We start from the raw sequence: 288,358 nt of genomic DNA, 5'->3' as shown, positions 1-288,358 counted from the left end.
TTTCGCAGCGGGGAACTACAAGAGCGCGGTTGCCACCGATGATCACATAGCTAATGCCCAGTGGATGGTGATCAGAGCAGTGACAGCCGTCGCGAGTGTCGCTGTCAACCGGCTGGGAAGAGACGGCTGGGTCGACAAAGCCCCGGACCGAGGCAGCTGAAGCATGTGCGAAAGAAGGCTTTCGTCGCCACCACGATAAGCACACCGACGTCGTGGGGTGCGTTGACGGAACCTAGAATCTAACTGAACATTCGTCACCATCATCATCGGTCTGAAGGAGATCGTCACCGTTCTGAAGGACTCCAACACTTTGCCGCAAACACCATTTTGCCATTAACAACTTGGTGGTAAGTTGACGTTAAAACTTCAGGGTTTCTACCGCTTCGAAGTTAGTGCACGCTTAGTACCTATGTCTTCAGTTGACTATTTGTTGCGGTTTGTAGCTACTGTCAATCACGCAATAAAATCTGGATGGGTTGCTGACGGCATTTTATTGTATCAATTAGATATTTTAACTTTTCGCGTCAGGCTTCTGGAATTGCATGTCAGTCATCGGACAGTCATAAGAAACCCTTTTTGATGCACCGCAATGAACTACGAACAGGTTTGTCCTAAAATGAATCGTTAGTTGTTTAGACAGCAGGAGTTTAGTCTGACAGAGTATGGTAACATTGTTACCCACTGTAGCCGAGGAATTTAGCCAGTGCAAATTTGTGGATGGTCGTCATCTCCGTGACCAAGAAACATAATAAGGATACAATTGTCCTATATTAAACACACGCGTGTTTAATGTAAAGTTTATTATATCAATTACATAGATCGTAGTTTCAAAAGTGACAGTAACTCATTGAAATTAAAGAGTAGTGTGAGCTGGATTTCTTTAGAATCTGCCTGTAATGCAGAGAAAATACGAACTGTTGACTTATCACCATCAAGCATAAACGACAAGCGGAAGCAGAGTAGACGTGTGAAATAAAAGCGAGCATATGTACTAAAGAAAGAACCGCTACGTAACGTGAAGAATGTCAGCAACTATCTTGCCATTGTGGTGCGAGCTCAGTGGCTATGCATATGCTTATGGCAGCCTGTGAATGTAGGATGCTCCCCTCCCTTACGGTTCCATCCAGTGGTAAAGCCAGGGGTGCGGGGGGGGGGGGGGGGGGGGTGAGGGGGGGACTTATGGGGCTTCGCCCCCCCTCCCCCCCTCCTCAAATCCGGCGGGCCCTAGAGTATACACACAAATTTCGAGACCATCCCCCCCCCCCCCCCCCCCCCGTACCCCAAGTCACGAACATCCCAGCCACCTCAACCCACCTCCACCCTCACCCCCTCAAACATTCCTGGCTACGCTACTACTATCAACAACACTCAATAGATAGTCAACATTATCAAGGTAAGCGAAATTTTCTTGATTTTATGCACCATGTAGGCAGTGTTTTTGTCTTTATATGCATGCAGGCAAAGCACACACTGTAGAAAACTTGTGTGAAGTCTGCGTTCACAATGCAGTCCCCGTCAAACTTTCAAGGCGTTAACGAATTCCGAAATTAAATTTTCAACGAAACGCATTAGTTTTGCAAAACGCTAGAAAACTTACGTTGCGTTTTACATCATTCACCTTTATCGTCCGATGGATCAGCAGTAAGCACTACACAAACCTCAATAAGCTTGTCGTTTGTTTTCTTGCCGTTGGGGCGATCGCTGGCGGTCATGGCGACGGCACACTTCCTTCTCAGACCGCTGGCTGCTGCCTCCGTGCTCGCGGAAACGTGGTTCCCTTTGTGTCAAAGTGAGGTTCTGAATCTCGAGGCATGGCAACGCTGAATGAAGGTCTATTACCGTATTCATAATCTCAGCAGGGCTACCGCACGAGCCACAACATCACCACCACTTTCAAGCTTCATAACACCGGCACAAATAGAAGCCAAGTCTTGCATCTTGCAAAGTGTTATATCGGAGCCCCAATTTTGTGTTATATCGGAGCTCAGTGTGCTTATAACGCCAGCTCACTGTGCTCTTCGACCCGGTCCTGCCGCTGAATGGGCTTATCTAACAGCACGAAAGCATTTGTGTGGGCGTTGATCAAGTTAGGGTGCCTTCATGTGCGCTTTGCTTGGGGTGATGACATCTGGCCATTTTGTTTCGAACGCTTATTTTTATTTTTTGTTCTGAAGCGCGTGAAAGAGCGTGTCCCTGCACGTGCTCGTGGCGCTGACTGTGCTACGGCGACATTTTGTTTCCTGCGATTTCTATGTATTTTGCCTGTGTGCGCGTGCTGTCGGCATCGGGTACTACAAACGATGGCATCACCCTAAACAGAAGGACATTGAGGCACCGTAGATCAAGTGATCGATCGCATGTCAAACCCCAGCCGCGGTCGATCCGACGAGCATCGCGGCCATGTTCTTTCGAGTTTATCTCGCCAAGGTTACGGTTGTCGAGTTAAAACAATGCAAATAGTCCCGCGCATTCTTGTTTTTACGTCATTTTGTCGTCACAACCCGAACTCGAAAGATTACTGTTAAAGATTACAGAGGCTTTCTAGTTCCACGAATGTTCCCATGGCAAACAGCGTTGAATCGTCACGCGCAATGAAGCCAATGGGATAACGAGGTACATATGTAGGGACGTGTAAAAACGCAAAAGCCGTTTTCTTTTCTTTCGTTCCTTTTTGCACGAGTTTTTCTGCAAATAAAGAAGTAAGTAAAAACGACTGCCCGAGATTATGCGGTCGCGTCCATTTCTTCAGCGCCGAAAGAGAAAAGCATGGCTTATGGAGATTATACCGGCATAATCACTGCAGTGAGCAAAGGAGCAAAGCATTTTTAAAACTGCCCGCAGAAACTTTCCTGCATCACCCACAGCATGTTCACAACCGGTGCACTCCGCGTCAATCTCATGACTTGTCTTATATTACCACAGAGTCGCCGTCAGCTCTGTATCCCTTTCGAGTCTCCTTCACAGACAAACAGGAAATTTCATTTGCAGCTTATGTTCACGGCGGCTTCACAAAGGATGGTCGGTGTCGCAGCGTACCTTCACATAATATTTTCTTCTCGTAATGCCATCCGTATCGTGCAGAAACAGGGAAAGCAACGACGCAAACAAGACACAAACACCACAAGGTCGGTACCGCGGTTTTCGCCATGTTTGTTTTCAAAAACCGTAGCAAAAGCCTTCGAGAAAACAAGCTGAGATATCTTAGCTAAATTTACTTTACGTCATAATTATTGAAACAACCTTTCGTATTTTATAAAAGGATAATATTATTTTCTCAGTTTCCTTCTATTTTTCGGAAGGTAGCCTTTTTTTCCGTTATTCGCTCGTTCTAACTCCCGGAGAAAAGGAAAAAAATAATAAAAAAAAGGAGAAATGCGGGGATTCCTTTGCCCCAACTGGGTGGAGACGTCATCGTGACGTAGGGGGATCGTCAGATTCTAGCTGACCGCGTGCGTGAACCCGAACGTTGGGGCGGAGCGTCAAACAAGAATCATTCTAGTTTGAGGCTCCGCCCCTTCTTTCTCGATACGTCACAACTCGAAAGGTACCCATTTGCGACCAGAATAGCACCCCTGGTCCCCAAACCATGACAGTGTTACATCATTCAGGCCTAATACCGGATTTACTTTCGCGTAGTTCAACGCTCGTCTTCCGCGTTTTGTTCCTGTAGTCCGTTGCAACTCAAGAAGGTAGGGCGAGGGTAAGACTGGCCGGGGAGGAGGAAGCAGGCGGAACGCTGGAGAAGAGAAAGGGAAGCCTACTTTTCTCTTTAGCGTTCCGTCTGGTTCCTCCTCCTCGGCCCGTCTTACCCTCGCCCTACATTCTTGAGTTGCAACGGACTATAGAAGTTATTAAATTCCCCATAGAGTTATTATAATCTGCACTAGAGGTTCAGCTGGCGCTAGTGTGCTGTTGAAAATTGAAGCAGACAGCAATCAGTGGAAAAGTGATTTCCGGCAATGCATTTCTACGCGGAAAAGCGCGTGCATTTTCCCTCTGCGTTTGATTATAAGAGCAAATATTACGAATAACTATAACGTATTAAATGTACTGGAAGATTTATCAATCGCGTAAATAGATATATTATGCACTTACAGGTTTTTTTTTTTAATTCCTGGGATTAAACACAGTCTTCAAACAACCTCATACATGTATTTATGTGCACTGTCGGATTCCGTTAGCACGAACACGGCGTCGGCGCTTTTCTGCATGAGGGATTTACGTGCCAAACGAACGAAGGACATCTGGAAGATCAAGAGAGGCGGCAAGAGCTTCGCAGTAAGACTGGATCAGTAATTCCCTGTGCATGGTTATGATAAAAATAAAGTGAAGGCCAAATAATATAATCCGATTTGCAATAAATAAGTACTGCTTTATTCTCTCTGCTCGTGCATATGTGCGAAGGTACCCGTTCAGCGTTAAAATCATCACTCGCTCGCTCGATATTTTTTTGAAAATAGCTAGAAGCCAGAGCACAAGTTCCCAATAAAAGCTGCCCGGCATTGAAACAAAAAAAGAAGAAACATCTCACAGCCCATGCACTCAATTATTTACGTTTTGAATGTTTTTAACCACTCAATCTTAAAGATGCACGACGGGGTCATTTCCATATGTTTACAAGACTGGCATATTAGCAATATATAAGAGTCACTGGAATTTTGGCGAACTTCAAACCCACTTACATTCCTTTCGAATGTTTATTGCTTAAAATCGTAGCTTCTTTTTAGACACCTGGAACAGAGGTCCTTACACACACCGAAGTTTAACGTCGTTCACTGATGAAGGTTAACAATATAACTGAAGCAATTAGTTTTATAATTTTCATAAAATTACCTACTATTCGCTACAACCCAAGTAACAAAGGCGATTCCTCCCATTGTCCGGCGAAGAGACAAAATGCACAAGCGTTTTTCTATAGGAACGCCCATGAACACCTCAAAAGTAGACAGGTTGCTGTTTGCTTTAATTCGCATCCCAGAAGTCGCATAGACGCTAGCGCGAGTTCAACCTTTAGCATACATTAAAGTAACTTTACGAATTAACCTTTCGACATAAAAACGATACCAAGCGGCGAAAGTTCGAAGTGCGATTGGCGTTCGGAAGGGGAGTTGCGCTACATCTCAGCGGCTCATCTCAGTCGCGCAGGAATTAGAGGCAAGATTTACGAAGAGTTTCCTACGACAACTTATCTAAGAAGTTCGTAAGTTACGCACATCGTAAAAAGTGGAGATATTGGGATTCACGAACGCTTTCTTAGGTGAGAGGAGGAAAGCGGCGTTCCCGCACAGGAAAACAAGAACTTCCGGTGTCTCTCAAGCTCCCGATCCCCGCGAGAGCGGGCTGTTCTTATGGCAACGGCGTCTCCGGCAACACGAACAACCAATCGGAGAGCTCGGCATGGTTCGAAGCACGTGTAATTTAAATAACAACAAACGCAGGCGGTCTTTTTGCCAACGCTTGTCCGGGGATCGTGTCCGTGCAGTGACATGTCGATGCTACCACGATTTCAACGGGGCCGAATGCCGAGGCCGGGATAACCGCTTTCGTCGACTGCTACGAACTCGATCGCTACGACGTCAACACAACTATAATCGTTGCTAAGCGGAGACGGCTCTCGCCTTGCTCGTTTGCAAAGCGGCGTACAGGGAAACAAATCGCAGCAGCATTTTTCGCCGCCCCGGGAATGCAGGAGCGAGCCGACGTCCAAGAAGTTGCGTTTGAACTATAGACGCTTTGCAGTAGCTGTGCGTTGGCGCCGCCATAACCGACCTTCTGTTTTTGTTTCCTAGTATTCCGTTTGCTTCACTTCATCATTACCGTTGCAGGCTAGGTCATTGCCATTTTAGATATTATTGCGTCCTTCTCCCCAGCATTGGCCTCCGTGGAGGCCCGACATCACCTGTTTCAGTGGCTTGGTATCTCGGTAAGGCAAGAGAAGGTCGGCAATGGCGGCTGTAATCTTGCGCGTGTGTAAAGCGTCTATATGAGAGTGTCAGCAAGAGCCACGTAAATACCTGTTCACACCCGTAGCGGACGCGATTCGCGCTGTTGGAAAGCGTCTTGGTAAGCGCGCTTCGGGACCGATCTTCTACTATTTCCACTCGATGCTGTCGTGACAGTCGGCAGGGGGAGGTTGAACCGGGTTCGCGTAGCTTCCAAGAACTGCTCTAGCTCGACAGTGGTGGCGTACCGTCGTGCCGGAATAAGAATGGCATACTAATAACAAATTGTAAGTACCACATGTTGCGAAGGTAATCCATACGACTTTTACTTGAGCTCTATATCACACACAAAAAAAAAGGAGATAGAATCGATGAGAGTGTCCTTTTTCGACGAGAGCGTTAACCACCGCTGTCTCTGAAAATAAGGCGATGACAAAGGGAAAAAACTGACCTCTTAACCGAAACTTGATGTCAGTGATCAAACGAATAATACGGGATTGGTCCACAAAGGCCGCGCGAACATATTTCATTCAACAAGCCAGCCGGTTTGTGGGCAGACGATGTTCGCCATGCAGGGACCCTACACTCTAAAAAAAAACCGTGCTTCTACTTTCCCGCGCAACACTGGGAGAGCCAATCACCGCGACTTACGGAGGCAGCTCAACGAATGACGATGCCGAAACGTTTGTTTAGACCAAAAAACGCAGTCTGCAGGGTGGTGACATTGAGCAATGAAAGCGTGACGTTTTGCATTGCTTAATGTCACAAGCGATACGATGTGTGCACCACAAGTATGATCGCTTTGATTCCCCTACAGAATTGCTAAAAAGATTCGGCCTACTGACCATTGCTGATCGCGCAAAATTAGGAAGACTCAAATTTGTGTATATGCTTTTTAAACGACGCCTTTAATATAGACAAGAACAAGTACGTGAATTTTTCCCAGGCAAGAACAACAATACATAAACACTCCAATACATTAACCGAATACTCTTTCAATAATAATACTTTTAGCTACTATTTCTTTCTTTCAGCTGTAAGAGGTTGGGACAGCCTTGATCCGCTATTTTTTAACGCAAATGTGCACGCGTTCATTCAAGCTCTTGAACAAGACCTTCTTAGGAAACTCACGAGTTAGTTCTTTCTGTTATGTTCTTTTTTTTTTTTTTCAATATGAAAGAAAGTGACGATTTCTAAAAATTACTGTTTTTAGCGCGCCTCAAAAATGTTGTGTGTTGCTTTTATTTGCACCATACCCGCTATAATCCCCTAAGGTGGATTGGCAGTATTTTGAAAATAACTAAAAAATAAAGTCAGACTGTAAAACCTTTAAAAGTATGTTTCAGCATCGTCATTCGCTGAGCTGCCTCCGTAAGTTGCGGTGATTGGCTCTCCGAGTGTTGTGCGGGAAAGTAGACGAGCGGGCATTTTTTTTAGAGTGTAAAGGCCGGTTCTCACATGCAGCGAAGCGCTGATGTAGTGCTGATCACGTGCCGTCAGCTACTTATCGTCTGCCATGAGCAACAGTTTTGACGGTGCGATACATAGCTGGTGAACGCTCCCTTCGGCACGTGCTTAGCGCGAGGTTAGCGCTATGCTTGTAGCGCTCCGCTGCATGTGTGAACAGGCCTTAAGAGCAACGCTGCGACGGAGTGCCTTTCTAGGCCTATATCTGCCGAGCTAGCTCTTGGCGGCGGTCGCTTGGTCGGTGGGATCATTGCCGTTGTAGTTTTCTCCGGATATATTTGCGTATCTTGCGTTCATCTTTGTCGTGGCCGGTTTCGAGTGCTTCTTTCTTTCTTTTTCCTGCGTGAAGTCGGGACGCGCGTGAAGATCTCGAAGGAAAATTAATGTCCGTTGGTTGTCGCGAAGGAGTAACTGAGCAACGCTGTCGATTATGCTGATTTGATCGTAAAATAGTACGTAAGGCACCTCTGGAGCTGCCGCAGGGTTCATTCGTAAGTTACGCAAAAACTTACGAACATTTCTCTTTGGAAATGTGAATTTGTTCTTTGCTTTTGTCAACGCGCCTTTTATTTTTTTATTTCTATTTTTTTTGTCGTAAGACCGTTCCTCTGAATCTGACCTCATGTGGGGCCTGCGCACACGCAGAATTATAAAAAAAAGGTCCATTATAACGTCGGTGTAGTACCCGTTTCACCTCCGCTGTATAATATATCAGTGTCTGCTTCGCGTTTCGTCGTTCCAATAGGATATAACTATTATCTAACTTTCTGGTCTTTTCAGATGAGCATATATACCTCGTTTTGAACGGTGCACCCATGGCCTCCGATAATTCTGGCGCTCAAAGCTCTCCTCCGGCCCTTCCAAACGCTCGTTGGCCCGCCAGAAGCAGGGAGTATTCACCTAAAGCCCTTTCATGTTTTAAAAGTAGCGCAAGGTGCGTCGATGCACGAGGCACGTGCAACTTGCACCCCTTGGGAAGACCATGGCGGCACAGCGCAGTACTGATACAGTGTACTAGAATACAGAGTAGTGTTGGGACCGGAGCGGCTCGTGTGATGCGTGTGGTGTATATAGCGATAGGTGTCGACGCCGCGGAGCATCGGCAGTATAGGTCAGTATGGTAGTGCTTGTGCGCGTATTCCGCGTGCACGAGCACGCGCTGCTGCACGAGCGGGCTGCAGCGACTTTCTGCTGACATGTCGACTGCAGCGCCGCGATTATTGTCTACAGGCGCAGCATCACAAGCTCCCATTGCCGAGCCGCGCCAGTCCACACACTACCCTATATTCTAGTACACTGTGGCAGTGAGCTAGATTCCAGACGCCATGTTCTTCCCAGAAGTGGCGCGCGACTCGTGTCTCGAGCATTCCCACAACAATCAATAGCGCCACTTTACCCAGGATAGAGCGGCTTTCTATAGACCCTTTTCAAAAGTCAGAGTCCTCTTGTGGCAGTATAAAAAGCTCCATTATTGCCGCTCTAATGGCGGTGATAGGAGATCATGCGCGGCTAAATCAAACACCCTCGATTCCGTGCATCGAAGGTGACGTGAAAGGACCAACATCTTTTCCTTTTTCTGCTCTATGCTTTCGAAGACGTTCGATTTTTCTGGTGTGGAGAAACAGTGTAGTTCCGCCATTAGAGCGTCGGGTCTGGCTCTGCACAAGGTGGGTAGACTGACTTTCGTAAAGGGTCTATTCACTGGCGGTCATAGCTGAGTCCGCGGCTGCTGAGCGCTTGCTGACGGAGAGCTTCCATAGTCCTTCCGCAACGTCCGTTCCACACCATCGGTATTGCCGGTCTTGACAGCCTAAAAGTGTGAGTTCGTTCTGAGCATGCTTAGGGAACAGCACATTCAAATGTGGCGTCCGGGTGACCGCGGAGTTACGTTTCAAGCCCTGGGCAACAATGCCTTGGGGATGGCAGCCATCTACTTCGATTGTTCGACCTGCCGCCGCCCGCTCCCTTCACCAAAACGAGCGACCGCAAAATTGCCTCATCGAACAGCCCGCAACGTGACCTCGGCTCGCTGGCTAACTCGACTCCCCTCAGCGCTCCCCGAACTTCCGAAAGTCGGGCTATGGTATTCGTGACGATCAGATGAACACGTCATCTTTATCTTGTATATTGCATTGTCACGTAATCACCATCACTAGTTTTGACACCTTGGGCTTCCATGGTACAGGTTGTTGCGTCTCTGTGGTGCAGCGGCTCTACTGAGAAATATAAATTATTATTATTATCTCAAACGTTCATTGTGCGCACGCGGCACAGAGCTCGTGTTTTTGTTAATGTGATTCAAGGGCCGCTCAGTAGGTGCGCTGGCTCTGGAAGTGCTTTCTTTCAGCCAGATTTTGCTAAGACGCGGTTTCTAGCAAGTCGGCCCTGATCATTGACAAACGGTAAGAGCGAATGGGGAATTGTAGTAAACCGTTTCCGCGGCCCGCTAAGCACCCGGATAGCGCTCCGTAATCCGCCACAAGACCTTGAACTATGCAGACAAGGCTGGCGGCGCGCATGCGCAGCTGCGGTGTTTTCTTCACGGATACCGTAGCGGAGGAGAAAAACGGTCTACTACAGTTCCCTAATGTCGCACGAAATTCCACTGCGTGCAAAAGGGCCCAAACCGGGAAAGCTCTGCCAATAGCAAAGTAATGGCGAGATGGTGTCCCAGGAACCCTTGAGAAAAACGCGAAAAAGGACACAACAAAAACGATGGATAAAATTAAACAAACAAAAATATCGCGAAAGAAACGATCTAATTTGATGTCCCAGCCGAATAACGAGACCAAAGAACCCGAATCCGTCTCACCTCCTAGTCAGTAAAGCAATCTGTGGGGGAATAATGAACATCACGTTTCGTCTGCTCGGTCCCACCGCAGAACAAAATTGTATTTTTCGGTCAGAAACTTACTTGAGACTCGTTATTGACTCGCCACTATATTTTGTCCAAAATGATTGGACGCGCAGTTCGCCTGAAAACAATTAGGCGTGCATTTATTTTCAAGGAGAAAGCTCTCGGATTTGAACCTACAGCCTCCTTTAATAGGTAATGTTTGTTGTGGTTAGAGGCAACAACTATAATTCGGGCAAAAATCGTCGTTGTATCTGCGCAGCTAGCCAGGCAAGCACGATGACGTTGACTCCGGCTCTGTACCAGCGCCACCGCGTTGCCGAAATATCCTCAATCCATTGTTTTGTCTCTATATGAGCCTCTCCAGACAAATGGAATGTCCGGAGAGCTTTGAGCGCAAAAAATCTCCGCGGCCATGATATGTCGCCGTCGTCGAGACCTTTCACCATCCGAGTATATGGCGTTTTAAAATTTGGTTTTGAAACGACGATGTGGTAAAACCTATAGCTTTGAAAATGTGTCATTACGATTCAAATCTCGTTTTTTCATCTCTTCTGCATTATATTGCCATTCAGAGGATTCAAGCAAACTTGGACGAAAATTATATGTAGCCTTTAGTATACCGTTTATTTAGAATGAGTAAAGCAGCTGTTTCAAAAAATCGACCTAAAACGAAGATTAAAAAGAGATACGCAAAATAACCAGTATAACATTGTCAGATTTTTTTTTTTTATTTATACCTATACTTTTATATCTTATTTATGACAACTATGACCGAGTACGTAGAGAACAACCAATTTTGATAAAATCACCACATATTCAGGCGTATTTGTACGCCGAAACATCTATTTTCCGCGGTTTCTTCGAGGCAGAGTCTTCCTACGGTTGCCTCACTCTAAGAAGCCTGGAGGGTCTGCTTTTTCGAGAAGCGTTTCTTTTTATAGTTGTGTTATATACGCTGTGTACTAAACAGAAGATTTCGAGCTGTTTGTGAACGCGTCAAAATAAATATTATTATCATTATTTTTATTGTTGTAGACACTTAAAAAGATGCTAAACCGAAATTTGGATTTCGGAAAATTAGGCCGCGGAAGGCGTTGAACGGGACGCTACGAACTCCAAAACATCACTCGTACATCGATATCTTAAACGACTGACCGCCTTTTTGGAAAAGAAGGGCGCATTCAAAGCAAGGAATGTGACGCCAGAATTATCTTCGAAAAGTTGAGAATGAGGGAAGCGGCTTCGCTTCTCTCCTCCTCGCTTCGGTCCACCAGCTCGAGGCGACGATGCGAAGAGGAGAAGGAATGAGAATCGTGACATCACGTGTCTCGTCGCCCTCGTCGGCCGTGTTCAAACGCGCACCTCTTTTCTTAAAATACAGCCATCCGTTAGGCATATCGCTCTATGCGTAGTGTTTTTGGGTTTTGCAGCGTCCCACCCATCGCACCAGCCTTGTTTTGTGAGCTCCAAATTTCGGTTCAGCATCCTTTAAGAAGCGCAGGGCGTGATGAGTCTCGATCATCTTATCATCGCCACTGCGACTCCGGCAGATAAGAAGGTCGAAGAACAAGTGCCAAAACAAGATATGTAAGCATAATAATGCGACGGCCTACGTTCCTTAAGCTGTCAATCACTATAGAGCATTTAAATTGTGGACGAGATGACTGTAATCTGACAATGTACAATTAAGATTGAGATTTTGTGGCAAATATCTCGTCGGACATAACGTAAATTAATTACGTGTCTTTTGCTGGGACGCGCAAGATGTCTTTCGTTAATCTACTAGAATAAAAACACCGATATTTTTTTCTTCTTTATTCACACGTTTTGCGAACATGAATGTAAAAGTAATCCGTGATATTTTCTCAGAATACATCTGCATGGAATACAAATAGAGGGTGATTAGACGCTGTTGAACAACGATGAGGGATTTGTAATTAATCAGTGAGACCGTATAGTTATCATCTTAAAACATTCAAATGAAAAAAAAAAACTTTATAGGGACAGGTTTGTTAAAAAAGACATTTTACCACGAAGAACACATTTTGTTCTAGCAATATTTACGCCGCTAGAGGCATTTTAAGTTCAGAATTTGGAGGTAGTAGCCTGCTAAGCCCCGCTCCGTGCTTACAAGTTGCTTACGTCTCTCACTGAATGTAGAGGGAATTAATGTGTGAAGGGTTGGTTGTAGATGTGTATATCCGTGCCATAATAGTATTTTAATCGACTATCTTTTTTTGTTTTTGTTTGAAAAGCATCTAATTAAGATAGAGTCAATATTGTTTTCAAATGTATTTTGAGATTGCTTCTCCCGCTTTGGTTTAAAATGTTAACAAAATGGCTGCCGGCGTCTGCGTAGTGCTGAACGAGCGTAGCTTATAAAGCCCGTCAGTTTTGATGAGTGTGGGTCGTTTCGAGTTCAAAGGAGTGTTTAGAGGAAGATCTCATCAACCGACATAGTTTGAAGCAAACAACTGTCAAGTACGCGCCTTTGGAGCGTCTTTGCCGATGCTTGTTTTTGTAGCGGGACTGGCCTGAGCCTAGCGTCCCACATTAACTGTTTTGATCGATCTGGCTTGATTTCTTTCTTTGCGCGTGTTGATGCTGAATGAAATGGTTAGTTCCCGTAGAAGCGGCCCCGCTGCCTTGTGAATTGTGCAACCGTCATGATTGCGACCATGGTTTCAATACCGAGACGACACCTACACAGGTAAGACTTTGTGAGCCATTTGGCTAGAGGCAATCGGGCGTTCGGCTCGTATCAAGTTAGTCCAGGCATGTTTCCGTCATTTCGCTTCGAAACGCAAGTAGCTCTCAAGTTTTGCAGTTCACTTGGCCTGCCAAGCGAATAATTTTAGGTCGCGTCTTAATTGTGCGTCATGGCGCTCTCTCACCTTGCTCATGGATGCCTTGCGAAAAAAAAATTACAAGCACGTAAAAGCTGAAATTATTGCATATTTATTATGTCGCTTTTTACCGCTCATTGACAGACGCTGACAGGCGCTTTTATTGGATCGTCGCTCGCGCATGATGGAACGCTAAAACGCCGTTTTTATGGTGCAGTCTTCCCACCGTTGTAAACGTTTTTAAGAACGGAATAGCAGATGGACGAATACGAAAATCGACGCCGACGGGCAGGGTTCATGTCCGCGTCCTTCGGGCATGGCAGACGACGATAGACGGTGGTGAAATAGCAGACAATGCCGGAAGCTGCCGCTCGTCTGCTCGCACAGCAGGCGTTGTCAGACGCCAGAGTAGACGCGCCGGATGTCGGGAAAGTGAGACACCAGGCTTGTTAGTGTGTTCGGCCGAGCAGCCAAGCCAGTCCAGTAGTACTGGGCGGGGAAACTGATTTGGGGGGGGGGGGGGCGGCAGCCTCCGACATTTGAAGCGGGCCGTGACCTCCACCTATATTGCGTCTAACGGCGTAAATATTGCGCGATTTTTTTTTCTTCTTGTTAAAAAAATACGGGGAAAAAACGTGTCCCAATCATGCTCTTAAAAAAATCTTTTTTTTTGCAGCGTTTCGTTAAGGTTTTTGCTTTATATTCGCTTCATCTTACAATTTTTTTTAAGTGTGTGCACGTGTGCTTACCTTTCTGCAAAACTTGGCGACGGTCAATCATAGAAACATTAACAGGATCGTAACGAATGTCTAAGCTCAGCATACATTTGGACAAAAAAAAGACAACATGGGACGTTTGCAAGGACAATGGGCATGACGTCCCGCTTGTCCATTCCTTCTGCAGACATTCTATTTTGTTAGGAGCAATTGTGTTCCGAACTTCGACACTTATTGACAAGGACTGAATGATGAATCACATTAAAAAAAAAACTTGCCAATTTTTGCCAAAAATCATAAAAGGGACAGAACATGTTATCTGCGATTTGTCGAGAATCGCAGACAACTCGCTATTTTGCAACTTTTTAAAATACTGCACCAGGAATATTTTTTGACTCTGTCAAAATAATTTAATATAAATAATGACGGGGAAAAATATTTTTAAAGTGAAAAAGTCGAACTGTGTCCCTTTGATGATTTTTCGCAAGTTTGGCAAGCTTTTAAGCGTGACCTACTTAAGATATTTAAATGACCTTGAAATCACTGAAAAGCTCAAACATGGCTGTTTTTATCGAACAGAAATTCAATATGACGTCTTCAAAACAAAATATGTCACATACAAACGAATGTTTTAAACATCAAGCCACTTTGAAACCGAGTTTCTTAAAAAGCACATTTTTTTGGTGATTTCATTCGTAGCAAGGTATGATTGTTGTTTATCAAGAAATATAAACATTAAATATTGAACTTTGTCTGTATGACCGCTATCAAAGCTTGAATCTTGTCAGTTGCTCATTGTGACTGCTTCCGCGGATAGGTACTATTTTGGTGAACATTTTTCATTGAATATTTATTTTCCTAATATTAATGCTTTAATTAAAATGTACGCTTACAGTAAATGCAATTGTGCGTTTTGCGAACTAAAGAGTATTTTACTTTTTACTGTTTCTGTTGAGGCGTAAAAAAGTATTTTATTCCTCAACAAAGCTGGCCGGTTTTGCAACGCACATATAAAAAAAACGACGAAAGGTTCAATTGCGGTCATATAGTCGAAGCACTATATGTTATATATTTTTTTTTTAATAAACCGCTATTATGCCTTGCTACTAATAAAAATGAAGCAAACAAAAATATTGGTTGTCGGGGAAAATTTAGTTTTGAACTTTGATAGATATTCGAAATATTCGTTCATTCAAATGTTCATATGGGGTTTTATTTCGTCCGGATAATATCGAAAATGTATTCATTGAAAATAATTAGATTTAAGCTTTCTGGTAGTTTTAAGGTTATTAAAATATCTTAAAGGGGCCCTGCAAGGACTTTTTACTGGTTTTTAATTTGCACCAAACCTGAGCGCACTGATCGTAGTAACTTAGTGAAACTTTTCTTTTCTCGAAATTCGTTTTGTTTTAAAAGTTATAGGCAAATTAAAATTACAAAAACAAGCAAAAAATAACCTCCCTCACGACGTCCTTGGTTGCTTGAGTGGCCGTGAACTAGACGAGGGCTAGTGAGCTCATCGAGCGCTCATGGCTACCGCACTCCGTGTCGACGGCGCGAGAGGGCGCCACTAAAGCGTGTTCTGGTATGCAGCGGGCAGCCAGAGCGGCTCTCAATGCATTTGCTGCGTGATTTAACACTAATTTGGCATGATACTTCATTGGCCACAAACGACAGCAAACACGGTGTAGAGATCAGTTCAGGATGGGAGCCACTTAGCGCTGCCATACCGCGAAACGGCCAAACCGCAAGACAAAGCTCCTCGCCGAAGGCCTTCGGAACGCTCGGAGCCGGTCGGATCCTTCTGTTCATACGACCGCAGCGCTGCCGCGTACATCCGGGACCTTTCCGTGTCGGCGCCTGATCCCACTACTCTTTTCTAGTATGCGCCGCCTTTTCCACCGCTTGGTGGCGGGTATGTCGACGGGTCATTTCTTGTTTTCGTACTTTATAAACTGCATTCGTTTCTTTTCTCATCTAAAATACTGAACAAAAGCTACTTTTATGAATAATTGAAACGGTTCGCGCCACTTATATTTTGTATTCCGACTAAAAAGAAGCTTTTAGCGACTCTGACCAGTAGTAAGCCCAGGACCAAAGACGTCACATTTTGCGCGCTTTCGGTACCGCGGGTCGCCCTCGTCGGTGGAGGAGGTTTCTGCGTCGTCCGGTTAAAATATGGCGCAGTGATATTTAGTTTCTTTCTCCGTGCCCGCTGGCTTGCCCGAACCCCAAGAGTCATGGAAACCGCAAAAAAGGTAGACGCTTAAATATGATTGCAGGGCCCCTTTAAGTAGGTCCCACGTAAGCACTTGCCAAACATTGAGAAAAATCGTCAAAAGAACACAGTTCGACATTTCTTTTTTACTTACAACAAAATATATTTTTTTCTTAATTTCCGCAAGTACATGGCAGTTTATTTTGAGAGTGTCGCAAAAGGGTCTTAGTGTTTCATTTTGAGAACTAAGAAGATAGTGTGCTATCAAACATATACGATTTCCCAACCGGTTGGTGAAACGTGAGTTTTCTCCACGGCCGCTTCAATCTTAAGGGGTGAAAAAAATCAGCCAAGCTCACCAGTTGCGCTTTTCTGCTTCAAGAATTCTCCCGAAACACATTTGGGTTTGCAAAATTCAAAAAAAAAAAATGTATATATATATATATATATATATATATATATATATATATATATATATATATATATATATATATATATATATATATATATATATATATATATATATATATATATATATATATATATTAGACCTTGAAACCGTTTATGAATTGAAAAAAAAACACGCTGTTTATAGATTGCTTTTTTATTTATAGATGTTTGTATAAAAAGTCATGAAAAATACAGTAAAAATGCGGTCTGGGCAGGTCAGTTATGCGTCCAGCCGGAATTAATATAAAAATCTGACTCTCACGATAAGTCGCATATTTATTAAAACATTTTAGCATTTTAATTAATAAAAATAAGCGTATGGTTTCAATTAGAAAAATGCTAACTTGCTGAGCATCATCGAAAACCACTAAATTAGTCACTTTGGAAAGACTTTGAGCGCTTCGGGAGGGCATCAGTGTGCTAAGGCATAGCATCCTCTATACTGACAAAGAATGGCAGATCGCCATAAGACGCTGCCGCCAAAAGTAAAAAGGTAGAGCGGCAGACAACGGAAGAGAGGAGAAGACAGAAGAGGAGGTAACGGGCACCCCGCTGCGGCGAGACGCCGAAACACACTTGTCCCGAGCGATGGAATGTCCGCTCGTGCTCCTCGCGTTCCTCGGGCTACCGCTTCATTTTTTCGTCGGGTTTGAAAACTGTGTTTCGGGTCCACGCCGCTGCAAAAGCTGTGCGCTGTCTACAGGCTCCCCGAGAAATGCTCTGTGCTACCAGATCCTCGCGCTCCGAATCTGCGACCGGGCACTCCATGGCTTTGTCGTCGAACTGCCAGGCTTTGTGAGTATAGAGGAGGCTATGGCTAAGATTCCTACCCATGCAAGAGGCACAAGGCTGGCGGTGAGGAAACTGGGAAGAGACGGGAAAACCGCAAGGGCCTGTTAATTGCACCGGTAGCTTAAGTTGCCACAAGTGGTAACTTAAGCGCTCCACCGTGCTTACCACCTGCTGCAAATCTGTCTAAAATTTGGATATTCAGTCACTTTAGATGTCGTCAGAAAATTTCTAATTGAAACCATTTGTTTATTTTTTACTAATTAAAAGTTATTTAACATATTTTCGTTAATTAGTCCACTTATTGTGACGATTGGCCCCTATATTATGTCCCCCTGGCCTTATAACTCACCTGCACAAGACACATTATTGTAGCTTTCACGGCTTTACCTGAATAAATCTGTAAAGCTTAAAATAAAACACCCTGTATATTACCTAACGCTACTTTCTCATCTGAAGCGAACAGAGTGTTTGCATCTTGGCTAAGAAAAAAAAAAAAAAAAAAAAGCCCCCCGATTCGTATTTTCTAATTTTACGCTTCACGGCGTCCACACGCACGAATTGGAGTTACTGATTACGTAAACGCGGTCGAATCTTCTCAGTTAAATTCTTTAGAGGAATCCCTTTGTTTTTTTAATTATAATTTTTTCGTGAATTCTGCACGCAAGCATGTAGCTGGTCTAAGATTGTCGCAAAAGCGCGCGGCGATGGGGATTTTTGACAAAAGCGGTCATCGAGAAGGCAAATAACGCGTGGTGGCTTTGTTCTTCACTCCTCCTATAACCGCATGCGGGTTTGTTAGCTTTCTGCTGATCGACTGAGATGTCATTTCGTAAGCGAGAAAGACAAATAAAAAAAAAAAAAAAAAATTCCAGGACTCGTGACTATTTCAAGAAATGAGATGCCATTATTTGCGCACACACTCCAATAAATCTTGGGCGTCTCTACTTTTCCGCAAACCACTTGAGAGATCGAATCTCTGCCATCGGCAGATGGAGGTTTGCGATAAGACGAGGCTGAAATTATCTTCAGGCCTAAAAAGAAAGGCAGTCTGCGTTGTGACGCTGAGCGTAACATTATACGATGTTGCGTAAAAAGAAAACGCGAAGGGCGTTTTTGTTTTGTTTTTTGTTTATGCTTTTATAGGTTAGGAGTGATTAGGAAACAATGGGTGTGCTTAGTTCCAAGCATCTTATTAATATTGCTCGGGGCCAGTAACGTTGCGGCATCAGCCTATTAGAGCGCTGAGAACCAAATGCAAAGCAGAAAGCGTTGATGTTCATTATAACCACGCACCGTGTTTCTTTATCTGTTAATAACTATAATCACTGAGAGCTTAAAAAACACAGGGCGGGCCCAACCCCCGAGCATCATTTTATCGTTGTCATGCCAATAGGATATGGCGGTATCAGACGAACAGAAAACGAAGGCACACAAAAAACGCTTATTTTTTTTAGTTGTTAAAATTGTAGACATAATTTCATCCTCGTACAGTATACGCAAACGGATGAACTATATGGAGGGATAGGAACCGACGAATCAATGTTTTGTTATTGAAAGTCAAAGAGCTCCGCTGTCGAAATAAAGTGATGCAGCGGATATCTCGAACTTCTCTTATTTCACTGCCGCCGTTGTAGAGAAAAGCCACGTGGACCGTTAGCGTCCTTTTCTTTAAAACAACCAATAAAAAAAAAAAAAAAAAAAAGATCGTGTCGCGCGTTTTACTTATTGGCCACTCCGATAGCAGAGGAAACGAAAGCGATCTCGGGTTGTTCGAGAATCAAAACGGAATACATTTATTTTTATTGTTTTCCATTTCAGGCCCAATAATGTCGCGGTATCGTTTTTGTCAATAAGTCGTTGTGAAGGACCGAGCGACCGCAACTGATCGAATTGAAAGGAACGATCCAACGGCTTACAAAGACCGGCGTCCAAACACGACCGAACCAGGACAAGCCCCGTGCCAGGATCGCGTAAAACGTAAAAAAAGAAGCTAATAACAATTGACGAAGCAACTAAAAGAACACAGTCGGACAAAACACGAACGGAGAGATGCTTCGCTCAACCCCGATGCCAGCCAATGCAGAACCGCGGGAGCTCCGAAAGAAGAGCACCTTTTGGTGGGCTCCGCTTTCCTTCATCGCGTTCGCACAATTCCGCATTCAGTACGCCCAAATTGACTCGCAAACAGGCGCCCCTTTTTCTTTCTTCGATCCGCAAGAAACTCCCAGAAGTACACCCTCCTCCCGATGCTATATTCGCTAGACCAAAATTAGAGTTATGCATTCTCCGCATATAATCGTGGTACATATACACTTTGCAAGAAAGGCTCCTGTGTGCTGCCATTTTGAGCGATGCCGGCGCCGCGTAACGTTTCTGCCATGCTGGGGAGCGCCAGTGGCACGTCATTGGGGTGCACGATGACAAGATGGCGATGTCTGCTGTTCCGCTGACGGCCAGCGTTGGCGATACACTTAGTGTTATGGAACGCAGGAGGAGGTGTCCACACAGAATCTTAGCATCATATATTTTAGGACGGGGTATGTTTAAGGTCTGGAGCTGACTTTATAACGATCGCAGCCTTTGTTCCAGCCCGTCGTGGAAGCCAGAGCTGTCGCGAGCGCAGCCATCGTTGATGCAACGGCCATGCGACTTCTTGCGCATTCTGATGAGCGCTTTTGAGACTTTATATATTTTTGTAATTTTTTTTATTTGTGACTGGCTTAGACATTTTATTGAATTGTTCGCGCTCTTTCGCGGTCAAAGACAACACATGTATGTTTTATAAATATACATGCGTTGTCTTTCTTTTCTTTTCTTAAATGTCTTTCTGCATTCAGTGGTGTATGCTTCAGCAAGAGACGCTCGGCAACCCTGGACAGCTCGGCAACCCTCGGCAACACTCGAACCGCTCAACTCACCTCGGCGAGCGGTTCAAGGTTAACCCGGATACCACTTGCAAAGGTGTTTGCTGGTATGCATGCTTACAGAGAGCAGCAAAACTTAAGGCTATGCTCCGTTTCACTTTAAGTCCATCCACAGCCGGTGCTATGCGGAGAGCAAGTCGTCTGCTTTTTTTCGCAGTTGTTGCGGTGACGTCAGAAAGACGCAGAGCTCTGATTGGCTCTGATTAAAGGATAGTGGGTAGACTTGAATGCTAGTTGCCTTGAGGTCTATCGACTGCCTTTCATTCAGAAGCATTCATAGGTCGGTGTTATGACGTCGACACAAAGAGAAGCAGACGAACTCGCGGTCCGCATAGGATCCAGTGGAGCCAATCAAGCAGCGTGTAACGTGCATCGTCACGCCGCTTGTCGACTTTGTGCCTTTCTCTATCCCCGACTGAACAAATCATGCACCGTAAATGCACCTCGATCTTGCGGGGAGGTTGTGTGTGTGTGTGTGTGTGTGTGTGTGTGTGTGTGTGTGTGTGTGTGTGCGTGCGCGCGCGCGCGCGCGTGTGTGTGTGTGTGTGTGTGTGCTTTGTGCATTGATTGGTTTAGTCGACCTTGGAAAAGCCACAAAGACGACGAATGCCGTGTCGATGCAGCTTTGGTGCCGATTGATTGGCTCCCTCGGATCGCAACATATATCGGCTGCGGACGGCCTTGCAGCGAAACAGATTATACAATCGAAGGAATCCGCGGTACGATTGTTTTCCCGCAAGGTACTACTTGGTCGTGCCGAGCGCTTCAATGACGGCGAGTAACGAGACTCAAAATATGTTTGTATCTATAATAGAAACAGTCTGCGCTTTGGCACAGAGCATGACGTTTTACGCGTATGCCCAGTGTCACCGTGCGGACTTTTTTGTCTGGGGCGGGGGGGGGGGGGGGGTATTTTTATGTAAATCCATATAAAACGTAAACATTTATGCGAATTGCGCGCAACGTATACGAGAAATAGGCAAGATATTGTGTCCGATGGTCAGCAACACTGTCCCACCTCCCTGAACAGAAAAAAATGGGTCAGTGTTCGGGAAAACCCTCTCGCCCTCTTTCTTCTTTTTGTCTATCGTTCGATGTCAGACAGGACATGGCGTTTCCTCAAAACCACCGATTGACAGCTCTCGCTGCTCGCTTCCACATCGCAAGTCCAAGTCCCCCACTGTCTGACAAAATGAAAACGGCAGGGCGTGTCTTCCGTACACCCGGCCTCAAGCACGAGCTCCGTGCCTTCCGCCGTGCTTTGGCTGCGCGCGCGCGCTCGATACTCACGAGATGCCGAAGCGTCGTCGAAGTTAGGAAGCTCTCGCAAAAGGCGGGACAACTGAAGCTCCTTCCTGCCGTTCTCACTAATGTCACTGAAACCTGGGAAAGTAGCGCCAAGCTTCCCGTATGGCCGCCATTTTGGTTCATGAAATGAACAGTTTGCTCTTGACATCTTCATTCTTGGTGAGCCGGCCAAAATCCGCTGTTGACGGGTAGCTTTAAAGAGACGTCTCTTGAATGCAGAGATTTTGTTATCCACATTCGCACCGATGCACCACACGCGGCGCCGGTGCTTGGAGTGTTGAAAAATAATTTTCCCGTCTTTAACTACGCAAGAACAATGATACAATCGTAACAGATCTGTGGAGATAAGCATGATTTATAAGTGGATTGCATGCGCAGCGTCCAAGACGCTTTCATTGACGTGGAACGCTATCTGTATGATGACACTTTATAGCGATCTTGGTGCGACTGGTTCAGAACGACACTTTCAAAGCTTTGAAGATTTGAATGGACCGAAACCGCGATCGCCATGGCAAGTAGGACAGATCAGCTGATCACCTTGCGAGGTTTGGTAGTTTATTTAATGTTAGTATTCGTTTGTGTCCGGCTAGCAGGCAGAGAAGGCAAGGCTCTACTTTCCCGATATCCAGGAATTTCAGTTCTCGCCTTGTCAGTGGCTATACGCCGAAATAAACGGAGAACCACCGTCATTGACCTTCGTTTCAGGACCTCGGCAAGTGAGGAAGGCGTGCGCCACAAACCCTTTTCAGAACCTCATCAAGCAACACAGGCGGTCGCCATCTCTGGGACAGGAAGCGTGTGATTGGATCCGAGTTCACGCCGAACGTTCACGCAGCCCTCGTGTCCGATAGACGCTCAGTGTGCGTGGCCAAACAACTTCGGACTCTTGTAATTGGCGCACCAGTTACTGGATGTCGCGCACTTTTGAAAAGAGTCTAGTGAGCTTGAATGTGTATACCACTATGAGCAAAGCAACAGAATCCACGATTGGTGTTCCAAGTCCCCCGCGACCAGGGTGTAAGATAGACAGGTGGGGAAACGGCCCATAGAAGCCTACCGCAGCGCCGTGACCGGATTGTGTACTCGTCTGCTTGCGGGTACCCCCGATTTGCGACAGATGGCGCTGCGGCGAGAGGAAAAAAATTGGAATCGGATTTGCGTGGAACTTTATGGGAGAGTGCGCAAAATAAACCGAGAGCACGACAGTCCTCCATTAGAAATCCACGAAAAATCATCTCCGTCAGTTTAGCCGGTCGCCACCGGTCGCCTACCCGGAGTGAGAGTTCGCGGTGCTCCACATAGATGGCGCCACAGAAAAAAAGAAACCCGAGGGGGACACAATTCGGTCGCTCATTCGGCTCTCGTTTCCCCGCCTGTCTATCTTACACCCTGCCCGCGACGCAGTAACATTGGTGTTGCAGGCGTTACACCCAAAAGGTAACAAAATACGTTACTCGTTACTTGCAAAATAAAGAAACGTGTTACCGACCTACGTTGCCTCAAAATAAAAAGAACGCGTTATCGTTACCGTTACTGATAAAAAGAGACGCATGTTACTTTTGCGTTACTTTTTATTTATAAATTGACAGTAAGACCGTTCTTTCTTTCTTTTTTGTTTTTGCGAAAAAGTTTTTTGACATTGGGATAGTAAGGGCGTGGACGTTGGGGTTTTTCTAAAGTAGGACTTTTTGCGTGGGAAAAAGTCGGGCAAACTTTTGAAGGTATGTGGAGTAATTGCAATAATTAACGCCTTGAGGCCCATACTTCGCTTCAGCTTCACTCCAGACGCAGCCGTCGCTACGAGCTAATGGGGCCGAACAAGCAGCGTCAAAAGTGCAGGTCACTGGGCCTTTTCTTGTGAATGATTGATTCAGCGATGATAGAACACGTACAAAATCATGGCGAACACCATGATGGTTCTCTTTTGAAGCTATCTCATTGGTCCCATCAGCTCGTAGAGTCGGCTGCGCCTGTACACTTTAAAAAAGTCTGTACGTCTACTTCCACACACAACACTCGGAAAGCCAATCAGCGCAACTTACGAAGGTAGCTCAGCGAATGACGATGCCGAAACATATGTTTAGACCAGGAAACACAGTCTGAGTTGTGACATTAAGCAATGCAAAACGTCACGCTTGCATTGCTTAATGTCACAACTCAGACTGCGTTTTTTGGTCTAAACAGACGTTTCCGCATCGTCATTCGCTGAGCTGCCCCCGTAAGTGGCGGTGATTGGCTCTCAGAGTGTTGTGCGTGAAAGTAGACGCACAGACATTTTTTAGAGTGTACTTAAGCTCAAACAAAGTATAGAAACACGAAAAAAATAATTGAAGTGCACTTTGTTTTAGGACTTGGGAAGGCGCAACGAGTAACAGAACTACGTTACCCATTACTTGAAATCAGTAACGTAAGCATGTTACTTATTACTGCTTTGAATAAGTAATGCGTACGTTCTAACGTTACCGAAAAAAGTAACGCGTTAGAGGTTGCGCTGTTGCTTCTAACACGTCACCGCCAACACCCCGCAGTATGCGTGCAGACACTTCTAAAAACTCACTCTCACCTGCTTCGTTAGAGACGTGCACTCTGAACCCACCTGTAGCTAGCTATCTAATCCTTACCGTGTTATACGCGTTAAAGAAAGAGCTGGACAGGTCGTACGGCATTGGCCCACGTTCCCCTGTAGAAATTACACACATTTTCCGTAATTTCATTGAAGACTTTAATCGCGGAGAGCTTAAAAAACGCGGGCGTTTTAAGATATAAGTGTGAACGCAAAAAGCCACTTATTGTGTTCACGCTTATTACCCCATAATATGTTGTTCTGCGTTCTTACCGCTAATGCCACTGTCTCATTGGCTGCCTAATAAGATATACTCAGGATTCCACACGCCCCAACTTTTTTTTTTCTTCGGCTGTTAGCTATTACATAGCTTAACAACAATGCACGCTTTTTGAAAGTTCTAGAGTACATGGGAACTGTCACTTTTAAGGGTTTTTTCCCCAATAATTGAATGCGCGTTGTCCCAACATCATTGTCGTAATTGTTATCACCATACGTTCCTTATTGCATCTCACTCTTTTAAGGCAATATCTTTCTCTTTTACTCGCGGACAGCAACAGGCTACGAACAATTTGCCTTTCATTCACCAGTCTGACCCCTCTCGTTTTTCCTTCACTTTTTGTTTAATTCTTAACTCGTCTACTTACATTCCTACAACTTCCCGTTCATATGTTCTCTTTTGAACTGGCATTATATATAGTAAGACTGCCCGCCATTCCAGCCACACAGATGGCACCACGTGTTAAAATATGGAACTGTTCCGTAATAATCGAGCACTAATTGAGCACAAGGTAAATAAAATTCTGCGAAAGTGTAATAACCAAACCAGAGTTCATAGCAGTGCTTTACCCAGGGCTGCAACATCGTCAGAAAGCTTTTCATCTCCCTCTCTGGCCCCATTCCCGAGACTTTCTCTAGCTGATAAAACGCATATATATTGTATCATGAAAGTGCAATTGAGTGTCAGAAAACAGGCTTCGGAGACACGCAAAGTTAATTTTCACAGCTCTGAGATACCTCGCGCTCTCGCGCTTATAGACGCGAGGGAGAGTGAAAAGGCTTTCCTTGCGTAATGGTCTGTTCAAAGCAATACATTTATAACACTGAACGCAAGTTCTGAAACTTGGTCGTCGCATATTCTTTGTTTTATTTAGAAGCGGAGGAAGCAAAGGTAATTGTGCGCACTGTAACAACTGATCAGCATATCATTATTGTTTGGTCATGTAAGCATTTGTTTTTTTCGAAATGGCTATTGTGTTGGCTATGGAATGTGGGTGTTGCGTCCTCTTTTAGTTTTACTTTGTCCGAATAAACATGTATCCGAAACTAAAGAGATTTACAGGTTGTCGTGGAAGTAAAAACATTTCTCATCTAATGGTGATGAAAGTAACAACAGAACTCCGCACGTTTGGCAACCGAAGGCAACGTACATAGGTCAATCAATTATTGGCCGCTCCCGTGAAGTTTCCATTTGCTCAGGTGTGGAGGAGTTCTGCGACGCCGTCATAAGAACGTCTGTTTTTGCTTTAGAGAGAGTTAATAAAGAGACTTTTGGAAACGGTTCATTGGAACCTTGGAAAACCTGTTTGCCGCTGTCTCTCCAGCAGGCGTCTGACTTGCTATTTCGTTAGCAGCAGCGCGCCCAGCGTTATCAGCCACTTTACGTTTCGGAAACCGATTCACATCTCAGAAAGCAGTTTGTCTCGCTCTCTATGTCTTACTTTAACATGTATACCTTAAGACAAAACCGAGCATCTGTCTTGATAAGTTGAAACGTTTTCGCCTGCATATGTTTTCTTTCTTTATCGCAAAGTAGTGGTGCTTCAGTTTCTTTCACAGTTACAAACACACGAATTCAAACTCGGAGTAGTTAAGGCACTGAAAACCAATTAGACTGAGACTAACTCGTTTAGCTGCCAAAGTAAAGCATTTTGAAGTGACCCTATGAGTTTGCCGTCGCCAATAGGCTACCGCAGGAGCTACGTACGAGTGGCCATTGACCAAAATCAAGGGCAACACCGGGAATCACGTTGAGCGCTTACCTTTTTTTGATGGCAGACTCTAGGACCATGATCTGTTTCTCTCCGCAAGCTTGCGTTGTGTCGTTGTCAGCCTAATCGCCTGGATTCTTGATGTTGTTTGCGTCTCGCAGTGCGTTTGTCTTTGGCCAACATCCGCGTACGCCGGTAGCTCACCTCTGACACGTTAACGCTCGACTATCCTTGCATAATTCATCGTCGCATGGATGAGTTTCATGCAAAATTCGGGAATTGCCACACTCACCTGCACTTCCGCTTGTTACGAAAGGAATGTCTCCGTTTGCCCTCTTTACCCGAATGGTATGTAACTTACCGTTTCCAACAAAACTCCTTGCTTTTATGAGTCGAGAAATATTTTTACAGCAACCTTTTTTAAATATCAGGGAGGGCAGACCACCGGAACAAAATCCGACTCTACTTTTGCCGTACCGATGTTTTTGCGTTTTTTTGTTTTTCGAAAACAATAGAAGAATGGAATATGTTGGCTATTGGGGGATGTGTGTGACGTTTATACAAGTTTGTTTGTGTTTCGGAGTTTTGTCAGAAATTGATGCGTTTTATGTACTCAACCTTACCGAATGGCGTTGCAGGTCTCTATGAAAAAAATAAAATAATAAAGGGGTACTCCGACGATTTTTTGAGCTACCCGAACTAACTATATTTTCTGAATCCCCTGCGTTTACAATTTCCAGTATGCTGTTTTGCGTTGCGAAATTCGACAGTTATTTTAAAATCGGCAAGTGCAAATGTGGCGAAAGCCTACACTCAAATATATACGCACTTTTCAGTGCCATGACGCCAGTGGAAGGCAGGCTTGCCAGTCAAGCAAGCTGTCTAAAGAATAGACAATGCCGAGCATTTGTTCCGTTCTGGTGCGCAGGTACTGGAGCGAGCCTCCAAAGCGTTAATTTGACACCATAAGACTGCCCAGTCAGCACACCAATATTCGTCCTATATTGGTCCCATATTGGTAAATATTTTCGCCAATATTAGTCACTATGGGAAAGTGCAACGTGGTGCTATATTGGTACAATATTTTGTGCCCATATTGGCCTTTGATGTGGACCCAATGTTGACCAATATTAGTGCACATTTTCTAGTCAATATTTGCTACAAGAATTTACCCAATACTAACCGCTATTGGTGCACGTTTTCTTACCAATATTGGCTACACTAAATGCCCCAATAATGACCAGTCTTGGTACACATGCTCTTGCCAAAGTTGGCTACACGAACGGCCCAATATTAACTAATATTGGTACAGATTTTTTTGCCGAAATCGGCTAAATGAACATCCCCAATGTTGACCAATATTTAGTTCGACGTGAGCGGGTTGGTTTAATTAAATAAAAACAGAAAGTATAAACATAGGGAAATATAGGTGCTGTTCTGTCCGTCCCTATGTTTATTCTTTGTTTTTATTTGACCAATATCGTTACGCATTTTCTAGCGCTGCGCGAATTTCCCCAGTGTTACCGAATATTGGTTCAAATTTTCTAGCTAGAGTTGGCTACACCCACTTCCCCCATATTGTACTATATTGGTATGCTTACTCTAGCCAATAATGGCTACACTACCTTCCCCGATATTGCCATATATTGGTTCCACTCTTCTAGTCTATATTGGCAGCATGAACCCCCCCCCCCCCCCATTATTGTCCTATACTGATCGCATTCTCCTAGCCATTATGGGGCCTCCACCTTTGCCTCATTGCAGGTCTATATTGGGTAATTGTTTTCACCATGCTGCCACCGATGACAGTTTTTGTTAATTAACACAGATAAATAGAACACTTTTTTTACTTCTTTGTTATTTAGAAACACAAAAGGCCCCAGGCAGGCGGGCTATTCATTCTTCGACACTTGGCACTTCCCGGCTATGTTTCCGGTCTTCGCGAGAAATAGCCGATGGGGTCCGGTGGAGGAGACGGAACAGACGCATTCCTTCCCTTGTTCTAATGTTGTGCAAAACAAAAACAACCACCTTTTTAACGTGCTTTAAAACAAGCCTGATTCCGTCCTATCGCCGTGAAGTGACTGTCGTCGGCACTTTAAATTGAATCTGATGTGTTATTCGAGATATTTCCCAAATTAGGTCCTGTTCAGATGACGCTGCACCATGAGGTAGGTAAAGAATACAGTTTGATTCATGAGACTCGTTGAATTTCACGTTAAGAGCGGGGAATGCCTATGCCTTTCGGCCATCTTGTGCGGTCAAGTATTTTCGAGAGTTAAGACCTTTGTAGATTGACAGGGCTCAGTGTATGGCGTCGTAGAAACTCGCCATAAAATAAAACAAACATTCCTGTTGCATTTGTTCTGTCGCGCACGGACTCACCAAGAATAGATTTCATTTGTTTGTTTTTGTTCCCAAAAATAGCAAATTATTTTTTAAAAGCCTCGATAAATTATATTCGTCATAAAACACAGCAGAAACAATAAAACGAGTTAATTCAGCCGCTACCAGCGTCCGGAATTCCACATACGCAGGCTGCCACAGCCCACTGACGAGGAAACCCACAGCCAAGCGCAGTCGTGCAAAACTGATCATGCACACTCTAAAAACCAGAGAATTTTGCTGTAAATCGCTCCGTTCAAGACTGCTGCTGGAAAGGTTTATACCAGGATTGTCTTAATATTTACCAGTATTGGGCACATACTGGGCAATATTGGACAGTTAAACAAAGATTACCCCCATATCTACCAATATTTTGCGCATACTGGATAATGTTGGTAATATGTTGGTAATATGTTGTTCAACTATTGAGGCATGATGCAACGAAAATCATGGACTGGTTTAACGAAAATCTAATTACAATTAATGCTTCGAAAACTAAGCTTGTCTGTTTCAGAAATCTACATAAGGCTGTAGTCTTTAACTCGCCGGCTTTATTACACAAATCAACTTGTCCGAACTCCACCTGTTCCGCGCTAGAATATGTCAATAATGTGAAATATTTGGGAGTTGTTTTTTAATTCGGAAATGTCTTGGAATTCGCATCTGTCACACGTTTGTAGAAAACTTTGGAGCGTCAGCTGCTTACTTTTCAACTACAAAGTGTTCATGCCTTTTTTCAGTTAGGAAGTCTATCACATACGCGCTTGGCTGCAGTGTGCTTAGCTATGGTATTACTTTGTTCGGTAATTGTGCAGAGCTTTGGCAAATAAAAATTGATCGAATATTAAGGAACTTGTTAAAGAGTGTTGTGTATCCTTTGGAAGTTTCGTCTGATGTGAACATTTTCGAGTTTTTACGAATGCCGAGTTTCTCTTCTTGGTTTATGAAAACTGTTGTGCATCGCCATTTTTGGAATAATGAATGTAAGTGTACCTATGCTGCCCGAAGAAACCTTCGTTGCACGTCTCGATTCGAAGTCTCACGTTGTGTTACAAGATATGGAAAAATATTTCGTTCTTATTATGTGTCATTTACCTTTAATAGATTACCTGATGGTGTCTACGAGGCCAATTCCGTTAGGAAATTAAAACAATTGCTATCAGATTCGAGACTGTAGGATTACGTTTTTATTGTTTTCGAATTGTTTTCCTTAGTATTAGTTGTAGTGCTGTTAACATTACTGCGTATTTTATCGTTCGACTTGCCAGCTCCTGTCTCACAAGCCTCCTTTTGCTTGAATAGACCCATTTATGTGCAGTGTTCTTTTATATATGTGCAATAAACGTATTATTATTCTTATTCTTATATATTATATTTTTCAGCTATACCAAAATTGTCCCAATATTGACCAATATTTGGCACATACATGATACTATTGGTAAAATTGTTCAGCTATACCAAGATTGTCCCAATATTTACCAATGTTGGGCACATACTGGATAATATTTGTAGTATGGTCCAGCTACACCAAGATTGTACCAATATGGACAAATATTGAAAACATACTGGATAATACTGAACACCTATATCAAGATTATCTCAATAATTACCAATATTGGGCACATACTTAATAATATTGGTAATATTGTAGATCTATACCAGGATGGTCCCAATATTCACCAATATTGAAAACACACTGGATAATATTGGACAATTATACCAAGATTATCCCAATATTTACAAATATTGGGCACATACGTACTGGATAATATTGGTGAGTCCCTGTCCATTTCTTATATTGGCCCTCAACCTTTCCGGTATGGGCTATCTGGACCCCAGACTCAACTGAGTTTGAGACCATGCACTAGCCTAGACCCACTGAATGAGCTGCGCTTAGAGAATCGGCACTCTTTTCTCCAATATTGTTGTGGACGACGCCATCTTGGGGGTTAGCACGAAGCATCTTGGTGGTTAGCACGAAGCCATCTTGGTGGCTAGCACGTTAGCAAATGCCGATTGTCATGATTCAAAAGTGCTACTTCCTCACCATTAGTTTCGGTGTTAGGAAGCTCATGTAATATATTGCTTTGCTTTGTCGCGAACTGTTTAACCATTTGTGGAGGACGGAAAAACGTTTCCTGTGATTTCAGATAAAGCTTCAAATAACTGAAAACCATTATTTTAAGCACCAAGATGAGCATAAAGCGTAGCTTATTTAGTGGCTCTAGTTTAGACCGATCGCACAGGCACAGAGAGAGAACGAACTGTAACTTCGCGCTCTTGGCGCTGCTTCAGTGGCTTCATCAGGCCGTAGCGTTGGCTGTGCTCTGAACTAAAACAAAGCAAAGCAAATATCCAGATCTTAGGGTTTTACAAGCCAAACCAACAAAAAACACTAAACACGCCCGCCCCCCCCCCCCCTAAAAAAAAATAAAAAATCGCGGGTTTATTTTGATCAATTGAAGACCTTTTGACGTGCAACCGCAATCTCAGATTGGCCTCTGTCGGATTGCGGGCTCCTCGGCCGGTGTTTAAACACTATAAATAGGGATTCATGGGCCAGCGTATCGGCTCACAGCCACTGAGACGTTTCAATTTTTGTGTTTTGCATTAATATCATTGCCACTTAAAAGCCACCGAGGCGGTTTTGGAAACAAAATATAGTCGAACCATTCCGACGTACATAATTCGATTGCAAACATAATTTTGCGATTGATTAAAACGTTCAAATGTTTTACATGTTCAGATAAAAGCGCAGACATGGCGGAATCCGAAATGGGGGAATTCCTTTCATGGCGCCCATTTCATTTGGATCGCGCCAGGCATGTGCACTGACACATAGTAGAACGCGCGCGCAAAAGCAACGGTGGTGCACCCGCAGCCTCGCGCTTGTTGTTCTGACACGGGAGGCTATGCTCTGGCTGGCCCACTGTGGGCATTCAAGCATCTGCCGCCCTAACACCTGGCGCTTTTTTGCAAGTCAAGCTATTCATGAACACCTGTCGCCATCTGTATTTTATATTAGAAAACTGCAACTTGGCGTAAGTTTGTGATTGAATACTGAACTTTACGGGTAATCTATCGATATGCAGTTTCTGAAAAGTGTAATGTCAAAAGATGATTCGTAATTTAATTTATCATTATTTTCGTTAGTTGACGTGATTTCGTTTTATAGTACGATAAAAAAAAAACATTCTAAACTTTATTTTTTTATTTTTAAATATACATTATCTGTGCAGTTGGTTGCTTACTTCTTCTAATTCATTATATCCAACCGATCGTTAACGTAAAATATCGTTGACGGTGGTACGTTATAACTTGAAGAATAAATTTTTGTTTCAAGACTAAAAGATTGTGGTCTATTAAAAGCTTAATAATTAACTAACAGCTAAAAATAATCGTAATATCGAGACATTAAAGTGTCGTTGAAAAACAGTTCTTTAATTTGACATTAACGTTATGATTGTAGGACTCACAGAAAGAAAAATATAAACCGTCCAATAACAGCCAAAACGTCATGCACGGTAGGGCTGCATTTTAAGGGTGAACACAGTATAAACAGGCAGCCTTTTACTGGCCAGAAAACACGGTAGCTGATCACTGAAGCCCCCTATTCGCTCGAACGGGCCAACACAAAAACGTCGGCGAAGAAAGAAGCGAGCGTGTTCGCCGCGCTTTGTTGATTTAAAACAAGATCGCGGCTTTGAAAACGGGATTGCTTCGACTCGCTGACTCTCGGTAATGACCCCGTACGTGAACTGTCTCGCTAGTCACCTGACCGCGCCGCAGAAGAAAACAAAAATTGAATCGAGGGTGAACGGGGGAAACGGTGTCAGGTTAAGTGGATTCGTGCACACGCGACCGGCTCCCGACCAAGTTTACTTGTTTTATCGGCGTTGTGTTTGTTCGTTTCGCGCTTTAAGAGCTGGGGAGAGTCTGTCGCGCACGGGCGGTCGCGGGCCGTAATTTGGCAAAAAGAAAGAACTCGGTGTCCGCGCCGCGTGGACAGCGTTGCTATCCCTTTGTTTTCTGGAGAGCGGTCCGAGCCGTCACTGTGCATTTTTGGAAGCTTTTTCTTCGTGTATTTTTTCCCCCCCCCTCAGCTGTCTTTGCCGAAGCGTTTGTTTCGGTGCGCGATTTTGCTAAAGAAACTCGTGTCCGGGAGAGCGTTACGCGGTTTCGTAACCCATACACGCGATAGACCCCGTTCGAGAGAGTCTACCATTATACGCTCCAGAGATTAAGTGGCGCCGAAATTTGAAAATTTCCAAACCTCGTTATTCTAATGTTCTCTTCTTATTTGTTTGCTTTTTTGCGGGGGGGAAGGGGAGGAGGGGTGTTCGTTGAATTTACTTAAGGCAGTATCTTCAGTGTCGGAAGGCTTCCCTAGGCATCTTTAGGGACGGGTGAGGAGGCACTTAGAGTTGTATTGTTTGGAAAGGCAGTAAACGTTATGTTAATGTGTACAATATGGCTTCTTCATGTGTGTCACCAAGCGGTTTGCTTGTATTTATATTTTGTACATATTTTTCGCCTTTGTTGGGGGTGGCGATATCCGATCGTGATGACATTTGCCCGTTGCCTTTTGCATGTTGCCTGTAACGTTTGGGTGTAACAGTCGGCTATAACGAAAGACCGACACATAAGCGTTACACCCACGATTTCAGTCCGCCGGCCGGATTGTACTCACCACCTAAGATTGTAAGCCAAGGGTCGGAGGGAACGCAGCATGCAAACGCGGCCTTTCCTGCCTTTCCTGGAATTTTATTTATTTTATTTATTTAGGAATACTACTGGCTGCACTCAAGGAGTCATGGTAGGAGTGGGTACAAACATATAAACAAGATGCAGATTTATAAATGAAAACTCAATTAAGAATAAATTCAAGAGCAGATACAAAATTAGCAATTGTTGTGTTGACGACGACAACATTTGGTAATTCGTCCCATTCTTGAATTGCCCAAGGGAAGAAAGAATATCTAAAACAGTCGTTTTTTAACCTGTATTGTTTTAACGCTCTCGTGTGGTTTAAACAGGAGGACCCGGTCGATAATGGTTGTATATAGTTAGAACTTTGAACATGAAGAGTGCCGTTCAGGATATTGAACAGGAATTCTCATTTATCCATTTTCGCTCTCATTTGTGAGGTTGAAGCTTCGCCCTAGTAACTAATTCAGCGGACGATATTTCTCTACGATAATCATTAAAAATAAACCGAGCAGCTAACTTCTGGATACTTTCAAGCTTATTAATACCGTTTTGTGTGAAAGGGCACCACACTGAACTAACATATTCTAGCACAGGCCTAATAAAACTTTTATACGCAATAAGTTTAGTGTCAAAATCGGCAAGTTTTAATTTACTACGCCACGCAAACAAAGTGCCTCTCGATTTGATAACCGTTAATTCTAACTGCTGGTTCCAGTTCAGTTTATTGTTAAAAAGAGGTCCTAAATACTTGTACTCTTCGACCCGCTTCACTGGTTGCCCATCAAGTAAGTAACGAAATCGAAGTGGCTTTTTTTTTTTACTGGAGACTGTCATGACGGCTGTTTTCAAATAATTTAGCTTCATTTGCCATTTTTGAGTCCAACACAGTATCTCATCCAAAGCTTCCTGCAGTGTAAGAGTGTCCGTATGGCTTTTTATTGTTTCATATATGATACAGTCGTCAGCAAACAGTCTAATCGGGACATCAATATTGGTTGGAATGTTATTATTGTAAGTCAAAAACAAAAGTGGCCCAAGTACGAAACCCTGGGGCACTCCTGAAGTAACAAGCGGTTTGTCCGAATCAAGTTTGTTATAGTGAACATATTGGCTTCGGTTTGATAAATACGCGGTTATCCAATTTATAATTTGTGAGTTTTTGAGTACGTTGGAAAGTTTTGCCAATAGCTTTGGATGAGACACTGTGTCAAACGCCTTAGAAAAATCTAAGTATATTACATCAGTCTGATCTCTCTCGTTAATGGCTTCAGCCAAGTCCTGCGTAAATTCTATGAGCTGAGCTGTAGTCGAAAGCGATTTTCTAAACCCATGCTGATTTTTATATATTAAGTTATGCTTATCTAAGTGACATGAAATATGTGTAAAAATAATATGCTCTAGCGATTTGCACGTGGTGCTAGTTAAATATATTGGCCTAAAGTTTGAGGCTGTACTCCAGTCACCCTCTTTATGTATCGGAATTATTTTTACTGTCTTCCAGTCATTTGGTAATACCGCATGCTCAAGAGAAAAACAAAACAGAACATGTCAATATTTGGACATCCATTCTGCGTACCTTTTCAAAAAAGTGTTTGGTATCATATCCGGCCCAGTACTTTTCTTAGCGTTTAATTTATTTAAAATTAAGTTAAAAATTCCCTCCTGAGTTATGAAAATGTAACTAATTACGTCCGCGTCGTTAACTTCCAGGGGATAACTCCGTCGTCAGTAGTAAATGCCGATTTAAAAAAAGAATTGAACTCAGTCGCGGTAATATTACTTTAGACAGAGGACTTATCTTTAGGTGACATATAGCGCCAAAACTTTTGTGGCGCACTTCTCACGAAAGAGCGGAGCGAAGTATTAAAATATTTTTTCTTTGCTTCTGAGATTTCAAGTTTAAGTCGTGCATTTAGTTCAGAAAGAAGCGACATGTTTCTGTCCTATTAGATTTAGAATTCTTTCTCACTTGCGCAATTTTACGTTTCAAATGCAAGATATCTCTGTTAATCCATGGATTATGAACATTCGTTTTTTTTTTCTTTCGATGGAGTACATATTTCAATATACACTTGTTTACAACATTCTTAAAGTAGTACCACAACGCTTCAATGTTAGAACCACATTCAAAAGACATATGTTCAAACTTATTAAAAGACAATTCTAAAAAATCGATGATAGAAACGTCGTAAGCATTGTTGAAATTTGGAACTGTTAACAGAACAGGTAAAGATCACAATCTTTTACCTAAAAATATTGACACAAGCACTATATCATGATCAGCAATACCTTCGCAAACTTTGCTGCTGTATTTTTTACTAAGCAAGCGATCATTAAAAAAAAAATCTAGCAGTGATTCAGCCCTAGTAGGGGAATTTACTATTTGAACTAAATTTAGTGAGAACGTTAAATCACTCAGGGCCTTTCCACTCGCACGGTCTTTATAGGACACAGTAAGTGTACTCCAGTCAATGTACGGTAGATTAAAGTCTCCCAGTAGGATGAAAGTGGTTGAGGGTTTAACGTGCTGAATTAAGTAATCATTGAGATCGCTAATCATACTAATAGCTGTATTTGGCGGTCTATAAACAGCACGTACCATGAATGACACATTGTCGTACCCGAGCTTACACAGCAATACTTCATGATCAATTGGTCTAGATACAGGCATACACTGCAAGGACGTTTTATGAAATATAGCTACGTCCCCTTCCCCAGAAGCCCTGTCTTTTCTAACTATGTTATATTCAGGCGGGCATAGCTCTGAATTTGCTATATTAGGATGTAACCATGTCTTTGTTCCAACCACCACATCAGGAGAATGAACAAGCAGAATACGCTACAAATCCTTAACTTTGTTCGCCAAGCTTCTTGCATTGACATTTATTATTTTTAGCTGACGCTGTTGATCATTCAAGAGTCACTTTTCCGCACGTGCAGAAGTAACTTTAACTCGTGTGTTGTTTACGTGGTCCCACGCGTACACGTCGTTGTTTAAGATAAGTTTATCGTAGCGAAGAAAGACATCTGGTGTTCTGTTATCTTTAACCGTACGCCACAGCTGTCTTCGGATCGCCTGAACTCGACGGGGGTAATCTTCAGATACCGATATCGTAGTACCTTTAAGTACCTTATATACAGGAATTCTTGTATATAAGGTCCCGTCGGAAGCAGAGTTCCGCGTTCCTACGTCTTGGAGTCTAAGGTTATGCGTGAAATCAAATCTTAACGCGTGCAGGAGCCATGCCATCGGTAGACCAAGTGGATAGGCCTTGTACACTCAGGTCCATATGCGGTGCTATCTACACTTATGTTGCCGTGGTTCAGCGAGTATTCCCCGTGAGCCTCTGATGTCAGACGTGGGATGTCCACGTTTTCGGTTGAGAGCATGGTGCAAGACCTACCGAAATGGGCCGGAATCAGGTAAGACTCAGGTAGGCGGTGGGCCACCGCCTGTCTTCGTTAAAAAGTCAAACTGGACGTTTAGTGATTTATACAACATAACGTCGGTCTGCCAGGATGGGGTGACACTGGGTGGCACTGTAGACGAGCAATTTTTCCAGTGCAGCACAACTTCAAACCTGGGGTCGTTAACGTGCTCACGCTGTAGGGATTAGATTAGAGCTTTCGACCTCCGATGGAAACATATACGACTTTGGGGGATTAGGTTCTCCCTCCGATGGATACAAAGGTCGCTTTCTTAAAACGTGGGGGTCGGACACAAGCTGGCATCACTCTGTAGTCATTATCTATCAGTCTTGGGTAGTAACGCGTTACTAGTAACGCGTTACTGTAACTTCGCTACTTTTTTGGTAACTTGTAACTGTAACGAGTTACAATTTTAAAAATGTAACTTGTAACTGTAATTCTATTACTTTTTTTGAGGTAACGATGAAAGTAACGACGTTCCTTTTGTCGTTACTTTCCAGTCTTTTTTTTTATAATATATCACTGAAAGAGTACAGTTTAGCCATTCTTTGCGCTTTCCAAGTTGTCTGTTCCGACATTTCGAGTGTCAAGTTATTTTTTTTCACAAACTTGTGAATACGTTCTTTCTCGCCAGTCACGACCCGAATATAGCCACGTGTAGATTTGGTGAAAAAAAATGTAGTTATCTTTAGCACGCGCTTGTACTTAGTGACTGAACACTTGCATCTTGGCATCTTGAAGAACTATTTCTTTTGCGGTTTTTCTTTTTTCTGCGCAAACGCTTTTAATCGGGTGAATCAAACGTGAAACAACAATACGTGCGGAGGGCACTGCCAATGTTTCGTATTTTGATTAGCGCCACCATTCCGTACTGCGCGTGTTTCGTATTTTGATTTGCGCCACTACTCCGGTGTAGTGTCAACAGTCGAGGCAAACTTTACTGCTGTTTGCGCGGGGTTTGTTTCTGGCTTTCCGGGTGCGAACTGAAATATGTCCATGGACTTTATGAACCCAGCGCAACCGTCAACGAGCCAGCAATGTGCTATAGTGCTACCAAGGATATGATTGTTGATAAGAACAAAGAAGAACTACCATGGCCGGCGCATACAGAGAGTATTTTACTGTGGTGGAGGTGGTTACTAACAACTTGACCGCAGAAAACGGCACTCTTGTTGCCTCAACGCCTGCCCGGCAATCAAAAACCTGTTCCGGTGAAACAACACAGCAATCCCATCCAGCGCGTTAGACGAGCGCCTGTTCAGCAAAGGCAGGGACGTGTTCGTTTTCAAACAAGGGAAACTTTCAGACACTAATTTCGAGAAGCAACTGCTACTAAGTTATAATATGAAGTAAAAAGCACAATTTTTAATTTTATGCAAATAAACTTGGTGAAAAGCGTTTTCTAGTTTTTCCTAATTTTTTGTGTTATATAAAAGTAACTGAAGAGTAACGTCATTACATTTTAGAAGTAACTGTAACTGTAACGAGTTCCTTTTTTGTTGCAGTAACTGTAACGGTAACTTCGCTACTTTTTTCTGAAAGTAATTGAAATTGTAACGAATTACTTTTTAAGAGTAACTTACCAAAGATTGTTATCTATTCATTGAAGCGAAACTTAAGGGGCATTTCCAGGGAACTATTCTTTCGACTGCGGATGGATTTGAAGCGGGCGCATCAGGCTTGTGGGGAGGAGCTTCTCCTACCTTCTTGACTTGTAACCAGTGTTGGAGGTAAAGCGTTACTAGTAACGAGACGTTACTGGTAACGCGTTACATTTTTCGCTAACGCAGTAACGCACTCGTTAGTATTCTGAATGACTAACGAGTAAAGTATTTCCGTTACTTTTTTACGGTATCGGCTGTCAAATTTCGTTACTCGTTACTTTTGACCAAAACTGGTGAAATCCTGCACGAGCTTATCTCAAAATCCTGCACCAGCTTATCGCTGCACGGAACCAGCATCCGTCACAGTAAAGTTAAAAAAAAAAAAAAATAACTCACTTCTCGAAGGCGAAAAAAACCTTCGGCTACCAGCTAATTCCGTTCATCATCCTTTTTTTTTTTTTCATAGTGTCACCACCCACAAGGCTTGAACGAACGACTGCGTTACAGCCTCCTCCCCTCCCTCCTCTTCCCCCCCCCCCTGCTTTGTACAGCAGAAGTGGACAGGGGGGGGGGGGGAGGGGGGGGGAGCCGTGGAGAGACATCCGTTTACAACAGTGGACAACTAGTGGCGAAGCGATTTGCTTATTTCTCTAGTTTCAAAAAAAAAAAAAAAAAGAAACATCCTGTGTGGAATATTTTTACCCTCACTCTCCCCCTCCCTGCCTGAAAGTTCCTGATCCACTTTTGTACATAGAAGAATCTTCCGCTTGATTAGCCTTTAATTCCCTAAGGTCATGATAAAAAAATTAAAAAGTTTTAAACCTGGAAAGAAAACTTTCAGACACGAAACCTTTTTTTTTTTTTACAGAAAAATTAAGAGTTACTGCTGGTAACAGGCAGCAAGTGATTATAGCCAGTGTGCTGGTAACCGGTGTCATGTTCCAGATAGTGAAGTAAATCAGTCTCTGGTAATAGTATGAACCGGACTGTTACTAAAACCGGCGTACAGATGAGGGGTGTTGGTTGGCTGGTTGTGTTCCAGCAGTCCTCGTTCGGATGCTGTAGTTTATAAAAGTCGATTGACTAACATCTCCGACTCATTCTGCGCGCGAGATGGGCATGAATAACGAAAGTCCGTCGCCATGGCCAGCAGGTCTGAAGGAAATGTATCAACTAAAGGAGACAGAATCAGGTAATTTACAGTTTCAATGCCTAATCTGCATGCCGAAAATTAAGCTGCTTCGCGCATCAAAACACTATGAAACCACTCTGTAAATTTTTATCTTTTTCTAAGCTTGTTAAGGCGGCTTATCATACATCTCTGCCAAACATATGTACTGCAACAGTAAAGTAACATAAAAGTAACGTTCGTTATTTTTGAAAAGTAACGGTAACGGTATATCGTTACGTTTGTAAAAGAGTAACGTAGCTCGATAACGCGTTACTTTTTACCGAACTAACGAGTAACGCTATTTCGTTACTTTTTTACGGTAACGGGCACAACACTGCTTGTAACCGACTATAGTGCGCTGGCTTCACTGAGCGACATAAATTATTTGTGCTTATACGAGAAAGCTGGGGTGTTGTGAGCGAAAAATCACCTCCTAACCCTTTAAAAAAAATTAACAATAAAAATAAATAAACGGGGTTTAGCGTAACATTTAAACCAGGAGACACGTTTCAATTCTGGTCTGGAACGAGACCGAAACTAACTTGTATTTTGGTTGAATGTTCCAGTATAGGTGTTAATTTAGGATTCTTTAATAACTCAAGATGTGCCTGATAGCGTAATTATTGAGCCAAAGTAGCTCTATTTTGTGACATTTTTTTCCGATCCAGGCAGTTCAAAATATTTTAGAGAGTTCAGTGTCCCTTTAAATACACGGTCTTTCATACACCTAGAGGTGGCATATAATATTGTATTTGCTGAAAAAATGATTGCTGATATTTGTGTGTTCTTGCTTACTTCTCACGCTAAGATAATTGTCATGTGAAATCTGCGTGTCTTTTAATGAGTTTTGGGGTATTTAGATTATTAATTGCTTTAACATCATTCTCAGCACGAGATTAACAAAATCAATGCAAATTTTAAAAACTATCGCTACGGGGGATGAGGTTAGAATACGTTCACAAAATGTATAAATTAAGAAACGCTGCCCTCACAACAAAAACCCAGAGGCGGAATCCGAGTCAGACAGCTGAAGTGTGTGTGTGTGTTTTGAAGTAACGCGTAATGAATAGGACTCCATATTACATTTAGTGTTTGACTGTTTGTTTATCTCGATGATGATGTCACAACTTTTGATATGCTTAAAAGAAAACAAATTGAGATCTTGGTGAAAAACGTATGATGGTTGAATGGCGTATTTTTGTGATCGTGGCGTTTATTGGGGGCCTACATTGCCGCAATTTATAATATTAAAAAATACAAATAACATATTTCAATGGGTAGTTTTTCAACTAATACGGAAAGTACTCATGCACAACTGCTGAGCGCCTGCTGACGGCGAGCTTGCACAGTTCTTTCGCCATGTGCATTCCGCACCATCTAGATTGCCGGCCTTAGCAGCCCATTAATGTGAGCTCGTTCTGAGCATGCGCTCTAAACATCGCCCCCAAACATGGCGTCCAGTGAATATCCCCTATAATTTGTTGCTTATGATATAATTTACAAAGCGTCAACAAGTATGGCAATCAAAATGTGCAACTTCTGATCACTGGTGACAATTGCAGGCTTTTTAATTAACAACATATTAATATAAAAAATAAAAATTGTCTAAAATCAATGAGAACATTCTAGCTTATCTGAGATATCCACGTAAAATTACAGTAATTGTGGATAAAGCCTATGGTGCTATCAAGCTCACGACTTTTGACAATCGACAAAACTTCCAAAGTCGCAGCCAATCCTTCCGAACCAAATGCCCCCCCCCCCTTTAAAAAGAAAAGAAAAAAGAACGGATTTTTTTGTTTGTTTTGTTTTTGAATTACCAATATTTTCAAAATATTTAGTTTCTTTATTTTTACGCGCCGTCGTTCTGCCGCATTCCGTGTTGCGCCCACCCGCCTGCACGCCTGCACACAGCAGCACGTTTCGTTGGCGTTGGAAACCGGTGAAACAGTAGTGAGTTTTGCGTATACGAGCGAAGGCAATCACTGTGTGTTTGCATTAGCGTTGCGTGTTCCACACTAAGCCTGTGGGGAGCCCGAAATTGCGGTCTTGGATTGGCGCATGACGAAGACACGCCTGCGTAGCGGGGAGGACGGAACTCTAACGCAGACGCACAGAGCTCGTTTCTATACGCAATAATAAAACTCTCTAATAAGGTACAATCTCATACCTGCTGCAGCACTAAATTCGGACAGTGAAAAGTGTTGTTTGCATTTGGAAGTGACATTTTGCGAGCCATGATCTCGCGAGCTATTCCGCCGTGCCCGCTGAGCAGGAGAACAAGGGGACACTCACTATACTTTGTTTCACCCTGGGTCCGAGCGCGGCCGATGTTTTGAACCGAAGGGCCAAGCAAACGGCGCCAAAAGCGTACCGTCATGGCGCTCTCCCTGCGCTTGATAGGACAAGCCGGCGGAGGAGCACGCACATAGAGATGGCGAATACCGTCCGGTCCTATCAACTGCAGAGAGCACGCCATGACGTTGTGCCTCTTTCGCTTTCTGATTGGCCCTTCGGCTCGTAACATGGGCCGCGCTCGGACCTAAGATGAAACGAAGTATAGAGCGCTCCCAGTTACCGCCGCGGGAAAGCGAGCAAGGAGCTGGAGACGCGCATCTATAGGAACTATAGCCTTTTCCCTCATGCTGCGCCATCTCACGGCGTGTGTCAGAAATTAGAGCGAATTTTGTTAAGGCGCTGCCTTTCGGATGCCCTAATATCTTCGACTCTGGAAGGCTTATCACACTTTCTGTGCTTACCAATTTTTTTGCCAGCATAATCAAGCTTGTATAATTTTGGGAAACATCGAGTGCTCATCCTTATCCTATGATTGTATCTATCTATATCGTCCCGTTCGTCTTCTTTAAGCATAACTACAAATTAAAACGTTTACCCAGTTTTCGTATACGAGCTGTCAGGATCTGCGCATGTGCAAGAATCCATTTGTTTAAGAGGGGTGCATTTGTGCACACTCCTTTCCACATCTTTCCACCAGTACCATAACATGACGTGAGAAACATACATTAGAGCATAACTTCTCAAGATGGTCGCCCTAAATCTGTATCACACTTTCATGCCGTGCTACTGAATTCTTCTTTGATTTTTAAAGTTACCGTTTCTTGCGGCGTTCAGACATAAAACAGCTATTGGTCATACGTTTGTTTTTAATTTGGCGTCATACACTACGGTATCCGTACTGTCGTAGTGTGAGTGATATTTAAATAAAATCGGTAGACAATTCCTTACTTTTCAACCAGGTTTTATATTATTCAGCTAGACATTAGTTGACAAGTTTATTTAATTGGTGTCATTTTCAGCAATACAAGTGGTGATAGAGCAGTAAATCGGATTTGTTGGAAGTATTTCCAATTGGTCAAAATCTGTGGGATTGTGGCTTTTTGTACGGCAGCAATCTCTCTCATCCGCTCATGACCATCCAGACTCCAGTAGTGAGCTGCCCTTCCTTCATTCATTCATTCGTTCAATTCTGTCAGGACCACTCTAAGAGCTGTACATAAGAGACGTATATTATTTATTTATTTATTTATTTCGTCTGTCAAGACCACTCTAAGAGTTAGACAACAGAGTTGTTTATTTAATATTTATTTGTTTACACTATGTCAAAGGCCTTTTGTCATTATATGAGAAAGAGGGAGGAGAGTACGGCCTGATTAAAAATAATAAAAAAAAAATGAAAGCCGTTTAGAACTCCCTGTGACGCCGAATTAGAGCGTAGCTCTTGAGGAGGAGGAGGGAAGGGTACTGAGGGGAAGGTATACTTCTCCTCCCTCCTCCTCACCTCCTCATCCTGCCTGCTACTCCTTCCTCCGAGCGGCGTCGCCGTCGCCTCATGAGGGTCACGTGACCTCACGGGGGTCACGTGACTCATGTGAGGTCACGTGACGATGATGTCATCACGATGAAGTCATCGTCATTGTGATGACGTCATCAGTGACGTCACTGATAACGTCATTATCACTGATGACGTCATCGGTATCGGCATCGTCATTGATGACTTAATCGGCATCGTCATCGTCACTGATAACGTCATCAGTGACGCCACGCGTCCCATAATGCACCGCGCGGTTACGCCGACGCCGGCGCCGACGGCGACGCCGCTCAAACCGGAAACGGGCGCCAAAGAGCTGCGCTCTAATATGAAATTAGTACACATGAACCATAAATTGAATCTGAGTCAAAATCTTCCTTGTAGACGTTGTACGGACACAGTCAGATTTTCTTGGTGTGGAGTGGTGCATTATCAATAGCAAATATACTATTCGGCTAAAATTCATACGCCAGATTGTGAAACCATGTGTCAGACTTGTGTGAGCCCTCGTGGTAGTTTATCTTCTTTGATTCGTTGAAGGCATTCTGGCAGACGAGCTGAAACTATCTCTGCCTGCATGAGTGGCGTCAACCGACAACCATTCCTCGAAATAGTCCTGAGACAGGTACTCAGCCCAGAAATGAACGTACGCTTTGCTGATTTGATGATGCCGTCCACCCATATTTTGTTAATTGTACGTCCGGCGTAGACCCAAGTCTTATCTTGACAATCGACCTTGCTGTTTTCAGCTCTTTACTTTCTGATTTCTCTCAGATACCATTGTCTCACCTCGAGAATGTCGTCCTTCCCGATTAGGAAAGAGTTAAAATTACCCTTTCAGTTCCCGTAAACCGAAATTACCCAGGAGACGAAAGATAGTACGCTCAAAACACGGCGGAAGCACGTCGCCTTTTCGGTCCACAGCCTTGGAACCTACTACCGAGAGAACAAGTTGTGCAAACCGATTCTCACGCATACGCCTCGTGCAAGGCGTTGACGTACGTTTTGCCAACGCCTGGCACGCAACACAATGAGATTTGGCAACGACCTAGTCTACGATAGGTATTCAACCCTGGAGCGATGGGAGAAAGAGACAAACACTAACACAAAGCGCGTATTATTTGTTCTCTTTGTTCCCATGCCTCTGGCTTAATATGTGTATCTTCCTTCTGCTCGCCTGGATCCTTACTCTCGCCTAGTTCAAAATATAGCAATGACTCTAAGTGTAGACTTTTCTTACTTTACTTGAGTGAATATCGATGTGTTTGTTTGTTTAAGGCTTATCGCAGGTACATATGATTCGCCTTTGTCGATTTCGGTCGGCGTGTGCAACCCCGATCGCTTACTTTTCAGGTGATCCTTAGTTGTGGTAGTCAGAGGCCCAAAATGTGTGGTAAGACAAGTTGTATATTTTGTATAGTGCTCGCTCCCTCCAAAGGTAACAAAATATCGTCATTCGGCAAGGGAGTAACGAAAATACATTACTCATTCCTTTTCACGGAAAGTAACAAACGTTTTTTTTTTACTATGCTATAAACGTAATTTCAAATTCCCGGCTCGTGATGCAATGTTCATATTTGGGATTGAGAGAGCAGCTTAAAGAAAATTCTGAAATGTGGTGTTGAAGTCCAGACAGTTTCATTTCCTAAAAATGAAATCAGCAGCTTTTCGCCACAGTGTGCGAAGTGGCACCAGTAGCTGTTATTGCGCGTAGTGACACACTTTTATGCGCATCCACAGATTATTTACTCAGTCACACACAACACAGCCTTGGGATCGCTGCAATATGTAGAAAAGGGAACACACTGGGCACATGGATCAACGTTCCTGCCTAAAACAAATTGAGACGCTGCCATTCAGCTATCGCTGTAACTATCGTTCTACTAGTTGGATGCTTCGCGCTTTTTTCATACCTCTTTGGTGTATGACAAAATCATAGATAAACGATTATATACATCAAAGGTTATATAAATTTTGTGAAAAATTTATAATACGGATTTAGAATAGGTCGTTTCACGAAACTTGCATTGTTAAAAACAAAAATATTTAATTTTGAGCCACATTGAAAGTAAGTTGCTAATACTTGGTGTATTCATATAATTTAAAAGGCATTTGACCGCCTCAATTACGACACGTTACTTCAATAAATTCATCTTTACGGCGTGCTCGAGTTAAAAAAATGTTTTCTCTGTTGTTTCTGCCACTGTCTAGACACCATTAGAAACCGATCCGACCCCAAATCACAAGCAACCGACCTTCTGCAGAAAAGTATATTTCGACCACCTTTTTCTTAATTTGTACATATTGATAATAATGTAAGTTTTGTTACCTATGCTGGGGATACAAGAGTATTTTTCTCATAAGTTCTCAGACCTGATATAACTAGAGCAAATCTGTTTCTGAATAAACTAAATGTTTGGACCGTTTGAAACTCTTTTCGAATGAAGAGTAATAAAAGAAAGGCTGTATTTTCCTTGTCACAAAATTGACATTGATATATGTATATCAATGTCAATTGATATACATATATCAGCATTGATATATGTATAGAGCGTAAAAGTTCTAGGACAAATCTTCAATCAGTACAGGCTATGGGACAAGATGGTACAACATGCGCGTCAGAAACTCTCAAGAATTGTAGATATAGTCATAAAATCCCATCTCTTATATTTATTTTATTTATATCGTTTTTACTTTCATTATAACTATTGCTTTTGTTTTTTTTTAATATGGAGAACTACGACCTCTACAGTCTTAATGGAATTCATACTTTACAAAGAAGCATTCCATATAATATGTCACACTGCCTACGGCACTAATACAAGGCTATTATTTAATAAGCCTAATATTGTGCAAATTCTAAATCTCTATAACTATAAACCTTTTCTCAAGTACCAAGGGTATGTTAGCCACAAGGAAAATATATTGTTACCAATTGCCAGTCTTAAAGGGGCGGTGCAACAATTTTCAATTGGAATGTTTTTGACTTTACTCGAGTTTACTGGTACTAGTGGGACCCAAGTATACTCGCACGTAACGCCGTTGACTAAGATATCTATTTGTTGCAATGTAATTTCAAGGATAAAAGCAAGCATTTTCTTTCAGTCTCTTCTTTGCAAAACTTGATGGCGTAGCGTATGGTCGCAATATCTCCCAGTGACGGTGTTGGAATGCGGCTCGAAGACTGAACCCTAGCATTGCGTGAGCACTCGATATGGGCTCGTGATGATCAATAACTCGACAAGCATTCGGGTATTGGTTCGTCTCTAATCGCGGAAATGACGACAATAGCCGAACCCTAACAATGTCTGGAACTCGGCGCGTGTCCTGTGCTTTGCTAACCCCAGCACGTGGCTATGATCAACATTGGCGGCATATAATCGGCTCCAGATCATAGGGACACTTGTTCTGCGCTGCGAGCTGAGGGGGTGAATGCTGTGTGTTTTTCTTTATTTCTTTTCTGCGAGGTTTATTGCGTAGGAAGGAAAACGAACGCGTGTTTTATTGGTCATAAACGCCAGGAATTATTCGCGCAAAGTACAGAAAATGTCGCACCGCCCCTTTAAGGTCAGAGAAGCCGTCTATAACACTCGCTGGGCAGACACTATGGTTAGTTCCGCACACCAGAACAAACTACGGAAATCAGATGCTCAAATGTGCTGAACCCCGTTTTCTAAATAATTTGGCTTGACTAATTATAGATATTATGAGCGAAATTATAGAAAAAAATTGCGTCTGATATTAGTTAACAAGTTTCCATAACTATGGGGGGGGGGGGGGGGGTAGTGGAAACCTAGAGTAATTGATTTCTTTTGTTTAATTTTAATTAGCACCTATCTAGCTTTTATACATTTCTGTCTGGTTGTGTCGACTGGGAAGTTCCTATAACAGCTATTTATGTTTTACTGTGTTAATAATTCTTAGTATAACACCCAACGCACTTGCACTGATTCAGCGTGCCCACTTCCATCCTTATACAAATCGGAGTGCGTGGCGAAAATAAAATAGTCATTCGGGTTTAGACAACGTGAGCTCACTCTACTTTTGGGTTACGGCGACATTGTTACAGGCTGCATATTATAAATTTAGCCAGTGCAGACACGACTGCTAGCCTGGGGTTTTTAACGTGCATCACGCACTAGTTTTTCCCCACCACGCACAGGTACTAAGCTTATCCAGATCGAAATGTGCAGGGTGGGGATCGAACCCTTGATCCCTGTGTTCTGCAGCGCAAGTTTTCGCAGGGTGAGAGTAGGTACAAGAGGCTGTGGAAAGCGCACCTCCGCTGTTTACCAGTGAGCCATTTTGTGGAAACGTGAGCACCAATACTAACTCAGCGTACTGCGGAAGATTCATTTTGAGGTGAAATATTGAAGCCTCTCACTTGCTCGCCTCATGTTTTGGATGACACGTCATCCTTCTTGGCCGTCGCTGGACTGAGCTCTTTACTCTTTACGTAACTCTTTGCGCACATTACAGATGCTTGAACGGTTTTGACGGTTTTGCCGGAGACGTTTAGGAGCATACCGGGGTGCATCCATATTAATTGCCATCCTGAAAAGCTCTTCGCCGATGTTGCTCGAGAGTCCACCCTTTCTGTTTACACTTCAGTTTAAAATGGTCGTGTGATTGCTTAAAACAGCACGAAGTTAGCCTCAACGGGCTACTGCTGTCTCCGCTGCAGATAAGAAATTTACCCAGTGCACTACCATTGCCAGCCTTTTGTCTTAGCAGCAATACAGGCCTGCACACCAGTACGATGCTTATCCCGATCGAAACGGGAAGGGCTGGGCATCCTAGGATTTCTTGGTGGTGCAGCGCGAGCTTTCGCTCCATATGATCCGAGCTGCGGTGCGTTAACTCACTCGCTATCGATCCTGCGCCCTTCACTCTGCCATTTCAAGTTAAGGCCACGGTCCCACTGAATGTGGCAGTTTGGGTACTTTTTGGCAGGTCATTACTCATCTCCTTATAACTACTGTTTTGTGGGATTGATGTCATTCGAAAGGTAATGCAATTCTCTTTCATTTGATATTATGTATGTGTTGGTTTTTACTGCTCATGCGCGTTTGTAGCGTTGCGAATATGATGGCGCGGACCCTCACTTGCTCCGCTAGTTCATGTTTTATGAACGATCCATTAAAGATAGCACGGTTCCAATATAGCAGTTTTGTTAAGATGATGTCGGAGCAAAATGTAACGATACACTTTTTTGGTATTTGCACTACTTTGTTTTTTTCATCCCTCCAAATATTGCCCTAAAATTGACATTTTTCAGCACAAATATGTTTTTATTGACAAGCGCTAGGGCAATGAAATTAGCTACAGATGTAGTGCTTATAATTGATAATATGCAGAAAAAAATTTAATGTTGTGTAAAAATGTTTTGTTTAGATATTTTATATCAAACGTAGCACTTTTTTGTGCTTTGAGTCATCGTACTTCAAATGCCGCTGAGGAAATATTTAAACTATGATAAAATATTTTATAACATTTAGAGCTATAATGGTTGCCCAAGAGGTGGACGATGGCGTTTTTTCATTTTCAAAGTCATAACGCTCCAGGAGCCCTTCAAACTTACCTGTTTTTGACGCATATCTTTTTGGACATCAAACAGATTTATTGGCATCTAATAACATTTATTGTTTGGAATAGGCATACATTGCGATGTATTAAATTTTCAAAATGATTTTGCTTTGGTTTCATAATAGGTGTAGAGCTTAGCTGATTTTAAAAACAATTAAAAACTGTTTGGGTGTTTTGTTGTGCTACCTGGCGGATGGCAGACAAAGTGCTGATTTCTAGTGTTCGAAAAATTTCCGAGGGCGGCGTTGGCGTCTGTATCATCATCAATCGCCGTGTCTTTTTACCTTCACATTTAAAAAATATATTGGAAGATTTACTATCGATAAATGAATGGTTTAAGTACAGGGCCAGGTTAATAAATCTAAGACAAATAATTACACACGCGTAGCGTGATATAATGTGTTAATTATTCGATATGATTAAAATCAATAAACAATGAAGACGAAGAGGAAAATAATACACCCAAGTTCACTTCATGCCTAGAGTCACTGAATGAGCTTTAAAGTATCGGCACTCCGTTCCCCGAAATCGTTTTGGGCGCCGCCATTTTGGGTCCTGTTCAGTGCAAACGCAACTGCCGATCGTCATGATCCAAAAGCATGACTTCCTCAGCATTAGATGCGGTGCTAGGAAGCTGATGCAATATTGCAATGCTCTGTCGCGGGTTGTTTAAAGATTTGTGGGGGACGGAAAAGCGTTTCCTGTGATTTTAAATAAAGCTTCAGGCAACTGGCAACCATGATTTTAAGCCACAATATGGCCAAGTGTCGTTACTCTGAACCGTAGCTAATTTACTGGCACAAACGGGAACAATGAAGAAGAGGCAGGTGTCAAAAGGTAGTGGCTTGTGGAATCCACGGGGCTTACGTCTTGGCCCCTCCAGGTATTAGAAGCCTCTTGAACAAGAGCATGAATAGTGTCATTAAATAAGCTACGCGTCAGAGTAGCGACACTTGGCCATATTGTGGCTTAAAATCATGGTTGCAGTTATTTGAAGCTTTATCTGAAATCACAAGAAACGCTTTTCCGTCCTCCACTTTAAACAGTGTGCGCCAAAGCGAAGCAACGTTACATGAGCTTCCTAACACCGAATCTAATGCTGAGGATGTCGCACTTTTGAATCATGACAATCCGCAGTTGCGCCTGCTCTGCACAAGCGCCAGAATGGCGGCGTTCACAACACTGTCGGGGAAGAGTGCCGATACTCTAAGCGCAGCTCATTTATTTGCTCTACTTCCCGCGAAACTCCTTTTCCCTGACTGAAATTGAAAGTAAATATGAATAATACACCATTATTATAGATTATTTAGTTATAACCAACTAGACACAATGAGAGGAGGAAGCGGCCAGGTAGGAGAAACGCGGGTTTTATGTGCGACCGTTCTGACCGTCTCAAAAAAGAAAAAATAATGCGCGAGCTTGCGCTGGTTTAAAGAAAAAGGCATCCAAAGAAAAGAGGCGGCGCGCTGTGCTCTTTGTTATTATGCGTCTAATTGCAAATTGTTGTGTGTATGTTTATACAGCCGGAAGTTAGTCCGCCTCAGTGGGCGTCTGACTCAGCTGTAGATGAGCAATTTAGCCAGTGCGGTACAACCGCAAACCTGGGGTCTTTAACGTGCACCACGCAGTACGCATACACGACCACACACCGGTAGGATGCTCTTCCAGATCGAAACGGGCAGGGGCGGGGTGGCTTCTGCAGCGCGAGCTTTCGCTCCAAGTGCTCCGAGCTGGTGTGCGCTAGACCATGCACTCGGCCACCGACCCCCCCCCCCCCCCCCTTGTGCGTTTAATTTATATACAGGTATAAGTATTTGCAGATCGACGATGGGCGTCGATCGTCTCGAGGTAATGTAACGTAATAACATTATATAAATAATAAACTTGTTGAAGGACTCAACGACTCAATATTTTAATTCTTGGATTGTAATATGGCGGTAGCCTATTGTACTTGATGTTGATGAAGAGCAATATGAGGTGACGAGGTAATGATTAAATGATGAGGCTCTATAAGGACGACGACATTAGTGGGTGTCGAACCACAACGTACAGTGCCATACCTGTTTCAAGTATCCTGTACCCAAAGACTTTCTTCACCCGCAACAGAATATGGTAGAATCAATGAGGATGCTGCTTTACTACTGTACGTGAAACAGGAAAACTGCACTGTGCAGAAGTGCGGCTCATTCGTTAATAGGAGGGACGGATTTCTAGCAGTATTCCCTGATTGATTACTTGGAACAAATGGCCTCATTGACGTAAAGTGTCCCCGTTACAAAAGATTCTTGAAGCATACTTAAACCGCGAAGGAGTATGAGGCGAAAAATAAGAAAAAGGAGCCTGGTGTGAAAGGTCCAAATCACCCACCATAGCTTCTACTATCAAATACAAGGGCAGTTACACAATACACAAAGAGAGTTTTGTGATTTAGTTATATTTACACTCAAGGGCGTTGATATCCAACGTATACAGAGAGATGACACCTTCTGGTCAACCAACGTAGAGCCTTTTCTACTCAAGTTTTACCTGGAAGGCCCAACTTCCGCTGAAATTCCTTACGTAGACGAGTTGTCCGACCGAATAAACTGCAATTACTCCCGATCTGGGAATCTCTCGATCTTCGTTTGTAAGCCATAGTATCATGAGATCGAGGGGTGTGGCTCTTCGTCCACCGAATATTTCTTCGGCGGGTGTTTTTACCGTGTAAGAGGAGACCGTCGACGTGCTGCTGGTACAACAACCTGGCGATTCTTCACTGAAGTGCTTCTTCCGTAAGCTTCGAAAGGGCTTTTTTTGTTTCGCACACCATCTGTTCTGCATGCTCGTTAGTTGCAGGATGGTATGGTGCACTAATGTGATGCCTGATGCCGGCTTTTTCTTCAAAAAATTGTTTATTTTGTTTGAAGCAAGATTTGGCGCGTTACCAGAGAAAAGTATTTTCGGTAGGGCAAAAGTAGGTAAAAGAGACCGTAGAACGTCAATGACATGTTTGGACGTCGTGGCAGGCATCGTGTAAACTTCCAGCCACTTAGAGTACGCATCGCCCATGACTCTGTAGATGCGGATACGTTTTCGCTACCCACCGATTGAATAGTGGATCGTTTTCAGTTACTGTTCATGATGGCGTTGGACTCAAGGAAGACTTCGAGTCTTTCTAGAAAGTTAGCCTAGGTGCCAGGACTTTTGTCGAAAGCGGTAAGTGTTCGAAACGTCGACAACGTCGGTAGCCACGTGTTGTGCTTGACACTGGACACTTACCATTCGCTGAGACTAAACTTGCTTGTTCGTCTGCCACGAGTCGTCCAATATCAGGTCATCACCGCAACACCATCTCCCGACAAAAACGCATGTCCATAGTTAGCAATCACGTGAATTTATAAATTCCCGAACGCTCATAACCTGCCGTCGCTAAACGCCATTCATTCATAGCGTCATCATTGCAAATAAACGCCTCCCTATTTCTTCTGATGGTTTTCATCATATTCCTCGTAAGCTGTACTTACAACATTATATGTGTCGGTACTTCCGAAACTATTGCAACGGCGTTTGTTTTCTGGGAACCCCCCCCCCCCCCCCCCCCTGTAATGTAACAACTTTTACAACATCTTCCGAATCCCATGAAACACAATATATCGTGACGTTATTTTAGTCGTCATTAAAATGGTGAGGTAAGTACCGTAAATCACGAAGCCGTTCACTAGACGTTCGCTTTCACGGTGTCTTGGAAGATTGAGTCTACTGAGCGTGCATTCCTGCAGAAGAAATTTTCATTGATAGAATATTGACACGTCAATCAACATTTGATTCCTTCTTGGTAAGATTTATTGCGAAAACCCGTTACAACCGCCGAACCGCATCTTCCTATATCAGAGAACAATTTATACCCAGCCTGACATTCTCGGATACATCCGTTTGATGGGCCACGCTACTTGAGCTAGCTGAGCACAGCTGGCAGCGGCGCGAGCAAGGCCACGAGGGGAACGTGATGGTGCTCGAGCCATCCCACTGTTAACCAATGTTTCGGCCACCCCACGGGTGCGTGTCGCCATCGATTGGTTGAACTAACGCCTTGTTCAAGATGGCTGCCGTGGGACCGCAGCCTTAAGCAAAATGAATACTGGAGCCTGTCACACGCAGCTGTTCTTATTGTAGAAATCGCCAAGAGAAACGACCAAAGACGACACACGAGGCCACTACGCCACGAAATTAACTTCGTATCGGGAGAGGGGGAATGAATGTCGCACGTGACAGCATGTTCGTCCAACTCGCCCGTTGTTTGATTTTGCGGAACCTTTTAAGCATGTCGTTACGATAGAAGGAAGAGAGACAGAGTAGACGGTGTACTCACTCAGGGCTGCACAAACACGGGCTGTCTGGAACCCCGGAAGGAATTATTGGTGGCCGGGGAGAAACAAGACGCCGTTTGGCACACCATTTCACAAAGTGGTTTCTGACAGCTGCCGTTCTGTTCGTTAGACAAGCGGGAGAATTTTAAGACAATAACAGGCGTCGCTCCTTCGTCGAATCGGCGAGCCCAGACAACGGGGCTATTTTATTAGCGCGCTGAGACGATTTTCAATCAAAAGCTGGCAAACGTTGGTTAGAAAGCAACAATATTTAACAGCACTCACGCGAACTCCAACTTACAATTGCAACAATACAAGTTACAACTATCACTAATAAATAAATGTCTATTCCACGACATTTATCCAGGAAAATTAATTTTTCTATTTTTTTAAAGCTCGCAAACGAACTTTCATTTATGACACAAAAGTAATTTCAGAAGTAATGAGTAATTTCCTGGAAATTAGTGCCTGAAAGTAAATAATTAAATTACTGAATTACCAGCCTATAAAGGTAATTCATTACATTAGTCATTACCACAGAAAACCATCTAATTACTGTAATTTTCTTACAGTAATGTCGTTACTGCCGTCTCTGAAGTGAGAACTGCCTCCAAGTTGAGCGGTTTTCGGAACAGCGTAAAATGCTGCCCCAGCTTTATATCTTTCTAAAATGAGTTTATTTAGTGATTTTCGATGAAGCTTAGCAATTTTTTCTTGAAACCATATGTTTATTTTCACAAATTAAAAAAAAGCTAACTAGTAATTTTGTGTTAACTTTATAACTAATTAGTATGTTTTCCCGTAATTCCTAGCGTCCGCCGTGGCTGACAGTTTGTTCCCAGAAAGAGTTTCTTTGTTTCTTCGCCACCTTATTTTGGAGCGCAGCTCTTAGGCGCCCGTTTACGCGTTTCGTGGCATCGGCGTCGCCGTCGCCGTAAGCTACCCCGCTAAATTTAGCGGGAAATTGAATTGATGTTACGGTCCCGTGACGTCAATTTCCCAGCTAAATCTACCGGAAAAACTGAATTTGTTCATGGATGACGTGAGACGAAGTCATGTAACAGCAGTTTCCCCGCTGGCGGGAAAACTGAATTGGTGTTGAGGTCACGTGACGCCGATTTCCCGGCAAAATATAGCGGGGAAACTTAACCCGCTAAATTCAGCCGGGAAATTTTCCCACTAGATTTAGCGGGGAAATTTCTGCCGCAAAGTATAGCGGGTTAAGGAGGAGGAGGGGAGGGTATGGAGGGGCATACCCTGCCCTCCTTATCCTCAAGAGCTGCGCTTTATTTTCTCATTACAGAGATTTGTAAAGATCTTTTATTTTTTTAGATAATTTTTAAAAGCATTCGACCAAACACGCGGTATACGTATGACTAGCAAAAAAGACTTACATTCTTTGTTTTCTTCATTTTGGGAAGAAAATACTCTATAGACCCCTTACAAATGCTGCCCTCTGCTAGCAGCTGTAAGATCCCTGTACAATGGCGGACTAAAACGTCAACGTCACGGCATGCTTGAAAAAAACACCCACAGAAAAATGTGATGAGCGCAGTGACGTGGCTCTTTCGACGCTGTTTGATTGACTCGTCGGCTTGTAATGTTGGCCGTGATCCAACGTTCGGTCTCTTATGGAATGACTTGCACCTTCCTCGGTGCAGTTGTTCCGCCATTTTGCAAAGGTTCCCACTGTCTATACTTCGTCTCACCCTACGATGGACTAAATGCAGAAGCTACGGACCGCCAGATCCAGTCACGAGCCGCTTACAAGTTGCGTGGTATTTCGCTTCGATGCGCGTATCGGCACCCGCGTCTCGAATCACTAATAGGGAGGGGCGGACGGTAGTTTGGATTGAATAGCACTGGGTGACTCAACAATTTTACATTGCAAAGAAAGGTATGTCATACAGGCTCTTTGCAGTGTCGAAGCTATAAAATGATGCAGCGCTTTTGGACTCGGAGGATCATTCGTTCACCCCTAAACAATGCCAAAGGTCTGTTCACTTTATGCACCTTTTAGGCGCGCAACAGTTTCGCGACACTCAAGTTTCGCGAAATGTGCTCGTTCACACGTACCGCTTCACGTGCAGCAACGATGACGTTTTGACTCGCGAAAATAGTTTGGGTGTTGACCATAAAGTGGCGCTTCAGTTGAAAGTCAACATCATCATCATCACCATTAGCCATTCAGCGTCGTATTCTCCACCTCCCGCCATATTCTCAGAGTCAAAACGCAGGTGAGCTTGTGAACAATCATAATTAAGAAATAAAACCTTAAGACAAGGAAACAAAAAGGGACATACACACTACCGTCTTAAAACCAGCACAGCATACAGCTGTCATTTACTTCCATTTACTTAATTTACTCTTAAATTTTCATTTACTAGTTGTTGAATTGTCATACTTACTGCCATTTACTTTATTTACTGTTGAATATGTATAATTTGGATGGAGGTTGACAAAGAAGAAGACTGTTGTGGAAGTAAATGAGAGCTGTACGCTGTGCTCGTTTTGAGACGGTACTGTGTACGTCCCTTTTTGTTTCCTTGTCTCAAGGTTTTATTTCTTAATTATGACTAAAAATAGACGCGAATTATCATCATCACCAATTACGTCTTCGTCCATCGCTGGATTTTTTTCTGATATGCTACTCACTTTTCCTTCAGTGGTTCTTGACGTGCTTGCGGAAGCGCCGGCAGTATCCATCGTTCGTGGTTTCGGTTTTTTTCGGATTTGGCTCGGCTACAACACCGGCAGTGAAGTGGTCTTCTCAAACAGCTCGCTCCCCCCTCAAAGGCCACGTGAGAGCGTTTCTGAGCGGCCATTGGCGGCGCCCTCAGAGTGATTGACAGGACTCGGCAAAGTTGCAGCACAAGCTCGCTCCAGAAGCGAGGTGTACGCGCAACTTTTTTTAGATGCGCGCGTCCTTTTCGGACTCGTTCAGACGGCGCAACCATTTCGCGAAACTACGTTTCGCGACACTAGATGCGCGAGAAAAATGCATCGTGTGAACGGGCCTTAAGCGTGTCATATTTCAGCTTGAAACTTGATTGGACCTTGCGGCCCGTGGCTTTGGCCTTTAGTCCATCGTAGGATGAGACGAAGTATAATGATCATAATCCTAGATGTTCAGTATTCTGTGATCTTTTAGTTTGTTGTCTTGTGAAATGTTTTACGTATGAAGTATAAAGCGTTCGATAATGAGTCACCAGAGCTATTGCCTGCGAAATAAGACACCCGCCCTAGTCAAGTTACTTACAACTAGGCCTTATGCTTTTAGGTGTTTATTGGCATGTCCAAAAGTGACGGATGTTTTTCGATGTATATCTATTTCCAAAATACCCGTGCATTTCGGTGAATTGTTTCGTGCAGGCGCTCAAAACAGCGTTTAACGACGGAAAAGAATCGCGAAAAGAAACGAACAATCAAGACAAGAAGTGGTTCATCTTTTATTTACATCTTATCAAAAATTTACTTCACACTTTTCATTGTAACGTATGCTGATGGGCCCAGTCAGACAGCGTCAAAAGTGCACCATCATGGTGCTCGTCTTGTTTCTGTACGTGTTCTATCATCGCTAAACCAATCATAAACAAAAAAGGCCCAGTGAATTGCGCTTTTGACGCTGCTTTAGTGGTTCCATTAGCTCGCCGCGCCGGCTGCATCTGCACTTAAGCTTTAACGAAAAAAAAAAAAAACACCTAAGTCCCTTCCTTCTCACCCTTTCCCCGGCACACGCTCTGACCCAAACAATATGAAAGACACTTTCCGCTAGCGGGGAATATTCTCCCCGCGGTTAGAGCGTGAACTAAAATTGCGGCATAGCGTCGACCAATCAGCAAACCTCGACGTCAGAATATTGGAAACGACATTTAAAGCGTGAAATAGAAGCGTTTAATCTCGCAGCAGTGATAATCGCAACCCCGCAGTTTTCTCTGGTTTAAAGCGCACGTTCGTTTATTGTACCGTTGAATATGGACGCGATGAAAACCTCACATGTACCAAGTTTTCAGTCACCAGGAGTTACACCTTTTTACTCTAGCGACGCTAAAACGGTTTAAATTAGTCCAGTCCAATTTTTAGAACTCATGGGGCTGTTTCGCGGCCTCTGGTTGTCCGCGAGGTGCTCGCCTATTAAAATCAATGAATGGCCAAACTTTCCCGATACAAGGCTCTGCTTTGAAACCACCCAACTAGGGTTCACAAAAAAGGAGGACAACGTTCAATGGGGGCAATCTACAAAAGGGCACAATGAGGCCAAACTTTTGGGGACAACCTGAACTTCAAAGTAACCAGCACTGACAGAACATGCACATCTCGATTACTAATACACCTATGGTAACGGTAAACGTAACGCAAAACCACCGACGACCGTAAAAAAAAAAAGTGTCTGAAAGATGTTAGATAAGACTTTTTCGGTAAAAAAAGAAAAAGAATGCGACTTGAATAAAAATATAAACAAAATAATTTTTTTTCGGATTTTAATATATTTTTTTTTACAGTGGCGGTTCTTTAACGGTGTGTGTTTTTTTGTTTTTTTTTTTTGGTTCTAACCTGAAAGTATACGACCCAATTATAACTGTTCCATTTATTCCCCTTTTTGCTTCTGAAAAGACAATTGTTTGATATAATTTAAAAAAAAAAAGATATGGGCCCTTTTGTCAAGGGAACGTTACGGCGTCTGCTCTAGCCCTGCTGAAGAAAGCAAAATAATCTCCAAACGTTTGCTATCAGCTAGCATGTGGTGCAGTTTAGTTTCTTTGTGTGTTACACGTTGTGACATTTCATAGGGCCATTGCTGATTTCTTGATTCTTAAGAAATCCCGCTTCAGTTGTCTCACGTCTGAATTTGCCCGTATAAATGGAATGGCTGCAGGTATCTAAAAAGAGCGTCAAGCTAAAGGCTAAAAGTTTCTTGACGTCGAGAGAGAAAAAAACTAAACCTGAGGTCTCTTGGTGGCCGCAGCACCTAATAAGAGTGGAATGATTACTCACTTTGAAAAGAGCACTCGGCACGGGAGAGAAGTAAATGTGAGCTCGAATGAAACATGTGAAAACTTTATTTACCTCAGGTAAACCTGCCGTCAGTTCGAGAGCCCTCGGACATCTGCACGACGCACCATCGTCTCAACATCTATGGGTTGCAGAGTTTCCTCCTCATTTGGAAATAACTCTCAGTCAGCAATTCAATAAGGAATAAGACGCATGAAGTCCGCCCAACTGTCATGCGCTTCTTCAATTGCCGAGGGTATGGTCACTCGTGTGGGGCAGGCACGTAGCCAGGATTTTCTTTCGGGGGGAGGGGGCGGGGAGTGGGGGGGGGGGGGGGGGGGGGCGCCCATGACAGAATGCGGTATGAGAGGGAGGAGGCGGTCCCAGCAAAATAAAAAGTTTCGGGAGGGGGGGGGGGCGGTCCCCCCCCCCCCCCCCCCCCGGCTACGTGCCTGGTGTGGGGAGTAAACTCAAAAAAATGTCTGCGCGTATACTTGCCCGGAAAACACTCAAAGAGCCAATCTCTGTGATCTACGAAATAAACTCAGCGAATGATTAGACGGACCATCCGTTTAGACCTAAAAATGAAGTCTGCGTTTCGGCATAGCGTCATACTTGCATAGCGTAATGCCACAGCGCATACTTAATTTTACGGTCTAAACAGATGTTTCGCCTCATCATTTGCTGAGCTGGTTTCATAGATCGTACAGATCGGCTCTTCGAGTGTTTTGCGTGTAAGTACACGCGCGGTCACCGTTAAGAGGGTATGCCGCAAACACCACTTGCGGAGATAAACTGAGGCGAGATACGGTAGAGTTACAAATACATAAGCATGGCTGAGCGCATGATGAATATCAGTGATATTTGTGTGGATGACACTGCCACATGGTATGATTGTATCGCCGATTCAAGAATAGCAATCGGAACAGCAAATATCTTGCAATCTATACTTCGTCTCACCCTACGATGGACTAAAGGCAAAAGGCACGAACCGCCAGATCCAATCATAAGTCACCTAATTGCGCCGTATTTCGCTTCGATGCACGTATCGGTACCCGCGTGTGGGATCACTGATTGATATGGGCGGACAGTGGTTCGAATCAAATAGCACTGAGTGACTAATCATTTTTACATGCAAAGAAAGCCACGACACAGGCTCTTTAGAGTGTCGAAGCTATAGAAATGATGCAGCGCTTTTTTATTCAGAGCATTATTTGTCCACCAATAATCAATGTTAGCCATATTATGTTGTAGCGTGAAACGTGATTGGGCCTTGCGGTCTATGACTTTGGCCTTTAGTCCATCGTAGGATGAGACGAAGTATAGGCGAGTGGTAGAGTGAACGCGAAACCTTAGGAATGATCTGCATGCGTGAAAAGAAAAGGTATATATATTAACCCTAACAAAGCCCTACGTTTCTTATCATCCCCAAATAAGGTGCCTTCGTCATTCACAAGATCTACACTGGCGCATAGCTGCTCAACATATTGTAATGCGATGCGTTCCACGGTGAATAATAGTCACTGCTATGCTTGGTTTCAGCTTTACTCCAGACGCAGCCGACGCTGCGACCAAATGAGACCAATCAAGGAGCGTCAAAAGCGCTGCTTGATTGAATGAAACTTTTATTCATTGAATCGAGTTATTCAGCGAGAGCGTTACGTCTTGCCGACTGTCGAATACATCCTGGGTCAGTTGGGTGAAGCTCAGATTTTTTCTAAGCTCGATGCTAGGTCCAGCTTCAATCAAGTGAAACTTAGTCGTGACAATAAAGAGCTCACGACGTTCATCACTCCCTTCGGCCGCTATTGCTACAAGCGTCTTCCATTAGGCATCGCATCGGCCCCGGAATGCTTTCAACGCCTGATGTAAAGACTTCTTAAAGGTCTCTCGGGTGTCGTCAACATGATTGACGACATTCTAATCTTTGGGAAGGATCGTCGCGAACACGATCAACGTCTGGCCGACGCCTTGAGTCGTTTGGAACATGCTGGGGTAACACTCAACGAGAAAAAGTGTGAATTCCGCGTCACCTCCGTCAAGTTTTTAGGCGTTGTCGTGGATGCCAAAGGAATTTCGCCAGATCCAGACAAGATCAAAGCCATCAAAAATTTGTTGCCAGCAGTAGATGTCAGCGGTGTACGCCGGTTGCTGGGGATGGCTAATCACATCGGATGTTTAATTCCACACCTTGCTGACGTTACTACACCCATTCGCTTCCTGCTAAACAAGAACAGCGTCGGGATGTGGGGTCCTAGCCAAGAGCAGGCTTTCGCCCGGCTCAAGTCACTGCTTAGCTCTGGAACATGCATGGCGAAGTACCACCCTCGCTACCCCACCGTGGTGTCTGCGGACGCCAGCTCTTATGGTTTGGGAGCCGTGCTGCTTCAAGATCAACCTTCGGGGACTCGGCGTGCTGTCGCCTTTGCTTTCAGATCCCCCTTTCCCACGAAGGGTCGCTATAGTCAGATGGCGAAGGAGTCTCTAGCCGTAACGTGGGCCGTCTTACGGTTCGATCAGAATATTCGTGGTCTGAACTTCAAGGTCGAGACAGATCATCTTCCTCTTGTCGCCCTTCCTGGGGGAAAGGACCTGGAGCTTTTGCCACCGCGGGTGGCAAAAGCTCCAGGTCCTTTCCCCCAAGATGCATGCGAATCAAGCTGATGCGTTATCAGTAGAACGTGAAGTATGTACCGGGGAAGCTCTTGGCGACTGCAGACACTCCCTCACGAGCCCCTTGTGACGCACCAGCTTCGCAACAGGTAGGAAGAGTGAAACTCTTCATTAATAATAATAATAATAATAATAATGAAGTTTATTTCCCATTCGATACAGGAATGGAGGAAACAGAGGGAAAAAGCTGTTTAACAGCTTGACGAAGCCCCCTGCTCCCTTACAATTCCACATGACAGATTAGAAATACAAAGCAACAGCAAAAATATCAACATTGTATACAAAAATAGATTATAACCTATCGCAGAAAAGTAATATATTCAATTCAAATAAGAAAATAAATCTTGCATTGTGACAGACATTATATCAACGTTTTTGTTTAAGAGGAAATTTAGTAAAGTAGGTAGCATATACTTTAGAGACTGCATGGAATAGTTGTTATGGCAAAGAGGCACAGCCCAACGTGCCGCCGAACGAGTTGGATAGGAGGTAACATGTTCCCTTAGTTTAGAAAGTTTGGCCAAAATATCCACGTTTCTTTTTTTTTTTTTTTTCTACCTTAAAACGGACCATAAGTTTATATGTATACATATCGAAAACACGCAACAAATTATATTTTTCAAACAAGCCCTTGGAGCTTGAAATATAAGAAACATTAGCAATGAGGCGAACAATTTTTTTTTTGTAATAGATGTATTTTTTGTAGATTTGAACTGGTGGTTCTACCCCATACCAGGTGGCAGTAGTTTAAGTGGGATGCAAATAGTGTTTGATAAATAAGTAGTTTAACGTTGTTTGGTAAAATAAAACGGTTTCGTGAGACTAATCCGATGACCCTGGACAATCGAGGAAGTATATAGCTTACATGGTCGTCCCAAGACAAATACTGGTTAAAAATAACGCCAAGACTTTTGAAAATTTCCACTATCTCTATAACATTTGAATTTATTACGAGACTTTTCGTTATAAAAACGCTTTTATTTTTGGTTCGAAAGAAAATTGCTTTGGTTTTACTACTATTAATTTTAAGCCCGTTGTCGGATGTCCAATTTTGCAACCCTGTTAAAGTATCATTTGCGCAGTTGATAAGTTCATCACTAGTCTTAGCCGAAAATAAAAGGGTTGTATCGTCTGCATATATAACAAATTTAGCAAGAGAATCTATGTTAACAATATCATTAATATAAATGTTAAATAGCAAAGGTCCCAAGATACTCCCCTGTTGTACACCGGAAAAAAGAGACTTTGTATTTGATGAAAAGCCATTTAAATAGACAAAGTGTTTACGATTACTCAAATATGACAGAAGCAACGTAAGTGCTTGGCCCCGATTCCCAAAAAGATAAAGTTTTTTTTAGCAATAAATTATGGTTTAGATAATCAAATGCTTTCGTAAATCATCCAAATCATCCATTGGTGAATTCTTCAAAGATCTGCCGTCAGCGTGGGGAGTCGGCTGGAAGACGTCCGCCAGCACCAAACGCAAGATGGAGAATGGTCTATGGTAGTAACTTACTGTGGAAGAGGTTGGCCCAGCAAAAACAAAGTGCCAGCTCACATTGCTCTGTATTGGAAGGAGAGAGAACGATTGAGCGTCTACAAAGGCATACTACTGCTGGATCGCCGCATCGTCATTCCGTCTGCTCTCAGGTAGAGCATCCTGGCCTTACTGCATGAAGGGCACCAGGGGGTTCGACGCTGTGAAGAACGCGCCAGAGAAAGTGTTTAATGGCCGAACTGCAATTTACACATCAAACATCTTGTAGACCAGTGTGCCAAGTGCGCCGAGACTCGTGTGGTACGCTCTGAGCTGGTGATGCAGATTACAACGCCAGAAAGACCCCGGCAGCGCCTCGGGCTAGACCTTTTCCAGCTAAAAGGACGTGACTACGTTCTGATTGTAGACTACTACTCAAGGTTTCCTGAGGTAGTGTCTCTCGAAACTACATCTGCCCAAGCGGTTATCTCGGCTGTCAAGAGTTGCATGGCTCGCCATGGGATCCCGAGCGTCGTGCGGTCCGATAACGGACCGCAGTTCGCATCTCACGAGTGTGCAAACTTTGCTCAGGCGTACGGATTTCGCCACGAGACTAGCAGCCCGCGGTATCCCCAGAGTAACGGCGAAGTAGAGCGTATGGTGCGTACCGTGAAGGACTTGTTTGCAAAAAGTTCTTATCCGTACCTGGCTCTCCTATCGCACCGAGACACACTTGGTGTCAATGGCGTGTCTCCTGCACAGTTGTTCATGGGAAGAAAACTCCAAACTCGACTTCCTGGTTTACCCGAACGACTTGAGCCAGCAATGCCCAGCCATCAGAACTTCAAGGCGAGAGATGCCGCAAACAAGACACAGCAGGCAAAGAACCACAATCGCCGGCATAGTTCAAGTCCTCTGACTCCCTTGAAGTCGGGGAAGGACGTATGGGTTAAGGACGTCAATTGCTGAGGCCGTATACTCAGCCCCGCTCAGCGACCACGGTCATATGTTGTGGAAACCCCCAGGGGAAATCTGCAGCGAACCCGTCGGCATCTTGCCCCCTCTCAAACGGTCAGTCAGCAGAGGAGCCGTCAGCCGGTTCATAGCAGTATACTCCTGTTGAGGGTCAACCAGTATCATCGCCAGAGCCTCAGCAGGAAGGACTTCGGCTTAGACTCACACGTTGCGGTCGTGTGATTCGACCGACAAGGCAATTGGACTTAAAGATCCTAAGAGGGGAGATGTAGTGGGTGCTACTGAGGTGATGGTGTTCTTATTGCTCGCCAGAGGACACCATCCATAGAGCGCCCATATAAGGGGCGGCACGTGGAAATAAAAGGGCTTTTTGGTTGTGGTCATGAGCTGGGCTGCTGTCACATGGCCGTCGTCCGTTCCGAACGCTATAAACAGGCACTAGGCCTTTTCTGTTTGTGATTGGTTTAGCAGTGATAGAACATGTATAAAGAAACACAACGAACCTAATGATGCTGCGCTCTTGACGCTGATTGGTCCAATAAGTTCGTGGCGTCGGCTGCCTCTGAATTTAAGGTAAAACAAAGTATCACTTTTTCTTTTTTTTTACCTCGTCCATTTCTGAAAGCATATTAAAACGAAGCTAAGAGACAAAACATTCCTCCGAAAGAACCCAGCAATAGCCCTGACAGACGGGCTAATTTAGCGCACTTCAACCGAGTGCACTTCAGCTTACCGAATGTCCCTTCATGTGTTTCGGTGGCACACGGGAAAAAATTGTGTCACTCGCAAATGTTGGCAATAACGATGGGTGAAGTACTCTTAGACACGTAAAATGTTAAAGTAAGAGCATAAATTCATCGGCAATATTTTGTCAATTTAATAATCACACGTTAAAAATAAACGCTACATGAATGAACGATATATACGCCAATTCGATAATTGTGATCGATAATCGCGAGTCAAGATAAAGAACCTTGGCGTTCCGCTACGGTAGTTCCGCTTCGTATCACGGAGGTTTAGGAGGAGGCCCTGACACTGCCTTATCAGATCATGATTATCGTGTCGTGTTGTCTCGTACAGCTGCACGCTGAAACAAATGTAGGCTCTATCCTCCTCTGCTAACCAAGGTAGCATTGGGCGCGTTCAGTAGCGGCCCCGGAGTCAAGGAGTCACTGACTCCTTCCACTGGACGGCCAAAAGTCACTTCCGGTGCACGTAACTCCGGGGCTTCAGAGTCAAGCTCCGAAGCACCGAGTCCGGAGATGGTGCACGTAGAGTCAAAGGAGCTAAAGATGACGTCATTTCCTAACTGGTGACGGTTTCCGGCGCTAAAAAAGGAAGAAAAAAATGGCGGGATAAGGTGCGTCGGTTTTGTCGTGGGTGTGCGGTTTGCTCGCTTTTGTTAATGAGAAGTGCTCAAAGTAAGACGAATAACGCGTTCGAATTTCTTTTCCAGGTAAGACACTTTTCGGAAAATGCATTGGACCGTATTTTCTTTGGTTTGAATATGCTAATAAACAGCGTAAACGTTCATTTGACGCCGTGTCTTGATCGCCGTTGCACGGAAACTCGGTGAATATCGACGATAGTCCTGTCCGCGCTCAACGGAGCAAGGTAGGGTATGAACGCGACTTTGGAAGCCGGTTGGACACTCACGCAGAGCATGATACCGATTTATGTTTTGTTTCCGTAGCTAAATCGGGGTGCACGTTGGGTGAGGCTAGCTTCGGTCGACAAAACCTTGATCGCCGAGCGCGGCCGAACTTCCCGTGTGTATACAAGAATACATTTTATAGGAAGTTCGTTACGAAGGGCAGAACAAACGCATGGCCGTATAAAAGTATCGCAACCGGCGGCGTAGATTCGCCGAGCTATATATTTTGCGTGTGCTGACGACGTTTTTTGTCGGCTTTTATAACAGTAGCTGCCTTCGCACCGCCAAGCGAAGGGCTCGATCGCGTTGCATCGCTTCGAACAGCAGCGCTGATCTGTACAGTCACTCGCTTTTTCTTTAATGACCTTGTCAAGACTCTTCAGTATCGGCGTCAAATAAAAGCGATCGTGCTCGTCATCGTCTGCTTCCAGTTTATTCGGAGACCGTCTGGCACAGTGGAGGAAGGGGAAATTGCGTAGAAGCAAGTTTGGAGCCGCGGGTTTTTTGCCGTTCAGTAGGCGCTCCGATGGCTCCGACTCGAGTCACTCCGTTCGGAGGCAAGGGAGGCGCTACTGAACGCGCCCATTGGAATGACTGATTTGTCTTCGACTTTGTTCGATTTACCGCGGGGCTTATCTTGGTACAGACTAGAGCCACTAAATGAGCTGCGCTTAGAGTGTAGGCACTCCGTTCCCCGACATTGCTGTGGGTGCCGCCATTTTGGCTCGTATGCAGAGCAGACGCAACGGCCCATCGTCATGATTCGAAATTGCGACTTACTCAGCATTAGATTCGGTGTTAGGAAGGTCGTATAATATATATATATATATATATATATATATATATAAACGAATATGTGCAGATGAATGAACCGTACTTAATCCAATGAATTAAAGAATCCAAGTTTTCAGGAACCCGCCGAAAGCCAAAAATTGGCGGAGCCAGGCTTTCGGCGGGTTCCTGAAAACTTGGATTCTTTAATTCATTGGATTAAGTACGGTTCATTCATCTGCACATATTCGTTTATATCCCCCTCGGAGACCACGTACGATGACGTGAAGTGCCCGTGTTTTATATATATATATATATATATATATATATATATATATATATATATATATATATATATATACATATATATATTGTCAGGAAGACGGAGACTCAACGAGTGGCCTCAGTGATGTTTATGTTCGAACTGGCCCGCGGGCCACGCGAGCCATCGGTGATGGCGATGATGGCGGCGGTATGATAATGCACGATGACGACAATGAGGGTCTTCGGCACATTACCCCCCTTCTCGGTGGGTGGGGGGGGGGGGGGGGGAGGGAAGGGGGATGTAGGAAAGAGTTATTGCAGAGGTGAGTGGTACAGTTTCACGCGGTTTACGCGTAGAACTTCCGAACGTCGACGGCGGCCATCCCAGGAGGAAGAAATGGCATCGACGAGGGACAAGACAGGTAATGCTTTCTCGGTGATTCTGTAGGGACCGACGTATTTGTGCAGGAACTTGTCCACTCGGCGAGGTTGTCGGGCCGGAGTTCAAACCCACACAAGGTCACCAGGGGAGTAAGAAGTGTTCGTGTGGTGCTTTGTCATAGCGGTCCTTGGTGACCTGTTGATGCCGCGACGTGCGGAGCTGCGCGAGCTGGCGGCATTCTTCGGCGCCAAAGATGAAGTTCTCTAGGAGTTCACTTTGATTATTGATTGAAGGAGCAACAGGAAAGATGGTGTCCATAGTGCATGATGCTTCGCGTCCGTACACTAAATGAAATGGGGAGTAGCCCGCAGTAGACTGGAGGGCAGTATTATAGACAAAAGTTACGAACGGAAGTGCAGTGTCCCGGTTTGTGTAGTCGGGGGAAACATACATAGATATTATGTCTGCAAGGGTCTTGTGAAAACGTTCGCTTAAACCGTTTGTCTGTGGATGACAAGATGATGTTGTTTTGTGAATTAGGTCACAGGCTTTCAGAATAGCTGGAGGCGTACTATAAAGAAACTGCCGTCCCCGGTCGCTTTAGAGGACCTGTGGCGCGCCATGACGTAGAAGTATGGTGTGTACAAAGAATTGATCAATTTCTTCAGATGTCACAGACGTCCACGCGGCAGTCTCGGCGTATCTAGTTAAGTCGACAACGGCCGTGACTATCCAGCGGTGACCGTTAGAAGAAACGGGGAACGGACCGAACAAATCGATTCCTACTCGGAAAGGCGCACTGGGGCAAACTAATGGTTGCACCAAACCAGCAGGGGCAGTGGATGGACGTTTTTTTTACGGTGGCATTTCAAGCAGGATTAAACATATTTAAAAACAGATGTCTGAAGCTGGGGCCAGAAGTAGCGTTGACTAATGCGAGCGTACGTTTTGTTAAATTCCATGTGTCCTGAGGTAGGGTCATCATGAAATGATCGAAGAATGTCAGTGCGCATTTGGCGAGGAACTACAATCGAGCCAGCGGTTTCCTGAAGGGGAAAAGTTACGTCGGTAGAGTATACCATCATAGAGAAAAAAGTTCTGTAATTATTTTCAGACTTTTTATTAACGAAGTTATTGAGTTTGTTATGATGGTCAATGAGGATCTTTGGATTGCTCATGTGTAATAGAGTCGAAATTGAGTACTGAGACATGAAAAACGTCATTCATGTTTTCAGGCCGTTCATCTGGTTCGTCTACGGGACATCGAGATAGACTGTCAGCGTCTGTATGCTTGCGCCCAGATTTGTATACTACTGTATAATTGTACTCCTAAAGCGCAAGCGTCCATCGACCAAGTCTGCCAGTAAGATCTTTCAAGGAAAAAAGCCAACATAAAGCGTGGTGATCGGTCACAATAGTAAAATGTCTACCGTAAAGACATGGCCGAAATTTGGTAACGGCCCAAACGAAAGCTAGGCATTCTTTCTCGGTTATAGTGTAATTCTTTGCGGTGGCGGAGTGTATTCGGCTCGCATAGGCTATAACATATTCTTTTAGTGTGTTGGGATCGCTTTGCAATAGAACAACACCAAGGCCCTATCCACTGGCGTCGGTGTGCAACTCTGTAGGGTCAGAGTCATTAAAGTGCCCCAGGATTGGATCGGACTGGGGAGTGGCTATGAGAGAGTGAAATGAGTCTCGACATTTAGGGGATCAGATGAATGGTGTATTGGCCCGTTACAAACACGGAAGTGGGGCAGCCAGTTGGGCGAAGTGTGGTACAAAACGGCGAAAAAACGAGCTGAGTGCTACGAAACTACAAAGTTGTTTGATGTTAAGAGGAACAGGAAATTCGTTTACTGCCTTGAGCTTGTCTGGGTCGGGCCGAATGCCATCTTTATCTATTAGATGTCCAAGGATCTTAATTTTTCGAGAGGCGAAGCGGCACTTTTTTTGTGATCAGTAGGAGGTTTCGTGAGACAAGTTAATACTTCGGACAGGGGAAGGAGATGGTCGATAAACGTGCGAGAAAAAATATTAATGTCATTAAGGTAGCAAACGTATATGTGCCATTTAAGACCGCGAAGGACGTTATTTATCATGCGCTCAAATGTTGCTGGCGCGTTGCAAAGACCAAAAGGCATAAGGTTGAACTCAAAACAAGCCATCAGTTGTAATGAAAGCTGTTTTTATTTGCCTTCTTCCTTCATTGGTAATTGCCGGTAACCGAACTTTAAATCCAGGGATGAAAAATATTCGACATCTTGTAGGGTGTCTACTATGTGTCATCAATCCGTGGCAAAGGGTCCTTGCGAGTGATCTTATTACGTCTACGGTAATCAACGCAGAAACGTATGCTACCATCTTTTTTTCTTGAGGATTGGCGGATGATTCCCCTACGCAACATTTCTGACACCCCTTGGTCAATAATACGGCGTTCTGAAGGAGACACGCGATATGGGCGCTGGTAAACGATTTCTCCTGGAGGCGTATTGATCGTATGTCCTACTGACATTGTTGTGCTTGTGAAGAACGCATAAACGTCAAAGCACGGTTGAAAACGAGTTAATAAATTAAATAATTGCTTTCTACGAGCCTCCTCCAAGCCAGAGTCCATGGCATTCACAAGTGTTTTGTTGGAAATAACAGGCAACGTTGGAGGGTCAAAATGTTGCGTTGATTCGAGCGACGCCGTAAGTTCCAAAGAATTATGTGATTCGATACTTCTGACGACTGTGTCCTTTACGAAAAGAAGTGGCTGGTGTGTAACGTTACATACAGGGAATACTGTTTTGCCGCCAGTCACTTTAGATAGGGAAGTGGGTGCGATGAAGCCGTGCGATAGCAAGATGTTAGACAGAGGAGTTACCAGAAAAGTCCCCGAAAGGCTTGGTTCGCTCCAAAACTTCATCAGGGAAGATGGTAGCGGGGGAATGACAGTATCTTAACAGGCCCGTAATTTGATTTCAGGAACTATGGAATTAGACTCGCTGTTATTCAAATCTCCCAAACTGACGCCTTTGCAATTAATGACAGCTTCAGCAGATTGAAAACAATTCCTGCCTAGAATCAGGTCGTGCGTGCAACACCGCAAAACAATGAATTGAATGGTGTGGCACGTACCTTGTATGAAAACACGAGCCATGCACTCAGCGGTGAAATGAATGATGTCTGTACACGCCGCCCGGAATGAACAACCATGGAGGGTTGTTCTAACTTTGTGAAGACGTAAGCAAATGTCTTCTTTGATCACTGAAGTGGCCGCCCCTGTGCAAACTAAAGCGTACAGGAGTAAGCCGTCGATATGTACCTTGATGAGATTGGATGGGTCAGAGGGAGGATGAAGGCTCTCCCGTGACGCAGTTGCTCCTCCAACAACTGCGGAACCTAGTTTCCCGTATTGGGCCGCGCGTCTCTCCTCGAGATCATGGGTGAGAAAGAGCGAGTATACGGAGGTGAGGAGCGGCGCCGGACTTCTGGACGACGTGCTAAATAGGGATCCGGGGGTGGGGACTGATCCCGCAGCTGATTCCAGTACCCTCTGTTGTTTCGATCTCGACTGTAGTAGTCGCAGGTTTCGTAATCCTGTTGCCTTCTTCGGCAAACTCGTGCCACGTGGCCGGTAATCTCACAATAATGTCAGAGTGGACGCGGCCGATATCCCCAGGATCCGTAGTTGTGATAGGTGGGGCGGCTGCGCCACTATCACTTAAACCTTTAACAAGGGTTAAAGGACCCTTGTTAAAAGCAGGCGAGATGGAAGCCAGAAGAGAAAGGTCCGGAATCATATGGGGAACTCCCGAACGAAGAGTCTCATCAGAAGTTCGGAGTCCATCGGTGACATCAGAGGAAGTCGCTGTTGATGTGACGACAGAAGCGATCTCTTTTTGGATAATGCGGCGCAACCCGCTGTCGTCGCTGTCAATCGTGGGGTGGCTTGCAGTAGGTCGGAGAAAATGTGAAAGTTCATCTCGTACAACCTTCTGTATCATTTTCTTAAAGGGATACTGAACCAAAGAATTTAGTGCCCGTAATAAGTGGCGCACGTTCTTTCCACCAGCCAGCAGCCGCCGGTGCGCGCGAGCACACGCAACAAAAATGACGTCACAGACCTCCATTCGCGGTTGAGAGGACAATGAAATGCATGGGCTTCGGACTAAAGGAGAATAAAGACAGGCTTTTCATCTCTACAAGTGAAAGCTACGTGCTTGTTAGACCAATTCATCGCTTACTTTTTACACCAGGCACCACTGTGTAGATGAAAAACTTGTCTTTATTCTCCTTTGGTCCGAAGCCCATAAATTTCACTGTCATCTCAACCACAAATGGAGGTCTGTGACGTCATTTTTGTTGCCTGTGCTCGCGCACACCGGCGGCTGCTGGCTCGTGGAAAGAACGTGCGCCACTTATTATGGACACCAAATTCCTTGGTTCAGTATCCCTTTAAGGGAATCGGTCGATAAAGGATAAAGGGTAATTGATGAGCCGTCATGCAGTGCTCGAACTTGAAAATGGAAGTTGCGGGCCTCATCTAGCCGTTGGCAATGCGTGGTGATGTCCTTAACAGTGGTGTGGTTTGCAAAAGAAGGACTTTAAACGCCTCTTCAGAGATCCCTTTCATCACATGGCGGACTCGGTTGGCCTTGGACATGCGCTTGTTAAAAGGCCGGCAAAGTGAAAGAACATCCTTGGTGGAGGAAGTATGCGTCTCGGTAGAAGATTGAAATCGTGCTGCCAATTTTCGTTCTGCTACAGCTTTACGATTGGCGGATTTGCCGAAGATTTCGGCTAGCTGGGTTTTGAATAGCAGCCATGTCACGATTTCATCTTCATGGTTTGTAAACCAGATCTTGGTCACATCAGAGAGATAAAACGATAGCATTCCGCAGTGTTACCCGGTCGTCCCACTTGTTATAAAGACTCACTCGCTCGTGGATGTCCAGCCAGTCCTCCACGTTGTCCTCTCGGAGTCTGGCAAAGGTTTTGGGATGTCGGAGCTGGCTGGGGGCAGTGCTGACTGCAGCTGCAGGGGCACCAGAGAAGAATTGGCCACTGCTGGTCATTGTCCCTGGTCGTCTTCGGGGACGAAGCCCCAGAGTGATAGGAATGTCGTTACTGGGATTGAGTACCTCGCGCCTCCACCAATAATGTCAGGAAGACGGAGGCTCAACGACCGGTCTCAGTGATGGTTACGTTCGAACTGGCCCGCGGTGTCAGGCGCGGGCCACAAGAGCCATCGGTGATGGCGATGATGGTGGCGATATGATGATGCACGATTACGACGATGAGGGTCTTCATCACAATATTGTTAGGGTGATGCTGTCGGCAGCAGAAAGGACAATACAGCACACGATGATAGAACACACAATGGATTTATGGAGGCCGAGCCGGCACGTGGGGCCTGGAGCAATATGGTCGTGCGCACCACTGCCCCGTCGTCGCCTTCACCTTCCTAACAGTACCTCCTTCCGAGGAAAACGGCCGTCCCGGCCGGTGAATAATGGACACATGAAGCACACTTACAAAGCCACATACACAGAAGAACAAAGGACGTCTGCCGAGAGCGAGGGTGAGGGTGAAGATGAAGACGTTGAATTTCGGCCTCTTCCGCAGCGTCACAAACCTCCGTACCAGCCACACGACGGCACGGTCCGGGCTGGGGGACTCACGTCACTGAGAAGCGTCGGAACGTCGGGGGCTGGGGATAGTGGCGGGGGATATCCTGTCGGCTTCGTCTGATGCGGCTTCGTCTGATTCGGCTTGTCATGGCGTCTGGGCTGGGGCTGGGCGACGTAGCCATGGGCTGGTGTTTGGTCTGCTGCTGCGGATGACAGCCTCAACGATGCGGGTTCACAGGATCATAGCGGCACCGATGTTCAATGAACGAGATGAGTATGTACCCCGCACCTCCATCATACTGTTAGGGTGATGCTGTCGGCAGCAGAAAGGACAGTATATTACGCGATGATAGAACACACAAAGGATTTATGGAGGCCGAGCCGGCACGTGGGGCCTGGAGCGAGATGGTCGTGCGCGCCACTGCCCCGTCGTCGTCTTCACCTTCCTAACAATATATAAATATATATTGTAAGGAACGGGAAAAAATACGAGAATAAAGAGGACAACCGGGTGACGAAAGGGCGCGCGTGGCAGTCAGAGCTTAAACACCGCGAGGATTGGTGTTCGTTTTTTTTGTCTCCATGTTTGGCGCCCAACGTGGAGTGCAAATATTACGACGTGATATTATAAGTTACTGTCATGACAGTGTCCTGGCAGGTCACAGTGATGCGAAAAAACCTACCAAATGCTCTGCCGCATTGCAACCTAGCCTTGAATGAACCGCGATGTTTTGCGTTATGCCCGCAGCTGTCCTCAATGCCAGACAACAAAACCCCGAGGCGGCAAGCTCCTTGGTTTCATGCAGTTTGTTCAGAGTCATCGTCCTTGGGAAATCGTTGCGTGTGATATCATGGGCCCATTTCCACGCAGCCCACAAGGCAACAGGTATCTCCTTGTGGTAACCGACCAGATCTCCAAGTGGGTCGACCTTCATCCCCTGCGTCAACTTCCGTCCAAAAAGATATGGAAAAAACTTCGAGAAACGTTTTCCCGGTTTGGATATCCTGGTGTCTTCTTAGCAGACCAGGCCACCTACTGCACTAGCACTGTATTCGAAAATTGTTGTGGAATTCTCGGTCTCCAACACAATTATCACCCCCAGGCCAATATCATTGAAAGAGTAAATCGCAAACTTCGGGCAATGCTAATTTTGTACACTGACGAACACCGAGACTGGGACTCTTATATCCCAGACAGGGATGGGCAGTATTTCAAATACAAGTATTTGAAATACGTATTTCAGATCCTTTGTGTATTTTGCATTTTTATTTAATTACAAATTCGGTAATGTATTTGACGTGTGTATTTAAATCAGGGTGTCGAACCGGAGCCGAACCGAACCGAAAACCGGAACAGAACCGGTATTTTTTCCGGAACTGAACCCGAACCCGAACCGTTATATTGTTATCGCGATGAACCCGAACGTGAACTGAACCGGAAAACAAATAACGGTTACCGGCTCATGTAAAAACGGTTCGGCCACGCGCTGTTGACAATGAATGTGCTATCAATGCCATTTGTCTTTTAAGTGCCGTCAACTGACACACACCTCGCTTACATATTTTTCTTCTCCACTCAGTCTTAGGAATATAAACGCTGCATCCATGAATCTTGACAAACGCTGCATCCATGAATCTTGACATAGGAACCAGTATTGCGCTGGTCGCGGCTTGCACGGAAAAAAAAATTGGAAGGCTGTGCAAAAAAAAAAAAAAAAATCGCTTCACGGGATTTTATTTTTCTACAATCTCGTAAATCCTAAATGCTGCTGTGTGCTCATTTCATAACACATTTCTAGAACGCGCGAGTTCTTGAAGCTTGCTTCCATCGGAATGAGAAAAGAAAAGGCTGTGGAGTTTGCTAATAATGCATCCGGTTTCGTATAGGCACTTAGAAGCTAACATATTTGTGAGACAGCGCACTCTTCTATTTTAATATTTATCCTATTACGTCCTTCTGGCGTTGCGTTCGGTGAAGCGTTTTTCATATTACGTATCTTGTTTAATGAAAACTTCTTTAAGGATCTAATTTGAGTTACCGAAGGTTAGTTCAAATAAAGAAAGCTGTATTTTCTCCCCACTGTTCCTTCAATTGCTTACACGCCGAAATGGCGGGATAGTTAGCGAGTTCTACTTGTAAGTGGGTTTGTAAGGAGGTCGCGGATTTTACAGCTACTGCGTCGGACCCAATTAGATGAAGTCCGAATGCGTAAACGTCGGTGAGGTAACCTTTGAGTGCACATAAAGAAACCATTCCTGGTAGAAATCCCTGAGCCTTACACTACAATGTATCCTGTTTCGTATGTGCTGATTTCAGATGTTTTATTTGTAATTTATTTTGATGTTGCAATTTGTCATTTCTAATTTCCGAACCGGTTCGTGAACCGGTTCAGCGCCCCGAACCGGCTCGCGGGTCGAATTAATCGGACCGGAACTGAACCGGAACAAAATAAATTTACCTGAACCTGAACCGTAACCGAACCCGTATTTCTTTCGGTTCGACACACTGATTTAAATACTAAAACGTGGGTATACTTCAAATACAATTGTAATTAAATACAACTTTGTGGGCGAAAATACATCCCTCATATTTATTGTCACGACTCATTTTGCTCATCCTAAGACGTGTCCCTGCTGTGAAGCGCGTCTTTTAAGGTACAATACGAACTTTCTTTCTTTCTTTCTTTATTTGTTTTCCTTCGGGCAGAGCCCGAAAGAAAGGCCAGTGGAAAAGGCTAAAAAAGTCTGACGTGGCACTGGTCCCGTACAGTCCTCACATAAAAAAATAACATGAAAATGCATTCCATCTAATAAAATAATACAACAGGATATAAAAACTTTTACAGAACTGAGGCGCACACATACGTAACACAAATGCAACAATAAAACCCATGTATATAAGGATAAAAATGCGTACTGAATGCAGAAAACAAGAGTACAGACTGTAATCCACATGAAAGAAAAAACAAGTCATCTAAGGAACACACAAATAACAAACATCATTATCGCTCCCTTTACAGAAACTGAACAGTGTACACCCAACAAGGCGAGTCATGCACATAAAATAAAACAAGGATGAATTTTGAAGGTATAAAGTATAATACAACACTTTATTGTGATTAGGAAGCTTAGATAAATTTTATATAAATTTTATATCGCTGCCTACCAGCAGTGCTTTACATTATTTTTTAAATGAAGGGAACGACTTTGCATCGTTCATAGAGGCCATGTTATTTAATTGACTAATTGTTTGATAGTGTACATTCTGCCTTCCGTAATTTGTTATTGTATAGGGTTTTCCTTTTAACATGACGGAACGGGTACAGTCCTTCTGTTGTGACTGGGGTGGCGTATAATCTTTTTAGATAAATTAATTTAAATAATTTGAAGTAATATACTTGATTTTCCTTTAAGATCTTGTATTTATTAAAAAGTGGTTTAGTACGAAGTTCTCTTATTCTCCCCCCATAGTTTACGTAGAACTTTTTTTGCAGGATTAGTAATTTAGAGTAATCTGATATGTTCGTCTGCCCCCGTAGAGCGCCTATTTTCCATTGGCAGCCTTATTCTGTGCCCCAACAGGAGTCGTCTTAGCGACACGTTGTTCGAAAAGCTTCTGCTGCTGAAGTGGTACTAGTCGAAACTTCACAGATTAGCACGCACCAATATTACACTGAACTGGGAAGGTCCCCTCTCTAATGTTGCACTCACCTCTATTACGTTAAATAAATGTTATTGCCAAAGTTACAATTCTTGTTTTTATGCATGTGGTTGTAAGATATAGTCTCCATCCTTTATTTGGCCATGGGGATTATTTTCTTTTTCTTCTCCGGCTTTTATTTTAAAGGCACTGTCCAGAGCAGGCAAAAAATTACGTTCTGCACCGAATGCAGTGTCTCTCAATACAGCACAAGCGTTTACTTACTTTGTAATTACGGTGCTAGTCCAGGGCAAGAATAGTGACGAAATCGACATTCACAGGCAGAATGGCTAAATAAGTGCCTGTGACAACTTGTGATGCTTTCCAGCCTGATTTCCATACATATTTTTGCCTGGAACTTTCTAAATGCGCGGGTCGTCCAGATTTTCGTAACTGGTGCGAGTTCCAACAATAAAACATTTTCTAGCTAGTGCTGCGCGTCTTGCTCGTCTCGGTTCTTCGTTGGTCTGTACCAAAATGTAATCAACAAAAAAAGCTGCTTGAAGCTCTGTACTTTTTTCACCTATTACGTTCAAGCTGATTACATTTTTTGGGATTATATTTCTATTACGTTACTAGAGCCTCGCACACTAACTCCCCGGTGTGCGATGCAAAATTAAAGTGAGATAACCTAGAAACCCGTTGCACGTGCCCTGAGGTCGCTGACGCAAATTTTGAGGAATGTATTTGGAAAAGTATTTGGAGGAGATCAAATACATTTGGATGTATTTGTATCTTGTACTTAAATGCTTTTTTGGAAATGTAATTAGATTTGTAATTAAATACATTTTTGACGAAGTATTTTGTATTTGTATTTCGATACATATTCGCATGTATTTTGCCCATCCTTGATCCCAGAGATGGCCTTTGCTACCCATACCACTCAAAACCGAACCACGGGATTCTCACCGGCACGACTGAATTTTGGTCGGGAACTGAGAGTACCCATGGAAAACAATATAGAGCTTGCCCCAGATGCTCTCCCGCGCCAATCACACTCATGGTTTGCGCAAAGACTCTGCGATAATATTCGAAATAGTGACAATAGCCCGGGGGAATATCGAACTAGCCCAATCACGACAGCGAACCCAATATAATAAAGGCCGGAGAAACGTCGAATTTTCCGTCGGAGATCTGGTTCTCCGACGCACTCACCCACTCAGTAACGCCAGCCAAGGATTTTCAGTTTCACTCGCCAAAGGATGGGATGGTCCATACGTGGTCGAGACGCGAATTACCCGCCTGTCGGGCCTACTAACATCAATGACTTGAAACTTTTTATTGAATGTGGCGAAGAGTGTTAAAAGTTACCGCGCGAAGGGTGTTGAGAGTTAGTAGTAAAGTCTCCATCTTGTCTAATCGTGCCTCTTCTTGACCTGGACTACCTGCAGCCATGCCACCAGACCGACCGTGGTCACGGCCACGCCACTCACCCCCGCGGCGTCCACTTATTACCGGTCGCGCTCCCCGGCAGCCGCAGTCGCGGCCATAGGCTGCCTCACCAGCACCCACGGCGACGCCCCCGAACCCATGAGACTGCGACCTGGTGCATCATGGAGCATCACAGCCTCGTGGGGTTCGCTTCCCGCCTGCGCTGGAACCGACAGCCACAAGTCCCACAAGGACTGACGCCGGCCGACATCCCAGCACTATTCCAGGGACGCACTCTGTATGATCGGTGCGCAGAAGACACACCGTCGACCTAGACAGACGAAAAGCGTGCCGGGTTATGCGGGTCCGTGCCAACGACGTAGCCATGAGTGGATGCGCATCCGAGTGTACGTTAACACCAAGACCACAGTAAACGTGTCCCGTTCCAGCGGAGGCGTCGGGAGTCAGCACTTTTTAGTCGAAGCTCAGAGCGTCGAAAGGCAGAGTCTGCTTCCACCGTCCTTCCCGCCAGCCGTCGCGCCGCCCGATCCGCCGAAGAGGAACGTCGGGCCGAAAGACGACACCGTAGCACCGAACCTCGCGAGTCAGACGACCACGAACCCGGGGCCGGGTACTTACAGTCACGAAGGTCGAAGCTACAACCCACCCGACTCGGCTCGGCACTACGTCAGAGTCGCGAAAGGAAACTTCCCGCTTCTCAAGCGCGCGGTCGTGCCGTTCGTGTACGGCGCCTGGTTATCGTCAAACTCCGGTGGTCATCACAACTCGGGCAGCAACATGGTCGACCAGGCAGCGCTAGACAAGCTGGATGCGGGCTTCAAAAAGCTTTAGGATGCTAAGGACTGCAAGTCGCTGCTCAAGAAGTACCTCACCAAAGATCTCTTCGAATAGCTAAAACTCGCAAGAACGCCATGGGAGCCACCTTGCCCGACATCATACAGTCCGGCATGGAGAACCTCGAAAGCGGCGTTGGCCTGTGCGCCCCGGATGCCGAATCGTACACGCTGTTCGCCGACCTGTTCAACCCGGTGATCGAGGACTACCACGGCGGCTTCAAGGTGATCGACAAGCACCCGCCCACGGACTTCGGAGCCCTCAACTCCCTGGTCAACGTGGACCCCGACGACCAGTTCATCATCTCCACCCGCGTGCGCTGCGGACGCTCGTTGCAGGGCTGCCCTTTCAACTCGTGCCTGACGGAGGCCCAGTACCGCCAGATGGAGGAGAAAGGGAGCTCAACTCTGCGCACGCTGGAGGGCGAGCTGAAGGGCACCTACAATCCGCTGACCGGCATAGACAAGAAGACGCAGCAGCAGCTCATCGACGACCACTTCCTTTTCAAGGAGGGCGACCGCTTCCTGCAGGCGGCCATCGCTGCCATCAATACCAAGCGCTCCCTTCCCCCCGAGGGGGATGGGGGGATGTGTGGGGAACGGGAAAAAAAAACGAGAATAAAGAGGACCGACAACCGGGTGACGAGTGGGCGCGCGGGGCAGTCGGAGCTTGAACACCGCGAGGATTGGTGTTCGTTTTGTGTCTCAACAACACATATATATACAGGGTGTCACAAATGAAAATTTACAGTCTTTTTTCCGCAAAAATAAACTAGGCATTCCCGAACGCTCATTTTCCGCCCAAAGGTAGAGCTAGAGGTCACAACCAGATGCCAAAGTTTCAGCCCCATCCGATAACTTAATCAAAAGTTATAAATGATTTTCTGAAAATTTCAATGGGAAAATGGAGCCCATTTTCGCCCGTTTTCGGTTTCTGGAGCCATAGAGCCCCATGTGTTTGAAAACTCCGTCGGCCGACATTTTCCCATTGAAATTTTCAGAAAATCAGTTATAACTTTTGATTAAGTTATCGGATCGGGCTGAAACTTTGGCATCTGGTTGTGACCTCTAGCTCTATCTTTGGGCGGAGAATGAGCGTTCGGCGATGCCTAGTTTATTTTTGCGGTAAAAACGACCGTGTAAATTTTCATTTGTGACACCCTGTATATATATATATATATATATATATATATATATATATATATATATATATATATATATATATATATATGTGTGTGTGTGTGTGCGTGTGTGTGTGTGTGTGTGTACAAAGGGAAATTTTATTTGCAGTTTTATTAGCGCTGTAAGAGATAACCATGAGACAAAAAATTCTAGGATTGTAATAGAGAATTTTTTACGTTCATTCGTGGTCAACATAGGCATGAATATTGCAGACAGGGTAGCGTATCGATAGAAACTGCTTGAAGCCACTGCATCGCTAAGTGCTTCGCGCCTAATCTAAAAATTCAAGGCTTGGAATATGTAAATAAGGCCGGTTGGAAGTTAAAATACCGAATAAACCAGGCTGGAACAAGGTTAAAATTTAAAAATAAACCAGAATTGCTTTGTTTTTTTTTGTTTTTTTTTTTTAGATTTCACTGTTTGTTTGCATATCAATTAAGTTACATCACAAGGTGCATAACGGGATGCGGTAGTTTGCGCTACATGTGCCAAAAAACTAGACGTTTACTACAGAACGTCCTACCTTTTGATTCAGTACCTGCATATATCACATATTTTATTTTAAAAAAAAACTAAAAAAACACGGCGAAATTATTGCGAGGTGGTCGTACCTCGCCGCCATAATTTTTCCCTAAGGCTGGGGACACACTGCTTACAAATTACACAAAAGACCGTCTGCCAACAGAGTCGAACGCGAGTGAGCACGAGATCTGTGCTTCTAATTCCGCATGGCAGGGAGTTCAAGGAGACACTTGGCAAGCGGTATTCGAGCCACGGATATCGTGGTGACTAATATCTGCAGACTGTCTTTTGTATGATGTATAGGGAGTATTCACTGGACGCCATATTTGTGGGTGCTGTTTAGAGCGCATGCTCAGAACGAGCTCGCATCAATAGGCTGCTAAGACCGGCACTCTTGATGGTGCGAAATGCGCGTTGAAAAATAACTGTGGAAGCTAGCCGTCAACACGCGCTCAGCAGCCGCGCACACATATATGGCCGCCAGTGAATACTCCCTATAAGCAGTGTGTCCTGGCCTTAACCCTTCTAGTAGAAGCAAACACCGCAATATCACCCCCTTAAATTGTGTAATAAATAATAAACAAATATTAATAGAAAGACAGCACGAAGATTGCACTTTGATAGTATCAAACCCCGTGCTCAAGGTTCAAAAGCTACATCAAACAACGCGCGTAGATAAAAAAAAAAAAATGGTTGTTTGTATTTAGGAAAATCCAATTTTTTATGTACGGAGCTAAATTTGTTATAGGCTCTACAAATTGCAGTTGAATATATCGAAAAGCGCGCTTGTCGCGCTAGCTGCCACATGTCCAAATGAATATTTCGAATTAAATAAGCATCACAACTTGCCTCTACTTCCTCAGAGTAGCTTTTCATCGTACTACCGCAAGACAAAACAAAAAAAAAAAAAAATTATATCTAGAAGTTGCAGTAACTCGAGGTAACACGACTCTTTCTCTGATTCGCCTGCCTTGCGCCATGCTGAAACCTCTAAAACGGCGAATTCGAGGGTTGAGAGCGCCTAACCGCGGAGAGACGCCGCCTCCTCCCCTTTTTCCGCATCCGCCCTCTCCGCACGAACGGTTCTCCGCCGGAGAGCCGTTCGTGCAGTTCGCTCGCTTCGGGATCTCGGAGGCCATGGTTTAGCCAGCGGGAAGTTAGTTAGCTCCAACTCCCATGGGCCATCAGGGCCGGCTTGCTAGAACAGCGCCTCAGCCAGGGATGGGCAAAATACATGCAAATATGTATCGAAATACAAATACAAAATACTTCGTCAAAAATGTATTTAATTACAAATCTAATTACATTTCCAAAAAAGCATTTAAATACAAGATACAAGTACAACCAAATGTATTTGGTCTCCTCCAAATACTTTTCCAAATACATTCCTCAAAATCTGCGTCAGCCACTTCAGGGCACCTGCAACGGGTTTCTGGGTATCTCATTTTCATTTTGAATCTCACACTCGGGAGTTAGTGAGCGAGGCTCTAGTAACGTAATAGAAATATAATCACAAAAAAGTGTAATCAGCTTGGACGCAATAGGTGAAAAAAGTACAGAGCTTTAAGCAGCTTTTTTTGTCGATTACATTTTGATATAGGCCCACAAAGAACCGAGACGACCAAGACGCGCAGCACTAGCTAGAGAATTTTTTATTGTTGCAACTCGCACCAGTTACGAAAATCTGAATGACCCGCGCATTTAGAATGTCCAAGGCAAAAGTATGGATGGAAATCCGGCTGGAAAGGATCACAAGTTGTCACAGGCACTTAATACGCCAGTCTGCCTGTGAACGTTGATTTCGTCACTATTCTTGCCCTGAACTAGCACTGTAATCACAAAGTCACTAAAGGCTTGTGCTGGATTGAGAGACACTGCATTCGGTTCAGAACGTAGTTTTCTTCCTGCTCTGGACAGTGACAATAAATTTGAGGAATGTATTTTCGCCCACAAAATTGTATTTAATTACAATTGTATTTAAAATACCCACGTTTTAGTACTTAAATACAACCGTCAAATACATTACCCAATTTGTAATTAAATACAAATGCAAAATACACAAAGTATTTGAAATACGTATTTCAAATACTTGTATTTGAAATACTGCCCATCCCTGGTCTCAGCCGAAACTGGGTGAAAGAAAGCACTGCAAAGGCAGGGGCGTGCGAGCGTCTTGAGACGCGGTTTGTCCAGTGCAGTATCCCTGTTAACTTAAGTCCTTAACGTGCATCACACAGTAGTGATACACGATCACACGCCAGTACGATGATCGTCAAGATAGAATCGGACAGAGGTGGGGATTCAACCCAGGATGTCTGGGTTCTGTGGTTAGGCGAATTCGAAATACACTGGTACTCCTTTTGCCCTTCCTCCCGAGATCTTGCGTCCACAAAAATAGAAAGAAAAAAAAACACACACACACACACACACAAACTAGAGACTGATTCTTTCGGAACCCTACTCAGAAGAGAACGGACCACACCGTACGTTGTTTTCGTTTTTATTATTATTGTGATTACACGTAGTTGAAGAGTCTGCGCCTCGCCGGAAAGCACATATGAAGCACACGCTTTACAGTATACTACACAAACGAGAAAATATTTGTTGTTAAAACAGACACGCTTCTGGTATTTTGCGTCGATTTGTCGGCTGGAACGCTAACACCTGTACATTAAAGGTATCTCTCCCTGCACGCCAAGATGTGTCACTTTTACAAACACACGACACACTCGATGCATGAAAAGAAAACATCGATGGGTTTTCGTCGAGGGGTTTCTAGTTTTTAGAAATGGCTGAGGACCGCATCTCGCGGCTCTTTTGAATGACGCTGGTAGGAATAATGTTAAAGTAATCTGAAAGAAAGAAAGTTTTCAAAAGTTCTTGTTTCCATGTGTAAAAAAAATCTGAAGATGATGTCACTTTTTGTGTCACATTTTATACAGTAACCTTAAGCATTTTGTTTTCTTATAAGGATCAACGTGCAGGTTGCGATATTTTTGCTTGATTAAAACATCGTACACAAGGGACGCCCATTCAATTTTATAATTAAGCAAAGTTTTGATAACTTAATAATCTATATACCTGCTAGTATTCTTTTAAACGATCACGTTTGTTTCAACTTCTACACACACAAATGTTCCACAGCGACAACAAAAAGCTATGGTACTGAGCTCTTCAACACCATAGAGCCTCTAAGGATTTCTGAGTATAAAAGAGTTTTAAACCTTGAAACAAGTTGGCACTGACATAAAAAAAAGACACAAATCAATGTCACTCTCGTCAGAACCGCACGCCATCTATAATATGTTGCTACCCTAAGTATCAAACACAATGACCAAAGATACCAGAAATTAAAGTCGACCGTCCTTCCTATCAAACATGAAAAAAGTAATAATAAGTTACTAACACATTACATCACATAATGATTACACATATGGAAGCTACGGATGCAAAACGTAACATATTACTATATACACGCAGTTTAGGTTTCCCTGTCGGTGGCAATTCCCATTGCCGTCACAAGCGATAAGTTTCGCTGTTGCAAGCCGTCCCGATGCCTGAAAATGTTTCACAAACGATATCTTACGTAAAATACAGCATGCAATTATTCTGACGATGTTTGAAAAACTGGCAGCGTGACTAGACAAATAACAACAAAGGGAACACGTTTAAATGACAAATGGGCCAAACAAAAAATACACTTCTATTTAAATTCAAACAATAATAACAACCGTATCTAGATATTTCTATGCGTTATTAGATTTCAGTAGTTAACCTTCGCAGACAACACTAAGGTCGGATCATACTAATGTACTTTGATTCAGACAAAGTTTGAAAAAGATTCCATGACAGTCTCACTTCGAGGCACACCGCAGTTATCTGTCCAATTCACATTCGCACATGAATCTTATACTCGCGACTATAAAGCTTAAAGCTACGCGCATTCTCTGATAAGAAACATAAACAGAACAAAACACGTCATCCAAGATTTTATGTAAGAAAAAAGTTATCAATGAAGTCTTTGCAAATTCTTAATCTTCACGAACTGCCCTAAAAATGCAAATGTTTAGAAGATGTTGAAAGAGAATACTTCTCTTCAGACACACATTAAAAATTTTCAGGGGCAACAATTATGTGAAAGCGTTCACGAAGCTAACATCAGTTACATCAAGATGCCGGAAATTCATAAAGTTTTGTAGACAAAATCTGAAAAGCACATATTAGGAATGCGCTTTTGATGAACGATAAAAGAGAGTGCTCAGATAACGCAAACATTAACAAGGATATATAAAAATGACGCTCAATTGGCCAACTTTCTTTGAAAATGAACAATATTCAAAATGATGGTGGTAGCTCTACATTCAACGACCTACTAGCTCTGTGAAGGAAAAGCGCAACAAGAACATGTAATATGCATTTTAAATCACCGGAAAACTGAAGCCTACGCTCTAAATTAAGAAAAAAAAACATTAAAAACACTCACATACGCAAGTACTCGCATTAAAACTCTTCTTCGATCATTTATAAACGCCCATTGCAAATACAATCACTCTGTGGAGTTCGAAGTGCAAGAAAGTGGCAAAACGTTCCACAAACGCAGGTATACATGCATTAACCATGACCCGAAAATCTGTACAAGCCACTGATAACAATGAGATTAAAATTTACGTTTTTACAAACAATTCTAAGCTCGCGTTCGATTTACGTTTTACACCAATTGTAGTCATTTCGACTCCTGCCACTGCTACCCAGTCCTGTACAAACGATTTTTTTTTCTCACAGCATGAACAGCGCAGTACGAAGGACCGCACGAACGACACATAATCACATACAATATAAAAAATGGTTCAAAAATTACCCTGTCACAAGGCGTAGTCGGTTAAAATAAAATTCAGCGTACATAATAAGAATTCAGTGCCATACGCGTCGCAAATGTACAATATCCGATTACAGAGTTGGCTTGTGTTCGACCGCACAAGTGTATAGAGCCTTAACGTTTCTTAATTTTTTAATCCTAAATAGAATGCCATTCTTCAGCCATGAAAGTTAACTTAGGAAGCTTACACATTTTGGATATGTTGGTGAATAAAAATGTTATATGTGATGACTCAAAAAAGGCCCGCGTGTAACACGGATACTAACCGAAAACCACATTCGAGGAGCGTAGGTTTCCAGGAGAGTTAATAAAGAATGTCAGATCCCACAAAAACCACATAAAAAATCTGAATCAAACTAAAAAAAAAGAAAACTAGCTCAATCATGTTTTCTTTTTCCTTCGCCTTTATGCGCGTCAAAACTTCATTGCCAAAGCCTGATGTTTTGTCAAATAAACATTGAAATGCAAAAAAAAAAAAGAAAAAAAAAGAAACCAACATTGGATTACTTTTAACAAAGATTAAAATGATAAAATAATTCTATGCTGCCTATACACTGAAAGGCATAGTCATTTCTAGCACCCGTGTATCGCTTTTCGGTTAATTCCCCGATTTCCAACAGGTTGTAGAGTTGTACAACTTGTCTCAAACTAGTCAAGTGCAAAATAAGTTGAACCGCAGAAATCGTCTCTTTTTTGTTCAGGAACTACAACAGTGTAATTTCTTACAGAGGTGCATCTATTATGGTAGATTTTGTTGAGAAAAGTTTAAAGAAAGAACTTAACTGATCGATGCAACTTTCGCTCAAAAGACTTGGTTTTACAATGCAGAACACCGACTAAAGTATCTCCTACTCCAAATATAGTGACAGGGAGGGAAGGAACAAAGAAGTAAGAAACCACGGGAGGATGACATGGCTCAACGAACTCAGCGCTCGGAGGAAACGTGATCGAACCCTTCGTGGATAAGGAAGGATTAGAAAAAAGGATTAAGAAGAAAAGGAAGGCAAGCAAAATAAGAAAGCAAAAAAGATATATTTGCCGATCCTCGTCAAGGTTACGAAAATGCGCCGCGGCTGCACTGCTGTCTCGATTGAAACAAGAGAGATATTTCACGTATTTCTTTTTTGCTCTCTTTTCCTTGCTTGTAACAGCGTTGTCCCTAATAAGAACAGAAAAATTAACCTCAAAACCCAGACAAAATGACTTTCAAGTTCAAATATTTGGCTTTAAAGCAGCTATGTTTGCACATCAATATTTTCATCCAAGCCTCCGTCATCCAGTCGCACTTACGATGTAAAACACAGCGCTGTACATATACAGCCCCGTGACAATGTAAAAAAAAGTAAATGCAAACATGACACAGCGCGAAGAAACCACCACTGTTATTTGTAATAATGCCATAAAGGCAAAGATGCAAGAGAGCTGGACAAGAATGCCGATAATAATCTCAGGTGAAGGGGAACAATGGAGACAAAGGACAAACACAAATCTCCAAACACATTTAGGTGACTGGTGTGTTTGCATATTTGTGTTTGTTCTTCGTTCCCCTTGTTCCCCTTATCCAGAAATAATTATCGTAATTCTTGTCCAGCTAGCTCGCACCCTTGCATTAATTGCATTATCATCATAACCTTAAAATGCAGGCCGCTCACCCTTCTTGGCGTTAGACTGGTGGCAGCTCTTAAAACCTGTTTGCTCTACTGACATCTAAGGTTAGCGCACTCGGTAGAACGTCCCACAGGAAATGGAGAGGTCCTTGATTCGATACCAGGACCAGGCGCATCTTCTCAGCCGCGCACCAGTCACGTAGCCGCGTGGAGATTTGTGTCTGTCCTTCAGTAACGTTCAAACATCATCTTTTTAAACGGTGAATTTAGCTCGTACGTTTGATTCTCGTTATTGGTAAACTTCCGTGTGCAGGATAGCATCGAAGATTAGAATTGGTACGATACATAGGCGTTATAAAACACGTGTTGCATGGTTGACTATGCAAACGGGTGCTGATATGCCGCCGAGGGAACAATTTCGCAACATTTTCGTCATCAGGCCGGCGTGTTTCTACATGCGCGATGTTTTTTTTTTTTTTTGTCAACTAACTACATTTTTCTTTTAGGCCTAACATTTATACAATGTGAACGTGGCATAGTTATATACACAATGCCCTCCGGAACAAGTAACCTCTCGCACATTTACAAAAACCTTTGATATGCAGTTTGTTTCAGCACTGAACATCGTCCTACCGTAATACAAACGTACAGGAAAACATTTCCATCGTCAACTCTGCAAACAAAACACGGGTTGGCTCTTTCGCAAAAACGGGTGTTAACATCATCGTGTAAAGTCGGTGGGGACGTTGCACACGCTCACGCAGTGCCCTACGCACATACCTCACAACGCACATTCTCATCCATAGCACAAGCACGAATAAACAATGCGTGTCAAAGATATGGCACGAATCGCTACAGGCGAAGCAACACAGGTTTATGTACAGGTCACGGGTGAACATTCAGGACACGATGAACAGTGCTAAGTACAACGCGCCTTTCACTAGCATTACAAAGTGCCAGGTCTACAACGTGGAAGTGATATATATATTTATATATATACACTTCGGAACTATGTACAATGCTATAAAAATGAAGCACGAGAACAACGAGCACAACATTCATCCCGCAGTCACTTATAAAAGAACAAAAACAAAATAACTTGCTTGGGAGACAGAGAAGCTCGTAAACTTGACGTAGCATACTTCTTCGTTTTTGTTGTTTTCGTTTTCTTTTCCTGGACCCACTTGACGTCGACACTGACGTACCTGACTCTTAGTCTCAACTATGCAGTACTGGTTGCAAGCTTCATGCTGTTAAGAAAGAAAGAAAGAAAGAAAGAAAGAAAGAAGGAGAGATTAGAGAAAGAGTTCCAAATTGCGGCATGAGCACGAAATGGTTGCAAATTTGATACGTCGACTAGGCTCTGGCAGTTTTTGGGGTGCTTCCGCCTTGAATAACACAAAGTATTGTTAGAAAGGACACACCTAATGCGATATTTCACGTAAATACAAAACTGTCCACACAAGACAAACAACCTATACGCGACTTACAAGCACCTCAAATATGAAGAAACCGTTCGTGTATGATCTGTCGCTCAGCAGTAACACATCGAAAATCAAGTTGTCTATTTTCTTTCATACAAACATAATACCCAAAATACTGCTTCAATCCCGGATGCAGCGACACATCTACTACACACTTTTATTTTTGCTTTGTAGAAAAAGAAAGTATTGAGATAAACCTAACATTCTTTTGTGATACAATGCAACGTTGCGCATGTCTTCACAAACTGAGCGTCCGCTTTTTGTTCAGGTGTGTGAGTGTGTGTGTCTGTGTGCGTTAATCTCGGGTAAATTAAAAAAAGAAGACGACTCGTCTTTCCGGATAAACTGTTATTATCTAATTGGTGCACAATGTTGCCAATAATAAATGGTCAATCGAACGATCTCATGTTTTGTATTATGTATTATTTTTTCTCTGGGGGAGGGGGATAAGAGTTTAGTTTTTTTGTTTTTTTTTTTAATTGACACACAAAGTGATAGAACCTTTGTCAAAAAAAAGTTGGACATAAGAAAGCGAATCTTCCCAATACCTTCACGCCGAATGAGTAACAAAGATAAAAATCGTTAACCGCGGGACGAAGTACACGGGCGATTTATTTCGGATCGAGTTATGTATATTTTAGTGCACAACATATAAGAGTAATTTTTATACAGGGTGCCTAGCCAACTTGTGCCAAGACTTGAAAAAAGCTGGTGCACGCTAGGCCTGCCGAACTCGCTGTATTGTTCACAGTCCTATTGAGCATTCCAAAAATCTTTTTGCGATGCGCCAAACTCACTAATTAACGTAGATTAATTGGCTAACCCTTTAAATAGTACTTTGAGAGCAACCCCTCAAATAAACAAGTCGTAGAGCGTGTCGAGCGAGAAACATCCCATCGTGGCACTTCTTCGTGTATCTAATTTTCGGTGTTTAAAAAAAAATGCGCAAGATTAAACAAAATTCCACGTGACTAAGCCCACAAAAATTGCACTTGGCTGACGGGTAATTACCAGGAATTAAAGAAAAAAAAAGATCTCGCGCAAAACTTTGGGGTTTCTTATAAACAAAAACAAATTATGCGCAAAGGCTATCTTAATAAAAACGACACGATGTGCGTTTCTTGACGCGCTCTACAAATATTTTATTACAAAATTTGTGGAAAACATATCTAAAAAGTGTTAATAACCCAGTTTGACACATCGCCAAACTTCACCGTCCTATCGAACGATAGGAACGGTGAACAATGCTGCATTGGTTCAGCACAACTTAGCTGAAACGCCTTCTATATATGCCCATTCTGATGTTAGCCTGAGACTGAGGCAGGAAAAGAGGAAGTTTCAAAGTAGAAGAAAAAGGAACAGTCGAGGATGCGCCTCAGTCTCAGTCTCAGGCTAACATCAGAATGGTTAATTTCCACCAGCTCGCCTGCGCACTCACTACAATATCATTCTATATATGCTTCTAGATTCCCTTGGAATCAACAATGGCTCCATAAAAGAAAGGTTTGCGTCATGTTGGGGTTTTTTTAGGAGCATAATCATAACGAATAAAAAAAAAGGCTTAACTTTCAAAAGCATACGAAAGTGTCCCATGGGTTTACAGCCACATAGAGCTCAGAACTGCGATTTAAGGAGAGAAGACAGCGAATGACGAGGACAAAAAGACGTTTCGACCCGAAGATGAATTATCTGGAATGTGGCACAAAAGTGATATTTGTCACGTTCAAGTCATTCTGTTTCGCATCACACGCTTCATTTCCAGCTTGAGTAATTTTTTTTTTCGGCCTCATCGCTCCCAAAGTTTTTTCGTGAGTCTGAAAACCGTGTCCGCCTTAAGCACAGTGGAAACGTAAACGAGTGAACATTTTTTCCAGGGTGCGAGTCTTTGACACACACCAATTCGCGACCATTCAAATTTTTGACAACTTCGACAAAAGGCACCTGGCGCCAAGCCAGTGTGGCGTTGTTTTGGAGAATAACGACACGGTCGCAGCGTGTGGGCTAAAGAAAATCTAACACGTTTTAAATAAAGTTCATAATTTAGGTAACCGCGATGTGCCGCCAATTCACCAAGAATGTATATGACGAGGGGTTAAATATGTTTGGTGAAAATACCGTAAACATAATGCTTGCCCCGCTCAGAACTAAGAAAAGAACACATTTTTTTTTCGGTCATTGTAGCGGTAAGCCTTTTTAAAGTCAAAGTGAAAAAAAAAACAACTATATAGTGGGTCATTGGATCACTATATTTGACGAAGATACGGAAGGAACGGAAGGTCCTACGATGCGTGAAACGCGTTATAGGGAATCGGCGAGGGAATTGGTGCGTAACGTGACATATGTTTTCCTGCTAAATTTAGCTGGGAAACTAAACGGTTCTATAGGTCACGTGACGTCGGGTCACGCGACGTCGACTTCCCCCGCTAAATTTAGCGGAGAAACTGGATCGGTGTCTAGGTCACAAGATGCGAGTTTTTCCCGCTAAATTTAGCGGGTAGCTGAATCGGTATATATAAGTCACGCGACGTTGATTTCCGCCGAAATTTATCGGGGAAACTGAACTGATGTTGTGTCGACCACAAAACGCGGATTTTACCCACTAAATTTAACGAGGAAACTGAGTCGACGTAAATGTCACGTGCTGTTAATTTCCCCAAGGTGTATAGGTCACGTCACGTCACGTGACATCACGTAATGCACTCCTCCGCCAAATTTAGCGGAGTATTTGAATTGGCGCATAGGCCACATGACGTTAATTTCTCAGCGGGGAAACTTAATTGGTCTGTGTGTCCCGCTACGTCAAATCAAGTACTTCCCGCAAAAAAATAAGCTTAGAAACTGAATTCGTGTACAGGTACCGTGATATCGATTTCCCCGCTAAATTTAGCGGGAAATGCACGAAAAAATGGACGGACTGAAGGACGGACAAAACATTTGGGATTGGGGGTAGTGTTAAAATAATTTCATGCTTCACAAAAGCGCAGGGTTGCGACGCATCTACTGTGTCTGATTGGCTCAGTAACTGACAGCTAGCGCGTAAAGACAGCGCAGTGACAATGCACTTCTGGCGCTGGTTGATGGGCTCCATCGGTTCATCGGCTGCGGTCGCACTTACCGCTCATTCACACTGAAAGCGGATCCGCGTTCACAAAGCGCTTGCGAACGCGGTTGTAAAAAGATCCAGTGCAATTGACCTTTTGCATAGTTCGGCCGCGATCGTGGCGCGCCCTCGCGGGAATCGTTCTAAACACTTTTGGTGGCTCTGGCACCGTCTCTCCGTCGTCCGCGCCAGGCCTGGCGTGCCTCCCGGTCCATGTGTTTACCTGCCTTCCCTGGTAACGTTGTTCCGTCTTTCCCCATTCTGAACGTGCCTTTCTGTCTTCGTTTGGCGCGCATATTTTCTTCAAAATGGCTGAGGACGACCTGGAGGATTAACAAAAGCTACTGTCTACAATACAGAGGACCTCGTTCATTTTTATACCTTCAAGGGTGCATAGACATCGGACGCTGCGTCAGTTTCTACCATCGACTCGGAGCCACTTAATCGTCACTTCGGTATCGCGTCTTGCAATTGGCTACTAAAAGAGGGGTCTGCTTTCAAGGCAGAGTCGCAGAGTGTTATGTAAGGAAAGTAATGGTGACCAGTTTCGATACCGACCCAACCATCTACCCTGTGCGGAGCTTCTGAGCCCAGTTTATAAGGCCCAGCCACTACAAAGAGCAGATTTTTCTCCCCTTGATCGCTTAAGTTAATCGAGCTTATTGCGTCCGTCACTTAGCCGTCCTGTGTACCGCGCGAACGCACGAGCATCACCGTATTCGGGAATGTGTAAACAAACTAGGGCGGTGTGAAATCCGGGCGGTCTTGATATCGCGAAGGCTCGCCTGCACCAACAAAAAGTAAGGAAAGGTACGTTAGAAACAATCTCTCTTTAAATTCAGCACGTTTACGAACCTTTGACAAAGTGAGCCCAGCAAACAAAGGAGTTCACGGTTGGTTGCCTAGGCATTCTAGCAGGGTTCTGTCTCCGTGAAGCTTAAATTCGTTTCGCACGCTTTAAATGCTTTGGCAGCGATTGATATTTTTATGCGTTTTTTTTTTTCTTTTAACATGTCAAGACGCGAATGTCTATAGCGCACGCCTGAAGGACAGCAAGCTTTATCATGTTATTCTTCACTTGAGTACCGTGTATGGCGTGATTACGTCAGACAACCTCGCGTGCACATTTACTATCACCGGAAAAATAGTCATAGTGTAGGCGAGCTGGTGTAAGTTCAACATGGTGGTAAACTTGATATACGAATATGCATCGAGGACAGGGACGGAAACAGGACTTCTTTTAAGAAGTCCTGTGTCCTTGATCTTTTATCCTTTCATGCATTCGTATCTATTCACCAACGCGCTCATTTTCAAGTATTAAACCTGAGACTGGTATAGGAACAGGAAAACGCAAAAAAAGAACAGGCATCGTCTCAAAAGACGTTGCCTGTTTTGTTTTTTTCTATCTCCTTTTGCGTTTTAGTTTTCCTACCCGTTTCCGGCTTACCATCATGTTCAGATTTACCATATTTTAGTTAAAATCAGAATGTCGCGCCGTCACATTGATGATCCAGCCAGCTGACACGGGCGATTAGCGTCCTAGGCTTTTGAAAGCATGGCAAAAAGGGCGGGGTGTTTGACACCGAGTCTTTTTGTGCACCACCTGCAAAGGCTGCTGAAACTACATAAAGGCTCCCATTTGAACCTTTTTTTGTTTTTATTTGATATTTGTGCAACCTACAGCTGCGCGGTGGTGAGGCGCGACGACTATGAAGCCAAGCCGCGAGAATAGCGGAGGAGTCAAGCCGAACTAGTACTGTCTGTGCGGACGAGAGAGCCACCAAAAATGGCGCCTTTCCCCTTCCTCCTTCTCTCTCAGAGTCGAAGCATGCGCCCAGCGATCTCTGAAAAAGGTCAATTGCACGCGTACTCGATGACATCAAATGCACGTGCAATTGCACTGGATCTCAACCGCGTTCACAACCGCTTTGCGTACGCGGATCCGCTTCCAGTGTGAATGAGCGGTTAGAGTGGCGCGGAGTATAGACCTTTGCGTCGCTTATCACCCAGGCCAAAAATGCCGAATCACTGAGCTGTGGACGCTTGCGCAGCGTCTGATACACCGCACAGCAGAGCAACAGCGCATGCTCAGAAGTCCTTCCACAGTACAGCAGACAAAGATGGCAGCGCGCAGAAGGCGATTTTTGCGAAGGTCTATAACCTTGTTGGTAAACTTTACGGGTCACTGGTGTAGGAAAGTGTCGATTGAGTTTTATCTCATGTGGATCAGGTTCATACGTCGTATACTGTGAAATGTGTTCAATTTTTATTCGCTCTCGCTGGCAAGTCCCTCGAGGTATTCAGTAGACGGACCTGCAACAGTCAGGGCCATTTCTCTTCTGTTCTGCGGTTTCTCCGTAACCGAAGGGCGTGTCTCCCCCTTCCCAGGGAACGATCTCGAGATAAAGGCCCGTTTACGTTTAACCTCCTTGCAAAGCGGCCCGCCACCATCGCGAATGATCCAGCCAATTTACCCCATTCCGCGTCGACGGAAAGTACGTTCCGTGCTTTAGGGCTGAGTCTCTGTGAAATTATATAGATCACGGTTCAAAAACTTGTGTCCTTAAATTCTTGGGGGATGGGTGCTGTGTACTCCCAACTCCAGGCAGATCTCCAAAGAAACGCCTAACTTGGCCACACCTGGGCCTATCTTGGCCCAGGTGCGGTTTAAAAACTTAGGTATCGCTTCGACGCATTAACAACAAAAAACAAACCGTGTTTCTTTTTTTAATTATGCGTATTATATTTATATTATTTGACCCTACAATGCATGGTGTATCTGAGATGATACACTCCTGTAAAACGCTACTTCCATGAAATCAGAGCAGAAAGGCAACGCGAATGCGTGCACTATGACATCCGAATCTTTTGCATGTTTTGTGCCACCTGTCTAAACAAAATCCTCCAGTTGGAGCAATTTGGTTTCCCGGTACTCAGATGAACTGACATCGGCAACATTTTCGGGGAAAGCCCAGCTTTCAGGCAGCGCTTTAAACTTCCAGGCTGGGCATCCCTGATGTTTGAAAACTACGAGAAATTCGCTGCGGCGCGCTCTGCTCGAACAAAGACGAAATTGCTTTCGCCGCCTCTACAAACCTCGATGCACCAATGCATCGTGTATCAGATATGATACATGAAGTATTTCTTCCTTCTTGAGTTGAAAAAAATTAATAAACTTTTTTTAATTATTTTTAGAACCGTGTCCTATAGCAGCGAGCACTCCTAAATAATTACATGAAAAATGAAATGGTCATGCATTGAAGCGTTAAATCAGATATATTTGCTTTAAATCACATTTGTTCGGTTTATATAAAATTTATTTGATTGATATCAAATTTATGTGATTAAATCAGATTAATTTGATTTCAATCACTGTAAATGAAAACAAAGTTATTCCTTTTCACTAATTTCTTTTTGAAACCTCGTAGATAGATTGATAAAATTCTTTCGATCACTCAAAACAATACGGAAGAACTGATATGCCCACCATACTAGAAAAAAAAGCAGGTTATTTTATTAGTGAAAAAACTGCATTTGTCTTTTTTCTTATAGGTTCTGATTTGCTTGCAGTGCGGGCAGACAAAAAGGGAGAGGAGGTGACGAGAGTTCGCGGGAAGGTCAGAGCGCCGAACTCTTGTTCGAATGTTTAGTGGACATAAAGACGTAAAACTAGCTGCGTATGTCTCCATTGCACTCATCGTGCTCGTTCGAGTGCGAAAACCAAATGCCGGACGCCCGCGTTCCACGTTCTAAAGCATTCGACGCGTGCAGCGAAGACAAACGCAGCCGGCATTGAGTCTAGCCGTTAGTCATTCCAACCGGAACTACGCGTTCTGACAATCCCCGCGCGTTCTTGTCTCCTCAGTTTCTGCCCTCACATAACATTGATTTTCTTGTTCTGATTTCTTTATTTCTAGTTTTGATTTGCTTGCAGTAGGACATTGCGTAGATGATAAACAAAGTGCAACGTGGTAACAAAGCTCGACGCTCTGCTTTGTTCAGAAGAGTTTTGCGCGTTCAACCTGCTTTTAATCTGTTTTGATTAGGAAATGCTTGATTTCAATACAAAACAAGCGGACGTAGAAGTTATCAAATGATCGACAAACAGTAAAGAAAAATTTCCGTGGAGGTTATTTTTGAGGGAAAGGTTTGATTAAAAAAATTACAGCAAAACCGGTGTGATCCAAATCACGTTTTAAATCATCTTGATTTTTATACTCCACCCAGGCGTTACCTAGTACCAAAGTAATTTGCATGTCCATTTCTATTCCTTCTGTTCTGCTTCACAATGCAATTGCCGAAGTGCCAGCCATGAGCCAAAGGAGCAAGGTGATAACCATAACCAGGCATTGAAGCCTAACTCTGGCAATTACTCTTTGGCAATCTAGAGGCAAAAGTGTCAAACTCTGTCCAAAGTATATCGAGTTAGGTTATACTTTCGCTTTCTTGATATTTCTAAACCCCAAATTCCACCACCCCCTAACAAAAATTGACTATAAATTTGTCACTTGAGAACCCTTTTATATTAAAAGGGGCACCATGACAGAACAGCACACGACATAACAGCACGCGACAAAACAGCACGGTCAAAACAGCACGCGTCAAAACAGCACAGCGTCAAAACAGCACGGCGACAAAACAGCACGCGTCAAAATAGCACGCGACAAAACAGCACAGCGTCAAAACGGCACAGCGACAGAAGAGCACGTGCCAAAACAGCACGGTGTCAAAACAGCACGACGTCAAAACAGCACAGCGACAAAATAGCACAGCGTCAAAACATGACATTCCAAACAAAAGTTTTCGGTTTATTGCGGTGAATAATTGTAGACTCATAAACGTCTCAGTTATATTAGGTCTATTGACGAAAACCAGTAAACTAACGAAAATTCAATACTTAAAAGCGTTTGTGTAAAATGTATATTGAGTACCAGGTACTTGTCTACTTATTTGTTGCCGTCTTTGGCAGCCGACGCGACCTGTTCTGTAAGACGCACTGGGGGCTTATCGTGATCTGACATTATCGTCGTGTGCTCGTATTCGTACACAGGACGAGCATGAGCTTCAGTACCACTTCGGTCGGAGAGACAAATATCAAAATGGAGAAATTAGCAAGCATTGTACTCGGTGCGTTTATTCCATTTTCACGACTGCGAGAGATGATAAATTCGCGCCGACGACAGATATGACAATAAAACACTCGTATTTATGCCCTCCTCTAGTAGACGGAAGCTAGGGGTGTTAAGAAATGCACGGCATTTACGGACGCTCTTGATTTCCGTTGTTTGATTTGATAATTAAACTCTCTTCTTTTAACGAAAATTCCGGTACGAATCCTTATCAGGTGAACAACCCAGATTTCGTCCTGAAGACCCCTGCGCCCCCGGAGTTTTTGTTGAAAGTAGAACCGATCACGCAGAAAAGCTGAAAACTTCGAAAGGAAGTGTCATAAGGTCATTAATGAGTAGGGTTCCGTGTTTTCGGAGCTTCATTTTCGTCAAGTTCGGAGGGTGTTTTTCTGAGTTTATTTTCTGCCGAAAATTCGGAGTCTATCGGAGTTTATTTTTGCTTGATTCCGAATTCTCCGAAATTTGGAGCTCGATTTCGCAGTGTTTCTAATTAAAAATAAACAAATAATATCCAAATGTAAACTTATGCTGGACAAAAAATTAAAAAAAAACGCGATTGTATCAATTAACATTTTCTTCAGTTGGATTTGGCGTTGGTGCCATTGCTACTGGCAATACTAATTTATCCTAGAACAAAAGTGGTACACAAGTGTTATTTCGATAAATGTCGATACCTTAAAATCTATAACCTACTGGAGGTAGTTGCTGGGAAGCCTGTATTCATTCCATGCTATTCCATCGACGTACCGCGCGGCGGCAAGAGGCAGAGTGGAAAAAGATGAAATAGAGAAGTTTCAACTGTCGTTTTCCCCACTTTACGTAATCTCAATGGTTCCATAGCTTTTACGGTTACAAAAACACAACCTCTCCTTCTTCTCAGGCACAAATAGTATGACCCAAACTAGCAACGAAAACAGTGACTTTTGTCTTGACCCGATAGTACAATGACCTGTTGCCCTGACCTAAATTTGAAAGATGTGTGGTGGCATTTTCCCAGGACCATTTACTGTACGCGCTGATTAAACCATTAATTGTAAAATGTATTTGTGTGTGTATGTGGGGGGGGGGGGGGGGGGGGGGGATTGGCACATCGAAATTCAGAGTTTATCAGATCAATCCGAATAGACGAAACTTTTACCGCCGGGTAACACAAAACCCTAGTTATGAGTCACATTCTCACCCCTCCCCCCCCCCACACACACCACTCCAAACGCCCTCGAAAATACTGAACTTTTTCAGTTAAGACCGAATTTGGAAAAATTAATTCGGCGTACTTTCACCGGTTATATTCGGTTTAACCCGAAAACGCTGAACCCTAAATATAGCGTTTGAAGTTAAAGAATGCACGTCTCAAATAAGGAACTGTAAAGAAATTGAGGTTCTAGGCCAATTCGTCAAAAGCCAACTCGTCGACGGCCAATTTTTCAAATCTGTTCTTTTGGAAGCAAGTTCGCACATGAGGGTTCCCTGGGTAGTACCGAAGCCCCCGCTGGTCCTTATTCTGGCTAGTTTGTAGCGTGAGCTACATTGGGGCCGAGGTTGAGCAGTTTCGCGTGGCTAGCATAATGAGCCGTGCTCCGTGCTGCGCAAGCGCGAGGAGCGGTGACGTCACACGGTGCACAGCTGGCGCGCCGGAGCCGCCGCCGCCGCGCCCGCCTCGCCGGTCTGCGCATTCCAGAGGAGTGACGTCATAGCCGCGACAGACGCACTGGCGCTACCGCGTGCCCAGCTGTGCTCTTCCGTTGCGCAGTAGCCCAGTCTGACGCTGCACCGGAGTCGCTTGATAGCGCCTCTCATATTGTGCGCATACGCTCACGCTACGTATATCGTGGCATAGCCGAGCTAAGCCACCGCAATTTTTTCGAGCAGTTTTGCTCATTTTGACGCGCAAGTTTGCCTGGTGATATCGTCTACAATAAATAATTCAATCGCACGGCAATGTGCTGTCGTTAGTTGTTAAAAAAAAAAAAACAGAAAGCGTGTGCGGCAACGGTGTATTCAGCCCATGCTGCAGTGCGGTAATACCACAGCATTGAGGCTGCGGCGTTTACTGCTTCACCGGTTTCCACTCGATTAAGGCCTTCGTCGCCAATAATCTGTGAATTTAACTCAAAACGTACAACTTCTCCTGCAAGCTCACAGCCGTGTGTTTCGAGGAGATTTTATTCACGCTCCACATTAAAGTCACCTTATCTCACCGTTTCTATCAATGGATCTGCAATCGGCGCATCTCCCGCTTTTTCTTTTTTTTTTTTTTTGGAGGGGGGAGGGGGAGGCGGACGTTCTACGCTTCGGTGGTAATTACGAAACGACGAGTACTACGGAACCTCACCGGACCGCCACAAACCAGGCAGTTCATAACTTGAACTTATGGATACCTTTTTCCCAATAACTTTTCCTCTGATACTTCAAAAAACACCAGACAACGAAGCCAAGATCGACGCGAAGGTATCCCCTCTAACTACCCAATCTCTTCAGAGATTAGCGTAGTTAAGTAGTAGTAACTACTGCTAACTTTATTTGTCTTTAGCAATCACACAGCAGCAGCACTCGGGATTTGAGTGCGATCCCGTCGCCGTCATGCTTACTTTTTTTTTTTATTGTTTCTCCACTAGCTGTTAAATAATGCCATGCAATGTGCAACCCTTTTTCTTTACGTTCTGTTTTGTTTTCATAAAACGCTGCCTATTACAGCCTTTTTACATGCGTGCTGTTTTGTCGCATGCGCTGTTTTGCCGCCGTGCTGTTTTGGCACGTGCTCTTCTGTCGCTGTGCCGTTTTGACGCCGTGCTGTTTTGTCGCGTGCTATTTTGACGCGTGCTGTTTTGTCGCCGTGCTGTTTTGACGCTGTGCTGTTTTGACGCGTGCTGTTTTGACCGTGCTGTTTTGTCGCGTGCTGTTTTGTCGTGTGCTGTTCTGTCGCGTTCCCATTAAAAGGGTGCATCAGTGGCCAGGCAACAGGGTAATGCTTTAAAGATTGATATCACTTTATCTCAGCTTATCAGCGTTCGATCTAGACGAGATGAATTACTATTGTTGATTAGCATCACTTTTACTTTCTCGCTACGATAGGCGCATATGACTTTGTTCTACACAATTTCAGCATCACTAATTACTAAATCCTGGAAGTCAACCACGTACTGTAGAAAACATCACCTTATTTTGGATGTAAAAACGCTCCCAGACCTAGACACTCAGAAGTGTTTTTATGCAAACTCCCCATAGAAAAAAATTGACACTTTAATCAGATTATCCAATAAGGAAAGTGTGAGCAGGCACACATCTATGGTCATGTGATACAAGTGGGAAAAAATGCCGCCCACCCTATTGGTCATTAATAGATCATGGATGCTGCAGCGTGATACCACTCGCTTTTTTCTTTTTTTTACACGGATCACAGACAGTGATTTATACTCAGACCCCCAACACAACCTCGAGCTAAGCCTAACGACTCACAGGATTTCCCAGACAAGGTACACAAGGTTACAGTATATATCCCCCGCAGCTCCTCCCAAAATATGCTAAAGCCGCTCCCCCCCCCCCCCCCCCCCCCCTTAGATTAATATTCCTGGATCAACTCCCGATCACAATAATATCCATGGTTGTAGTTTCTAGTACACCGCAAAGTATGCATGCGGGCACGTGTTCATATGCTCGCAAAATTTCTGTTCAAAATGGTGATCTTGGTGTAATACGCGAAAGTGACTTTTTCGTTCGTAAGTTCGTTTCACGTTATAAACACTTTCCGACCAAGAAAAGCACTCACTGAGATATCGACATCGATAAACTGCCTTGTACATATAGGACGGCAATGAATGGGTCGACACCGCTCTCTAGTTCAGCGGCAACGCTTTGCCGAACAACAGTAAGCTACATTAGAGAAACCCTGTGGCGAAACGGCGGTAACCGAGCGTGGGGGTGCTCCCCTCATCACCCCGAATTCAATGCGCGGCGGACAGCTATCGCAGAACCAACCCCCAAAATGAGCGAGCATCGAGCGCGGACGATTTGCGTCGGCAGTGAACAAGTGGCACGCGTAACACTGACCAGGGAGCGAGCGGGGCAGTAGACAAATGACTTACAAATTATCCGCCGCATAACAGGGTCGAGCAGAGCACGGCTCTCAACGACAAACATTAACCTCGAAAAAAAGCAACAAGTACACGTCGGGGAAAAAACCGCATCGCCCTTACTCCGCGACGGGAAAGAGTTCCGGTCTGACCCTTCTCAAATGCCTTCGCCTGGCGTCATCGTTTGTGGTACAGTAGCTGTATGGACCAACACGCGGCTCTGACGTCACGTCTCTGCGGTGGCGCTGTTGTCGACACGGCGCATGCGCAGAAGCTTCACCTCACGCGAATCTTGTTTTTGCGCATGCGCAGTGCCCACACCTGGTGTGGGCAAACGCGGACTTGTTTGTAAACTCTCGCGGGGCGGAGTATCGCAACGTTCTAATACATTGGCCTTCAAGTACTGCGCGAGGAGCGATCATCGCTTTTGCAGGGGACGCGACGGGCACGACATCAGACGGGGATTCACCGCACATACGCCGCCGCACGTCGACCGGTTCCCCCGGAAGCGCAGCGCGATACGTCGTCGGTCGTCTGCTTGTACACGGCCGGCTTGAAACAGCGCTCGCGTTAACAAAAGAACGCAATTACGCGTGTATAAGTGGCATGCACAATGTCCAAAGGTTTATACTGCTCATCAGACTTCATCGTAAGATCTCGAAACTTGTGGAACACGTAATTTTCTCTAGCATTCTACAACATGCTTGTTTTGTATACAACACAAATGGCGGAGTTCAGCCATGACTTAGCGTACAGATTGGTCTTCAATCAGACTGTTTTCCTCAATTTACGAAAAGCGTCCGATCTCGTGCCGCACAAATTTATTCTTCGCAAAACAAAAATGCACTAAAGATAGATGATAACGTTCTCGGATGATTGGCTGACCATCTAAACGGCAGGGTCCAAGCAGTGTCAATTAACGGCAAACCATATAATTCTATCCCTGTCGCTTCTGGCGTACCGGCTCTGTTTTGGAAGCGCTTTTATTTTTATTTTTTAACGACATTGTTGCAGATATTGTTTTGCCATTAAATGAAATTATTATAAATAAGCCTGTAAGCTCTATCACGTGTTGTGCAGTAAGGGCAATTGGTGTCTGTGTGGCTCACCAGTTAACATTGATCGCATAGCGAACTGTGGCTGCAGTTGGGGGAGGGATCTGAATGTTTGAAAATGTAGTTTTCTGCTATTCCCCAAAACAACGAAACCAAAACAACGAAACCCAAAACAACGAAACCCTGCAGAGCGGCAGAAGCGTGCGTCCGACGTCACGGCATGCTAGCGTCGCGTTCGTCGTCAGACGCTGCGAGACGCCCTGGAAGCAACAGTGGCGCGAGGTAGGAGTCACACTTTCGCTCATACTTTTGGTTTGTAGTTTCTAGGCTAGGTGGCGCAAGCTACCGCTCTATATAAAGGGCAGAACCGTTAGAATCCATCCATCCAGCGCTGCTTGGATCCACTTGCGATGACGTTCGGTGGGGGAAAGGCGCGAGCCTTGTCGCGGTAGTGGGTCAGTGCTGCCGACTCGTTTGAACAGGATAAGTGGGGAAGACCGTCTGGGTTTGCGGGTTCTTTTTCTTCGCGCGCGGTGGGGGCCGAACCGGAAGTTCGGCAGTGCCCGGAGGCGCGCACCTTCCCACCGATCGAGACTGAACGAAACAACGCGATGATAGATAAGGCGAAAGCTGGACCCGGCCGCTCCGTACGGCATGGGTCGGCCGAAAGCGAAAGTGGATCCCGGCCACATTTGGTTTCACCTCACGAGGGACAGCGGCGGACGCTAGCCCATCCGACGCTCGCAACGTACCACGTGACTACGCGCACCTCGCGTCTCCTGCGTCCCTCTCGAAGGTCGCGTGACCCCCACGCGGCATTGGATTGGTTCCGATGGCTGGGTTCGCGCCTGCTGCGGTTCATCGCGAGGTGAAGCGGTGTGTAGGTCGTCCTCGTATGAGCAGCGAAGGGGAACGGGCCGACCAAGTTCGTTCGTGCGTTCTGACGTGAAAAAAAGTGCGGATTTTTGTCGTTATTATTCGCGGGTAAGGTTTTTTGTTATGTCTGACGGTATCTAGGGTGTCTCTAGAGCGACTTACTGAACGGTTGTTTGCAAGAAAAGTGAATGAGCAGAATGAAAAGAGGTTTTTCACTCGTGTGCCGATTTGTTTTGTGCTGCTTTCTTATCACCAGCCTATTCAATTTTTTTTTCTTTAAGCTGCGTAATATTTTAAATGTGGGTCTTCGAGTAGCATAGTTGAACGTAGGGATTTCGCCGCGAAATTGAAAATACCAGGAAATTCATTTTGTAAGCCGGCGAGATTTATGGACGAGCTTGAGCTGAGCAAACAAGGAATTTATTCTTATCGGTTTTGACCACTATGATAATATGGTGCTAAATAACGTTACTTTGATGCTTCGTTTGTTCTCGGGAACCGTTATTGAAAGGTAAGCTGAGGAAACCAATATGATGAATTAAGTTTATAAACAGGCATATTAACAAAACGACCTTCATACAAACGGTGAATAAAAACGGCAATTTATGAAATTCCGGACACAGATGTATAAAGAATAAAGAACGTGCAACAAAATATTAAAACAAACAGGAGTTGCTTCGAAGGTTTCGAAAAGTTTCTCCATATCGCGTTTTCTTTAAGAAGAGAATCAGTGTACTTGTGGTCCTTATGACCTTGCTAATCACTGATGAGGAGTCCTTTCAAAGGCTTCCGCTATGAGTTGCCAATGTTCAGCAAAAACCCGAAAATAAATTTATACAATAGCGTGCAGCTAGGGATGGGACTGCAGTTAGAATGTGAAATTGCATTCCGATGTGGAGCATATGATAATGAGGATGACAGCGCAATATATGGGTGTCAGAAGTAGGTACTAGAGAATTTAGGAGTGTCTCCTTAGAGATTAGTCAATTTATGATGTCGAGCAATGTTCACGGTATTTGCTGCTTGGAAGGCGGACGCATTCTCGCCTCTATAGAGTGTGGTCTATGCTAGCCTATGCTACATGCGAGGTGTCAAAGTACTTTTAGTTACTACTGTTGTGTAACATGTTTGTCATCCTTTTTCAATTTACGCGCATATGGCATAATATCAGCAGAGTCGTTTCGGAGACTTGCAACAAAGTTGTAAGACTGTATACGTATATTATTTTCTGTACCACAGCACTTTCTAGAATTATAAATCTACTTACACAAATATTATTAGAGGTGAGGGCAATAATTTGCCTCCGATTAGCCTATAGTAAAAAATTTACATTCAGAAATGAGCGCCATTCGAAATTAATAGCTACATAAAATAACGTCAGCTGAAAAGGCGATTGTGTTAACAAGTGTTTCGTCCGAGATGGTAGACCGAGCAAGTGGAGCTCCGGCCGTTTGCTTTATGTAACCTAAACAAAAACCTGACTACACAAAAAAATGGTAACCTTATATCAGTCGTCTTTATGAATGACCACACCAACGAGATCTAAATCGAACGAGAAGAATTTCCACAAGTCTAGCAATTGCACTAATAATTCAGACTTTTCACTATTGGAGGCGATTTATAGTTAACCATGAAGAAGGAACCTTTTAGAGCATGGGGTCCAGAAATTTTTAAGAACTACAACTTCCCCCAAATACACAAAATACTATATAAAATGTTTGCGTTCAAGTAACCTGCATTGTATACGTCTCAGGTAATCCGCTCGCTCGACATCTATACTGCATTCATGATCACGGTTACTGCATCTGAAACGCTTACTATTGTGCAAACTATTCCCTTTCAAATGGATTCGTATATACTGGGCGTTTCTCAGCGTAGGGGCACATTTCAAATATAATGTGCTATTTAAGGAGACTCACAGAACAGTATAGCTGTAATTTGAGAGCAAACGTCGCTAACTCCTCCAAGCCATTCGACATCAGTGACAAATATCAGCGACGAGGTTCACATAGTGGGGTCTGGGCGAAGCTAACTGCCAGAACCTTCCCGCAAGATGCTTCGGACAATGCCGACGGCTGACTAAATAAACTAGGAACATCCATTGTTTTTGCTAGTTTTTAATCTGTATATCAGCAGTTTTGTCAACTTCGCACCCCTCCAGTCGCTGCTAGACTGTGGAAACTAGAGAGCTTCAATGTTGCTGGGCTGGCGGTTCTCCCATAATTAGAACAACTCGGTCGTGTTCTAGCGGAGCCGCCATCTTGCCTACCATTCTATGCAGCCGTTTGTGCGCCATTTACGCAGTTATTGAGCCTTACCATCTTGTGAAATGACGCGGAACAACTTTAAGGACATGCAACTTCACGCGTTCCGTGGTCACGCGGTCACAAAGCAGGAGGAAAACTTGTGGCCGCGGTCAAGAAAACTGAAGGCACTTGCCCTCCTCAAGAATGTCGCCACTCTAGCGAGGAGGAGCCAGCAAGGGAAATTGAGGAAGTCTGATGGAAGCATATTTCTTAACCACGCCGTCATTGCCATTCCAGGTAAACGCACATATCATACTCAGAAGCAAAGACTTTGTTCCCCATTTGAGTTAGTCGCAATAAAAGTCAAAAACTCCCCGCGAACTCTGATTCTGCTCAGATTATGAGCACGTGTGTTCATTGCTATGCGTCGCAGGCGTTTTAGTTTCTTTTATCTGACGACCTAACCCCGCCGCATCGTTGCGGTGCCGGCGTAGCTAGTTTGCGATTGAGGCAGGCCTACTGTATAAGTATACACTATGTGTCGGTATGCAGGAGAAGACCCAGTTTTTCTGCGTATCAAGATACCAAAGCGCGTGAAGCTGCCCTCGGTCTTAGAAGGAAGATTAACGCAAGACTTAAAACTTCTGACCGAGGAATGGTCCTGAGCTCGTTTTCTTTCTGTCTTGCTTTTTTTTTTTTTTTAATCTTTATTGCGACCAGCGATACGTTTCGTGTTTTTTTTTTTTTATTTTTATATTGAGCCATGCATTTGTTTTTAACGCTATCATGCGCACTTAGAAACATTGTTTTTCTTCGTTTTCTAAGTGGAAAAGCTGTGATGTAATTTGTGTTTTGTCTCTTTATATGCATTATTTACTGCAGTGCAGGCACCTTCGCTGAGCAGGCGAGGAAGTTGCACGACGTATTATAATGGTAGTTTTAAATTTTAACCAATACTAAGGCTGGTTTGTCTTTAGAGCGCAGCTTTTAAAGGGATATTAAAACGAAATTTTGGCGCTTATTTTATGGTCTGTATGTGTTCAAAGGAGCAGTATCACGTCGGTCGCACCAATATCTTGTTAAAAAAAACAGGAAAAGGAATTTTAAAACAAATTAAACGATTAGAAAAGAGCACCTGGTGGATGTCGCTCACGCCTCGTTTGTAATGCCCATCTAGGAACCTTGAGAGGTAGTGACGGTTATTGTCTCGCCTCCGGCCACGACGAGAGAAGAGGGGAAGGAGGAACTCCCCTCTTCCTGAGAATGCCTTTTGTGCGTCCCAGACGTCGCTATTGTCCCTCTAGAAGATTATAGAAGATTAACCTGTCACTCAAAATTCTTACAAAAGCCGCCGCTTTGGTGCCTGGAACGACTATAGGCCATCCTTTCGATCAGCCTCGCGGTAGCTTTTCTCGTCCCGAGACGATCTACGCCACGATTGCGTCGGATGTCACGTGCTCTAAACTGAGCCTTCTCCGAGCGCTTGCCAGAATGGGCCGTTTATAACAAAAAATTGAGCCACCATGCTCCAAATACAAACGTGCGATTGTCATTTACGGATATTGTGGATCATATTCAACCTATTTTTCAACACGACGGGAATATTTCAAATTTCGTTGAAGTCTATCTTTAAGCGCCCTTTTCCGTGTTTCGTGACGTCGGCCTAACCGCGCTAAATTTTGCGGGTAAATTGACGTCACGTGACCTCAACACCAATTCAATTCCCGGCTAATTTAGCGGGGAATTGAATTGGTGTTGAGGTCACGTGACGTCGATTTTCCGGCTAAATTTAGCGGGGAAGCTGTGGGAGGATGGGATGGTACGCAGGAGGAGGAGGATAGGGTACGGTGGAGGAAGGGAGGGGGGAGGAGGAGGAAAAGGAGGAGGAGATAGGAAGAGGATACGGACGAGGAGGGGCATACCCTGTTCCTCCTGAAGAGGTGCGCTCTTATTTCGCATTACAGAGATTTGTAAACGTGTTTCATTTTTACCTCTGAAGCACTTGCGTATAATACCTCCAGAGATAACCCACCTACCTAAAAGCGAAAGCAAATCAGGTGAAAATAGGGAGTAAAAGAACTTTCGGTGTGCGATCAAAAAAAAGTAAAAAAAGTTATAATTTCAGATTTTATGACCTGCTAAAACTTGTGATCGCAAGGAGGAGCGACGAACCAAAACGACTGTCGTTCCTAGTCAGCTAACGTTCGCTTATCCCCCGCCGTAGCTACGTGACACCATTTCTGCAGAGGTCATCATTGGCTAGGGCCAATGGTGACCTCTTTGGAAATGGTGTTACCAAAGCCCTGCAATTATTCAAAATGAGCATTTTTTTTTAATAGCAATTTATTCTTAACTAAATTGTGGGCTATCCTTAGGGGGTGGGGCATCTCTCGGGATATTACGGTAGTATACTCTAAAAAGAGCCCGTGAGTCCACTTTCCCGCACAACACTCGGAGAGCCAATCCCCGCAACTTGCGGAGGCAGCTCGGCGAATGACAATGCCGAAACATATGTTTAGACCAAAAAACGCTGTCTGAGTTGTGATAGTAAGCAATGCAAGCGTGATGCTTTGCATTGCATAATGTCACAACTCGGACTGCTTTTCTTGGTCTAAACAAATGTTTCGGCATTGTCAATCGCTGAGCTGCCTCCGTAAGTTGCGAAGATTGGTTCTGCGAGTGTTGTGCGGGGAAAGCAGACTCACGGGATTTTTTTAGAGTGTAAAAAAACACGTAAGGGTAAAGACAACATTTTTTTTTTTATAATATACGCCAACTTTAGATACATAACGTAGCTACTCCTGTACACAATCAACGCACAAATTTCGGCAATTTCCCTACGTGGAGCAAGCTTTTGGATGCCCTCCTCGAAAAGAGCTAGAGCACCGGTTCTCAGTCAGTCGGCCACACGTTTAACAAGACCTTCAGTCAATCAGACATACTCTCCTGATCATCGTGAACGTCACTTAAGGTGAAACGAAGTATAGTGACCGCGCAGAGCAGCTACACGATGCACCATGACCCGCGTTTCACACGTTGTGATGGCATGTTATTAGTGTTGTAGCCGTTGCAGAAAAAATATAACGAAATACGTTACTCGTTACCTGCAAATAAACGAAACGCGTTACCGACCTACGTTACTTTAAAATAAAAAGAACGCATTACCGTTACCGCTACCGATAAAAAGTAAGGCACATCACTTTTGCGTTACTTCTTAAATTATGAATTAACACGTTTTACTTTTTTTGGCATTTCAGGCATGCATCAACGCATTATTTCAAGAAACATTATGTCCATCGAGAAAGTGAACATCATTACCGTTCCTTTTTTTACAGTTTTACCTAAATACTCACGAGAAAGACCGCAAAGAACACAAAAACTAAAAAGTTACGTGACAATTGTCGTATAGAAACACGGAAAAATTGAATTTATTTTCATGAAGCCTTGGGAAGAATAAATAACGAGTAACACAAGTATGTCACACGTTACTCGAAATAAGTAACGTAAGTACGTTACCCGTCAGAGTTTTTGAAAGGTAAGAAGTACGTTACTACGTTACCGGGAAAAGTAACGCGTTACCGGTAACGCCGGGACTCGTAAAGCGTTACCGCCAACACTGCATACTATGCGAGTGACGTTTGAAAGCGACCACTGGAAAGTGGCGAAAATGACTTCAACAACCAACAACTTGTGGATAGTCTCATTTAAAAAAAAAAAAAGACATATAAGAGACCAAACAAAAGAACAGAACATAGCAGGATGACGATGCGAGCTTACCCTTTTCATCACCAGACCTCGCATTTCTTCTTCGTATTCATGGCACTGTTCTTTCGGCACTGGAACTCCCTCGCAAACTCCTCGGAATTTGACACAGGACCGGTGACCCTACAACGAGACAGGAAGTTCGGTTAGCGAAACAAGGTTGACGTGTTCTAAGCTCGAGCCTGTTCGTATAATTTATTTTCTTAAAAATCGTGTAACGCAAGCAATCGTAGTCGCAGACAGACTAAGAACTGCAGGGCGTGGCAAGCATCTCATTTACGCTCCGCAGCCAATGAGATTTCATTACCCAATAAGAACGACGAAGAACCAATCACGAAAGCAATAAGTGTGACCACAAAAGGCCACGCCACACGTTTCTCGATATAATAATAATAATAAAAACACTACAACGTGTCGGCCTAAAGAACTTTTTTTGTTGTTGTTGCTTTTGTCGCAAAAATAAACTATGCATCGCCGAAGGCTCGTTCTCTGTCCAAATGTTGCGCTAGCGATGCACACCAGATGCCAAAGTTTCCGAACTGACCGCTATCTCAATCAAAAGTTATAAGCGATTTTCTCCCAAAGATTTCAATGGGAGGCGGCCGGTTTTCGCCGCCCATTTTCGGGAACTGGCGCCATTCAGCTTCATGTATTCGAGAGCGGGGACCACTTTCCCCTCGAAAATTTAAGAATGTCTCCTTTAACCTCTGAATGCGATAACGGTTAGTTACGCGCTTAAAGTTTTGTTCAGACGGGTCCTCTTAAAATTAAATACCTCAAACATAAACTGGCCCAAAATGTAAAGAAGTAAAAACATTTTTTTTTAATTTCCAAAAGTAATAATAAGAAACCAAACAAGCAAAACAACAATAGGATGGGCAGAATGATACAAGCATAAATTTTGCGATTACTTCCATAGTACGTTGTACGTTCTCCGACTACTTTCCATTTAACGCATTTGCTGGCGGCTGAAGGGATGCATCAATCTGTATTCATTTTCTTTTGTGTGTGTTCATATGTCAATTCCAAAAATGAAAAGCAATTTAACGAATCCAACTTTTAATTCCAGAAGGACGAGCTTGCATTCCGTAATGCCACAGCGCAGACTTCATTTTTGGGTCTAAACGGATGCTCCGCCTCATCATTCGCTGAGCTGACTTCGTAGAGCGCAGAGATTGGATATTTGAGTGTTTTGCGGGTAATTTGACGCGCAGGCATTTTTTAGAGTGCAAGGAAGAGGATCTCATCCGAGAACCGAAAAACAGCCGGACGTGGTCAGCCCTCAGTATCTCATTACTAACAAGCACCATTAAAAACGCAGCATCAATCCATAAGATACGCCTAGGAACGAACGGAGAAGTATTCCGTCGGCCTTAATTAGACCCCTCTCACTTCCTCACCAATCAACATTCGCGGTCCCCATTTTTTTGGACACGAAGAATGTGATTGGATCCGAGTCGTCGCCGAATGCTGACGCACCACTCGTTTCCAATACGAACTAAGCCGAGTTCACGTCGAACTCTGACGCAGCGCTCGGCGTGAACACGGTGTAGCGACACGACCAATGCCATGCTCAGAGTGCGTGCCATAGCAATGGCGGACTTGGATAGTGGCTGCAGCAGCTACCGGACGGCGTGCACTTTTGGCAAGGCTCTGCTATGAAGCTTTCGTTCGAAGGAAAGTACCTGTATTTGGCCGGCGAGTGAGGGTCACTGAGGATCTGCAGGTGGATGGCCTCCGGCGTCTCGGTGGAGCACCAGACCTGCGCGAACCCCACGTAGAACAGCTGCTTGTGGGTCAGGTTCACGCCCGGCAGGGGAGGCTCGTCCGGGTGCGTGCCCAGCCAGTCTTCGAAGGCCTAAGAGGGATTCGCACGTTAGGGATTTTTCCTCTAAGAGCCACCGACAGATTCGCGGGGCAAGGCGAGTTCCGGACATTTTACTATCATAATTACAATGTAGCGCAAAGACAACACAAAACAGAGGCAGAGATAGGAAAGCGTTCTTTTCTATCTCCGTCCTCTTCCTGTGTTGTCTTTGCGCTACATTTTAATTATGCAAAACCAACTAGCCTAACCGCTCATTTTAATTTTACTATCACTCCGAAGCCGATAGGATTGTGGCATTAGCCTATAAGAACACTGCAAAATAATAAGTAAACGGTACGGTAATCAGCCTTGGTCTACTTTTTTTTTTTTTTAAACTTTATTGACTTAAGTTGTTATGATTTCTTCAGATTCGACGGTATGAACCGGCGTTTGCAAAGCATCAGAAAAAAGCGCCGCTTATTGGTCACTGCTCTTAAAGAGTTTGGAACGTCGCGAACCGGAAAGAAAAAAAGTGGGAAATTGGAAGTTCTACATTTATCACCAAACGCGTCATGGTAACACCGGATTTACTGCAGTAATAGACGCGCTACTATTGAACTATGTCCTTGCGTCTACTTCCCCACAAAACACGTATAATCCAATCGTGGCATTTTGTATAAAAAAAAAGTAGCGAATAACATCGTTGAGAACACGATTCTCCTTAAAAATACGATTTGCGGAGATATTATTTTCGTGTGTAGACGACACAGATATTTTTTCGTGTGTTTATTAGACACCTGTCTAATCAATCTCTAGAATCGTTCCGTCAATCGAGGTGATTGGCTATCCGCGTACTCCGCGAAAAAGCTAACCCAGAGGTTTTGTTCACAAGCGGTGCCATCTATTACGCAAGTAAGTACGGTACGTGCTTGTTAAAATTTTAATTGTGGTCAGATTAAGATATCACTGGAAGAGCATCCCCGTTTGTCTAGCCTGGCCGCCAAAAACACTGGGTTTATTAAGATTCTATTTTTTTTTTTTTCAGGAGAAATATTCAGTCAGCACTTCGTGACCATTTATTGAATGCAACAACCAGAAATTTAGATTACACGTTTCTGGTTATTATTAGACCTTGGAATCTGAGGATATACACGTAACCTTCATGGCTCATTACAGTTCCTATCCATGCATGGACAGTATTAAATTCGTCTTTCACTTCACAGCGCGTGTTTATAGATTTTTAGCCGATTGTATAAAAGGCCAGACCATGTTTCACAAGGCGCAGGACGCCGTTGTGTAATAAAATAAAATATAGTTACGTAATTCACATTCGGCAACTGACCAAGGGTGCGAAATCTCAAAATCTGCCAAGATGCTTGCTAATGAAAAAAGAAAAAAAATTAAATCAGGGGCGTCACAACTTTCGCAACATGCAAACTTCGACATGGGCCAGACTAAAGTTGTCTTTCTAATACTAATACATGCATATTGCCGTGAATGGGGGCCACCTGAAGTCCAGACTGAGACAGAGGGGAAAATTGAACGCATTGTTACCGTTCTCAGTTACAACCGTCGGATCATATAACCTATATATCGCATAAAACCGTCTTTTCTTTTTATCAAGTCCGTATTAGCTTGTTTAATGCTAAACTGTCGGACTTCGTTCCTCTCTCGAGACGTTAATAACGACTTTGAGGAGTTCCTGAACCACTCACGTGAAACGCTGCCTTGAGTCCTCCGTTGTCGGCGATGTTTTCTCCTAGGGTTTGCTTCCCGTTGAGCTAGAGAAACAAAACAAAAAAAAGCGACAGTGGTAATAAAAAAACTCAGGAAATAGCCCGCAATTCGACTTTATGATGACATTAAACAAAGTAACATGTCTTTGATGCGCAACGTTGAGGAAACATCTCATAGAACTCCGAAGAGTAAACAGGACGCTGATCTGGTCTAAGCAACAACATCAAGCAAAAGAGACCTCCGCACACCTTCAGACCTCTAAACTTCAGAAGTCAAGTCATAATTTTATAATGCTGTTGCTGTGAGAAAAAAAAAAGAGTTGTGGATTCTTATTTTCGTACTTGTAAATAAGAAGCTCTTCTTCAAATTTCGTTGACAATTATTTTTCGGCGGTTGTGTCAGAATTCGTCGGAGAATGGAGGGGTGTGCACCCTTCCCTTGCTGTAAAATGGCTATTGTAGAACCGGTTATTTAATGTGCACAAAATACTCGCACCTCCTTTAATGGTGGAAAGACAAGTTCCCTCATTTTGCGGCATATCAGCTTCATGCTGTCTACGTAAACATAGAAACAATATGAGTTTGCAATTTGGAAGCTGACTCCCTATAAAATAAATCATAAAGGCTGCATTGCTTTTTTGTGTGCGTCGAAAGTCAAACAAACCATGTACAACTATTTTTGCGCAAACTTTAACGTAAATATAGCTATAGGCTAAGACCCAGGAAAGTAAAAGAAAGGCCCGTAGCAAGAGGGCCACACACACGCGCATAGTGTCCCCTTTTTTGCGTGTCTTTCCCCTTCTCTTGGCCTCGGGTTTCAGTTATAATTTGTGAATCGCCAGGTCGTTCGCACTTTCGCTCTTCTTGGGAGCTTGACAACACTCGTCCTTTGTCACAATTTTTATGTTGTTTCGGTATTTTAAATTTTTCTCCCGCGTCACTTTTATTTTCTGGAATTTTTTCATCGAGCGTACCATATACCACAGCTAAAGAATAGAAGAATAAAACGTCTAAAGTAACTTTGATGTCTATCAAATTGCAAAAACATATTGTTGTCCGCTAATGGCGAAAATGTTTTATAATGATATTGTTGGTGAGAGTAAAACAGAGTGGACGCTTACGTTCTCGCCGTTGGCAGTGTAGTTCGAGTACTGGTCGATGAAGCATTGCGCTCGCGACTGGAAGCTCCGAATGGTCGAGTTCTTCCACCACTGGTGGAGGTTTCCGGTCTTGTCGTACTCTCGACCTACAGCAACATCCACACAGTCAGGAAGCGTAGCGGGTCAGGTAACAAGCGTTGACGAGTGGAGACATGCAGACGAGGGGCGGATTAAAGGTGGCGGCAAAGCGAAGAAGGCGACCACTCCACTCCCTTCCTCCAGCCCCCCCCCCCCCCCCCCCCCCCATCCCCAAGCCCAAAACGGCAAGTTTTTTTTTTTTTTTTTTTTTTTAGAAAAGGGTTTTGTTTTTGCTGAGATGGTGAATACTTTGGTTTTCTGTCGTCACACCCGCCCGTGACTTTAAATCTGTTTGTGATGTTACATCTATCCTTGCAGATCCTGATTCATAAATCCGCCCTTGATGCGAGCTAGCCTCAAGAGATTGAAGGCAGGGAAGGGAAGCATACCTTGGTCGTCAAAGGCATGCGTGAGTTCGTGGCCCATCACGACGCCCATGGCTCCGAAATTGAGCGATCTGAAGATGAAAAAGAAAATGGAATGAACGCATGAGTAAAAAATAATTAACAACAAACCGAACAGAAGTGACTTGATTGAACAAAAACTTACTTCGGATAGTTGGGGTCGTAAAAAGGAGCCTGGAGAATGCCCGCAGGAAAAACTGCGAGGAAGCACCGCCATCATTTCAGCAACGTTTCTCTTCAAGGAAACGTCGTGCATAAACGTGCAGTTTTAGAAAACGTAGGAACGAAAGCACTGCGATATAGCTATAACGGAGACGAAAGGACTTCTTCCATAACGTAAGCAACGAGCGCATGCCACAGAACGCGAAGGCGAAAACACGGAGGGGGAGAGCCTGGCCGCTTCTGCCCACATAGATCCCCCGCCTGCGCGGCCTTCCGGCCGCGGTGGTAAACAGAGCCGAGCCGCGTGTCGGTCTATTGGCGGCGTGTCCGAACTACAAAGGCACTCCATAAGCTATCATCATCATCATCAATTGTGAAGTCACCGGTAGCACAGACTGGGACAGAACGCGGAGATCTTGGAGCCCCCGTCTCGTCCGCTCGCTTCATGCGCTGGTTGAGCAACGCGTGCTTCACGCGTTGTATTTATTTGGTGAAGTGATATTTGTAGACAGACACTGTACCGAAATTTGAAACCGCACGTGGCACGCATAGTCGTGCCAACTAACACTTTTTGCGCTGAGGTGTCGAAAAGCTCGGATGGTGGTGTGCTGTTCTCAACCAAGCTGGATGATGAAAATAGAATATCCAGCGCTTTATCCCACCACAACATGTATCACGGCGAATAGAGTGTAGGTTTTAATATGATTTGGACAAAATAAAAACTAGGAAATAAATGTCTCATCAAATGGAGAATAGTAAAGCGAAATTCGAGAACCTCCCGCGTCTGTAGTAAGCACTTCAGGTAAAGCGACTCCGTTTAGGCTGTTGGTTCCAATGTGTTCTGTGAGTGCTGGTCTCGAATTAGTTCCGAATTGATTCCTTTTTGAATTTTGTTAAACAGTAAACAAACATTTCCTCAAAATAACTGGCAGGAAGAAGCGGTGGCTGACTCCCGGAGTCCTTTCAACTAAATCCCTGCTTATTCACCCGGTCGACGAAAAACGCGCGAGACCCCTTCGCGATCGAAGTCTTAAATTTACTAAGTCGGTGACACTTCAGCGTCCCAAAAACTTAGGAATGAACCTTTTATGAATTACCACCTTTTGTATGCTTAATTTTTGGGGACTCAAAGGCGCCTAATGCGTGATGCGCTTCTCAGCGAGCGATTTCAAATTTGTAAACAATCGTTAGTAAAAATAGGATGTAACAAATTAATCAATAGCCTGAATTTGCCGGGCCATCACCGACAGTTTAAGAATTTATAAAAAAATACTGCTTTTCTTTCGAGCGGAAGTCGCGACGTCACAAACTTCTTTGCCACGTATTCGATTCAGCGGGAGCTAAGCGTCAGTTGGTGACGAGCATTTGCTGGCCAGCTACTTTCGAGTCACTTCACTACTTTCAGCAGCCTCTACATATCCGGAGAAATAAGAAGTAGAGAGGCTGTGAATAGCCCTGACTCCCGCCGCGCAAGCTGTAATGGGCTTTAGGCTTGTTTTCATACACTTTCAAGTTTGTTGGTTTTTTTTATGTAAAAAGCAACTTCGAGACGCTGTTATTCACGAGACAGACCGCTCACAAAAACGCTATATGTGTTTCTCTAATAAATATAGCGCTTTTAATCGGCATAGATGCGAACTAACATAGCAACTCCGTCGTTCGACATAGCGCGTCGTCTGCTCGCACCCTACCGGCTGCGTCACAAGAGGGCGCTTGCAAGGTGGCCCCACCTAAACATCTTGCCGCCAATAGTATGGTGCCAGAAATGGGCGTTCAGAGATGTGGTTTTTCGATTTCCGCCTGATGACATCATAGAAGTGTCACGCTGTCGCCACTAGCGATCCTGGCGGCGTCACAGCATCAGTGGTGGATCCGGCAGACGGATATGTTCCGCTGCCGGTCGCTCTCCAGTTTGACAGTCCACGAAAGTTTCGGCAGCCAGGAGTTGGGACGCCGTGACGAAAGCGACACTCGCGTTTGCTCGTGCTTTTTGTCGGAACTTCTACGACCTACCGCTGGGATTGCGACACCCGACAGCACGACACTCCGGCTTTTTTGACGTCATTTGTTGCCACTTCGGGACCCCTTTCGATGCATGGGCGGACTAAGACGCTAACTACACTAACTGGAGGCGCGTTCCAGGAACCGTATCTTTTAGTGAGCAGGAAGGAGTGCCTACCCCGCTCGTGTACTAACTCCATAAGTCGTCTTCCCGAGGCGCTTACCGATCTGGTTCTTAGTGGGAGTGTAGTAGGCGTTGACGGTCGTCGGCGTCATCTCCCACTCGGTCTTGTTGCTGGGCCTGTACAGCCGCTGCATGTTCTTCCTCAGCAGGAACTGGCTCACGCGGATATTGTTCTCGAAGTATTCGTTCTCCTCAAACTCCAGCTAAGCAAATTGGAAAAGAGAAGCAAAGACAATGAGCTGTGAGCCCTGCGAGCGACGACTCGCAGGCCAGTGGGCGCTGAGTCGTCGCAGTCACCGCTAGACAAAGAAGAGAAAGTAGTTCAGTTGTCTCTAAATTTAGACAAACAAATCAAGCGAAAAAACTATCGAAAATAAATTATGTTAATTACCAAACCTTACTTCGACATTCGTTTGAAAGCTCACACAGCCATTTTATATATGCCCAGAGACCTCTTAAGTTACAAGTCTGAAAATTTCTAGCGAAGCCGCTATGTCGGTGTAACTCATGTAGTCAAGGCCAGATCGCGCTTGTCATATGGCACGGTTCAAACAAACCACGGCCGGGCTAGAATGAAAAGGCGCGCTTTTTTGCGACCTTTACGGCGCGGATGGTTTCTCTCAGCAGCCGCAGCTCGGTGCGGTCGCTACAACCTCGCCCCACCAAGAGTGCTTTAACTCGGCCTAGCAAGACACCCTAATCTCACTGTGCTGGACCCTTGGCTATGGGGTTGAATTGGAGAAATTTCCAGGCTAGTTAGAGCTACAGGCCCTGGGGCCGCCTGCTTGCAGGACTTAGGCAGAACAGTTCCCCGTCTTCTTAGGAAAAAAAATCATAAAAACGTCTTTACTTGTACCTTATATACTAACCCAAAAGTATTTCAGTCAGCGCACTACAGTTGTTTCATATGAATGCATTAACCCTCAGTTTCAGTCACGGTGGTCCTAACAGTTGTTCCGGGTGGTTCAGGCAGTAAGCGGAGGGGTTTTAAGCGGAGCGGCGCGAGGGATGGCGTTGTCGCGCCCGCACGCGGTAGAAAAACTCCCACTGCTTCTAAATTAAAGCAAATGCCATAAGAAATAGTGCTGTCTAGCCCGGCCGTGAACAAACAAACAAAACAAAATTTTTCTTAGTAACATTTCTTCTTCTGATTTTCATAACTTTTTTTTTTTGTCAATTACTGATAATTCCTTGAGTTGTGAGATCATTGGTTCCCTATTTAGCCGCCTGCCTGAAACATGTTTCATGAAACAATGTAACAGAGACGGCACTTTGTTTCTGCTGTCATCTAGTGCTAGAGCAAACTAGCATAAAACTTTGTTGTAACATCTTGCCTTATTTGTCCACTTACGAACACACACTGGGTCTTCATCACCCAGTGTTCGCAAAGACAATGAGCCATTCGAGTTTCCTGAAACTCGCCTACCAGCTCTATTTGAACCATTGTCCCCAATTCTCTTTCATCTCTGCAGTTTCATGACGTCATCATTGTTCTCGGCACTCAGGCATTCATGATATGGGCGACTTGTCTTTCTGCGGTGCCGCGGATCTCCTTAATCAAAACGCATATGCCTATGACTTGTTGCAAAGAATTTGCACAGTTCAGTCTCTTTCGACCAGTCCTGAAGTTTCAACTCTTACATGTCTCAATGCAAAGACAAACTAATCTACCGTTTAAGCAATGGGGGTTAGAAATATAGCTCAATCAACACGTTTTTCTCACAGAGACAAACGTTTTGTCTACAAACCTCAGTTATAAAGAAATCACAGCTTGCCTACAAGAGCTAACTGTAAAGAACGAAAAGCTTGTCCTCAACGATTAAGGGTGACGTCTACAAGAAGCAGCTCTAAATGTCTAACAGCTTGCTTGCAAAGAGTAATGGTCAGCAAGTGACATCACGTCTAGAAAGACGATCTATAAAAAGGTTAGTAGATTGTCATCTACCTACAACTAATTATAAACAACTAACAGCTGTCCCACATGTTCCATGATATTTCTCTGTATTCCGAAAATTATGGGGAACTTACATATTGAAGAACAAACGACTCCATTGAAGGAGTACAACGACACGAGTGTAAATAATGCACAGTGACCAGATTTCGGAACGACTCAGTACTCACGCAATAGACGCATGATAGTAAACATTAAAATTCGTCCATCAAAAAATGCGTCATAGTGTGATCTAGGCCAGCATCGGGTATGACGCCCAATACCGTAATTTCATCACTCGTTTCCGGCAGCATTTGCGAGGAAAAAAATCCCCCCAAAAATGCAGCATCGCGTGCCGGCGTCAGCAATTCTCTCCGTCTTCTTCTCTTGTCTTCTTGTTTTCAAATCGTGTCTCAGTGAATGCCACCCAATTTCTTTCTCGACTCCAAGAGAAGCGCGAGCTTCTCACGCTTCTCTTGGCACGCTCGCGTGAGTGGACGGGGGCGCTCACAATCTGGCCGGCAGCCATACCCTGGAAAGCAGAGTCGAGCCCGTTCTGACTTGCTCAGAGCACAAAGGCGTCTCGAAAAACGTGCACCATCGAAGCTGAGAGAGCACCACGATTACAAAAGCCATCCTGACGACAACACGTTCTGCGCGCCAAGACGTCACGCTGTATCATTTCACTAAAGTGGCAAGTTCGATGGTTAGTTCAAGCAGAACTTTGTTTTTTTTAAAGAAACTAATTATAGCTGAGGCCTTCACTAGTACGCGTTCTTTTACATAAAGTTATGTCCGAAGGATATTGCTCATCTCAATATTGTCTTTTTTCTCGTGATTTCTCAAATTACAGTTCGCAGCAATGTCTACTGGTTTTCGGTCGCGTGTACTACCTAAAGAGGTGGGGTTACGTTTATTGTAGAGGTGAGTTAAGCGCCCCGTCCCGAAGTAACACCAACAATATAGGACGGTCTAAGAATCCCACGGCGTTGCTTAATAAGTTCACGCTTTCGGTCTGGTGAATTGGATTTCGGCGTTCTTAATCGGCTAATGACGCAATCTCATTGACTATTGAGCGATAACGATATGCTCTGGGCTCGCCCCGTCCTGCGTTTCTTAAAAAAAAAACACTAATATAAAGTTTAAAAAAACATGTTTAAAGCGCTTAGATGGGACAATTTTTTTGTTTTTTCTAAATATTTCCAGGAAACAAGACAGAGCAATATTTACGCCGTTAGATGAAATTTCGGTGGGGGAACTCCATAACGAATGCGGCTTAGCTAGCTGAACAGCGTTTCTCGCGCTCATTGGCTGGAGAGATGATGGACGCGTGAAATAATCGTTGTAAAATTGTTTCTCCGTGCCGCAGCTTTCGTCCTGTTTGCGTATTTCTTCCGCCTCGTCCCTGTATTTGCACTGTTTCTACATTATAAGCAACGCAATACAATTTGTATGGACAAAAAAAAATATATATGGTGACCCAAGTCCACGGGCTTGATTTAAAATGGACCATAAAAATCGACTCCTGCACGTATCAATCTAAACTTTTCGTCAAAGGAGTATTTCACAGGTCGGTTTTTTTCCTGTAAAATTACAAAGCGCAGCTCTCTGTAAAAAATAGGGCCAAGATACTTGGCAGGGTCTACGACGGGCGACGACAAGATCAGAAAAGCAGAAAATTGGTATATTTGTTTTCTGTTCATTTTTTTAGTCCTCTCGGGTTTCTCTTTTTTTTTTTTTTTAGGGGAAAAGCTCCTTAAGGGCTAGCCATGTCCGTATGTCCGTCCGTCGTTGGGCGCACGTGCTCCTGCTCGTGAGCTCACGTGCTCACGAGCACGTGAGCACGTGCTCCCGTGCTCGTGTAGGGCAAAAAAACAAACAACCGCATCTCCACGTGGTGAATGATGTTGATTGGGGCGAAACTCTGGTGGTGCTTGTCTGCGTAAACGGTGAGCCGCAGCGTGCCGAGCCTTTCGTTCGTTCTCATCCATGTCAGAAAGAGAATGTGCGGTATGGAACGTGGTTATATACACATTGGAGCATTTGACCGCAGCGTGACATAGATGAAAACGAACGAAAGGCTCGGCATGCTGCGGCTCACCGTTTACGCAGACAAGCACCACCAGAGCTTCGCCCCAATCAACATCATTCACCACGTGGAGATGCGGTTTTTTTGTTTTTTTTACCGCACATGAACAGACGCTAAAAGATGATTGTATCGAACCGTCGCTCGTGCATGACGGAGAGCTAGAACGCCGCTTTCATGGTCGAAGTTGCGAGCGCTGCAGACATTTTTAGACAGGGGCGGGAAAGCAGACAGGCTTAGGCTGTGGGCTTGGGCTTTTTACGGACGTTGCAGACGACAATAGACGGTCGTGAAATAGCAGACGATGCCGGAAGCTGCCACATGTCTGCTCGCGCGACAAGAGGGCGGTGTTAGACGCAATACTACAGGATGAGTCAAAGGGATCTATGGCTGTTTGCAGGGACCGCACAAATTTGTTTCTGAACGAATCAAGCTATGATTTCGTACAGATGGGCAGAAAAATGTGCATTAAGCTTATAAAACTTTCAGTGACGTAACTTACCCGAGTAAAAAGATAAAAATAAAATAAAAAAATACTTGATATCTCTACCTACGGCGTTCGTCCGCTAAAAAAAAGGCGTCTGATTGCCGCGCCAGCCGAGAGATGACGGCACGTAAGATCGCCGGCGGCCACGACGGGCGCTTCCCTCGTCCTCGGCCATAGCAGATGACCTTTCTGAGCCAGAAGCGGTGCGCTCTTTTTCAGCGCGACTTTTAGGCGCGGGAATATTTGGTTCCACCATTAAAGCATTAAAAATGAAGATTAAACGAGAGAAACGAAACAGTAATTTTGTCTTGTTTTTTCGACAATTATTTTAGGCTATATCTCGTCGTTTGCTTTGCACTCTGTTGCCACGTTTCTTTTCTTGTCTGCAACTTTGATCCGTGCTCTTTTGGGGTGCAGGTCATCTTCATGGTGCTTGCATCGAACGAGTAAAGGTAACTCTCGGAAAGGGGAGTGTGAGAGGACAATAGAGGTCCATCGACGTTTCAGGACAAAGTTTCGGCGGCGATTTCCGGGCTCCGCTACAATTCTACGCTGAGTGAGGGGCCTCAACTGGAACGGAAATCTCCAAAACAAGCCACCGACAACAGTTATGTCACCGCCGGGGCTGACACTGAAAGACGTTGTACTCGCTGACTTCACGGTCAACCTCCACCTGTCGACGCTTAGAGCACTGCCGACATCTATCGGCTGTTGCGCCAATCAGACGTCTTTGGTAAGCACACAGCCTCCGTAGGTAGGGATTTCAAGATTTTTATTTGTACCTTCTTAATCAGGTAAGCTTGTTCAGTAAAAATGTTTAAAACCTTAATGCGCGTTCTTCAGCCAGCTCTGTGAAGAACTTTACTTCGGTACGTTCAAAAACCGATTGATAAGGTCCATTCAAATAGCCATTGATCCCTCTGCTCCTTTTGTAGACGTACCTCATGCCGCAGAATGTGAATAGTACGCTGGCGAGCGTGTTCGGCCGAAGAGCCAAGCTAATCCAATAGTAATGGGCGGGGCTACTGATTTGTGGGCGGGGTTTAAAGCGGGCCGCGGCCTCCACCTAAATTACGTCTAGCAACGTAAATATTTAGGAAAAAAAAGTTATCCTAAAAACCTAAGCCCTTTAATTTTTTTTTATTATCTTTTTAAGTTGATGGTGTCTATAGACAACAATGCCGTAGTGTTTCATTTTCTACGGCAACTATCGGAGGCCGGTGCAGGGCGTAAATTGTACACGAGCATTATAGCAGCGTTCGGCCGGAGCTCTTTCGGCGTTAACGCTATAGGGTCTTGTTGCATAGGAGGTGTTGCTGCAACTTTGCATTAAAGAGAGAGAGAGAGAGAAATAAAATAAATACTCTGTTAGGAAAGATGTTACACGATGACGCACTTACTCCCTTGTACTTTTCGTCGAGTTTCTTGGGGTCCGTGATGAAATCGGGGAAGCCTATCATATCGGTGATGGCATCAGCCTGAAAGATAAAAAAAAACACACACACACGCACAAATATAGTTTTTAGAGACCGATTAAGTAAGCTTCGTATACAGTTTCACGGGCTCAGAGTTTTCGGAAACCCGTAATTGCCAACGTAAGTTGGATCCGGCCCGTAAAGGGGTATTCACACGAGGGAGAAATCCCGGGATTTCTCTCTGGCACGCGCGCATCACGAGATGAAAACGCGAGGCTTTTGCACATCGGAAAGCCTGTCGTTTTCGTCGCGGGATGCGCGTGCCGTGGAGAAATCCCGGGGATTTCTCCTCGGCACGCGCGCATCACGAGATGAAAACGCGAGGCTTTCGCACATCGCAAAGCCTAACGTTTTCGTCGTGGAATGCGCGTGCCAAGGAGATATCCCCCGGGATTTCTCTCTCGTATGAATACCCCTTAAAAGTACAGTGAACTAGAATAACTTGGGTAGTGTTGGGACCGGAGCGGCTCGGCAACGGGAGCTCGTGAGGGCGCGTGTATTGACAGTTCGTGGCGGCGCTGTAGTCGGGTTATCCGGAGAAAATCGAACAGCCCGCCACGTTTGGCGGAAAATGCATTTAAAATCAACGGCACTATTGCTTTTTCTTTTCTTTATTTTTTTTCACTTTGAGTGGTGCGCGCGTCAATAAGCCCACCACGATTCCGTAGTTCCGTGTGTTCGATCGAAATGTGTTTTGACTCTTGTGTGTTTTGATTTTGCGGATGGTGAACGCGTAAGGGTAGCGCCGAAATGCCTTCGACGAAACGGCAACAGAACTCTTTCTGCGCACCAGGTTGCCAAACGGGCTACATCAGAGTGAACGGCGTGAAAACGGCGTCCATTTTCGTCGTTCTAAAGGACAGTGCCATGAGAGATCTTTGGGAAAAGAACCTGCAACGATCGAACAAGGTCTTGAAGAAACAAGTGCTGTCTGCGAGCTGCACTTCGAGCCCCGCTTCATCCTTCGAGACGACGTCCCCTTAATTGGCGGAAAGGAAGTGAGGATTCCTTGTGGACCGCCCCGTGCTTACGCCAGATGCGGTGCCGACTCTGCTGCCAAGTGTACCCCTGGGGTAGAGTGTACTAGAAAGTACGAGGGGGACGAGCTCCAGGCTGCGTTCATGGTTTCATTTGCACCTCAAGATGTGGAAAGCAATAGACCGATCTCACCAGCCAGTTTGACTACGCCACCGCTGCCGCAGTACATCGAGGGAACTTTAGTCTTTCTGCACGTGCGACAACCCCGCTGGAGCTCTGCGAGTGTGGAGCACCAAACGGCACGAGCCCTCGCATGCACGGCCGTCTGATTCCTGTGAACTAAAGTTATGGCGTCGTGACGCATGCGCCGAAAGCTTAGTGAGATCGGTCTCTCAGGTGAAACCAAGCCACTTCGATCGCAGCGCCACGTCGACGAACTGAAACCAAGCGTCCTTATGACGTCGCATCGACAAGGACGCCGTCATCTTGACGTCCCGTGACGTTGTCGTCGTCGTCATCAACGTCAACGTTCACATCGTCGTCGTTGTCGAAGCAATATGGCGTCAGAACGCAGTGTTGATGTTGTGTAACGCACGTTGTCAACGTCGATAACGACGCTGACGTCAAGGTGTTGTCCTGATGTCGCACGGTGTTGTGACAAGTCAGGTCGCGGTAACTTTATGTACGTGACGACTGACGTATAGGCTGTATAAAAAAACATAGTCCGGCGTTCTATCGGTTCTATGACCTTGACCAGTGTGCCGGTCGAGCTTAGGTTTTTAACGAAACGCGTTTTTCATAAAAAAACGGCTAATCCAAACCACTTCGCTCGTAGCGCCAAGAGGGCGCTACAAGCGAAGTGGCTTGGATTAGCCGGTTTTTTTCCACATGCGGAGGTACCTGAGTAGCACTCCGGTGGCCCCACTCGCTCCTTCTAGTACACTCTACCTGGGGCCCTATGTTGTGCTTTTTGGACTCCCACGGCGACTAGGGAGAGGAAAGTGACGTCAACAACGCAGCAAACGCAGATTGGATGTTGATTGGTGAGAGCCGCTGATGACGAATTTCCGCCGAAGAAAACAAAGAAAAAGTGAGCTTTGTTTTCTTGCGCGGAAATTGGTCATTAGCGACTCTCACCAATCAACATCCAATCTGCGTTTGCTGCGTTGTTGACGTCACTTCCTTCTCCCTTGTCGCCGTGGGAGTCCAAAAAGCGCCACATAGGGCCCCAGGACCTGATTGGTGACCCCCCGTAGGACGAGAGGAAAGGAAGCGGAAGGTGACTCCACCGCCATCATTGCAAAGCGCTCGGGCCTCGCTCGGGAAACTGACCCGTTGTCACTAGACGTGAACAGCGAAGCTCATGCCGTGATCCCACAAGGCATCGATCGCGACCGACTGGGCTCCCTGAATATGCCAACTTCCTAGTGGGGTGTTCACAAGTTCAGCAACTTCGACGGGGTTGCTTATTTGGAGACTGCTCTTAAGCCGAAGTCTAACAAGATCAGCATCGAAAGGGCGGTGTTCATTTGTTTCGACAAATTACCTGATGTGGTATGGCAAGTATACTTTCAGGGCCATGTATGCGCTGCACACCATGTATGCACTCCACATTCTAACCATGTATTGCAATTCCGTGCTATAAATTATTACAACTTTTACCTTGTCTTATTTACGTGTGCTGTTGTTTCCTGGTCTAAATGATCTGAAATAGTTGCTTGTTTTCTTCTTTGAATCTTATAAAGCATTACCATTTCAGCCCAAGTTGTCTCTGTTTTTGGACTTAAGTTCCACGTTGAAACACGTGATAAAAATTGTCACGGCTCATAAGCCATTTTTTACAAGTGAATGTCGGGCGGTCCTCGGATGGTCGTGGCAGCCATGAAGAAATATAAGATTCTCATTTCTTTGCGACCGTCGCTTGGGTGGTTTGTCGCATAAATGAGCACAAGAATGAGTGACAAGTGAAGCGAGGTGATTAAGGTCAAGAAGAAGACAGGCAGAAAAGAAGACAGAGAAGTTAACCTGGGGTATTTAAAAACATACTAAAACAATCTCGGGCTTTAGTGTGTGCCGTTTCGTTAGACCATATAATAAAATAGCAAAAAAAAAAAAAAAAAAAAAAAACAAGAAAAAAAAAACGGCTTTTGAGTTTTAAATTTTCCCGCCAAATATCTAACGTTTGGCCTTTTGCGACCAAGGAAATTGGCATTTCATTTAAAATGCTCACCACCCAACGAATCGAAAGTCGCAGCTAATTCTACGCTGAAACAACTTGCAATCCGCTTCTTTAAAGTCGGAATTGTTTCTATGTAAAGGCAGTGTAATTTAGCTTGTACCATCCAATACACTGAAGCATCATGTTGCCGACGGTCGTGCCGCAGCGTAATTGATGCCGCGGTACGACCACTGGCAGGTCATAGCTGCATCAGAAATCCTTTGCGCACTGTACCAGAGCTGCACCAAAAATTCAAATTTTCGCGCCATCACCTGCGCATGCGCACACCTTCTGGGTAACGCGCCGGTGTCGACACTTGTCGCGATTAATACAACGCGCCTCAGGCGAGCCGCTCCGGTCCCAACACTACCCAAGTATTCTAGTACACTGTAGTTAGGGCATATATGGTCGACGATAAGCGCGATTACTTTCTCAGTGTGAGGCAATAAAGAGTAACAAGGAATATCTGACACGGCGAGCTCGTAAGGCACCGCGGCCACGTGAAATTCATCTGCTGTCCGTTCTTTACGCGTATTTTATTTGAACACAATAGCTTAACGCGATTTAAGAAAAAAAAAAAAATACAACAGGTGTAGCGTACCCGGTTCGATACAAGACGGAAGTAGCGGTCGCCGGGAAACACCCTTTTAATCAAGCTGACCCGCTTGCATCGCTATCGGCGCGAATGCCGAACAGCATGCGAGACGCGATCGGGTTTGCGTTTACCTCAAAACGCGTGTGCTTTGTGGTCCCTTACGGCTGCCGCCTATCCGATCCGGCAAACGAGAGCGCGACGCAAAATGCGTACAAAGTAGGCGCCGGCCGGCATTTACCATATAGACAGAAAAAAAAAAAAAAGCTTTGTTACACGAAATGAGAAGCGAAGGTCAGCACAACGCGAGGTTGTATGGCTGGAGAAACTTGACACCTAACCTATAAAACAAGCCATGCGCCTTTCCATCACAAACGCCATCACCAGTTGCTTGTTTTATTCTTTGAGTCTTATAAAGCATTACCTTTCAGCCCACGTTGTCTCTGTTTTTGTACTTAAGTTTGATGTAAAAACACGTGATAAAAATTGTCACGGCTTATACGCCATTTCTTACAAGTGAATCCAGTGATTACCCCTGCACCCCCCCCCCCCCCCCCCCAACCTTCCAGAAAAGCGTCCATATTGTGTTGTTTATTATCATGAGAAAAAAATGCATATATTTAGGCAGTACGTCCCACAAAATGTCTACGCCGCGTGGTATCAATATTTTAACGGGACATGGCTGTATCAACTTTGACGATGTTGGTTTAAAATCTCGATTGGCTTCAAACTTCCACCATAGTTTTTACATACAGCACCGAACCTGTCACCAACAAAACCATTTCGGCACAACACTAATTATATATGAATGTATATGAAGTGTGTTTTGTTCCACTGTACTAAAGGCCTACTTTGTCAATAGCACAAAAGGAAAAAAAAACAAAAAAACACTCGTGTCAATCAGCTGACAAAAGAAATTCGGCTTTCTGGGGAACTCGAGAAGTGTTCCACAGTACAGCATGTTCATCAGAATGTTCTGGTGTACTTGGTTTTTATGTCGCTTGGGTGGCAGTATGTCGTCGGGACTGCCCCAATATCATTAATGTAGTTTTGGGCTTAGTCCTTCGAAAGTATAGGCTGGTCCAAGTCACCAGGCTCGATATAAACTGGACCGTAAAAATCGACGCCTGCACGTAGCCATCTAAAAATTTTGTCAAAGGTGTATTTCACAGGTAGGTTGTTTTTTGGTGTCTTTTTTTTAAATTACAAAGTGTAGTCTTCCTTTAGTAAAAAAAAAAGTGGCCAAGAAACTTGCAGGGCCTAGGGCGCGCAGCGACCACGGTGTAAGATACAATCTTTAGGTGAGGACACGGCGGGGCTGAACGCGTGGCGCGAGGAATCAGATAGTGTTTGTTCGACGGGCATCCGAAAGGCTGCATCATTCCGCTGCCACCGTGCCAGCGGCTGACAGTGTCGCCGGCGGCCAAACGGGGAAACTATGTGAGAGCGAAAAAAATTATCTCGTTGCCATGACACCCCGGTACACCGTGGTCTTTCTGCACGTGCGACCACCTCGCTGGAGCTCTGCGCGTGTGATACATGAGGCGGCACGAGCCGTCTTGTACGTGCCCAATGGTCGACGAGTTACCTGCCGGCGCCGCTTGAAACCATAGTGAGAGAGAGTGAAGAGCGAACTTTATCGGGCACGTCGCGAGGAGCGCGCTGTCCTCACCTGAAGAGTATTATCTTACACCGTGGTAGCGACCCAGACGACCAAGTCCAGTAACGGGGTGTGTTTGCCACTCGTATTGATAGATGGCGTCGGGAGCAGCGTCTGAAGGTGCAGCCGACCAGCGAAAGATAGCAGACGACTCGCAGACGAAATACGTTTGCAGCAAAAGCGCCGCCGTTATGCAGACGCGTTTTTTTATTTTAAGTGTTGCTGTTATTGTCCGCATTTATCTTTTAACCGAAGGTTCATTTCAAAAAGATTATGTTCATTTTAATAAATCACGGTGGTCGCGAGCCGTTGCGATAAGGAGGTAGCGCTATCTATCAATACGAGCGCTAAACACACCCCGCTACTGGACCCCTGTTGTCTGCGTCGCTGCCCGCTGTACACCTTGGCCAGTTTCTTGGCTTTATTTTTGACAGAAAGTGATCTACGCTTTATAATTTTACAGGAACAAACCGACCTGTGAAATGCACCTTTGACTAAAAGTTCAGACTGCTACGAGCAGGCGTCGATATGAGACGGTCCTATTTAGATCGAGCCTCGTGACTTGAACCTTCCTATATATTCGTCTTACGCAAGTGGGGTACGCACCGTTCAACATCCCAAGGATGCCGCTAAAAAATGTCGTCCGTCCGATGTCCTTCTGTCATACATATACACATATAGTTTGGCTGACTTTGTTGATCAGTGTGATCACTTTTGAACCAGTCGTGCTAAAAACCATAGAAGAAAGAATGGATAGTTGGGCGAGATGGTGGGAATTCATGGTGGAAACAGCGCAAAAACACGACGACATATAAGAAACGCACAAGACGAGCGCTGGTAGTCAGCGCTCGTCCCGTTCCGTGTGTTTCTTCTTCATCATGGTGTTTTCGCGCTGTTTCCACGATGACTAAAACGCCTGTTGAGGATTCGTCCAATATCCGCTACCCTAACTCGTGTGAGCCTGAAAATAACCGGAATAGTTATTTAACTATTTTACCTATCTCCTGAATCTGGCCCGCGGTCCCATGAAAGCCTATCGCGGGAGAGTCGAACGTCAGTTACTTGTATTGAATGGCGACAAGACGGCTATGTTTAGACCTCGAAAAATGTCATGTGACCTGGAACGCAAGGATAGATATCAGTGATCAGCGCTAAGCGCCCCCCCCCCCCCCCCCCCTCAAAAAAAAAAAAAGAGCACACGCGCGGACCGTTATCATAAAGAAATCTCAGATACAATAAAAATCAATCTACCTTAAAACTCCGAGTGAACGCCCACCCACGATGGAGAGGTAAAAAAAAATGAGGTGTACAACCATTCTGGGGTGGGCGATCGTTTGGAATTTTAAGTTGGTAATTATTGAACAATGTGTGGAACAAAGCTATGAGCTAGGTGGAAATAAATATTACCAGCATATACTTTGTAACCATTCGATACAAAGAGATTACAAAAAGACTAACACCTTACCGGGGCAGCATTGAAGTGAACGTGCCCAGTATAGACAAGAAAATGGGATCCACCCAGGTTGCACGGTTTTTTAAGTCAAAATTTGTTCTTTTGTCTGGCAATTTAAGGTTCCGAAAGTCAAAACAGCCAATGTACAACCTAGTTTACCTCGGAACTAACTAACGCCTTGGAGCAAAACCTTATCAGGCCAAAATTAGGCTCCTAGGTTTGCTAACTTGAACAAAGGCGTTTCTCCTTCCTACTGCCCGCGCTCGACGTGAATCGCCACCCACCTTTTCCTTGGCGAGTTCCCTGGTTTCTCGATCCATCCACTTGAGCATGGGCAGGTTGTTCTTGAAAGCGTCCTTAACTTCTTGAATCATGTTTTGTGCCTGTGACGAATCAAACAAAGCGAAAAGATAAAACGACATCCAGGGAGTGAGCATCTACTTTTGAATTCACATATTCTGCTGTGAATGTTAGCATGTTTGAGTAAAACTTCGTGTCAATGTAACTTTTGAGCGAAACAAATTGAGGAGCATCAAAAGCGCCTTCAACACTAAACAAATGCATATTATCATACTGCAATCCAAGAATTCGCCTATGCCCGAAGCATTCAGTTTAAATTATATGCACACTGCGGGCGAGACATGACTCCCGCATTTGTAATAAGACAGAAAACGGTGCCAGTTGACCTAGAGTTTTCTTTTCTTGTTGCAGTCAACCTATGCGTCGAGAAAGTGAAGGAGAGGAGGAATTAGAGCGGAGGAGGACGTCAGAATGCCGAGCTCTTGTTGGAATGATTAGTGGGTCGACCTAAGCCTAGCTGCCTTTTTCTCCACTGCACTCGCCGAACGCGTTCGAATGCAAGAACCAAACGCCGGACCCCTGGGGTCCGCATTTTAACGCGTTCGACGAGTGCAGTGGAGATAAAGGCTGCTAGCTTTAGGTCTACCCACTAATCCTTCAAATCAGAGCTCAGCGTTCTGACGTCCCTACGCGTTCTCGTCCTTTCCTTTTCCTGGTTTTCTCGGCGCATACTCCATTTCATACTAGAGTGCAAAGCTGCCAAACCTGCTGGAGCAGGCCTGTGTCGGGATTTAGCCTCTTGACTCGCACGTGTTCTTGTGCGAATGAGACGCTAAAAAAACATGCAATCGCGCCATAATCTCCTGACAGCGTTGTCAATTAAGTATGAAATTGAGTATTTAGACTACACACGCAAACGTACAACCAATAGAGCGATCCCACCACCGAGTTTCGTTACGCCGGGGCTGCCGCAATGCGTCGAGGGCAGTTCAGTGTTTTTGAACGTGGAACAACCTCACTGGAGCTCTGCGCGCACAGAGCACGAAACGAACCGTGCCGTCTCGTGCACTGCCGCCTGCCTCCTGTGAACTAAAGTTAAGGCGGTGTCACGCATGCGTGGAACGCTTAGTGAGATCGGTCTATTACGCACACTGTACAACAATATCCATATTCGAATACGTTTTCTATTCGTTTGGCGTTCGTTTGTTTGACTGCCGCATCGCCGTTAGGGCAGAAGAAGATTTGTTACATCTGTACACACGAGTATAGTCGTTGGAGATTAATAGCCATATACCGATTCTAAGCTCCACGATGCGCAGTACGTAAACTGCATCACGTTGGCTATATAAAACGGCGAAAACGGGGAATGATACAGCACAATTTTATTTTGAAACACTTCTAGCACCTCTCAACAAAGTATTCTTGAACCAGCGAGTAGATGCGCTTGAGGTTGGTGATTGTCGGTTGTCACTGATTGCCACTCAACTGTCACCGGGACGTTAATGGTTCTAGTTTTTGCCTCCAAGTATGGAGGAAGAAGCGACCGTCGTTCTTGCAGGAGACGCGATGGAGACGCCGCACACGTGCCGCTGAGCGCCTCCCGTGAAGCCTTGGAAGTGTGTACGCGTGCGCGCTGCGTCGAGGGCAGGGTGTAAGATAGACAGGTGGGGAAACGGCCCATAGAAACCTACCGCAGCGCCGTGACCGGATTGTGTACTCGTCTGCTTGCGGGTACCCCCGATTTGCGACAGATGGCGCTGCGGCAAGAAGAAAAAAAATTGGAATCGAATTTGCATGGAACTTTATGGGAAAGTGCGCAAAATAAACCGAGAGCACAACAGTCCTGCATTGAAAATCCACGAGAAACCTTCTCCGTCAGTTTAGCCGATCGCCACTGTTCGCCCACCCGGAGTGAGAGTTCGCGGTGCTCCACATAGATGGCGCCACAGAAAAAGAGAAAACCGAGGGGGACACAATCCGGTCGCTCATTTGGCTCTCGTTTCCCCACCTGTCTATCTTACACCCTGGTCGAGGGTCGTCGTGGCGTCAGTTTGTACACGGTCGGTTTAAAACGGCGCTTGCGTTATAGAAAGAACGCAAATACAAGTGTCTAAGTCGCACACACAATGTCCAAAGGTTGACGAAGCTTCCTGTTCATCAGACTCCTGTGTAAGATCTACATTTTGCGGACGCAGAGCGAAGGATATGTTTCGGCCCAAAACACGGCACTCTGCAAGGTGGCTTTCCCGCGAGCGTGTTAGGCATCTTTCGCGCATTTGACCCCTTGTCCGCCAATGAGGACTTCGGGCGATCTAGAGGTGAAAGAAGGCAGTACTGTGGCTCAGCCATTGAGTTTCTCGAGTTCCAACGACCAGGAGTGTTGCTCGTATCCCAATGCGTACGGAGGCCAAAGAAACGAACGCAGATTTTTGCGCTAATATGGTCGCGGCATTGCAACATTGCGAGCGGGGACATTCCGAATGAAAAGTGGGGACGCATGCACAGCCTATCTAGCTGCGAGGAGGCAAGGGCCACAGAAGTGGCGGCGGGTGCGTGGGAAGGAGGAGGCTCAAATGCCCGAAGCCAAGTGCAGCCACAGCGAATATTGTGCCGAGTCACAGATACACACACAGACACACGCGCGCACAAACAGGACAAGCGCGTGCGCCAGCTGCCTGGGAGTGGGAGTGATGGGTAAGGAAAAGAAGAGGCTATTTACCATTCTTGTCACCCCAGCAGGCTTTTAGCAGCAATAAATTTGGTTTACAAAATGGGTAAGATGGGATGGGTCGCTGCTTTCTTTTATTCGTTTTCTTTTTTTCTTTTTTCACTTGGCACACGACAAAAATTTGGAGAATGGTAGAATTGAAAATTACGGTATATGATTTTCGAAGAGCTCTCATTGCGAAGTTTACGTTTTACGTCACAGAAAGACAACTGGCTCGGAATTGTCTGAGATGATGGCTAGTTCACATGCAAATGTATTAAAAAAAGACGTCCCAAACATGTCTCGTAATAATTTAAAAGATCTTGTGTTTTTTAAGAAACATAAAAAAGAAGCACAGATGTTTGGCTGTTTACTCTATATCGTGCTGAAGGCGTTTAAAGAAAACTTCTAAACAAAAATTCAACCAACACAAAAATGTAATCAGTTACTTCAATTTTATACTATCCCTTTACGCAACGGCATATTATTGTCATTCTTAAATCAGCCCCCATACTGGTAGATGGAACTTCAACAATTAAAGAAACAAACTCATTCTTTCAAATGTACCTTATTTTCCAGCTGTCACTTCGAAACAGATATTCAAATTACTTTTAGTACAATTGAGGGTGTTTATCCAATCAAATCAGTATTTAGATTCGTCGAACATTTACTGTATTTCTTTCCTTATCGATCTACCCAAAACCGCAATTTCCAAAGACTCGTTGAATTTAATACTGCTACGACACCCTACATATTTAGTTCAATTCATCGAAGTGCCACGACCTTAACAAGATCCTACTGCGCTTTGCTTCATAGTTCTTACGGATTGCATTTCAGGGCATGCACTACCATCCACAATTTTTCGGCAATTTCCCTCATCACACACAATGTTTTCGCTCAAAATAAAAGGCTACCAAATTGATCTTAATATTTTACACAAGCACCCCCAAACAACGCTCGCTTTAACAAGAAGAGAAACGGAGGATACGAGGACCAAGGGGGCTGCATAGCTTAACAAGGCCAGCAAGCGCAGAGAAGGCTGCCAGATCAAGCAGAGGACCCAGATCAACACCACCTAGAATAATCAAAGCCATGAACTGGCTACTCTTCCCCCACGTAACCTCATCACGCTCGGATGGGAATTAAACTTTTAACAAAGACGTCAATAGGTTAGGCATTTATCATACTCAAATTTCATAAGTTTAGGTTTCATAAAAGAAAACTTTTCAAACCTAAAACAAACCCTGTTTTTTGTGTTGTTGTTTTTTTTTTTGCTTTTTTTTTTTTGTATGTGCAGGGAGGGAAACGGTGAAAACCGTCCCGTTGACGCTACTACTTGCAGGTGAGACAACATAAAAAAAAAAAATAAAAAAAAACTTCTTTGAGATTAACACTTGCAAGCAGATCCAGCAAATTCGAGCGTGTGCGGTTACGATTTGTGAGTACAGCAGATTCAACCAGACGGTTTTAACCGTTTTCCTCCCTGTTCATAAAAAAAAAAAAAAAAGATAACAATAATGTTCCAAATTTGTCATTTTTTTCCTGGCATCCATACTGATGAAATTTCGGTGTGATAAACGAACCATCTTAATGGACACCCGAAATATTTTAATGCATCATTTTCATTTGTTTCTTCATACGAACTTTTTTACGCCCGAATGGCGCTCAGGATTGAGATGGAGAGAATATGCGCTCGATCTCACTGCGGTTACGTCGAAGTGCTAGTACTCGGGCTTCGATTATTCTAGGTGACGTTGGCCCGACCCAGCGGTTACGATATGAAGAAGTTAAGAAGGCCACGTGGCAGAAGCAGTCCTCAAGAAAGCCGGAACCACCACCATGCTCTGGGAGGAAAGAAGCGAGAAGAAAACTCACAAGGGGTTTGCTGTCTCCGTCGAAGACCTCCCTCACGAACATGGCGCCCAGCGCGAAGCCGATGACCGCATTGGTGTCGGTCACGCAGTATCGCCAGGCAGTATCCGAGCCGTCCGAGCCCATGAGGGCCTTCCGCAGCACCTTGGACGCCTCCCGGAATGGCTCCGACAGGTACGACACCATCGAATGGACCATGCTCCAGGCCAGGTAGTTGCAGATGATCCTGGAGGAGGCCAAGGACGAACGACGACGGATTGTAGACTGCTGATGCTCTAACAAATTGCGTCATCGAGCGTCGCTACATTATTCTTAATTTTGATGTCCTGGAAATGAAGCTTCTAGGTACTGTCACCAGCGGCTGAAGAAAGGCAGGGCGTGGGGAGGTTCCATCATCTAAGTATCGCTCCGGGGCCATTAAGATGGCGCGTTTGCCGATAAGAGCGCCAAAGAAGACGAGGCAAGGAACGTGAATATTAGAAGTCACGCCCTGGCGTTTCTATAGTTGTTGGGGGCTGTCGAATCCGTACAATTGCAGCACACGTTTCGCCAAGGCACAGTGGGGCCAAGACGCAGCTTCTGCGGAACGTCTGTCGCGACATAATAACCGTGGGAAAAGCCCTGAAGAAACAACGTTCCGCTTCATGCCTAGTGTGCCGAGTCGCATTCAACATAACGTGGAGCTCATTTCGTGTGCGCCAATATAAAAACAAAACAAACACAAACAAAGCGCTGAAGGGTGTTCCTCTTTTCTCGTGACGTTAGAAAAATATGGCGCGTTCGTGCTGAGTGGCGCAGTGGTGCCCTTTCTCTCCGTGAATTCGGCGTTGGGGGCTCCCCTCCAATTCTGATGTTGCGGCTGACTAAAATTACTGAGTATAGGGCGTGGCTTATTGTGTTCAGGAACCCTTGCCTCAAGCTTTTCTGCTTTCTCGTGGGATAATGTTTGCCATCTCATTAACTGGGAAGCAAGACGTAGGTGACTCGCCCAGCGTTTTATTAATCTGGGGAAAGCACGAGCTAATCCCAGCCACGGCCACTCGATTAGGACTCCCCGTGTCCCAGCACAGGTCAGGAAAATCATACGCTGATCAATCCGAGGGAGACAAATTGATACAACTATACGAAGCTACGCGTAAAGCTAGTTCACTCGCTATTTCTTACGCCTCCCCCCCCCCCCCCCCCCAGATGTGTGGTTTTCATCGACGAAAAAGAAAAGCTCAAACGAGCTACAGGGGGCTATACTCGGTTTCACCTAACAATAAACCGCAGCGGAGGCTACGAGACATCGGAGGCAATAAGAGGTTGTCTGTGTATCACGTGACCTTTGGGAGGGGCTCAGCGACGAGAGGGGCTCGCAGTCACGTGCTATTTTCACAGCGCTGGACTGGCCATGACGATAAAGCGCGAAACACATGTACGACGAAACCGTCCGATCCGACGTGCGGACTGCCGGAATGACCTTGGGGGGCGAGGGTTTTCGAAGCATCGGAGAGAGTTGAAAACCCTCGCCTCCGACCGTCGTATTGCGTGGTCGGACGTCGGATCGGACGGTTTCGTCGCACATGTGTTTCGCGCTTAAATCGCGAACGCTGCGGTCCATCGGGGTGTTCCGACCCAGGGCCTGAGTATAGACGCCAGACGCACGCACACTTTGCCTTTGCTGGAGGCGAGGTACTCTCGCACCAGGTCCGTCATGTTGGCCATGTACTCCGGCGCGTAGACGACAACCTCCTGCGTGTCCGGGATGGTCTTGTTGATCTGCGAGAAGGCGCTGTTGAAGTACGCCGTCCAGTTGAGCAGCGGGGCGCCCGCCTGCAGCTCGGCCACCGTCATCTTGTGGTACAGGCGCTCGTCGTCGCGCCGCTCCTCCGCAGGAACCGTGATCTGCGCACGAGGTGACACCAGCACGCGGTTGGAACCCACATCTCCGTTCGAAGGGCGACTGTACCCATGCGACGTATCGAGTGGCGTTTCTCGAGTGAACTTGGGGCAGTGGCGAATCGGTGCGCGATCCTCAAGTCTATGCAATATAGAGCGTCTACTTTGCCGCAAAGCGCTTCGAATTTCCCCATGCTCAGTATGAAGTACAGCACAGTCTGTATTTTTTGTTTGTTTTTGTTTTGAAATATTGTATGTTTTGCCATTAGACGAGCTATCCCCGAACATAGCAAAGATTTACTTTCCCAATTGCTTTGCGGGAAAGTAGGCGCATCAGATTTCTTAGAATAAACAAATGGAGCATTGCACGACACTGGGTAAAGCGCTATCTGAGGAGTTTTGCACAGTGTAATGTTTTTGGTTGTTTTTTTCGGTCCGAAGAACGGATTTGCAGTAGAGCCATAGTTACGTGGTAAAAATGACTACTAAAGTTGCTCTGGAAGCGAGGCCCAGCAGACAGTTTGTGGTTGCCTGGTGGCGTACTTCACAACTACTCGAATCAAAAGCAAGGAGATCGTAACTATGTCCTTCGAGGCAATATCGTTGTAAAAAAAAAACATGTTTTTAGATTTTTTTATTGTATTTTTTTGTTTAACCCTCTAAGTTCCTTGGACAAGCTGAGTTAGTCGGCGGCTTTCTGGTTGAAAATGCCACGGACGAGCTCAGCTCGTCCAGTGGTTTTTTCCTCGAGCCTTCTTTTTTACGGACGAGCTAGGCTCGTCAGAGTGGTTTGCGGCGCGGATCTTATATGGCAACAGTCGTTTTAGTTTGCGTCTTTTTTTTTTCTGCCGTTGGTAGGATACGTGAGAAAATACTCTGGCAACAGTCATTTAAAAAATGGCATCGCTAGACAACGGAGCACGCGAATCTTCATCGCGAAAAAGAAAAGAGATGAGATCGCTGAAGTAAAAGCTCGAGTTTATTGTCAATAGTTTATAAGGAGGATTTCTATTGTTCTTTGATTGTTCCTAGTTAATTATTCGGAAGTCGCTAATTGCAGTTGAGTTTTTTTCTTTGCTTCACGACATTTCCTGGGCGAACTCTTGACGTTCTTCGTCACGTAATAAAATAATATTCTTAGCTTGACGATAGTTGAATATTGATAGTTTCCCGATAGTCGACTGTCATTAGTTTTACGAGATCCAACTATCGAGAGTTCACTATCGATAATTTCACGATAGTTAACTATCGATAGTTCCACGATAGTAGACTATTGATTGTTTCATGGTAGCTATTGATAGCACTACTATTGATAGATTCACGATAGTCGACCATCGATAGTACCATCGATAGTTCCTTTGAGTATCGATAGTTAGATTTGGCTTCGACTGTCGATTGTATCGATAGTTTTGCATCACTACTAAGCCGACTTGTGCCTATCTCAAATACTCTATTCAAGATACTGTATTTAATATACTTTTTGAAGTGCCTTGGTATCTTGCAATTACTCTTGATCGAGAGCATTTGGTACTCTATTTTAATTACATTTCTGGGTATCTTGTATATATTGTATAAATGTATCTCATATACTTTTTTTTTACATTCCTTCATTTTACGATTTTTTTTTTTTTTTATGAAGTGGCGTGGGCGTGGCACGAGCAAACCTGAACATTCTTTCGAGCCAGCAAATCTTGTTGCTACCTCCGATTAGCTACGGTGACTTTAACTGAGCTCATAAAAAAACAGTTTTTTTTTTTTTGTTTGTGATTCATATTTCAGCCCGAAGTTCGTACAATGAAGGTTTTCCCATCACCTTCCCAAAGGCGCCTTTTGTTTTTTCCTAGAGTTTCTCCCGAAAGATCCTTAGACGGAAAGGGTTTTTTTATGGAAGTAAAGATTGCCACACTGAGGAGCAACGCAGACTCGGAAACGACCTACGACAACAATGCAGACTTAAGTGCCAGAAAAAATGAGAAGTAAACACACACACACACACACACACAAAAAAAAATGTTTTGCTTGTTTTTATATTTAACCCCATAACGGCAAAACGTCGAGGTTTTCTTTTGTTTATTTTCCTTTTGTCGTCAGTCCGTCACTTATTGCTCTCGCGAATACTATCTGTAAGCGAACATTGATAAGCAGATAATAGGACAGGAAACCAGCTTAAAGCTGGATGACTTCTCGAAATGGCTACAAAGCGTCCCCGAACGTTGAGTGCCTTTCTGAAAGCAACCTACTTGAAGAAAATGCGGCCACTGCCGGGGCTATTATCTGGGTTCTCTTTGTTATCCATTCACTCATATCCGTATCCCAAGTTCCTTTATAGTGAACTCCCCATATAGGGAATATGGATTGTAGTTAAACGATGTGTCTAAAGTGCGCTGCAGGACGTGATATTCATCGATGTAACTATAACTAAAGCGAGCCCTTTATTTCTGTCCCAAAAAAATGTTTTGTAACATGTATCAGTGATATTATCACGCGCGTTGCCGAGCGAGTGCGTGGTCGAATGGTCACCGCGCTTGGTTTCACGCGCGGAGCCTCCGGGTTCACTTCCAGGGAGCCAACTCCTTTTTTGTTTATTCTTTCAACTTGACATTTTCGTAAGTTCGAGAACCTTAATTGTCGTGTGATCGAGTTTCGAATGTTATACGCACTGAGCTTTCTACGCCGAATGTTCCAGAAACCCAAGCGGGTACAAAAGGGGCTCCGCCTGGTGGTCCGGAGTCAGTCTCCCCCCAGCACTCGATCCTGCTGTTTCGCCGACATCGACGCCTGCGACGCTACCTTTTTCTACTTTGTTTTGGGCACAAGTTCGCCCCATTAAACGTTTAGTTTCATCATTCTCATCATTTGTCATTCGTGACAATATCCTGCTGCTTATAGTTGGACTACATAAAATAGCCCTACGATATTTCCTTTTCCTTTTCCCTTTTGTGTTGTTGCGTGCTAATAAACCATTCTTGTTAACCAGATTTGTGGAACTGTATAATTGCCGTTGCCATTGACGTCGATACGAATTACGCAATGCGGAAGTATCTTCAAAAGTAATTGAATTACATTTCTAAGCATTGTACTCTACTCAAGATACTTTACTGTGAAAGTAACTTTAGTAGTATTTTAAATACTTTATGAAGAAATTATTTAGTAACTTGACTTAAATACTTTCATCGAGTATTTTGTCCAACACTGCTACTGAGTAGGCAACCCTTTTCTACACTCGAGCGTCGCCACCTTACCACAGAAGAAATGGTGGCACTGCGAAAGCGTCGCTTAAAGCTTATTTCTTTTGTTTCTTTTTAGTGTTCGGCAAGAAACTGGCATTTGTCGCGCGAGCGGTGTTACGCAACAAAGTATCTTTCTCTGACAAGACCCCGTCGATTTAAGAAATCATTGAAATGTATTGCCAGAAATTAATTCCGTTCAACGTCGAGTTAGCGTTCACTTCAGTACCCAGACAGGAGTAAAAGGGCAGGCGTGATAGTGTGGATCAAACACGCGAACCGAATACAGGGTTGGCTTCTTCAGTACCGGCCCGGAATTCGATTCCGGAACTTTTCGATTCCGTAATTATTTTCCAGCTCGCTTGCACCTTTGCATAAATTGCATTAACATGATAACGTTAAAATTCAGGCCCTTCACCCTCGTTGGTGTTAGACTGGCGGCAGCTGATAAAACCCGTTTGCTCTACTGACGTCTAACTCCTGGTTAGCTCACTTGGTAGAGCGCTCGACTGGAAATGGAAAGGTCCCTGGTTCGATACCAGGACCAGGCGGATTTATTCGGTTACGCACCATGCACTCTAAATATGCCCGTGCGTCTACTTTCCCGCACAACACTCAAAGAGCTAATCACCGCAACTTAGGAGGCAGCTCAGCGAATGACAATAAAAAAAAACACATATGTCTAGACAAAAAAAAACAAAAAAAAAAACAAACGCGGTTTGAATTGTAACATTGGGCAATGCAAAACGTCACGCTTGCATTGCTTAAAGTCACAATTCAGACTGCGTTTTTTCGTCTGAACATATGTTTCGGCATCGTCATTCGCTGAGCCTCCGTAAGCTGCGGTGATTGGCTCTCCGAGTGCTGTGCGGGAAAGTAGACGCACGTGTTTTTTTTAGAGTGTGTTCCCTTCGCTAGCTCGCTTCCAGACAGTTCAAAAAAAAAAAAAAAATTGCATTTGGAAGAGAAGCGCGGCAAATTGTGCTCAACATGTCCTACAAACTTCGTTCTGAGCATCCGAGCGAGTAGCATAGACTGATCTTTCAAAGAACGCCTGGGTTGTGGTGAATGCGGAAAACAAGCGGTTGTGACAGCGTGTCTGGTGTCGCCGGCAAGCCGCCTCGGTGGCTCCGAGGTGAGACCGCCGGCCTACGGTGGCGAGTTCGAATCCCGGCCGAGGTGCCCGCAATATGACGGAGGCGTATTGCGGAGAAGGCGCCGTGTAACCGAGCTTTCGGTTGCACGTCAAAAGCTCCCCAGGTGGTCGAAATTAATCCTCAGTCCTCCGCTGGGGCGTGCCAGATGCCCGTCGTAGGTTTGGCACGTAAAACCCCCAAATTTGACTCGGTGTCGCCGGCAAGGAGACGGTTATTCGTCAGTACCACATGTTTTTATTGCGGTTGAAAAAAAAGGACAAAAGTAGCTTCGTTCCGCCGCGCGTACTTCATCAGTCACTTCCCAGCAGCTCTCTGTAAAGTAGTGTTAGCGGTTGGCATCGGCACTTTCAAATCCGATACACGAGCCCTCGGCTGCGAGTCCATGAAAGCGAGACATTTCGCAAGGTGTTAGGTTGGAGTCAACGTTCTGTTGTCCAGGCCTACCTGGTCCCTTGCGTGACGGAAAGATCTCTAATTTTCCACGTGGCACAAGCACTGAAGCGAAGTTTCTGCGGAACTTGCTTCTGCTCGATGTGCAGGCCTCAGTGTCGGTGCCGTCGGTGCCATCCCTCCGATCCCTCTCACAAAATAAAGACTGCACAGCTGCATGTTCACTTCGATACGGCAAGAGGTTCGAGCCACTACCACCAAAGGTACTTGAGTTTCCGCAGTAAATCGAGCAAAGTACACGAAGTCCGAATGTTCTCAAACACAGCTAGCAAAAACGTTTCATCCGCACCGCGTCCACGCCGGACCGGCGTGATTTTAACTCGCACACTGATAGGCACCGGAAGAGCAAGTGACGTCACGTCTAATTTGGCGCTTGATTGGCTGAGGAGGCCCCTAGCCTTCCGCTGCTGTTCAACACATGATGAAATGAAGTCTAGTACTGGAATTATCTATTTTTAAACACCATAAGGGGTATTCCCTACAAAAGCGAGAGTGTGTTAACGCACCACAGCCCAGGGAGAGCGGACCAAAGCTTCCACTAGAACTTAGGTTCAAACCTCTCTCCTGCCCGTTTTGACCTAAATCAGTTAATTCATATCGAGATGCGGCCGTGTGTGTAGCACTTCTACGGCATGCACGTTGAAGGCTGTCAGTCGTATTGCGCTGGTTAGATTTGTCATCTATAGCATGAGCCAGTGCCGCCGTGCATGGGCAGACAAACTCCACGTAGTGTAAGTAAATAACGCCTAACTGGTTTTTAAAGCAAAATGTGTTTATCAGCCGAATTTTATTAGACAACTGTCAAAAGAACCGTCACGAAGGACTGTGGCATCACGTGACATCATGTCGTCACGCGAAGTCACGTTCTCACGTGACTATGACGTCACATGTTGCACGTACAACTCAACAATATTAGATTATAAATAGCTCAGTGACGGAACTTCAAATAGACGCTGCTTGCACAAGCAGTATCCCCCCTCACTCACCACGACTCGCCTCCCGTTGTGTGATGCGCCGGACGGTTGCTATGGTAACCGCAGTGTATTCTATGCAATACGTGCGTTCGAAGCACAACGTCTAGGTGGCGGTCCGCCACACTGTATGGAACACGCAGTTAAACGACGGGAGGCGGACTGACGTGGAAATTGGGTAGGGGGGGGGGGGGGGGGGGGCGGTTCCTCTTTTCCCAACTGAGGTAACCCAATAACGTTGGTATCACCTTTGTGTCACGTGATACCGTGACGTCATAATGTCACGTGACATCATGACTTCACATGACATGACGTCACGTTGCGCTATGAGGTCACGCGCTAATCAGTGACGTTACGTGACGATATACTCTTATCTGACAGCCGACGTTACTAGATTAGATTAGAGTTGATTTAGTAACGTACACTGTGACGTCACGTGACACCATGACACCATATGACGTCACACTCATGTGACTTCAAGACGTCAAGTGACATCACAGCAGGCTTGCCATTCTGTGGTCCACAGACTTTGTTTGCATGATAAAGCTAGTGTATTTTTTTCTGGGGGTGCCCGAATGCCGGTTCGAATCAAATAGCACTACGTCATTCATAACCTTCGCAGCGATGTTGCGGATTTTCCACTCCGGAGTTGGAATGATTCTGGAATCATTCTGCCTTCCGGCGACTACGGAATGGAATGGGGATGAAATGACGGCAGTACTGGGAGGAATGGAATGGCAATGGAATTAGGTGCATTTTACCCGTAATAAAGTGGGAATGGAACGGGCTTTCTTCTTACGCGAGCTGTGTCGATGTGGACAAAGGGGCTTTCGAAACATCATCATTGCACTTGAGGTAACTGAAGGCTTCGTTATCTGATCGGCTAATGTTCCTTAGAGGATGAAGCAGCCAAAAATGTAGAGTTGTAGGCGAACAAGGTATTGTTCCCGGCGCCGCGAGTCGCAAAAATGTGACTGTAGTGACCATGTGCGATTACACCACCAGTCGTAGCCCACCGAACAGGGCCAATGCTACACCGCCCCCGTTTCTTTGACGCGTGACTCCCTGCTTGCCATGTATCTCCTAGAAATGAAGGATGTATACGGTCGTTTCGTAAAGCAAATGGGAGGTTTAAAGTTTCGCCATCTGTTACAAATCGTTTACGCTTAGTCGCGCGATCGATATCTCCAGTGCCACCGTGCCAATCGCCACCAGAGCTATATGCGACCACCGCTGGGCTCAGTATAGGATCAGTGCTCTCGAGACGTGTTTTGCCTATTTTAGCAGTTGTATATATGTGTTAGATAATGTCAGTTTTATGCTGACGTTTCTTTTTTTGTTTGTTTGTTTTTTGTTTTTTCGGGAACCTAATTTAGTTGTTAAGCTCCATTTTTCGCGGTTGGGAATTAGAGGAATAAAATAAAACAGTTAAGGGCCATTCCAACAGTGGGAATGGGCCCAGTGTTTCCATTTCGAGGAGTTAAAGGAATTAAATTCTCGAAAAATCCAATTTCTTATAACGGAGTTGGAATGGAATGGGGGTGCTCATTCCCCAACACTGGTTCACGTTGGATGGGAAACCCGCTACAACCGGTTTTCTGAACGGCTCTATTCAATTTAAACCGGTATTCGCACACCTCTATTTTGTTTTTCTTATTTTCGCCTCCGACAGTAAGTTTGATTTTTTTTCTAAGCTAATTATTACAAACCCAAAATTAAGACGTTATGGTAGGTGAGACTTTAACTAACCATGTAATTTACCTACTTAAGATATTTATTTAAAAATGTGCACTCTTTTTGTGCCTGTGTTTTTTTTTTTTTTTTTTTGTTACAAGCATGTGGGTTTTAACGGTATTTTTGCGCCTCAATGATGAATTTCACGCTTTTTTCTACCTCAATGATGGGTCAGTTTTGTGTTCGCGAGTTTATAAATCAAATTTTGAATATGAGTCGGACAAATAACAGAGAATATACAGGCATGCTGGAGAACTTTTAACAACTCCAACATCTCGTGTTCCTTTTTTGTCAGTAAGTCTGGAACGTTTAAGACGTTGAATGGCTTGGAATCTCTTGCTTTCCTTTTTGTTTTTATGATGGTACAATTTTTTTTTGCCAATTTTTTTTTAAGAATGTAAAACAGCTACAATTGCTTTTTTTTTTTTTAGCGTGTTTCACGGTTTTGATTGTTTCTTAGAGATATGTTTATATTTAGTGCGCGTGAAAGTGTTATAGGTTTTTTGTTTTCTTTCGGTGTGTATCAGTATTTTTCTAATTCTGAGTGCACGCAGAAAACTACGGGGATTGAGGCCTCAGTGAGGCCTTTTGTTTTCCCTTCCCTATCATGCTCCGATTGTGAAAATCCAAATAAACTCCAAAGTTCGAATTAACCACCCTCTATAAGCAGAAATAGCCTTTCGAAGGACCAGTCAACTACACTGAGTCAACTACACGGATGAAGTGCTGCAATAGTACCTAGTGACCGTGCATGACAAAGGCACTTCCAACGAGGCATCTTCATCCACGTGTCCTTTTCCTTTTCACCGATAGATATTTTTCTACAGGTATTTCTTTGCCCCGAGATAAACGGTTAAAGCGATTTCCTAAGCCGAAAGCACGAAACAAATCTAGCGCCACCCAATGGCTTCAAAGCGAATGTGTGCCAAGTGTAGGAGCGATTGTTGCCAGTTCGTTTGTTGCTTGCTAGATGGCGAGACCTGACAACCGACGCCCCGGAGCATTCAGACAACAATTGCTATGGAGGCGACTCTCTTCTTTGGAGCAGCGGCATTATTCGAGGTGTCGGGTAGGGTGTCGACTTGGCACACGTATCTAAACGAACTGCAAAAGTTGCGGAAGGAGCAGAACGGTGGTTTGATTCCCAAAACTTGAAGCTCGCAAACAGATATTCGCAGGCAGACAGAGAGAGCGTTGTTTCACGACCGTACCACACCCATACGTACACGTACTACACCAACATGTACGCATATACGACTGATGCACGGACGTACACATGTATATGCCTACAAGTCGTAGTTACGTTCTCGCTGTTATGTAAAATAAGCGTACAACTATTGTTTCGCGGTTAACTGCTAAATGTGTTTAGTTGACTGGTAAGTTTGTTCGTGCGTTTATTTAATTAACCTAACTCTTCCCTCTGCAGAGCAACGTACAAGGGGGTGGGGCCTCGATCATCAGGTAAAATTCCTTTAACCGTTTGCCTTCCCACCGCGGCTTAAGAAGTCGGAATGAAAATTCTTTGGATTACACATCAGATCATGTCAATTTATAATGCGGCCCACAATTGACTGAATCCGTGGATTGCCGTGCACGTGTGCGTCCGTGTGTGTGTGCATGCGCGCGTGCCGGGGCGTGTGTGTGTGCGTGCTTCTGTGCAAGTGCTTATACGTGTATGTACATGCATGCAAGTGCGTGTCTGCGCGCGTGTGAGCACGTGTTCGTGTGGGCACGTACATACGTGTGCGTATCCTTACGCAAGTCTGCGTGCCTGTGAGCGATGTGTAGGTGCTTGTGCGTGTACGTCTGCGTGTACGTCTGTTTGTGTGTGTGTCTGTGTGTTTTTGCACAATGTCTGCAACTTGTCGACCTAATCAAGCAGCTATAACACTGGGCCTGCCAATGCCACGCAATAGAATCATCTACCAATAAGGTTTACACACAACGAGAAGGGAAAGTGAATGAGGGGAAAACTCACGTTTGCTAGACGCTTCTCGAAGTCAATAACATCTTGCATCTGGGCTTTCACGGAAGCTTCTTCGCCGCCCAGGAGCACGCCGATGGCCGTCATGTAGGACAGGTACGCCGTGAGCACCTGCGGCGAGAAGGAAGACAAGTCAAATATGGCGGAAGGGCACCTGACACGGCCCATCTAAAGGCGGGATTAATACCGACAACCAGGTTCGGTTTGCTGGTGAATGCGAGTATCTCTCACATCGGTTAAAATAGCCGCAAGAGGAATTTTGAAGTCATGTGACCGGCTCCGTGGGTACAATAAACTAAAAGTACCCAGTGTTCCAGGCAAATGGCTGCCATAAATCTGTCCTCGCCTCGATTATTTCAGTCAATTTTTGCGCACGGAAAGAGGGTGGACAGGCTTCTTTTTTTATTATTCTTTCTTTCTTGTATCCAAGAAGAGCCGAAGGTAGAATGCTGGTACACCACAAGTACACTCTTTGTACAAAAAAGGAAACACAAAAACACTGGTCCTAATAAAGCTGAATGCTTAGGGCATTTTTAAACGAGCGTTCACTATCGAAGATATCAAGGCTCCGCGATGAGTGTATTAAAACTATTTTGAATACGTAACATGGGGGAAAGTGAAAAAAGGTCTTGCACATAGAACGTGTTGGGGTTGCGACTGCTCAGGCGTGGAACGGATAAAGAGAGCAGAGACACAAGCTCAGAACAACTTAATGTTTCATGTATAGCTTTGTGCAAAAATACGTGATCTCAAACATTTCGCCGAGCTACTAATATCTGCAACTTCATCCTGTGCAACATTGACTCGTGACTAAAAAAAAAATCCGCCGACCGTAATAACGGTCCTACACAATGCGCGCCAGCTTCCTCTGAACATGTTCTAACCTCTCAGAGCCTGGCACACTCAAACAGTTCCAGACCACGGAGCCGAACTGAAGTTTTGAACGCACAATAGAGGTGTAAAGCCTAACAGGACACGAGGGCTCCTTGAAATTGCGGGTAATTCTCGAAATCAAACTTAAAAGGTGGAAGCATGAACTCACGAAATTTGAAAAATGTGCATCAAAACTGAAGGTGAAATCCACATAGACGCCCAAATCCCGCACATAATCCACTCGACGTAATGGTTCATTATCTAGCTTATACAAAAATATTTAGAACACATTTTTTTGCGCGATAAAAAAATGACAAACGTTTTTCTCCTATTTAAACGCAAGGTTTGCATCTCACACGATATATCGAGATTGCAGATATGTATTTTTGCAAAAGTTCGCAATCAGCATCCGATTTGATATGTCTAAAGAAATGAATGTCATCGGCGAAATAGAGCCATTTAAAATGTTTTACATAACGATAAGGGTCATTAACAAAAATATTAAACAGCAAAGGTCTCATAGTTGAACCCTGGGGAACACCAGACGGACATGTATATGATCTCAATAACCCACCGCTAACACGAACTCTGTTAATGCGCCCAGTCAAATATGTTTTGAACCACAGACATAACGGCAAAGAAATGCCATATTCTGACAGTTTGCGAAGTAATAGTTCATAAAGCACAAGGTCAAATGCCTTGCTCAGGTCAAAATAAATGGCGTCGACCTGACCACGGTTGGCGATGATAGGACCAACGGAACTGAAATAGTGTGCCAAGTTTGGTTCCACGGACTTAGACTTAATGAAGCCATGTTGTGATTCGTTTAAAATTTCTTTAAAGTGACTAGAAAAAAGCATTTCTACTACGCTCTTAAAAAGCTTCAAAAATGACGACAGTAATGATAGTTTGCAACATCTGACGAGTTCCCTGATTTGATATTGGCATTTTGTTTTGGAAAAATACAATTTTCAAGTGAAAAATTAAAAAGGTAAGTCAAGACAGGTACAAAAGCATCCAAACAGCATTTAACAATAACTGATGGTATGGTATCAAAACCGGACGAAAGTTTTGGGTTTCAGACGCCTAACGCATTTTTTTACTGCTGCATGATCAATGCTGAAAGGGCCGAGGACGCTATCAGTCTTCGCGAAGTCAGCGCCATTAAACACGTGTGTACGTGAGCTTGCAGATTGTGTATCATAGATAAAAACAATTGAAAATTACGACGCAAACAAGTCACGTACAACAGCGGGATCGGTGTGAAAACCGGTATCATTCGCCAACGTAACGTTCCTGGTTCCCGTTTCCAGTGCAGCTTTTTCTATACTTCCAAACATTGTTAGGATTATTCAGGAAGTCATTCTGAGTGTTGTTCCTGAAGTTTTCTTTATTTTTTTTTTATAAGGAAACTTTACCTCTGCCCTCGCACAACCAAATTTCGCATACCGCATGTCCCCATTGCTACTGGCGATGAAAAAGAAATTTTAATGCGAAAGCATTAACTGTCCCATGGAGCGAGTCGACGTCATCAGTTTGAAGCGCGAAAACGGCACCTAGTTTCCCTGATCCCAAAGGTCCCATTGGCTGGCGCGCGGAGACGAGGCTCTCATTGGCCGCTGCGCGTGTCAGTTTCAACGACCACCGTCAGATGGCGCTGCGCGCCGATAAAACTTGAATGATGCTAGGGCCCTGGCTGATACGAAAGAACTACTGATCATGGGGGACTTCAATGGACATCTGCACGAACTGGATGGCTGGGAAGATGAAAATGGACGGCTACTGCTGCAGATGAGTGAAGATCTCGCCTTGGAAGTAGTTAATCTAAGAAGTTCATGTGAGGGTCAATTTACTTGGAATGCTCGCGCAAGCAAAACATGCATTGATTACGCAGTAGTGTCACATAAACTTGCTCGTTATATTGTTCAAGTTCACATAGACGAGGCTGGTGAACACAGCATCGGAAGCGACCATAACCGAATTAAGCTAATATTCTCGAAAGCAACGTGGATAACAACAAGACGAAAGCTCCATCCAACAAAATGTCTCACGCTATCTTCAAGTGCAGTTGAAAGAGTTGTGGAGGAATTTGAAAACAGCTCCACGAGGAAAAGTGCTGCTGACTACATGGGATACGTAGAAGAACTGAAGCAAATCATCCAGCAACACTCCACGAAGGCCCGAAATGGGCGAAGGCGGAGAAAGCGCTGGTGGGACGCGGAGGTTCAAGCTGCCATCCGAGTACGGAAAGAACTGAACAGAGAACACCGCATGGCCCTTCACATGGGGACCAGAGACGAAGTCGAAGTAAAATGGCAGATGTACCAGGCGCAAAAGCAAGCCGCAAAGCAACTTGTCCAGGAGAAAATGTCTCAGGCTGACTTGCAAACAATGAGAGACATTAGCTCAAGCGGGAGAGATGCGCCTAGAAAGTTCTGGAGATACCTTGGAACCTTGGACGGGAGAGATCAGAGGCTGGCTATACTCGACGAGAACAAAAGGATGACAGCAGACGAACTTGGGCATAGCCTTACAGACCACCTAGTGAAGATATTTTCGCCCCAGGGAGCACCAACACCTCAGGACATCTTACCACATCAAAATCCGGATGGTACTCCAGTTGATGTCGACGGTGGAGAAATCGGCAGGGTGTCAATCATACGCGCTTTGGCTCACCTAAAAAGTAACACCGCCCAAGGACTGGACAAGATTCCGGCAAGCGTCCTCAAAGCACTAGGGAAAGGTTCAAGGGATCAGCTGGCAGGAATTTTTGACAACATTGCCTCTGGAATAGAAGAAGTTCCTGGAGACTGGAGGAGAGGCAAAGTCGTTCTTGTTCCAAAAAAAGGTTGTGACCAGCGTTACTTCTGCAACTACAGACCACTGACCGTGACCACCACGATATATAGAACTTTCGTACATATTCTGAAGGAGCACATGACTGCATGGGCAGAGGAAGAAGGCTTGCTTACGGAACTTTAAGGAGGTTTTCGACGAGGTCGCCGGTTGGAAGATCATCTGTTTACGCTAACACAATGTATTGAGGTTGCCCGCAAGGAGCAGAGGACCCTAATATGTTGTTTTCTGGACGTCGCCAAGGCCTATGATAGTGTGCCACATGCCCAGTTGATATGTCGACTACAACATCTTGACATGCGACCAGAGTGGGTCACCCTCATCCACCGCCTATACAGTGGCAACACGGTTAGGACAAAGTTAGGTGAGGCTAACTCTGAGGAAGTGCTGGTGACAAGAGGCTTACGCCAGGGGTGCCCACTCTCTCCACTAGTATACATGCTTTACGTAACCGGACTCGAAACGCAACTGATCCGATCTGGACTGGGCTTCTCGTTGGCTCACTTAGAAGATGGTCTGACCGTCGAATGGGTTCTACCCGGACTTACCTACGCAGACGATGTAGTACTGACCGCGGCATCAGTCTGCGACATGCAGAAACTCCTAGATATCTGTACCGAGGTAGCAACGGAACTTGGATTGAAATTCAACACTAACAAGTCAGCAGCGGTGCTGTTTGCAGGTCCACAAGATCCAACATTTGGCAGTCTTCGACTCGGGGTGGACTGTGTACCTGTAATGAACTCGTAGAGGTACTTGGGCATTACACTCACAAATACAGAGGACTACTTGCAAGAGCATCACGCCCATCTCCGCCAAGCAGCCATCAGAGGAACCAGCATTCTGCGCAGACGGAATCTCTGGAGTTGCAATAGATTCGTTGTGACCCGGGAGCTGTGGAAGGCGGTGGTGGTACCAGGATTGACTTTTGCTAACGCTGTGGTGTGTATCCCTGGAGATATCCGAGCTCACATAGAACGTAGGCAGAGGGAGGTCGGGCGTCAAGCGCTAGGCTGTCATGGTACAGTAGCAAATGAGGCTGTCCAGGGTGATTTGGGATGGTCCTCTTTTGAAGCCCGTGAAGCTACCAGCAAAATCGCCTACGACAGACGTCTCCGACATATGGACACCTGCCGGTGGGCCAAAAGGCTGTTCAGGTACACTCAACTGACTGGGCTGCAGACCCGCTGGCAGAAACGCCTATACCAGCTCGAAAGCAAGTACGGTTTTTTTGCGGACCCTGTCCAAGCGTCGTCGGCCAGGGAATGGGAGAGAGAGGTCCGGAAAAAGGTTCGCGACCAGGAAACAAAGCAGTGGCTCAAAAATGCCCAATTGAAGACTACGCTCGATGTGTATGTTGCAAACAAGAGGACCATCGGCTCGGAGGCTAGGCTATACGATAATAGCCTGGGTAGTCGTTTGCTATTTGAGGCACGAGCCGGGGCACTAAGGACTCTGTCTTACAGACGTCACTTCGATTCTACTGTGACCACGAGCGTGTGCCGGGAGTGCGGGGCTCACGACGAAACAGTAGCACACATTGTACTGGAATGCGCAGGACTCCGGCCATCCCAGTCACGAGACAACGACCGTGACCTTCAAAGCCCTCTGGAGCTTGCCGAAGTATTGGGCTTCACGGCTACTAGAGAAGGACACCAAACCAGTGAGGTTAGGCCAGCCGCACCAGCGGACAGGCCTGCCTCGAATGAGACTACGGCCTCCAGTGGCCCACATAGGCCGTCTGTCGAGGCAACAAAGAGACGATTAGAGGACTGGTGGAGAAAGATCTACCTTTAGGGGGCAATAACACGCAAATGCCCCCAGGCTTGGGCATGAATATTGTTCGAGCCCGCCCGATCTAAAGGGAACAGCCGCATCATCATCATCATCATCATCATCAACTTAAAGCCCCTTGATAAAAGCGTTTTTTTACAAGTACCGCCAACCATTGTTGTGGAAGCGCGCGAGACACATGCCATGAGCGGGTGCTCCGCCGCCATTCGCTTCCAAGGCCCGCTCATTTCAGTGCTGCGCCGCCATTTGCTTCCAAGGGCCGCTCGAGACATGGGCCTCGTGCACTCGCGCATTTGACGCTACTTGCAAGACAAACGCAAACACATCGAGGGGCTTTAATAAAACTAACCGCCGCAAATCTTCCGCTACGGGCCCAGCACCGGTTAAAACGGACACGTCGGCGCGCGCTCGGAAGCTTCTGCTCGTCTCGCCGCCGACGAACATGGCGCCGCCCCTAGCATCCACATGGTCGCCGGTGCTTCTGCCGCAACTCGACCATTACTGCGCCACAAAACACCGCGGATTACTCCGCGGCGTTCCATTCGACATTTATGCTTTCGCATTCACAACTCGAAAGAAGTGATTATCTGTTTCCGACTTTTTTTTTTCTTTCATTTTGCGCTTCAATTCTTATGAAAGCCACCATGGATACCTCTCTTGTTTATTCGTCTTAAGCAGAATAAAACGCTATACACCATCTATTACAAGCTGAGTAAAAGCGTCACAAGCTGAATTTACGTCAGGGTTAGTTGAAACTCCAGACCATCCATGTTTGTGAAGTGATGGTAAAGACCCTGATAATTTCCCCGCCTAAAGTCAAAAGACAGAGAGTCGCTACAAACGGCTCGTGCCAAACATCTTATGGAACCACTGGAGCGTCAGCTGACGAAATTACAGCGTCTATGTCGTTAGTAATTCACAGGTCTAATACGTTACGGGCAGGTTTTCTTAAACTGTTTAACTGCGAAAGGCAGTTAAAGCTCAGAACGTCAAGGAGCACACCGGCCTTTTCTGTCGACTCAAGACTCCTGTAACCTACATGCTGGGATCCCCAGATGACACCAGGAAGATTAAAGTCCCCGAGAAGAACCCGATGCCGGCATGCGTCTAACTTTGTCTCAAGCATATTGAAACAGTGCAGAAAATGCGACGCATTTAATCCTGGATGAAAATAGTAGTTACCAATCAGTAGAACTACTTCATCTTTCATCGACACTTCAAATGTAAGTGAAGAGAATCGCATCCGTGTACTTTAGGAGCGCCATGTAAAGTTATTTTTGAGGAGGGCCGTGTTAAGCGAGAATTCAAGAAAACGAAGAGGTCTGCTGAGCGGAATTGGCTGGAATGCTAGGTACCTTCTCCTCACTGAGTCGGTTACGCCACCTCAAAACCTTTCTCGCGACTGTTTTAACCGCCGGGAAAGATAGCCGCATTCACAGGCAAACCTTCCCTAGGAATCTTCCCACGCACAACCGAAATCCCGGTTACACGGCGTCTTCTCCGCAATAAGCCTCCGTCAGATTGAAGGCACCATGACCGGGATTCGAACCCGCCAACTGTGGCTACGTAGGCCGGCGGTTTGGAGGGAAAAGACAGCCACCGACTGAGCGGGAACAAGCGCCACAACGGGAAAATATTTTAGACTGAAATCAAAACGAGCACAGAAACAATGACAGGGATAATAAACTCCTGGCTGAACATATATATATATATATATATATATATATATATATATATTTCAAACGTGATTTGTGTTCGTGGAATCAAAAAACACCAAACGTGTGCCCCACTCAAAGGATATGACAAACTAGCAGGAGTAAGAATCTCATTGTGTGTCATGTCAAACCATTGGTATTCCTTGATTTGTCTAAACTAAAAGGTAGAAATTGAATTCGCTTAGGTATATTATAGTTACGGTATCGCCGCCTTCGTTTCATGAAACTGACCACTAAACCTGCTGCTGTGTACGGTGAGGAACTGGGGGAAACGAGCCGACCAGAGAGCGCGATGACGTCAGTGAGCCGAGTTCTGATAGGAAAGATAGTGGGTATACGCAAAGCATAGTTGCTTGAGTCTCTGCTCAGTGCTCAAACGCGTCCGAACGTCGAACGCCAACTTCCGGAGATCGGACCCGGGATACTGCGCGAAGAGCAGACGACGCTCCTGTTCGCTCTGATTGGAGGGAGCCAGTGGGTAGATAGCAAAGGCAGCTAGCCTTTGCGTCTGCCCAGTCATTCTGCCAATCAAAGCGCAGTGCTCTGACATCCCCGCGCCATTCTCATCTCTCCTTCAGTTTCTCACTGTATAAAAGTCAACATACCGCGCGCAGATTTCCACCTCTACTTCATCTCACAACGTCTGCCCTGCTTACAAAGCTATGAGAGGGGTGCAATCTGCTGCTGGCATATGGCCCCACAATTTAATCCCGGTACGAGGCACGCTATTCTGGGAACTCGCATATGACATCTACCATTAACCTCAGTATTCATAAAAAAAAAAATCCATTCTCATGAAGCGCATTGCTTCCGGTTTCAAACCTTCGTATACTTGAGCGGGCTATTCACAAAAGACTGGCACCAGCGTAGCTACCGGGTACAGAGGGGGACCCGTTTTTTAAACGCCGATGCTTCTGTTCACACGCTCAGTGAATCTATTCAAACTGCTCGTTAATCAACTGTGTCCTACTATAGCCTGTTGCAACTTAAGTTGAGCAGTAGATGCCACGCCTCCAGCGCAAGCTTTCTCCCTTTGATAGCACTTCGGTGCACTCGAAGCCAAAGCACGGCGGAAGGCAAGGAGGGCGTGTTGGAGGCGAAACATCTACTTCTGATCTTATGTTGCAACATACTATAGTTATAGGAATAACTCATCTAGCCTAAAGCAACTGGATCCGGGGAAAGTAGCGCCATTGCTTTCCATACCTCATGGCCGAACACAAGCAGGTACTAAGACACAGAAAACGAAACCTCGCAAGGTGATTGGCTGATCGGTTTCAGTTGCCACAAAAACCACCATTTTGGTCTATTCAAATATTCGGAGCTCAGAGAACCGTTCCGCATCAGTCACGCAAAGATCGCTACGGAGCGCCATCGTACTGAAAGCGTTCCTCGCCAGTATAAGGGTTTTTGGCACTGTGCAGCCAATCAACCTATTAATCGTTCTTATCTCCACAGATCCTTCACAATGGTATTGCTGTTTTTGCGAATCTAAAGAGAGCGAAATTATGTTTAATGCCGCCATGCACCGACGCCGCATGTGGTGATGGTACAAACATGTACGCTTGTTTCGCCCGAGTGGGGATAACAAAATCTCGGTATTCAACAAATGTCTTTGTAAAGCAACCTAGCTGTCACCGGGAATTCGGGTCGACTCACCAAGAATAGTTAGGCCAAGGAGAAGAACAGCTCCTTCCATGGACCAAAATGGTGACCATACGGGGAGCCTTCTCTGTTATACACTCAAAAAAAAGGTTTTATTCTTACACCCTTTGTCTCACATAAGACACCCCGAAACTTCAGTTCAACGTACAGAGCACTGACGTCGATCTGACGGTACTAACTTTTACGAGAGGCTTGATAGCCGTGTGGTACAATTAACTTATTCAAATAGCTAATGTACGTGTTACTGTCTACAAAGAAAGTAATCGGGGTTTCCTTGGCCCTACTGCAAAACCTCAGTGTTTTCTTTCTGTGGTCCTTGATAAGTACTTTAGCTATTTAATAAGTTATATCGCACCGTTATCAAGCCCCTCGTAAAATTGGGGGCCGTCTGTTCAACTATAGGGCGCTGAACGTTGAACTGAAGTTTTGGGGTGCATTATACGGGGAAAAAAGGGTGTAAGGTGATATCCTTTTTTTTTTTTTGTTAGAGTGTAGCCATACAACCGAAGTAGTTATTCACCGCACGGAAGAAGTAAGGCCTGTCCGTATCGCCATCGCGGCGGGGGTGCGGCGATCTGGGCGAGTACCTTGTCGTCGGCGGCCTTGTCTAGGTAGTAGTCCCTCGAGGGCAGGATGAGCCCTCCTTGGTCCACCTGGAGGATGTGCCTGGAGGAGTTCCGGTCGTCCTCTCCGACGGCCCACGAGAACAGCCCGGACCGCGAGTACACGTTGTGGATCAGGTGTAGCGCTTCCTGCAGGTCCCACGTGTCCGTCGAGTAGTTGCCGCTCACGTTCCAGCCGCCCACCTGTAGGAATTAAGAAGCAGACACATACCTCTGTCTTCCAGGTCCTACGATGGAGTGAAATATGGTTAAAAAACATTAAACGGTCCTTTCAGGGAGTGAGGAACAACGTATTTGTTCACGTGGGACCATGAAGTCACGTGACTTGAGGTCACCTGAATCGCTCACGTGATGTAACTTCTCGGTGTCACGTCACATGACGTCACATGGTCAAGTTCGCCGCTAAATTTAGCGGAGAAATTGTCGTCCCGGTGTAAAATTGTGGTATCAGGTGACGTCCACTTCTCATTAAGGTAGCAATTTGGGCCAATTGGTTCATGATCACCTAAAAAAACACAAGGACGAGGAAGTAGACAGACAAGAGCGCACTCGCAACTGGTTTTTATTTGTGAAAACTAATCACATGGACAAGAAAGCACTCCCAATTGGTTTTTATTTGTGAAAACTAATCATGTGATTAGTTTTCACAAATAAAAACCAGTTGCGAGTGAGCTCTTGTCCGGTTACTTCCTCGTCCTTCTGTTTTTTGGCGCTTTTTTAGGTGGTCAATTTCTCGGCCATATTTAGTGGATAAACTGATGTCACGTGACCTGGGGTCGTATGACGTGTCACGTGATCTAACGTCCCGGTGTTACGTGATATGACGTTACGTGACGTCACCATTTCAGGTTGTGGTGTCAGGTGACGTCAATTCACCCGATAAATTTAGTGGGTAAATTCACCAACGAACAACCGCTCTATGGATTTGGGGGTTCCGTACGAAAAGCATTCCGTGTTTTAAAGGGTCCCGAAGGAAGCGAGGAAAAATGATAGAGCTACGTTTCTTCAAAAAGCTAACTTCCGCGGCAGTTTTTCTTTTTTAATCGCTTTGCTTTTTTATATTGGGTTATTTATGGCCCCGGCGTGCCGTACCATGCATGACCGTATAACGCCATTTGTGTGCATTGGTCTCGCATGGGAGCCAACTATGTCAGTACGTCCTTTGTTGATTCGCTTCGCTATTTTAGCAGCCAGCTTCCACTGCCAAGTATCGCACGGTTCAACGGGAACCGAGAGATCAGCGAAAAGGCGGGTCCGTGCAACTGGCTGGAGATCTTGACAAAGAGTAAAATTAAGTTTGGTGGCCAGGTAGCGCTACTTCCAGAAAATTTTCGCAAAATTAGGTCATTCTACGGTACCACTAATGTAATCCCATCTCGAGCTCTAGCATCTGGGTGCCCTAGCGAAGCTTGAAGCAGCGTGTTTGTTTAACTGTTCTATGGTAGGAACTTGAAACCAGTTTCCTGTAAATATAGCTATAAAAATGCCAGCGACTTCATTTTTAAAGTTTCATAATGCATGAAATGAGGACACTCTGGGAACATCATCTAAAGGGTTATCTAGAAGGTGTTGCTAGGAGTGCGTGTGTGTGTGGGGGGGGAAGGGAGGAAAGAACGGGGAGAGAGGGGAGGTATGGGATTAGGGAATCGATGTGCCACGTTACTTATATATTCCCACTGAATTTCGCGGGGAAACTGAATGGTTGTATAGGTCACGTAACAGGCAGGTCACGTGAAGTAGATTTCCCCCGCTAAATATCGCCACGAATTACAAAGGATGAGGCGGTGAGTTAACTGGAGAAACTAAACGTTTAATTGGGCGAATCTGTGCCCAAAATAACATGGAAGAACGTTAGCGTCGCAGGCGTCGATGTCGGCGTAACAGCAGGGTAGAGCGCAGGGTCGAGACTGACTTTGGCTCGCCACGCGAAGCCCCTTATGTACACGCGTGAGCTTCTGGAATAATCGGCGTAGAACGTTCGACGCGTAGAACATTCCGACGTCGAATAAACAACAATGTTTTCGACTTCACCAGAACAGTAAACGGAAAGAATAAATAAAAGACGCGTAACTCCCAGGGATCGAACCCTGGGCCTCCGCACGAAAGTCAAGCGCGGTAACCACTCGGCCACGCACGCGCTCGCTCGCCGAGCGCGTGGCAATATAGCAGGAAAACTGGATTGGTGTTTAGGTCAGAAGACGTCAATTTTCCCTCTAAATTTCGCGGGGAAACTGAGCTGGAGGTATAGGCCACGTGCTTACAATTTTCCCATAGGGCAAGTGACGTCACGTGACACCAATTTGACAGCAAAATTTAGCGGAAAATGCATGGACGGGCGGAAGGACGGATGGACCGACGGACGGACGGGCAAATTTTTGGGATTGGGGGGTAGTGCTAAAACAGGTGTCATGTTTTAAAAAACAAATAGTCGGGATTTCAAATGATTTGATATTAGCATCTCCTGCCCATGGAATGTTTTCTTTAAGCTTGCTCGCACACACAATACAAAATACAAGCTGACGTGGACAAGAATTGCAGTCAGTCTTAAGCTCCCTGCGGAGTGTCCACCGTGTTTGAGATAATCTTGAAGCAACCCGAGACTGAGGAATACGAAAGTTGACGCCAAGAGAAGAGAATGAGAACGTTTCAAATAGAGCTAGGCTTTTATTGCGGACATAGCTTTTTTAAATAAGGGTTGAACAAAGTGAAAGAAGGGGAAATACCCTTCCCAACTCTTCCCCACAAATAGGTCTGCCCCCTCTGGCCGGCCCTCCGAGTGTTATGTCTGCTATATTACTCTGAGGTTTTCATTGTGGGGGGGCCCGTTGGCGTTTCATTCCTTTGTGTCTAACGAGAGTATTGTGACTGGGGAAGGGTCTTGCCCCTTCCTGCATTTTTATCTTTCAGTTTGTTCAACCCTTATATACAGGGTTCTGTCCGCAATAAAACTTTAGCTGTGTTTTGAGACGTTCTTTTTCTCTCTTCCTAATGTCAACTTTCGTATTTCGAAGTCCCGAGTGGCTTTAAAATGTTCAGTATAAACCAAATCACTGGTGCCCTTACCTTTCATTAGAGATAAATTGACACTGAAAATGCTAAACCACTCTGATTGAGTTTTGCGATTAACACCAAATGCTATACCATGATTCAGCGTACGGTATGGCTCTCACCGAAAAATTCAATGAATATATTTTTTTTTTCTGGCGTCAGGCTCATGGTTACTTGTGTACATAGATACATGTATACCTAGTTACCTGTATACATAGTTACATGCGTGAGACGACATACTTATGAAAGGCGCCTAGAGAAAGTAAGGTACCTAGCTGTCTAGATTCAATACACCGGTCAAGCTATAGCTATCCTTTGTGAGAACAATGGAATCAGGGAGACCTTTTAGATCGTCGTCATCGCCCCCTCTGCTTGTTTTGTAATCGAAGCATCAGTATCGACAAGCGTCCGAGTTGCATGGCAGGTCAGGTGTGTCCGCCGCAACACGTTCTAATCTTCGTAACCATCTACGCGTCGGCGGCAGTCCTTAGAACCCCTCGGTCAAATCGCTCTCCGGGTCACAGAGCCGATAAGTGGTCACTTTCTTTCCGGCGGCCGCGCTGTCCTGGCACAGAAATTAGCATGGGTTGCCACACCCAGGAGTCGTGTTCGGCGCTCGGAAGTGTCTGGCGTTGAAACCATCTGTAGTGTATTTCCGACATGAATGTGTTCCAGAGTGCTATTCGGTCGTAATAAAAGCCGTATAAACAAGTCAATGAATTGAATGTAGTGAAACTTTGTCCAAAGGTGTCTTTAGGGAGCGCTCTAGTAGGTTCTCTGAAAACAAACTGCAAAGGAAACCATCGATACTTCCGATGCAAGTTGGGGGAGGCGGGGGGGGGGGGGGGGGGGGGGGTTACAGGGAAAATCAATTGCATGGTTGACTCTAACTCAGATATCGTGGCACTAGTGCGCATGCTCAGATCTGCAAGATCTGCTTCATGATATTCATCTCTAAGAAGCTTTCAAATGTTTGTACCAGGTGGCGCCATATGTGAATAGCAGTGTCAACCCGACGGTTTGCTTCTGCCTTCTTCCTCCCGTGCGTAAAAAATATAAATATTTTCTTCCCTTCTTTTCTTTTTTTTTTTCTCAGAAACCTGCATTCACAATTTGTGTGCGATATACGCAATACCTAAAAATGTGATTGCATTACGTTTGTTTAGGCCGTGCACGTGGAGCAAAAGCTGACGCTGCAGCACCCAGGGATCCTGGGTTATACTTAAATCCCCTAATCCCCCCCCCCCCCCCCCTTCCCGCCCCGTTTTGAACTGGAGGAGCATCGTACTGGCGTGCGGTCGTGCATCACTGCCGCGCGATGCAGTAGTGATGCATTCACACAACTGCAACGCTGTGAAAGGAATCTCGCACAGCCGCGTAGATTTTATGGTGAAATACCTTGGTATACATAGAGCGATCCGAAAGCTCTCCGTGCTCGCACTTTTAGAGTGGTAAATTTTAGCGCTTTCTTGCACGCTCATGATACTTACAAAAAACGCTTCAAAACCCCGTCAAATCCAACTAAGAAAATTCGTCATTAGTTAGCGCTTAGTCTGCGCGAGCACTCGTGTAAGTGAAGCGCTAGCTGAAGCTACGTGCCCCCTCCATAACCATTTAATGAATTGCTTAGCATATACAGGGTGCTCTTTTTAAGCTTAACATACTTGTTTAAAAAAAACGTTTTAGTTACATTTTTGGTGGTTTTGCAGGTGAGTTATACGACTAGGTGTACAGTGGCCCATTTTTTTAATAATACCAAGCGAGCGTCGACAGCCGGGACGGCCAGCGCCGTGCCGCGGAGGCGTGCGGCGAAACGGTAGAGATTAAGCGCGTGCGCACAATGCCCTTTCTGGTGGGAGCGTCGTCTGCTAGGCTATTCCGCTGATCGCACACATCCCCTGCTCCGAAGCAAAGGAGGGCAGGGCGCTTGCAATGTCGAAGTGCATCGCCGATACGCCCCTCTTGGAATGCGTTCCCGTATAGTTCCGACTGTTGTTGCTCTATCCCCTTTGCGTCATACCGCCCATCGACATTCTCACAACACGTTCCCGTGTTTCTATGGGCACTCGAGGAGGCATAAAAATGTGCGCGCACCCGCTGGTCACAGAAAAGTGTGACTACCTAGCTACATAGGCTAGATGACGAAAGCAACAGCGCAGTTGATAATACAAAACGATAAGCGGAAACCCTGTCTGTACTCCATTTTACTTTGCGTTGTACCACAGCCGACGCTACGAGCCATCTTGGCCCATCCGTCGCTAATAGCGTGTCACGTGGCCTTCCTGTTGGGCACAACTGCACGTGGAAGCACGATGTCACGTGGCAGGGTGAAAGCACTGGATTAGTTTGATGGCTCGTAGCATTGTTTGCGGGTATATAGTTCAATGCATCGTTGCAGTCAGTTTGTCGCGTCACCGCATATTCCATTTCCGTTGGTGCTCACAAAATAAACGCAAACATAAAAAAAAAAAAAAAAAAACATTAACTAGAGGTGACGCGCGGTATATGCCGTGCCTGAGCAGTATCGAAAAAAAAAAGAGAAAATAAATGCAAGCGCTGTTCAGATCTTTGCCTAAAGGCGGTTAGCTATGCCAGCAGATAATGAAAAGGGCTGGGTGCGGTCAACAGAATAGCTAGCAGACAACGCTCGCAACAGAAAGAGCTTTATGCGCACGCGCTTAATCTCTCCCGTGACGCCGCATTTCTCCACGGCACAGTTCTGGCCGTCCCACCGGTCGACGCTCGCTTGATATTAAAAACTTAGGCCACTGTACATAGTATAGGGGAGTAATCGTAACGATCAGTCGGCTAATTAGGTAAAATTTCTTAATTAACTTTTTAGTTAGTAAAAATAGACTTATGGTTCCAATTAGAAACTTGTTCAGCGTCACCGAAAACCATAAAATGAATACTTTTTGAGAGATACTTCGAGCGCGTGAGAAGCGTAGTAGTGCGCTAAAGGTACCACTGGTGCAACAGGTACAAGCATGGGGCAGAGGACTATGTTACCAGACGGAAAAATCGGGCGGGAGCGTAATTGCGCCGGTAGCCTTGTTCCTGCAGCACCAATGGTACATTTAGCGCTCAAAGTCTTTCTAGGAATGATCTAGTGGTTTGCGTTACACTCAGAAAGTTTCTATTTGGAACCATTTGTCTATTTTCACTAATCAAAAGTTCATTGATATATTCAAATTAATTAGCCGACTGGTCGTTACGATTAGCCGCCTAGACTATCTTCCCTTGGCCGAATAACTCACCTGAACAAACAGACCACGTAAGTGTAGTTTTAACGGCTTAAAAAAAAAATCGGTTAAGCTTAAAAAGAAAAACAAAACACCCTGTATAAGAAACCATGGCTTCGAATAACAATTTCCGAAAGAGTCACGTTTCGGACTCCGTATATGCACTTGGGGGGTTGATGAACCAATGTCATCGAACCCCCGACGTGTACAAGCTAGAGTCATTAACGTGCAACTATGTGCCTTAATGAACCCGACATAGGGCTCGTATTAATGCTCGCAAATTGCCTCTCTTTGAAGAATAAAACCAGATGCCATCATACCGGTTAGGCAGGGGACGCAAAGAGAGAAAGCGAGGAAGAGTGAGAGGGCCATTATATTGTCACAATAACCGTTCGTCCACGAGCCTGTTTGGCCAGCTGCGCGCGCGGCAATATGATATAATGCCCCCCCCCCCCCCTCTCTCTCTCTTTGTTTCGCTCTTTGTGTCCAATATGACAAACTTAAAAGATAGTAAAGTATATGCTTTGTTTTTTTGTTTTTTTTTTCTATTCGAGAGCACCGACCGATCAAGGTGAGGAACTTATCAAACAAAAGTATAAATAAAAAATTGGCAGCGACCTTTACATTTAAAGTTCTATAAGGCATAAAACCCAATGTAGGGAATTGGTAAAGGAATTGGTGAGTCACATGGCGTATATCTTCCCTCAAGATTTAGCGGGGAAAGTGAATGGTTGTATAGGCCACGTGACGTCGATTTCCCCCGCTAAATTTAGCGGGGAAACTTAATTGATGCCTAGATTAAAAGACGTGAATTTTCCGGCTACATTTAGTGGGGAAACTGCATTGGTGTATGGATCACCTGACGCCAGGTCACGTGGCATAAAATTCTTCGCTAAATTTAGTGGCGAATATGAATTAATGTATATGTCACGTGACGTCAATTTTTTCGCTAAATTTAGCGGGAAAATTGAGTTCGTCTGCAGGTCCGTTGACGTCATGTCACGTCACATAGAAGTTCTCCGCTAAATTCAGTGGGAAAAGTGAACTCGTGTATAGGTCACGTGACATCAATTTCTCCGCTAAATTTAGCGGGAAATGCGCGGACGGACGAAGGGACAAACGTTTGGGATTGGGGGAGGCGTTTAAAATCATTCCGTGCTTTAATATAGTATGTAAACGGCAGGTTGACCTATACTACTCGACACACTATTAATGAGTGATTTCACTACATAAAGGCTTGTGAATTGATAAGCAGGTACTTGGCAGATGAATTAGTCGAATCATCTTAAGTTTCTTGTAAATGCTTCTATAAGCGAAGTTAAAAGTTAAAACTAAAGCCTCCTTTCTTTTCTATCTTATTTTTTTATAGGGAACACGAGAGACGTGATAGTACCTGGTTTATATGAACAACACTTACGATATCGAGCAGATTGACGATAGGTTTCTTTCCCAGGGCTTCGACCGTTTCGTTCTTATCGAGACAGGAGTAGTAGTAGGTTCGCGCTTTCATCTCGGCCATGCTCTTGAGTTCCGTCTTCTCGTCCTCTGGGAAGAAAGCGGCACAATCGTAGGACACACAAATATACCACGTACGTCGCTTACGAACTCGTCCAGACAACAACAGACACATCTTGATGACATCCCAAATACATTTTGTTGGAGGTCTCCGATGAGCAATAGATCAACCAACCGATCATGTAAACACGGTGTAAGGGACGGCTGGGGCCAACATAAAAGCTGTTTTTGTTATGACAATGAAAAATGTTAGTTGAGCAGTGTGAAACTAGCCGCTTTTTACCACAGTGCCTCAAACAGGTCTCCGACTGGTGTGTCTAGCGTCCTATTCCGCCCATGCATCGATAGGCATCACGATGTGCCAATAAATGACGTCACAAAAGCCAGACAGTGTTGCTGTCCTATGTCGTGATCCTCGTGGTGGGGTGTAACAATTCTGAAAAAAAAAAAAAAAAACCACAAAAATAACAAAAAACACGAGAGAATGCGAGGATCCCTGTCCTCTTAGTGTCCCAACTCCTGGCTGCCTAAGCTTCCGGGGACTATCAAGCTGGAGAACAACCTGCAGTGTAACAGGCATTTGCCACATCAACCACTGTTGCTGTGATACCGCCAGGGTCGCGGTCGGCGAAAACTTGACACCGATATAACGTCCTCAAGCAGAAATCGAGGAACCACTTTCGAGGACGCGATGATCACACCAGTCGGAGATGGTATTAAGCAGAAACGCACATATTTTTTGTTTATCTTGCAACGGTTCATATTTGTCAGTTCGTGAACCAGAGTTGACAATCTGTGCAAAATCAAGTTCATTCATGCTTCATGTCTCGTTCGCAAATGCCACTTGCAATTGCGGAATGGAATTTCATGTCAAATAATATAGTGACAGAAACTAACAGCGCTAGATTGGAAGAAATGCTCACTGTCTTTATTAATCATAGTAATGAGACGTAAAATTGTAATAAGAACTGTAACTTCTGTTATTGCTTCAATCGTATGCCTGTACGTTCTTTAATCTTAGTGTTCTCCTTATGTCCTTAAAAACTTTTAAATTTTATTTAAACCCTCCATTTGTGTAATACCCGGAAACGGGCCCTCGACGCAGAAAAGTAAATAAATATGACATTCTTCCGCTGAACACCACCAAACCAATACAACTCGCATAACGACTATGAACCTTCTTGTGATTGTAACATGGTGAATGCTACTCACGATAATCCCATACTTCGTGTCAGTGAGAGAGGCACGGGCAGGACGTCAGTACCATTAGAAAGGTCTTTAACACAAGGATCCGGACAAACAAATAATTTCACACGGTTACGCTTCTGCACCTGCGGGAGTGCCAACCCTGTGAACACTTTCCACCCTACTTGCAAGACAGCGAACGTATTGGGGACCAGCTTTTGTGAATTTCTCGGTAAAAATAACCCCGTGACAAAAGTTTCACTTTTAAATATAAATATTCCAATTCATCTAAGAAGCAGTAATAGTAAAAATGCTCGATTACATTTCTTTGTGGCAATTGGTCACTTAACCTACCGATTTATCGATTAATTCTTTAATCATGATTATTTTTACACCGGTTAATCCGTAAAATTTTGACGAAACAAAAAATTAAAGAATAAACGGTTCCACCACACAGACGTGGACGAGAACACCTGTAGAAAAGGCGAACTTTAGGTAGATTCTTAACCTAAAGTAAACTGTAGGGGTCAAGATTTGTAACTCCAGACAAGTGCAAAAGGTTACGGGTATCCCGACCACTTCAACGCCGCGCGAGTGTGCGTCCTTTTAGCGCTGCAGAGACACTTGTGAACCGTCGAAGGAGGTCGCTCTTGTCGGAGAATATCAACGAGCCTCTTTACGTCATGCAGCTGAAGTAATAATATGTGAATTTGAGTGTCTTTGAACCTATCTCAGCTACACATCAAGGTTGATTCCCAATCGAAATTGTATCGCGTTGTTTATTCCATTATCAATTAATAAAAAAAGGTAATTTTTTACTTTTCAAAAGGTTCTGAAGGGAAATGAACGAGACCGATTCATCGATTACTTATCAACTAAAGGGCGCCGATTAAACGGGTTAAAATTTTTAATTGACGTTATCGCATCACGACTCCCCAAAATACGCTGCACGTGGCCATGGTACAATATGGGGACGTTAAAGCCTAATCTCTGCAATGGCGCACGGCGTCGAAAGCACTCTCGAATAAATAGATCAGTGGCGGGCCGTCACTTCGTGTGCTCTCAGTGATAACGGGGCTTCGATGCGACGTCCTGCACTCTGATTCACTATAAGCCGGATCGGAGCAGACTCTGCCAACGGATGGAGCCAAGCAAACCGCGCCAAAAGTGATCCATCCTTAAACGATACTTCATTCTTAAAGCTTTTCTGCGCGAGTGTTTCAACGGATAATTTAAGAACATTCCTACAAACAGGGAAAAACGCATTAAGTAGCAAAAGAATTATGAAAAGATAACGAATAAATTTTTTTTAATTAGTGAAAATAAACATGTGGTTCCAATTAGAAACTTGCTGAGCGTCATCGAAAAACCCTCAAGCAGTAAATTTTTAGAAAGGCTCGAAGCGCGTGGGAAGCGCCGGGATTGCGCTAATGTTATTCCTACTCGTGCAGCAGGTACAAGGCTGCAGATACGAAAACGCGGATGATAAAAAAATTACCCGCATTTTTTGCATCGCCGTACTCTTCCGCGTGCAGCAGGCTCTTCGTGTACATGCTGGTATTTCAGACACTGCTTGTCTGAAATACCACAGGAAGTTCTGCGCGAGTATGTGTAGGTTTTATGGTAGCCTGTCAACGTCAATAAACAAGACAAAAAAAAAATACGATGATCGACTGTTTTTGTTAACTCTGTCCATCCATGTGCGTGCGTTCAGCAGCCAGAAAGCGCGTGATTTTAACTTTCACTCGCAGGCAGATTAAGAACGCCGGAGAATACTTTTAGTTTTCCCGCCTCCAGCGCGAGCTTCCTACTTTTGATAACACTTCGGCGTGTCATCAGCTTAGAGTGTGCACTGGCAGCCAAAGCACGGCGGAAGGCAACGAGCGCGTGCTGGTGGCCAGTCATTCGAAACAGACGCTCTGCCGCCCTCATAATGGTCCTTATATTTCGATGAAGGCCTGCGCGAGCTCTTCGCTCTTCCTCCTTGTCTTAACCGAGTTCCTCGAGAGGCATTCAGTGATCGCGAAAAAGCCAGCGTAGAAAAATGAAGGAACGTTCGCTCAAGAAACCCACCTAGTACGTTCTTCATAACCAGTTGGTTTTCCTGCCAAAGCTTGCCGAAGGTGCCCCAGATGGACTTGCCATCTGGAAGTGGATTGGACTTGATCCAGCCCCCGCAGGCGTATTGGTAGAAGTCTTCGCAAGGGTCCTTTTCGTGGTCCATCGCGTTCAGGATGGAGCTGGCGACCGTCACGCATGCGGGCGTCACGCAGTATTCTGTAATAGGTGACGACACAAAACGCTGTGGGATTCGGAGGAGTAAAGACAACACCACATAGAAGAAAAGGCCTGCGAACACAGACGCCGTCACCAGTAGATCCACGCAGCGCCGCCTAGTTCGCGTAAGCGTCGCCGCCAGCTTGACATGCAGCGTCTTACGACGAACGCGACGCTATCCTCCGCGACAACTTTTCTTGGCAATGAAGTAGAAGCTACAGGCCACGCGTTCCCTCTCCCGTTTTGAGCGCTGAATAAAGCTGTGCGCGGGCTCTCCTTCTCATTTTGGAAATGCCAAGAAAAGTTGTTGCGGAGTATAGCGCGGGGCGACGCCAAGATGGACGCGTCTGCCCTATTGTGGCGTACTCTCGGCGAGCTTAGCGTGTTTGCCGCTTGCGGCGGGCCGGGAGTCCACCAACGTTGACGTCATGCACAGGCCTTGTCTTCTAGGTGGTATTGGTAAGGAACACAAAGACCGTTGTCCGATTCTGCCACCGCTTACAACAATCACTCAATTATGTCGTAACAGGTGCGAAATTTTTTTATAATCCCCTGTTTGGCGGCAGATTAGTTTTTTTTTTTTTTTTTTAATACTTTGTTGTGGACAATTTTTGTATAAACAGCACAAATCACTACACTGGTGATGGCTGGTGTCAAGAATTTGGAACAAATAAAAAAACTTAGTCCTTAGTTGTTTAGACTGCAGGAGTCTAGTCTGCCAGGGCATGGCGAACCTGTTACCCGCTGTAGACGAGAAATTTTGCAAGTGCAGAACGACTCTTAGCCTGAGGACTTTAACGTGCATCACGCAGTAGTAATACACGACCGCACTCCGGTACGATGATCATCCACATCGAAACGGGCAGGGGTAGGGATCGAACTCAGAAGCCCAGGGTTCTACAGCGCAGATTTTCGCTCCACGTGCTCCAAGCTGCGGTACGGTAACAGACAAAGTTCCGGTGGGAGGGCTGTTTGCGTTAGCAGTCGAATTTAGCGGTTTAGATTTTCGACGCCACTACACAAACATTTTGCTCTTTTCACTCTTAGCACTAAAGCATTTAACTAGAAAAGAAGATGTAACAAACAAATTGAATAGCTGCCAAATGAGTATTGTTAGTTCCGCCCGAGCACCTCCTTCATCTATACGCCGCAGGGCTGAAGTCAGTGTGCCGCATCACAAAAGAGTGGCGTTTTTGTAAATGTCTACTCCGGTCAAAAATCCGTTAGATTTTTTTTTCTGATAAGAGTAGCGTTAGCAGACATAATGTGCTGGCCAAATTTTATTTTCATGGCGTGGAACCAGGATCTCGCGATCTCAAACCAAGAACTCCACGCTCATCATTACAGCTTCTATTTTGAAAGGAATCCTTACTTTAATCCCAAGACTTTTCACGTAGCAAAATATACAAAATTGGTTGTTAGCTGTTTATACAGCAGGAGTTTAGTCTGTCAGAACAGGGCGACATTGTTACCCACTGTAGATGAACAATTTAGCCAATGCAGTATGACTGCTAGCCTGGGGTCCTTAAAGTGCACAACGCGGTAGTGATACACGACCACACGCTGGTACGATGCTTATCCAAATCGAAACCGGCAGGGGTGGGGATTGAACCCAGGATCTCTGCAGCGCGAGCTTTCGCTCCACGTGCTCCGAGCTGGTGCGCGCTAGCCCACTAGGCCATCGATCCCCCTTTTCCCGCAGCATTTTCAATCTCACGCTGACTAAAGTAGCAGTCATCGGAAGACAAAGAAAGTTGTTCTGCAGTGCGTGGACCACGAGCCAACCGGGCATCTACGCAGCGCTCGGCAGAGCCGACGGTAGCTGGTTCCAGACGCCACAGTCATGAGCTCGAGTGCCAGGGAACCCTGCCAGCCTTCGAGCCTGTACAAAAGCGCCGTGGCGGACCGTGAACTCGTCAGCGGTGGCCGCTGCGTCCACCACTGCACGAACGACGCGCCCCTGGAAGGCTACTGCGGCGTCTACAAGCACGACGGGGGCTCCGCCGAAGGCACGACGGCATTCACGAGCTTCCTCGACCAGGAACAGGCGGGCAAGTCCTCAGCGCCCCGTAAGTACTGTCGCGACGCGAAGCTCGAGGGTTACCAGGCGAGCAAGATTCCGGTCGTCAGCGACGCCGAGACCGGGCTCCCAGTTATCGACTCTGAAAGCTCCATCATGAATATCATTCAGAAGGTATCGGACATCGAAGTGAGCGTGGACTTTATCGACAGCTCGATCGACGCCATCATGGCGCGCATCAAGGAACAGCGAGAAAAAGCGCTGCCCACCAAGGTACCGAGTGGTAGCAGTGGCGTTCGCAGTTGCGCCAGCAGCTCCACTGCCAGCAGTAGTGGGAACAGCTCGGCTGCGAGCAGTAGCAGCAGCAACGCCAGCGTTGATGAGGCCTACGTGTCGGGCTCCGCCTCCAACCAAGCTTAAAGTCACCCTCCCCCAACATCTCGGACTCTCGGACGCTGAAGAGTTCGTTGAAAGTTTCTCTTGTGTGAGCTGCAGTGGCAAGTGAAGGATTGATACGTCGGAGAAATGAAGACGAGGTCAGAAGCTAATTAAACGAAAGGACACGTAATTGCCTTTTGTGTATTCTATTCATTGATTCTAAAACCGACATTGGGAAACATTGATTCAAGCGTTTCCCACAATATGAAGAAGTTGAGAAGAGAAAAGAAGGGGGGGGGGGGGGGGGGGGTGTTCAAGGTATATGCAGAGATTTGTTTTTGTAAACGCCACCAACGCAAATGTTTCAGCTGTGCTTTACAGTCGCTGTTCATAACTACCGCATGTAGTTATGAATAGCGAGAACTGCTCTTCTCTGGGCAGGCGCTACACCTACTAAGACTACCAGCTCGCACTTGCGACCTTCGATGTATAAGACTACTAAAGTTACGCAGACTTCAGTGAAGCTCTGCCATGGCCTTTTGTCACAGTTAAATGTTTGGCTGCTCGGTTGTGCGAGGTTTTGGTGCGACAACAAATGCACGATTGCATCTATTCTAACGTCTACGTACTTCGGCACGGAACTGTGTTGCCACCAAGTCATAAAAGTGCGAAGCTGCTAAAGCGCCACCAAATGGTATTGACTGAGGATTTTGTGGTGACCGATTTCGGATGTCATCACCGACCACATAAAAACATTAACAACAGATTGGAGAAAGGTTATCTGGAGTTACCACTAGAAGTATTTGCGCTGCAGAATTCAATGCCCGCTCCCTCAAAACTAAGCAAGTGAAAAGTTGGTTAAAATGCAGAGAAGAGGGACGTTATAAAATCTAGAGTATGGACGCCGGAAGCTCCCTCCGTGTGGTATTCAGTTCGTACACAAGCCGCCGCATTACTTTCTTTCACAGGCGCTTTCACACAGCACACGGCACAGCTTTACAAGATTTACAAGCATGCCAAAGCTCACGCGCACGCTGCACATGCTGGCACGCACGGGTCACCAGTGTAAGTTCGTCGAGGTTGCGATGATATAAAAAAACCAAGCTCTTTTTCGATGACTAAAAAAAAATATGAAAGACGTTTAGAATGTTTTGTAATGCGAAATTAGAGTGCAGCCCTTGAGAACGAGGAAAGGAGGGTACGGAGGGTATGGTGTGCCACTCCTTCCCTATCCGTACCCTCGCTTCCTCCTCTCCCCCTCCCCTCCCATTAAGCGGCAAATCTTCGCTAAACTCCCGCTAAATTTAGCATAAATTTCAACGCGAAATTTAGCGAGGAATTGTTTTGCTAAATTTAGCGGGAAATTTAGCAAAATTTCTTCTGCTCAATTTAGTGAAAAATTTAGCAAAACTTTTCCCGCTACATTTAGCGGGAAAATTTCCACTCTAAATTTAGCGGGCAAATTGACGTCACGTGGCCTCTACACCAATTCAGTTTCTCCCTGAATTTAGCGGGGAAACTGTGACGTCCAATAATGCAACGCGTGCGGTTACGCCGACGCCGCTCAACCCGGAAATGGGCGCCTATGAGCGGCGTTCTAAAAGAGTGGATAGACCTCAAAGCATCTGGCGTTGAGGTCTACCCACTACCTTTCCAATCAAAGTCATTTCAGAACTCGGCGTCGTCCTGACGTCACCTCAACCCTTGCGCGAGAAGCAGACGACTAGCACTCCGCATAGGGAGTATTCCAAGGACGCCATATTTGAATGCGTTGTTCGCTGGGCATGTACAGAACCAGCTCACACTGATAGGTTTTCGAAACCGCCAATCTTAATGGTGTGGAACGCACATTGCGAAAGCACTGTGGAAGTTTGCCATCAGCACGCACTGGGCAGCTACGCACGATGCTATGGCTGTCCGTAAATACCCGCTTATATGGTCACCATGCCCGCTATACTCGGTTCACTCTAAACCCGAGACTAGAGATGTCTACGTCAGCGCGGCTCCGTGCAAAAGAGTGCCGTTGTCATGTGATGGCGCATCGTGCACAGCATAGTGGAAGGTGTCTCGCCGTGTGAACAACACGTTTTTGCGCATTGTTCGTCTTTTGTGTCTCCATTTTTATCCCTTGCCTTTTCTGCGATATTTGTATACAGCCTGAATCACCAACTCGCCCAAACCTCCATATTAACGAGCTTTGCGATTACCGCGGTGACAATATTTGTGTGGGACTCGGAGCCAATAAATAAGCTACGCTTTAGAGTAGCGTCTTTTAAGCCATCTTGGTACTTAAAATCATGGTTGCCAGTGATGTGAAGCCTAGATAAAATCGCAGGAAGCGCTTTTCCGTCTTCCAGAAGTGTTAAAACAGTTTGCGGCAGGGAAAAACGATATCACCTGAGCATCCTAACACCGCATCTAAAGCTATAGAGGAAGTCGCATTTTTGAATTGTAACCATCGACAGTTGCGTCTGCTCTGCACAAACCACCAAGATGGCGGAACCCACTAGCAGATTGGGCAACGGAGTGCCGATACTCTGATACCCTAGTCACACGTGCGCCTTAAACGGTCATTGAGCCAACGACAGTTGACTCAATCGCAATCAGCCGGAGTTACGCGGCAGTGCCAACAGTCATTGAGCCGCTAACGATAGTTGGGTTCAACTGAGCCCAACTGTCGTTGGCTTTGTTAACTAATCACAGGGCGGCATCCGCCGTATTGCCGCCGACGGTCAACGCCAGCGAGGCACATACGAATGCCGAAGATTGGGGGAGGTATCTAGAAAGTATCGTAGTTGCAAATATTGTCAGAAACGATATGATTCCGGGCCGGAGTTGAAGCTAAAACGATTACGGCTCCTCGCGGAAGTTCACGCTCGGCGAGTGCGGCTATTGTGATGTCGGTGCCGATGAGTCTCGTTAGGTCTCTCTTGCTTGAATTTGTGTGAGACGTTCTAATTATCATTGCTTTAATCTAAAAATAAAATGAGGTTCATTATATGTTGTGTTTATACTTTTATTTTTTTTGTTTATAATGAATGAAATGTGTGCGTATAATTAATTTGCATTACTTTTTAAAAAAAAATGTAATGTGACATGAGATTTGATTTCCTTTCGGTTTAAACTTGGATCGAAAGTTGGGGTTCTTAGGCTCATGTGCCGTGTAAAACCGGACAACTTAGTTGAGCTCAACAGTTGGTAGACGCCAACGATCGTTAGCTCAGTGATCGCTGAAAAAGCTCGTGTTACCCTCCTTCTGCGTAGCTTATTTAAGTGGCGGTAGCGCGTCTCATACGGTGAACACGAGCACTGCATGAGCATTCGATTTGGGCTCGTAATAATCAACAGTTCGACAAGCATTTGGGTAGTGACTCGTGTTCAGTCACTGCGATGATGAAAAATAGCCGAACCCTAACAATGAATCAAACTCGGCGCGTGGCTGTGCTTTCCCAAGCCAGCGCGTGGCTATAATAAAAACTGGCGGCATATAATCATCTCCAGACTACGTGGTCGCTTGTTCGGGCAGCAAGTTGAGGAGTGAACGCTTCTCATTTTCTTTAATTTTTTCAGCGACTAATGTTGTCTGGAGAGAAAACCTAACACGTTTTTCATAAGTTATAAACGTCAGAGATTTATTCTAAGTGGTAATTGAGTGAAGTAAAAAAAAGAATCGTCGCACCGCCTTTTCAAAAGGTAACTCCGGCCCATTTCCCCAATTTTGGTGATATTCAGATAGATAGATAGATATCTCGGCTTAAGAGAGGTGTTACTTGTTTTTTTTTTTCTTTTCTCCGGTGTTTTGTGTATTTTTATAGATATTCTATCTCAACGTTTTGTTTTGGGGGTTTACGGCGAAACCAAAACTACTGGCTAGAGCGTGATGGCAATTCTTGTGATCGGCTCAATGGCCATCGTGTGACGCAAGGTTCATATGCGGTACCGCAAAACGGCCTAGTCGCAAGAGCAGTTCCGATCACTCAGGTAAGATGCTACGGCTGTTTTACGGCTTTACTATCAAACGCATGTAGCAGATATTAATACACATGCATAAAGTTGCCGGCCGAAAAGCGAGTTGGCCCCGATGAACGCAGGCTCAGAAGGAGCCCCCACTTATCTTCAGACAACTACTATCTTGATGGCGTGTCACGCACGTTGCAGAGGCTTTGTTGAAGCTAATCGTATAATCGCGCTGAGCGGGAACGAACTAAACTACGGCCGCCAGCGAATGCCTGACCTCCGACACCACAACGCGCTCGAGCGAGCGGGGAGTCAATAATTTTCGTGCGCGATCATCGAAGAAGACGTACAAACTACGGCCGCTAAAACGTGACATAACGAGCGGAAATCGTTCGCTGGGACGGTTGAAAACGCGTCAGAAAAAACTTTCAGCCTTTTTACTCTGGTGAACCAGGATTGACCAGCAAAGCTGTACTATGGTGGGACGACATCAAGGGCGACGCCTAGAGGACGACGTCTAGGGCGATCTCAAGGACGACTTCTGGGATGACCTCGAGGTCGACGCCTAGAGGATGACGCCTAGGACGACCTCAGGGACGACCTCTAGGATGACCTCAATGACGACGTCTATACGACCTCGATGACGACTTCTGGACGACCTCGAGGACGACGTCTACGACGACCTCAAAGATTACCTTTAGGACGACCTCGAGGACAACCTCTCGGAAGACCTTAAGGACGACGTCTAGGACGACCTCGAGGACAACTTTTAGAACGACGCCTAGAGAAATTCAGCCTTTCGAGGCTCGAAAGGTTGCCGCCGTCTGTCCAGAGTTTTTGTGTCGAGATTTATTTGTCCACGGACACGAAACTAGGGAAACTAGCCCTTAAAGGAGTAGTCCGGCGATTTTTTGAGCTACCTCAACTAACTATATTTTCTGACTCCCCGGCCTTTACTCTTTCCGGTATGCTATTTAGTATCGCGAAATTCATAATAGTTATTGCGAAATCGTCAAATAAAAAAGATGCTAAAACCAACATTCAAATATACCCGCACTTTTCAGTGCTGTGATGTCAGTGAGGAGAGCTGGCTTGCCAGTCGAGCGAGCAGTCTAAAAAATAGAATATGCCGAACATTTATTCCATGCTGGGGCGCGGGGACTCGAGCGAGCTTCCAAAGCATTCATTTGACACCATGAAACTGCTTCGAATCAGTTGGGAACAAATTCTACAGTCCAAAGAATGAACCTTGCACTTCCACTGACGTCACTTTTTCGTTGTTGCCAGTGGAGACTTTCAGTTTGAAAAACACGGTGAGGACCAAAATTGTAAATTCAATAACTTCGTGAAAAAAAAAATAATTTTGACCTAATATTTCGTATACTATTTTGGCGATGTTGTTTGGCGAGTTTAGCCAAATTTCAAGCAAATCGGGGACCATGAAGAAATCGCCGGAGTACCCCTTTAACAGCTCCGCTGTAAAAACACGGGGAAAGAAGTGGTAATACGGACAAGAAACCTCTGAAAACGAAGATGACATCGGTGCACAAGGTTGCTTGACAAACAGCCAACCGGTTGAATGCCCGCTGAGAAGGTGGGGGTAGTATTTTAATATTGATTGTAGGGTGGTTCGCGGTTTCCCAGTTTTGAAATATTTCGGCGTTGCTTGTATTTAGTCTCCGTAAATCGGTATGAGTAATTTACATTGATTTCACTTTTGACCTTTAACGTCAAGAGAGGTGTGCTCACTTCGTTCGGGCTGCACGATCTTCTCGATGATCCGTTCCCGGACGCCCCCCGAGCTGACGCCGACCACGATGGCGAGCACGAAGACGACGAAGGCGAGGAGTGCGACCAGGGCGAGCAGGAACCGCTCGAGCGGCGAGGCCCGCTGCCAGAAGGTGCGCCGATGGGCCCCGCCGGACACCGAGTAGCGAACGCCCATCGGGGCCAGGCCGGCCACCGAGCCCCGGGCCCCGCCGACCCCGGCCGCCACGGGGCCCACGCCGCCGCCTTTCATGTCCGTGAGCACGGTCGAACTGCCGGTCACGTCTCCCGGGATGCTGCTCGCGCTGCTCGTCTCTTCGTCCTCGAAGTCGGTCCTCTTGTAGCGAGGCATCTGCGAACAATCGGAGGACATAGGGTTTCACGCATGGGCGCGGAATGTCTCGTCCACTCATACAACATCGTGGGAAGAGCCCGCTTAAGATCGTTTTCCGCTACAGTCACTAAAAGGATGAGAACAACAAGGATACCGCTATCCCATCTCTATAGCGCGAGCTTCCCACCTTCGATAACACTTGGGCGTTTCGTGAGAGTGTGCACGCGCAGTCAAACCACGAAAAAAAACGTGCCGGAGCAACACCACCTAGACTAATGAAAGCCTCCACATGGCCTCCTCTCCCTCTATGAAACGTCATCATATTCGGATCTCGCTAACTCGGCTATTGGGCCCGAGCCCGACCTTCGACGCACTGATTGGACACGAGCCCCAGCCGAACACTGACACAGCACTCGTGCCCAATCTCACGCCTCGATCGATCTGATTGGGATGACGGTGCAGAGGCCTTCTGTCTAGGTGGTTCTTGACAGGAGTCTTGGCGCCCGAGGGAGATGCCCTGGCGTTCTCATTCTGCCAGTGACTATCTACTGAAGCCCCTCCTCCCGTAGATATGACTAAGCCAGCTTGTCTTCGACAGGTCGGCTCTTTTTGCGTTATCCGCTGCAACGAAACAAACATACAGCCCCCACCAATATGAAAGACCCATTCGACGACGGAGTTTCAGGCACCTGTGCAGGGTTCGCTCAGGCCAAGCCCGTCGCCCACGTTGCCCATGAGGTGAGAAGATACAGGAACCTTTGTTCTATTCTCGCTTTAAAAATAAAGTGATAGGACCAGAGTTTGCTTGACACAGCAGTAAAAGCTGTCTGGGCCGGTGGGTCTTTCCTTATATTAGAGACCGTTCCTGTCGCGCCCACGTGGGGTTTGTTCGCCTATCTAAGAACAGGTTTGGTCGCATGGTCTCTTAAGAGGGCACCAACTTTGCTGTCTTCTGTACACAACTTTTCCATTGATGACAATGTGAGCAAGGAGTAGGCTGGTTTGTCAATTATATTTAAAACTGAAAACTACGAACGAAAGATTGGGACAACAAAAACTACATCACAATCGTCGAGTAAATAAATACAAAGCGTGCGTATGAAGCAGGGCAGCTTTTTCCTCTGCCTCCCTTGTCCCCTCGTTTGGTAAAATAAATAAATAAATAACACCTGACAAAAAAAAAAATCAGTTAGCCCTTGCTTTTTTTTTTTAATTAGTTTTTTGGAAAATGTTTTGTAGATACAGTTATCTTGTACTTTTTTCCGTAGTTAAGCGACACAAATTAAACGAGCAGCAGCAGTCGATGTAACTATACGCGAGTTTATTTGTAATTCTACACCAGGTTGACGTTTCTCAAACGACAGCTACAGAAAGAAAATAGCAACAAGTTGTTCTATTTAGAGATCCCGGTCTGGTACAAGAGCAAAGTGCGGCGCCCAAAACAAACCAAAAAACCAAAAAGGAATTGCGAAAAGGATTAAAAGAACAGAAAAGCAGACAGAAAACTGAGCTATGTTTTGTCCTGCACTTGAGACACCGGAAGGTTTGGACAACGGCGTCAACACTTCGAGAAAGCTAAAACATTATGACGGAGAGTTCTCTTGGTGAATTCGAAGTGCTCCAAAAGCGCTTCATGCTCGCTCATAGAAAACGCTAAATGCTAGCGCGCTTGCGGAAGCAAGGAGATACAAACAAAATAAAGTGCTCCAAATCCGCTCTATATCTACCAAGAGAATTCACCATTGCCAGTGTTTTTCAACCTCGACAATTTTTTTTTTTTTTTTTTTTAAGAGGTCGCGGTTGATTTGAAGGTTTGACACCAGAATGCCAAGATTGTTTTTTAATCGTTGTGGTTCTCGGTTGAGGTACTTCAAATTAAAAAAAAAAGTAAATAAAAACAAGTCACATTTTGCTTTTTTAAGGGTTGTTAATAAACTGCTCAATGCTTTGCAATATGTTTAGGGGGTAAGGGGGCGAAAACAATACAGAGAAAAGAAAAAAAAAGACAGAACAAAAAAGAACATCCGACGTTTGCAGAGGCATTTTTAAACTGATATTTAAAAATGTCATCATCGACTCGCTCGCTGTTCCACAGAAAACTGTATGAAAACAACCACAAAAAAATTTGCCGAACCCGTTTTTTTTCTTTTTAAATCTATACTCGTATTTACTTTAAGAACCTTAGTAGAAAAAAGATTCATGCTTCTCGTGGGACGTTCCTAATTTCCCTCCTTTCGTGTTGTATTAAGATACCAGTAGCGTATATTGCATATTTTATCGAGACGTACAGGTTTCGAACGCGAAAGGAATCGCTTCTTTTCTCAACAACCACTCTAAAAAAGAGTCCGTGGGTCTACTTTCCCGCACAACAGTCAGAGAGCCAATCACCGCAACTTACAGAGACAGCTCAGCGAATGACGATGCCGATATTTAATGTTTGGACCAAGAAACGCGACCTGAGTTGTGACATTAAGCAATGCAAAACGTCACGCTTGCATTGCTTAATGTCACAACTCAGACTGCGTTTTTTGGTCTAAACGTATGTTTCGGCATCGTCATTCACTGAGCTGCCTCCCTAAGTTGCGGTGATTGGCTCTTCGAGTGTTGTGCGGGACAGTAGACGCACGGGCTTTTTTTTAAGTGCAAATCTCCTAAGCACTACTTTACACAGTGCATGCCATAACGCACAATGTTTCCTTTTTTTCTGTGACATAAAGTATATTGACGGCCGACGTATTTTTCAACCAATGTAACGTCATCGTGTCGGAACACTTAAAAAAAAACGTGTACTCCAAGCACGTTTCACGTCATCACTGTCACGACACTCCCCGATGCCGTATATGAAACCAGACAAATTTCCACCGAGGAACGGCGTGCATGTGTGCAGCCAATATTTCTAACTTGGTGTTTTTTTATCGCAACCGATAAACTTAACATCGCTCTAAACCTTCCCTTTTGCCTCCTTGCTTGCCACGTCCTCTCGTTACATCTTCCTCAACCAACCCCCAACCCCCCCCCCCCTTCCCTCCCCCCCCCCCCTTCCCCCCCCCCCCCCCCCCCCCCCCCCCGTTTAGTCTTGGTCCAGTCTTAGGCTGAATAGAGGCTAGCTGTTCAGCGAGTTTTAGTGGTCGTTCGTTACTCCATAAGCACAAGTTATTGGCGGTTTTCGACGCGTGTTTTTAAACCTACTTTCGCGGCTTCACATCTTCAGATCGCGAGGCGATGCGAAGCTCGAAAAGGATGGCAAGCGAACCTTCCTCCACAGCTTTCTGCTCCAGCCGCTTGGAGCCATATATATCGCTGGAGTCTCCAATAGCACGGAGGCGAAGCCGCGGCGCCTACTGCAAAAAGAGCAAGGCGAGTCTACCAAGATCCGGAAAGCAGACTGATTGTCTCGAACCGTGATACCCGATGCTACGAAGCTCGTCCGTAACGGCTTCTCAAATCCGCGGGTAGACAGTGGACGTGGAAGTGGGGTAACGTTTGAGCTCCGCGATGTTTACGCGTCCTATAAACTACCACGGGTCACGAGCGAGTTTTCCAGGAACGCCTGCTCTGTACGTCCGTGCAAGCTAGTCCTGTTATATACACGCGCGTCGGAGAGATCAGCATTCAAATACTTGCGGACGTGGTTTTATACTGGCTACGATAACAATACCTACAAAAAAAATCAAATTAATCAAAAATAAATCACGGGTTAAATTTTGTTTCGGGATTTAATTTTTCAAGTTTGCAGCATTGCTTGTTTGCAATTGTATGGGTTATATCAGCGTTGGACTTGAACTCGCATCCAAAAACGAGGGCGGTGTCGGCGTTCGCCGAGGTGACTCGGATTTCACTTTTCGGCCAGCAGCGTTGCTCGATGGACTTTGAAAAAAATCTATCAGATATAATTTTATTCTTGAGAAGAGCCTTGGCGGGTATTAATGTTTTCGTTCAACGACAACGAGTGATTCCCCTTTGTATACACACTCTAAAAAAATTCGTCGCGTCTATTTTCCCGCAAAGCACTGGGGAGAGCTGCAGTCGCTGCCCCAGTCTACAGGGTGACACAGAATGACGAGACAGAAAATATACGTTTAAGCGTAAATGAACACTGCAGTGTGACACGAAGCGTTACGATTCACGTGTTAAAAGCATGCTTATGGCGCCGATAGCGCGGACTACTTATGTAAAACCGAAAAAAAAATTATGCTTGTTTTTTTTTTCCCCTTTTTTTTTTGTTCTTTTTTGTGCTGTATCGTTTTCCGAACTTCTTCGGTAAATTTCGGCGATTGTTTTCCAGGTTGATTTACCAGGTTGTATGTGTACTGGATCTTTACAGAGTGCACTCTAAAAATCTGGAACAGCGCCGTCATAACCGACCTTCAATTTTCGTTTCCTCTTATTCCGTTCGCTCCATTTCATCATTACAACAGCAGGACAGGTTACTGCCATTTTAGATGCTACTGTGTCCTTCTCCCCAGCATAGGCCCTTCTGTAGACCCGTGAACGCCCGCTTCAGTGGCTCCGCAACTCGGCAAGACAAGAGAAGGTCGGCTATGGCGGCTCAATCTGGCGCCTGTTTAAAGCGTCTATACTCTCCGTCAAAGCGGTTGGGAGATTAGATCACTACTGTCTATGGAGGGAAGTCTGTGAATACCGAGGAAAAAATATGTCTAGATCTAAAAAAAGAACATATATATATACGGTCGTAAAATACTTTTATAGGGGGTTCATCAACTTGTCCATGTTTAACTCCCTAAAAAGTTGTTTTACGCACCCCACATAAGGGTTCTTCGTGAAAAAACCTATAAGGAGTTCTTTTAAGCTCATCTTTTTAATGCGAAAAAGTTAACTTCATCGCCCAGTTGCCTTTCTATTGGCGACGAGGTGTTTTGGTGACGCCACCTCGCGGGCTCGCTCCTGTGACGCAGTTGGTAGGATGCGAGCAAACGACGCGCTATGTCAATGCACGGAGTGGCTGTGTTAGTTCGCATCTTATCCGCTTAAAACCGGTTTATTTATTAAAAAAACGCCCATAACATGTTTTTTAAATGATCTTTCTAGGAAATAACAGCGCCTCGAAGTTGTTTTTTTATAAAAGAAAAACTTTAAAATGTTCAAAAACAAGCCCAAGCTTCACATTGCAGCTTGCGCGGGGTGTGTTAGGGCTATTCACAGCCTATCTGATTTTTGTTTCTCCGAATCTGTGGAGGCTGCTGTAGAAAAAGGTTTTCCATTAAAAAGAGTAAATTACTTGCTGTCTTCTTGGCTGTGCACGTGCGCAGAGTTGTGCTGCAAAGCGCCGCACACTTGTTTTAGCTACGTTGAGTTTGCCGATGCCAACGCTTCTCATGTGTGACTTGACAGTTGCTGACAAGCAAATACTCGTCAGCAACTGACGTTTAGAGCCTCCCGAATTGAATATGTGGCAAAGAAGCTTGTCACATCGCGACTCCTGCTCGAAACAAAAGCAGACATTGTTTTTTTCATAATTTTTTTTAATTTGTCAGTCTTGCAAATTTAGGCGACTGGTTCATTTGTTCTATCCCGTTTTTCTAAGAAGTGTTTACAAAAATAATTACGCTTGATGGGAAGCACATCACGCATTATGAGCATTTGGGTCCGCAAAAATTAAACACACAAACGGTAGTAATTTTTGAGACGTTGAAGTATCACCGACTTACTAGATTTAAGACTTCGATCGCGAGGGGGTCTCACAGATTTCGCATCAATCTGGCGAATAAGCCGGGATTTAGTTGAAACGACTCGGAAAGCCAGCCACTGCTTCCTCCTGCCAGTTATTTAGAGGAAATGTTTGTTTACTGGTTAACAAAATTCCAAAAGGAATCAACTCGTAACTAGTAAGAGACCACCACTCACATAACACACTGGAGCCAACAGAAAACACGGAGTCGCTTTTACTGAAGTGTTTACTACATACGCGAGAGGTTCTCGAATTTCGCTTTCCTATTTTCAATTTGATGATACATTTCTTTCTTAGTTTTAAGTTATCCGAGTCATAATAAAAATACATCCTGTTCGCCCTGGAAAATGATGTAGCGCTTGATATTCTAGTTTCATCATCCAGCTTTTTGTACTGGGGTATACCCCAGGTACAAAAAGCTGGATGATGAAACTAGAATATCTAGCGCTCTGCACAACTCTGCGCTTTGCAACACAACACTGCTGTTCTCTATAGAGAACAGCACACCACCATCCGAGCTCTTAGACACCTTAGCGCCAAACGTGTTTGTTAGCACAACTACGCGTGCCACTTGCGGTTTCAAACTTTGGTAAAATGTCCTACTACAAATATCACTTCACCAAATAAACAGAACGCGTGAAACAGGCTTTGCCGTACGTTACCCAAACAACGCATAAGCGAGCTGACGAGCCGAGGGATCCAGGATCTGCGCGTTCTGTCCCAGTCTGTCCTACCCGTGACGTCACAAACGATGATGATGATGATAGCTAGAGAAGCGCACCCTATAGTTCACACAGGCCGCCAAAGCGCGCTGAGGGGCGATAGCGCTTGAGGCGAAACCGTTCTTCATGAGCTAAAAGAGTTCTTAGGGCGTCAAAGCACCCTTCAAAAACGTTTTTTTTTTTTTGTTTTTTTTTTAGTTTAACTATTTCCCTATTACATGTACAAAAATTAAGTCCCGCGCAAAAAAACAAAAAATGCACGGGTAGATATTTTGGGTCTTTATCACGAAATCATGTAGGGCGGCAGTCAAGACACCCGAAGGTATTCCTCTCTCAAAACAGCTACACCAGCGGAACCTGATGGATTACAAATTCACGTTAAATTTCTTCGTGCCGTATATATTTAACGAATTAGGGTGGCCGGTGCTTTGCGGGAGAAGAGCGAACGCTCCAGATATCTAAAGCCGCAGTCAGAATTCTGCTCATATACATGGTGCAAAAGATACCCACGCTGTCCGCTGCAGGACGCGATGAAAACAAATTATCTGCAAAGATGCGCCTCAAGCACGTTCCAAAAATCTTAGCCTCGTACACATGACTCCTTCGAATATGTCTGCAGAAAGTGTTTTGTATGACCAATGGACTGTCATACGAGGAAGAACCACGCGCTGTATGTAGACTGTCTTTCGTATGTATAGTATCACCGCGTCTTTAAGGTGTCCATCTTGTAAAAGAACAGTTCAGACGACGGGACACAAGAAAAAACAAAAAAAAAACGATAGAAGTTAACCTGAAAACTCGCCGAAGACACTTAAGACTGCTTACGTGTAGGAATGCGTAACACGCAGCGCATTCCTACAAGCAGTGCGCCACGTCTTTCTTTTTCACACGGCGCTCCGGCGGTGACATGACGCTCCTCCACTGCGCAGGCGCGGCGAACCACGCCGGCCTCACGATGGCTTTCGTGACGAAGCATCTGCGTTGCTGTGTTTTTCTTTGGGTTTTATTTCTGAGGCTCGTCCACTTTGACCTTGAGCGGCGCGTGCTTGGTGACGTATTTTTGTGGCCATCTTTCCGCAACAACCCCGACGCCTTTTCGCGTACTGGGACAAGTAAGGCTTTCGCCTAAAAAATACACGGAGGCGGTCTGACGTATATACTGGGTCAGTTTCACAGCTTGACAGCAGCATATCGCCATCGGAAGCCTTCGATGCCCCTCAACCCGCTGACGAGTGTCTATTGCACGCAGTGGCGATAATTAGCTCTCCTGGCCGCGGTCCCAGCAGCGAGATTTGAACCAGATACGCTTCGAAGGCCATAAACTCTGCCTTATCGTGATCCCGCCCCAAGAGGGAACTTTCGCGAGTAGGAGAAAAAAATGAAAGCCGGTTACAACTCCCTGTAACACCGAATTAGAGCGCAGCTCTTGAGGAGGAGGAGGGAAGGGCACTGGGGGGGGGGTTAAATTAACCAGTGGGGGGTCACGTGACCTTGGGGGTCACGTGACCCCCAGTGCCGATGATGTCATCACTGACGTCACTGATGACGTCATCACTGACGATGACGATGCGGGTACCGATGACGTCATTAGTGACGTCACTGATGACTTCACCAGTGATGATGACGATGACGATGCGAATGTCGGTGACGTCATCAGCGACGTCGCTGATGACGTCATCAGTGATGATGACGTCATCAGCGAGTGATGAGTGATGATGACGATGCGGATGCCGGTGACATCAGTGACGTCACTGATGATGTCATCAGTGATGATGACGATGACGATGCGGATGTCGGTAACGTCATCAGTGATGATGACGATGACGATGCGGATGCCGGTGACGTCATCAATGATGATGACGATGTGGATGCCGGTGACGTCATCAGTGATGATGACGATGACGATGTGGATGCCGGTGACGTCATCAGTGATGATGACGATGACGATGCGGATGCCGGTGACGTCATCAGTGATGATGACGATGTGGATGCCGGTGACGTCATCAGTGATGATGACGATGACGATGTGGATGCCGGTGACGTCATCAGTGATGATGACGATGATGATGTGGATGCCGGTGACGTCATCAGTGATGATGACGATGATGATGTGGATGCCGGTGACGTCATCAGTGATGATGACGATGACGATGTGGATGCCGGTGACGTCATCAGTGATGATGACGATGACGATGCGGATACCGGTGACGTCATCAGTGATGATGACGATGACGATGTGGATGCCGGTGACGTCATCAGTGATGATGACGATGACGATGTGGATGCCGGTGACGTCATCAGTGATGATGACGATGACGATGTGGATGCCGGTGACGTCATCAGTGATGATGACGATGACGATGTGGATGCCGGTGACGTCATCAGTGAGGATGACGTCATCGGGGGGTCACGCGACATCGGCGGGGGTCACGTGACCTCGGGGGGTCACGTGACCTCGAGGAGGGGGTCACGTGACCTCAGGGGAGTCACGTGACTTCGGGGGGTCACGTGACCTCGGGGGGTCACGTGCCCCCCACGAGGTCACGTGACCCCGGTGGGGGGCTCGCGCGGTGCATTATGGGACATTTCCCATGATGCACCGGGGTCACGTGACCTCGGGGGGGGTCACGTGCCCCCCACGAGGTCACGTGACCCCGGTGGGGGGCTCGCGCGGTGCATTATGGGACATTTCCCATGATGCACCGCGCGGTTACGCCGACGCCGACGGCGACGGCGACGCCGACGCCGACGGCGACGCCGCTCAAGCCGGAAACGGGCCCCTAAGAGCTGCGCTCTAATAGAGAAAGCGACAACTTGGGCGTGTCTGTAGGCGCCCGGCTAAGGCGTGTGTGCACATTCGTCATAACAAAAATTCCGAGAATATGTAAGCACTTCTTGTGATGCTTTAAATACTTAAAAGCGCCAAAAAAGACAGGGACAAAGAAGTGAAACGCCACAAGGCGCCATGAACATGAACCAACTGGCCCATGAACCACTTTGCACTTCTTGTGAGTTGTGAATGCAAAAGCATGGCGCCTGCGACGTATTGCTTCCGCCTCGCGTTGTCAAAGGGCCTCGTCCTCTTGCCGCCTGAGACGATTTGAATCGCGCGATCCGCATGCGCCTCACGTTTTCGAAAGGCTTTATTCTGTCTTCTAGCGCGTTTTGCCGCTGCAGGTTCCGCCCGCCGTGTATTCGGAGACATGACAACGATGGCGGATTTCGCTACCTGCCTGCTCGAACGTTGTGCAGCGTTATTCTACTCCCTTAGTTCGTCTGCGGTGTACCTGCGTGGACGGTCAGGCTTCGCTACTGCCGACGTTGCGGTTGCGGATGATGTAGATGCTGGAGGCGCCGCCATGTTCGTCGGCGTCAAGAGGAGCAGATGCATGCGGCCGAGCGCGCGCCACCGTGTTCCTTTTACCGGCGCGCTGCCGGCGCGGGGCCCGCAGCGCCAGGCGGTGGCGTTTCTTGAAAATGACGCGCGCCAGCCAATGAGAGCCTATCAATAAAACCGATGCAACAAACTGCAGGCTTCGCTCCAAGGAACAAGGGACGTTAGGTGCCGTTTGTCGCGGCTTCAAAGGCTGATAACGCCGGTACGCTCCATGAGACAGTTGATGCTTTCGGATTAATAAGTCAGGCCCCACGTTTGTCGAGCTGCCGGTGACTAGGAATAGGCTACGCACCTGTAACTATACTCCGTTTCACCTTACGTCCGGACGGAGTGGACGCTACGAGCTATCCTACGCTCTAAAAAAAAAAAGCCCGTGCGTCTACTTTCCCGCAAAACACTCGGAGAGCCAATCGCCGCAACTTACGGAGGCAGGGCAGCGAATGGCGATGCCGAAACGTATGTTTAGACCAAAAAACGCAATCTGAGTTGTGACATATTCAGCAATGCAAGCGTGACGTTTTGCATTGCTGATTGTCACAACTCAGACTGCGTTTTTTGGTCTAAACGTATGTTTCGGCATCTTCATTCGCTGAGCTGCCTCCGTAAGTTGTACTGTTTGGCCTTCCGAGTGTTGCGCGGGAAAGTAGACGCAGGGGTTTTTTTGGAGTGAGCCGATAGAAAGTTTTCGGAGATCGTTTTTGCCGTCCTGCAACGCTCTCCATAACCCGCTACGATACCCAAAACTCTAGAGTCGAGGCCATGGGCGCGCAGGCGCAGTAGCGGCTAATTTGTTTGCTGAGGGCTTAGAGCAGGGGAAAAGGCGGTCTACGAAAACTCCCTAATCCCGCTCTGTGGACGTAGCCCCTGATACGCCTTCCGCGCGTCGCTGTGCCCCCTTTCCAAGTTCACGTGACACTCTAACGGCCTTGGATTAGCTCCGATGGCTCGCAGTATCCGCTGCGCTCGGTGACACGGGTCAAAAGATAAGGGATCGGTCTGAGAGCGAACGTAAGCGCACCCGAATAAACTTCGCAAGTTCCACCTATGCACTTACAGCGCTGCGGAATGAATGGTGGTCAATGGGAGGCGCGGGCAGAGCCAGGGCGTCCAGCAGACGCAGAAAGTGGGCTTGGCATGGTCCCCTGGCCAACCCGAAGCTTAAAAGAATCCCCTAGCGGTGGTAGCGAGAAACTGTTTCAATCAAAGGTATATGTTGGTATATGGTTTTAGTAAGCGCGTAAGAGTGAAGTGTAGTACCTCCTTGTGGTTGAAAATAGGGTGCACGTGATGTTTCGATCATGATCATGCAGAAAGATGTAAGAGCAAATCTGTCGCTCAACTCTGTTTTGCTCGCACAGAGTGTGGCCGCTCGGACGGCAGATTCCCGGCCCTCGGCGCTTGGTGTACGGATTATGTCGATCGTTCCGCTAGTCGCACTCTTCCAATATGATTTTGGATGACCGTAATTGAAACATCACGTGCACCATATTTTCAGTCAGCAAGAGTTACTCCGACGCACTTATTAGGTTTGCTTCTCGCGGTCACCGCCAGGGTATTATTTACGGCGTCTGGTTGGCCACATTCGAATTTGGGAAGACGCCCTGGAACACGCCCAGCCCGCTTTCAGCCTATGGCGCCTCCTCATTTGTCTCATATACTTACCAACGAATGGCCAAACTCTCCACATATAGGGCTCTGGGCTCGAGCGCGTGGCTTCTGAGAGAGCTTTCTTCGTCCTAGTGTTAATAAAGTACACACACACTCTCTTTCTCTCTCGTCTTAGTGCTTATGTAAAGGCGTACCCTCACGCAAAGGACGCTCGCCCGACCGCGACTTCTATAGCGCAGCGCACAACTGGTCAGATGGCAAACAGTCCGGCGATCCTTTTCCACCAGACGACGCTCGAGCCGTGAGCCTCGTCGTGGCGTCGCGAGTATCTGAAGAAAACAGAATGGACGCGATCGAGCTCGCAGCGCAACGTCAGAGATTGCACTCGCAGTTCGTAGTGTGCGAGTTCGTCATTTGGGGCGCGAGAACGACTATTAGCGCCCAGATGCTTCAGAAATGCGGGGCAGACCACATCATCTTCTTATCGCTCCATGGCCAATGGACTGTACCAGAACCAACCACGAAGCAAGAAGCGCGAACATGACAAGCCACTCCCCACGTTTCTCAATCTCTCGGTGACAGTGTACTGGTGAGCCCACACCCGTTGCTCTCTGAAAACATCCGTCAGTTCCCTTTCCCGCAGAACACGGGTGCGGCCAATCAGAGCGACCGATCAAAGCGTCCCACCAATGGCTAAGCCCAGAATACGATTAGATACGAAAACTACGATGCGCGCAGGGACAATGACCGAGTGTAACGTCGTGCTCATTATTCGTTGCGCGCATTGTTTTTATTTTTTAACATTTATTAGAGCTTTGTTTTTCATTCGCTGGGTCTTCTTTTATTGGGTGTCTTTGTGTTCCGAAAAAAAAATTAACTCAAGAACATCTTTTTATTATTATTATTATTGTTATTATTAATATGGGGGTGCAAATTACGACTGACAGCAACATGAAACACCGGCTAGGGAGATGTTTAGCAGGGAAAGTTGTTTAAAGAGACATCGTTGAATCTACTCATCGTCAAAAGACTATATTAGCAGTGTACTCACTTTGCGGCGTTTGCGAGCGATGTTTCCCCGACTCGGACAGTGTGAGTGCGCAGTGGGTATTTAGCCGGGGTTCTTTTCCTCGAGCTCAAACTGGCGGAGCGTGACCACACTCGGAGAACGCCATCGGCGTCTCCGAAGGCGTTGCACGCTCGAGACACTCGAGGAGGCACCGCGAAGACGCCGGACCGGAACCCAACTCCTGCCTGTCGCAATCTGCGACGTCACGTCACGTGCGCGGCACGTCGCCGCAGACGCGTCTCTCGGCAGGGAGAAGTAGCAGATGACTGCGATAAACTGACAGCTCCCACGAAGAGGCGTGTTCGACGCAACTGCACATAGAGCTATTGCACGCGCCTGCATTTAAAACTGCTGAAAGACTGATAATCATTAACAACTTAAGAAACGGGAGGGGCGCGGGGAGTCGCGGGTTCCCTGTGTCGGAATATCTCCCTGCAGCCAATGATATTGAGCCATTAACCGATGAGAACGTAGAAAGACGTATCAAGAGACGATCACGCAAAGTATGGTGCGATTAACAGCGGCATAGCTGCTGCGTTGTCGAAAGGCATTTTGAAGGAGATTTGAGTTCAGCCACTGTGATTTACGATCTTTGCAATAAGTACTTTCCTTTAGTGGAATTGATCTATGAGACGTGTGTGAGAAGATGCGCGCTTTGTTAGGACAAATGTGCAAAATGTTGCGTGTGCTAAAAAAAGTTTCTTTTTTTTTTTTTTGCTTCAAAATTGACGACCAGTTCGCGCTTTCCACTTTTCCCCCGCTTCCTCCTCTCCCCCCTTCCACACTGTCCACCATCGCTTGTTTTCTCCTCCCCCATGATCAGGAGGATCGAATCTCGAGTCTGGTCGCCGGCCTTTAAACGGTTCTTTTTTTTTTTTTTTTCTTTTACGACGGGGGCACCTGTGACAGCTCCTGCGGATGGAGAAGCGAAAGTACGTACGCGAAATGCTCTGTAGGAACGCGGAGAGACGCGATAACGGAACCTGGGCGGCGGCAGTGGGGAAGCGAGGGAGAGTGTCGGGAGCGGGGGAGGGCGTCGCGGGAGGGTACGTGGCTGAAGACAAAGCCGTAGTGCTGACATTTTCGCGTCACCAGCGAAGGCCAAGGCTAACCACAGATTGGAAACGAATGCTGCATCAGTGCTCGGCTTCGAGTCAAGTTTGAGTTGAACGTTGGCGCAATCGTCGTGTCCAATCTGTGACCAGCGTCGGCCTTCTCTGATGACGACATCTCTCTATCAGCACTATGGCTTTGTCACCCAGGAGGCGCTGGCCTTGCCGTGTGTGCACGGGGAGAAGGAGAGCACTGCCTCTGCTGTAGAGCGGGGTTTGGCGTTCGTACATTAGCACTTCTTTTTTTTGCCGGGAAGGTGCACAAACAGCTACCGCTATAAAACGGTAACATAGTCAGTCACACCCTACATTTCTTAAGCTGTCGGTCACCATCTACACTTTGAAAAATCTGGAGCGTCTCCTTTAGCGCAAAGCAATCCTGCCATGCGCAGTATTACGTAGCAAAAGGTTTCCTTTATTTTTGGGTTTCAACAATATTTCCAGCCTCGTGATTCGCCGAGCTAGATCGGCTTTCTCGAAACGCTTTGGGGGAAAGTTGACGCTCTAGATTTCTTGTAGTGCGCACCCAAACATCCTTCAGCTCCCCAATAAATGTACAGAGCCGGAATGTGCGCTGAAATGTATTACGTCCACTGGCAGCCTAAGAAACGTATTCGCGGTATATTACGTTTACGCTTTTTGCTCCGTGATTCGTTGCTGGGCGTTTTGATCGGCTGACGCCGGAATCTCACTGACTGCGAACCGATAATAAGATACTCGGGAAACGCCACGCCCCGTGCTACTTAAGCTGTCCGTGACTGTAGTATCATTCGCCTAATGCTGCATTTTTCTAGTGTACAATGAGAAGAAACGTTTTTCTTCTCTGCGTATTTTAAAAGCGGCCTGTGCGCAATTCCTGCTTTTGATCGATTGCATTTCTCGTGTAAATAAAATAGCTGACGTCCGACGCTTTCTACTGATATAAAAAATAACAAAGTTGGAGCCGCACAATTAGTTCAGTGTACACTCTGAGAAATGCCTGTGTGTCTACTTACTGGAAAAACACTGGGAGAGCCAATCTCTGCAATCTACGAAATCAGCACAGCGAATGATGAGGCGGAACGTCTGTTTAGACCTCGAAATTAAGTCTGCGCTGTGGCATTACGCATTGCAAGCATAACGCTTTGCATTGCGTAATGCCACAGTGCAGACTTAATTTTTAGGTCTAAACAGATGTTCCGCCTCACCATTCGATGTGCTGATTTCGTAGATTGCAGAGATTGGCTCTTCCAGTGTTTTGCCAGTAAGTAGACACGCAGGCATTTCTCAGAGTGTAGAATCAATCTGTACCTCTTAGAATTAGAATTCCAGTCCACAATCTCTGTATATGATATATTCATTAAAAATTTTGCAACCTACCACGTTACTAAGAACTTCTGCCATTTTATTTAGAGCAATCCAGAACTGCTCCACGCGTGGACCTTCAAGGCGAAACAATGCTAGCTCGCAAACGCGTGCGAACTAAGATAACCATAGAAAACTCTTGAAAATCACTTCGAGTCTACCAGCGGACTACCCCCCACCAAAGTTCGTTTCCCGTTATTTTCTCGCAGGCGAGTTCAGGCAGACAAATATGAGAACATTTTAGTTCCCTTTTTTCGGTATATCGGATCGCTTTAATGTCTTAAAACTTAAAAATCGGAGAAAATATATGACGTGGCAACACACCCTCAATCTGCCATAGACAATCGGAGCCACGTGCTATGGCGCTGCCAATGTGTGTAACCGACGTCATTCATCTCGGCGTTTATATCTAGAAAGGCGGACTATCACGCATTTAGTGCCGTGTAAGAGATATTGCTACCTGTTGGACACGAGCCAGGCGACGGCTGCTAAGGCTTTTGAGCTCGTGTCAGTCCCGCCACTAAAAGTGTGCGCGTGAGTTTGTGTATGGGGGGTTGTTTTATTAAATGTTCAACAATTTGCAAATTGAAAAACTGCGAAACATTCTTGTACAAGTTTGTTATGGTGAGCTAGAAAGAGAGGTCTGACGATCGCTCGCTTCTCCCAGCATCCGAAAGTGGTGCCGCGGTTTTCGCCTTATGTGCCACTATCCCCGTGGTATCTGTAAGCTGACGGCAGTGCCGCGATAAATGTTAAAAATTATTATTGCTTTCTGTGGAGGGCGCTGTATAACGGGTTTTTGTTTCGTGTTAAAGATCCCCAAGGTGCATCGCATGATGTTTACGTTGGTGAAGCACCAAAAATAAAAAGAGACCCGTCGGAAGTCTCTTCCAAAAGCGAGAGAGTGCAAGGGGGTGCACGAGGGAGTGCATTACTGATCATTGCACCTTTATGTATATAGCCAACTTTTATATATTGAAGTGCTTTACAGGTTGTTCTGTGCAGTGCTTGATTTACGTGATAATTGTGAACTCTGAAGTGATTTAGCACTAATTATTCTCAAGTTTACTTAACAAGGTAGCTGCCAACTCTGTTTTGTTTTGTTTTTTCATTAAAGAAAGAGATGCGTGCTTCGTGCAGTGGCGCTTTCAACGCTACTTGCAAGGCAAACACAAACACATCAAGGTGTTCTAACCACGGTAGCTGACGGCGAAAAAGCGGAAGCTCTACGTAATGCCCGGGCAACGCCAAAGAATTGCTCGTGTCCGCTGGTCCAGCTGCTCCAGAAACAAACTCGGCATACTCAACTGAATCGCTGCTTCTATGTGTCTCCCGGTGAAGCGGCAGGCCGTAGTATAGCGGCGGTGATCACGCGGCCGCCGTGCTGTACAGAACGGCGTTTCGAGGAACGACGTCCCTTGGAACGCTGTTTCGTACAGCACGTCGTTCCTTAATGGAACGGCGTTCCGAAAAATGACGCTCGTGGAACGCCTTCCTTTTACGTGGAACGGAGGGACGTCGAAGTTCCATTTTGCGTCGGTGTAACTGGAACGGGATATCGTTGCGTTTTCGAGGGAACGGCGGAAGGAACGAGGTTCCTTCTCGCACTTTTACCCCAATGTGGGGTCTTTGTTAGCGACGACTTAAACCTGCGACTTTAGAAGATGGGAGTGTGTCCGAGAGAGAGTGTCGAAAACAAATCACTGGAACAAATGCGATCGTAGCGACACGACACTAAGTTCAATGTAGATATTTTCAATCACTCGCTTCGGGTTTTTTTTTTTTTTTTTTTTTTTTTTGAAGAATGATTTGACCCAATATTTCACTAAATTACGCAAGCGCAACCTTAATCTAACGACCCGTTCCCATCTCAGAAACATCACGTGATGTGTTCCTTTTAAACCACTGGAACAAGTAACAGAAAAATCGTTCCAAAGCTTACAAAAAAAAAGAAACGAGTTTCTGTTTCTGTTTTGGAGGAGCGTGTACAACACTGCACGACTGTGCACGGCAAATCCGTACAGTGCGGTGTGTAATGTGTGCGAAAGATTGGGGTGTCGGGCGGACGAGGGGAAAGGTGTTCTAATTGGTGTTTGAAACGACTTTAACAAGTGTCAAAGAGACTGTCTTTTTTTTGTTTGTTTACGTATCTAAATATAAATATGCATTCTAGGACGTTTACGAACACTATTGCAGTAAAATGTATATTAAAATGCGAAATATTTCGAATACAATCTACAGTGACACAGGCGAAATCCGACGTGACTTCGGTGCACAATTGGTAGAGCAGTCTATATTGAATAAGATGTCTGCAAAACAAACGCAAAAGATATAATTTTGGGAATGAACTGGCGAACAAGATCTTCCTTCCAAATCCAATATGTCTGTCGGGTTATTCTACTCCTCCGCAGAGCCGGCAAGAAAGGTCCCCCCACCCCCTCCTTTTTTTTCCGTTTTTATCTTGTTTGCTTTCTCGTTTCCCCGATATTTTTCTCTATTCTTCCGGTCTCTTTATAAGTTCTTCAAATCTGGCAGAAATCGCGCGCGCTGCTCCGCAAATTGAGGCCAGCATTCAAGAATAAAATGGAACGTACAAACACCCGTCACTTTCGTTGTCCTCCTGACATCTCGTCGTTCTGTTCTCGTGAAAGATATAACGACCATTCGCTGCTTTCTTTTGTCCTGTGGATCGTCACATAAAAATAAAATAAAAATAAAAATATACGAAGTTATTTTGTTGTAGCCTCCAACCCAGAGACGTGAGTGATTTGCACTAGGTTTGAGTGTGTACCGTCATACGTGGTCTTCGGGGTGATGCGGCAGGACATTTGAAAACCGGAAAATTTACTCATGCGTGTTTGCGTGCGCGTGTCGGTGTGTGGAGGTGTTCGTGTGTGCGTGTTTATGTGTATGTGCGTGTGTGGATGTGTCTGCGTACGTGTGCGTATGCTTGTGTATATCTGTTTACGTCTGCGTGCGCGTGTGCGTGCGAGTGTGTGTGTGCATGTTTGTGTTTGTGTGTACGTGGGTGTGTATATGCACACGCTTACGTACAGAGAAAGCGAAGTCCGAGGAGGTAATTGCGTGGTAAACTAGAATCGTAGAAAGAGCATAGAATAGAAAACCGGAAAGAAGTTGCTTCGCGCAAACTCCGACGAAGTCGCGATTGTTCTGTTGGCTGGAAATAACCCCTTGTAGAGAAACGCACCAAGGTGCCGCGAGAGCGTCATAAAATCTGAACGCGCAGTCCGTTAGTCTACATGCATTCGCTCCGACACCTGTATGGCGTCTGAAAAGAGGAAACGGCCTTTGAATTTCCATTCGCGCGTTCTATTTTGGCTGACGGACCGCTTTTTACATCTGCCAAACAGATGCCATATGTGTGCGAACGCCTTATATTTGAAAACGGGCTTCTTCTTTTTTTCTTTAAATGGCTACTTTCTCTTGGCGTTTTCTTCTGGCAATAAAAATGCATCAGCCGCAGAGAGAGGTTTGAAACGTATTATAACTCTAATATCGTTAAAATCTGTAATGACCTAGTTACACTAGCGCTCTGTACTGTCATTAAGCCGGCGATCGTTGGCGCTTCCCAACTGTCATTCGGCTCAACTAAGTCGGCCGGTGTAACACGGAACCACTTTTGTAGGCGTTACCGAAAAAAGTAACGAAATACGTTACTCGTTACTTGCAAATAGGGACTTTTCGTAGATCGTTTTCGCCGTCCCGCAAGGCCCTCCGCAACCCGCTACGATAGCGGGAACTCCACAGTAAAGGCTATCGGTGCGCAGGCGCAGTAGCAACTTCTTCGTTGCGGAATGCTTAGCGGAGAGGGCAGCGCGGTCTACGAAAACTCCCTAATAAAAGAAACGCGTTACGGACCTACGTTATCGCAATACAAAAGGAACGCGTTACCGTTATTGTTACCGAATAAAAGTAACGCACGTTACGTTTGCGTTACTTTTTTTAATTACGACTTAACACGTTTTACTGTTTTGACGGTACAAGTATGCATAAGCGCCCTATTTCAAGAAACATTATGTTCATGCAGTATCTCAGCATAAGTACTTGCACTTTTTTACGGTATCACCTAAATACTAATAAGAAAAAACAATGCAAAAAACTTAAAATAAAAACTATTATTATTTTTTAAAGTAAAGAAACGATAATTAGAACATTTGACACGAATTCAAGAAAGCGAGACATAACGAAGGTTTTATCGGCGCCAACATCACAATGGCCGCCCTCGTCGAGCTTTGGCTTTCGCGAAGTACCATGATCGTTCTAGCGGCAGCACTGGCGCCGAATCACACCTCTTCGGAAAATAGTTGCTGCTACGATACTTTCTAGATACCTCCCCCAGTCTTCCCATGGCGCTGGCATGGGATGGCGATGCTGCGGATGCCGCCATCAATAGCTCAATTTGGGATATTGGGGCGAACCCCCATCAGTTAACTGATGGCCAATTTTAGAGGTTCTTTTGGAGCGCGTGGGGATAGGCTTTTCTGGAGCGTGCCTATTTCCCTGGGCGATCGGGATCGAGACGGAGGTGATCCACGCGTCGTTCTGGATCACCTCCCACTCCAGACCTCGATCCGGATCCGAGAAAAGTCGCTCCGCTGATTTCGGCGGATTGGACCTGGCCAGCCCGCGTCGCACACACGTGGCTTCCTTTCTCGTCGGGCGTCTTGCCTCAGAAGAAATCGCAATGACCGCTCGCTAAGTGCCGCCAGCTTTACTGCTGCGGCTGCTTGATGACAGTTCGTCGTCAAGTTGCTCGAGCAGCTCCTCAAGCAGCAGCGGTTCGAGTAACAGCGACGACTAGGATTGGTTGTGTGTCTCACATGAATTCGACTGCCTTTTAATACCTCCACAGGAGGCCGAAAATCAAGGCTTACTTCGACAACGTTCTGATGCACATCGCGCATCGACACGCGTCTTTCACTTTATGATTAACACGATTAACGTTCGTGCGTTAAAAACGCGTTGTTAGCGCCGGGATTGCGAAAACATGTGCTTCGAGATCCGGGACGGCGGAAAGGGGATTCCCGGTAAGGTGGATCGGACGGGAAGGCACCCGTCGATTCCGCAGAAGTGGTTATGTTTCAAGGGATCCGGAGGCGGAGCGACTCCGTTCGGATCTCGTGCTACATCTAAAATCTGGTCTACCGATCCCGGCGCGCTCCAAAACGACCAGTGGAATTCGCCATGAGGTAAGTCAGCTTAGTTGAAATCAATGATCATTAGCTGCTTAATAACAGTTGGCGCAGCCGTGTAACTCAGGCCGACCGAGTTTGAGTAGGCTGTCGTTGGCTTAATGACAGTTAAAGGAGCCCTTCAGAGACATTTTTTTTACTGGTTTTTGATTTGCTCCGAACCTGAGCGCACTGGACGTAACTTAATGAAACTTTTCTTTATTTTAAAAGTTATATGCAAATTAAATTTAAAAAAATCAAGCAACAAATAACCTCCTTCATGACGTCCCAAGTTGCTTGAGTGGCCGTGAACTAGAGGAGGGGTAGTGAGTTCAGCGAGCGCTCACGGCTGCCGCACTCCTTGTCGACGGCTCGAAAGGCGTCACTGAAGCTTGTTCTGGTAGGCTGCATAAAGCAAGCAGCCAGGGTGGCTCGCAATGCATTTGCTGCGCGATTAATCCCTAATTCGGCATGACACTTCATTGGTCACAAACGACAGCAAAGAAGGAGTAAAGATCAGTTCAGTACGGGAGCTACTTCACGCTGCCAAACCGCCAAAGGGCAAAACCGCAAGCCAAAGCTGCTCGCCGAATGCCTTCGGAACGCTCGAAACCGGTCGGAGCCTCGACTGCTGCGCCGCCGCGCACATCCGGGACCTTCCTACGTTCGCCGTTCGTCAGTGCCTGATCCCGCTTGGTGGGGGGTATGTCGACGGGTCATTTTCTTGATTCCGTACTCTAAAAACTGCATTTGTTTCTTTTATGATCTAAAATACTGAACAAAAACGGCGCTCTGCCTTGGCACTCTTTTGGCACCGCCACTAACGGACGGCAGCTTTCGCGTTACGACTTATAATGATAAGCGCTGTCCGCTCCGACCTTTTCTAATGCGGCAGCAGCGTGTCTCTCGATCTCGCTCTGGAGTAGAGGTTTCGCACCTTGACATTTGAAAAGCTACCCACGTCTAACGTTGCTTTGTAATTGTTCTGAAGTCATTCAACCTGCAGGTGTTAATTGTTCGGCTTTCGGGTTCAATCGTGTTCCCAGCAGTTGTAAGCGGCAACGACGGCAACATAGCGCCAAGTGTTTTTCCTTTATCTCCACTGGAATATGCCTGTACGAAGCACGTAAAGGCATATTCCGCAACGCTCTCCGCAGCCCACTACGATACCCAAAACTCTACAGCCAAGGCCATCGGCGCGCAGGCGCAGTAGCGGCTTCTTCGTTGCGGAGGCCTTAGCGGAGGGGGAAACGCGGTCTACGAAAACTCACTAGTAATTGACAAAATCTACGTGAGAAATATTTTTCTCTCCTCTTTTTCGGTGAGTTGAACCGGTCATTATTCTGGTGCCGGTTCTGAGTTCAGTAGCTTTGCATTTTCTTCCGCTTCGGTTCCCGTTCGGTGATGAATCCCACATAGCGGCTTGGTTACCGGTTCCACCAAGCGCGAACTGGTTCAAACCGGTTTTTAAAAAGAAACGTCCTCAGTTTTATGTCGTTAGGAAGAAAACGTGTGTGCAACACGGCGTCTTCTGCATAAAAAATGTAATCAGAAGCCACGCTGCGGAAACTAGGACCGCAAAACAAATATATGCTTAATTTCGTTTTGTTGATTTTTATCGCAAACTCTGTTTTACGCATTTAAGTGGTCATACAGGCGCTCAGAAACAGTAACAAAGTGCCGTACTGACCTGTGAAGTCAATCAGCCGGAATGCACAGTGACACCGTGAGAGTATATAGCACGCACCGTACACGCAAACTACACACCCTGCAGGTCCGAACGCCTTTTTCGAGCTACTGACTGATTGAGCTCAAGAAGAGAAAGACAGTAAAGGATGGTCTAAGGATGACTGAAAAAAAAAATTGAGAAGAAAATGGGCGATATTCTACTTATAAAAAACACGTACAAAAAATCATTTTTCAGGCAGCGTTTAAAGCGGGGGTCATACTGCCTATACATCATACAAAGAACACTCAGAATGCAGACTAGAACGCGAGTAACTGCGAGATTCGTACTTCGAACGTCGCATGGCAAAGAGTTCGAGGAAAAAACTTGGCACGTGGCAATCGAAACACGGATGTTGCGGTGACACGCGTTTTCAAACTCTCTATTGTGTGATGTATGAGTAGTACGACCCCGGCTTTAGGCTCTGAGCTGCTCTGGGCAATTGGTGTCCCGGTGACGCCCTGCATGCAGTGTCAGTTGTGCTCGTCGCGGCCATCGCGGCTTCGCCTCTTGGCGCTTCCAGATTTTGCCACCACGGAACAAACACGGGGATACCGGTCGACGTGTTTCCTGTTCTGTTTTTGTTAGCTTTCTTTTTCCTTGAGGAATATTGATTAGAAGCAAGTAAAAAATAATGAAGCACACACACACAGATGACGTACAAAAAAAATAGCTCTTTAGTGTCTTGGCATAGTCAGATCTACTCCGTTTTACCTTACGAAATTCCACGATGGACACTACGCTCCAATCCATAGCTCGTAGTTTGTCACGTGACTTGATGCTCCAGGCGACCGTTCCAGTGACACCTTCCGAGCGATGGATTGGCTCCAGTAGACTGTAGCGTCTTTTGCGGTCCATGGTAAGGTGAAACACAGCATAGAAGTATATGCCACCGCGCCGACTTGCGGCGCCAAGTCGTGCCAAACATAAACGTGAAATACTTTGTTTAGTCAAAACTGCCCCGCTGACGTCAGCGTCGCGAATATTTAATTGACTTCGCGCCGCAACCTAAGAAGGCGCTGCTTACATTATATAACGCCGAACCGTTTGCCAATGAACCGGAAACCGCCACACGAGATTACGGTTCCGTTCAGACTGGAGTTCGGTATTAAACGCACGATTTCGGTTGCGGGTTTGTTTCGGTTCAGTAAAAAATAACGGTTTTGCTCCGGTTTTCAGTTCGGGTTCGAACTGAAAATCTTATTATCAGATTACTCTTCGCTTGCTGGCGGATCGAGTAGACGTACTGAGATTGGGATTATCCCGGCGGTTTTCACCAGCGTATGGAGGGGATTTCTGTTCTCCCCTTTCAACTCCTGCATTTAAAAAAAAGAAATTAAAGACTTAAGTACAAAACGAGCGTGTTGGTAACAGCAATTAAACATGAGGAAGATATGCAGAGTCTTCTTTGTCCTTTCTGTGTATCTTCCTCATGTTAAATGAAAGACGTTTACAACTCCCTGTAATGCCGAATAAGAGCGCAGCTATTGAGGAGGAGGGTATGCCCCTCCTTCTCCGTACCCTCTCCCCCCTCCCGTCCTCCTCTCCTCCTCCTCCCCATAATCCTCCCTCTTCACCTCCGCCATCCTCCTCCCCCTCCCTCCGACGTCACTCGTGACCGTCATAACGTAACTCATGCCCCTAGTGACCCTCGTGACGTCACTTCTGAAGGCCTCGTGAAGGAATCACGAGTGACCTTCGTGACGTCACACGTGACGTGACGTGTGACGTCAATATGATAAATTTCCTATAATGCAACGCGCGGTTACGCCGACGTCGCTCAAGCCGGAAACAGGCGCCCAAGAACTGCGCTCTAAAAAAATTAAAGATGTTTACAAATCTCTGGAATGCGAAATAATAGCTCAGCCCTTGAGGTATTTTCATTTTGAAAGTTGACACCACGTGACCTCAACACCGATTCAACTTCCCCGCTAAATTTCGGGGGGAAACTAAATTGGTGTGTAGGTCTGTGACGCCCCATAATGCAACACTGCGCATTCAATTCCCCCGCTAAATTTAGCGGTAAAACTGTCGTCACATGACCACAACACCAATTCAGTTTCCTGTCTAAATTTAGCAAGGAAACTGAGACGCCCCATAATACAACGCGAACGGTTACGCGCGAAACACATGTACCACGAAACCTTCCGATCCGACGTCCGATCAGGCAATACGACGGTCGGAGGCAAGGGTTTTCAACGCTCTCCGGTGCTACGAAAACCCTCGCCCCCGAAAGTCATTCCGGCAGTTCGCACGTCGGATCGGACGGTTTCGTCGTACATGTGTTTCGCGCTCTACGCCAACGGCGACGACGCCGACGACGCTCAACGCGGAAACGGGCGCCTAAGAGCTGCGCTCGAAAAGTTACAGTCAACTGCAGCTTCGAACGTTTTGACTAACACTGTGCTCAGATAAGTTGACATTGTATAGAAACTAAGTTCGACCGCTGCACCCGATGTCCATGCGAAATGATTCTGCTGGGAGCCGCACCGTGGCGCCACTGTCTAGTCGCAATGCGGAGAGGCTGCTTCTTGCGCAGGCGTTGCAGTGGAGTCAGAGCGACGCGGAGCTCTTATTGGCTTTGATCGGAAGGATAGTGGGTAGACCTTTATGTCTACGCACCATTTTTTATTTTTCAATGAGCCAATCAGAGCTTGGCGTTCTGACATCATCTTAGCCCCTGTGCAAGAAGCAGACGAACTTGCGCTCCGCATAGTCCCTGCCAGCTTAAGAAGCGCAGAAACTATTGTGATCGAGCTTCCTGTGATTCCTTCTTCTGTGTTCTATACGGCCGGCATCTTACTGGAGCGATAAGGTGTTCGGCACTTACCTCCCCCTGTGTTTCTTAAGTTGTCATTGACGGTAAGCCGAGCAAGTGTTTTAAAAGGCGTCTTGGGAGCACCGAAAAGACTGCGCGCCGATCAAAGGGCAACATAGAAAACACCCAAGGAACGCGCGGTGACGAGGCAGCGAAACGCGCGCTGCATCAGAGATGGCAAAATTACTTTCAAAAAGTAATTAAATTGCATTACAAATTATTGCTGACTAAAAGTAATGACATTACATTACTATATTACATCCGAAATGTAATCAACTTACTTTGCCATCACTTTTCAATACTTGGAGGCAGTACTTCGTGCTTATTTTATTTACAGTATATGTAGCAAAACTTAGATCTTCCTTTTTCCACCGCAACAGGCATATGCGCCTCAGAGTAAGCCATACTGAAGAGTCGTTTTGCTGGCGCACATGACATGGGTGTTAAACATGATGAATAGCTTCTTCTTTAGATGTGACTCAGAGACAGTCGACTCACCGGTTCCGCTATTCACTCAACGGTAAAGTTTCTTAATCAAAATGTGAGATGTTTCCGTATTCCTGGTTTAGACGAAGTTACAGTCCGTGTCAGTATGTTAAGCCGCGTCATGGGAGCTCGTTCACAAGAGGAGTCGTCACGTGAAACGTTTCCCTTCCGCCTCGGGCGCAATCTAATATTATTCTCCCAAGAGCACTATAGTTGACGTACTCCCGGTCATCCCTCTCCAAGGAGTATTCTTCCCGAACACCAGAAGAGCCCAAGTCATTGCGTATTGTCATAGAAGCGAATGGATATTTGCTAGGCAGAAGCGTCGCTAGTTGAGAAAAGGGATGGCGCGAGCTTTCTTAAGATGTGTACTTTCCCAACAAACGAGTGGCGGTGTCTGCACGTGTAAGGAAAGGCAGCAAGGCGTACCGCGAAGGGCACCTGCTTTGCTCTATTCCCGTCTTTTTTTAGAACAAAAACACTTTTACTGAAAGCCAAGGATACGCATAAAAAAATTCTGGGGTCTTGACAAGAATTTCTCATCGAGGCCCCAGAATTTATTTCTGTCGTTTGTTGTTCATAATGGTCGAAGCTTACGGTTTGACCTTACTTGACGAAAAAACAAGATGGTTGGAAATCTGTTTGTCCTGTTCTCAGGTTATAAAATCTGGATCCAAAGAAAAGCGGTCACGGAAAAAGGGTAGAGGAGGGGCTTAGAAACAGGATGTCCAAAGTGTCCTAAGGGTACCTCTTGGTGGCGCCACCACAGAGCGTATAGTCAAATCCAAAACGCTCCTGTTTTTTTTTGTGTTTTTTTGTGTTTTTTTTAGAATAGAATTTTGATTGTTGGCTTACACACTTCTTTTCTTTCTCCGTGCAACGGTCACCGCATCGTTTCCGTTATTTCTACTGCTTCCGTGATACCGATGTTTCGTTTTGCGTTGGGCTCTGGTTTGGTCTCTTCTATGGCGTAGCGCAACAACCTGTCGGGACGAATTGTCATAGATTGTGACGAATAGTAGTTCGCTCGCTATTGCCTCGTACCGCCAGTGCCGCCAGCATTGCCTCGCCGCCACCGCGTTTGACAGAACGGCGAAAAAAAGGGGGAGGGGGAAGAAATACAAATTCGTTTTGGGGAGAGGCCGCTAGGTGCGCTGGCGCTGATGAGAGTTCGTCCCCTGCGCTACACTGCGCTCGCTGTTCTGTCGTTTCTCCTCTCTCTTTTCCGGCGACCGGGCGCTCTATTGTTCCGTCGTCAATTTGACGTGCTTTCCAGTATATTGGCGCGCCGTGCGCGAACCACAGGGGGCGCTTTTCTAGCTATCATCATCATCGTTTGTGACGTCACCGGTAGGACAGACTCGGACAGACCGCGCGGATCTTGGATCCTTCGGCTCGTCAGCTCGCTTCATGCGTTGTTTGGGTAACGCGCGGCAAAGCCTGCTTCACGCGTTGTGTTTATTTGGTGATGTTATATTTGTAGTCGGACATATTTCCAAAGTTTGAAGCCACACGTGGCACGCATAGTCGTGCCAACAAACACTTTTGGCGCTCAGATATCAAAGCGCTGGGATAGTGGTGGGCTGTTCTCGGCTCCAGCACAAAAAGCTGGAAGATTAAAACAAAATGTCCAGCACTTTATCCCACTAAATCTACCGCGGCGAATACGATTTTTTTAAAAGAATGTTTTATTAAATATGAAATTGGAAAGCGAAATTCAAGGACCTCTCGCGTGTGTAATAAACACTTCAGTAAAAGCGACTCCGTGTATCCTGTTGGTTCCAATGTGTTCTGTAAGTGCTTGGAATTTTGGAATTTCGTAATCTAGTACACAAAACATTTCCTCAAAATAACTGACTGGAAGAAGCGGTGGCTGACTTCCTGAGTTGTTTCAACTAAATCCCTGCTTGTTCGCCCGATTGACGCGAAACGTGTGAGAACCCCTCGCGATCGAAGTCTTAAATCTAGTAAGTCGGTGACACTTCAGCGTCCCAGAAATTACTACCGTTTGTACGTTTAATTTTTACGGACCCAAATGTGCATAATGCGTAATGCGTTTCTCAGCGAGTGATTTTAAATTTGCATACAATTCCTAGCAAAAGTTGGAGAGAACAAATTAATTAATCGCCTCAATTTGCAGGGCCATGTCGGACAATTTAGTAATTCATCAAAATTTCTGCATTCCTTTCGAGCCACGATGTGACAAACTTCTTTGCCACGTATTCGATATGGGCATTTGCTCGTCAGCAACTGTCGAGTCACACTCGTTACGGAATGCTACCGTGCTAGCCGTCGAACACTTCCACCTCCCCATCCCGAACTCACCCGGGCTGAGGCGATGGACTGGAGGCAAATCCAAACTCTTTCCTTTGCTAATCTCTCTCATAAACACCGTTGCTTTCCAACCCGCTACCCGGGCACCTGCCCGAGATGTGGGAATCCCCGCCCCACAGCTTGCCACACCGTCTGGGAATGCCGTAGCCCTCCGGGCGGGGGCATCCACCCCCGTTCCTTCCCCTATCCCAATCTCCTGGGAGGCGGCCCTGTCTAGTCTAGACCTCGTGGACCAGCGTGACCTGGTTCAGCGTGCCCACAGGATTGCAGAAGCCAACGGAGCCCTGGACTAAAGGCTCCGACCGAGACTCGTTGGTTTCCTAACCTTTTGTATATAAAGTTACACCATCCATCCATCACACTTGGATAGAAGCGTCGGTGTTGGCAAGCTCAATGTGGCTAAAACAAGTGTGAGGCGCTTCGCAACACAACTGAGCGCACGTGCACAGCTAAAAAGGCAGCACGTAATTTACTCTGGTGAATGCAAAACATTTTTCTACAGCAACCTCCACATATACAAAAAAAAAAAAAAAACAAGGGTCAGGGAGGTTGTATATAGTCCTGGACGCACGCCGTATACAAGCTGTAATGTGAAGCTCCAGGAACGTTTCTGAGCATTTTAAAGTTTTTCTTGTACAAAAAGCAACTTCGAAGGCACTCTTATTCATTAGACAGATCACTCAGAAAAACGTCATACACGTTTCTTTAATACATTAACCGTTTTTAATCGCCGTAGATGCGACCTAACATAGCCACTCCGTGCTTTGACAATGCGCGTCGTTTACTCACATCCTACCAGCTACGTCACAGGAAGGCGCCCGCCAGGTGGCGCCACCAAAACGTCTCGTTGCCAATAGGAGGCTATGATTAAACTCTCTGGTGATATGCCGTTCGCCTTGCGTTTATCCGTAAACTGACAGTGCGGTGTAAACTACGTGCTCGTCTGGACAGTCACACGTCTGTTTCACGTAACCCTCTCGTTCATACCCACGGGCAGAGAAAGGGATGAGTCAGGTGATACAAGGAAAGTGGTTGATTGGTTCTGGTGAGATCGTAGCTCCCACCGCACTGTCAGCTTAGGGATGAACGAAGTACAGTATCACCGTGATGACGCGACGCCTTGATTCTGTCTTGCCTGGAGTTCATGAGCCGTGGCCTTACAGCGATGTCTTTACACGTAAGCTTTTCATCTTCGCCTTTCCAGCCCGCCTTTGTGCGTCTGTCGAGTTCTTCGTCCGAGGCTTTACGCTAAGATCGCCGTCGTTTATTTGCTCTGATGTCTTTCACGACATTTCACCATGCACGATAATTGTTCTTTTTTTTTTTTTCTTTTTTAAGCTCGCAAACGATTCTTTTTTTTTTTTTTGGGGGGGGGGGGGGAGAAAAGTAATTTCGAAAGTAATGAGTAATTTCCTCAAAATCAATGTCTGAAAGTAAATAATTGCATTACTAAATTACCAGCCTATAAAGGTAATTCATTACATTATTCATTACCACAAAAGGAAATTTAATTACCGTTTTTTCATTATGTCAATATCATTACTGCCATCTCCGTCATTGGTTGATGTCGGGCGGAAAAAAACCCACATGGGTGCTTTTGGCGATAACTAAAGGTAAGCAAAGGCACCAGGTGCTCAAGGAGCAGAAGAACTCGCACGCCGTGTAGGCATCGAACTCGATTAAGAAAAGTAAAAGTTGCCAGACGAACGGCCTTGAATGTCTCTCCGTCAGTAACTGCTATTTAGAAACTTCTCCGCGTGCGCCCGTTGGAAACGGTTTTCGCGCCTCTAAAAAGACAGACAGGCGCGATCTATCCGGATACTTTATTTTTCTAAGCTGCGAGCAAGGCGCGAACTACTCGAGCGCGGTACCGAGGCACAGTAAGGAGGGGCCGAGAAGGACGTGTTATGTTTGCGCAAGGGGCCGAAATTAGACCGAGTTTAGGGGCAGGTAGCTACGCGAAGATTGCGCGAGCCGTACGCGGGAATGGCGAAGATGGAAGAGAGAAGGACGTGGAGAGGCGATAAATATATTGGATAACGGTCAGGCGGCCGGGGAGCGAGAACAACCCACCTATCGGACGTGTTCGACTAAAAATTAATCGGGATGACAAGAAAATATTCGAATGAGCCTTCCAAATTCGCAGATTCTGTGTCAAGTGACCGACATCGCGATTGACGCAAAACAAGGCCGCCGTTGAGCACATCTTTTCCTGCGCATCGGCGTCGTCTTCCGCTCGTGAGCGTGTTTCGTGCGAACGGGCGCTTGTCGTTTCCAAGTTGCAGTTTTCGCTGTTGGCGCGATCTGAAGGAGAGCGCTGAAGCGTGACCCGTTCGGTTTGAATTCAAGCGTGCCTCCGCCTTGTGTCGACACCGGGCGCCCGTAGTGACCTTGACACGCGACTTGCAAGGTTGATTCATCTGGCCGAGCAGGGCGAAGCTGCTCCACACTCCAGAGTAACGACACTTGATCCACCTCGGTGCTTAAAATCATGACTGCCAGTTATCTGAGGCTTGATCCGAAATCACGGGGAACGCTTTTTTGCCTTTCGGAAATTTTAAAACAGTTGGCGACACAGAAAAACGATGTCGCGCCAGCTTCCTGACGGAGTATCCGAAGGTCAGGAGGTTGCATTTTTAAATCGTACGTATTCCTAGCGTAACTTATTCATTGGTTCCATTACGCGTCTCTTGCGGCGGGTGCTAATAACGTTGCACGGTTGTTTAACGAAAGTCGGAAATAACTGTGATAAACTTATATTCACGACTGTCGTTTAACAATTTAGCCCGCTGTATACGGGGAGGGGCGTTCGCTGTTATGAAGTGCGCAACTAGAATGCAATATCTGAAGTGTATGATCCTCGGAACATCGCAGTTTGAAGATTATATTAGAATGTTTTTCTTAGTTATACGTTGTTTGGTTTTTCTTCACTATTCGGCATTTGGTTGGTATTTTTTTCGTTCAAGCGTCCCGTTGACTTCGGTTATAACGTTCATAAATACGATAGGGTGGTAAGCTTTATAGTTTCCGCATTTCGCACTTTCAGCCGCACAACAAAAAGTCTGCACAAAGTGCTTTTTTTTTTCGTCTTGAGTGGCCACAATCATATGTAATTTTTTTATATAAACTTTATAATTTAGCCTAATTAAAATGATAACGACAGAAGGACAACATCAATAATGCTACTATAACCTTCGGGGGCCATCCGAGATGAGCTTCGCTCCCCAGACTAAAACTCGCTTTGGGTCATAACTTATTCCATCACTCACAACAAGAACACGTCGCTAGGAAACGCCCCACTAATCGCCCTTTAGAAATAGCTATAAAATTGATCGAGGCATGTCTTGTGTTTGCACCGAGTGTCGAGGCACAACGCCCGTAGTTCGATATATTCTTTGAATGTGTCTTGCATCATAAAAACCCCGAAGTAGCTGACTCCTTTCTAAAGGCAGTGACGTCGCGCACAACCTAAAATCAAGCTACGAATCACTTATCGATACTTTATTGCACATCGCCGATCCGGTCAAACGATGTTGGACGCCGTTCCAGCTTATATAGGACTGGGGATGCCGGGAACGTTTTTCTAACCGAAGTTTCGATGATCAAATCAAGCGGTCAAAAGGTTCGAAAGATTTCGAATTTTGGAACTTTCCATATCGTGAAATTCGATGGAAGTCGAATTTTTGAACTTATTAAACTAAGGAGTCCGACACTTTTCGAAATTTCGAACTTATTACGCTGCAAAATTCGATGCTTGTCGAACCTTCGACCTTGATAAACAAAAATATTCGATGATTTTCGAAGTTTCAAACTTCTTGCACTAAAACGTTCGAAGCGTTTCGAACTTTTGAACTTTCTACGCTAAAAAATATCGATAATTTTCGAACTTTTTAATTTATTAATCTAAAGAATTCGAAAACTGTCGAACTCTCGATTCTTGAAAAGTCAAAAGTTCGACGAATTTCGAACGTTTAGGGTAAAAGTTCGAAGTTCGTCGAACTTCGAAAGACCGGCGGGCGGTTTCATTTGGATTCAAGCAGTGGGGTACATTCGTTTTTGTTGTTTTTTTCTCGCATATTTACATGCGGTGCCGCACTCCTTGCGAAAGATAATGCCGTTTATTTCAATCATCTGGCATGCTTGGTTTTAAAGAAATAGATTCCCGAAGAAGCGAGGTAGGACGACGGGTTTTTGATATTAAAGTTTGTGCCATATTTGAAGCGCGCTATAGTCGAAGCTATTTATGGTAGAGATGTTAAACTTTTTAAGAATGATCTATGTATAGCCTAGGTAAGTGTCGACTTAAGATATAATTATTGTTGTTCAAGAGGAGTTTCGAAGAGATGTCCAAAGATGTACCTACGGGCAATTATGCCCTAAACTTGGTAATTTTTTTCGCCCACATTGTTTGAGGTATCGCATTTAAACTAACACCAGAGACGGTACATATTACCATCTGCAGAATACAAAATAATGTATTTATTGTTTTTTTTTTTCACGTTGAGGAATAAATTAACTCATGGGGGAACATTTCTAAAATTGTTCAACGTCAGCAGGTCATAAATTTTTTTTTTTTTTTCATTCTACGTTTTTGGGACGTGTTTCTTTTGGCCTGTACACATTTTGGTAAGAGAAACTTGTTTCATAGTTCTGGGCCTCTGACTATGCAAGAATACAGCACTTCCGGCGGGTTCTTGGTAGATTTTTTTTTCTACAGCTTTTTTTTTTATTTTTGGCATTTATTGTTACGTTTATTTATTTAATATTTTTTACCAATGGCACAGTTATTTAGGTCCAAAAAGAAATACTTTGAACTTCCGAGCCACCGAGCATGTGACGAGTAGTGCCATCTGACAACGAATTTCTAGCAATGACCATCTACGCGATCTTTTATGCAGTGAAGAGCAAATAATTTCAGATTAAAATAAGCCCGACCAAGCCCTCTTTTCCCGTATTGTTTTCTTTAACAGTCCGAAATATCTGGGAGGGGGGAGGGAAAAAAAACTGGAGCCCTCCCCCCCCCCCCCCGGTAACTCCCTGTGCATGTACGATTAAAATAAATTGAAGGCCGCGTAATATAGTCCGATTTCTAATAAGTAAGTACTGCTTCATTTTTTCTGCTCTGTGCGAAGATGCTGGTCCTACGTTCGAAACATCAGCCGTACGCTCAAAATGTTTAGGGAAAAATGCCCGAGAAAAGCTGCCCGGCCTAGAAAATGATAAAAAGAGACACCTTTCATAGCCCACATACTTTATTCTTTACGTTTTGGATGTTTTTAACCCCTCGTAAATACCCCACCCTCGTAAATATGCAAGACGGGATCATATTCACATTGTGACAGTAATAGCATATTAGCAATATATAAGCGTTACGGGAATGCTGGCGAACCTTGAACACACTCTATATTCCTTTCGATAGTATTTTTGTTTTGAACCATCGTTTCTGTTTACACACCTGTTGTGGGACACAGGTTTGGGCCTGAAATATAGCCAAGTTAAACATCGTTCCCTGATGAAAGAAAAAAAAATTCGCTGACTAAAATACTTACACTTTCACAATGTTAATCAAGGTACATACTATTCGGTACGACCCAAATAACAAAGGTGTTTCATTTTATTTTCCGGCGAAGAGACAAAATGAACGCTCGTTGTCTCATACAAATGGATAGGAGCACCGCCAACGTAGACTGGTTGCTGTCTGCTTCAATTTGCGTCCCGGAGGTCGCGTAGACACTAGAGCCAGTTAAACCTCTAGCGTACTGTCGGGAACAATACGAGCGTGAACGCGCCCCCGCGGCGACAAGCGGAAGTGCGTTCACGGTCATATTGTTTCCAATGGTGCATTATAATAACTCTATGAAAGAAAGCAGTGCCAAAGTTAGCGCACCAGCGGAGTGGCGTCTCAAGTCGAGTCTCGAGCGCTCACGCGCCTTAGGCTTGGGCCGTTAGGCAGGCCCAAGCCTCGTTGTTGATTCATTGTCAGGTATCATTGTTAAAGCTAGTCTCAGCTAAGACGCTATTTGTAGCAAGCCGGCCTGGAAGTGGTTCCTTTTTTCTTACCGCTACGAGTTCAGAACACAAAGAAAACACAACGAACACAACACAAAGCCTACACGTACCTTGTTTCGTTAGCGTTCTGGATGTTTCTATTTTTGAAATAGCAAAATGATTAACAAACATGAACCGCTTCTTCTGTATAGGGGCACTCCCCCACGCGCCGTACACCGGATTGCCGTAGCTCGTCGAGAAGGCGATGGCAGGGGCCGCGTATTCCCGGAGTGGGGTATTCGGTCGGGTTAGTAAACAGTACTGCTACATTCTCACATCCGGCCTTAAAAACGTGCGTCACGCTTCGTACAATGACGTGCAGGCCCACCGACATGACGCCGGTCGAAGCAGAAAGTAATGAGGATGAAATATCCTGACTCCTCACCTCTCAATTCGAAAACCGTACGAGCACCTGATTTCTTGCAGAGCGCACTAAGAGCTCATTACTCCAGTTTGATTCACATCTGCCATTCCACCTTCCACGTGACATGCTAAGGCGGCTAGACACTGTCATTTATAGACTAAGACTTGGTGTAGCATATACAAAAAATGTCCTTCACCGCATCGATCAAGCAACAACGCCAGAGTGCCCAAGTTGTGATCTCATTGAAAGAATTCAGTACGTCATTTGCGATTGGGGTGTGTAAAATTGTAGAAAGAAGCAAACTCAGAAGCACACTTGCATCCCTCGATAACCGGCCCTCTTCTGTTGCAAAATTGCTTGGTGGCTGGGACGAACCACATGAAAGAGCAGAGGTCACAAAAGCTCCTGTTTGTTTTCTAGAGGAAAGGGACCTGGACTCCTGCTTTGAGGCAGTGAACATCTGTGTTCGTGAGCAGTGACGTGTCTATATAGTGTTCAAGACTCGCAACTTTTACGCATTTTATTTTCTCCTTCCTCTTCTTTTTCGACCCTCTAGCTGCTTTAATATTCCCATACCCCTCCCCTGCAGAGTAACCGACCGCGGCAATTACCCAGGTTAACCTCCCTGCCTTCCTCTTCCCTTCTTATTTCCTTACTTCCATCACTCCAGTCTACGAAAGGTGCTCCGCGAGTGAATCCTTCGTAGACTGCACCTGATGGTTTACGTCACGAACTTCTTTTCGGAAAGATCATACCGGGATTCACGATAGCCTGGTCATTGGACGAAATAAATTCGTTCGTCATTCGGATCTCGGCACACCCTAACGTTGAATCCGTTTCTCTCGTTTAGGAACCGTCGAAAACAAAAAAGATGTTTCTCTTACCATGTACCTATGATGCTTTTTAAACAGCCGCTTGTTTTCAGCATCCGCCCGAGAGTCGCCGACTTCTGACAACTCGTCTAATGTCGGAGCCGTGTCCATATCCCCTGTGCCGCACTATCACAATTCTTTGGACTATAACACATCTCCGAGTTCGAGCGCCGCGTAGCAACTCCTATTCACTTATGCTATTTTGTTTCTTTTTTTGTCTTCTCTTTTTTGAAACATGTGCTCTTCACATGAGTCAGACAATTGCTACCGCAACACCCCGTTTTGTTTCTCATTTTCTTTTTTATGTTTTATTTTATTTTTACGTGCCTGCACTTTTTGCCGTTGTTGCCCGGACGTCAATGACAGGCATATAGGAAGTACAACCTGTACATTTCAGAGCACAGGCGTTCGGAACGCCTTTAGTCTTTCAACGCATGCAGGACCCTACCGCGTCTAATCTCCGCGGCTGGCGTTAGTCTCTGTCAAGGCGAACGCCCTTTTCATAAATGTGCGCCATTTTGTAGCTGCTTTGCCAGTCATTCGAGTTGGGCACGCACTCTGAGAATCTGTTGCATAGGAAAGCTGCGCCTGCAGCGTTCGGCGTGAGCTTCGTTGAGCTCGGGGCTATGGAACGAGCACCGCGACAGCATTTGTCGCCGAACCCGGATCCAATCACACGCTTCCTGCCTAAGAAATGGCGACCGCCAAGGTTGCTTGATGAACTTTCGAAAAGCTTATTTTTGTACATTCTTTACATCGTTTTTCCCCTCTTAAAATGAAAACACGTGTGCGAAAAAAAAAAATAATAAACACGCGCGGAAATAACAAAAATATGAGAACATTAAAAAACAAAAAGTTCCACGTCATTTTTTTCAAAAGCAAAGCACGGGTTGGAATTTATTGCAGGATGCCTAAATATGTTTTAACAAAAGCATACCCTCTATTTTCGTGCATTTAATGCCCCGGATTTTTCTCGCGGATGACATCACGAGATTTTCGCATGTTTTTTTGCGCACATGTGTTCCAACCTTTAATCGTGCGTCACTCCGCTTTTTTTTTTTTTTTTTTTTTTGCTATTTTAAGCTTTGGAATTTCTTCGAAAGCTGACTTTGACCTCTGATTTTAAGAATTCCTGCAATGAGCATTATGTTCTCTGTTTGTTTTCAGCTTATATGTGATGATTCTTATTTTTTTTTAATAACGTTAACAATATATTATCATTGATCTAACCTGTAATTATATATCTGGCGTTTCACTGCATCGGACACTTACATTTCATTTCATTTTATTTCATTTATTACTCCCTCAGGGCCCGAAGGCATTACAGAGGGGAGTGGGCGGTCAACAGATAAAAGTAACATAGTTGAACAAGGCGAAAAATACAAAAAAAACGCACACACGCACGCACACAGAAAAAAAAAAAACACGCGCTACGCATCATCTGTTAAAAAGTTGGTAATAACATTTTTAAAATCAACAGTGTTAGTTATTGAAACTATATGTGCGGGAAGGCGATTCCAATCAATGGAGGTTTGGGGTAGAAAAGAAGCACTAAAAGTGGATGTGCTACAATGGGGAATCCCTACCTTTAGGTCATGGTCTACACGTGGTGATATGTACGATGGTTCTAAAAACAATGCTTGACGGAGAGCGGGGTTAGAGTAATAAATCTTGTAAAATAAACATAGACGAGATATTTTTCTTCGGAAAGAGAGATTAGGCAAGGAGAGGGACGATTTCATGGAAGTTGCACTGGCTGTGCGATGATAGTTCGAAAGTATGAAACGGGCAGAACGATTCTGAATAGATTCGACAGCTGATGCGAGGGTGATACCGGGGCTCCAGATAGAAGCTGCATATTCCAGTTTAGGACGAACTAGGGTTTTATAGAGGAGAAGTTTTAACGAAAGAGGAGCAAGCGAAAAGTTACGTTTGAGATAGCCCAAAAGCCCATTTGCGTTGTTAGTGACATGTTGGACGTGGATATTCCAGGAGAGGTCGTTGGTTATGTGAATGCCGAGATATTTATAGGAGGACACAGAAACTAGAGTAGAATTGTTGATAGAGTAGGAGGGACAAGTGTTGTTATGACGAGATACTCTCACACATTTCATAGTTGTGATGCTGACGGACTTGGTTTATTCATTCATTCATTATTTCATTCAATTGTTTATTTTCTGTGCTTATGAACATCTTGACGCCTTGGCATCATGATCAACATACACCAGCTCGCCTGCACCTTGACAATTTTTTTTTTGTTTGTAATTGCTTTGGAGGTTTATTTTCTGGGGCCGAAGAAACGCCGAGCAAAAAGCACACAAGCTGAGGCAACTCGAGGTCGAGGAGCGTTCTACCATACCAGTGGCGTCGGAAGAGGAAAAACGGGGGGAGGGGGGGGGGGGGGGCTCCAGTCTCTCCCCCCCCCCCCCCTCCCAGATATTTCAAACTGTTAAAGAAAACAATACGGGGAAAGAGGGCACGGTCGAGCTTATTTTAATCTGGAATTATTTATGCATATGTATAGCTACTGTCGCTCTTCACCGCATAAAAGATCGCGTAGATGGTCATTGTTAAGGCCGGTTCTCACATGCAGCGAAGCGCTGATGTAACGCTGCTCACGTGCCGTCAGGTACTTATCGTATGCCATGAGCAATAGTTTTTACGGTGCGATACAAAGCTGGTGAACGCTCCCGTCGGCACGTGCTTAGCACGAGGTCAGCGCTATGCTTGTTGCGCTCCGCTGCATGTGTGAACAGGCCTTTAGAAACTCGTTGTCAAAAAGTCAAATTTGGGGGTTTTACGTGCCAAACCAACGACGGGCATCTGGCACGCCCCAGCGGAGGACTGAGGATTAATTTGGACCACCTGGGGATCTTTTGACGTGCAACCGAAAGCTCGGTTACACGGCGCCTTCTCCGCAATAAGCCTCCGTCAGATTGCGGGCACCTCGGCCGGGATTCGAACCCGCCACAAGAAACTCGTTGTCAGGAGGCACTACTCGTCTCATGCTCGGTGGCTCGAAAGTTCAAAGCTGTCTTTTCGACCTAAATGACTGTGCCATTGGTAAAAAATAATCAATAAATAAACACGGCAATAAATACAAAAATAAAAAAGCTGGAGAGAAAAAAAAAAACTATCAAGAACCCGCCGGAAGTGTTGTATTCTTGCATATTCAGAGAAGAGGCCTAGAACTATGAAACAAGTTTCTCCTACCAAAATGTGTACAGGCCAAAAAAAGAAAAACACGTCCCAAAAGCGCAAAATAAAAAAAAAAATACATTTTTTTTATGACGCGCGCTGAATTTGAACAATTTTAGAAATCTTTTCCCATGAGTTAATGCATTCCTCAACGAAAAAAAAAAAACAATAAATACATTATTTTGTATTCTGCAGATGGTAATGATATGTACTGTATCTGGTGTTAATTTAAATGAGATACCCAAACAATGTAGGCGAAAAAAATTACAAGTTTAGGGCATAATTGTCCGTAGGTACATGTTTGGAATATATATTCGAAGCTCGTCTTGAACAACAATAATCATATCTTAAGACGGACACTCACCTAGGCTATACATAAATAATTCTTAAAAAGTTTAACATCTCTACCATAAATAGCTTCGGCTATAGCGCGCTTCAAATAAGGCACAAACGACAATTGTCAAAAACCCGTCGTCCTTCCTCGCTCCTTCGGGAATCTATTTTTCTAAAACCAAGCCTGCCAGATGATTGAAATAAACGGCATTGTCTTTCGCAAGGAATGCGGCACCTCATGTAGAATTGCGAAAAAAAAAAATTACGAATGTACCTCACTGCTTGAATCCAAATGAAACCGCCCGCCGGTCCCTCGAAGTTCGACGAGCTTCGAACTTTTACCCTAAAAGTTCGAAGTTCGTCGAACTTTTGACTTTTCAGGAATCGAGAGTTGGACAATTTTCGAATTCTTTAGATTAATAAGTTCGCAAGTTCGCAAATTATCGAATTTTTTTAGCGTAGGAAGTTCGAACTTCAAACTTTTTAGCGCAAGAAGGTCGAAAGTTCGAAAATCATCGATTTTTTGTCTATCAAGGTCGAAATTCGACAAGCATCGAATTTTGCAGCATAATCATTTCGAAAATTCGAAAAGCGTCGAAATTCTTAGTTTAATAAGTTGGAAAATTCGACTTCCGTCGAATTTCTCGATATAGAAAGTTCGAAAATTCGAAATTTTTCGAACCGTTCGAACCGCTTGATGCGATCATCGAACTTCGATTCGAAAAACGTTCGCGGCATCCCTAGTACGAACTACGCATATCCGAGTCTTCTGTAATGGCGCATGCGCAGTGCGTACCGGAAGGCCCATCGTATCTTATCGGATGTGCAAAAACGGGTCCCTAAAATTCTCTCATGTTTGCAGCGGACACCCTGTCTTTTGCAGGGTGTATGAGCGGTGCGACCCCGGCGTTAGGGTGCAATTAAACTTTAGCGTCGGGAGGCCGGCTAGTTAAAATATGAAGGAAGGAATGACCCGCGACTTGAAATGCGACGCAGGTGATTCGATCTTCCATTCCCTGAACGCTGATTTGCAACGTTAAATTCCTTACGCAGACATCTACCGAGTGCGTTAGTCCAACAAACCTGCGCAAAAGGGTCGTTATATATCTACGTATGTACGCCCTACTCCTCGCGCCAGACACGTCGGAAGTGAGTCGGTGCAAACACTCATTTCGCTGCGGGGCCTCTCCCAAGAGTGTTGCGTTCTCCCAGTTTGTGCAGTCGCTCCCCTACGCGTTCGAGGGAACGCGAGACGGGCAAATAATTCATTAGCCGCGAGAGCCACCGCGGCGAATAAACGGGGAAACTCCTCGATTTAAGAAATATCGCGCCAAAAATTTATAGCCTTTTTTTTTTTTTTCTTTTTGAGAGCAGGGCGAATGGTGTTTTTCGAGCAATGTACTTCAGTAACTACCCTTGTATGGTGCTTGGAAAGCGCCTCATTCTCAGATATTTACCGCGTCCTGAAATGTGGTCTTTCCATTTCCTACTCATGAAGTCACACAAGAGTCACGCTGTTGCCTGCCGCGACCCTGACGGCCGATGGAAGCCTTATCGAAGGAAGGGAGCTTGCGCTGGGAAGCGAGACAACGAAGGGGCCTCCCTGCCGTTCTAATCCTGCCACTGACCTCTACCTTTATACTCCTCTGACAAACATAGTCTCGTCAATAGACGCTAACAATTTAAGAAACGCGGGGCGTGACTTTTCGTGTTCCCGTTTCTTGCGTCGTGATTGGTTCCTTGGCGTCTTTTTACCGGCTGACGCTGCGATCTCATTGGCTGCGGAGCGACGATGGGGCGCTCGGGACACGCCCTTCGTTCCTTAGACTCTCAGTAACTCTAAATATTGTATCGAATAAAAGCGAGATCAGAAGAAATTCCGAGTCGGGAGAAACGTGAGAGTGCTCCGTTCTGTACACGGCAGGTCTGGTCGTGACTTCGACAATAGACAGTTTTAGTAGGTCGCTTCAATAACTCCGATAAGGATACCCGATAACCGTACGATGCGTACGCAACGGCGTCGACGGAGTGTCGGGTATATTAATCGGAGCTATGGGAACGGCTACTAGAACTCCCTGATTGGTTTGTGGACATTTTTAATTCGTGAGCCTTCCTTTCAAATATCTGTTCCGCCCGGAAATACCTGTTTTATGTCGCAATGTGGGAAACTGTGATAAACTACCATATTTGATATCGTTGTTTCGGTTTTTGACATGAGTAAAAATGGGTGCGGGCTCCTTTCAGGGCAGATCCAACGATGGGGTTCGTGTGGTTTGTGCAAAGCCCGCGGCGTAGACGCCTCTGGGTGGGAGTTGCGCATCGGCGAGATTCCTTTCCCCGTCCGGACAGCAGTCACGCGAAACGAGAGCCATGTTGTTGTCAGAATTGGCGTCTGTGTCAATCCGGCGCGCGCGGGATCGGACAACAATTTGTGTGCTCGGAGAAGCACGGCCAAGGACGTTTCCTTTCTTTCTTCGTCTAAAATTTGCCGAGAAAAGAGATAAATCGCTTTCTTTCGTTTTGCGCTGCGCGCGTATTTTCTCGGTTGCGCAAACCTCAAAAGTCAGCACGATTCAAGCGAGCGGCCTTTCTGAGCTAGTACACACGGAGCTGTAGGGAGTCGGCCCACAGATTGAACAGACAACGTATGCTGCTGCGTTGCTCGTAGTGTCGAATTATTTCCTGGAGGGTTTAAGAACAGGTTTGGGACCCAAAGCCCACGCTTTGGGTCCCAACCACAGCTTGGAGCTTCGCACGGCGCGTGCACTACGCCGCAGCGCATTAGCAGTGCGACGTCCCGTCTAATCTGGAGGACCCAAAACAGGAGTACACAAAGAGGGGGGAGAGAAAAGGGGGGATGGGTGCGCCCACCTTTTGACTTTTCCCGAAATTTGCAGGCTGGGGGGGGGGGGGGGGGGGGAGGTTGGATGAGATCAATGCTTAGACGAACCCACCCAAAACAAAGCAATGACGAAAGGACCAGCCGGAGCTCAGACCTATCCTTGGTACTGAAGGAGAGTAATCCAGCCTTTATCAGTTTTTTTTTTTCCTTCTGACTCTTTTTAAGTTTATTACCGCCAAGTCTCGTCCTTCTGTCACTCATTGTTAGGAAGTAGATAGATCTTACTATATTAAAGGAAGGGGCTAACGCAGCAATAAACAATTGATACAAAGTGGAGTTTCTACCGAAAGCAAACACCCTACTTTCATCCTCCTTTCTTCTTTCTCTTTCAACAATCTGCCCCGCCGCCAAGTTAGCTCAGTGGTCCATTCGAGTTCAATATTCAGTCATAGTTCAGTGCACGCGCCTCACTTTTTTCTTTGTCTCTCTTTTCTTCTTTTTTCCTTTCGTTCTTTTAACTTTCCGCAGCTACTTTTAAAAAGAATAAAAAATAAAAATAAAGCCTGTGCGTTTACTTAATTGCACAACACTCGGACAGCCAATTACTTCAACTTAAGGAGGCAGCTGAGCGAATGACGATGCCGAAACACAAGTTTAGACCAAAAAACGCAGTCTGAGTTGTGACATTAAGCAAGGCAAGCATGACGTTTTGCATCGCTTGATATCACAACTCAGACTGCCTTTTTTGGTCTAAACATATGTTTCGGCATCGAGAGTCGCTGATCTGCCTCCGTAAGTTACGGTGATTGGCTCTCCGAGTGTTGTGCGGGAAAGTAAATTCACAGGATTTTTTTAGAGTGTATACAGCACCAAGAATGTCCAAACTAAAACACGTCAAACGAAACCTTTGCTGACTTCCTGTTCAAAGCGAATTTCTAACTCTCAGGCTGAAATGCTCTTAATATTTAAAAAACTAACAAAAAAGGCAATTTTTTTTTTTTTTTTTTACTTTGTGCGTATTGTTTGGTAGTAGATTTTTGCAACCGAATGCAGCATCTCTAAGAATATTGAGACACAGCACGTGTCTCGCCTATAATACAGCAATCAGGCAAACTTTCATCCATCGCTGGAAAGGGGAAGGTGGATTTGTGAGTTGTATATAAATTTGACGGCTCTTACCGGCTTGAGTTGAATACCATTCATGTTCCTGTAAGAGCAAAGAGAAAGAAAAAACACAAATTGTTTATTGCTTCCTTCTTTTTTATAGTGTAACGCTTTGCACCATTTTCGATTCGATACGTTATTGAATTTTGATTTTATCTACTGAAACACTGTCTGGTGCGTAGGTCTCTTCATTGAAGTAAATAAAGCATCAAAACTTAATTTACCTAAATTGTAGCTAATTATCTTCTAATCGTTAAGTGAGGCATGGGAATCGCTTTTCGCGGGCCTATAACATGGTCAAAGAAGATTCTATAGTTATATATTCTTTTAAAATACACGTGTTTTATATGAATACTGTTCCCACGTCCTTATAAAGATTTTCTTTTTACAAGATTTTGCTAATTTAGCGCATTACAAGGGGATGAAAGTCACAAAAAGACGTTTTGATCATATTCCTCGTTGTACTTTCAATACTTCGTTTGATGAATGCGTTAGCATTAGTACCCACGTGACAGGGAAACGCCGACGGCGTCCGTCTGTGGACAAAACAGTGGAAAGGGAAGTGCGTCGCGTAGAGAGGAGGAGAGTATTGAAGGACAAAGGCGAGAGGGAGGTGACGTCACGAGGCGGAAGCCAATGAACGCGCGCGGATGCTGGGGCGAGTCTGAACTTGAAGGTTTGCGGAGCGCGTACGCCTTCGCTTGTTTCACAAAACGGAGTGTGAGGCAAGTACTACATTCAGTTAGAGGTCAAGAAAAGTTTTCGAGGGAAGGGAAAACTGGGGAGGAGGAAGTAGACGGAACGCTGGAGAGAGGAGGAGGGTTCCTCCTCTCCAGCATTCCGTGCTTTGTACCGACTGACATCGTACAAAGTTCCGGTGACATACAGGCGTAGGATGCGCCGTGGCACGGGAAATAAACACACGCCAAACTTGCAGAGTAAGGATAGTAGGCTGGTGCATATTAATCGAGTGCAGGAAAGCATCTTTGGATTTACTTTTATCTATTCAATAACAGTAAGTGTATTAATTTCTCAACAACGGCTGCATTTGATCGGTTCTGGACTAGGCGTTTATTTAACCTTGTGTCTGGACCTTTTAGAATGTGAAGGCTTTCGACGTTATTTTTATACGACAATGCCTGCTAGTAGTTGATCTGAGCATCAAAAAGTAAAAATTGAAACTAACTATTTTAGCTATATAATAGATCGTGCAACACATACTGGCCCTGTGTGTCTATACATTTTGTTTTGGAACATAAAAGTTCTCTATTTTGTCGCCAAATAATAAGAACGCAGAGCACGGGACTCAACGACATAGCACGAAGCTAAAATGTATATTCAATTTGCTCTAATTACAAGAAAGTGGCATTCTTATTGTAAGTAATGTGACCAGTGTAGACAATTGCAATAAAAAAAACTTAACTACTGGTTTTAAACGAACGAGAAAGCTACAGCTAAGTAATCAATCGTATATATATATATATATTGTGTATCATTTCTTCCTTTTATTTTGCATTGAACCTACTATTTGCTAGACGATGCACTATAATAGGCATCTAAAGGTTTAATATGACACACTTGAACAATGTCTTAATTTTACGCCTTAAAGCGAAGATAACTTGCAAAAAATTTGGATGAACTATGAACCCCCGAAAAATGCGAAAAACATTGCTTGAAGCGAACTAATTTGCAACCCAGTTTTAGCGGAAGTATTGAGCATTTACAAGTTCGTAAGAACAAAGCTTAAAATGAATATTTTTTTTTTCCAGAAAATAAAAGGTGATGTTGAAGACGGTTGAATTTTTTTTTTTTTTTTTTTTAAATACGATTAGTGTGCAGGCGGGCGGGTGGAAGTTTACCATAGTAATATTAATCCGAGATTGATATCAACATGGGATTGTCTGCCCTTATTTTGTCTTAGCGTAAAACGTTCTTTGGCATATTGGAGGCGGGGGGGGGGGGGGGGGGGAGGGGGGGGGAGGGGGGGAATTAGGGTCGAGGAGTTTCCTTATTTTAAACTTTGTGAAGCCGCCGATTATCTCGATGCCGATTTGATGAACCGGGTATGACGTCATATATGACGTCACACCCAAGGTTGACCCTGATTGGCTGATTTTGTTTTTGACGACAATTGCTGATATTTTTATTCCAGGTACTGCTATCAGGTGTGCAGCCCACGCGTTAAGACTCACGCACTAGCCAGGACCGAACGCGCCGCAGGAACCGAGCAAGCATCACCGAAGCAGCCAGATACCGGAACAGTTCACGTGCAACACAACTGCCCAGCAGTTTGCTATGCATTTTTTTTTTACCACTATAATCCTTCTGCTTCTTCTGCCACAGTTTGAGATCAATATCTCTATAGTGAATTTCCTGCTTTCTGGAACACAGCGAAGTAGAACGCCTGGATGAAAACGTTAATTTTGCAATCTTGTTGAGAACGCGAGCGATGTCCCCATCGATCTACAACGGCGAACACCCGAGCATTCCGAAATAGGAACGAAATTTTCTCATTCTGATCCAACATAAACGTTGAGCACCAGACGTAACATTATTACTATTATGTAACTCGTTGTATGTACACATGCTTCTATAACTGATGGCCGGACGGCTTCGAAATCTAATACCTTGTGTATCCGCTATCCAGGGCTAAATTGGCCCCCGGAAGAATACATCAACAAACGTAAAGCGTGCGTAACACACGCTATAGTGGTTTCCTCCGTATTGAAAGTATTCCAGCGTGCTTGCTCGCTTTATCAATGTTAGATCGCAGATATTAGGCGCCCCTTTCCGCGTTCAGCGGCGTCGCCATCGCCATCGGCATAACCGCACCGCTAAATTTAGCGGGAAATTGAATTGGTGTGGAGGTCATGTGACGTCAATTTCCCCGCTAAATTTAGAGGGGAAACCTAACCCGTTCAATTTAGCGGGGAAGTTTTCGAAATTTAAAGGAAATTTAGCCAGGAAATTTAACGGGAAGAGGAGAGGAGGAGGAAAGGAAGAGGAGGAGGGAAAGAGGAGAAGGAGGATGGGAGGGTACGGAGGAGGAGGTGGGGCGTACCCTCCCCTGCGTACCCTCCCTCCCCTCCTCAAGAGCTCTATACTCCGCGACAACTTTTCTTGGCAGTGCAGTGGAAGGTACAGGCCGGCGTCCCCTCTCCCATTTTGAGTGTGCGCAGGCTCTCCTCCTCTCCCCGGAAATGGGGGAGGAGGAGAGGATGCGTACACTCAAAATGGGAGCGGGGACGCGGGCCTGTACCTTCCTCTGCATCACCAAGAAAAGTTGTCGCCGAGTATAGTTTCGCACTACAGACATTTGTAAACGTCCGTCCTTTTTTTTTTTTTTTTGCACATTTGTGGCAAGGTGGTAAGTATTCCCGAAAGACGTTTTATATACTTTTACACAAGACTTATTTATAAGAAAATACTCGTTAATCGTACCGCTGACTATACTCTCCGCGTGGAGAGACAAGTCGGCTGTCGCTATCAAATGGTGGGTAGTTCGCTGAAGAAAATGCACACTGCGCGAGACTGTTAGTCAGCATTTTACTTCGAAAAGGTATCTGGCGGGCATAAAACTTTTCCACTTGGGTTAGTAAAACGATTGAGCACATTTCACCACTATAGTAGTTTTGATGACAGTCTAAGATGAAAATAGAGAAAACCGGCGATGGCTTATTTCCGCTAACAATGTGTCGGAGTGCACTACTTTACATAAATTGCCACGACGTGTATTAGATAAGAAGACGCGGTTTGTGCTTACCTTTCAACCACAAATGTGTGTTACCTTGCCTTCAGACAAAAATGCACGTAGAGGAAAAAGAAAGCTGCCCGTGTTGTTTGGCGCAGTTGTGCGACGCAGAGCAAAGTCACGCATATGATCACGTTGATGAGTTTGCTAGGCTCCCACAAAGCTATTCAAACAGAGCCGGTTGTTTTTGTCTCCTGTTACAGAGGTTTTGAAAGCAGCTGTGGGCGTGGGCGATTACTTGCGTCAAGTTGTATGCAGTGTTCGCACTACTACATCGGTCCCTAAAGATTGGATATAAAAAAAATGCACCTTATGTCCTATTCATTGTAATTATATTCGTTATGTTAAGTCAAGAAAGGCGTTTGATTAGCTTAAAATTACATATCTGCTATTTCTCAATCGGCTCTATTTAATTGAAAGGCACAAAGCGTACGGTATTCCTTCAAAACCTTAGCATATTTTCTGGCGCCGGTATCCTTTTCGTTTTCTAACAAACATTTTGGCGGTGCTGTTCATGCAACAGTTCGACTTATATATACACGAACGTTACGGCGCGGTGGTGGCGCGTCGAGCGCACTTCCGGTCTGGGGCTGTGGGCGGAAGTCGTCATGCGGGACGTGCATTCCTGCGTTGTTTTCAAAGAAACCAGACAACACCTGCCTTCTCGTCAAAACGACGCGACTCGAGCTGTACCAAAAGAGTCCAGAAAGGTTTGAAGGTCAGTTTTCATGTGCTCGGTTTGTCCGAGAACGTGGATATGTACCGTGAAAAGGGAAAACCAGACGCCGTCGGACCACGATTGCTTGTGCGTTAAGCACTTTGGGTTGAATTCACGGGTACTTGTGGTCATCAGATTTATTTGCTTTGTTCCAACATGAACGCGGGAAAATGTCAAGTTGTACGGACCACCTGCGGACTACGTTCCGAGTTTCTTCAAGTTCAAACGACCGCCTGATCGTTCGAACTGTTGTCTGCTCATTCAATCGTTTCTCCTTGTCGTCTACTTTTCAGACAACACCGGCCCGTAGACCAAACGTTGGCCCGGTAATTGCGATAAGAAGTAAGTGCAGGCCTCAAAAAGATTTTAGGTTTGAAGGTTGGTTGGAGTAAGCAGGCTTGGTGTAAACAGTAGAAGGAGATGTTGATCATTTTTACCAGTGGCCATCACCGACTTTTTTATGCCTGATTCACTTAGTCCGATTCTGCTTGCGATTTTCAGTATCGACGTCGACCATCTCAGCAACGGTTCACGCTTTTGCAGCCCGAGCGACGTCGCGACTGAAAATTGCGAGCGGAATCTCATCATGTGAATTAGGCTTTAGCGTCCATTCTGGGGCGTCCACGCGGAATGAATCGCCGCATGTCACATTATTCACGCGACGTTTTGCGGTGAACGAGCCTCGTTAATTTCGCTGAGGCCGCTCAAGTAGCCAGACATTGCCAGGAAGACGTAAAATCAACGATTCCAACGCGAAGACGAACACGGGGACTGACACCGACGCAGACAACATCGCATTTCAATGGTTTGTTAATGGGCAACAGCGAGCTTCTTGCCCACACTCCATCGCGCATGCGCGGCGTCGGTGGCGTCCGCTAGGGGCGCTCCGATTCGTTTGATAATATGAGTTGGTCTATATTGTTTTCCTCAGTACGCCACTGATCTGTATTGTATGGGCTAGATCGTGGATCAAAAGCCTGTCGGTGGCAAGCAGCGGCCATTGCTTGACACCAGGCAACACTTGCAAGTTTATGGGAAAAACATAAAGGTAGGCATATTGAAGCTTCTACGCGGTACTCGAAGGCAAGCATTTTATGATGTGCCGCGATTATTATATCGGCTGTTTGGAGATCGAATCGGTATTTGTGAAGCGTTCGAACGCCGATTAAACAAAAGCCAAATTTGCCGGAGCACCACCGACTATGCGGGCGTCGCTTGCTTAAGTCGCTAAATAAATGACACGTTAAAAAAATGAACGACACACTCCAAGTTTTAGTTCATCACAGAGGCAGTTGAAAGCAAAGGCTTGCACCAGAAGCGTGCCTGAAACGATGCGAATGTCCTCGGTAAACAAATTCTAAGTTATCATCTATTAAGCTCTGAATCTGATGACTTCGAGATCACGAACGACTCCACATTGACTCTCGGCAACCCTTGTATCATTGTAGCGCATCACAGCTTACGCCCGACAAAGTCGCAACTTTGAACCTTCAACCACAAAATATGTATTTAAAAACGACTGGTATTCTAACGGGTTTGATATTTACGCCCTGAATATTAACTGTCATTCTCGGAAAACACGACAAAAATTTCATCCTCGAGAACAACCTACTGTGGTAAGAAATTGTAGTTTTCCCCGTTTCTCCCATAAAGTCCCATAAAGTCCCATTAGCCAGTGTCAAGAGATGGCTGCCGGTGGTGCCGTGATAGAGTTCGCTGTAACCATGACACCAGCAAAGACAAGCCTCGATTCGCGACCCAGCGTACTACGATAGAGATCAGTGCAATTCGGCCCTTAATTAAAAAAGAAATTATCCGTCCTGCGTTTATTTATAGTACAGTCACAGCGATAGCTGCTACAGATCTCGGCGAGATCGGTGGGCATTGACGTCGCGTTCACGCACCGTAGGGTGCGAAAACAAAAGCATTCTTAGCGAACTATACATCTGTTCTGTTCTTAACGCTTTTCTTTTTCTTCAAAGCGCGTCTCCCGGCATGAGCTCTTTGCATCGACAGTGCTACAACGGCATATTGTTTTCTGCTATTTCTTTTTCCCGGAGACCGCGTGCAGTAGGCATCGGGTACTACAAAAACCCTCGTTAACTCCGTGGCGTAGCTCAGTGGCAACGCCTCCGCTTCGTAAGCAGCGGACGCAGGTTCGATTCCCGCGGGCGGCGAGCGATCTTTTTCAAGGATTTTTCAACATACGGACCCCCTACATCGAAAACTACAACATCAACAACAACTACTACTACAACCATAGCTACAACGTCAACTGTTAAGGCTGGTTCGCACATTGACAACGGTTGCGTACGCATGCAACCGAAACGACGATAACGACCAAAACACCGCAACAACAACCGTGACCCATTGATTGCTTCGCGAAGCATCATCCCCTGCATCGCTTGCCTCGTTGTGTGGGGCGAGCACTTGTACCGGTGACTTGGTCCCCACCGTCGTTTCGGTTGCACGCGAACGCAACCAACGCAGATGTGTAAACCAGCCTTTGCAACTACAACATCAATAACGGACGTCGTTTTCAGTGGTGGGAAAAGCACATAACAGGCAGCGCTTGAAAAATGGCAGCGTGGTTATATCTCTCGTTTGCTTTAACTTGCTAGGATATATTGCGATCAGACTGCTTATGCGTGCCTGTAAAAGCAGTTTCGCCTCGCCTATCGTGCAACAAGTATATAAACGCGACTTTTACAAAAAGCGCTACTTATACTGCTGCGAGCGCAGCTAGCGACGTATACAGCGCGCTCGCCTCCCACGCAAAGGTGCGAGGTTCAATGCGTGGGAGCGGACACACCTTTTTATTATTTTTGTAAATGTCACCTTCTGGTGAATTCGACAATCGTGTTGCTTATTGGGAGTCCGGATGTTCTAGGCGCCGAACCTTCTACGCCGATTGTCCCCGAAGCCCACGCGGGTGCATAAGGAAGGGGCCCCCCGTGGGGTGCCGCCGGAATCAGTCTTTCGCCAGCGCTCGATCCAGCTGCCACGCCGCCTTCGAAGCCCGCGACGCCTATAAACATGTTTTTGTTTATGGCACAAATTCGCCCCTATGGGCACCTTTCGTCCGCTAGGAGCCGCTACCGATCGTCCAGCGAACAGCGCCGCGCGCGGCCACTTTTGAGTTAGCGTAGGAAGAGCGGCAGAGCTCCGTCGCCGCTCCAGCTGCTTCCGCGCTTCCGCCAATACGGTAGCCCAAGCAGACATGTGGACCTTGCAACACACACCGGTGTACCATGCACTGCAGTCGAGCAGCGACTACCGACGTCGCTTCCCCATGAGCACGCGCGACGCCGCCGCGAGAGGCACGCGTGTCGGCACTGAGTTAGATCTGCAGGGTGCCCATTAAACGTTTAGTTTTCCACTGTATTAACCGTCTCTCTGCCTGTCATTCGTGACAATATACCAACATTTTGGTGAAAAACGCTTTTCAACTTGCATAAAGGTGCGACTCTATGGACTGGGAAATTCAGTAGATATGACCTCGGAGTAAGCCTTTTTGTGTACACAGTCCATAGAGTTAATATAATAATCTAGAGGGGAAGGTCCTCGCCGTTCCCAAGCGGCATTGGGGCCGCTGGGGAACGGCGGGGCATGACGCGGGCATCGGCGGACCCGGTTGGCGGTTTCGATTAGGCCCACACACTCTTTAAGAAATGCCTGCGCGTCTACTTACCTGCAAAACACTATTATCCAAATCAAATCCAAAACACTCCAAGAGCCAATCTCTGTGACCTACGTAATCAGCTCAGCGAATGATGAGGCGGAACATCCGTTTAGACCTAAAATGAAGTCCGCGCTGTGTCATTACGCAATGCAAAGCGCAATTGCATTGCGTGATGCCACAGCGCAGACTTAGTTTTAAGGTGTAAACAAATGTTCCGCTACATCATTCGCTGAGCTGATATCGTAGATCGCATAGATTGGCTCTTCGAGTGTTTTGCGGCTAAGTAGACGCGCAGGCGTTTGTTAAAGTGCATCGTTGGCGACGCCTTAATATGAACGAAGAAGCAGCCAACCATCACCTGTACGGTCCGTGCCCTGTCCTTTTTTTAGCTTACCCTGCAGGAAAACACGGGAATTGCGCAATGGATAAAACTAAATACAGTTGGCACACATTCGAGCAACTGAAGCTCGTCGCGGTCAAACGAACACGCCTAACCTTTCCTCTGCTTTCTGGCTCTTCTGTCGTTCTTTTTCTCGTTCCTTCTCTCAGGACGGCGGATGTCAGCGCCCAGGATTTGCCGCGTTCTGCTCCCGTCTTTACACCCTAGCACAGTCCAAGGCATGTTCTTCTATGGTTAGGGCAGTTCGTTAAGCGACGATAGCGACAATGTCCGGCTAGTGCTTCTTCTGCATCACGATCGTCGTCCCAACAACAAGCGTGGTTCTAAAGAAAGTCTCATAATACGTAACGTTCCACAAAACTCAAGACAAACGTTTCCTGCAAACGCAACGCGTAACACACACAAAAAAAGAAAAAAAAGTGACGGTGCTCGGGATATGGGGGGGCTAATTATCTTTGAATCAGTAACTTTAAACTTTCTAAAACTAAAGGAATGGTTTCAACTGAACACTTGATGTTCATGTATCAAAACCTACGGAGTAAATATCTTTTACAAAAATATTTACGTCGTCGTGGTTCCTGTGTCGTATTCGCGATTGCCGGAAAGATGCGGCTATTCGAATGCTCTTCAGAGTTCTCGGCTTCCTATTGGCAGTGAGCCCTAATTTGCAGTCAATGAAACACTGAAACCTCCGTGTTACGTTAAACTATTTTTTGTTTGAAGACGGGATGAAGAAAAACGTTAAAACGCAATCTTTCTAAAGGTAATGTCTGCCGTTCACAATGACGTCCAGCGAGTTCTAATGCAAGCTGCTTCTTCGCCTATATTAACAATAAAGGCCTGTTCACACATGAAGCGGAGCGCTACAAGCAGAGCGCTGAACTCGCGCTAAGCGCGAGCTGACGGGAGCGTTCACCAGCTTTGTATCGCACCGTCGAAACTGTTGCTCATGGCAGACGATAAGTAGCTGACGCCACGTGAGCAGCGCTACATCAGCGCTTCGCTGCATGTGAGAACCGGCCTTAAAAGGTCACCAAGATAACTAATTTTTTATTTATCTCGAATCATATGTAGACTGCACAATAGCGCGAACACGACGTCGGCGCTTTTTTGCAGTTTACTTTGAAATCGTATATCTAGTGGTCATCAAGCTTTATCGGTTAGGTTATTATCTCTAACGAGTACTTTTCACTACACTATAGAAGATTTATAAACCCACTGATTCTTTAAAAAAATCAGAAATGACCCGCAGTCGTTTGTTCGACCAAACAGTGTGCTACTGGGGACTTTATAAATACCTCTTTTATTAGTGATCAATACTGCTTCGTCAGATATTAATTGCTCTTTTCTGTGCGATTCTAAGTTTAAGAAAATCCAACTGGATTCAATGAAACACTTTTTACAAATGAACTCAAACACTGGCAGATTACTGCAACGGATACGGCGATCACGGCTGCGAGCTTCTGTTTCCTATACCCATTTGCTCCCGTCGTATCAACCCTATTCACAACTATTCACTCGCGTGGTAACCGTTTAATATATGCGTAAACATGTAAGGCCATAGTTCTTAGTAGTATCTGAATCCGTATGTTTTCTACATAAGCTGCTAACCAATGGTTACCTTTTCCGATCTCATTGTTTCTTTTGTTGTGAAGCGACTCCTGGAAGTCGACTTGCGGAAAAATAAAAATTTCAAGTGTGAGCTTTTATGGTTCCAGCCCAATGCGGGGCATCGTGGAGTCCCAAACAAACCTCCGAGGAATTGTTTAGAATAAAATTACTAAACGCGTATTGCAATCAACTTTTTCTTATTATTTTTTTTTTATTTTTTTAACTAGCGAGCATTTCGTTTACGCTGGATATCAGGTGTGTCCACCTTTAAAATTACGTCTAGACATAACAAAAAAAAAAAAAAAAAAACAGACTGAGCTTTGACACTAGGCATGGCGTTTCATGCGTCTTCATTGCGCTTAGCATTACGGCCCTGCCTGATTTTTTTTTTTTTTTTAGGTCTAAAAACATACCCGCTGCCTCGTCGTTCGCAGAACTTCCTCCGTAGAAAGCAGCCTTTGGCTCTTCCGAGAGCTCTGGTATAAAATAAACGCACTGTATCTTTTTTTAGGGAGCTCGGCGGAATTTTATTGTTAGACAGCTTTATAAATGAAAGGCGTGGCTTGTTACGTCCACTATCCTTGCCCCGTGATTTGTTCGTCTGCTTTACTTTTATTGGCTAACGCGCCGCTTTTTTTACAGCGATAATAAGATGCTTCATATCCGCCAAGTCCTTGCGTTTCTTAGACTATAGCTGTCACTGCCTCAAAGGCGCACTGTAGCAATATCACCTAAAAGACAGAACCTGCGCCCCGCCCTCCGCCCCCCCTCCCACCCTCAAACGTCATCCTTGGGGGGGGATTAAAGGTCCACTAATTAACGATTGTGGATTCAAGGGCCCAATAACGATGACGTCACGCGCAGGCCTTGTCTCCTACCTGGTATTGACCGTAGACACGCTCCATTCAAGGTGACCGAATGACGTCATGTGAAAGTAAGTGCGTCTCCTCACTGACGTTGGGGATTCGCTGAACCTTGAGGTTCGGCGGATCCCGCGACCACGAAGTCACGCGTGGGCCTTGTCTAGACGCTTTCTACATTGTCTCGAGCCCGCGGAAAAAAAAACAATTAAACATAGCGCCGCCCGTTCGAAATACAATGTCACAACGACAGGAGTCAGGGACTGTCTGTCGCCCGACGAGGAACAATTGACAGTGGATTTCGCACTCGACGGCCTCGTCCGAATTGAACGATTCAGCACACGCGCACCGAGAGACGCGTGAAATTGACGGGCGGGCTCGTAATTGGAAGTGCGCTGACTTTGCAGTTCTGTCGCCTGCGTGTATGTCCCGTAGTACGAATGCAAGCCGCATCCTGCCTGCGAGGACAGTCGCGACAAAGCTATACAGTCATCGCAACCTACAACGTGCCCCCTAACAAAATTATCATTTTTTTTTTTTTTAGGGTAAAGTGTGCATTGGGGGGGGGGGGGGGGGGGGGGGAGGGGGGGGGGGGGGGGGGGGGGCGACCGCTCTTTTTTTGCCCGAATATAGTGCTATAGCTGCTCGGACATAAAGTCAGATTTTCAGAACTAACAGTTTTAAAACTTATAACGAAAGTTATATGTGACTTTTTTTTAAATCTTTCTTTGGGAAATTGAGGTTTGTTTTTGGTAGTTTGCGCCAGGACAGCCCCATGTATTCGTGACCTTTGTCGAACACCATTTTATGTATAAAAACAATGTAAAAAAAAAATCGTTTAAAACTTTTTGTTGTTCTTTTGCATTATCTCGTTGTGTGTTGACGATGTGCGTTATTTGCGATTTATTTTTCATGCCCAATACCCCGATGTAATTCTTCCCCGGTATTTAATTGATAAAAATAAAAAAAAATATTATAATGGTTCGTTCTAAGACTTTCGCATCTGGTTTCGACAGCTAACGTTACATTTTGCGGGAAATTGAGCGTTCGACGATGCACAGTTTATTTTTGTGATGACAAAAAGACTTTTCTCTTGTAGTCGTTCTTTGTAAGCCCTGTATGCCTCCGAATGACGCCTCTCAAAAGCACGGACCGCAAACAAATGCCCCCGCTGAGCTGGAACGTCGAGCGAGTAAATGGTCAAGTGTAATGTTCCGTCTCAAAATAGCGTTTTTGAGTGTCCATACTTTTCGTTCTCGTCATTAGCGAGTTCTTTTTTTTTTTTCTTTTTACTTATATAGTAAATATCAACTTCTGAGTCGCAGGGCGTGACGATTCCCAACCCTGAAATTGCCACGAACATGACGTTTTACGTAAGCACATGAAATGTGACGCTCAGTCTATGAGCATAGACTTCGTTTCATGGTAAAGATTGCGGTGACTGGCCGTCCTAAGTGTTTCGCGGAAAAGTAAACGTAACATAATTTCTTAAACTAAAGAAACGTAGGCTCAACTATACTCACTGACACAGCTTCTTGCTTCGTTCATCCGCGGTGTTATCGGTTCACGTCTAACTGGCTACGGTGTGGTAATGAGCCGCACGGAGCCACCCGCACCCTTGATTTCTTAAGTTGTCGGTGGTTATTGACTAAAGGTAACCTAAATCAACCGAGTCTAACCTAACATTGCCTAAGCGCACTACGCTTTATTAAGATGGAATCCCCTCACTTAACGCGTTCTGGCTTAACCTGACGGAAGGTCACGTAACCTGACGCTTAGCCTCGCATCACATAACCTCATCTAGCGCGCATACTGCCATGACCCGCCTAACCGCGCCTAACATAACGCGGGCTAACCAGGCCGCCGTTCTGCCACCCTCGTCGCAATGAAGCTAGGAGTTTCGACGTTGCCACGACACAAAGTTCGATGACGCAATCCATCGAGTTGATTAAACGAACGAACTCGACCGGTGGAATCAATGAAACGGGCGCAGCGGCGAAGCAATGAGCGGGCGAGAGCACTGGTTTCTCGCACGAAGAATGCATCAGGGCCACAATAAAAGCTCGGCGATGACCGACGACGCTCGGACTGGAATGCAGCCGTCGTCATAATTAATACCCAGCGGAACCGTATACTGTCCCGAGAGCGGCTCGACGTCGGGGGGATTTGCTGGCTTCATTGATTGCGAGTCAAAGACCGGTCCGGCACGGCCCCGCCATGGGTCAGTCGGACGGAAGACGGGCAATTAGTACGATAGGGTAGCGGCGCATTCGCCAAAGTATCGCGGGTCACGAGCTCAGGCGGGGGCTGAAGCACGTGAGAAAGTCGCTGAGAGTAGAAGAAACGCACGGCGTGGCATATTATTATGCGCATGCTGCTTGATTCGTGGTTCTTTCCTTGCCTTTCGTAGTATCGGGTGATGCCGCACTTCGTTAGGCTGCAGGCCGATGATGAGGTTTTTGGGGCACGCAGTCGCCCCCCTTGCCGGCATCGAAACGCCTCAAAACGAGAAAATAGCGCAAATCTTTTGTGCTACGTTCTTGTCGTGGGGCGTTCAAACAACCCCCCAAAAAACCTACGTGTGTTTTTTGGGGGGTTGTTTGAACCTCGAGTTTCTCAGGCCGTCAGTGACTCTAGTGTTGCAACGTTAGAAAAACGACTAAGGGCACAAAGGCGTGCACGTTGATATATAGAGCACATGGTCTCAAACTAAGAAGATAAGAGCAGGAAGAGAAAACAGAGAGGTTAAACAATGTTGAATTAACCTGAGACTGGGGTAGAGAAGAAACATCAAAACGTAGAAGGGAAAGAAAAGAGACAGGACGACGTCGTCCTGTTTATTTTCTTTCCCTTCTACGTTTTGATGTCTCTTCCCTACCCAAGTCTCAGGTTACCCCAGTCTCAGGTTAATTCAACATGGTTAATATTCACCACCTCGCCTGCACCCTTACGATGTTTTCTAGGTTAAACAAGACGATCGACCTCCGCTGGCTACTCCAGGTTGGGAAGGGGAGATGAAAGGAAGAGGAAAGAGAGAGTAGAAGAGGAATGGACTATCTAGCTAACACCCGCGTTAACACTGTGACTGCGGGATTATGCGTGCACATAATCATGAGAGTGTCGAAGTATCCAAATGGCACTGAAACTAGGAACACTGAGACGCCGCTTGCACTGCACAAATGTTCACCCATGTAGCGCGAGTTGTGCTTACCAGCACGAAGTTCAGTGGAGCAAGCACACGCTTAGCCAAAGTTCTGAACTAACAGTCTTGCGCGAAAACACAATTAATGGAAAATAGAGCACTTTTGTACGAGCAGAACTCAAACTAGAAGCACGATGAAGACCATAAGCATAGGAACCCCTAAGGTAACCTTCGTCGTAAATATTCAAAAATTGCGATGCTCTGAGCGTATTTATCAAAATAAGAGCCTGACGAAAATACAATTTTTACAAAAAAAAAAAAAAAACTATGAACGCAGAAAAAGAAAAAGCTCAAACTGCATCAACATAAGTGAGCAGCGCACCTAACAAATGCTCTTTCTCTAGTAGGCCAAAAAGTTTCATTCGAAATGTGACATTCTGTTGCCTAGCCTACAAGTTAAATTCAAAAGCATCTCAAAGAACGACCTTGAATAAATCTACCAAAAGCCCTATTAGAAAAAATCATATATAATTTATTCAATAGACGTATCAGAACTTATATAAACTTATAAGTTATAAAAAGCATATATAGGTTGTACATGATCTTGTATGTTCTCGAATGTTCGATAGACAGATTCATTTACATAATAATTGTGTTGTGTGTATGCTTATACAGCCGGAAGTTAGTCAGCTCCAATGGGCGTCTGGTGTCTCAGCTGCAAATGAGCAATCTATCAATTTAGCCAGTGCAGTAGAACCGTTAGCCTGGGGTCTTTAACGTGCACAACGCGGTTATGTTTTAATAGGTGAGCGGCGTTTGGCAACTTCCGGTTTCTTAAGAAATTTAGTTTAGCTGCTGACGAACGACGACGATGATCTGCAAGCCGCCCTAAGCATGGTTCTGAAAACTACAGCCTGGACGTTTCATAACTATGCTTGCACAGGCTCGCAGCTCATTGTCGTCGTTTTCCAACACCGAAACAAAATTTCCCAAGGAACCGGAAGTTGCCAAACGCCGCTCACTTAGCCTCATTGTGCATAGAAGCTTGGCATTGCACATGCTCACGGAGGAAGTTGAAGTATCCTCAATCTAGGCGCGAAACAATCTGACCAAGCGTTCGTCGCATGCATGGGCCTCCTGCGCTGAAACTTCGAACAAAGTGTGGCGCCCTCATTTTGGCTAGTAGAAGCTCCCCTGATCGGGCCTCGCACCACTTACGGCACGTTGGCCGAGCTTTTTATTTTTCTGTGTGGTGCTGACGAACGTAAAATCACCTTTGGACGTCCTAAATCGGCTAGAATCAACGCCGCAAGACAATCGAAAGTGCCAGATTCATACCACCACCGCTAGGGTACGCGTCTAATTCCTCTGGGTGGTGACGTCATAACATCTGGCGTCTCGAGGCTGTTTTGTTGTTGTTGTTTTCTTTTTCATTTCTACATTGAATCGCGTGGAACGGCGTCACTTGACTCGCACTCTTAAGGCTCAGTTATTCTCCGACGAAAAGTCGGCGTGGGGCAGCGGACACCGATACTGATTGGTCCAAGATATCTCGTCCCTGCTCGCCGGCCAATTAGAGACCCTCCTTCTGCGCTACGATACGTTCGCTGCGCGCAAAGTCTAGGTATAACAGAGCCTTTAGCGTCTTAGCATTGACCTGTGCTTCGACGGCGTTCGAATTTTTGTTGTTTTTTCGTATTTTCCTCGTGATCTCGCGTTCCGCACCAGAGCAGGAACGCTTCGACCATGTGTGACAGTTTGAGACGCTCAAGTTCGTATACTACCCAAAACAAGTCCTAACAAGTCCCTTTCCGCAGCGCCCCCTGAGAAACGCAGGAAGCCTATAAATTCAGTTCCCATGCGGCAAGAGGCAGTGCTCGATACGAGTCGTGCGGTCTTGTGTAGTGTACGCACAGAGCTCCAGTGAGGTTGTCGCACGTGCAGAAAGAGTTAAGTTCCCTCGATGCATGTCGGCACCGGTGGCGTAGCGAAACTGGCTAGTGATATCGGTTTATTAGATATAGCCGTCGTACAGTATACAACACTGAATAGTCAGCACACACGTGTTCTCGTATTTTTTTCACGGTCCCGTTAGCGCGGATCGCGCAGCGCGGACCCGTGAAGCGGCACAGGAACGACACCCGACTGGAACGACTCATGCAAGAAAGCGAGGAAGGGGTTTGCATACTCCCCAGACAACCCTAGTCCGCTGAACCAGATGAAATAGCGCGCTCCACTGCATCGGGCGATACATATGTATCTGCGAGAATTCCCCCCGTGTTTTTATTTCCCTCGGTTGTCCTTTTTCTTTTTTTTTTCGTGTGTGAATTTGAGTTTTCTATTCGTTGTATTTTTTTGAGTGGTGAAATCGGCCGAAACACCTACACGCGGTTTTACGAAGACTTCTCGTGGAACTTGCAGAACGCTGACATCGACGGTTTCGGCAATCTCTATTTTCTCGCAATCAGAGTTTCCGTTCTTGGTAAACTCTGACTACGGAAAAAAAAAAATAGTAGCTCCAATTGAGTGAGACTGCGCAACGTAAAAGTCATGTTTCTGGAGCCTGCACGGGCACAATCTTTGCGCGCAGTGACAAGGTTCAGGATGAATGACTTACGCATTGTCATAAAAGATTACACGGAGTGGAATCACGAGAATTTCTAACGAAATGAATTTGAGTGCAAATGTGCTATTTACCCGGTGTTGTATGGCAACAAACTCGCAGCTGTCCCCTGTATGATGTATTTTCATATAGGCCTAATGTAAAAAAAATATCGTTTTGGCAGTTCAAAATGCTAAAATTTGCTTACTTAACTTTTTGGCGTTACATGCACGGTGTTATTTTAAGAAAATTATCAATATTTGTATAAAGTTGCTAACACGCTTCAGTCATGGTTAGTAAACGTAATACAGTTTTATAGGCGGGAACAAACACCCAAAAGACAGATGAAGTTGCAAACGCAGCTACACGTCTCTGCGATTGTTTTTTTTTTTTTTTTTTTGTCTTGGTCTACGTTTTTTATTAAGTTTATCAATAGTTTGAGATCGCGTAAAGTTTCACCACTATCAAATGCTTGATCAAATGCATACAGGATGCTTGATTTTAATTTGAACGTACTTAGTTAAAAAAAAAAAAGCCGTGCAAGGTGGAATAATGGGGTATGTGCAGGTGAGTTATACGGCCAGGAGTACATATTATAGGGGGCTAATCGTCAAGATAAGTTTAATACTTTTCAATTAGTGAAAATAAGCGTATGATTCCAATTAGAAACTTGCTGAGCGTCATCTACAAACACTAAATCAATAAATTTCAGGAAAGAAAAACTGAAGCACGTGTGATGCGTGAGGATTGCAGATTAAAAGCTTATCATCCACATTTTCGGAACGCCGGCGTTGCCCCCGTCGGACAAGTGAAACATTGAGCGCACCCCTGTGCCTACCACGTGCTTCAAATCTACCGAAATTGGATTTATTTAGTGGTTTTAGATAACGCTCAGCAAGTTTATAATTGGAACGGTATGTTTTTTTGCACGAACTAAAAAGCTAATTAAAAAAGTGTTTATTATGCAACTTATTGTGTCGATTAGCCCCCTAATGTACCCCTGGTCGTATAACTCACCTGCACAAACCACGTCAATTTAGCTTTTACGAATTTTTATATATATATATAAATTTGTTTCCATTAAAAATTAAACACCCTGTATGTTCTGGGTGTCTGGGAGAAAATTGAACCGAGTTTTTTTAACCTCAAAAATAAATTACTCATCGCCGTACTCTCAGTACCAATCCAAATGTAATACAGTAGCAGTTAGAACCGGATTCTAAGGTTTCAGAGCTCACCGTTTTCTAATTCAAAAAGTTATAGGCGATTTTCTTAATACTTTAACGAGAAAATGGCGACTAACGGAGCTCGCGAATTCGTGGAGTTGAATGGCGAACGCTACCATTTCCTCATTGAAAATTTCCAAAGATCGAGGATAAGTTTCGAGTCGGATATTCTGAAACTGGTCCGAACCGCTGGCGAAACATGTGGGCGCACACTCGGCATACGGTGATGCGTAGTTCATTATTACTGTAACCTAAACAAAAATTACACGGTTCTCTGTTCTCGCCACTCACCCGTTACATAGCATCTTGCGTCCAAGGAGCATAAAAAAAAAAAAATCTTAATAAAACGTTAAAAACGAGGCCGGCATGATGGAGAATGTCCGAGATTCGGTCAATATTTTTGTCGAAAAATAGATCAAAGAAATTCACCCGTTGCCGAGGTCATTCACCCTGGCGACCGGACGACTGGCGGCGTGTCTTGCATCCTCCTCCACAGCCGGCGCCGGTTCCACGTGACGCGGTAAGCCGTCGCCATTCGTCGTGATCGAAAAGATCATATTGTCCCACTTCGGCGCCACTCCAGAGAACCGCTTCTTCCAAGCTACGCCCGCGCCGATCTCCAAGAGTCTCTCAGCACTCCATCGCTTTCAAAACCGACTTACGAACAAGAAATGAAAAGAATTCCGCCCACTAAAGCTTTCGAATCCTCAACTCGCGAGTAGTGCTCGGGTGTCTGGTAATCTCCCCTAATCTCCCTCGCCTCGCTCATTTGCTTGGACGCGAAATCCGCGGCTTCGGAGTCCTAACACCTTAATGCGCCCTCGGTTTGAACGCCACTTCAACGTCTCGACTCAAGAGGCCGTCTGGCTCCTACCCAACACTCGAAAGGACAAGAAGAAAAAAACGGAAAGAGCTGTAGTGTCGACGGGCGCTACTGCCGTTTCAATAAAACGCGGGAAATAAAAAAAGAAAAACAAATTCCCGAGGTATCGAGACGCCAAATACACTGCACCGACGATCCACTTTGGCAAAAAGACCAAGTTGTACTGAAAGCCCTCGAGCGACCGGCTCTGCCTTTATATACTCAGGCTATGCCGATGCAAATCAATTGTATGCACACGGAAAGAGAGAGGGTAGCCGTGAGCCGAGAAGGGGGAGGGGGGGGGGGAGAGAGGCAGGAAGGAAGTCAAAGAGAGTGCAGAAGCAAAACGATGGAAAGTGAAAGCCGAAAGTACCTACCGACGAACGAGAAGGTGGGCGATCCATAAAGCCGTATAAACAAAAAAAGCAGAAGTCATAATTTCCTCCTTTCCCCATTCCGTCCTCACCTTTGCTCTTTCCATTTTTCCAGGTTAAAGGGGTTGGCAGACGAGCAAAGGGGAGGGAGGGAGGGGGTGGGGGGAGAGAGAGAGAGATTTGGACGGGAATTTGAGCAACGTCCGTCTTTGCAGAACATCGCTTGACGATGTCGCGTTTTTTCTGGCACCGTTACGCCGAGTCTCTCTACCTTCGGAGAATGTCCCTTGTTATGGCTTCTTGCCCATTTCCCATTTTCCTCTTCTCTTTCCTCTCTCTCTTCTCTCTCTGCATCTCTCTTTCTTTCTTTTTTTTTTTTTTCTTTTTTTATTCGCGCTTGTCAACAATGGAAGCTGGAGCAGTCGAGCTTGTCGCCTTTGATGCGGTAAGTTTAATACGTAAGGGTTCCCCGGGGCTCTTTATTTCTTAGACTATACTCAATTCTGCCTTCCTTTCAATTCTGGCTGTATACTATACTCCCCGCTCTTCCTGTGAAGGTGTACTATTTGCTCGTTTTCTTTTCCACGATTGCATTTTTTTTTGTTCTTTCCGGATATGATTTAAGGTGCACACCTAGAAAGTGCTGCAGTATCCGCTTTTTTTATTTAACGCTAATAAGCTACACCGCATAGCGTTGTTTAATGAATTGACTTTCGTAAAACTTTGACGCAACGCGCTTTTTTTTTTCTTTTTCTCGTTTAGTCTTGAAACCAGGAAGTTTTTGCAATCCTTATAGTTGCTTCGAAAATGTAAAAAACTACCCTCCCACGGTGGCTGTAGTAGAACTGTTCGTCGAATCACAATTGGTAGCAGGGCAGTTTGTCACATAAGACATTTTGTCATAGGGCATAATGTCGCGGTAAAGGTTCGTCAGGCTATTAAAAGAACTTTGTTTTTCCGAGTCATATTTTTTGTGCCGAGCATATTGCTCCCAAAAGGAAAAACTTCGGGAGAGGCCCTACTGACACAAATGTTTCGAGTTTATTTTAATGGCAGGTCGAATCGATATTGCTTTCGCAATAAACGCTGTCCGATTTCCCGGGACTCCAACCAAAACCGGTTACTCATCGGAAGACAGCGGTAAACATGCACGTTTGTCAAAACGAATTCATTTAGAAATGGTCACTCTCCTGTATACGGCCTGCAGTTTCGTCTCTTCTTTGCGCACTTCGTGCGTTTGTTTGCCCCCCAAATGCGCCAAGTGCTTTTGTTTTCCCCGCGACCTCAACCTGTGACGGCGCGTACTTGGATGCCAAGTCATCGTGCCGTTCCTACATGTTCTCTGTGTCGCCCTTTCATTGAAATGCCCCTCCTTAAGTTCCGCGGAGCGCAAAATTAAAGACGCAATTTAGAACACTTGCGCGCCGTATAAATAGAGATACGGGCCGTTTGTCGAAATACAGTTCGTAATAGTGCAACTCATCACATAGGGCTATTCGTCATAAGGTAATTCGTCACTGGGACAACTCGTCGAAAAACTTCAGATAATGTTCGAAGATCTTATGGCCCGCGTACTAATTTGTTTAGCGTTCGGTCGCTTCTGTTATTCAACTTCTGTGTAGTGTCCGGTTTAGCAAGTTTCGCATGCACGACACAGACTTCGTATGCGTGACACAGACTGCACATGCGCGACACGGAGAGAATGTAGATCCCCTACGTGCGTGACACAAACTGCGCATGAGCAACGCAGATGGCATACACGCTACATGAAAAGAATGTAAAGCGTCCACTTGGGCGACACAGACAGGGACTGCGCATGCGTGACCGAAACGTTTCACGTAACACCCCTCAATTGCCTAGTAATTTGTCATTAATTTTTTTTTCATTAGTGGCAGAGTGGTACCAAGATTGTGGGGGACAAGGCATAACCAGTTAGTGTCTATTAGAAATTAGTAAAAGTAGTATTAGTAACCGACAGCACAGACATCTTTGAGTCGTGCGCTCGAACCATTTCACTATGAATCGATGTATCTCTAGACCTTTGCATCGCTTATCACCCGGGCGAAAAATGCTGAGTCACTGAGCTGTGGGCGCATGCGCAGCATCTGATGTACCGCACAGCAGTGCAACAACACATGTTCAGGCGTTTTTCACAACCAAGCTGACAAGGATGGCAGCGCGCAGAAGCCGATTTTTCGTTGAATGACGATTCGTCACACGTCAGCCGGTAGCAGGGGTATTCGTCACATAGGGAAATTCGTCTGATTGCAGTTCGTCACTGACAATGCGTCAAACTATTAACAGATATTTCCTATTTCTGTACCCTATCTCATTATTATCGAGCATACACTCTAAATAAAAGCCCGTGCGTCTACTTTCCCGCACAACATTCGGACAGACAATCACCGCAACCTACGGAGGCAGCTCATCGAATTGTGATGCCAAAACATACGTTTAGACCAAAAAACGCAGTCTGAGTTGTGACATTAAGCAATGCAAAACGTCACGCTTGCATTGCTTAATGTAACAACTCAGACTGTGTTTTTTTTTTTTCGTTTAAACATATGTTTTGGCATCGTCATTCGCTAAGCTGCCTCCCTAAGTTGCGGTGATTGGCTCTCCGAGTGTTGTGCGGGAAAATAGACGCACGTGCTTTTTTTACAGTCTGGGAATCCCGGAATACCGAGTAGTCCATCAACGTTGATAGATGTCCTCAACAACTAAGCCGCAAACTGAACCAGCCTAACTGGGCGAGAATACTAGGAAAAGCTTACGTCTTTCCCCATCTTTTTTCAGGCATAACTCAGTCATTCGCAACAACGTTGTATACCTAATGAAAAAAAAAAATATCCGCGGGCGTTTGTTTAACACCGCATATCAATCACGAGCAAATCCTTCGGTACAGTCATGTCTCGTTAATACGGACCCGGTTATTACGAATTTTCGGAGACGAACTGGGGAAATACGTGCACTTCTCTTTCGTTATTAAGGACATCTCACATTATGGAAGCTTTTTTTTTAGTAAACGGAGGCGTCCATATAAACGAGACATCAGTGCACCCGAGCTTAACGCAGCGTGGGACCAAGAACCGGAAGCCAAAGGTCGCTTCTAAGGAAAAAAAGAGGTCGAGGTGCCCTTTTTCTGAGAGGTGGCATCCGTCATATTTGGACGCACGGTGGCAAACATGTTCCTCCGACGGCGCCTTTCGATTACGAGAAAAACGGTGACAACTTCGTCACTATAAACACATTAGAGGACGTGAAGCAGACCGTGGGATATTACCCAAATTATATGCAGAGCTTCGAGAGGAAATCCCCGCCTGGTACCGTGGTTTAAGACGTTGCGGATGCAAAGAAGGTTTTTATTTATCTTTTTTTTTTTAATTGGGAGCTTAATGTTTTTTACGTTTTGTACTTATTTTAGATCAAGAGGTATAACATAGGGTACAACGTATTCGGAATATGATTCCGACGAATATGACACAGAAGGAAATTACTGTGTATGGAAAAATAGAAATACGCAGAACGACTCCCCCACGGCTCCAAATGAAATACAAAGAGGGTAGAAAAACATCTTCTTGTCTCCTCCTTATTTTGTTTTATTATTGGACTGATGGGAAAGATACATCTTATTTTTGTTACACGAGTCGGGAATGCCGAAAAGACGCTCAGTGTGTGTACACTGCTGGTACTGCCTTTTTTGTGTTGTTTGGATTGTATGTTCGTGAACCGCATGGAACGTGCCAGACATTATTTCTTAATAAAGAGCTGTGAAAATGGTGTGGTTCATAGAATTCATCAGTAACAAATTTATTTTTGTTTATTTATTTTAACAAAGTCACAGTTTAGTTATTGTCTTCACCTTTTTTTTTTTTCTAAGTTGAATTTGCGTGTTTTGTGTTTAAACTAAAATGAACTCTGCTATATCGCTAAGAAATGTTATTTGTGTCTCCTCATATTCGCATGTTTAAATGACGACAAACGTTTGCCGGATTAGGCGAGATATTTCTACGGCGCATCATGATTATTGGCAAACAATACTCTTACAGGAAGATTTGTTTTCAGTGTGTTTTTATCGTGCATGAGATCTCTGGCCAAGGCTTGATAATTGGATCCTCCTACAAGGATGCCTGATCGCGCACTGTAGGGATATACAGAACCTGTATCGCTAAAAGGGACAACTTTTTTTATAATAGAAAAAAAAATTATTAATAATTTTATGGAAGTACGAGCTTGAAAGGCGAAGTAAGATCGTGCACGGAGCAGTTGCTTCATATTCCGAGTGACTTGCTCAAAACAAAATTAGATGCTAACACATCTCATACCGTTTCATCAAACAAATTTCAAAAGGCAGAATAATATCCAAACGTTATCTATTTCTTCAACGACTGATAAAACTGTAAGAGAAATGAGGCACTGACCCATTTATTCTGCAGACGCCTGGCAGGTCCAGTTTTTCTGCTTGCAGTAATTTCAATGCTTTAGGAAAAGCTCGAGCAAAAGAACATTATATGCCCTCTGCTTTGTGCTATATCTAAAAAGAAGCCAACAATAAAAGAAGCAGAATGGTTCGTTTATTCATTATTTTACGACTCTTTAAGAAGGTCAAAAAGAACGGGGTAGTAAGTTCTTTACATCCGCGACATCAGGCCAATACCAAACGGCACCAAGCGTTCAATTCCCAAAAGAGCTGTCCAATGAAAATATCGACCCAAAATTAAATTTCAATATCACAATCATTCAGCGCGTGACATGCAAAACGTTAAGCTGCAAAGTGATAGCTTGAAAAGAACTATCGAACGAAATTAATTTATATGCAACCCAACTGATGGATCATGTTTTGCCGCATTCTAATTGCTTAGTTACGGCTAAGAATGGCGCCACGTTTCGTTTCGCAATCAATAATATACGCCACGCGAGATGACAGTTGTCGTTTAGGCTGGACCTGGGATGTAGCTGGCGCAGCGAATTCTTCTTTGTTTTACCATTGATAAACTGTTTATTGACGGTACGGTTTACAGTTTGCGAAGAAGCGTGTTATCTTGCTGATGATGCAGCGAAATTCGAATCCTTTTTAAAGAGTGTGCTCCAAACGTTTGGGTGACTGCAGCGTGGAAGCATTAACGAAACTGACTTGCTTGCTCCTATAGTTTGTGCAGCGCACCGTCGCAGCCATACTACGTCTGCCACGGCCCGTTAAAAGTGCCCCTGGCTTGTTAGGACCAAATATGGCTTTGCGACACAAAACTTATTCATGTGTTCTAAAGAAACGTATAGACGCTGACGCACACCTCAGGCGCTGTCCAAAGGTAAAATGAATGCATCAAATGTCTATTTTTGCCACTAAGATATCATGAATGCCCAGGCATGTGAACCCATACATTTAAATTTCCCTTCAACCTGTGACATCAAGAATTGAGCTCAGATTCGAGACGGTATATCCAGAAATTCCCTGAGCATGTGCAAGGAGTGCTAACCATACATGTAAAACAACTGGGCGATAAATTTTTATTTCTGATCCACTTCAACTAGCACAAAAATTCTTTGTATTTCAGTGGTGGTGCTGGTCTGCGATTTTTAGACAAGTAAATTGGCAGACTGTGAAGGCAGACGTGATTTTAATTTTGCCTCCTTTGTGAAACCACTAACCATATAAACGGTCGTCTCTTTGTTTTTTTTTTCTGTTTGTTTTTTTAGAAGCGATGAAGGCTGTATACGGCGACCCACAAATATACGTAATCACCTAAGTGTGAATTGACCACCCCCAAAGACACGAGACAGAAACCCTTTAAAGTAAAGACAATATCGACAGGTTACGCTTTCACTAGAGGATCATTCACAAGCAACTTGCTCATGTTGGTTCGGCGGCGAGCCAGCATTTCAACATTAGGGTCCGGAATCTTTTGAGGCGCGATATCATATGAACATGTTTTTACGAGAGGATCGCACAACTCTGCAACGCACACGTCGACAACCCATGCACCGCGTCTAAGCAACAATTTATGGATATACGAATGAACGATTTTAGAGAAGATGCTACTGTTGCTTCGTGAAGAACGACACACGCCAACCCCTGCTCGCAGGCATATCGTACCCACCTTCCAGTACGTTCACTTTCTCGCAAGTGAACGTACTGGGAGATGTTGTTCTTGTGGGTTGCAGAACTGTTTCTCCCAGGAAGGAAATAAAGAAATAAAAAGAGAGTGGAGAGACAGAAAAAGGGAGGATGAAAATTATAAAAGAAATGACAGTTAGGATGATTGTGACGAATGTATAGAACACGAGCACAAACGTACACACGCACATACAAACACACAGATGCGCCTGCTTGACTCCGATGGGGCAGGGTCCTCTGCTCCCAGCAGGACCCATAACCGTGAGGGAGTGTTACAGTCTGTCGGATAGGCCGGTAGAAGTCAGGAAGTGGAGAAGTAGTTGCTGAAGTTTACGGCCTGGGCGTGCGCATCCTGAAGAAAATATATTATCTGGTGTTTCCGGCGCTGTGATGCCAAATATTGCGAGCTTTTGGAACAAATCACCTCGCAGTATTTCGTAATCCTCACAAGGAAGCAGCAGATGCTGAATCGTTTCTTCTTAGTTCCACGTTGTACTCAAAAGGCTGTCCACCACGCCCATTTTATGTAGAAATTATTTAGTAAATACACTATCGGTGCGTAGCGAGATCTTTGATGTGTGCCTTGACCAGGCAAAGCGAGTACTTAAAATGTACAGGACTTTGAAGGTAAACTTTGAAGGTAAACTTTGAAGGACTTTGAAGGTAAACTTTGAAGGTAAAAAAAGGACGTTGTATTGAGGGGACTTGATTATGTGCATCTCCCACTAGTTGGTCAGCTTCGGTGTTCCCAGGCGCTCCAACATGTGAAGGTACCCGTTGGAACTGTGCTGTGGGGCTTTTTCCTGCGAGGGTTTTCGGTAGGTTTAGAATTGTCCTAACTTGTTCGTCACGATATCCTGGTGTCGCAGGGCTTCTGAGGGATGTGCGGGAATCGGTTATAAAGACAGCTAGTTGTTTATACCAGTCTGCGTTAGTTTCAGCAAGTGTGGACAGAACATTCTTGATGTCCTCAATTTCAGCGCATGCTGACGATACCAATTTATCAAATCGGCCACTCCATTGAATTTTCACCGCTGGGATGACAAAAGAGGCAGTTGCGCTTCGTCGGCCTCGGTGCACTGAGCCGTCAAAGTAAACTCGAAGCGCTCCGGGATACCGCAATGTGAGAGCCTCTTGTGCGATTCTTCGAAAAACGATGTCTGGGGTGTTCTTTCTTCTTCGAATACCTGGTAGATGTTCCTGGGTCTCGAATGAGTGCTGGCGATAGGGGAGAGTTTTCATCACGGTGTAAGATACACTCTTTAGGTGAGAACACGGCGGGGCTGAACACACGGCGCGAGGAATCAGATAGTGTTCGTTCGACGGGCATCCGAAAGGCTGCATCATTCCGCTGCCACCGTGCCCATAAAGCCCCTTCACGTTTCAAAAGTAGCACAAGGTTCCTCGATGCACGAGGCACGTGTAACGTGCAGCCCTTGGGAAGATTATGGCGGCACAGCGGAGCACTGAGCTGGATTTCAAACGCCATGAATTTCCCAGAATTGGCGCGCGGCACGTGCCTCGAGCATGTCTACAACAATGAATGGCGCCACTTTTCCCAGGATAGAGGGGCTTTACGTGCCCACGGCTGACAGTGCACGTCGCCGGCGGCCAAACGGCGAAACTGTGTGAGAGCGAAAAAGATTATCTCGTTGCCATGACACCCCGGCACACGTGGTCTTTCTGCACGTGCAACAACCTCGCTGGAACTCTGCGCGTGTGGAGCATGAGGCGGCACGAGCCGCCTCGTACGTGTTCACGGGTCGACGAGTCACCTGCCGGCGCCGCTTGAAACCATAGTGAGAGAGAGAAAGAGAGAGAGTGAAGAACGAACTTTATCGGGCACGTCGCTAGGAGCGCGCTGTCCTCACCTGAAGAGTATTATCTTACACCGTGGTTTTCATGTACTCCGGTGGTTTTGTGCTACGAGGAACACAAAACCATCGAAACAGTATACGTACAAGAAGTACGTATACCGTTCGAAAAAAGGTGGACGTATCTGGACTCAATTCTCGCTTCTAAACGACGTAGAAGGGCAGTTCCTGTTTTCCACTTATGCAGTCATATGAACTATTGCATAAGGTTTCTTGTAATCAGAGCAGTAGATGCAGCGTATTGCTCTCAGCGTACACTTTTTCGTTGGATGCTGCTCGAGGGACGCCCAGTGCCTTACGGATGCCTTGTCGTTCAATGCGTTCAAGACGTAACATTTGGGTGTTCGAAGGCCGAGCGTATGGAAACGAGTACAGCATACGTCCCATCACGACAGTGTCACGAAAACGGAGCATTGAAGATGGTGAATTCCCCAATGACTGACCACCGAATAGACAGACGGCGTTTGTGAATTCACTTGACTTTGTGGCAATGGCATCTGCTTGTGGGTTTGCCTGAAGCCTCGCGTCGAGAGTTGCTCCAAGAAAGCTATGTGTCAGGGGCGGCCAGGCTGACACGGCCTAAGAGCCGCCAACAAAGCCACGAAACTTCCAGGAGCCGCGGGGAGGGGGGGGGGGGGGGGACTTTTGTGAGAACAATAAACGAAACTCGAACTACTTTCAATCTATCCGAGTCGAAGGCAGTCCAACTGTACGTAAGGTAGTAGTAGCACAAGACGACCAAACCGTACCGTCTTTCGATTTAAAACGCGTTCCTATTGCCGGCATAGCCGATAGCGCCCTATTCAAAGCTGCACTTAGCGAATATATTTTTGGATTTACTTAACAAAGTTTTGTTTCTATTAAAAATGCTCTGTTTGGATTTTTTGCTTACATGCCTAATCACTGGTTATAGTTCTGTGCAATTAGGTGTGTATGTCCGCTTCCCTCTATGATGCCTTCGGGCCCTGAGGGAATAAACATATAAAGAAATTTCTCTTTTTGGGGAAGTGCTGGTGTGTACGGGAGGGAGGCGGGGAAGGGCGGGCCGGGGGGGGGGGGGGGGGGCGGGGGGGAGGGGGGGGAGCCGCGAGCCGCAGCTTGCCCACCCCTGCTATATGTCCTGACCCGACGAATCTTTGTAATATTCAAATATAAATCAATATCCAGCATGATCACCTTTGAAGATGTGCAAAACACACGTAGGTTGTCTTGCTTACCGAACTGTGAAGTCCCACTCTAGCCAGATATAGTTGAACAGACGTCATGGCTGGCTGCAATGATTGACGAAACACATCACGTCCAAGTGGCTGGCCCACAGGCAGATGTCATCCACGTAGATGGAAACGTTGATCCCAAGCGGTCCACGTGTTACTGCTTTTGGCAGTCCAGCCATGGAGATATTGAAAAGTACGGGGCTTAGTATGCATCCCTGGGGAAGACCTGTATGTTTTTGATGGAAGTTGCTCAGTGTATTTCCTAGAGGAACCTGAAATTCTCGACCATGCAAGAAATTGGTCAGAAAGGTTTGAATGCAGCCTGTGATTCCTATAGTGCAAAGCCGATGAAGGATACCTGCACTATTCAATGTCGAAAGCTTTCTCCACGTCAGAAAATATCGCAAGCGTGGTTTGTCGCTGAACTCTAGCATGCTACACGCTGCTGACTAGGTCTAAATTTTTTTATTTCGCAGGGAGAGCCTGACAAAACCTGTCATCTCGTTAGATAGCACGTTATCTTTCTCCAGAGCCCATGTCAGCCTGTTTTGGATCATGAGTTCCATTAATTTGACAACCCATGAGGGCAAGGTGACGGGCCTATATGAGCATGGGTCATATGGTGGCTTCCCAGGCTCCAGGATTTGTATGATGATGGACAATTTCCTATCTTCGGGGACCTTGCGAGTTTTCCAGATGAAGTTAAAGAACTGTAACAATTCAATAAGGCCCCCAATGGGTAGATTCAAAAGAGCCTGGTAGAATATGCCATTTCCCAATGTAGCACTGTGTCGTCCACATTAGTGTAATGCTGCTGTCAGTTCTTCTTTAGTGACAGCATCGTCCATATTATTGCTGGCTGTATTTGCAGTGGGTGGTACCAGTAATACGGTACGTTCGCCCTCGTACGTGTAAGCAAAATCTTCTGCGAGTTCTTTCAATGATTTAGTCTGAGCGAGTGCGAGTCTCGAAAGATCGTCTTTCTCTAGTGAGGGATCGGATAACCTTTCTGATTTTGCTCCCAAGGGTGTGTGTGTGCTAAGTTCTTCACGAAAGAACCACCACTGTGACCGCCTTAAGTGATATCGTAAATCATTTGGTCTAGACCCATCGTCAATCAGTTGGTCTAGGCCCCTTTGCTGTTTACAAACATGACCTGCCGCCTGCGCCCCAAGCAGCTTCTGGTCGCACCATCTTGGTAAGCCTGTTGAGCTTGCTTACGTCACCAGTGCTAGAAAGCATAAATGCTACACGGAAAACAAAGTTAGAAATTTAAAGAGAGCCTACAGCTGTACAATATAACACCTTGGAGGAGGCAGGTTGGTTTACCAGAATACTCAGAGCATTATAACAGCTGTCGCACTCCTTCGTTCTTCTGACGTTCGCCTGGAGAAATGGTGGTTAAAGGTTTCATATACACTTCAAGTAGCGTTGTAAAGTGCCCTTTGTTCATTCTTTTTGTAAACCGGAAGTTCACTGACATGTCAAGGACTGGAGCACCACCAGGTGGCGTTTGCCATAAAAAGGCTCTATAGTGCAATGGGTAATGGTTGCAGGTGACACCACAGCTTCGCTGTCTAACCAGGTTCACAAAGTAGATAAAATCCTTAATTTTTTTTTTTTTTTTTTTTTTTTTTTTTTTTTTTTTTTTTTACGCCGGCGGGCGATATGCATTGTTCACGTGGTGGGGCCAGGTCCAAAAAACTTGGAGCCGTCCGCAACACAAACGAAAATTTGACCTAAATTCGCGGCTTAATTAGTTATCCAATCGGCGCTACAAATTACAAATCTGAAATCTTCGCAGGACTTCCGTCGTTGGGAAATACGATAACGTAAAAAAAAAAAAAATGCCTGGTCATGAATAGACCAGAATAGAATAGAGCCTTCTCAAATCCCCTTCTTTTTTTTTCTTTCATTTTTTTTTATTTGCGCAGCATCGCGGTACGCTACCGCCTCACCCAAGAACGCTTAAGAATCCCGACTCTCTGCCGGCATTTAGATCCCCGTCCACGCCGGCCCGATAGCGTTGCATCACCGCCTGACGCCAAGGGAGGAAGCCGACCTGAATGAGGGCTTTTGCCATCTTCACGCCCGTGCCACGCCAACGCAAACGGCTTATCAAATTGAATCCATACAGCGTATCGCATCCAAAGTAAAGAGACGGACGCGGAACTAGAATTTCATGGGCAATTTCGGCGGGAAGGTGACGCCGTGTCGTCACGCTGTATTGTTGCCGCTGCCCGTTTCGACTTTAAAAAACAATGGCGACGAGGAAGCGGCGCGAAGATGCCAGCCGTAGATATTAGAGCTGAGTCCCACGCAGGTGCGCGTGTTCTTTCTCTCTCGTAAGCTACCTTTGCGGGGCGCCTTAATCTATTCCTTTTTGCTTCGTTACAACTGGCGCCGTTGTTACCCTGTTTGTGTTTCTCGTCACGTGACACGTACACACGTGTGCACAGATGTGTGAGGACGTGACGGAATTTTTTTTCCCGTAATCTGTCTCACATTAAAGCCAAGATGTGCATGGATAAAGAAAATTTGGTAACGCGCCCAAAATTGCTCACTCAATTGCTCTAATCTTACGTGGTTGCTGAATGCGGGGAGGTTTATGTTCCTGGGTAATTTCGAGTTTGTCCGCGAAAATATGGCGTAACCTGACAGCTTAAACTTTTGGCACCTTTGCGGTCTCACGTGTAGTAAGAATTACCGGGTTAAAAAGGATAACCCGAGAGCAAGTCGATTGCGATAACGCGGAAGCGAGTCTCCAAAATGTCTTGGAAAGGCGGTTTGGCAATCCGTTTCACTATGCTGCCTAGAGTGCGTCTCCGACTGGCGTGTTTAGCGTCCTATGCTGCCCATAGATCAAAAGTAGTCCCCAAGTGGCAACAAATCACGTCACAGAAGCCGACGTGCCATGCTGTTGCAAGTCACGATCCTGGTGGTCGGTCATAGAAATGCTGACGAGAAGCTGCGAGTAGCAGAAACGTACGCGAGTGTCGCTGTCGTCACGGCGTCCCAACTTCTGGCTACCGAGGCTTCCGTGGACTGCCACACTGGAGAGCGACCTGCAGCAGAACCAGGCGCCTTCCACATACAGCCGTTCGAACGCCGCCAGGATCGCGACCGGCGACAGCGTGACACTTCTATGACGTCATCAGGGGGAAGTCGAGGGACCACTTTTTTGGACGCGGTAAACACTCCAGTCGGAAACGGGTTTCAGACACCGTAGTTTCACGACCCACAACCTGATGGAGCCAATCGAGCAACGCCAGAAATGCTTCGTCACGGCGCTAGTTGTCTTTGTGCGTTTGCTGTCACCAGCTAAACCAATCGCGCATAGTGAAATCAAACGGAGCATACCAACACCGTTAAAAAAAAGGGGGGGGGGGGGGGTGGGTATTAAAACTTTATTTAGACCCATTCGTAAAGCACGTGCAGATTGTTGAAAGGTCTGAGCTAAAGCCACTGGACCCTGAGAAAGTAGGTCCAAGCTCCCCGTACGGTCACCATTTGCATGGTTCATGGAATAACCAGTCTCTCCTCGACCTCTCCGTTCTTGGTAAGATAGTAAGCCGATCTGAATTCGCAAAAGAGAGGTTGCTTTACACGTTTTTATTTTTCATTAATTCTATTATTGAGTGACTGTTTTTTATGTACCTGGGAAATAAGAGTACATCTTCGCATCGCCACCACATGCGACGTCGTGCTTGGTGGGGATTGACAAATGAATTTCTTGTCTCGAGATGCGCAAAAAAAGAACGATATTATTGCGAGAGATCTCTGGTTTTGCTACTCTGCGTGTTAGTATCCGTTTGTGTTCTGTTAGCAGACGGGGAAGGCAATGGTGCTACTTTTCCCGGGATCCAGTGAGTTTAGTTAGAGCTAGGGTCACCAAATAAAATACGCTTGGAGTGTAGGCACCCCGCTCCCTTATTTTCACGCGGGCACCGCCATTTTGATGCTGCAATCAGCACACTATTCGAAAAGGCGACTTCGTGAACTTTTTCTGGCTACGGTGTTTGGAAGTTCAGGCGATGTCGTTTTACTATGTCGCTGACTTTTTTAACGTTTCTGGAAGACGGAAAACCGTTTTCTGCGAGTTCGTATCAACCTTCATTTAACTGGCAACCCTGATGGTAAGCACAAAGATGGCCAAAGTGTCGCTGCTGTGAAAAGTAACCAATTTTGTGGCTCTAAAACAGACTTGTACACGTTACTGAAAAAAAGGTAACCGATTACTATTACAATTACAGCCTCGAAAAGTAATCGAAAAATTACTCTAAAGTAACCGATTACCTCCCACGTTACTTCCATTCAACTTCTTTTATTACGGTAGCATATTCCTTAGAAACTCGCGCTCAGTTGTTCCCAAAAAGAAAAAAAAAAAGCCTAGACCGTTTTTGCTTAGAGCTGAGTGATTGACGCCAACACACCCAATCAATCTCGTAAAAAATAAATAAAAAGAGCTCTGTTTAAATACGTTACTCAAAAGAGGCTGAATAAGGTAATTTTGCATACCCGGATGTTGCCTCCGGTGTAGCAAAAAACAAATGTACCCAGGAAACGAAGCATAGTGAGGTTAAAGCCCCTCTATCATGGGAAAAGTGGCGCCATTCATTGTTGTAAAAATGCTCGAGGCACCTACCGCGCGATACTTCTGGGAAAGTCATGGCGTCTGAAATCAAGCTCAGTGCTGCACTGTGCCGCCATGATCTTCCCAAGGGCTGCACGTTGCACGTGCCTCGTGCATCGAGGAACCTTGCGCTACTTTTGAAACTTGAAAGTAAAGTGGCCTACTAATCCACGAGGTCCCGTACTTAGTGGTTTCAATAAAGAAAAAAAAAATTGACCGTTGCCCAAGGCTGAGTGACTCCAGCACATCTAACCGCCCCCCCCCCCCCCCCCCCCCCCTGAAAAAAATAAAAATAAAGAAACTGAGAAAAATTGCAATGAGTAATTTTGTAATCGATTACAGCAAAAAAAGTAATTTAATTACAAGGATCGTTACTCGTTAAAAGAAGTAATTAAAGCGTTACGAAATTATAGAAAAATGTAATCGATTACAAGTACTCCATTACTTGTAACGCGTTATGTACAAGTGTGCAGTCTAAACTGAGCACAGGCAAAGGCGGAGCAGCCAACTGCAGAGAACGTGAAAGCAAGGACCGTGAAACAATACATAAAAATATTAAGATCAGATTTCGCGGACTTCGAAATATATGATGGTGTATTTTGTTTTTTACCATTGCTCAGAATGTGCAGCGTATTCTAGAGAGGGCATTTGTCAAATATGACTGCTCCGTGTCTGGCAGGGGTGTGCCAAGCTAAGTTTTAGAGAAAAAAAAGAAAGTAAAGTTTACTGAAATTTTAGATTAATCAAATGAGCTGTTCATTGGCACCATCGTCTCATATCACTCTAAAAAAAGCCCGTGCGTCTACTTACCCGCGGAACACTCGGAGAGCCAATCACCGCAACTTACGGAGGCAGCTCAACGAATGGCAATGCCTAAACATATGTTTAGACCAAAAAACGCAGTCTCAGTTCTGACATTAAGCAATGCAAAACGTCATGCTTGCATTGCTTAATGGCGCTACTCAGATTGCGATTTTTGGTCTAAACATATGTTTCGGCATCGTCATTCGCTGAGCTGCCTCTAGAAGTTGCGGTGATTGGTTCTTCGAGTGTTGTGCGGGAAAGTAGACGGACTTTTTTTAGAGTGTATAGTTTCTGTCCGTCGCGTCACGACCAGGATCTGCTTCAATGGTGGTGATGCCGGTGGTTTAACACCGGTTGAAAACGATAAGCTTTATGGATGTATAACGAGCACGGTGGGCGCTTTTAGTGATCCTGTGCTCAACAGCCACACGTCTAAGTTGACGTTCCGAAATCACCCATCTTTTTCGGTCGATGAAAGCAAAATAAATCCTACTAAAGACGTTACCCTAAACTCTTATCCAATCGTAGAAGAGTGACCTCAGCGACGCTTTTGATTGCTCATGTCAATGCGGAGGGCAAGTCGTCTGCTTGTTGCGCAGCAGTTTCGGTGACGTCACAAGGACGCCGAGCGCTCATTGGCTTTTACTGAAACGATGGTGGGTAGACCTCGATGCTAGGTGCCTAGAGGTCCCACTGTTGTTTTTTTTTTTCTTTCTTTTAATCAGCCACTAAGAGCTCGGCGTCCTTCTGACATTATCGTGGCCCCTGTGCAAGAAGCAGACGAACTTTCGCTCTGCATGTGTATGCTGCCCACCGGTACAAATTAAACCTTTCAGAAGAAAAAGAGGAATTGAAATTTTACGTTTGGGTTTATATAGCATATGTTTGGTCTGCTTTTAAGGTGCGGCGACACTGGTTCACGCTGTAGATGAGAAATTTAGCCAGTGCAGTACCACTGCTAGCTTAGGTTCTTTAACGTGCGCCACGCAGTATAGATATACGACCGCAAGCCGGTACGATGGCCATCCAGATCGAAACGGGCAAGGGTGGGGATTGAACCCAGAATCCCTGGGTTCTGCAGCGTGAGCTTTCGATCCAGCGACTCCGATCTGCGGTGCGCTAACACACTCGGCCACCGATCCCCCTAATAAAACCTTCCAGGACTGGGAGAGGCCCCCATCGTGGAATGACAAGGATTCGTCGTAGTCTGGAAGGTCCTCTCGCAAAGATTGAGGAGTGTCTTCGTCAAGCGATGAAGTTCTCAACATACTTCGTATATCCCTTGTCTTAATGTATAGTGTACACTCTAAAAAATCTAGAACGTCTGCTTTCCTACAAAGCACTTGAGAGAGCCAATCGCTGTTGTTTACGAAGGGAGCTCGACGAAAATCGAAACTGAAAATTTGTCTGGTTTCAAAAAACTAGTCTGCTCTGTGAAACCGAGCAGGACGTTCCACCACGCTAAGTGCCAGAGCGCAGCCTGCTTTTTTAGGTTTCAAAGTATTTTCGAGCCTCGTCATTCGCCTAACTTCTTCTGTAGATTGCAGCAGCTGTGTCGCCCACGTGCTTTGCGGAAAAGTGGATGCCCCAGGAGTTGCAGACTGTAACTGCCACGCGTCAAGCATAGCCGTGTCAGTGGTGGGAATGTTGTACACCGCTCCTTAGACTTAACGTTGCCACTCGGTCACTCACATGATCCGTCGCCGGCTGCTCAAAGCTAAACTTGTCACTGCCGCGCTTGGCATGTCTTCCTCGGGATGGGTTGTGATTGTCGAGTCAAAACTTCACCACGTAGACCGACACAAAAAAAGAAGATTCGAAAATGAAGCCTCTCGCGGCGGCATAAAGTTTGGGGAGCACTGTATCAGTATACATTTCACCTTAAAGGATACTAGATGTTTGCGCAGTCAGTTAAAATTTCATTATTAGCGTGGCGTTTGACTCGTAATATAAAAAAAGGAACGTCAGGAAAAATTAAAGAATGCTGAATACTCGTTGATGTTGCGAAAGAAAGAGCAGTTCGCGATGGATTCCTTTCTTTAGACTTCAGCCATTATTATGGCAGACTAGGGACCAGTACAGGCTACCTAAAAAAAATCCCGTGCGTCTACTTTACCGCACAACACTCAGAGAGCCAATGCACCATGACGATACGCTTTTGACGCTGCCTAATTGGTCCCGTCGGCTCGTGGTGTCGGCTGCGTTTGAACTTAAACGAAGTATAGTAGCTATTACTGTAGTAGTGGATCGATCGAGGCGAAGTATTCCCATTTTAGAAACGACGTCCCAAACTGCGCTTTTCGGTACCTATATATATATATATATATATATATATGTTTTGTAATGGCTCACCTATTACGTAACTGTGACGGCACAGCGAGGCGAGACCTAGAACGGGATGAAAGTGCCTTATTTCGAGCTAAGAAAAACTGGTTTTCCGGTATGTGATCAGCACTGCGGAAGTATATTGTTAACTTAAATATAGTAAAAACGCACAGCGTTGTGTTCGGGGCTGAAATGTCGAGAAGCAGAGCAATTCGTAGTTATGTCCGACGAAAGGATTTTTCCTTTACCGGGTAGGAATCATATAGAACCGAAAACAAAACTTGGACGGTGTCTAGGAGAGACTCCAGGCGGGTGAGGTTTGTCAATATCAGCCCTATCAAATGTTTTTTTTTTTTTTCTACTTGTCACATACTCATTAGGTACCACTATAATTTCGTTGTGTTGCATTCCAAAACCGCTAAAGGAAAATGGCGGAGACATACTTCACGGCGATGCTAGTCATTATGGCAGATCCAGACCCATATTTAGGCCTAGAATTCATTCTTAGCTCTCGGAATTCGACTGGAACGTTATCTCGGCCGAAAATATATTTGGCGAATTGACCGAAGAAAAGTGACTAAAACAACGAGGCGACAATAAATTTCGAGGAAAACAAAAGTTTGGAGCCCGCCAAGAACAAAGTGAAGATAGTTAATCTCCCCGTGGTGTGTCTTGTCTAAAAGTGCGAGAGATACATACACCGCCAGTGAGCGCCCGCTCAGGAGTAGGTATAAAAGTTCGGCCTGCATACGGTGGCAAGTGACTCACCGAACGTACGCGCATGCGCGCTAAGAGGCGGTTGCGCGAGCATTAACCGGGAACATATAAACCAATCGAACCGAGTTATTTTTTTTTCTCTTGCAAGAACTGACGCAACCACACTGTCGAGTATAAAGTGAGCTGCATTCGCAGCCAGCTGAAGACACGTGGGGCGTTGCCTATTATGATTATGCATCGTGCTTCGCGATTCGTTTTTTTTTTTGGGGGGGGGAGTTATTATTGACTAATCCCGCAATCCTATTGGTTGTGGAGCAATAGTAAAACAATTGGGACTCGCCACGTCCTGTGTTTCTTAAGTTGACATTGTTTCTTAACTTGTCAGTGATGAGTTTGAACACAATAGTGAACGAGTCGCCGAAACAAAAATAAACACCGTCTGCACGCGCTTTTGTACATACAAGTGCGAGTGATGTTAAAGCTATATAATGCTATACGTACACAGCTGCTTCCATGTATAGCAAAGAATAATAGGTATACCGAGGGCGCAAAATCACGAGGTAGATTGCAGTTAACGAACCATGGCGAGAGGTATAGCGGGCGGCCGTGTGTGAACATCAGCGAGCAATAGAGTAGATATAAACACTTACGCCAGTTATTCTCGAAGCGGTATTCGTAACTATTAACGACTACTCATGCACGGGCTTCGTGTTTTGAACAAAAACGTGGGTTGATTATAAAAAAAAAAAAAAGAACACTGGGCAGGCTGATATGTACCTCTGGAAACCTGTGTGGAAGCCGTCAAAGCGACTTCCGGCGAAAGGACATTTCAAAGGGATCGGGTATACGTCTTCAAGCTGCCGTCTACTGCCTCCTTTGCTGAAGTCCACATGCGCACCCGACCTTCTTGAGCATAAGTTCGAGACAATAATATTTAAAATGCTACAATGTTAATATTTTTTTTTTCAAGGGAAAGAGGAGAGCGGGAGGCCTAACCCATAAACACAACTTTTCAGGTTAAGCACTTGAATAATGTATACGATATGAAACTGTTTCAGAGGCCGGACAAATCGTGTGTTTAGCACAAAGTCGCTCCGCCGCTGATGGCTATTGTTTTTCTAGCTGCATTAATTAGATAAGGCAAAATAGTTTCTGATTCAATCCATCTACAGAGCGCAACACTTTTAGTAGAAACAAGCGACCGGCGGCGCTTCCTGGTTTTCTGCCCTGACTGAAAGGCTCTCATCGACAACTACAGCGCGAATCAAAGGAATCGTTGGCTGTTTGAAGAGGCCACATAAATCGATTTCCTAACGTATAGGGCTAAGAGTTTCTACATAGGTGGTAGAAGAACCTGCATTAAGTGTGTTCTAATTTCTCTGAACAAACGTACCTGAGTGAACAGTTGGAAATCAAGAACTTGAAATCCCTACCTACGGCGTCACTCTGATAACGAAAGGCGTCTGATTGGCGCAAAAGCCGACAGGTATCGGCAATGCTTTCCGCGTCGACAGTTGGGGTTTGGAGGCGAGGGCACCGAGTACCGCATTTTTTTGTGACAGCTTTGGCTTTGACACCACTGTTGTCGGTGACATATGGTTTCCGTCTCGTTGACGCACCTCACCCAGCGTAGAATTGTCGGGGAGCTCGGAGGTCGCCACCGAAAACACGCCCGAAAACGTCCGCGAACCTTTCTCGTCTTCTGGTACTCCCCGTACTAGAAAACAACCTTCACTCTTTCATTGAAAGTCAAGCGTACCATGGAAGTTGTCTTGCAGCCCGAAACAGTACATATGAAAGTTGCAGATAAGGAAAGAGACGCGGTAACAAACAGGTAGTGCAAAACAGACGACGACATATCGCCTAAGATAGTGGTCGCAAAAACGAAGCAACTCAGTTTTGTACTGTTTTATTTCAATTTCTGTTAATTTTTTTTTTGTAAGAATAAAACAGTTATACACGAACTCATCTCTGTTACGTCACGGCGCGGTGGTGGCGCGTCGGTCGCACTTCCGGTCTGGGGCTGTGGGCAGAAGTCCCCATGCGAGACGTGTATTCCTGCGTTGTTTTGAAAGAAACCTGACAAAAACCTGCCTTTTCGTCAAAACGCCGTGACTGGGGCTGTACCAGAAGAGTTGAGAAAGGTTCGAAGGCCAGTTTTCATGTGCTCGCTTCGTCCGAGAAGATGGATATGTGCCTTGAAAAGGGAAAACCAGACGCCGTCCGACCACGACTGCTTGGGCGGGAAGCACTTTGGATTGAATTCACGGATACTTCTGGTCATCAGATTTATTTGTTTTGTTCTAACACGAACGGCGGAGAACCGTGAAGTTCAACGGACCACCTGCGGACTACGTTCAGTGCGTCTCCAAGTTCAAACGCCCGCCTACTCGTTCGAACTGTCGTCTGCTCTTTCAAACGTTTCTGCTTGTCGTCTGCTCTTTTAGACGACACCGGCCCGTAGACCAAACGTAGGCCCGGTACTTGCGATAAGAAGTAAGTGCAGGCCTCAAAAGACTTAAGTTTGAAGGTTGGTAAGCAGGCTCGATGTAAACAGTAGGTACAAGGATGTATTGATAATTGTTACCAGTGGCCATCACCGACTTGTTATGCCTGATTCACTTGGTCCGATTCTGCTTGAGATTTTCAGCGTCGACGTCGACCATCTCAGCTACGGTTCACGCTTTTGCAGCCCGATCGACGTCCCGACTGAAAATTGCGAGCGAAATCTCATCATGCGAATCAGGCTTTAGCGTACATTCTGCGACGTCCACGCGGAATGAATAGCCGCATATCACATTATTCACGCGAAGTTTTGCGGTCTAACGAGCCTCAGTAATTTCGCTGACGCCGCTCAAGTAGTCGGATATCACCAGGAAGGCGTAGAATCAACAATTCGAACGCGAAAAAGGGCAGGGGTACTCTCAGTGACGTCGACAACATCGCATTTCAATGGTTTGTTTATGGGCGACGGCGAGCTTCTTGCCCACACCCCGGTCTCGCATGCGCGGCGCCGGTGGCGTCCGCTAGGGGCGCTCCGGTTTGTTTGTAAACATGAGTTGGTGTATACACTGAAATCGGCACGGGAAAGAGAGCATCTCTTCTGGCTAAAAAACGTCGTCCGGGATCAAGTAAAGCGCCCGTTTCGGCCACCTTTCACCTAACGAGTCGCCATTTAGCGCCTATTACGTTAATTAGACGCCTTTCGTAGGAAGATAGACGCGGTAATACACTTAATGCACGTTCTCGGCGGCCGCCTCCGCACAAAATCTAACCTCGATACGTTCAGAAACCAACTTATGTGGTCTCTTCAAACAGCCAACGATCCCTTGATTCACGCTGTGGTGTGGCGTGGTTATCCCTGGTACAGGCCAAGGCAATAAACTTTGAGGATCTTCAATATCCCCACAAAGTCAGCTGCGGAAAACCAGTCATGTCATGTTCGCGCTATCTGTGTTGCGCTGTGTCGCCAAAGAACGTACACTCTAAAAAAGCCCGTGCTTCTACTTTCCCGCACAACACTCGGAGAGCCAATCACCGCAGCTTACGGAGGAAGCTCAGCAAATGACGATGCCGAAATATATGTTTAGACCAAAAAATGCAGTCTGAGTTGTGACATTAAGCAATGCAAAACGTCACGCTTGCATTGCTTAATGTCACAACTCAGACTGCGTTTTTCGGTCTAAACATATGTTTCGGCATTGTCATTCGCTGAGCTGTCTCCGTAAGTTGCGGCGATTGGCTTTCCGAGTGTTGTGCGGGAAAGCAGATTCACGGGCTTTTTTTAGTGTAGTTCTTATGACATCAAACCCGCTCGTGTAGCGCAGGCGAGTTCATTAATACACTTTAAGAAATGCCTGCGTGTGTACTTACCCGTAAAACACTCAAAGAGCCAATCATTGCGATGTGGGAAATCAGCTCAGCGAATGATGAGGCGGAATATCCGTTTAGACCTAAAGATGGAGTCTCCGCTCGGAAATAAAAGCGTCATGCTTGCATTACGTAATGCCACAGCGCAAACTTAATTTTAAAGCCTAAACATATATTCCCCCTCACCATTCGCTGAGTTGATTTCCTAGATCGCAATGATTGGAGTGTTTTGCGGGTAAGTAGACGCGCAGGCATTTCTGAGAGTGTAGAAACTGCTATGGAACGAACAAGCTCTGCCGATGTTGTTAAGTTTCTATTTTTCATTTATATTCCTTATAAAACCGCCTGCCTGATAATAACGTAAACATACATTTTCTTCGTGCTTTTTTTTTCTCCTTAAATATCGATGCAGGTTATAGCATATACTGCCAGTATAAAAAAAATATTAGAATAAACACAATTTATGAAGCTGAAGCCGAAAGCCGCATGCTTAAAATCGTTATTGGTCTAGATTCAGAAACCTTCGATCGAGAATATTGTGGTGTATATGAGACAACCATAGAATTTCCACCCTACAATGTTAATGCGTGACTTTTTCATTTTAAAACATTTAGTAACTACCGGAGTATTACACACTCTCGTCTTACATTAGCAATCATAAAAAAAATAAAGGTAATCATATATTTCAAAAAAAAATGTAAGTTTTTTTCTGTACTAAGTACTGTACTAAGTATGCAAGTATCTGCGAAATGCTTGGCAAAATGTTGTCATATCTTGCGATGAAGTTTGACGTTTATTTGATCCATTAAACTCGCGTGGACCTCTGCAACTTATGAGGACCGCCAACGTCGTACATATAAAAGAGGACCCTAAAAACCGGAAATTTAGCACGTACTATTTCGCGGCCGTAATTTTCAGTCTTTTCTGGAGACACAGAGTGCCAACTGCATTTCAAAAATGACAACGCAACGAACATAAAAAAAAAAAAAAGCGACAATACGGCAACGTTAACGCCTACGCCTCGCCCTATCCCGGCGTTGCCACAATGTGTTCCTTCGAGTAGTTTCACTTACCTTTGAATACCACTTTACGTATAATTCTATGCGTAATGAAGGGAGCCCATTTTCCGTATACTTACTATGCAAACGGGTCTATAAATACCCATCGTTGTTTATAGACAGCGAGTAAGAAAACTTGTTTTTTAAGACGCGGTTCCAGTGCTAATACGTCGTGCAAAAGTACGACGTATTGGCCTTTCAAACATTTCTACACAGCCTTGCATGCCACAAAGGATAACATTTTAGTGTGCAAATAAATATTGGTATTAATATTATTAAAATACATTGTGCAGACACTGAGGCGTGTTTCTTATTAGCAGAACGAATTTGGCCATGCAAAAACTGTATTTAGACATCTTCGAAGATGGCCGCCGCGGACAATTTTGTCGTCGTGTCTGCAGTAAACACCGCGTCTTTCGTACCACGCATGCGCAGTGGGGGGACTGCGGCTTTAGACCGTTGCCCATCGGGCATAACTTGCGAGGTGGCGTCGGTATTTCGAAAGGGCCGCTATGCCCTCGTGCCTCGTTTCTTCACGCGAAGAAATCTGGAGCATCCGGACCTAGCCACAAAGTACTTAGAAGAGCCAGTCGCTGCAATCTACCGAGGAAGATTGACGAATCACGATGCTGAACGTGTTGGTAGACTTAGAAGAACAATGTGCACGACCCGTGAATCCGTACACGTTACTGTGGCACATGGCGTGAATGCAAGGAGTCAGACTGTCAACTTACCCACTACCACTAATATATATATATATATATATATATATATATATATATATATATATATATATATATATATATATATATATATATATATATATATATATATATTTGGACAACCTGCGGCAGTGGCCGCCCCTGCCGCAACGGGAGGACATACGGGCGGCGGCGGGGGTGCGTACTGTTAAAGGGGGCCAGCATATCAGGCCGGACGCTTCGCCTTCCGTGGCACGGTCTTGTCCGCCTCGCGAGCAGAGTTCCACTCCTCCGCCTCCAGTGAGGGGTTCCGTTGGGCAGGATCACCGCGGGCATCAGCCGCCTCCCCAAGTTCCAATGCTCTCCCACCTGCACGGAGCGCTTCGCCTTCGGTAACACGGCCTTCTGCACGTGGGGAGCGGGGTTCCGCTCCCTCCGGCGCCGCCGGAGATGTCCGTTCAACGTGTTCGCCGTCGACGTCCGTCGCCTCTCCGAGTTCCGGCGCTCCACGTGCACGGAGCCCCTGCTATCTCAGGAGAACTCTCGCCAGTGCAGCCGTCACGCTTCCCGGGAGGGGGAAATGACACGGAGGAAAGAAAGGTACCGTCCCTTCCGCTCATCCTAGATCTAGGACATTCCTCGAGATCCGCAAAATCATAGATAAACGGATTTGACCCGCAATGCATGCGGAGACACTTCAAACTTACATGGAAAAGAAAAAAAATCATCCCAAAGGGCTTTCAATTACCGATCCAGCCGTCTCTAAACACCTTCAATGCAATCGAGCGGCAGAGGTGGGACGACACCCTTTCTGAGGCTTCGCTAAAACTTATGGAAATTACAATTCAACACCACACTAGGATGACGTCGGAGAAGGAGCTGGAGGGGGAGGGAAGGAGAGCAAATGGCTTACTTGCTACTTCAGAGAAAGATGAGCTCGAACGGTATGAACAAAAACGGGTCCGCGCAATTCGGGCTCTTAAGAAAAAAAATGTGTTCGTGACAAAATTCCCTCTCGGCATTTACAGCGTGACACCGGCTTACAGCGAGACTCTCGCGTACACAGTTCTATTAACAGAGGTCGCATCCCAGCGGGAAAATCAGGTGAACCCACACTGCCCAAGGCGACTTCGCATTCGCACCTCAGGACAATAAACCCCTGTGCTCGGGGCCCACGCTTTGCTACACAGACGTCTGCCGCCTCTTTCGCCGATCAAAAAAGCATCCTCCCAACAAAATGAAATTGGCAGCAATACTGTAAATTTGCCAAGCTCGACACTCTCACAAGAAGAGGTAGCGATTCTTTCGAAAAGCCTTAGCTTCTCTCTTGCAACAGGCGGGAGGGTATGACGAATTCAAGTTATACCAGGACGTGGACAACTTCTCCCGTAGTCTACGTCTCCGAGAATATTTTGACGAGTGCCCTAGTGATGGCGGCTGCCACCTTCCCTCAAATCAAAAAAAGCACTGGACACCAAGCAACCAAAGGACCAACCAAAGGACCAAATACTTGGATATGTGCATAGAGGTGGTACATTGGGAAATTATAGAGTCACTTTGGGGGGGGGGGGGGGGGGGGGGGGGGGGGGTTCCGATACACAAACTCGGAAAACAATAGCATTTAATTTCTTGGCACCAGAACCGACATTGTTATTAAGTCAACCGACAAAGATGGTGCCGTAGTTGTTCTCAATACGCAAGAGTGCATTAATCAAGAACTCCGACAACTAAATGACCCAAAATTTTACAAAAAAATCTTTGAAGTGACCCAACATCGCGAATCAAGTCCGTTGTTCTCAGAACACTGTACCACTTGAAAGACAACGGTGGCGTAACTAAAGAAATGTTCCACTGCATTAAGCCCTGGCACCTCAGGTCTGGGCGATTCTACACGATACCTTAGATACACAAGGAAAATAACCCTGGAAGGCCCATAGTGTCTGGCATAGGAACAGTAACCGAAAGAATATCAAGTTTTATTGACATATTAATTAAGGAAACCCCCCAACCTTTCCGTCATTCTTCAGGGACACGAACCATTTCATCCAGGATATATCCCAGCTAACCATACCCACAGGTTCATTTCTGGTAACATTGGACGTAACTGCGCTGTACACCAACATTCCGCACGATGACGGCATCGCAGCGGTAATTGGAGCGTATGTCAACACCCAAAACTCCCCAATCCTCGATTGCCAGTCTTTAACAAAATTATTACGACTCGTGCTTGAATGCAACCATTTTGAATTCGAAGATGAACATTACTTCCAAATTAGCGGAACCGCCATGGGCACAAAGATGGCCCCAAATTATGCCAACATTTTCATGGCGGAATTGGAAAGTCGGTTTCTCGCAGATCGTCCGATTCAGACATATTTCTGTAAAAGGTGTATTGCCGATATTTTTATGATATGGACAGGCACAGAGGACGAACTCAACACATTTATTCCGGAATACAATTCGGCTCATTCCTCCATTCGGTTCACCCACAACGTATAGCAGCGGGCAATTAGTTTCTTGGACGTTACCGTCGAAATTCAGGATAACAAACTTTCCACTAAACTCTACAGAAAACCCACGGACACGCAACAATATCTTAACTACGATAGCTGCCACCCCCGCCACTGCAAAAATAGTTTGCCCTATTCTCAGGCGCATAGGTACAAACGAATTAGCACCAACGAGCAAGACTTCAAACAAAACGCAGATAATCTAACGACAGCACTCATCAGGGAAAAGTATCCCCCAGGCGTCATCAACAGTGCTATAGAAAAAAAGCTAGTAGACTAGACCGCAGAAGAGCCATCAACAAAACAAGCGTTCTAAACTCAGGGAATAATCAATATAATTTAGTGCTAACCTACGCAAGTAACCTTCCCAACATCAACAACCATCCTACGCAAAAATTTTAATATTCTCTCACAAAAGCAGCGCCTTCAATCTGCCTTTCCGCGGGCTCCACGCGTCGTCTACCGTCGCGGAAAAAGACTTAAAGACATGCCAGTACGCTCCAAAACCACACATAAGGAGTTCCTGTGAGTTCCGGTTCCTGGGAGTTCCCGTGCAAAGTGTGTAGCCACATGACGGAATCCGTGGAGGCAAAAAGTACAAAATCGGACTTCACCTTTAGGATAAACGGAAATTATAATGGTAACTCAGCTAATGTTGTCTATCTGTTGCACTATCGGGTATGCAATATGCAGTATACATATTGGTCAGACTAATCTCCCCTTCCGTCGAAGATTTAACAATCACAAGTTCCACCTTAATACGCTCCTCAATCTCCCGCTCCCAAAACATATGCGCCTCGATCAACACGACATAGACAAAATATTTGTAACTATACTTCAATCGGGATTCAGTACAGCACGCGAAAGGGAGCAAAGGAAATCGTACCCATACTTCGTTTCACCTTCCGTCCGAGCGCGGCCGGTGTTATGAGCCGAAGGGCCAATCAAACAACGTATAAAGTGCAACGTCATGGTGCGCTTTTTGCGCTTGATAGGACTAGCCGGGGAAGGAGCGCGCACAGAGAGACGGCAAATACCGGCTGATCCTATCAACTGCAGGGAGCACGCCATGACGTTTTGCCTCTTTCGCTGTTTCATTGGCCCTTCGGCTCATAATATCGGCCGTGCTCGTACCTAAGTTGAAATGAAGTATAATTAAAAAGTCTAACACGCTTACATCTTGAACAGTTCACCTCCTCGGAACCCCCACGTTGACGGTTAAACGAAGAGACGGAGTCCCCTGCCTAGTGTTCTCCCTGCACTGGACATCATTATGACCTCGAGGAATGTCTCCGCTCTCGGGTGCGAGATGGGGAGGTGGGCGGTAAGGACAATAAAAATAGGAAAAATGGAAGAATGCAAAACAAAAAAAAAGGGGGGGGGGGGGGGGGAGGCGCATGCTTGCACGTGAGTGTGTGGGTGTGTGGGTGTGCGGTGGGGGGGGGGGGGGGGGTGTGGAGAGGGGTGTTTGGTTGTGTAACATGAGCCGTCGCGCGTCTCGGTTCGCGCCTGAGCTGCTCCTGTGTCTCTGCTGGCTCTTCTTGGCCACCCGGGCGCGCTTTTGGTCCCACTTGATTTTGGTTTGTTCCCTCGTTTCGTTCTGGACACTACCGAGCCCCAACGGCGCCTCGCGGGAGGTTGTTTGGGGATGCATGCGGGCCCTTTCTCTCTCTGCGGCCTTCGTCCACCCACGGTCGGTTCTGAGAAGTCGTTTTTCGCCTTTCCTCAATGTATTTCTTTTTTTTTTTTTTTTTTGATGTTGTGTCAACGTGGCGGGCTTCCAGCTTTCACTGCAACATTAGGACCCGATGAAGAGCGGTCCCCGCCCGGAATGTCGTCTAATAAATACAATGTAAAGTATTTACTTCTTTTTACGAAATATACATATATTGGAACTATAAAGAAGTAATAAATAAACAAAAATGTATCTCAAATTGCCTCGCACTTGTGCTGCGACGTAAAACGTTCTTGGTTTAGCGCTAGTAACCTCCAGGCATTTCTCCTGCAGCTCGACCTCTAGGTCTCTCCACTCCTCTCCACCCTATTCACTCCAGTCACCCTCTCAACCCTACAGACTCACTGACTTTCCCCGTCGGGCCGGCTTGTATCCACAGAGTATGGGGAAGGACGTGTAGCGGGTAAACTGAATTTGTGGGTAGGTCACGGGACGTCAATTTTCCCGCTAAATCTAGAGGGGAAACGAAATTTGTCTATAGGTCACGTGGTGAGGAGTCATTCGACGTTCTTTTACGCACTCAATTTACCGGGGAAACTCAATTGGTGTTGAGGTCACGCGACATCAATTTTTCCGCTAAATTTAGGGAGAAAGTGATTATGTGTATATGTCACGTAACACGAAGCCATATGACGTCAATTTCCCCGCTAAATCTAGCGGGGAAATTTGAGATTACACCATTGCCTAAAGTATCCTGTAAGTTATGGGGGGTCTCTAGTAAAGGATGGGGGGAATTTAAGGGGGAGGGGCTGATATTAGATGCACACAAGACCGCCTCGATTAAAACGTACGCGTAACTCGCCATGTTTCTCCGAAAACCAAACCGACTGCCAACGTGCCATTCCGATTATTTTTCCCGTCAAGATTACTGGTGTGCCTGAACCATCCAGCATTTTATTCAACACGAAATTGACACGGCTACTCACCACATGGTTTTTCTCTCTCTGGAGATGGCTGCTCAACAAAACTTGCACATTTCCGATTACAAGATCTAGAACTTATGATTGTGTTTTCACCAACGGCAGAGCTATGGTGGGGGATCTCAGACCACCCTTCAAAATCGGCGGGGTGGCCGAGACTCCCCGAGATCCCCCTAACTTTAAGCTCTGAACGCTTTGTGAGGCCTCACTTCGCCTGGAACCGAGCCTATAAACGTTTCTCGCTAAAGAAGAGCAGAGCAGATCGTAGTCATCGATCGAGGGTGTTTTCGACCACGGCGCAGATATCTGAAGCGGAATAGTGTCGGCCTGCGTTTTGGCGTGAGCGAATAGAGCACTACACGCGTGCCGGCCAGCATCCCGTCTTCCTCGCCTCCGCACCGCCCGGCTTGCACAGCCGAGCCACGGCGAGGCACTCACGCAACAGCGGCGATGCGTGTCACGCCAACACAAAGGGACGAACGTCACTTGGCTGGCTCCCGAGAAAAGAAAGAAAAAAGAAAGAAAGAAACACAGACCCATGTGCCCTGTCTCGTGCCGTCCTTCCTCGCTCGTCATCCGAGTTTACACACGCATCGAACCAACGGACGCCTCAGAGAAAACAAAATTGGCCGCCCTTCGCATGCGTCAAGGGTTCACAGCGCGGGTATAGTTCAGAGTCAAGGTGAATTTGCACAATCGAGAAAACTTTTCTCTCTCTACTTTCGTTAAAATTATCGGAAGCGCTTTTCCAACAGGGTCACTCCTTCCTGGCAACATGGAATCTGGTGGGGTGAAAACTTGTCGAATCACGATGCTAAAAATGTGTTTAGACCACAAAAAAAAAAAAAAAACACCTTTCCGTGCTGTGACACCGATCGTTCAGTTTCACCATGCTCAGTGCTATTCTGTCAACGTAAAACGTTATTTCGCTAGGTGAACGGCATCTCGTGAAGCCCCGATGAAAGTGAAGCCTGGATAAAAACGTGGCCTCGAAGCTCGACACTGATTGGTTTTGAGTAGGTTGAAGAGGCCAACGCAGTAAAAACAGTTTTTGCGCCAGGTGGGAATCAAATTTAGACCATTTAATTAATTAAGTGAATGTCTTTCCGGCATGTAACGACACATCACCGTGAGCTGAGGTGCTAGTAACTTGAAATAGCTAGGTGTTCGGCATTTCGTCAAGCCCAGATAAAAGCGTGGCCATGAGGCTCGAGACTGGTTGGTTTACAGGTGGGAGAGGAGGTGCGATGTGCTGATTGAAAGGCAAAGAGGTTAGCCGGATTGGTTAACGGTGAGGTCATGCGACTAGAAGGGCAGGCGAGGAGGAGTGGGGTAGGCGAGGACGAGCTCGACCACCTGTGCGCACTGAGGGAGAGGAGACACAGAGTATGGACGGTTCTGGAAGATCGACAGGTTCATCAGCCGGATTATCGGTAGTACCGCTTCATTCTAGGAACAACTATCAAGTGATACGCGTTAAACCATCTGATGAAGAGCACCATGAACGTTGGCGTCTGGCGTCTGGAAACTCACAGTATCGCTAAACGTTTGTCACGCTAGACCGCTTCACCTATGCAACACAATTGCCTAGAAATTTGCCATAATTTTTTTTTCTCTCTTACGTCTAAAACATATTTTTAGACTCGCCATTTGCCGAGTCCCCTCCATAGATTGCAGCGATTGGCTCTCCCGAGCGCTCTCCGGAAAAGTAGACTCCCCAGATTTCTTAGAGTGTGCATGCAACTAGACGAAAATGAAGAAAACAAAAGCAATGTCTTTGAATGCGGCTTTCACTCGTATTAAAACAGATTAATTCCAGAAATTCCTGCATTCAACACTGCGTGCGTTCCGTCATGGAACCTTTTTGGTCATGGAGAAGAGAGGCATGGTTTTGATCTCGACTGTCCCGTTGACGGGGTAGTGCACCTCACGACTGCATAAAAATAAAGGGGTGGGCCGAGGTGGTTGGGGCGTCCATGATTTGGGGTACAGGGTGGGAAAGAAAATGAAAAGGCTATCGTTGTTTGTTCTGTTCTTTTTTTTTTTTTTTTTTTTGCTAGTTGGCGCGAGCGCGTTTTCAAGACGTGACCGTGTAATACTGACGGTAGTGTCTGAGAGACGCGACAAAAAACGCGGCGCTGTAGTGTCAGGCAATACACGAGGTAGGGTCGAATCAGTGTTGTACACGTTCCTCAAAGAAAGGAACGATAGATCCTTCCTCGTTACTTCTGGTTCTTGGAACGCATTCCCGTTACAAGGTTCATATCTGAAAAAGGAACTCGTTCCCGTTACAGTTATAAAAATGGAACGTATACACATATACGTTACATTTGTATTTTGCTGATTACCATATTTAGTTAAATCGAGGAAAGTGTTTACTTCATATTTTATCTATCCCATTAAATAGGAAGATACGAATTTGAATTCCGTGACGGAAGGGCACCAAGAGAAGAAAAAAAGAGAAGCATAACGACACGCAAAGCTAAACGCTACCTATAAATAGTTTATTGCTCTTGCCAGGCACAGCCTGTTAAAAAAACTTGAAAGCTACTGGCCTGTAAGGTTGGCTGGATTTTTTTTTTTTTTTTTGGGTGGGGGGAACTGAAGCCTCATAAACCTTTCCGCTGGCTATACTACTGCCAAAGGGGGGAGGGGGGGGGGGGGGGGGGTCAGCATGGTCCTCGATCATCTCGGGGACGCCCGAACCCCTCTTTAGCCTATCAAGAATCTTCAACCCCAGAGACAACCCGGAGACAATCGACCCAAATCACCTTCACTCTGTACCATGGTGTTTCAGGTGGAATAACGCTGCGCCCCGTCCGAAGAGCCGCCGTGTCAAAAATCGGCACGCCATTATTTCCCCTGTCGCCAGAGCGCGTCACCAACCCGGAGGCTGTGGAGGCCGTCCTTCCATGAGCGTTAGAGCGAGCCGGGCTACAGCGCCGTTTTAAGCAGTTCTCGCGTTGTTTTTGGACGCTTTTGGCTTCCAGATGTTGCCGGCAATGGAGAAGACGTGCTTCGTACCACGGTGCAACGCAGAATGCGAGACGTGCACGTATGAGCTTTCTCTTTTTGTTATTTAACAAGGAAGAGGACCGCCTAAAGGTACCATCACGCATTCCCGCCCAAAGACCGTCCCTGCAGTCGACAGATTTCGTCTGCGAGAGGCATTTCGAGTCCAAGTTGGTTACCAAATTGTGAGAAGCTGTCTACAAGAGCCAGGTTCTCGCAAGTTTACTACGGAAAGCTGCTTTGATGAAAGACGCGGTCCGGTGCCATCGAAGTTTCCGGGCAGCCCCAGCTATTTCACAAAAAACAAAAAACAAAAAAGAATACAGGAGGACGCTTAAGCATCGCCTTTAAGAGCGGAACACGATAGCGAAACATATAAACCCTCGCTCATTCCCAAGCATATAAACCCTCGCTCATTCCCAAGCAATGCAAAAGTGTCTGCGTGGGGGGATTCGACTTCCGGCCACCGAGGTGAACGGAAGTGCGATGACGGGCTACGAAGGAGCGGCAGCAACGGCCACGCTTGGCCGCGGTATTTCTGTTTCTGAAGCGTCATCTGATTATAAGATTATTGTGCCCCCTCTGGCCAACAGGATGCTTCGCGACGAATACAATATTACTGCACTGCGACGTAAAAAACCGCCACCATTGTATTGAAGACTTTAAACAGGATATGGAAAGCCTGCGTGTGCTTCAAGAGCCGGAATCCGCAGCTGCCTACCAAATGAACCATGTGTGGATGTTGCGTCTACACTCCCCGGCAGCGAAGCAGAGTTTGGTGGAGGCCAAGGAACTACGAGTTAAAGGTGGGCGTTGCCTAGTTTGTGATCCAGTCCGCATGGAAGTCAGGGTCAAGTTGCATTGGGTTCCTTACGACGTGCCCAACTACTAGGTGCGTAGGAAACTACAGCGGTTTGGCAAAGTCGCCGACATCGGCAGAGACCACTTCCGTGAGAAGGGTTTTGAGAATGTCCAGATGAACACAGGAATTGTACGCATGACCAGGGTGTAAGATAGACAGGTGGGGAAACGAGAGCCAAATGAGCGACCGGATTGTGTCCCCCTCGGGTTTCTCTTTTTCTGTGGCGCCATCTATGTGGTGCACCGCGAACTCTCACTCCGGGTGGGTGACCGGTGGCGACCGGCTAAACTGACGGAGGTGATTTCTCGTGGATTTTCAATGAAGGGATGTCGTGCTCTCGGTTTATTTTGCGCACTCTCCCATAAAGTTCCATGCAAATTCGATTCCAATTTTTTTCCTCTTGCCGCAGCGCCATCTGTCGCAAATCGGGGGTACCCGCAAGCAGACGAGTACACAATCCGGTCACGGCGCTGCGGTAGGGCTCTGTGGGCCGTTTCCCCACCTGTCTATCTTACACCCTGCGCATGACGCTAAAAGGTGTAATCACCGTGGACAACAGTTGCAAGGTTCTAACTGTGACAGATATGTTGTTCTCTTATGCGATTTCACCTGTGCAAGTAAATCACAGGATAGGTCTTCAGCTGATCTGCTTAGCGACAGGAGCGCGCAGCTTTTGCAAAATAATAATGGATGATAACGAATTAGAAGACGTCGCAGAGATGCTTAATACGCAAAACGAATTACTTTTTACACAGTATTAGTTGTCTTCACATGCACGTTTAGACAGGATCTATGTGTCCCATGCATCATAGGATGCTCTGTCAAACCGCCTCCTTTCAGTGAACGTTGTCTAGTAACTGCAATGGTGGGGAAGAAAAAAATCAAGGCGTACGTTTAATTGGCAACCATGAAAACTTAATGTCACCCTGCTAAAAGATTAAATGTTTACGAAAAGAGTGATAAGCGCTTAAAGAAAATAACCTAAGTTACATAAAAAATGGGAAGATTTTAAGCAAGAAGTGAAAGCATTAGCAATGGAAATGTCGTTTATGTTAAACTTAAGTCAAGGAAGGAAGGAAATGTGATTCACCAATACTGGCACAACTCGCTCAAAGACGAGAGCGATAATCCGGGTCAACTGGGTACATAGATAAATGAATGAAGTAAAAGCGAAACTTCAAATCTTTCAAGATAAAAGGTATCGTGGAGCGGTTGTGAAGGCAAGGGCTGAAAATGTTCTTCTGGGGGAACAGCCCACAAAGCGTGCGCTGGCTGACGAACGGAAGTTTGCGCTTGCAAAGGAGGTGACGTCTATGGACCAAAACGGTGTTGTCAGCTCTGACAAAGACAACATTAAAAAGCTGTTTTTCACATGTTATGTCGAACTGTTTGGAGGCAAAAACATGCCCAAGGACATGACGGCCATCAATGATCTGTTCCGGACAGCACCAGAGCTCTCGCAACAAGCGAAAAAGTGGATGGAAAAACCCATCACACTGACTGAGATCGATACAGCTATCGAGGAACTGGCCGCCCACAGAACGCCTGGTCTTGACGGTTTCTGTGCAGAGTTCTATCAGCACTTCCGCGCCCAGCTTTGTCCTTTCTACCTTGAAGTAGTACGGGAAGCGTATGAACTCCAGGTAATACCACCTTCGTTCTTACAGTCGCACACGATACTAAAACCGAAATCAGATGACACTCTCAAAAGACGACATCGTCAGACTACCGCCCGATTGCGTTAAGTAACGTTGATTACAAAATATTCGGAAGGATTTTGCTTAGACGAATCCAACACGTAGTGACTGATCTGGTGGGGGAACACCAGACTTGTGATATTAAATGCAGAACTATCCAGACAAACATTCATGTAGCTCGAACCATTATCGAAAGTGCCGATTCCGAGGAAAATCAGGTTGAAATGATGCAAACTGACATAGAGAAGGCTTCTGACAGAGTGTGTCACGGTACACTATTGCATAGTTTATCTAAAGCTAATGTTGGGAAAGTTACTTGTGAAAGTAACTTTCCCAAGTTATTTTCACAAGTAACTTGTGAAAGTAACTTGTGAAAGTTACTTTCACAAGTTACTTTGATTGGTTATAAATAACGAAGCTATTTACAAGTTACATGATTGGTTATAAATAACGGAGCTATTTATAACCAATCATGTGGATGATTGATTATACGATTACACGAAGTTACACGATTGGTTATAAATATAACCAATGATGTGGATGCACCACACGATTGGTTATAAATAACTCCGTTACTGAAAAGATAAATGTATGTTCTGTGCGGCAGGGGTTCCCCATGACACCACTGTTATTTAGCCTTTATCGTGAGCCGCTATATTTGAGCATTATAGAGAACGAGCACGTGGAGGGGTTTACGATGGGTAGCGGATAAGTAAAAGTTTTAGCATACGCCGACGATATTGCTGTGTTTTGTAAGGACAAAAGCAGTGTCACCAAAGCTTTCGAGTTCACAACGCCGAATCTTTTTAGCGCATTCAGTAGAGCGGCTCTCCAAACAAGTACTTTGGAGCTCCGCTAGATCACTTGAAGAAAAGCACGCCATATTGGGATGGTGTTACAAATGATTCAAAGGAACGTACGGGTAAATGGGGCGGTCACAACACGCCAATTTTTACAAGAGCTACAGTGTGTAATATTTTTTGATCGCAAACCTTCGGTACGTGTTGCAGGAATGCATACTGCACGCGCAGCACGGATTCAAAAGATACATAGGGTGCTTGCTTTGTTTATTTGGAAGAATGCAGGGGAACTGATAAGAAGGGATTATCGTTTTCTGCGTCCTTTCAAAGGAGGACTTGGGTTATCAGACCTGTTTATCCGACAACTCGTTTCACGTTTTCTTTATTTACGAGATCAGAGGCACCCGCTTCTGCAGGTTTTGTTTCAAACAAGGCTAACAAGCTTCATCCCGTCTTTCAATGTATCTTCAAACATCGCCCCACCTGCAAAGATGGTTGGATTTGTCAAAGAGGTTATCGAAGCTTTTAAGTTTTTAAATGTAAGGTATTCTTACGAATATTTGGCTTCGGTCACCCGAAGAAAGTTGTATCACAACCCGCTTGACCACCTTTTTCCTGTACCGCTGTTTTGGAAGTATCTCGAAGACAAACCAGGACCGGACGTCTTGGCTCGCGTTAGGAAAATAGCCATACCTCCAGCAGCAAAGTCGTTTTTCCTTCGCTTGCACAGCCACACTTTGCCTGTGAAGCTGTGGTTTGGAGACAGAGGTTTAATAGTGCCTGGCGGAGTCAACTGCCCACTGTCTCAGGAACCCGAAACAAGTGAGTATGCCTTCCTGTACTGCTGGGATGCCATTTTTTTGGGGGGTGTTTTGAAAATAAGCTTAAGAAAGGAATTAAGGGTATACGTCGTAGACAATACGATTCATTCCTGTTGAGCCTTATTTGCGCTCTTCAGCCTATGGAAGTCTAGTATGTCTGTTGTTGATTACTAGTCTCGTATGTTGAGTTGATTACACAAGTAAAGAGCGTATATGCGTACAGCCAGACATTGCCCGAATGGGCAGATACGTTGGAGAGTCTGTGAAAGATAAAATAATTCTAAATGTGCAGCTGCCCGACAGAATCGGGGCGTGTGTTTTTAGTGCAAACTTGTAAATACGCGCTGAATAAAGAAAAAAAAGTGTCTGCGTGCCCTAGTCGGTAGCGTGTCGGGCTCGCAACCGAAGGGTCGTGGGTTAAATCCTGCCTAAAATTCTTTAAACTTTTTTCTTTAAGGCGAATGAATTACTTTATATAGCGAAATCATTTGAGACATGCGCCGACCTTTAATTCGCATTAAATGTTAAGTTTATATCACCTTCATTCCGCGCGTGACGTCAAGCTTCACGTGAGCGTTGTGGGTTTGAAATTCCCGCGCGAGGTCATGTGGCTGTGACATCATGACACTATTGACCAATCAGGATTTTCCCGTCCCACCAACGCCGACGCCGGATTTTCTGCGACACGGGCTCCAATTAACGCTGCCACGTTAAAAAAAAAAATCTTTACAGGAGGACGCTGAAGCTTCGCCTTAAGAGTAGAACGCGACCGCTAAATATTAACGCCCGCTCGTCCTGGAGGAGGACCAGACATTCGACAAGATGTCGCGCCTCTTAAATGTGTACGGCTGCAACACGCTCGTCGTCATCCCCGGAATACCACCTCTTTGCCTTAGGTGCGGTGGAATCGGGCACATCCGTCGACAACGCTGCGCTCCTCGGTGTGCGCAGTACTGGAGATTTGGTCACACAAACGAAGAATGCGTTGCGACAAACGCTTCGAAACTCCAGGGGATCATAACACCGGAAGCTGATTGTAGTGAGCACATAATGGACATAGAAGAAATCTGTAACGAGGAAATCCAATTGACGCTGGCGGTGAATGATCCAACAATCAAGAACGAAGAGCCCTCCTGCACCTCAAACGAAAGTTCGATGGAGGAGCACAAGTCCGACGCAGATATCACCCCAACGCCACAACCAGGATTAGAAGAGACTTCACTGAACAAAGAAAAGAAATTAGAAAGCAATCCACACACAGCGAAAAGTCGGCCGAGGTTGGCAAGAAGGAAGGACGGCACTACAAGAGAGCCAAAGTTAACATCAGCGAGAACTTGATGAAGGAACTTGAAGACCCTAAAATCCCAGTGGACTCAACGGAGCCGCAAATTCGAGTGGAGCCCAAAGAGCCACGGCTGAAAACCAAATTCAAGGACCGGGAAACCACCTCTCCGACAGCTCCCGAACTTGACACTAAGGAATACGAGCATTGCCATGACCACCCAGGATAAGTCCCGTCACTATTTTCACCATAAAGGTGCGAGAGAAAAAAATTGGGATAAAAACAATACCAACTTTTTTGCTCTGTGCAGAAATATGACAGTCCCATCGTGACCCTCCAAGAAACAAAAATGTCCGAACAAAATACCTTATTTTCCATGTGCAGCTTATGGATGGATTAAAACAAGGTGTTCCACTGTCCTGCTGTTAAATACTCAGCGGGGTGCCTAATTCTGTTTAAAAAAGACACGATGTGCAAAATGTACAATATTCTCGAAGGGACTGACGGTGGTCGCCTCGTGGTAGATATGTTATCTTGCAAGACCAGCCCTGGCGCATAATTGTATATGACTACAACACTCTAAAAAAAGCCCGTGCAACTACTTTCCCGCATATACTCGGAAAGCCAATCACCGCAACATACGGAGCCAGCTCAACGAATGATGATGCCGAAACACGTTTAGACCAGAAAACGCAGACTAAGTTGTGACATTAAGCAATGCAAGCGTGACGTTTTGCATTGCTTAATGTCACAACTCAGACTGTGTTTTCTGGTCTAAACATGCTTCGGCATCATCATTCGCTGAGCTGCCTCCGTAACTTGCGGTGATTGCCACTCCAAACGTTGCGCGGGAAAGTATACGTACGGGATTTTTTCAGAGTGATAAACGCAGTGCAGACGGAAAGTATTTTTTTTTTTCAAGCCAGAATTCACGCTAATACAATATATAACGTCATTATACTTAGAAATTTTTATTGTGTTTTCAATAAGAAAGACAGAGTTCCATCGACAAATATCGTAGATCCAAGTGAGGAACTTTTAAGATCACTGATGCGAGACGGTGACTTGATATACTCCGCCACAAATCACGCGCTTTGTTTCACACACTTTCAAAGATCATCTCATGCACGTTTAGATCGGGTATACATATCTGCGTCAGTTAGTGACCGCGCTGAGTAACTGAAGCGTGATCCCTGCCTTCTTTTCTGATGGCTGCATGGTTAAAGTTTGTGAGGTATGAAAACACACCAGAAAAATAGAAAACCACGCCCTTCATCACTTTGGGAAATGAATAAAAGGCTCCTTGAAAATTACGATTTTGAACGAAGCGGAGAATCAGCGCTAGACATACTTGAGTGCACTAAGGGAGGATGGTGTCAGAAATCGGAAAATTTTAAACTATACATAAAGAAAATGGCGATATAAATTTCATCAGACATAGAAAATAATTGGAAAAATCTGAACAATGACACTCTACCTGTATTGTCTAGAATGCCAAGAGCCCGGAAAATACAAAGATGATGTAAAGAATCCAAGAAAGTAAATGGAGGAACACGATAAAATAAGCTATAGAGGCGCCGCTGTAAGAATGCGCACTCTGAAAATGATGGAAGGAGAACAATCGACAAAAAGATACCCCAACGTGGAGCAAAAATATATCAAGAAGAAACACGTTACATTATTAAGCAAAAACGGTCGCTTACTGATCGAAGGGAAGGAAATAGAAGATGCCTTCGTTTCTCATTATGATAATATATTTGCACCAGGTCTGCTGTCTGTAACAACCCGAATGCAAGGATGGTCGGTGTGTGTGTGTGTGTGTGGGGGGGGGGGGGGGGGGAGAGTGTTAGGATCAAGAAGGCTGATTGCCTTTACATAGCCTTAGTTCTACCATGGCCTCGGAGATTTTTGGCGCGCTGGCTGCGCTGAGGAAAGCGCGCGAAAACTTTCGGAGGCCGCTACTTCTACTGCTTCTACCCGTGAAACGAATACGCTGTTTTTTTGCCTCAGAGTTTGCATTCCCCGTTTCCTTTCCTCGTTGCATTTTGTAATAATTTCGTGCAATTGTCGTCGGAACACAAGAAAATACGTTTGTATTTTATTTTTATTAGTACACGCGAGACACAAGCTACTCGCGGTGCCTATAGGTCATTCGTATAAAATAGGACACGCTAAATTAGATACCTCTTTTCTATGGATTCTTTCGTGCCCGCTTCAATTTATTCCGCGCAACAGGTAGAGCGAAGCCCGCTGCCAAATTTACGACGTCAATAAACCGCCGACTGCACACACACACACACACACGCTGCCATAAAAGCCGACTTCCACGCGCGACCTCGCTCGCCTTTTAGTCCCCGCTGAACCAACAGGGCCCCATCTCGAGAGCATCTAACAGCCGTGTCGTGCTTCGAGCGCGCATCTTATCTAGCCCTTTCCCTTCTGCCCAAACCGCAAACAAAATAAACTAGGAGAGAATAGACAATAACCAACGCGGATAGAGAATCCACCTTTGTGTGTGAGCCGCCGGCCCTACAAATTCAGATCCCGCTAAAGCTATGCATACGCTAAGGAAAGGGTAAGAAAACAAAAAAAACAAGAACGTCTTTGAATGATTAGTTATCGCATGTTTGCTCAGCGGCGCGCCCGCCGCTGAGCGCTTCCCCTCAAGATGCATGAGCGTTTCGCTTGAAGATGGACCGCGCCGGAAGCTACGAACCACCCCAACCAGTCCAGCGCCGTGGACGTATTACGTAAATACCTTAATGTTTCGGGAGAGGAGGAGGATATAGTCTGGCAAATACGGCATACGAGCCCCGAGCATTGTTGCTGCGCCTCTCCCGAAAATCACGTGACACTCACGCGGCACCTGATTGGCTGGGATGGATTGAGCGGTGTCCTCTGCCGTCATCGTGTTAGCTGAAAGGGAGCATAGCGCGTCACACCGCGGTACCGGGTTAGAACTTGTCGTTCGTATTGGGCACTGGCGACACACTTCCATTTGCTTTCGCGCGAGGGTTCGCTCTGTTCGGTGGAAAGGACGTGAAGGGGAGAGCGGGGAGGGGGGACCTCGTAAACGGTAATGCGCGACGCCATTATTGGAAAAAGGTGCTCCTAATTGATCAATGCGCTCTGTTAGGAGTCGCCTAATGACAATGGCGAGCCTTCCGGACGGAGGTGACCGTGTTTGTCAACCAAGTACGTGTAGAGAACAAAAGAAGGAGGCTAGTAAGTGTGTGTGTGTGCGCGCGTGTGTGTACCAACGTCGGTCGTTGAACCCTGGGTGCACGTTCTCAAAGAACTCGCGTTTCCGGTTGTTCCGGAACTCTCTTCGATGCTTTATGGACGGCACACACTTTTATTCGCTGTAAGATTCGGCCATTCCACGCGCCGTAGCGGAGAATCGCAGAAACTGCTTTATTATACCTCGGAACTCAACGAAGGATATTGGCGATCCAACGAAATCGACGGCACTTAGCGGCAAGAACAGAACGTTATGGCAGCAGGTTCACTTGCCAGTCTCCTCGAGCGAACGGATTTCCGCAGCGCCTGGCAGTCTAAAGACAAACCCGACAAAGCAGGTTCGAAAACACGCGATGAAAATCGCCGATTCCTGTTTAAATGAAAGCCTCAAAATAAGTTGATCCTCTGGAGGGACTGCGAGTCAATGCTGGTTCGCACACTTGGCTTTGTTGCAACTACAGTAACTGGATGCTGTCAAAGTAGCGCCAAGGTCCCCAGATGGTCACCATTTTGGTTCATGGAACGAGTAGTGTCTCCTTCGCCTCTCCCTTCTTGGTGAGCCGATCCAAAATTGCAATGGCAGCCTGCTTTCTAAAGATATTACTCGTATACCGGGATTTTGTTCTCCGCACGCCTGTAAATCAAGCGCACATCTTCGCACCGCTGCCAGAAGTGGCGTCGGTGCTTAGCGATCTTAAAAAAAAAGTGAAAGCCGTTTACAACTCCCTGTAACAACGAATTAGAGCGCAGCTCTTGAGGAGGAGGAGGGAAGGGTACTGGGGGGTGAAGTGACCTGGGGGGGTCACGTGACCTTGGGGAGTCACGTGACCATGCCGATGATGTCATCAGTGACGTCACTGATGACGTCATCAGTGACGATGACGATGCGGACTCCGATGACGTCATCAGCGATGATGACGATGACGATGCGGATGTCGGTGACGTCATCAGTGACGTCACTGATGACGTCATCTGTGATGATGACGATGCGGATGCCCCCCCGAAGTCACGTGACACCCCCAGGTCACGTGACCCGCGCCGAGGTCACGTGACCTCCCCGATGACGTCATCGTCACTGATGACGTCACCGGCATCCGCATCGTCATCGTCATCATCACTGATGACGTCATGTGACGTCACTGATGACCTCACCGGTATCCGCATCGTCATCGTCATCATCACTGATGACGTCATCTGTGATGATGACGATGACGATGCGGATGCCCCCCGAAGTCACGTGACACCCCCGGTCACGTGACCTCGGCGGGGGTCTCGTCATCGTCATCAGTGACGATGACGATGACGTCATCGTCACTGATGACATCACCGGCATCCGCATCGTCATCGTCATCATCACTGATGACGTCATCAGTGACGTCACTGATGACCTCGCCGGCATCCGCATCGTCATCGTCATCATCACTGATGACGTCATCAGTGACGTCACTGATGACCTCGCCGGCATCCGCATCGTCATCGTCATCATCACTGATGACGTCATCAGTGACGTCACCGGCATCTGCATCGTCATCGTCATCAGTGATGATGACGATGAGGATGCCGATGACGTCATCGGGGAGGTCACGTGACCTCGGCAGGGGTCACGTGACCTGGGGGTGTCGCGTGACTTCGGGCGGGGGGGGGGGGGGTCACGTGACCTCGGGGGGGTCACGTGACTTTGGGTCACGTGACCTTGGGGTGACCTTGGGGGTCACGTGACCTTGGGATGACCTTGGGGGCCACGTGACCTTGGGATGACCTTGGTTACGGCGACGCCGACGCCGCTCAAGCCGGGAACGGGCCCCTAAGAGCTGCGCTCTAAAAAAAATATATATATATATATATATATATTGTTACGGTGAAAACGATGATGATTTATTTATAGCTGGGTAATGGCGGTAGACAGAGGATTGAATTCCTTGCTGCGAGCCCGCTGGCGATCCTCTACCTCCTCTTCTCTAGGCATCTCATGAGCTCTGTAATATTACCCCCCCTCCAAGAAGCCACGACGTCTCGTCGTTGAGCTACGTGGTCGTTGGGAGGATATATGGCTTGAGCCGTAGCACGTGCACTGTGTCCCTTTCCCTGCGACGTCTGTCATTTTGTTGCTCGAGGGGTTCAATGGCATATGTAACGTCGCTCAACTGGTGATGTATCCGGTAAGGTCCTGTATAGCGGTGGAGAAGTTTGTCAGCAAGTCCGACATGACGTTGCGGTGTCCACAGCAATACAAGGTCACCAGGAGAGTATTGGATGTGTCGATGAGAGCTATCGTAGCGGGCACACTGGCGTTCTTGTGAGTCAAGCGTGCGTATGCGAGCTAATTGACGAGCTTCTTCAGCCCGACTTATGGCATCGGATGTAAATTCGGTGAGGGAAGCGTCTGGTTGGGGTGGAAGGAGCGAGTCAAGCATTAATGGTGGTTCACGGCCGAAGAGGAGAAAAAAAGGTGTGAAACCAGTAGTGTCGTGGCGGGATGAATTATATGCAAAAGTGACGTATGGCAGTGCATCATCCCAATTTCTGTGATTTGACGACACGTACATTGACAGCATGTCGGATAACGTTCGGTTCAGCCGCTCAGTGAGCCCATTGGTTTGTGGGTGGTAAGCGGTCGTCACTTGATGGCGGATCGAGCAGGCCTGCAGTACTTCAGACACAACGCGTGACAGAAAGGAGCGTCCACGGTCACTAAGAAGTTCTCGCGGTGCGCCATATTTTAATATGACGTCCTCCAAAAGAAACTGGGCCAGGTCGACAGCAGTACTGGTTGGGAGAGCACGTGTGACTGCATAACGAGTGGTGTGGTCAATTGCTACTGCAATCCAGCGGTTTTCAGAGCGTGACGAAGGGAATGGTCCGAGGAAGTCAATCCCTAGACGATCAAATGGGCTGATCGGAGGGCGGAGTGGTTGAAGGAGCCCTGATGGCCTGATGGTTTGTTTCTTCCGACGTTGACAAAGGTCACATGAAGGGACATACCTCTTTACAGTTCGGTACATGTCCGGCCAGTAAAAACGTTCCTTAACCTTTCCGTAAGTGCGAAGGATACCCAGGTGACCTGAGGAAGGTGCGCCGTGTAGTTCGTGAAGAACTATGGCCTGTAGGTGTTTAGGAATCACGACAAGCCATGGTAATCCTTCGGGTCTGAAATTCTGGCGGTATAGAATGTTGTCGCGGATACGAAAGAGTCCCGAGGACGGCTGGTTTGCATCAGCTGAGAGGCGTCTTATAAGAAGCTTCAGAGCTGGATCACGACGCTGTTCGTGAGCGAGGTTGAGGAGCTCTGATATCGGCAGAACTGGGAGTTCAGTTGAATCGGTGTTGTAGTTAGCTGGACTTACCGGGTAACGAGACAAACAGTCAGCGTCCTGGTGCATCTTTCCTGATTTATATACGATGGTGAAATCATATTCTTGAAGGCGGAGAGACCAGCGTCCAAGGCGACCAATGGGATCTTTTAATGACGAAAGCCAACAAAGGGCATGGTGATCAGTGATGACACGGAAGGGACGTCCAAAAAGGTATGGTCGAAATTTGGAGACCGACCACACCACTGCAAGGCATTCTTTCTCGGAAATGGTGTAATTCCGCTCAGCCGGTGAAAGTAGTCGACTAGCGTAAGCAATTACCGTTTCGTTTCCGAACTGATGTTGTGCGAGAACTGCTCCAATACCGTGACCACTGGCGTCAGTGCGAATTTCAGTGGGCGCCGTGTCATCGAAATGGCCGAGAATGGGGCTGGAGGTCAAAGCATCTTTCAGATGGGCAAAAGAAATCTGATGAGGATCCTTCCACTCGAAAACTTGATTTTTTTTTCAGGAGAGATGTCAGTGGGAGTGCTATGTGTGCGAAGTCTCTGATGAAGCGTCGGAAGTAAGAGCAAAGCCCTAAGAAGCTCCTTACGTCTTTTGAAGAAAGAGGCGTGGGGAAATCTTTGACAGCCTTAATTTTTTCAGGGTCGGGTAGAACACCATGTTTGTCCACGAGATGTCCTAGGACTTTAATTTGTTGACTACCGAACCGGCATTTAGCTGAATTTAGTTGTAGACCAGCTTGTTGAAAGACTGCAAGCACTTGGGTCAAACGGTCAAGATGTTTTGGGAAGGTGTCAGAGAAGATGATGACGTCGTCAAGATAGCACAAGCAAGTGACCCATTTTAGTCCCTTGAGTAGGCGGTCCATCATTCTTTCGAACGTTGCGGGTGCGGTACACAGGCCAAAGGGCATGACCTTGAATTCAAAAAGTCCGTCGGGCGTAATGAATGCCGTTTTCTCACGGTCGGCTTCATCAACGTTAATCTGCCGGTAGCCGGCGCGAAGGTCAATGCATGATAAATATTCCGCTCCCTGTAGGCAATCGAGAGTGTCGTCGATGCGTGGCAGAAGATATACATCTTTTTTCGTGATCTTATTTAACCTACGATAATCGACGCAAAAACGCCAAGAGCCGTCCTTCTTTTTTACTAAAACAACAGGAGAGGACCAGGGGCTGGACGAGGGTTGGACAATGTTTCGCGACAGCATCTTGTCAACTTCCTGTTGAATAGCGCGCCGTTCGCTTGGTGAGACCCTGTAGGGACGATGGTGGATGGGAGGTTCGGAGCCGGTGCTGATTCGATGAGTAACTTCAGTTGTCTGACCGAGAGGGCGGCTTGTAAGGTCAAATATAGTATGGTACTTGCAAAGTACGCTGTGGAGTTGCCGTGCTTCGTCTCTGTTCAAAGTTGGGTCAATCATGGTGGAAATATAGGCACGGTCAGTCTCCGAGAGTGGTTGAGGAGGTTTGGGTGGCAGAACTTCTTCAGCAATGACGGCGACGGTGGAGTCAAGAGTCGGGAAGCTGCGCGCAATTGTCATACCTTTGGGGAGAATTTGTGGACTGCGAGTGATATTAAGCACCCATATATCGGTGGCACCATTCTGGATGGCTGCAATGCAGTGTGGTACAGCGAGTTGTTTTTCAAGCAATATGTTCACAATAGGTGAGATTATGTAGTCACCGTCCTGGATTGATTGAGCGGTTGTGACATTGATCGCTACAGCCGACAATGGCGGTATGCGTGATGTTTCAAGACAGCACAGCGTTGCTCCAATGGAGTCTGAGACACCGCAGGCCTCTGTAGCATCGAGTTCAATTTCGCCTTTAGCGCAGTCGATGAGAGCAGAGTGAGTGGCCAGAAAGTCCCAACCAAGGATGATTTCGTGAGGACAGCTTCTAAGGACTGTAAAAAGAACAAATGCGGTCTTGTGATGAAGGGTTATGCGAGCACCGCACATACCATGAGGAGAGATTGCTGGGTATATATATATATATATATATATATATATATATATATATATATATATATATATATATATTTATCTGCCTTTAAATAAGCAAGAACAATATCATTCTGAAAGATTTGTGGAGATAAGCCTGATTGATAAGCTGATTACATGCACAGTGCCAAAGACGCTTATAGTGAAGATAATGCCACTGGTTCCTTGGTAAGTAGCGCCATTGCCTTCCCTCCCTACTAGCCAGACACAAATACGCATATTCTAAGATACATACGACTAAACCTCGCAAGATGATTGGCTGATTGGTTTCAGCTGGCTTGGAAATCGCCATTTCTGTCCATTCAAATCTCCGAAGCTTCGAAACGGTCGTTTTGAACCAGCCCCACCGCGATCGATATGGAGCATCATCGTATACTGAAAGCGTTCCTCGCCAATATAAGCTTCTGTGGCGCAGCGGAAAGATTCCACTTGTAAGCCATGCTTATCTCCCCAGATCGCTTACAATTATATTGCTGTTCTTGCGTATTCACATACAAAAAAGCTACTTTTCTGTATTAGTCCCGCTCGGGGCTAGTAACTCGATGGTGTGTGTTGTTCGTTCCAAGTGCCGGGAACGTTGCGGTTTACGTTGACACGACAGAGGTGGCATGTGGAAGTGACTGTGTCGGAAGATCTCTGACATCTGTGTTAGGCAATCGAGAATATGCGCACGTGCTGTCCGAAACCTCCTGCACTGTATGCGTGTATCATGCTTATACTAAGAAATACACATTGTAGATCTAAGCACAGTTAGTTCCAACGAACTTGGTAAGTATACCATCAACGTGGGTGCCGTATACGTTTCGAAAGGGACGTACCGACCGACTATAGTTTTCACGGAACCACAGGTTGCAAACAAATTCTGGCGAGACCTTTGCGAAGCTCAAGTTATTTACACAGTGTATTGCTTACCCGAAGAAGTTTATTGCTCGAGCACCACGGCTAGGCGCTTTTCACACGGAGTGCTCCGGTAAAGACCACTGGCAGCGTGTTTCCAAAGTGGAAATGAAATCACTGACCAATCAACCGTGATTTGTGACTGAAATGTTCGGGAGGCCTTAAGATTGCACCCAGAACTCTGACACTTCATCACGCGCAACAAAGAGCTTCGTTTTTGGGCTCTATACCACTCCTACCGTCAGTTTGGCCGTCAATTCGAGCACGGACCAATGTAGCGCTCGATGGGTCGAATCACGCGCAAGCCTGAGCATCGGATCGTAGTATCTACGAAAATACTCCCCCCCCCCCCCCCCCCCCCCCCTTTGCGGGCAACCTGGTAAAAGACTGATCGCATTTCGGTCTCTATCGAGGTTTAGAGCCTTTAAACACTCACAACGTCCACAAAACCAAAACAAAAAAACAACGCCATGTTGGCTAGCTATATCGACAAAACTGCCGAACCTTCGAACAACCACAATTTCGTCCAAAAAGTGCAGGAATCTTCCGAAACAGTTCTAAACCTAACCTCTAGAGTCTAGAGTTTCGTCCCATCACTAATTGTATTGAGGGTGTGCGAATACCCTTTCCAAACGACTGGCACTGCGTCATTCATAGCCTTCATAGTGGAAGGCAACGACAACCGGTTTTCGTAGCACTGTGAAAGCTAGGGATGACACTGCGCTATTCGACTCGAACAGGTATTCGCATATTTTGACATCTTAATCCTCAAAAAATTGGGAACGGACGACAAAAGTAACGTCCTTACCTTCATCGTTATTTCAAAAGAAGTAATAGAACTACAGTTTCAAGTTACTTCTAAAAAAAAGAAACTCGTTACTGTTTAAAGTTACCAAAAAAGTAACGAAGTTTGTGGGGACCACTGGTTTCCCGCACCCGAGAACGCGTGAGCCCCGGACTACAGTCTCTAGGCAACTGTGCCCGGACGTTCTGGCCGTTGTCGTCTGGCTTCGAGCCTGCTCGTTCCGTATCGTGTTGAAGAAAGATCGCCACCCTGCTGGCCTACTCTCGCGCACTCCTCCGGGCGTCTCCCGGTTCGGGGGACGCCTGAACGGGAAACGTCAGGAGACGACCCGCGACAGATCGTGCGGATCAGTCGGCGTTCCCTCCTCCGAGTGGACGGCCCTCTGGCGAGGAGTCCTGGCCTCCGGGCGACGGGTCAAGTCGTGGCGGGAGCTCATCCGACCGGCGACGACTCAACACTAGCGATTCCCCTGGCTCTCACGATCGGCGTTCCCTCCTCCGAGTGGACGTCCGTCTGCGGCGATCGGCGTTCCCTCCTCCGAGTGGACGTCCGTCTGCGGTGAGCTCTGTACGGAACTCTTGCGACGACGGGTAGCGATGTGAGCTCGTCGGACAGGCGATGGCTTCGCTCGCAATCCCCTCATCAGGACGGCGGGTGCTCAGGCCGCAACCCCTGTTTTCCAATAAACGCTCTTGGATACCGGGATCATCGTTGTTGGCATGGCGCTGGCGAACCCGGCGTTGCGGCAGCCCTCGCTGGTAGCCATCGACCGCGCGGTGGGACGGGCATCGGGATCCCTTTAAGCACGGTTTCCCGGACGTAAACGTACCCACAAGTTACAGTAACGCGTTACTGCTTAAGACTGCTGTAATGTGCTTCGCCTCCGTCGCCCTCATTAGCTCGAAGGGCCCGTAGCGTTTGCTCCGTGCCAAGTCACGGTAAAACAATTTAGAAAACTTCCCGCTCATCACTGCTCTTAACAGAACCCCAGGATATTCAAAAATACGGAATGCCGAGAGCTGACTTTCCTCCGAGCGTGGACAGCTATAGGACAAACGCAGACAACGGGCACTGCAAGCGAGGGGCTCAGACCGGCTCATTAGGCTCATTCGCACAACAGGACGATTGTTTCGACTCGCTCGAATAGAAAGAGCGAGAAAGCCAGAGAGAGAAAGAGCGCGAGAAAAGAGAGGCTGGCGAAAGAGGAAGGTTGCCAGGTCGCACCACCCTCCGTCCCAACATCTTCCAGCGGCCCCGCGGCCCCCGTCGCATCTAGCGGACAGCCATATCAACTCCGATCGGAACGGGAACATTTCCGCACCGCGTACCGCCCCCACCGGCCTCTGTCTTAGGAGAGCGCCTAGATTTAAGAGCGGCAACAACTCACATCAGGGAGATATTTTGCAATGGCGGACACCTCCTTCTACGCGGATTGGTTGCTAATGCGCATGCGTGGCGAGTAGGATAACGCGGCAGAGAGGCTTGGAAAAGCCTGGAGACGCTTGCAGACGACCGACGCTTTCGTCTCCCCTTCGCAGCTCGCATTGCAAATGCGGCCCATAAACCGGGAGACCCCCATCGAGCGGTTGGAAGCACTCTCGAGTTTAGGCACACCGTTCCTCCCCGCACTCTCGTCCACTCTCTCGCTTCGCTAACTCGTCGGCTGGAGTGACGCGCAATGATGGAGTGACGCGGCGGCGCGTATTTTTGCAAATAATGCTCCAACCTCGGTCTTCCCCTTTGGTTTTTGTCCTATTCGCTCGTCTTCTTCACCTTCCTTCGCATCCTTTTCAATCTCGATCGCGTCCCTCTTTGTTCTGCTTGTTTACTCGATGCAGTTCTGGCGCACATTCTCATCGATTTCCTCTTTTCTATTTTGGCACCGACAGTTCCTGCGTGCCCATTCCACTCGCGTTTGTTGTTTTGTTTTTCTCGATTTCTTGTTTTCACTTTAGCGCGCTCGTGCGTCTTCTCTGTGCATGAAAACCAGGAGAGGAGAGTAGCCATTTACAGTCGGATTACTTTGTATTCGGGCCGTAACATGTTTTCGACTCGATCGCGTTGGACCTGCCACTTTCATTTCTACACGTTTAGAACTCCCTAGTTCACCATAGTCTCCGCTCTGCCGAAACTCTTTTCTATTCACAGACAATTCGTTTTTTGACCCGGAGGTGATTTTGAAAAGAAATGCCGTCACAGACTATTCTGAGACCATGTGACCACTCCGCTAAATTTAGCGAACAACATTTAGCGGTCACGTGAAGACGTGACTAAAGGGACATGACCCGTCTTCAGGTCATGCAGCGTCACTTGTTTCGAAAGAGTCGAGTGCTCTCGAGATGAGTATTTGTCTGGACGGATCGATCGTTTACACGAGTTCGAGGGCAGCCTACGTTATCTTTTGTTGAAGTGTCACCACTGACAGAGCAAAGAACTGCACGGCACGTTCAGACGCCCGGCCGTTCTTGCTCTGTCAGTGACTCGCTCGTTCTCGCTCTGTCAGTGAGACAAAGCGGGTTCGAAGAGCTCGCGCTGGAAGCGAAACAAATGAAGTTCTTCGCTGCAGCATTCAGCGTGATCCTGATTATAATTGATCTATGGTGGATTTCGGAATGTCCGCTACGAAAATAAAATTGAGAATTGAAAACCGAAAGACAGGAGAGATTTTGTATTGTGGCCTCGTCCTACGAGCAAAGAGCAAAGGCCCGCACTTCGACCACCTTCAACGAGCGACAGCTGTCGGCGAGCGGGCAGTTCGCCCGAGTCCGCTGTCCCGCGTGACGGGCGTTATACAAGACGGGAAGGCGGCTTCTTTCACCAGACAGAACTGATGTCAGCAACCAAGCACACAGCGACAGCTTCAGAAACGCAGGGTGGGGCGACAGGATCTCATCGCTTAAGTTTGTACTACCCAAAAAGAAGTCCTAACAAGTCCCTTTTCGCAGCGCCCCCTGGCCAACGCGGGAGGCGTATGCGCCATGTAGTGAATAGATTTTGAGCTACACCCGTTTTCACCTCAAGCACCGTAGTAAAACAAGTCCGGCACCTCGCGGAGCATTACTAATTTCCCCCTTCATGTTGATAATTAAGATATATGTATAAGTGCAATTTAGATTAGACGCATCCTATCTTATCAAGACGTACACGTTCCAACCACCAAAAGCATCGCTTTTTCCTCCGACAGCCAAATCTCGTAAGAACTACTTCGCGCCGCGTATGAACAATGCGCAAGACTTGCTTTTTTCTTGAGGTGAAAACGGGTGTAGCAGCCTTTGTCTCCACTGCGCTCGTCGAACGCGTTCGAATGCGAACGCGAAACGCCGGACGCTTGCGTTCCGCGTTCTACGAATTCAAAGGGGATAAAGGCAGCAATGCGGAGGGCAAGTTGTCTGCTTGTTGCGCAGGAGTTGCGGGGACGCCAGAACAACGCAAAGCTCTGATTGGCTTTCACTGAGAGGATAGTGGGTGCTAGTGCTATATGCCTTAAAATCTAGCCGCAACTTTTTCTTTCTTTTGCAATTAGAAAATTAGCGTTTGGCGTTTTGGCATCATCGCAACCCTTGTGCTAGAAGCGGACAAACTTGCGCTCCGCGTAGCTTTAGGTCTACCCACTAATCCTTCCAATCAGAGCTCGGCTTTCTGACGTCACCAGGCGCTCTCGTCTCCTCCTCTCCCTCAGTTTCTCGGCGAATATATAGGAGGAACGAAATGGGGAAACGGTATCAATGTTCAACGCAGAACGCGGCCAAACTAAAGGTAAACGTTTTTCTTTTAATCTTCATTAAACGACTTTTTTTTTCTTTCTGTGTTCGTTATTACGCCAAATGCAAGTCGAATTTTTCCCGGTCTCTCGATCCCCCGATGAGCGCTGTGGAGTTTAATTAAGCCGCGGTCCCACCACTAATACATCCTACAAAAGCCAGTCTGTTGACATTTCGTTTCTTCCAAGTGTCCTATCACATTGGTCACGCAAAAACTGTCTGCGAACACAACGTGTGTAAAGTAAACACGCCTTTTCACGTGTTTCAGGCGTGTCCGCGTGGAAAATTTCGGCATCGTGTCTCCAGCGGACACCGCGTCTTTCCACGATTCTGAGGCATTCGAGGATATAGTTTCAAAATTAGCCACGAGGCGGTGAAGAATGGATGAGTAATGTAAGCAAGAAAGATAGAAACGCAGCCAAGAAGTTTTGGAAGCACTTGAACTCACTCGGTGAAACGACGCAAGCTAGACAGAGGTTCAATCTCTCGCATCAGGGAGATCAACTGAAGGGAGATGATGCGATACGATATATAGGAGCAGTGATGGAGGAGAAATTTCGGGAACGGGAACATGTGGAAGATAGGAGAGCCGAAGGAAGTAGCAGTCCAGTTTGTGACATCGCGGATTTTGGACAAAGAGAATGGGAAAAGGCGGAACGAAGAGTCCCTAGTGGCACGTTGACAGGCCTAGAGGGTATCCCAATCAAGCTGGTGAAGAATTTGGGTCCTAAATCTAAGGCAAAACTAAGGGAGGTAGTGAGCACTATGATAACAAAAGAAAATATTCCAGACGAATGGAGGCTTAGTAGGATGAGTATGATATACGAAAGAAAGGGAGATACGTCTGACATTAGGAATTATCGTCCCATAACCGTGAAACCAGTTATTTACAGGTTGGTAATGCAGGTTATAAAGAACAAACTGGAGGAATGGGCAGATTGCGAGGGCATACTGGGCAAGTTACAGAACGGGTTTCGGAAACAAAAAAAGGTTGGAGGACAATATATTTTCTCTAACACATTGTATAGAAATAGCGCAAAAAGAAAACAGACAGCTCTGGCTGCCATTTCTGGATATCAAGGATATGCCTATGACAATGTGAACCAAAGGAACCTGTGGGATATAGTGGAAAGCTTAAACCTAGATGAAGGACTAACAGCAATATTAGGGAACATTTACAAAGATAATAAGGTGATTATGACATGGGAAGGAAAGACAACGAAGAAATAAATATAAGACGAGGCCTTAGGCAGGGGGTGTCCGTTATCGCCTTTGCTGTTTATGTTGTATCTGAGAGGATTGGAGGATAGACTAGAGAAGAGTGGGCTTAGATTCGACAGTAACCTAGGCCAAGAAATTCAGCAATCCTTACCGGGATTGATGTATGCGGATGATATCGTACTAATGGCTAACAACAGGACAGAGTTGCAGGAATTAATTAGCATCTGTGGTAGGGAAGGAGAGGAATTAGGTTTAGAATTCAGTAGTGAAAAATCAGCAGTCATAATTTTTAACAATGATGAAGTTGGGAGGCTGGAGATACATAATATTACAGTTGAGAGAGCTAGTAAATACAAGTATCTAGGAGTACGGATATTTGATGGTGCAGAATTTCTCAGTGAGCATGAAAAGTATATAATAGGTAAGGGCAACAGAAATGCAGCTGTAATCATAATAAAAATAGAGCACTTTGGAATTACAACAGGTATGAGTGGTGAGAGAGATTTGGAAAGGGATCATGGTGCCTGGCTTGACTTTTGGAAACGCAGTGCTATGCATGAAATCCGAAGTGCATGCGAGACTAGAAATAAAACAGCGCGGAGTAGGTAGACTGGCTTTGGGGGCACATTGCAAAACGCCAAACCAGGGAGTACAAGGAGACATGGGATTGGCGTCATTTGAGAGCAGGGAAGCTGTGAGCAAGATGGAATTTGAGGATCGGTTGAGGCAAATGGATGGGGAGCGATGGGCACGAAAGGTTTTCAACTATTTATACATGATGAGTATAGACGCAAATTGGAGACAGCGCACTAGGAAATTAAAAGGAAATTTTTTAGGCTATAGTGGAGTTACGGAAGAGCAGGTCTCAGTTAAGCAGAAAGTTAAGGCCACAGAAAGAG

The 288,358-nt window shown here is 45.6% G+C and overlaps 1 protein-coding gene and 2 pseudogenes across 1 annotated transcript; 2 read left to right on the top strand and 1 right to left on the bottom strand.

The window, feature by feature from the left end:
* Positions 1 to 77,734: 77,734 nt before the first annotated feature.
* On the top strand, positions 77,735 to 83,768 carry LOC8032984 (annotated as a pseudogene).
* A 3,351-nt stretch (positions 83,769 to 87,119) lies between these two features.
* On the bottom strand, positions 87,120 to 234,584 carry LOC8040512 (endothelin-converting enzyme homolog). Its single transcript, XM_042290847.1, has 19 exons — positions 234,457 to 234,584; positions 216,051 to 216,078; positions 173,366 to 173,735; positions 165,058 to 165,261; positions 161,702 to 161,829; positions 153,959 to 154,177; positions 144,463 to 144,579; positions 134,716 to 134,951; positions 133,068 to 133,290; positions 128,470 to 128,568; positions 121,210 to 121,287; positions 115,347 to 115,509; positions 113,105 to 113,156; positions 112,945 to 113,012; positions 112,439 to 112,563; positions 111,297 to 111,362; positions 109,460 to 109,632; positions 107,790 to 107,897; positions 87,120 to 87,302 (listed from the first exon to the last, which is right to left on the bottom strand). The coding sequence occupies exons 1-18, from the start codon at positions 234,582 to 234,584 to the stop codon at positions 107,798 to 107,800; spliced, it is 2,577 nt and encodes an 858-aa protein (XP_042146781.1). The 3' UTR covers positions 87,120 to 87,302; positions 107,790 to 107,797.
* A 35,825-nt stretch (positions 234,585 to 270,409) lies between these two features.
* Positions 270,410 to 271,197, top strand: LOC120850638 (annotated as a pseudogene).
* The last annotated feature ends 17,161 nt before the right edge of the window (positions 271,198 to 288,358 follow it).

This window comes from Ixodes scapularis, unplaced genomic scaffold, assembly GCF_016920785.2.
Source record: "Ixodes scapularis isolate PalLabHiFi unplaced genomic scaffold, ASM1692078v2 PGA_scaffold1__304_contigs__length_218370807, whole genome shotgun sequence".
Taxonomy (NCBI): domain Eukaryota; kingdom Metazoa; phylum Arthropoda; class Arachnida; order Ixodida; family Ixodidae; genus Ixodes; species Ixodes scapularis.
The sequence above is the reverse complement of the archived record's forward strand: the minus strand, read 5'-3'. Positions and strand labels throughout refer to the sequence as shown.

What these genes read in the sequence shown, in the direction of transcription:
- LOC8040512 (XM_042290847.1), bottom strand. Translation starts at nt 234,584, where the DNA reads ATGATCTTTTCGATCACGACGAATGGCGACGGCTTACCGCGTCACGTG. An exon ending in GGGAACTCGCCAAGGAAAAG is followed by an intron (nt 121,288 to 128,469) that starts GTGGGTGGCGAT and finishes TTTATCTTTCAG; the next exon opens with GCTGATGCCATCACCGATAT. An exon ending in TACGACCCCAACTATCCGAA is followed by an intron (nt 113,013 to 113,104) that starts GTAAGTTTTTGT and finishes TTTCATCTTCAG; the next exon opens with ATCGCTCAATTTCGGAGCCA.